The 288,358-nt window shown below is 39.4% G+C and overlaps 12 protein-coding genes, 2 long non-coding RNA genes and 1 other non-coding gene across 19 annotated transcripts; 7 read left to right on the top strand and 8 right to left on the bottom strand.

Annotated features, from left to right (window-relative positions):
* Nucleotides 1–15,092: 15,092 nt before the first annotated feature.
* Nucleotides 15,093–20,983, bottom strand: LOC134801986 (uncharacterized). The gene is made up of 2 exons (XM_063774609.1): nucleotides 20,857–20,983; nucleotides 15,093–16,698 (listed from the first exon to the last, which is right to left on the bottom strand). The coding sequence occupies exons 1-2, from the start codon at nucleotides 20,866–20,868 to the stop codon at nucleotides 15,541–15,543; spliced, it is 1,170 nt and encodes a 389-aa protein (XP_063630679.1). The 5' UTR covers nucleotides 20,869–20,983; the 3' UTR covers nucleotides 15,093–15,540.
* A 38,254-nt stretch (nucleotides 20,984–59,237) lies between these two features.
* Nucleotides 59,238–71,649, bottom strand: LOC134798960 (uncharacterized). Its single transcript, XR_010145295.1, has 4 exons — nucleotides 71,530–71,649; nucleotides 69,379–69,487; nucleotides 61,288–61,416; nucleotides 59,238–59,576 (listed from the first exon to the last, which is right to left on the bottom strand). It is a non-coding gene; the product is annotated as an uncharacterized LOC134798960 (long non-coding RNA).
* Nucleotides 71,650–92,663: 21,014 nt separating this feature from the next.
* Nucleotides 92,664–99,759, top strand: LOC134802440 (juvenile hormone epoxide hydrolase-like). 2 transcript variants are annotated; one of them, XM_063775109.1, is made up of 10 exons: nucleotides 92,664–92,780; nucleotides 93,150–93,254; nucleotides 93,888–94,073; nucleotides 94,450–94,695; nucleotides 95,156–95,308; nucleotides 95,676–95,895; nucleotides 96,491–96,622; nucleotides 96,798–97,032; nucleotides 97,496–97,705; nucleotides 98,353–99,759. In XM_063775109.1, the coding sequence occupies exons 2-10, from the start codon at nucleotides 93,195–93,197 to the stop codon at nucleotides 98,843–98,845; spliced, it is 1,935 nt and encodes a 644-aa protein (XP_063631179.1). In that variant the 5' UTR covers nucleotides 92,664–92,780; nucleotides 93,150–93,194; the 3' UTR covers nucleotides 98,846–99,759. The 2 variants fall into 2 exon arrangements, with proteins under 2 accessions (XP_063631179.1, XP_063631187.1); XM_063775117.1 differs by lacking the exons at nucleotides 92,664–92,780; nucleotides 93,150–93,254; nucleotides 93,888–94,073; ... (1 more) ...; nucleotides 95,156–95,308; nucleotides 95,676–95,895 and adding an exon at nucleotides 96,043–96,155.
* Nucleotides 99,760–104,137: 4,378 nt separating this feature from the next.
* Nucleotides 104,138–117,349, bottom strand: LOC134802638 (proteasome subunit alpha type-5). 2 transcript variants are annotated; one of them, XM_063775275.1, is made up of 6 exons: nucleotides 117,222–117,349; nucleotides 116,850–117,106; nucleotides 115,821–115,999; nucleotides 115,373–115,485; nucleotides 106,578–106,739; nucleotides 104,138–104,260 (listed from the first exon to the last, which is right to left on the bottom strand). In XM_063775275.1, exons 2-6 carry the CDS (start codon nucleotides 117,104–117,106, stop codon nucleotides 104,165–104,167), a joined length of 807 nt encoding a protein of 268 aa, XP_063631345.1. In that variant the 5' UTR covers nucleotides 117,222–117,349; the 3' UTR covers nucleotides 104,138–104,164. The 2 variants fall into 2 exon arrangements, with proteins under 2 accessions (XP_063631345.1, XP_063631352.1); XM_063775282.1 differs by lacking the exon at nucleotides 104,138–104,260 and having other exon boundaries at nucleotides 105,557–106,739.
* Nucleotides 112,232–123,411, top strand: LOC134802288 (alpha-glucosidase 2-like). Of its 2 annotated transcripts, none has more exons than XM_063774868.1 (2): nucleotides 112,232–112,381; nucleotides 120,132–123,411. In XM_063774868.1, exons 1-2 carry the CDS (start codon nucleotides 112,332–112,334, stop codon nucleotides 123,394–123,396), a joined length of 3,315 nt encoding a protein of 1,104 aa, XP_063630938.1. In that variant the 5' UTR covers nucleotides 112,232–112,331; the 3' UTR covers nucleotides 123,397–123,411. The 2 variants fall into 2 exon arrangements, with proteins under 2 accessions (XP_063630938.1, XP_063630947.1); XM_063774877.1 differs by lacking the exon at nucleotides 112,232–112,381 and adding an exon at nucleotides 117,748–117,772.
* Nucleotides 123,412–124,777: 1,366 nt separating this feature from the next.
* On the bottom strand, nucleotides 124,778–133,035 carry LOC134801977 (maternal protein exuperantia). Its single transcript, XM_063774603.1, has 9 exons — nucleotides 132,847–133,035; nucleotides 130,899–131,073; nucleotides 130,393–130,545; nucleotides 129,907–130,049; nucleotides 128,999–129,204; nucleotides 128,585–128,863; nucleotides 128,057–128,199; nucleotides 127,514–127,625; nucleotides 124,778–125,613 (listed from the first exon to the last, which is right to left on the bottom strand). Exons 2-9 carry the CDS (start codon nucleotides 131,055–131,057, stop codon nucleotides 125,561–125,563), a joined length of 1,248 nt encoding a protein of 415 aa, XP_063630673.1. The 5' UTR covers nucleotides 131,058–131,073; nucleotides 132,847–133,035; the 3' UTR covers nucleotides 124,778–125,560.
* A 1,298-nt stretch (nucleotides 133,036–134,333) lies between these two features.
* Nucleotides 134,334–138,093, top strand: LOC134801947 (tRNA (adenine(37)-N6)-methyltransferase). 2 transcript variants are annotated; one of them, XM_063774589.1, is made up of 6 exons: nucleotides 134,334–134,479; nucleotides 134,574–134,671; nucleotides 134,749–134,980; nucleotides 136,031–136,188; nucleotides 136,822–137,026; nucleotides 137,499–138,093. In XM_063774589.1, exons 1-6 carry the CDS (start codon nucleotides 134,412–134,414, stop codon nucleotides 138,022–138,024), a joined length of 1,287 nt encoding a protein of 428 aa, XP_063630659.1. In that variant the 5' UTR covers nucleotides 134,334–134,411; the 3' UTR covers nucleotides 138,025–138,093. The 2 variants fall into 2 exon arrangements, with proteins under 2 accessions (XP_063630659.1, XP_063630655.1); XM_063774585.1 differs by having other exon boundaries at nucleotides 137,493–138,093.
* Nucleotides 138,094–138,235: 142 nt separating this feature from the next.
* On the bottom strand, nucleotides 138,236–140,620 carry LOC134801967 (exosome complex component RRP41). Its single transcript, XM_063774596.1, has 6 exons — nucleotides 140,322–140,620; nucleotides 140,157–140,229; nucleotides 139,952–140,088; nucleotides 139,084–139,288; nucleotides 138,726–138,820; nucleotides 138,236–138,317 (listed from the first exon to the last, which is right to left on the bottom strand). The coding sequence occupies exons 1-6, from the start codon at nucleotides 140,490–140,492 to the stop codon at nucleotides 138,255–138,257; spliced, it is 744 nt and encodes a 247-aa protein (XP_063630666.1). The 5' UTR covers nucleotides 140,493–140,620; the 3' UTR covers nucleotides 138,236–138,254.
* A 367-nt stretch (nucleotides 140,621–140,987) lies between these two features.
* LOC134802844 (serine/arginine repetitive matrix protein 1) lies at nucleotides 140,988–191,930 on the top strand. The gene is given in 22 exon segments (XM_063775583.1): nucleotides 140,988–141,267; nucleotides 141,561–141,618; nucleotides 141,713–141,794; nucleotides 142,676–142,799; nucleotides 144,678–144,817; nucleotides 145,689–145,817; nucleotides 146,177–146,278; nucleotides 147,191–147,298; nucleotides 147,863–147,943; nucleotides 148,415–148,459; nucleotides 149,184–149,282; nucleotides 149,602–149,720; nucleotides 181,831–182,014; nucleotides 183,483–183,868; nucleotides 183,870–184,581; nucleotides 185,777–185,859; nucleotides 186,389–186,474; nucleotides 187,705–187,757; nucleotides 188,461–188,557; nucleotides 189,930–190,058; nucleotides 190,570–190,708; nucleotides 191,676–191,930. Coding segments are annotated over 20 exon segments (2,928 nt in total). The 5' UTR covers nucleotides 140,988–141,267; nucleotides 141,561–141,580; the 3' UTR covers nucleotides 190,701–190,708; nucleotides 191,676–191,930.
* Trnas-cga (transfer RNA serine (anticodon CGA)) lies at nucleotides 189,697–189,768 on the top strand. Its single transcript has one exon. It is a non-coding gene; the product is annotated as a tRNA-Ser (tRNA).
* A 41-nt stretch (nucleotides 191,931–191,971) lies between the features above and the next one.
* Nucleotides 191,972–201,123, bottom strand: LOC134802631 (S-methyl-5'-thioadenosine phosphorylase). The gene is made up of 8 exons (XM_063775266.1): nucleotides 200,966–201,123; nucleotides 198,201–198,376; nucleotides 197,403–197,540; nucleotides 195,956–196,135; nucleotides 195,099–195,174; nucleotides 194,517–194,603; nucleotides 193,474–193,596; nucleotides 191,972–192,054 (listed from the first exon to the last, which is right to left on the bottom strand). The coding sequence occupies exons 1-8, from the start codon at nucleotides 200,987–200,989 to the stop codon at nucleotides 192,019–192,021; spliced, it is 840 nt and encodes a 279-aa protein (XP_063631336.1). The 5' UTR covers nucleotides 200,990–201,123; the 3' UTR covers nucleotides 191,972–192,018.
* LOC134802671 (cytochrome c oxidase assembly factor 7 homolog) lies at nucleotides 199,595–200,727 on the bottom strand. Its single transcript, XM_063775308.1, has 2 exons — nucleotides 200,297–200,727; nucleotides 199,595–199,998 (listed from the first exon to the last, which is right to left on the bottom strand). Exons 1-2 carry the CDS (start codon nucleotides 200,679–200,681, stop codon nucleotides 199,634–199,636), a joined length of 750 nt encoding a protein of 249 aa, XP_063631378.1. The 5' UTR covers nucleotides 200,682–200,727; the 3' UTR covers nucleotides 199,595–199,633.
* Nucleotides 201,124–201,437: 314 nt separating the features above from the next.
* On the top strand, nucleotides 201,438–204,860 carry LOC134801939 (heme oxygenase 1). Its single transcript, XM_063774573.1, has 4 exons — nucleotides 201,438–201,594; nucleotides 201,778–201,910; nucleotides 202,465–202,676; nucleotides 204,442–204,860. Exons 1-4 carry the CDS (start codon nucleotides 201,495–201,497, stop codon nucleotides 204,726–204,728), a joined length of 732 nt encoding a protein of 243 aa, XP_063630643.1. The 5' UTR covers nucleotides 201,438–201,494; the 3' UTR covers nucleotides 204,729–204,860.
* Nucleotides 204,861–205,271: 411 nt separating this feature from the next.
* Nucleotides 205,272–287,202, bottom strand: LOC134801842 (uncharacterized). The gene is made up of 71 exons (XM_063774481.1): nucleotides 286,882–287,202; nucleotides 280,721–280,765; nucleotides 279,766–279,884; nucleotides 278,984–279,117; nucleotides 278,221–278,362; nucleotides 276,003–276,155; nucleotides 275,143–275,356; nucleotides 274,902–275,013; nucleotides 274,344–274,514; nucleotides 273,382–273,516; nucleotides 270,377–270,498; nucleotides 270,086–270,201; nucleotides 269,809–269,963; nucleotides 268,820–268,962; nucleotides 268,092–268,268; nucleotides 267,484–267,593; nucleotides 266,573–266,899; nucleotides 265,442–265,626; nucleotides 264,568–264,753; nucleotides 263,351–263,486; nucleotides 262,562–262,741; nucleotides 261,798–262,080; nucleotides 260,635–260,927; nucleotides 260,070–260,246; nucleotides 259,384–259,578; nucleotides 258,943–259,128; nucleotides 258,164–258,333; nucleotides 257,291–257,505; nucleotides 252,877–253,039; nucleotides 250,032–250,257; nucleotides 248,802–248,906; nucleotides 248,244–248,355; nucleotides 247,558–247,710; nucleotides 247,062–247,180; nucleotides 246,184–246,381; nucleotides 245,149–245,331; nucleotides 244,561–244,659; nucleotides 243,910–244,062; nucleotides 243,395–243,601; nucleotides 241,989–242,147; nucleotides 241,225–241,460; nucleotides 240,289–240,400; nucleotides 239,651–239,821; nucleotides 238,665–238,807; nucleotides 238,235–238,340; nucleotides 237,817–237,950; nucleotides 236,677–236,878; nucleotides 235,777–236,000; nucleotides 234,573–234,708; nucleotides 233,927–234,113; nucleotides 232,163–232,353; nucleotides 231,555–231,800; nucleotides 230,405–230,641; nucleotides 228,713–229,045; nucleotides 226,264–226,429; nucleotides 224,696–225,626; nucleotides 223,882–224,077; nucleotides 223,082–223,215; nucleotides 222,287–222,528; nucleotides 221,171–221,373; nucleotides 220,556–220,712; nucleotides 219,936–220,141; nucleotides 218,615–218,644; nucleotides 217,823–217,947; nucleotides 217,041–217,235; nucleotides 213,389–213,510; nucleotides 212,633–212,781; nucleotides 209,494–209,605; nucleotides 208,981–209,112; nucleotides 206,102–206,271; nucleotides 205,272–205,488 (listed from the first exon to the last, which is right to left on the bottom strand). The coding sequence occupies exons 1-71, from the start codon at nucleotides 286,937–286,939 to the stop codon at nucleotides 205,408–205,410; spliced, it is 12,525 nt and encodes a 4,174-aa protein (XP_063630551.1). The 5' UTR covers nucleotides 286,940–287,202; the 3' UTR covers nucleotides 205,272–205,407.
* On the top strand, nucleotides 214,369–215,842 carry LOC134801900 (uncharacterized). Its single transcript, XR_010145730.1, has 2 exons — nucleotides 214,369–214,471; nucleotides 215,523–215,842. It is a non-coding gene; the product is annotated as an uncharacterized LOC134801900 (long non-coding RNA).
* Nucleotides 287,203–288,358: the final 1,156 nt, after the last annotated feature.

Here is a 288,358-nt window from a genome sequence, read left to right as displayed (position 1 = left end):
CGATTAGGTTGGAAAAGTTCTAGGAAATTTCAGGAAAATTTTACAGGAAACAAGGGAAACTCTCAGTATGGAAATGGAAAACATGGAAATGGCAAATTTTGCCATGTGTATATTTCGCAGTTTTTGAAAGCTTTTTAATTAAGTGTATTTGTACCTTACTCCTTCATAAAATTACATTTACGTCTACTGTAGGTACTATTCCAGTAGTGGTAATGGTGGGTAATTTTTCGATTGACAGGGGACACTTTTAAAGCATTGGTACATTACAAAACATTTAATTTGTGCAATGTTTACATTACGTTATTCATTTAATCTGGCATGCTCATATAATAAACTATATATTTTCAAAACACAGCTAATTAAACCAGTTTTGGCAATTCTCATACATATCATAAAAATTAAAATATCCCGCAATCAAAAGTTGCAATATCTGCCATAATTAATTAGTTTAATGCATTGGATATGACCAATGTCCATTATACCATATTAATATTAATAAATCGAAAGTATGTCTGCCTGCCTGTTTGCCTGTTACCTTTTCACACTTTGACCGCTAACTGAACGGATAAAGATGAAATTTCGTACCTGGACATTTTCACTTAATTGAACACCTTTAACGGCCGGTTAGCAATCGTTACAAAACTGACGGTCAATCTCAAATCCCATACATTGTGTCAGGAATGTAACGGTTAGACGTTACTGAAACACGACTTAAGTCGCGCTTTAAAGTACAAGTTAAATGAAAATGCCCACCTATACCTATAGAGAGCTTGCATGAATACCGGGGAAGGATATAGGGTAGTTTTTATTGCGACAAGATGGGTCGTATTTGAAAATACTAATTTTACGCAAACATAGTCGCGGGCAGAAGGCTAAATGTTATAATTCTGAACATACCTACAGATAGCTAAACCAGTTTTGGCAATTGCCATAAAAATTTAAATTAAAGCACACATTTCAATATTTGTCATAATTAATTAGTTTAACGCGTTAATATAGTTATAGGTAATATAGTTATTCGTTAACGTAACCCGCAGTAACCGTTCCGCGCACGCGCTAAAGCTAAAACCAGTCTAGTTGCGGTTGTTATGAGTCCGTTAGTCATCAAGTTATTTAACTGTTATACCGGGTGTGGCCTGTAACACGAGCAAATAATTAACACATAGATTGTACTCCTCAAACGGGGACACTTTTGTTCAACAACTTTTAAAAATTATGAAGTATTTAGATTCGCTATTTTTCATACAAAATAAATATTATCTTCAATGGACGTCATCGCCACGCCATATCATTGTGATTGACGTTGCTTGTCACGCCTTAAACATAACAATATTCGCAATACATTGCGTCTTATAAAAAAACTTTAAAGTGTATTAAAAATCAAACCACAAGTAATTTTTAAAAGTCGCTGAACAAAGGTTGGTCAGTATGAGGAGCACAGCCTACAGTTTAATTTTTTGCTCATATTACAGGCCACACCCGGTATATGTGTACGCGGTTATTATGGTAATTTCATCAGACGGCCGACATATGCAAATATTTGACTGCTTTGTATTATGCCGCTATCAGACGAACCTGGACCATTTTATTTGTAGTTGTACTTACACTAAACTTTTTTTGGTCATTATCCATTCAATGCTGAACTTAAGTCTATGAAACGTCCAACCCCCAAGCAACTCTTGCAAGAAAAAAGGCTTACGGGTAATTCCGAATGGAAAAAAATACTAAAAAAGACTCGGATAATTCCGAAAAGGATCTCTTAATTACAACGGAATATGAGTAATTTTGAAATTATTTTTCGGGATTATCCAAATTCCGAAATCCCAAATACACCTAATACCTATTTAAAGCTAGCAATACCTATTTATTTAAAAGTATTTAGATTACGATTAATTAAAATCGCTCAATATTTGCATAACATGTAGAGCCTACCGAGAAAAGCTTGCTAGCAGATTAACGTCGCAAATGCAGATAATTCTCGTATCAATTTAGTCGTTAATTATGACATCTGGCCGCGGTGCGCCGGCGTTGCACAACATTCTCGTAACACGTGGAAGCTTGGGGCTAAAGCCGGCATTCGCGGTGCGACTGATGCACGACTGACATGGTTGTGTATGACGAATTCATATTGTCATCCAGCTGGACGAAAAGATGGCGCTGCAATAACAGTCGAAAAGCTTGCAGGCGTCGCAAATGCAGATAATTCTCGTAAATAATTAATTCATTAATTTAGTTGTTAAAGTCTGTTCTAGTGGTGGACATCTGGAGGCTGCGCCATAGTTACGCAAAGTTCTCGTAACACGTGGAAGTTTGAGTCTAAAGCTGGCATTCCCGATACGACTGTAAATATCACACTATTTATTTACGTATGATTGTGGCCTGACACCGTAGTCCGGACCGTGAGGGATTGCAACGGTGCCAGTTTACCACGGTATATTTGGCAATCGTGCGAATGGAACTGACGCTCCGAGAGCCCTACAATTATCAAATAAGAAACTTCAGGAAATTAATGCCTTGGTAGTCTATTTTGTTACCTATTGAAATAATAGGCAAAACCTAATCTGTAGGTTTTAATTAGCAAAACATGACTTATGAGAATGACAATATGAATTAGGCATATAGGATAGAAAAATAATAAATGTTATAAGAAAGAGGTTCACTACATTCACCCGGGCCACATATAGTCGGATAAATACTTCGGCGAATTCCGGATTCTGCCAGACCTCCGGGGTTGCTCTGCACCTGCGGGTTCATTGCCATCAGGGCTCAGTGGCTCTGGCACTTCTTGCAGAGTTTCGGATGGCGATTGCGACAGCGGAGTGGCGAACGGCGAATCTTGGCCTGAGTGAGTCGGTGATGAATTCGGCGTATTCGGTGGCGAACATGAAGGTGGCGGTGACTGTGCTCTTTCGGGGTCGTTATCTACATACTCGTTATCCCCAGGGATATTCCGTTCACAGCACCCGAGAGGAGCTAGGTGACGGTTGGACACAGTCGTCTCTCGTCCATCCTCAGTCCGTACGTATGAATACGTGGGATTGGTTTCTATTACCTCCACTTCTTCTACTAACGGTTGGTACTTCGATTTTCGATTAAATCGTCGCATAAGGACCTTGTTTGAGCTAGTTAGCCATGTCGGAATTGATTCTTCATTTGGTGATTTTCGCGGATGGCGGAACATCCTCTCATGTGGCGTGCAGTTTGTAGTTGTGCATAGCAGGGAACGTATTGAGTGCAACGCTTGCGGAAGGACATCCTCCCAACATTCTATTGGTAGGTTTCTAGACTTGAGCGCTAGCTGAATAGATTTCCACAGGGTTCCATTCAGTTTCTCGACTTGGCCATTTCCTCGAGGATTGTATGGCGTCGTACGACTTGTTGCTACTCCTCTGGAGTTAAAATAGTCCTTCACCTCATCCGACAAGAACGATGTCCCACGATCGGAGTGTACGTAGGCAGGCATGCCAAACATACTAAAAATGCTGTCTAAATGTTTGATAACAGTTTTGGCGCTTATGTCGGAGCATGGAAAGGCAAACGGAAATCGGGAATACTCATCGATCACTGTTAAAATGTATTTGTTACTTGATCTAGACGGTACCGGCCCTTTAAAATCCATGCTCAGTCTTTCAAATGGCGCTACAGCTTTTATTAGTCTATTTTGTGGATCTGCTTTAGAGAATCTAGGCTTAACTTCTGAGCAGATGCGACATTGGTTCGTCATGTTCCTTATTTCTTCAATGGAATATGCCAAGTTTTTGGAACGAACCCAATGTGCCATTCTTGTCACTCCGGGGTGACAGAGAGCTTCATGTAGAGACTGCAGCTTCGCAGGTGTATCGACGATGGCGCAGACACGGGAGAGGGCATCCGCTACATGGTTCTGCGTGCCGGGTCTGTACACTATATCATATTTGTATGGAGACAGCTCCAGGCGCCAGCGCTGAATTTTCTCATTTTTGATTTTACTGGTATGTTTTTTGTCAAACATAAAGGAAACAGAACGCTGATCAGTGATGAGCAGAAATAGCTTCCCGATGAGAAAATGCCGCCATTTCTTTAAGGATTCAACGATCGCATAAGCTTCTTTCTCAATCGCCGAATGGTTCTGTTCACTTTGATTGAGTGTTCTCGAATAGAATGCTACAGGCCTGCCAGCCTGTGAAAGCGTCGCTGCAATCGAGTGCTCCGATGCATCTGTCTCAACCGTAAATGGAACGTTGTCGTCAATGGCGTGAACACACGATTTTACTATGTAGTTCTTAAGATCTCCGAAATCTTTAATCATTGTATTGGTTAGTGGAAATGTCTTTGTTTTCGCTAGCTCGTGTACTTTTTCAGAGAAGTTTGGTATCCACTTTGAATAGTGTGCGAACATGCCCAGGGCTCTGCGCATACTGGGCAAGTCATGAGGAGGAGGTAAGTTTAAAAGAGGCTCTAATCTGGCACTGTCAGGTTTGATAACATTATTAGCGATCGTATAGCCAAGTATATTAATGGAAGATTGTTTAAAAATAGATTTGGATTCATTGAGAGTCAGGCCATACTTTTTAGCAGCTGTCAGAAAGTTTTGCAAGTTCGTATCATGCTCTTCAGGTGACTTGCCACATACTGTTATGTCATCGAGATAGGCAAATGTGCCTGCCAGATTTTCTGTCCGAATAAGCCAATCTATGGTTCTTTGGAAGCTAGAAACTCCATTGGTAACACCAAAAGGGATGCGGCGGAATTGGTAAAGATTTCCGGCAGCTTCGAACGCAGTAAAATGTCTCTCCTCTGGCAAAATTGGCACCTGGTGGTAGGCACTCTTCAAATCTATAGCGCTGAAGACGGAGTATTTAGCCACTTTTGAAATCAATTCTTCAATGCAGGGAAGCGGGTAAGCATCTAGTTCAGTGTATTGATTAATAGTTCTTGAGTAGTCGATTACAAGACGTTTCTTATGGGTTGTAGATTTCGTAATTAGTACCTGCGCTCGCCACGGCGACCTACTTTCTTCGATGATACCTTCCTTTAAAAGGTTCTTTATCTCCTCCTCAATAAAGCGTCGATCGTCGTCACTGTACCGCCGTGACTTGATGGCAATCGGTTTGTATCCAGGCATTAGGTTTGCAAATAAAGGTACTGCAGGCACGGACGCTGCAGCCACATTACAGACAACTAAGGGTTCTCTCGGACCGCCAAAATCGAATGCGATAGAAGAATGTTGAGCCAATACGTCGAGGCCAATAATGACGTCGGAACATAGATCTTCTACTAGCAGTAGCCGTAAGTTCTCATATGAATGCTTACCCAATGTAAGATCGATACTTATTTCTCCTGCAACTGGTGCACTATGACTTAGCGAGGCCATGGATATTGTCTGCTGGCTGGGCTTACTTGTCAAGGAACATGTCTTAGCAACTTTGGAATCCATAAAGCTCTTGGCACTGCCAGTATCTAGCAATACTTCAGCTTTGATACCGTTGATGTACGTAGGCATCGTTGTTCTGCGTAACGATGACGGTGATGCAGCGACGATGCTGGAACTGACATTATTCGTATCAGATATTGCAGCGCTGGTTTGATTCTTGCTACGACATACGTTAGCGAAATGTCCCTTCTTATTGCAAAGCTGACAAGAAGCGTCGAAGGCAGGACAGGTCTTGCGTGGATGCACACGTCCTCCGCAGAAGAAACATTTTCGATTAGAGCGCAAGGCTGGCGCGGCAGCGGAAGTGTTTTCGCTTGGACCAGCTGTATTGCGTATATTCTCAATAGTTGCATTCACAGGGGTCGTGCTGCTGTAATGTAATGTGTTGACTTCTGCCATCTCTAGGGAACGAGCTTGGTTGTGTGCTTCATCTAACGTTAGGCTCAAGTTCTCAAGAAGCCTTTCTCTTATTTTTGTTGAAGAGATTCCTGCTATGAAGGCATCACGGATATTGTCGTTCCGGTTTGTATTGCCATCGACGGCAGTGAAGTCACAGTCTTTAGATAATTGTTTCAGAGCTTGAATATATGTGTCGATTGTCTCTTCACTGTTTTGCTTTCGTGTAGCGAGAGCATGACGCGCGTAAAGGATGTTCTTAGGTTTTACGTAAATCCCGTCTAGTACGCGTATTGCTTGTTCGTAAGTTTGACACTCGCTTATGTAGTTATAGACATTTGGAGACAGATGATTGATTAAAATATTTAGCTTGACCTGATCGGAAGAGAGAACTTGCACCGCGAGGAAGTTGTTGAAGGTCTTCTTCCAATGTTCCCATTCTGCGGCCGCGGTGCTTTGCGATGGGTCTCCTTCAAAGCGCTCAGGGCGTAAATACTTATCCATTCGTAATTAGTCGTTTTGTTTGCTAATTAAATTGAAATAATAGGCAAAACCTAATCTGTAGGTTTTAATTAGCAAAACATGACTTATGAGAATGACAATATGAATTAGGCATATAGGATAGAAAAATAATAAATGTTATAAGAAAGAGGTTCACTACACCTATAGAAGATAAGCTTTGTTATTGAGGCAGCGGAGGCCATCCCGGACTGTATTTACGACGTATTATTAATAACGCAAACAGGATCTACAACTTAGCCCCGGATATCGATTATAAATTAACAATTTGTGACGGTTTTGAACTGGTTTTGATATGACCTTGACTTGGTGATTGCGCGCATCTCACGCATGACTCCATTTCACATGCATCAATCAGCGTCAGCCATCTAAAGGTTGTATCCAAATAAGATAACTGTTTTGGGCTCCCGGTAAGTTGCAGGATAACCATTCATAATGATAACCAGCGCAACCAATGCAACCATAATCCATGGCCAGCGGCGGTAGCACGGTCGCATTTTTATCGCTTGTCACCATGCCTGTCACGTTCTAACAAATATGTAAGTGCGAAAGGGACGCGCATAGTGACAGGCGATAAAAATGGAAACGTGCTGCGCCCGCAGCTTTGTAAACTTGAGCCGCACATATTCAAGTCGGCCCGTGAATGGCAGCCCGCGGCGGCCGTCTAACCCGCTAGCACACTTCCTATTATTAATATTTATGGATCGCGGAAAGTCATACTGTTTCTCTCAATTTTGTAATATCGGCGTCTCACGGCGTAGGCTTAAAGATAAGTATCATTTGTATGGTACAGTCAACAACAGAGCTATGAATACAGGCAAAGTGTCAAAAATATGTATACAGTACTTTATTGCCTGTACATTAAGGTCGTGTATACATATTTTTGGCACTTTGCCTGTATTCATAGCTCTGTTGTTGACTGTACCTACTGATATTTCATAGCATCGAAAAAGACGATAGACGAGATAGGATTGGTGGCGCAAAAGTTCCCTTGCATGGAATAGGTAATAAGAAATTTTTACATGTCCGAATGTTATTTGTGACAGTTGTGAGCTCTTCATAACATTCGAATATCTTAAAAAATTTAACTATAGTAACATGAGTAAAAACAGAGTAGGTACTTCGCAGTCTAGTAAGGTAGGTACAGTCGCCATCAGATATATCGGAGCGGCTAAGGCGCTCACAAATATCTGAACACGCCTCTATTGTCAAAGCGTTAAATTGCGTGTTCAGATATTGTGAACACTTTGGCCGCTCCGATGTATATATATCTCATGGCGACTGCACTCTCCAAAACAAGCCTAGAAAATGTTCTCCATTCCATTTCTATTTTGATACTAAACATACTTACTTACTGCCGTGGCGCAGCGACCCGAAGTGGATCTTGGCCTCTGACGCTAAGGAACGCCATGCTTCTCTGTCTAGCGCCGTTTCTGTCCAATCGACGGCACCGAGCTCGTTCAGATCTTTCACGACCTCATCGCTCCAGCGATACCTAGGGCGCCCAACCGGTCGTCGACCATCCGGACGGCCCGAGTACGCTCTCCAAACCGCTCGATCTACACCCATACGGACCACGTGCCCGAGCCATCGGAGTCTTGAGGCTTTCGTTTCTCCATACTAAACATACTAAATTGAATTTTTCTTGGCTAGTTGTGATCTATCATGGTATAGTAATATTTCCATAACTTTTGAGACACAGAAAGTGATTGTAATAAAACTGGATAGCGATTAATTTCACCCATACGGTGACCTCGCATTTATTGTTGCCAGTAATGCAAGGTGCTCTTGTTTTACGCAAGTTTGTTGATATGGAATTGCTCCAATTGTGCCAAATTACTTTAACTTTAACTGCATCGAGCATACCTAGCTGAGGTATCGTCTTGGGTCGCCCCATTCGTTTTTCGTCAAGTTCTTAAATTAGTCCTATTCTGCTTTCGTCACTCATTCTACATTGAAAGCCACCGACGATTGTGACGAAAGCAGAATAGGACTAATTTAAGAACTTGACGAAAAACGAATGGGACGACCCAAGACGATACCCTAGCTGAGAGTTTGATGGTATGTTAGTGCAAGTCAGCTTTCTTGTTCTGACTGCGAAGCAGGTACACGTAGTCTTAGGTTCACCTAAATCCCATCAGCATCTACTTAGGTATTTTTTTTTATTTGTAAGTTTTTAGTGTTTTTATTATGTTTTAAAAATGATTAAAAAAATTAAACGAACCTTGCTATATATAGCTTTATTTGAAAGGTGTCTAATTAGTCTAGAAATATGGTCGGTCTATAGGTACCTAATATATCTTCATTAAACACCCAAGCACAAGCCTTAAATATTGAGTTTACGGTGGGACTAAACTGATAGAAGTTAGTTACTAATATTGAGAAAGGGTGGACAATTGGTATCTAGATCTAAAAGATTCAAGTCAATCCTACTGACACTTATATCTCGGGTACTTATAAAGTAACACGTCTTTATAATATTATATAAATAATAATTATGTTACTCTACTTCTCACATTAGCATTTACATAAGCAGAAATAACAGACCTCAAGATTTCATACAAACCCCACGCAAAATCGCTTGCAAATTACCTCGGCAAGTAATTATTATACTCCGGAGTAAAACCAAGTCCAACTAATATGACACACTGATGAAGCAATTGACAGATTATCAGTGAGTTAGTTATTATATTTGCTTTTCATTTTACTTGTTGCGCGGATGTTGCACAAACTGCGTTTACTTTACTGCAAATGGCGAAACAAAGTCTGCGTTTAAGAACCTAAATTTGATTATTTATTTTGTATGTAAGAAGGTAAGTTGGGCTAACACGAACATAGTTTATTTTGCTCGGGGCAAGACAGTATGAGGATTCCATACAAGTGATAGTCTTACCCTGGTGATAGTCTTACACCACCTTACCCTAGTTGATTTAAAATGTTAAATAAAACACATGCACAACTTTCTACCTACATTTTGGTTTTAAGTCAATTGTTTAAGTAATTATATTGATGTTACTGTCAAAATCTAAATATGTTATTCAACACAAATAATAGTTATTTGTTTTAACAGGGCGGCAAAGTTGTTGTTTAATCGGTCGTGCTAATATTGATACCCGAGCAAGCGAAAGATTCCAAAAATGAAATTCGTAAAATGGAATCTTGAGCGTTGCGAGGGTTTCAAAGCACGAGGGTTAAACATAATTTGCCCCCGATTGAAACACAAAATTTTTCAGCACACCAACCCGAAGCACATGTGAATAAAATGCAACTTTGCTATCAGTTTTTGAAGTTGTAGTGTGTGCTACACCTTACCCACACATATACAGTGTTAGAGTATATAAGGCTACACATGTATCATTTGACAGCGCATTATACTAATATCATAGCAAGCAGTTGTTTGTATTTACGTCCCACCTCACATGGCGACCCTGCCAGTGCGGCCTTGTACTGCACTGGCGGCGCGCCGCGCGGCCAGTGAAGGTCGAGCCAAAGAAGATCGTAATTAATAATTATGTGACCTTGTTCAAACTTTTTTCCAAATTAACACATAAAATAGAGAAAGTGCTAGAACAGTTATAAATAGACTATGTGAAGAACATTGCAAAAACATTTAGTGAAGTGACTAAAATAATAAATAGTGAAGAAGTGACCTTAATATAACGATTTAAATAAATGGACCGTTTTTCAAGAGTGTATTACGTACGTACAACAAGACTGGACTTTATTATGGATTATAAACGGTTTGGGATAGTATGCAGCCGGGAGTTGTCGGTGTCCCTGGACTAGGATGGCGAGCCCGGGGCAGGAGGTACGATACGAGAACGGCGGCAACAGCGCAAACAGAGAGGTGCTTGACGTGAAATAATTGGCTAGGTTACGATTATAAGAAAATTTTAATAATTAATTGTTGGTACGTAGGTAAATAATATTTTTAGAATTTTTATTTCTTTGTAGGTAAACTTTTGAACTAAATATTTGTTTTCGTTGTGAAACTTGATAAATTAACCAGTGTACTTTATTGAGTGTTAATTTTAATTTAAAAAATTATAGCTATTGCCAATAATATATGTAATAAGCAATTAATATGAAGGATATCGTTGTATCCACTTAAATTTATACTTATAGTACTTTATATGGTTAAAAGGACGGTTAGTTGAAAATAAATATTTACTTTAATATTTCTCACTTTTATAAATAGTTTTTTTTTGTGATCTAATTTTATATACATTTAACACAGGTTGCTCCAGCGATATGTACATGTTGTTTTTTTTTTTAATTATATAATTGTGTTACATATAACGTGCTAAAAATATTAAAAAAGAAATCATTCCTTGTAAATCAGTATACGAGTATTAGAGTGTAGTACCTACAATACAAATATAGCGCGGCGTTGCGAAAGAGTTCCCATAAACGGTTTGGTATGCAGAGAGTATGTTATTACATCTCAAATTTCAGTAACAGGTGTCTTAAAATGAAGCATTGTGCACAGTTTTAGATTATTTAAGTTTTATCAATTTTATCATAATGATACTTATTAATTGCTAGTAGAGACCGACCGCACCGACTTTTAACCATTACATAGATTTGGTGTTTTAGTATACAAATGTTTTTGTTCGTATTTAAGATTTTTAAAAGATTTTGTGTACCGGACTTAATTTGTTATTATTTATAATAACGTGGATCTGACATATTATTCAAGGAGTGACTAGATTAGTTAATACAAGAATTATACACCAATTACATAGCTACTTATGAAGAATGAGTTAATAGTTAAACAGCGAAAGCGTAGAGTTTGTGTAGACCAGTTTTTATAGATATGGGCATGATACTGTAAAGATTAACGATGGTTTTCAAGGATCGCAAGTTTTGATAATGTATAGGTATATGTAATTGAATGTTTATGGAAGTTTCAGAAAGGTGTTGAATGTGAAATAATGGATAGGTTGGTCTTGGATTGTTTAATTGAAAAGAAAATAGTTTGTTGTTGGGAAAGTACGTTAGTAAAGTGGTTGGGAGAACTGAAACGGATAAGTTTTTCAAAGGACGATTAGCCTGATCAACTAAGAGTTGCTGAAATTCTTATTTGTTGACGTTTTCATTGCTGTGAGTTAAGTGATTGCATTTGAATGTTGTTATTTTTTGTTTGTTGTTGAGAGGAAAGAAATGAAAGTAAATACCTAATTGACAAATAAAAATGCCTATCGCATCTTCGGTGGCCCGAGAGGCGGCCTTGAGCGATACGGTATAGCAAGGGTACGCCAGGATACAAGGCAGGCACGGAATCCTTGGATGTCTGACCATGATTCGGTCGAGTATCAATTGTGGAGACTCCTTGGACACATGAAAGGTTATGATGTAAGGAAGTGTTAAAAGAACTGCCTGAATGTGATTATAAATATATTATGTATGTGTGCGCGCGCAAAATTAAAATATCCTTGTATCCTGAGCAAATAAATAAATGAATATTAAGGTCGGCCGACCACGTGTATAAAAGCGTTGTGTACCCTTGCCAAAAGTGATGCATATAAAATGCCCACTTCAAGTGTTTATAAAAAAATATATATATACTGTAAAGTAGTAAAGTGACGTCTTAAATAAATATATAGAAAAAAGATAGACTTGCAAGTCATACGTATACACGAATATATGTATCATACAATAAACTCGAGAATTTACTATTTTTTACATTATGACGAAGAACAACTAAGGATGTACATAGGTACCTTCGATCGAAACATTAATGTAGACGGACTCATTTAACAACTAGGTATACAATAATTGTATAGCTAAATATACATGAATTGGAATTTTGGATATGTACCTATTGGATATATATATATATAGGTATAATATTCTGTAAACTTTAAAATTTGTGTTAAATTGTCTAAATATTTAGTATTTACCTACCTATTAGGTAACTTTAACTTTTGTGTGTTTTTCTTTTAGTGTTAAAACTAAACTCGTGTCTATTGGTTTATTTTTAAATGTATTTTAGGTAGTAAGTTTCTTTAGAAATAATTATAATTTTTAAATGATGCATAATTATGTACGTAATGTATCCCGTACATGCAGAACTTTATTTTATAACTCGAGGTCAATATTTACATTCCAAGATCTTAACATTTTTTTTTATATTTTAAATTCAAAATTGTACCAATATGTATTTCAAAGAAATATGTTGAAATTATAAAAAACTAAGTAATGCATTTTTTAAACCTAACGAATTTAATGTGTTTTTCTTCATGAGGTTAATAGTATTTTATTTTTACAATGTGTATTACCTACTCTATTGTCTTTTTGTTTGCATTATTTTCTTATACATATAAACTTATTTTTATAAAAAAAAAATAGATTATCGTTTTCTTGTTTTAGGTACAGTAATCTATTTTTTTTTCTCCAGGAGGGAAGGTGTAGTGTGTGCTACACCTTACCCACACATATACAGTGTTAGAGTATATAAGGCTACACATGTATCATTTGACAGCGCATTATACTAATATCATAGCAAGCAGTTGTTTGTATTTACGTCCCACCTCACAAGTGCAAAGTAAGCCTTCCGAGAGTGGTGTGGTGAAAATATTATTATTATACCTGGATAAAGAATAAAAACACTAAACAAATTTAAACGTGTATTGTTCTTTTTATTTTAAAATTGTTTTCATATTAGTATGAATATTTTAAGAACTTATGTAAAAAGTAATGAAATAAACGCATTTGTATTTGTATTTTTTGTATTTGTATTTGTAATATTTTGATTGATGTCATCGGTATACTTTTATTGTCTATTGTCATTAGGTCTATGTAGTCTAATCTATTGTCAGTAGGTCATTCATGTCATAACATTACTAGTAAGTCTACTCATCTCTCTGAGATGGCCTAACAGAGAGGCTCATTCAGATAGTCATATCTTCTTGTCAATTTGTTACAGATATGATCTGTCAGCATTCAACATCAACATTTTCTACAACCAGCAATATCACACATAACAACTGATAACAAGATATTACTATTTGAACAGGCCTCCGAATCAAGCGAGTCATCGCGTGCGCGTAGTCATTTTTAAAATCGAAAGAATCGTAATAGATGCGCCGGCGATCTGTTGAAAAAGCGTTATTGATCGGTGATGAATTTGACACTAATAACTGAGGTATGATATTGCGCGATTTTTATGTGATTATTCAACTCAGTCAAGGTCAAAATAGCGATACAATACAAGCAAAGTGCTAAGAAGATCTTTCAATATTTACTACAATAAATAGGACTCTACAGGGAGTTAAAACAGGATTTTTGAAAATCATTTGACTTTAGACGTTTCAGTTCAAGGAGCTTTTTCAACAATAAAAAGTTAAAATCAAATTAATTTTACTTTATTGTGTATTAGGGTGTTACGACGATGTTTCGCATACCTAGATGTAAAGATTTAAAAAAAACACACACAATATTTTTTTGGGTCGGGTTTGTCTATATTACCATTTGCTAGTATTACCTTCGTAATACAGTTATAATAAATATGGTAATGAGTGTGTGTATTTAGGTATTTTTGATGCGAATACTATTTGATACTTCTATAAGCTACATTCTAGATAAAATAAATAAAACGACGTTGCATGGTTCCGATATTATTGGCTGGTAAATAATTGTTAATCCTAAATTAGGTATTCAACATCCGCAAAACATCTGCCAATAGTTCCAAATGTCCCAATACATCAACCGATGAGTTGATCGAACATCAGATTCCTATTTGTAATTAATACGAGTAACTCTTACAGTGATTAATGATATAAGTAATCTACATATATATTGCTAACGTAAGCCTATCCGGTCAAATAAGACCTGGAATCTGCGTCTAGTCTTACGTAGTTACGCACGAACTCAATCAAAAACGGCTTCTACATGTACGCCTTTCATCTGTGTATGTGTCCTTCTGGATTATGTTATATACAGAGTTGCGCAGGCGTCGAGAACACACATCCACCGTTCACGTAATGCACCAATTACTGCATGGCTAAAAGAGCAATCAATGTTGCGAGAATACCATTACATTTCTTGCACAATTACTATCGAATACATCGACATTTCAATGCTAAACCGGATTACAATCTCTAATATTTCTGTAACTATTTCATTGTTTTCTGCACATTGCTTTCTGTGGCCTTCGAGTGGGATTATGTGACACATATTTTTATGGCAGCACATTTTATTCGCTTTCTTGGCCGCGTTACCATTCCAATGGTCACGACGTGTGCCTAATCAAATAAATTTGTGTAGAGCCTACTTTCGTTTGTCATCATCATTTGTAAAATTCTCGACACTGCCTTAGTTGCGAGACGGATTTGACACAAATTGCCATCATTTGTTTATCTCAGATAGTTTTTAAATTCTAATTAGATTGGTCTTGGGACTGAGACAGCATTAATTATCTACTAGCCGACATTGGAATCAACAATCATTAATTTATTATGTTATTGATATTCTTTCTTTTCGAATATCTGTACCTTTTAACCAGCAATGATCGGGTTATGCTTTAGAATTAGACCAAGAAAAGTATGCAACACAAGTGCAAGTGTTATGTTATAATTTCATGGAAGTTTGACATTTAAAACAACACTTGCTCTACGTGTGCTATCAAAATCGTTGCAGACTTATCTTGGTCTAACTCTAAACACTATTATGCTGTTTATATAAGTCTAAATGTTATTTAGCTCCGGCGTTTTTGGGAACAAAATTCAGTTACACCTCTCATCGTCCAATGAAGAAAAAGACATTATAAAATTTCATTTTTTTAATAAATCAGCCTCAGTTCAAAGCACAAAGTACTTTGATTATTTTACATACATAACAAAAGCATACAAAAAGCTAAACAAGTAATAACAGATCACTATAATACAACTGGGTACCGCGAATTGTAGACAATTCTATGCGGAAAGTTAGCCTTCATTTCAGAAGGGTTACCGCGAACATCGAAATTCAAAGATCTATGTGCATCTCTATTTCTCTTTTATTTGCGAGATAGAGACGCAGATAGAAGATTCGAGTTTCGATGTCCATGGTAGCCTTGCAGCCGCCAGACCCGGTCTCCCGGGCCATCACAACCTTGCCGAGCGAGCACCATTGCAATTTTGCAAACATATATACACTACAAATACTAATTGATCACATTTCGAACTTAGCCTAATAAGGTACTGGTGTGAGACCTAACGTAGTACTCCTGCTCAGTTCCACCCGTGGCTCTCGTAGTGCTGGGGCTCGTGGTGCTGATGGTGCTGATGGTGATGGTGTTCCACCTCCTTCTTGAAGTAAATGGGCACGTGCACCTTCACGGGGTAAGGCACCTCCTTGACGAGGGGCACTTGCACCTCCTTGTACACGGGGTACGGCTTGTCGATGGGGACCTTCACTTCATAAGGCACTTTCTTCTCGACGGTGTAGGGCACCTTCTTGTACACGTCGTAGGGCTTGGGCACCGGGACCTTCACGTGCACGGGGTAGGGCTTCTCGACCTCGACCTTGTAGGGCCTGTCGACGGGGACCTTGACCTCGTACGGCACGGGCTTGTGGACGGTCACGGGGTAGGGCTTCTCCACGGTCACGGGGTAGGGCTTCTCCACGTACACGTTGTAGGGCTTGTCGACTGGCACCTTCACTTCATAGGGAACCTTCTTGATGACTTCGTAGGGCTGGGGAACTTTCACTTCGTACTTCACCGGGTAGGGGACCTTCTTCTCCACGGTGTAGGGCTGGGGCACGGGGACCTTGACTTCATAGGGCACCTTCTTCTCGACGGTGTAAGGGGTGGGGACCTTCACTTTGACTTCATAGGGCTTGTCGACGGGGACCTTGACCTCATAAGGCACCTTCTTTTCAACGGTGTAGGGCTCGGGGACGTACACGGGGTACTTGACGTACTCCTTGACGGTGACCGGGACTTTCTTCTCGACGGTGTAGGGCTGGGGCACGGGCACCTTGACTTCATAGGGCACTTTCTTCTCAACAGTGTAGGGCACGTGTTTCTCGACGGTGTAGGGCACGGGGACCTTCTTGACGACCTCGACGTGCTTGACGTGCTCGTGGTGCTCGTGTCCGTGGTGCTCGATGGGCTGCCACGAGCCGTGGGAGCCGCCGAAGTCACCGCCGTGTCCTTGGCTCAGGCCGTGGGACTCGTGCCCGCCGAAGTCGTGACCGCCGAAGTCGTGTCCGCCGAAGCCATGGCTCTGTTGGCCGCCGAAGCTGTGCTCCTCGCCGCCGCCATAATGGCCGATGTCGTAGATTCCTCGCTTCTCTTGTTTCTTGTCTTCGGTTGCCGCCTGTTTCTGTGCGCCTTTCTCCTCGCTGGCAAAGGCCACCACGGCCAATGAGGCTACTAAAACAACCTGTGGACAAAACGACGCCATTAAAATGTGAACATGTCGTTAAGTACCTATGTCGTAATCGTAAGTGAAAAGAGGAAACCGAGGAAGTGGTAACTTAACGCGTCAAAGTCGAGCGTGGAATTTGAATTGTTTATCTTCACTTGTTTCTCGTGCAGTAATTAGCCGTATAAGTGACGCTAAAAAGCTGTAACTATGAGAGCTATTGTTAGATTTACAGTCGTTGTGTAATGTTATGTATTATTTATGCGTAACTTCCCCCTATGTCCATGTTAACATCATACAGAGACGTCTATTTAACTTTTATTTGTTTACTTTCGGATTATTTACCTATTGAATAATAAAAGCTTTCAAGCACTATTTATTGATACAAATATAAGAATACTTTTATTTAATTAACAATTAACGTTTGTTCTTAAGCTTTGTAAAAGAATAAAATATTTTTGCTATACAATGTAGTCAGATAGTTTGCATTACGTACCTATAGTATAGTGTTACGAGTTATGACAACGAAAACACGTCTCACCCGGGAAAATTATGTACCTTTACTCGACTAACCTGCACTTGCAAGACTTGAATACCATTACATAACGATCGGATACGATATGAAAACGGGTTGGCAACTACATATTCTCCTCATAGTGGAAAATTTTACTTTTACTTTTCAAGTAATCATTGAATAAATCAGGTTCTATAAAGTGGCGGCGCGTGTTCAAAAAGAGACTTTAGACACTCACGCATTAGCCCAGTTTCGAACGAACAATGGCCTATTAAATCTAATACAAAGATAACCGTTCCGTTCTGATTGAAAATATAATTACACAGGATGTGTTTGTCTATAAAAAGCCTATCCTGTAGATCTCGCGATTAAATGAACGCATAATCCCCGAATGATCATAATAATCAATGCAATTAAACCAGGCATTAGAGCTCGGAAAGAAATCTGAACGTACTTAATTAAAACAAGGTTGCTTTGCATAATACAATTAAAGGCAGATGAAGTAATCTCGACATTATAGTCTGAAAACACATGCAAAGTAACTTTACACTGAATGATTTCGATTTAAGTAAATGTATTCCTACTTCTAGCTATGTGTTGCTCAGTAATAGATAAAGGATTTACATAAATGTAGGTGTAAATGCCACAGTTCGATTTTACTGTCCCAAAACAAGGTAGTAGGTACTATAATTGCCAAACAAACCATTTTATTAAAGTAAACTGCTGTTAGAATGTTTAATTGCTACTATGTAGAGAAAGCAACGAGATAGGCATATACGTAACCGATCATTTGGAGCACTTGTAATGAGACACTGGCGGAACTACATAGCCAGCAATTTGAGATTAAATAATAAGCACTCATAGAAAGCGAATGTATTAAACACATTTACTGCCATTTTTTTATATTAATCATTATCTCTACAGCTTTAAAATACCCATTATCATCACGTACCTACAACATTTTTTAAGGAACATTACGAGTAGGATGGTATGTACTACTCAATGAGGTAGGTACCTAAGTCCGACGTTATATTTTCCTTATGGGTTATATTGTCAACAGTCACAGGCAATATCATTGATTCAACATACATAACCATTGTTCCGATGATCTATTTTGCTCGTAATATTATCGAACAATTATCTGTCATTAAATCTTTCGGTCGCTGACTCGCGGTAATCGGTAATTATTCGTAATCGGCTCGCCGAGCATGTTGGATGAATTGCGTAACAGTATTACGCCTATGATCTATATTTAGTCAGCTCATAAGTTAGTTTGACTATCACTTAATGTAGACGTAATGGATAATGGTTTTAATTGATTGGCAGTATAAAACGTATAAATGTTCCGCCAATTTATGATAGGTATATATAGTCTTCGCATTTTTGCAAGCACTTCAGTCGCTCGCATTGCAAAAAATATCTATATTATGATAACAATATGGATGGATTAATGAAGCGAATACACGCTACACTAGTAGGTACTTTAAACCCTAATCCATGTTTTAATCAGAGGAAACATGATATTATGATTGTTTCGTAAATAAGCATCTAATACGGATACATGTTCACTGCGCTGATTTTATCGTTGTTGTTAGGTAAGTAGGTGATAGGCACGAATGCAATACGTTTATGGTTTGCTGTACCTTTAATTTAAGTGAGATTTTGCCTGCCTAAGGAATTCTCATTATACCGTTGACCCTTGTCACAGATTATATAATAGTTCTTACGAACCCTTGTTATGTTGGGTCCTCAGCTACTGCCTCGGAGCCCAGGGTCCGCATCAAACTTTAAACTTTTTGACATTCCTTTCTAGTAATTCGATTTCGAACTGTAATTCTTATTATAGAGATGCGTTTTTGTTGTAAGTAGGTCTTACCTATGAAGTAAGTTGCCGATATGGACTTAAGTGTTTTCGGTATTTTCGATTGGATTTTCTATGATATGATCGAATTCTATAAATCTTTTAGGATGGTGACCTTATGTATGCTATATTGAGAGTCCTATTAGTGTTCCGTACAAAACTTTGTTCACAGAACACTTATGGGATCACTTCGGTCTTGCAAATTAGTTATTTTATTTAAAATTTACTAGCAAGTGTATATTACGCTGGTAACATAGAAGTTTTACCGAATTTACAATGGACTTTCTCCGAAATTAGTCTAATTTGTAGCCGAAACGGTGGATGCGTTTGATTGTACACGTAGCGAGACGCAAGGAGACAAGCGGAATGGTCGCCGGCGGAAATAACTACATACATGCAGTAAGGGGTAAGGGTGCATTTATATTAATGACTAATGGTAAATAGTTTAAAAATGGTAAATAGCATAATCATCCACCATAATTTACTGTGCGGAACACATCAGCTAGATTGTTTAACGTTTTTAGTTTGGTTTAGCGACAATGTTATTGATTATGTTGTATTGTTAATGTTATGCATTTAACATCTGTTTGGGTGGACTTCCAATGTATACCTTGTAATATGCACTGTTTGACATTCATTTTTACTTAACCCTTTATAGGGCATACTTTGATGTTCTATGTACCTATAGCCAAAATGACCACCCAACTTACAACATCATCTTTATGTTTTTTTTTTCTAATGCAGAATTTTTCGGATTTCAAGGAGTCGATGAGTCTTGATTCGTGGATTTTTTTTAATCTTGACCAAGAATTGTCTTAGAACTTCATAATTCACAATTTCACACGTGACACTTGATATCGAGAAAATCTGTTAAATATACAATTATTTCATGCAAAGCTCTGAAGCTGTTTTGTTTTTAACCAACTTCCAAATCACAAAAGGAGGAGGTTATCAATTCGGTTGTATGTTTTTTTTTATTATGTACTAGCTAATGTTAATAAATAATATTATTGAATTATATCATCAAACACTTGGTAATTTTAGATCTTCCTTCTAATCAATATTGCTATTTCTATATGTATAAATTGAAGTTAATAATATCGTGTTTATATTATGATAAATTAATTAAACATTAAATAGAAAACCTAAAAAATTCAAAGTAGGTTTATTAATATATTTATTAGCTGCTCTGCAATAAAACTACTTAAATTAATTACACGGATATACAAAGTGAATAAGTGCTATTTATGATTCACTTAAGCGTTAGTTATGAAGGTATAATTTACTCTCGGTTGGAGACTTTGAAAGTGAAAAGTAAATTACTCTCATAATACACCCACTCGACCAATAGGAAAAGGTATGTCAGGTTAGATTTAAATACCTATACTTTATACACGGAGCAGCAAATTGTTTAAAATAATATGTTCATCTCAAAATTTGAGAGTTGCTTCCAATAATGAGAAATTATGATATTATGAATATAATTTCATGTTCAGTAAGGAGCATAAGTAACTAAGCGGGCGAAGAGCTTAAAATAAGCTGTGTTCACAATTTTTTTTTTGAAGAATATGATCGAGTGCGAGCCTTTTTGAAAAACCAGCCCTCTTCGCCACTTCTGCGTCCAAAAGTCCGAAAAAGTGCATTTGAACTCTCAGGTTCTCAATTTGATTTTTTCAATCACTTCTCTACGATCCAGATCCTTTTCAACGAGTGGGTGCAAAATTGTCGATAAAATGTAGGTAGCCGTTTTCAATTTACTTTTCACTTAACCGTCACTGTCACTTCACTTCACTGAACTCACCAAGAACTTCATGTTGCTTCACGTCTCCGCCGCCGCCGAAGACTGGTTGTGTGTCGATCGGCGCGCGCGCGCACGTTTTATACGCCCCACGCGCGCGCGAAGAAGGGTGAGCGCCGATAATGACATGTATTAATTGTAACTTGGTCATTATTTCGGATTGCATTCCACTTTAAGCTGATCAGATCTTCTTGATGAACTTGGGGTTTCATCTGACAGGTGTCCGGAAGCTCCATTTTCAGTGCAATTCACTCTGACAGCCGTAAATATTGTACAGTACGAAATTAGGCAGACGATGCATGACCTATTGAACGAATGATCCCGTTTTCTTCAATGTATCTCGTAGGTGATTTGCAATAAATTCATAATTGTAGTACGTTTCTAGAAGAGTGGTTCTACTCGTAGTGTTTTTTGATACTTAGGGTTTTGGTAAAAGAAGTAGTCTTGAGAATCTTGAGATACTGTTACAACTTACATCTGTCGTTTGTCAGGATATCCCTAAACAGAGTAGGTAATCAGCCAAAATAATCTTGTCTACTGATGTACCGCCGGAAACTTTCCAAAACTGCGAAAATCCGCATGGTAAAATTTCGAAAACTTCTCATAATTAAGTATGGGAACAGAAATTTTCAATATCCGTAATGAAAACTTCCTTTGTTTCCTGTAAAATTTTCCGACAACTTTTTGGAAACATTCCGCAACTTGCTCATCTGTACTGTGTAGTTAATTGTCAATAAGATTAAAGGCACGAAGGAGGAGCGAGGTAGAAATGTGTAGTACCTATATAAAGTATATTACGAGTAGGTATGTAAAATTGCACGCTTCCTATTTCCATTGCGATTTGTACAAATACTAATGTACATACCTTTATAGCCAATCAGTTAGACCTCAGTAAATTAAATCTTACGCCTAGCGATTTGTTCCAAGTGAAGGAGATTCATAATTTTAGATTTTAATACATTTACAGTATATATTTTATCTTGATTATTTGTGTCGTCCTCTACGTGACTATCGTGACCCTACGTCAACTAACTTATGGGTTTATTCATAACATAACACATGGAACAACAGTGACATGGAAATGCTTATTATGTAACTCGATTTATAATTGAGTAGGTAATTGGGTTACAAATGTTACAATGACTGTTAAAGAAAATCTGATTATTATCTTTATAAACATACTTTTTAAGTTACGAGGAAGTCACTAAAACAAGCTGTTTGAAAAGTTGACTGATGACTGATCCATTGAAAGTTCCACTTCGTAATTAATGTTAGTCTAAACTTAAATGCAAAAAGATCTATCAATCACTAATCTAACTACTTATACTGACTGTATTGCCAAATATTTGTAGTTAACTAAGCAATATGTAGAATACATTGCAGTGAATCGTTAAAAACTGGAAGACAGTATAAAAATGGTTGATGCGCGCATTGTTCTCTAATAGCAGGTTTCCCAAGCCGGCGTAAAGCGATAAAATTAATGTGGTTTTGTCTTCTAATGAATTTACTTCATAGCGTAACCTTGCTCTACATTTATTAGGTGGTTACCTGGTTACTGTATGTAGATATTCTATTATAATTTGTGTCTAGTATAGTAGACTGTATAAAAATATAGTCTCATGAAATTCTATATTTTTTACTACGGCTAACGTTGTAATCGCTTTTTATAGCTCCCTCAACATGCTTTTGCTGAAAAACTGAGCCTGCATATTAGGGTTAACGTACAGTCAAGGACTTAAGGGTATTAAATATCGTCACAGACAAAGTGCCAATAATATGTACAGTCAACTGTAAAAATATGGGTGTAGACAACTTACTCAAAAATATGTCCCATAGTTCTTCATTCCCTGACATAAGAGTTATGGGACATATTTTTGAGATGATTTGTACACCCATATTTTTACAGTTGACTGTACATTGTACACTCTACCTTAAGATATGGGCAATAAGATCGTGTATACCTACACTGTATACATATTTTGGTCACTTTGTCCGTGTCGATATTTAATACCTTGACTGTATGAGCCCGTGCTCTGAGTCCTCTCTGATAACACATGAAACTCCCACTAAGGGCCACTTGCACCATTCACTAATCCGAGGTTAACCGGTTAAACCTGGACTTACCATGGTTACCAGTACAATTTGACACTGGGTTAACGGTTTAACCGGTTATCCCCGGGTTAGTGGGATGGTGCAAGTGGCGCTAAGTGGTTTTGTGAAACTGTAACCACTGTAACAGTGACCACATAGGTATTGTGGGTGAGATGACACAAAACGCACTATTAACCACATTTGGACCGCAAGTGCAAGTAATTACGGAATTACATTCGAAAGAGAGAGCGTTACTTGTAATCAGAGTTGTAATTGTAACCTAACGTAATGGTAGAGTGACATAATGACGGGCCTCCCAAAATGTCCGAGAAACCTATTGTCTTTGTACACAAACATTTGATTGTAGATTTGATGGAACTATAGGTCTAATTGTACATCCACAAATTTAAACATAATTGTATGTGCCTGTTTGTTTCTTAAATAAATGAAAAAAAATAAGCCAAGAAATTAGTGGGCAGAAAAAAAGTATAATTTAAGTTAGCAATACGAGTATTTACACTTATTTACGCCTATACCTAATACAACTCACTTAAAACCTCCAATGGCAAATTATTATAAAATACATTAATCTTAACAATAAAAACTGTTTCTCGAAGATATCATAATTATTTTTCTTTCGATACGAATATTACCGAAAATATTCACTTAATCAAAAAATGGTTGATGGTGACACCTATTCATTTTGAAAGATCTATCCAACGACACCCCACATCACAGGATTAAAGTCGCAAAAAAATTAAAAATATTTTGTACAGGAGCAAACCTAAAAAAAAATTCTTTTTGTAGTTTTTGTGTTACTACTTTGTCGCCATGATTGATTTATGTATCCATGCCAAATTGCAGCTTTCTAGCACTAACCATCACGGAGAAAAGCCGGGGAATGACAGGCGGACGATCAACACGTTTCGGGTGTTACACAACTTCAAACTTTAAAACATACGACTAAAGCAGACGCTAAAACAACAACTATTACACATTTGCATAGGTTCACATCATAGCCTTTCTTTGGCAAAACATGTTTGGCTATAGTTAATTACGGGAAAAGTTACACATACTTTTATCTCTTTTTCGTTTCGGGTGTTACTTTGAGACCACAGTCTAGAATACTCTTCTAATAAAAACCGATTAATCCATGCTTTTTAATATTTTTAAAGACAAATTATAAAATTACGATATTTTACCTGAAATAACTGCGGGAAATTTGTAACAGTTTACAGTTACTTTCTTTTTAATTAGTCTTGCCAATATCGCTGTATAAAATTAGTTTTACGCCTATCATTTAAACGTTGCGATCAAGTACATGAAAAATATGTAAAAATTGATTTTTTTCCGGTTTTTTTTTCTGACATGAAGGTTTGGTATGTTTTCTATGGAAATAGGTTAGTGTTGACTTCTTAAACTATTTTTCATTTTTGAACCCTTGGTAGCGTTTATTATGGAATGACCCATTACTAAAGGCTACAAATATAATGACCACCAAAAAATACTTTGGTACCCTAAATAAAAAAACATGCTTACCAAAAAAAATTACTGAACACCAAAAAAATAAGGCCTAAAAATACAAAAGTACCACCGTTTTAATTACGACTGCCCTTCAAATTGTATTCAAATACCAAATATATTGAATAACCACCAAAAATCATTAATGATCACCAAATTTTGAAGACCAAATTAATGCGATATTTTCACCTAAATAAACCACTATGATTACCAAAAAATGTATACATATTACCAAATAAAGTAAACTGATGCCAAAATTACTAGCCCCTCCCGCTCAACCCCCCGTACCCGCACCGCATACCTACCTAACCTAAGCTACTTTTCTAGTAGCATTTCGTTATGCTACTAGAAAAGTAAGTTAAACTGCTATCAGTTAAGTGGGTTAGGTTAGGTTAGCACTGCGACCCTTACAGAAACGAAATGGTACTAGAAAAGTGGGTTTGGTTAGGTTTGAACTGCGACCCATACAGAAAAGAAATGCTACTAGAAAAGTGGGTTAGGTTAGGTTTGAACTGCGACCCTTACAGAAAAGAAATGCTACTAGAAAAGTGGGTTAGGTTAGGTTTGAACTGCGACCCATACAGAAAAGAAATGCTACTAGAAAAGTGGGTTAGGTTAGGTTTGAACTGCGACCCTTACAGAAAAGAAATGCTACTAGAAAAGTGGGTTAGGTTAGGTTTGAACTGCGACCCTTACAGAAAAGAAATGCTACTAGAAAAGTGAGTTAGGTTAGATTTGAACTGCGACCCATACAGAAACGAAAGCTACTAGAAAAGTGGGTTAGGTTAGGTTTGAACTGCGACCTTTACAGAAACGAAATGCTACTATAAAAGAGGGTTAGGTTAGGTTAGAACTGCGATCCTCACAGAACCGAAATGCTACTAGAAAAGTGGGTTAGGTTAGGTTTCAACTGCAACCCATACGGAAACGAAATGCTACTAGAAAAGTGGGTTAGGTTAGGTCTGAACTGCGACTCATACAGAAACGAAATGCTACTAAAAAAGTGGGTTAGGTTAGGTTTGAACTGCGACCCTTACAGAACCAAACTGCTATCAGAAAAGTGGGTTAGGTTAGGTTTGAATTGCGACCCTTACAGAAACCAAATGCTACTAGAAAAAGGTGACGAAGTGGATTAATTAATTTAATAGTATTCTATTAAATATTTGCACATTTTTAATAAAAATGTGGTTACAATTTTGGTGGTCATAAACTATTTTTGGGTTTACAATGATTATTTTGGCGTAATTTGCTTTAATAGGACAGCAAGATTTAAAAATTTGGTTAAAATTTTACATTAAAATGGAGTTCTAATTTTGGTGGTCATTTACTATTTTTGGGTTTACAATGATTATTTTTGTGTCATTTTCATTAATAGGATAGCAAGATGTAAAAATTTGGTTATCATTTCACATTAAAATGGGGTTTGAAATTTGGTAATCATTTACAATTTTTGGGTTAATAATGATTAGTTTGGTGTCATTTCCTTTAAAAGGATAGTAAAATGTAATAAGATTGGTAATCATTTCACATTAAAATGGTGTTATAGTTTTGGTGATCATTCATTATTTTAGGGTGGTAAAATATATTTTTTTGGTATTAAATTTTACTAAATCTGGTGATCAGTTAAATAGCAGCCATTACTAAAGGCAGGTAAACGTACTCGTACAGTAAGCACAAAAATGTATTTTAATTTTATACAATCGTAGCGAGTGTAATTGTCCCAAGAAGCTTGTCTCGTCTAGTGGCCTAAATAAGGTACAAGCTTTGGAAAGCGAATTAATAAGGTAGTTATTAAATAAAGTATGTGTTCTCAACGAATTAACCGAAATAATAAAATAAACACTAGGTATCCATTGAAAACATCAGTCCCGCAAAGCACAGGCGCAGATCTGTAGCTCGTTGATGTATTTTGTTCTAGAAACTGAAAATCGTCGTATGTGGTAAATGAGCGTTTTCCAAAAAAAAATGTACATTTCATTCATGTCTTCAAAATATTGACTTCTTGGGCTCATTTTACTCAGAATCATTTGTACATTCACGCCTCATACATGAAAAAAAACCGGGCAAGTGCGAGTAGGACTCGCGCACGAAGGGTTCCGTACCATAATGCAAAAAAAAAACGAAAAAAAAACGGTCACCCATCCAAGTACTGACCACTCCCGACGTTGCTTAACTTTGGTCAAAAATCACGTTTGTTGTATGGGAGCCCCATTTAAATCTTTATTTTATTCTGTTTTTAGTATTTGTTGTTATAGCGGCAATAGCAGCGGCATCACGGTTCGTGAGATACAGCCTGGTGACAGACAGATGGACGGACTGACGGACGGACGGACGGACGGACAGTGAAGTCTTAGTAATAGGGTCCCGTTTTACCCTTTGGGTACGGAACCCTAAAAAGGTGTCCCAAAATTAAGTACTTATGATAAAATATTTTTCCAGTGCGTCACGTTCATACAAATAAAAAACTTTTCAGGCAAAAATGTGACGATCTGGAAAGGAAATTTTGGGACAAATTTTTTCATGTATGAGGCGTGAATGTACAAATGATTCTGAGTAAAATGAGCCCAAGAAGTCAATATTTTGAAAACATGAATGAAATGTATTTTTTTTTTTGAAAACGCTCAAATACGAGCTCTGTTGCAGTGGTGTTCGTCTAGTAACCATGTATTTAGGTAAAATAATTTTTCAGTAATATTAAAAGAGTAGCTGTCCCTTGAACTACATGGGGCCCTTATGCTGCCGTATTCGAACTTCAAGATATTCACAAGAGACGACACGTACTAGATCCATTCTAGATACGTTATAGTTTAGATTTCAACTAGTTCTCTTTTGCAGCTCAATTCGGGCAACCAGTGTCACTTTTACTTCAGATAGTGTTAGATATCTATTAGATGTGAATTGGATCTCTAAGTCATATCTTGTGGAAATCGTTCAAGAGTATCTCCAGAACCGCATAAATGTCAAATTTGACAGGTTAGATCTTGAACATATCGTTATCGTATCTTGGTGACGTCTAAAAGATATCTAGTAGATGTCTATTTCAAAATCCGAATCGGGCCCATGGTCTGCTGGGCTGCGCTTACCTTGCCGATCCGACACACGCACTCAACCATAGGAACACATAGCGAAATTTCTCACATATGCGCATGAAGGTCGCCTTCATGCTCAGTTACTGTTGCAAATGTTTTATTACAGGCCTAATGTTTACTTCACTCGTTTGTAATGAATTAACTAGGCTTACTAAATGATGAGTAGGTACTTATTCATTTGCAAGTACGTTTTCATATACTTACAGTGAGCGAAAATACGCATTGATACGATATTTGTTTTTTTTTTCAAAAGCAATCATAATTTGATAGAGTGATGTGTACCCAAAGTTTTCAAACATGAAGTCAAATTAACTATTATAAAGTGTACAAGGGGGTTTTCAGAAAAAATGGTAACATGGTAATGGTTTACTTCTTTTCGAAAAACCACCAACTTTCGGGTTATTTAGACTCAGAATCACGAGTAGGTACTATTGAATGAGACAAAGAAACAAAGTGTCCTCAGTTTTTCATACAAATTTTGGGTGTCAGTTTTGTAACGGTCCATACAAAATGTATGTGAATATGCGTTATAAAACTGACACTTTTTACTTTTAAAATCGATAGTCCTCGTGATGCTGAGTAGAAATAACCCAAAAGTTGATGGATTTTTGAAAAAAAGTAAATGGTACACTTTTAAGTGAAAATGCCCACAAATGTTTTTTTTTTCTGAGACGTTCCCACATCTGACGACCGTCATCTAGGCATAATTTATAAGCAAACATAGGTATGTTCTTTATTTTTAGGGTTCCGTACCCAAAGGGTAAAACGGGACCCTATTACTAAGACTTCGCTGTCCGTCCGTCCGTCCGTCCGTCCGTCCGTCCGTCCGTCCGTCCGTCCGTCCGTCCGTCTGTCACCAGGCTGTATCTCACGAACCGTGATAGCTAGACAGTTGAAATTTTCACAGATGATGTATTTCTGTTGCCGCTATAACAACAAATACTAAAAACAGAATAAAATAAAGATTTAAATGGGGCTCCCATACAACAAACGTGATTTTTGACCAAAGTTAAGCAACGTCGGGAGTGGTCAGTACTTGGATGGGTGACCGTTTTTTTTTTTGCTTTTTTTTTTGTTTTTTTTTTATATGGTACGGAACCCTTCGTGCGCGAGCCCGACTCGCACTTGCCCGATTTTTTTACTCTGCACACTGCCCACGGTATAAAGATTGTGTAAATTTTATTATGTGCTAATGTTTTATAAACACAGGTTCATTTGTAAAGTCGTGAATAGTCTTAAAATAAAACAAAAATATCTTACGAGAATCTAGTATAAAACTTGTAATTTAAATAAAGGACTAAAAGTCAATAATTCGTTTAGGGTTATTATCTAACTACCTACTGTACTCGTATTGTTTATGTTTTACTTTTATTTGGTGCTTTGTCCATAGCTTTTTTTACAATGAAAATACGATTTGGGCTTTATAGATGATGATTATTGGATTTCATAAAAAATCTGCTTGAAACTTGTTGATATAATTATGCGGTTTTTGACCGGAAATTGATCCACACATACCTACACCGTAATAAATGCTTAAAATTCATGGAAACTAATGTCTGAAAATATGTTACCATAATGCCGTAAATTGTATATCATTTTAACCTACGATATTATTTTATCTTATTTAATATCACTCGCCTGTGGATCTCACTGGTACAGTTACCATCAGATTTATCGAAGCGGCCAAAGTATCAAAAATATTTGAACATGCACGTACGTAGGTACAATCTTCTCTATAATATGTAGTAGTTTTTTCTTTCACATCAGTTTTAAAAATCTATAACAGTCTTTATACATATAAGTAACACTCTTGCAATTTCTCCTAGCCTTGACACAATAAGCAAAACTTATAAATGCAATCACATTTACTACTTTACTCTTCCGAACGTATTTGTACGTACTTGTATTGCAAAAATATAAAAATACACTACGGTTTTACGTAATGTGATTTCGTTTTAGTGTTTAATTTTATTTTGCGTGTGTTCGCGGTCACCTATCGTCTAATTAGGTTTATATAATGTGTTACATCATTATCCGCCGTATGTACGAGTAAGTATGTGTATCAAATACCTTTTCTATCAGTACGAACAATCAAAGCAATAAATCAGGAAGTCTGTTCGGAGTGTAAAAATTAAATTGTATGTTGTTATTGATATGATAAAACGAACATCACAGTCATCACACGACACGTAAGCACTGGTTTTTTAGGGTTCCATACTTCAAAAGGAAAAAACGGAACCCTTATAGTGATCCTATACGTCTGTCTGTCTGTCTGTCTGTCTGTCCGTCTGTTACAGCCCATTTTCTCCAAAAGTACTGGACCAATCAAGTTGAAATTTGGTACACATATGTATATTCGTGACCCAAAGACGGACATCTTACGTAAACAAATGAATTTTAAACATGCAGGCCACTTTTGGGGGGTAAATGAGAAAATTAAAAAATAATGTTTTTTAAACCATATCGTGTTACATAGGTATCAAATGTATTTATATAATTTTTAAAATATATTGTTTTTGTAATTTTAAAATATATAGTTTAGAAGTTATTTAAGAAAATAGCCAAAAAATGACCCCCCCCCCCTCTATCTCCGAAACTACTGGGTCTAAAATGTTGAAAAAAATATACAAAATAGTTCTTTACCTATAGATATATGACAGGATAACCTATTCGAAATGTGCAGTCAAACTTGAGTCGGACTAATAACTTAGTATTTGATCGAACTTCTACTTGCACTGGGCCGGTTTTTTTTATTTAGGAGGCAAACGAGCAGACCAATTGCCTGATGCTAAGCAATTACCGTCACCCATGGACAACTGCAACACCAGAGAAGTTGCAAGTGCGCTGCCGGCCTTTAAGATGGGAGTACGCTCTTTTCTTGAAAGTTTAAAGGTCGTTTCGGTCCGGAAATACCGCGGCCGACAGTTCATTCCACCGCGAGGCAGGAAGTTTCATCTCACACGCATGACTCGCATCAGCACGAGATGAAATGCATTCTTACTTCAAATTAAACTTACTTAAAAAAAAGTTAATTATTATGCGGGCAGTACACAGCACACTCGTCGAGACACTCCGAGACAGGCCGAGAACGAGTGTGTACACTCCCTTCTCGTCTGGCTGACTTACTCGTCTCGTTTCGCGCTTCTCCGATTGGATCGGAGCGGTGCGTTGCCCTTCGTGTACATTTCATTATGCCGGAACCACACTTCGCTATGCGTTATTCGTTATGCGACTACGCTGTATTCGCTCAAATATTTGTTATGTGAGCGAACAACAAACACGGCATCCACACTTCGTGCCGGTGTGCCAAACTTGGTGCCTTGTGTCCTTTGAAGTGTGTCAAAAAACGGACGTGGACGGATAGGCGTATTTGCTATTCGCGCTTATGCGTTATGCGGGCAAATATAGCAAATATAGACGAATGAACCCTCCACACTTCGTCGTATGCGGCCGAATAACGCGCATAACAAATAACGCATAGCGAAGTGTGGTTCCGGCATTAGATTATTGGCTATGTGCGAAGTACATGGTGGGGGTAAGTACACTAGGAGTATAGAAATCGCCGTAAACTACCCGGCGATAAATCTACTCTATTCTACGTTTCCTAAAGGCTGTCTGTCCACTTAGTCTGTCAAAATTCCAGCACGAATAATTTGTAATCGCGATACACGTTACATGAATAAAACAAAAACATAAACACAGAGGCTTGCACAAACATAATGCTGAAATTATATCACTTGACATAATTTTGTAAACATAATTCCATAATTGTAGTATTAAGTAAGTATTTTATGATCTTGTTGATTAAGGTTTCCAAAATATTGATATACTTTATTGGTATTGCTCGATGTGAAGAGGCCACACACACATTTCAACGTGTATTAACGTGAAACTGTCAGCGCCATTATTATTATTATTTACCAGTTTAATTTTTAACAAGCAGAAACGTCTGCGAACGATGCTATTAAGTTTAGAATAAATTTAAAAGTGGAAAAATTACTGTCTTGGGTGAGACTTGAACTCACCAGAGGCCGTGAGTTCAAGTCTCACCCAAGACAATAATTTTTCCACTTTTAAATTTATTTTATACTATATTACATTTGCGCGATTCTGGAGATACTGTTGAACGATTTCCACAGGATATGACTTAGAGATCCAATTCACATCTAATAGATATCTTACTCTATCTAAGGGGCTGTCCATAAATTACGTCATCGATTTTTGGCGATTTTTGACCCCCCCCCCCCTATAATCAATATCCAAAAATCATGCTTCAAATGACCCCATTTCCTCCTACTTCATGTTACCGTCATCCGATGTCCAGACCCCTCCCCCCCCCCTAATTTGAAATGACGTAATTTATGAATAGCCCCTAACGTAAAAGTGACACTGGTTGCCCGAATTGCGCTGCAAAAGAGAACTAGTTGATATCTAAACTATAACGTATCTAAAATGGATCTAGTACGTGTCGTCTCTTGTGAATATCTTGAAGTTCGAATACGGCAGCTATAGTATACAGACGAGATTTCCTGCGAAGCGTGATTAGATTACCTACCCATAAAATGCAATGGTCAATTTCATTTGTAATTTTGTAAACTAGTGACTCTTGGTCTTTTAAATTTTCGACATCCCCATGGCTTACAAATGCTATGCTAGTATTGCGACATTGAAAATAACATTTACTTACTACAATAAAAGCAACTTTGATAAACACCGCTTGATTTCTGACAGTTTAATGATCTCAAATATCATCTGATCTCGAATTTCGCCATCGCATAGGAAACAGATGTTGTTCAAAGTTACATTATCTTCATCCCAAGTGAACGCTAACCTTCAAATAGTTTTAAACCTTATAAGGAGGAAATAAGTGAGCTTTTACAAAACTTGATTTAAGTTAAGATACGAGTAAGTGATAGTTATGTTGAAATGTAACAATGTAGTGATAGTTTTCAAGAGTAGGTACCTACTTTCACAGGTGGCATAGTTTTGGGTGGCCGTGCACATTTTGTAGCTATTTCTCTTAACGCGTACGAAGTTACAAAAATGATAAGGTCTTTTCATTTAGTTTCACTTCATCAAATGTCACTTTTTTTAATGTATATCCTTTATTTGTTGATAAAAACCCAAAAATCACTATATGTATGCCTTTAAGATGTGAGGAGTTCCCACGACTCCTCATGGATCCCATCATCAGAACTGAGTTTTGACAAACGGGACCAATCTGTACGCATATACCTACATACAATCAAACAAGAATTTTCAAAATCGGTACAGTAATGACGGAGATATGGAGTAACAAACATAAAAAAAAACACAACCGAATTGACAACCTCCTCCTTTTGAGATTTGGAAGTCGGTTAAAAAATTGTTAAGTAGGTACGTGACCTCGTTTGATTTTTCCCGCACTTAGTAGATTTTGCACGTTTACTATTTATTTACATCCGACATTTATTATGTAACGTAAAAGGTTGTATTAAACACAAATCATAAAAGATATCAGTGCATAATTATAGTCCATAAACTATAATTACCTATATTAGAATTAAACTAAAACCGCCTCATCCGACCGATTCTAATGTAACAATTTGTTATGGTTTTCTACTGGTTTTGATTTGATACGACCATACAGGCCTGTGCTCACTGGTTTGCATGTGCGTGACGTGCACGTGCGCGTGCAGTAAAATGTTGGAGCCGTGCACGCACACGTCACGCAAGCGGTGTGTCGTCTCTCATAAGGATCTGTATACTACAACGCCGCACGTGCACGTCACGCACACGCAGCCGGTGTGCACAGGCCTTTAAGATCGCTCACGCTGATCGGTGCATGGTGTGGTACAGGTGCAAATAAAACCAAAGTCGTGCATGAGTGCCGTATTAGGCCGTCAGATTAATGTGTTAAAAATCAATGCATAATATAATACATACAAAGTAGCGTCCGTGCAATGAAACCCCGTAACGTAACATGACTGGCAGATAATGCAGCATAGGCCTGTAGACCACTTACCGGCTAGATGCAACATACATGATGACTCGCGGTTATCGCTCGTTTCAGTTGCGTCCACGTTTACGTCCCTGTAGCCTTTGACATAAGTTTTCCGCGGCCGTAGTCGCTAGCGTAATTATAATCGTACAAAAAAATACTAGTGGCTCTGTGAGCTGTAGACCTCGCGAGCTGAGCTTAAAACTGAGTAAATGTATGGCTTCGTTGTTTAGAAGAATTTAGAGAATCTAATTTGACAATTAAAACCTTAACTATCGAACCTGCTTACAAAATTCGGGAATTGGTTTAGAAATGCGACCAGTAGAGTAGAACAGATGGACATACGAAACAATTTTTGGCTAACAGGCCAATTCAAACGTACACTGATATCAGAATGACGTCTAACTGATGTCATTTAGTTATCGTGCATTTCGCTGGTTCTTGTCCGTACATGTATTAGATATGAGCGCCGATAGGCATTTAGCCGGCGGCGGCGCGCCGGTCAAAATCGGTCGGCGGCGGCGGCGAATCGGCGGCGTGGCCTTGAAACACCTTTGATTAATGAAAAAATAATTAAAACCCAAATTTTACCGAATTTACACGTTTTTACTGTAAGAAAGTTATAAAATAAGTGCATTTTTGAATTGCAAGCAAAATCTATTGAATAAAGGTACGAAAAAAGTTTTATATAGTATAAACGGTATCGAGCGGCATCAGAGGCGGTCTTAATCTTGGCGAGGCCCTGGCCGGAAGATCTTTGCGAGGCCCTTATCTATTGTGCTAAGGGGTCATCCATTAATTTTTTTTTATTTATTTTTTTTTATTTTTTTTTTATTATTATTATTTGTACTCCATTTCGGGTTTCACGGGCCTATAAATCCCGGTCTTTTGATAGGCTTGCGTGGGGATATAGATCCAACACGTAGAGGCCCCTTGGAGAGCTTTAATGTCATGTAGAACGCCTGCTGGAACCCGTTCACAGGCGCAACAATAGACACCCATGAACCGGTCGCAGCAGGCATTGGGACTATTGTAGAAAAAGTGAACAGTATACCGGTCTATGGATTGAAGTTTGGGTGGACAATGAGACTGGGCTATTGTAAAGAGGTCCGGACACCTGCCATAACAATGTTAACACCGTCATCGAGGCAGGCGGTGACTCGCCGCTGACTAGATGGGCCCCTGAAACTGCCGTCGTAAAGACGACCAGGAGCGTTATTATTATATTTATTAATTACGTCACACGAATTTCTAGGTTTTTTTACCCCTCCCCCCTCCTTGTCACACTTGGTCACATTTGGCAAGCCCCTCCCCCCTGGGGTGCTACGGACAGGAAACCTCCTAGAGTGCCGAGTCTCTTGTCATTCCTCTTGATCAGTTGATCCGGGGGAAAGGTAAGGGTTCTTGGACGGTGCGCCCCGGGGGCAACGGTAAGTAATCTCTTGATTTTCAAGTAATTCCTTACCGGTGCTGCCAATGTCCTGTCATGGGGGGGTTGAGGGGGTTCCGCACAGGGTGTTCTCTCATTGAGGGAGAGTTCACCCGAGTGTGTGCTGGAGGGGGGCCTTCGGGCCGGGCGGCTGCGGTCGCGGATGAGGCCTTCGGGTCGGGCGCCTTCGGGCGCGTGAGGGCACAGGAATGCCGCTGCCCTGTATAAAACTGCGGTCCCCGTAACTGTCTAGGCAGAGGGCCTATGATGACGGCCGGGGGGGTTGCCACTGCTGGCCGGCGCCGGCGTGGTGGCCACGAGGATGACCACTTCTATAAAAAATCGCTAAGACAACCTGAGGGGGTGGAACCCGGGGTTTTTCCATCTCCTCCCGGCGTGGAGGTTGTCATGAGGGATCAGTGTGTGGTGTCGCCCTGCATACTACCTTCGAGAGGGGGAGCTTCGGCTCCAGGGCCTTCGGGTCCAAGGAGGGGACAGCCTCGGCTGTCGGCAGCAGGCGGTGTTCGCGGTAGAATGCTCTGCGATCCCGTGTTCACCGTCACCATTGCTGCGAGACGGGCATACCGTGGAGGGTTTAGTCGGTATTTGGTCCCTTGGCCACGAGTCCGACATATCCATCCTAGTTCCCCGGCTAGGCGGAATGCCTAAATGCATTACTCCACGTAAAAAAAAAAAAAAAAAAGCCCCTCCCCCCTGGTGTGACGTCACATTTCTTCAACGAAATCGGCAAATATTTATTTAATATTTTATCAAAATATTTTTGACAAAAGAAATATTAGTAATTTTATAACCCAAACTGATTAAGAAATAAAATTAAACGAATAAAAACGATTCTCGTTTCAAAAACTTGTTATTTAAATGTATATTAGCGTATAAAATAATTTAAATAAATTTTCGATTACTGATGAAGTTAAAGTGACGTCACAAAGTTTGTGACTCCTCCTCCCCCTTGTCACACATGTCACATTTTCTTGACCCCCTCCCTCCCCCTAAACGTGTGATGTAATAAATGGATGACCCCTAAGTAAAAAGTAGCGGATTGACTGTATCAGGAAACATCTGGTCGACTGTCCAAAGAGCCGAAGTGAGGAAAATCAAGCTCCGTTATTAACCAATATCGACCCAACAAACCGGTTTATGTCAAAAAGTGAGGCCCAAGGCCGAGCTCCACCTAACACCGAAGACCAGATTCGGACGCCTTCCCATCCGAGGCCAGAGGCTGAGCTGCAGGTAAGCATACAGCTTAGAATCGAACGCCAAGTGTGAGCTTGGCTGACGGCCGAATGCGCGGAGTGCCGATTACGGCGCGCTTCTGTGCGAGGACGAAGGCCAAGCTGCAAGAGGGCAGAGCTTGGAATTGGTCCAGTGTAAGCAAGACCGAAGGCCGATAAAGACCGTGGCCACAGTGTTCAAGACCTCTGGGGCTCTCCTGTAGCTGCATTCGTGGGAGGCCAAAGGCCGTGCTGCAGTGGAGCTAAGATTGGAGAAGAACCAAGCATTTTAAAGGCGAGGCCAAAAGTTACGCTCCAAACAGGGCCGAAAACTTGGAGGTTCAGATAGCGGCTTACTTCTATGCGAGCGATGCGAGGCCAAAGATTGGTCTGCGAGAGAGCAAAGCTTGAAATTTGAACAATGGCCAAGCTTAAAATGAGACCTGATTCCGTTTCCGATGCCTTCCGTGCAAAGCCAACGGCCGGACCTTTGGGCGTGAAAACGCTTAATATCTGAAATTAACCCCCTTTTACATCTTTTTAAGACATTTAAACCATGCTTGCAATAATTGAATTCGCGGTGAATGACGGATGAGCTAGCCAGCTGGCAAAATTAGTCATATCGTTGCTCTAACACTAGTAGCGCGGTTACCAAACAGAAAAGTTTGAATTTACCATCGATATTTTAGAATTATATGGTCCTAAAATACCTTTTGAATGTCTATAAGCTATTCAGACTGGCGCCGTTAAAGATCTAAACTAGATAAAATATATATTATATGATTCTGAAAGTAGTAGTATCTAACAAGGTCACGCCGATGCCACGCCGATAGCGCAGCGTCGGCGGCGGCGGCGCGTAAATTTTGTCGGCGGCGGCGGCGCGCCGGCGCGGCGCTCATATCTAACATGTATTGGCGCAAGCGAGACGCACGATGACTACTAAATAACATGATAAAAATATCATTCCGATGTCAGTGTACGGTCGGTGCCCCAACTTAAGTATCCACGTCGCCATACTAATTGTATAGAAAAGTGGATAGAGTTAGACCAAGAAAAGTCTGCAGAGATTTTGACAGCACACGCAGTGTTATTGCGCCAATGTTATTTGTGCCAGTGTCAAAATCTCTGCAGACTTTTCTTGGTCTAACTCTACTTATCAAACTGCACAACGGGACTTAATCGCGTATTTAAGTTTTAAGATTTACCTCCGACGTTTCGAGGACGGCGTTGTCCCCGTGGTCTCGGAGAAGACTGGCTCAAGTTGACATCAACATCTTCTAGCCGCGCGAGTTTTTCGAACTACCCGCACTTGGTCTTGTTTATCAGTTTGAACGTTTTGCGCACTAGGGATGTCACTCTGTCGACACACAACACTAACGATATTCGATTTATCGACTGTCGATATTCGTTTCCGCTTACATTTACTAATGACTGGATTCCATGTGGATGAGATCTTAAAACCCTCGTCCCGATTAAAATTGCAATGTTTTTTGATTTCAATGGCTTCCCGCACTTTTCTACTGTAGAAATGGCGATCCGTGGAGAGGATTTTACAGTAGAAAAGTGCGGGAAGCCATTGAAATCAAAAAACATTGCAATTTTAATCGGGACGAGGGTTTTAAGATCTCATCCACATGGAATCCAGTCATTAGTAAATGTAAGCGGAAACGAATATCGACAGTCGATAAATCGAATATCGTTAGTGTTGTGTGTCGACAGAGTGACATCCCTAGTGCGCAAAACGTTCAAACTGATAAACAAGACCAAGTGCGGGTAGTTCGAAAAACTCGCGCGGCTAGAAGATGTTGATGTCAACTTGAGCCAGTCTTCTCCGAGACCACGGGGACAACGCCGTCCTCGAAACGTCGGAGGTAAATCTTAAAACTTAAATACGCGATTAAGTCCCGTTGTGCAGTTTGATAATGTCTAACTCTACTTATGTTAGGGAACCAACATTACCTTTTAATTAGCCTGTAAACTGCAACTGAGAAGCTTCGTGCGCGTTTGGTTTGCCAGTCTTTTCAGTCTTTGTTCCTCCTCGAGTCGCAATAGAAGGAGTTTCATGCTTTTAATTTTAGTCGAGTAAGAATTTAAATATCTAACTAATCTAAATTCTAAAGAGAATAGATTGTATAGGGGACGTGCATGAACTATAGGGGGCAGCACAGGAGCCGTCAGATCTTTGGCGCGAAGCGTAGATGTGTTTCTTGGTCTAACTCCAGATCCATTTTAGATACGTTATAGTTTAGATATCAACTAGTTCTCTTTTGCAGCGCAATTCGGGCAACCAGTGTCACTTTTACGTTAGGGGCTATTCATAAATTACGTCATTTCAAATTAGGGGGGGGGGGGTCTGGACATCGGATGACGGTAACATGAAGTAGGAGGAAATGGGGTCATTTGAAGCATGATTTTTGGATATTGATTATAGGGGGGGGTCAAAAATCGCCAAAAATCGATGACGTAATTTATGGACAGCCCCTTAGATAGAGTAAGATATCTATTAGATGTGAATTGGATCTCTAAGTCATATCCTGTGGAAATCGTTCAACAGTATCTCCAGAATCGCGCAAATGTAATATAGTATAAAATAAATTTAAAAGCCGAAAAATTATTGTCTTGGGTGAGACTTGAACTCACGGCCTCTGGTGAGTTCAAGTCTCACCCAAGACAGTAATTTTTCCACTTTTAAATTTATTCTAAACTTAATAGCATCGTTCGCAGACGTTTCTGCTTGTTAAAAATTAAACTGGTAAATAATAATAATAATGGCGCTGACAGTTTCATGTTAATACACGTTGAAATGTGTGTGTGGCCTCTTCACATCGAGCAATACCAATAAAGTATATCAATATTTTGGAAACCTTAATCAACAAGATCATAAAATACTTACTTAATACTACAATTATGGAATTATGTTTACAAAATTATGTCAAGTGATATAATTTCAGCATTATGTTTGTGCAAGCCTCTGTGTTTATGTTTTTGTTTTATTCATGTAACGTGTATCGCGATTACAAATTATTCGTGCTGGAATTTTGACAGACTAAGTGGACAGACAGCCTTTAGGAAACGTAGAATAGAGTAGATTTATCGCCGGGTAGTTTACGGCGATTTCTATACTCCTAGTGTACTTACCCCCACCATGTACTTCGCACATAGCCAATAATCTAATGCCGGAACCACACTTCGCTATGCGTTATTTGTTATGCGCGTTATTCGGCCGCATACGACGAAGTGTGGAGGGTTCATTCGTCTATATTTGCTATATTTGCCCGCATAACGCATAAGCGCGAATAGCAAATACGCCTATCCGTCCACGTCCGTTTTTTGACACACTTCAAAGGACACAAGGCACCAAGTTTGGCACACCGGCACGAAGTGTGGATGCCGTGTTTGTTGTTCGCTCACATAACAAATATTTGAGCGAATACAGCGTAGTCGCATAACGAATAACGCATAGCGAAGTGTGGTTCCGGCATAATGAAATGTACACGAAGGGCAACGCACCGCTCCGATCCAATCGGAGAAGCGCGAAACGAGACGAGTAAGTCAGCCAGACGAGAAGGGAGTGTACACACTCGTTCTCGGCCTGTCTCGCGTCAAGCGCGACTCTCGTAACCGCTAAGCCCGACCTGTGACGTTATCTGCCCGCCCCCACTTAAGGTCGCACCCTTACGTCCGTGCCAACTTGCCCCGACACCCTCTCAACTAATTCCCAAGCAGAAACCAACCTTATTTTGACAGGCCTAAGGGTTGTAGGGTGTTTTTTGCATGGTAAATATGATGTGTTTGGATAATCAAGGGGATGAACTGTTACGACACGATAGCTTTCAATGAAATTTGAAGACGATCCTTCAGTGACGGTTGAATGGGCGTGGTGTAGCTGTTAAATGCCCGGGCTCGAGTTTCAGATGGCGAAATTTATATAGGGATATTGTTGCGATTAGGTACCTACTTAATACGAGTATAATAATAAATTTAAGTAACAGGTAAGGACGTATTTGTCCAGTAGACATTTTTGGGCCGCTTTATATTTTGTTTTGCCTGATTTTGACACATATAACACTTTAAACTCTCGCGTTTTCTACACTAATTTCGGGTAGTATAGTGGTGTTTTATTAATATCTCCGTTGACATTTGCTGGGATGTCAGTCTTTCCGTGACCACAGCGTGCAACTCAGCTGAAACGTCGGAATTTAAGGTAAAAACAATGAAATTATATCGCGATAGACCCGTTTGTGTAATTAAATATGTGATTTTGACACAGCCCATAATAATGTCAAAACTCGTGTCTTACCTACAAAAAAACTAAACATATCAAAAAGATGGATTTACAAGAAACTTATTATAATTTATGTTTGTAACTATCACTTTTTTACAATACAATAATACATACTTACCTATTACAAGAATAAATGCTACATTAATAAGTAACTTCAGTTAGGGTACACCCATGTTTCATAACCTCAATTCATAACGAAAAGAGAATAGATGACCTTCTACTCTAACCGCATCATTAGGTAAATAACGTAAAGTAATTCTCGTCAAATTAGTTGCACCCGATATTAATGTTGAAATCGCGATGTCATTACTTTGCGACACATTCCCCTGTCTATTTGGATTTTGGAGTTTTGACTGAAATAAATTATACTCACCGAGAAACTTAAATACATTAATTAGGACTTGTTTTGTAAAGGTCTGCCTCTGTAATATAAATAACTAGCGACCACCCGGCCCGGCTTTACACGGGTGAACAAACACACACACACACACACACACACACCTACACGGGGGATACACCTAAACCTTCTTCAAGAATCACTCTATTGAAGGTGAAAACAGCATGAAAATCCGTTTAGTAAGTAGTTTTCGAGTTTATCGCGTACATACAAACAAACGCATAAACAGACAGACGCGGCGGGGGACTTTGTTTTATAAGGCGTAGTAATTATTCCTTCGTGAAGCACTATTTCCTATATGACATTTTTTCCTAGTTCGTGCACAACAATATAAGAGGTATGAAATAATATACGAATCATATAAGAGGTAAGTACGTAATATACTGTTAAATTTTAGAGTTGGCCAGAGGGCGCCGTAAGCCCTTAAGAGAAAATTCGAACCTTGCCGCCGTGACCCAAGTGGCCGAGCGGTCTAGGCGTCTGCCGCGAATGCAGAGGACGCTGGTTCGATTCCAGTCCGGGGCACTGGAAGTTTGATCACTTTATTGCTTTCGTATATGTATAGTATGAAATATATTTTTAAATAAAAGGATTAATAATATTTCTATAAAATAATTTTATTTGTTTCATACACATTTAACTTAATAATCATAATAATGTTGCATTGTACATAAACTTACCGGAAGCTCATGAGGCGACCTCATTTTAGAGTTATACAACAATGACACTTACTTAAATGATAACGCGCATAAATGGAGCTTATCCAAATATGCACAATGGTGACCATTTCGAGCTTCGCTGTTTTGCTAATGTCTATAGCAATTTTGCTATTTTGAAATACGCTTTCCTGGAACTACAGAGTGAAATTTCAATCACCTAAATACTCTGCGTAGTGAGCTCATACTAAACAACTTTTATTATGAGATCAATGCCGAAATCGCGAAATCATATTCGTTATAGAAATGATCTCGCTTATGATTTGATATCACAGTGAAAGCCAACAAAACTAGAATCAGCTACCTATTTAATCAACATGTAGAACAATCAATCACCGGATAAGTGCGAAATTAAACGCGTACGTAATAGAAGTAATTAGGCCTATGTGTAGATTACCTCCCACAGATAGACAGACTCCGCAAATGAAGCAAAGCGACTACGGGGGCGTGATCACCGCAGAAGCAGCTGGCACATAATAAGTATACAAGGCGTGTTTGTAAACTAAGAGGAAGAAATGCAAAGATTCGCTCGCGTCTATTTATTGACCGAAGCGTAGCGAAGGTCTACGTTTTGACTCGAGCAATTTGCTTTCGTATGTCCGGATGTTCTCCTCTACAGGTCGCAATTCTTAACTGATTCTCATGAAATTTTGTGACCAGATTCTATGACTAAATATTTTTTTTTTGTCAATCCGGTTTTTGGAAATTTTTAAAAATGGCGGAGTCGTGATACCTGTCGCCTAAACAAATAGTCGTATCGATATCATAAGAGTTTTTTCTTTTTGAGACATGTTTACAGAGTTAATAGCAAAAAATGCAGAAAAAAATTATCGCTGGTTTAGGCGGTATTTAGATATTTAGTTTTGTATTTCCGGATGTTCTCCTCTACAGGTCGCAATTCTTAACCGATTCTCATGAAATTTTCTGACCAGATTCTATGACTAAATAAAAAATTTTTGTCAATCCGGTTTTTGGAATTTTTTTAAAATGGCGGAGTCGTGATACCTGTCGCCTAAACAAATAGTCGTATCGATATCATAAGAGTTTTTTCTTTTTGAGACATGTTTACAGAGTTAATAGCAAAAAATGCAGAAAAAAATTATGCTTCCGATGTAGCCCACAAGATGACAGAACCTATACTATGCATAAGGAAACGTACCTACAAGAACGGTAGATGGTAGAACTTGCTTTGGCAATGTACATGTTTCCGATTCAGACCACAAGATGGCAGACCCTCCAACGCGCACGGTCCCTATAGTAGAGGGTTATTGTCGTACTAAATTTTGTAGTCACTGTAAATCAGTGCTGTAAATTTACTGCCATCTTTCGATACAGGATTAAAATGAAAATTAATAAAAAATATCAATAAATGTATATATGTATGGATAAAAGTTTTTTTTTATTTTTAGAACGCCATATGATTTTGACCCATGTTCTTTTACTGATATGAGTAAAACTTGTTAAATATAAAATGGTGTCGCCATCTAGACGAGCATAGAGGCCAAAGGTATGGCGCCGTATATTCAATAATCAAATTTTCTTTAAAGCGCAAAAAGCCATCATCTCTTGCAAAAATTAAACCAATACGCTTAGCCGGCGCTTGATAAATAAAAAATACGATTTTTTTCATTTTTGCAAAATAAAATAATAAAATAAAAAACAACAATTGATACGAAATTTAAGTATAAAGAAATACAAAAAGTTGTGTAGCAGCATACAATTACTGGGGATGGAACCAGGGACCTCCCGATGCAAACAAAAAAAGCGAACGTTTGCAAAATGCGCCATGATAGTTCTTACTAAAGCTGACGAAATTTAGCTACTCATTCTCAAGTAAAAACGAAATATCTAAATACCGCCAAAACCAGCGATACAAATTTTCTGAATTTTTGGACATTTAATCTATAAACATATATCATAAAGAAAAAACTCTTATGATATCGATACGATTATTTGTTTAAGCGCTAGGTATCATGACTCCGCCATTTTTAAAAATTTCCAAAAACCGGATTGACAAAAAAAAATTATTTAGTCATAGAATCTGGTCACAAAATTTCATGAGAATCGGTTAAGAATTGCGACCTGTAGAGGAGAACATCCGGAAATACAAAACTAAATAAGTATCTAAATACCGCCTAAACCAGCGATAATTTTTTTCTGCATTTTTTGCTATTAACTCTGTAAACATGTCTCAAAAAGAAAAAACTCTTATGATATCGATACGACTATTTGTTTAGGCGACAGGTATCACGACTCCGCCATTTTAAAAAAATTCCAAAAACCGGATTGACAAAAATTTTTTATTTAGTCATAGAATCTGGTCAGAAAATTTCATGAGAATCGGTTAAGAATTGCGACCTGTAGAGGAGAACATCCGGAAATACAAAACTAAATATCTAAATACCGCCTAAACCAGCGATAATTTTTTTCTGCATTTTTTGCTATTAACTCTGTAAACATGTCTCAAAAAGAAAAAACTCTTATGATATCGATACGACTATTTGTTTAGGCGACAGGTATCACGACTCCGCCATTTTTAAAAATTTCCAAAAACCGGATTGACAAAAAAAAAATATTTAGTCATAGAATTTGGTCACAAAATTTCATGAGAATCAGTTAAGAATTGCGACCTGTAGAGGAGAACATCCGGACATACGAAAGCAAATTGCTCGAGTCAAAACGTAGACCTTCGCTACGCTTCGGTCAATAAATAGACGCGAGCGAATCTTTGCATTTCTTCCTCTTAGTTTACAAACACGCCTTGTATACTTATTATGTGCCAGCTGCTTCTGCGGTGATCACGCCCCCGTAGTCGCTTTGCTTCATTTGCGGAGTCTGTCTATCTGTGGGAGGTAATCTACACATAGGCCTAATTACTTCTATTACGTACGCGTTTAATTTCGCACTTATCCGGTGATTGATTGTTCTACATGTTGATTAAATTAAATAGGTAGCTGATTCTAGTTTTGTTGGCTTTCACTGTGATATCAAATCATATAGACGGGGGAACAAACTTTGAATTGTTCGAGAACATCACATTATGTCCTACAGTATATTTGTGTTTGGAATATTATAGAACACTATTGTGTGAATGTATGTGTAAAGTTATCTCAAAAAAATATATTGAGATTTTTCGAAAAAAATTTTTTTAAAATTTAGTTTTTAAAAAGATGTAAACATTAAATTGTACAGTAGTGATTTTTTATTCAAAGAGCAAAACTAAATATTTTACTCTGTAAGTAAAATATCCCCCACTTTTTTAGTGGTGCATACGTCACGAGCAATAAAAATGATTAAAATAAATAATTACTATACAACATTAATTAAACACTTGGTGATTTTCCACTATATTGTTACGCCAATTATTCTACTCAATATAAAAAAAAGAAAATCCAGGGGATTTTGTTTTTACTATTTTTTAAACAATTATAACGAATTTTAGCCCACGCGCACTAATTCTACAGTATTTTTTTTTAATGCACCATAAAGCCTGTACAGAATGTTATCACAGCGTCAAAGTATCTCCTATTAATACACTGAGCGTTCGACACAATTGTAAAAATGGTTATCCTTAAATTATTTAAATGATCGGCGCGGGGCGGGAGGGGAGGGGAGGCAATGGCGATAACTCAAAACATGCGACCGCAGAGCAACGCGTCGACTCAGGATGTAGGTATCTTAGGAGTTAGCAAACGCTAGTTATATACAATATGGAGAAAAATATGGGCTCCGTTTATTTAGTAGAATTAGTATTGCATTTAACCTTTACCTACTCGATACTGCCGGTGCATTATGGATGGCTTTATCCATCTTTATTCAAGTGATAAAATATCTGTCACTTTTCACACACAAAGTGACGGACACCGCTTTATCACGCTGTAAGAACGACCATCTTTGACGATCTGGTTTCGACCGTAATGCAAGCTAGATAAACCTTTTTGTAAATATTGACTTAGAATCCAAGACCTTTAACAAAATGGCTGTCATGATAGTCGTTGTCTGGATGTTCTTGGGTGCAGATTTTTAAAACGAGAACTATTTAAAAAAAATATCGGGTGCGGATTTCAAAACATGTTTCCGAAATTGTCGGAGATGCAGATTTCAAAAATAATGTCCGTTTTGGAATCCAAGATGGTGGTCTTGCAATTTTTCGTAAAAGTCGTTATGATATTCATTCCGTACTTTTTAGTATTTGATGTTATAGCGGTAACAGAAATACATAATTAGTGAAAATTTCAACTGTCTAGCTATTACGGTTCATGAGATACAGCCTGGTGACAGACAGACGGACAGATGGACAGACGGACAGTTGAGTCTTAGTAATATGGTCCCGTTTTTACCCTTTGAGTACGGAACCCTAAAAAAATGTTCGTTTTGGATCCAAGATGGCGGCCACGCACTTTTTTGTAAAAGTCGTCATGGTACTCATTTCCGAATTTTTTGGGGGTGCAACTTTCAAAAATAATGTCCGTTTTGGAATCCAAGATGGCGGTCATGCACTTTTTCATTTAAGTCGAGTTGATACTCTTTACAAATACATATTTAGGGGATGCAGCTTTTAAAAACAATGTCCGTTTTGGAATCCAAGATTCGCAATTTTTCGTAAAAAATCATCATGATCAGACAAAAGTTCTAGTCGCAAAAACGATTGTTTGAGTCTATATAAGAGTATGAGTTTTTTTAGTATTCCGTTATGTTCCTATTAATATTATCTAACATTTTATTACAAAACATTTCGCGTTGTTTTACAATATACCCGTTTTTTATTGGTTGTCCAAAAGACCAAAAGTTGGTTTTCCATAGTAGGACAGATTGTTCCCTTGCAACAGCGCACCATAAAACTTTGTATCATGAAAAAATACTGTCGCGGAATTGATATTAATACACATAATAATTTTTAGGGTTCCGTAGCCAAATGGCAAAAAACGGAACCCTTATAGATTCGTCATGTCTGTCTGTCGGTCCGTCCCCTGTCACAGCCAGTTTTTTCCGAAACTATAAGAACTATACTGTTGAACCTTGGTACGTACTAGTACGTAGATGTATTCTGTGAACCGCATTAAGATTTTCACACAAAAATAGAAAAAAAACAATAATTTTTGGGGGTCCCCATACTTAAAACTGAAACTCATGAATTTTTTTTTGGGCTTATTATTAACCGGGCAACTAAAATATTAAATAGGAACTTTCATTGGGCATATAATAATATAATTTGGCTGTGCATTGATATTTTAGCGCCAAAAAATATATATTAGCCTCAAATATAAGCATCATATTATTAAAATAACTGGCAGCAAAATCAAGCCACCCAAAAAAATTATAGGGAACTTAAAGTGATAGATAGGTTGGCGACTAAAATAATAAATTGGCAACTAATATTTTAAAGCGATCATATAATTTAATTGTCATCTAGTTGTTCACACCTAAGTAATCAACTATAGTCATAACTGACCATATCGTTTCAGCTAGGTAGTATTTTAACACGAAAGCTGCTAAATTTAATGAACTCTTTACACAAAACACCTCGAATTAATTTTCCAAAACGTAATGGTCAGTATACTTAATAGTCGGATATTCCTAATCATGACACGCCTAATGGCCATTATACCATTAGATCTATAAATATTAAATTACTAATTTTAATAGTTACCACTGTGTTCTACTAGAGTCAACAGATAGGTGCGACGACGAGCAAAGCGAGGAGGAGCGTGTTAGGTTGACCGTGTAATGACCAACAAAATATTTTAAAAGAACTTCATTTTTGAATTAATAGAAACGTTTTCTTTTTAAAATATGCTTCATAAATGGTCTCCAATATAATAATTCAGTTGCCAAATAAATACTTGGTACCTGCCTAAAAATAATCAAAAGCTGTAACGGCATTAAAACACAACTCATATTGATATATTTTAAGGCTCCGTTTTTGTTGCCAAACTATTAATTTTAGTACCCATTTCTATTTTTTCAAACTACCCTAAGGTTTCTAATATATTTTTTTTCTAAACTGAATAGTTTGCGCGAGAGACACTTCCAAAGTGGTAAAATGTGTCCCCCCCCCCCCCCCTGTAACGTATAAAATAAGGGAATGATAAAAATATGATGTACATTGCCATGCAAACTTCCACCGAAAATTGGTTTGAACGAGATCTAGTGAGTAGTTTTTTTTTAATACAACATAAATCGTAACACGCAATTTTATTATGTTATTTGCTGCTACGGAACCCTTCATGGGCGAGTCCGACTCGCACTTAGCCGCTTTTTATGGATAAGTATCATCAATAAAACATACCGATTTGTTGTTTGCATGTAACGGTTTATGAATTTCCTGCGTTTATATTTTGTCCCTTGAATTATCTTCGCCATGCAGGCCACTGGACAACCATAAATTAGTTATAAAATCTAAATATAGATAACGTAGCAAGATACTTGACGACAAGTTCAAATTTCTGATAAGCAGATAGGCCTACCCATTTTGACAACACGAAACTCGCGGCGTCAGTCGGTCGAGTACTGTTGGAGAGTGATGGTGGCTTTATTATAAGTCCATTGAATCACTGGCACAAATACATAAATACTTAACATATTACAATAAATTGTATTGTACCAGATACTATTTTACATATATTTTACCGTAAGAGTGAAATAAACACAAAAAATCTTTAGTATTTATTATACGCCTCAAAGTCACAGATAAGTCCCTCAGACAACTAGTCACTTGGACAACGGAAGTGGTACTCCATAGCAGGGATGTTGCGAATATTCGCATCCGCATCCGCGGAACATCCGCATTATTTTCAACATCCGCATCTGCATCCGCATCCGCATAAAATCGATGCGGAGCATCCGCATGATGCGGATGTCGGCCAAGTCGGTAACAGGAACGTATTAGCGGCGGCGCCGGCGGCGTAAGTGCTAGGTAATTTCGTCATTATATATAACAAAATCGTCTAGATCCCGAAAAGTCGGCCAAGTTACTGTTTATTAAATAAAACGCGCCTATTCTTGCTCAAATACTAAACGTTTCGTTTTTTTTAAATAAAAAATGCTAAAAATGTAATATTTGACGTTTTTTAAGTACCAAATCTTGACATCCGCATCCGCATCCGCATACGCGGATGTCAAAAAATCTGCATCCACAACATCCCTGCTCCATAGGACATTTTGGTTGTCCCTTGGACAAAAACGATGTGATAAGATTTTTTATAGGGTCTGAAACAAATTCAATAAAGTATGAGAAAGCACTAACGTACCTATATTGTTAGTGCTTTCTGATATTTTATTAAATTTGTGTCATTTAGTACCCTCTTTAAGGTTTATTATTAATATTTCCATTGGACAACCAGATATGTCTATGGGACAACTTAGTTGCCCCTAAATTGAAAAACACATATCTTTATTTTTTTCGTTTTAAATTCGAGCGCAGTTCATATTTTATGTAGAAACAATAACACAATATAAAACAAAGTAGCAGGAGCAATTTTCTTAGATTTCTGTAACTATTTCGCGTATAGATAAAAAGTTCCGATTATGTAAAATAAGAGTTGTCCAGAGGGCAATTTTTATAAAGATAAAAAATTATACTGCATTGTTTAATTAATGTAAGTAAAATAATTGATAACCAATAATTGATGTCTAATTTGACTAAAAATACTTTTGGGTGGTCCAGGGGACAGAGCAGATTTAAGCTGGTGAATTTTTTTCGTCAATATCACTAAAGTCTTAAAGAAACAGCTCTGCTTTATACATAATCATAAACAAGAGATCGATAAATATGGACAATAAGAAAAAAAAATACATAATTTCATCATGTGGACATTTAAAAGTTGATTCACCCATAAATATGGACAATAACAAAAAAAAATCCATAATTTCATCATGTGGACATTTAAAAGTTGATTCACCCACCCGCAAAAATTCGAAAATGAGTACCATGACGACTTTTACGAAAATTGCATAGCCGCCATCTTGGTTCCAAAAAGAACATTGTTTTTAAGTCTGCATCCTCAAAAAATTTGGAAACAAGTATCATCACAACTTGTATGAAAAAGTACAAGACCGCCATCTTAGATTCCTTAACGGACATTATTTTTGAAATCTGCATCCCCAACAATTTCGGAAATGAGATAAATGACTTTTATGAATAAGAGCATACGGCAGCGGCAGGTATAAAATTTGCAATAGGTAGATTGCGTGGCAGTGGATTGCGATTTCCAATATGGCAGATATTGGATTCCAAAATAGTCATCAATTTTGAAATCTGCACCCTCAAAATTTTCGTAAACGACATTTGCGAGTATTTACAGAAAAATCCATGAGCCTATATATCGCAAATGTTTGTAATATACCGGGTGTTTCGTATACCAGGAGCAATATTGACATTAAATTGTAGGCTTTACTTCTCAAACTGATTGACATTTGTTCAGGAACTTAAAAATAACTTATTTTTTGGTTTTTATTACACATCAGTTTATTCTCAGATGCAATATATTGCAAATTTTGTTATTTTTAAGGCATGACAAGCAATGTCAAACACTCTGATAGTGATGACAGCGTATACTGAATATATTATTTAATTTGTATGAAAAAAGAGAAAATCTAAAGTTTTCATAATTTTTAAAAGTAGTTAGTCGAAAGGTATATCGTTTGAAGAGTACAATATATGGTTTAATTATTTGCTCGTGTCGTGTTACAGGAAACACCCGGTACATTAAAATAAATGCATATTAATCGGCCGGTCAAGAATGTCATGATCATACGAACGGTATCCAAACAACGAAAATATACCCCTCCCTTTTATTCACACACTCACAGCATCGTAACGCGTCGGAACGTGTGCCGCTGCCGCGTCACGCACAAAGCCCGGGTTATATAGACTACCACATATAGACCTCGCATTGTTTACTTGCATAACATATACTCTTTCATGTGACATGCCATGTTGAGGAAGAAAGAGACGCATTTAGCACAACCTTACAAAAACCTCGAAGTGAATTGTCGAAATTAAATATGTATATTATGTATTAAGGTGACAGTCCATTTCCAACGACAGCTGCATTACTGTTCATTTTACTATGGAAATTGACAATAACAGCGACGCGTTCAGTACTAGTAGTGCAGCTGCAGTCAGAAATGGAATGTTACCATTACCTGCTAACCGCACTACACTGTTGTGTTCTACATCAACCTATGTTTGCCCCATGATTTAGATTATTATTGATTTTTTCATTACTTAAATACAATAACCGAATTATGCAACTGCGTAGTCAGGCGATATAGTTTAAGGAGTACCAATATATTATAATATGTATAAAACCTGAATCGCTTCATATGCTCTATCTAACAGGTACGTTATCTGTTCTACGCATGTCTGCGCAAAAGTGGCGGCGTTTTTAAAATAGCAGTCTCTAATTTATTTGTTATTTATTTTAATTTCTCACAAAGCACTTGTTTTATTTCCAATATTTTTTTGGTAAAGTGTGTTAAATAAACGGACGATTGTAGAAATATTTTGATCTGGAGTGTACGTTTAAGTAAACTAGTTTTTTACGCAACATAAAACAAAAAATACGCCATAATAAATAGATCTCATTGTATCCCGTTGGTGATAGTTTCCATATAAGTAAAGATTTATATTTTGACCAAATCATCGAATTTTCGAGTTGTGTAGGATTTTCTAAGTTACATTTATATCGATTGTTATAAAAAAAACTATAGATTGAGCTTATTTTACACAGCTCACAGGAAATTCTCGGGATTTCTTTGTTCTTAATCATGAACTAACTAACGAAATGTAATTTATACATCCTCCCGACTGTACGACTTTGTCGGTATAGCGTTCTAGACTTTGACCCTAGGGTCATTAATTTCCTGAAGGGCTCAATTAGGGCGCTCCGGATAATCGTACCGTGGGCATCTGTAAACCCTAAATATTGATTAGAAAAAGCTTTCAGAACTGTAGGAATTGATGCAAGGAAAAATTTTTCTTCCCCCGTCTAATAAGCGAGATCATTTCTATAACGAATATGATTTCGCGATTTCGGCATTGATCTCATAATAAAAGTTGTTTAGTATGAGCTCACTACGCAGAGTATTTAGGTGATTGAAATTTCACTCTGTAGTTCCAGGAAAGCGTATTTCAAAATAGCAAAATTGCTATAGACATTAGCAAAACAGCGAAGCTCGAAATGGTCACCATTGTGCATATTTGGATAAGCTCCATTTATGCGCGTTATCATTTAAGTAAGTGTCATTGTTGTATAACTCTAAAATGAGGTCGCCTCATGAGCTTCCGGTAAGTTTATGTACAATGCAACATTATTATGATTATTAAGTTAAATGTGTATGAAACAAATAAAATTATTTTATAGAAATATTATTAATCCTTTTATTTAAAAATATATTTCATACTATACATATACGAAAGCAATAAAGTGATCAAACTTCCAGTGCCCCGGACTGGAATCGAACCAGCGTCCTCTGCATTCGCGGCAGACGCCTAGACCGCTCGGCCACTTGGGTCACGGCGGCAAGGTTCGAATTTTCTCTTAAGGGCTTACGGCGCCCTCTGGCCAACTCTAAAATTTAACAGTATATTACGTACTTACCTCTTATATGATTCGTATATTATTTCATACCTCTTATATTGTTGTGCACGAACTAGGAAAAAATGTCATATAGGAAATAGTGCTTCACGAAGGAATAATTACTACGCCTTATAAAACAAAGTCCCCCGCCGCGTCTGTCTGTTTATGCGTTTGTTTGTATGTACGCGATAAACTCGAAAACTACTTACTAAACGGATTTTCATGCTGTTTTCACCTTCAATAGAGTGATTCTTGAAGAAGGTTTAGGTGTATCCCCCGTGTAGGTGTGTGTGTGTGTGTGTGTGTGTGTGTTTGTTCACCCGTGTAAAGCCGGGCCGGGTGGTCGCTAGTTATTTATATTACAGAGGCAGACCTTTACAAAACAAGTCCTAATTAATGTATTTAAGTTTCTTTATAATTTATTTCAGTCAAAACTCCAAAATCCAAATAGACAGGGGAATGTGTCGCAAAGTAATGACATCGCGATTTCAACATTAATATCGGGTGCAACTAATTTGACGAGAATTACTTTACGTTATTTACCTAATGATGCGGTTAGAGTAGAAGGTCATCTATTCTCTTTTCGTTATGAATTGAGGTTATGAAACATGGGTGTACCCTAACTGAAGTTACTTATTAATGTAGCATTTATTCTTGTAATAGGTAAGTATGTATTATTGTATTGTAAAAAAGTGATAGTTACAAACATAAATTATAATAAGTTTCTTGTAAATCCATCTTTTTGATATGTTTAGTTTTTTTGTAGGTAAGACACGAGTTTTGACATTATTATGGGCTGTGTCAAAATCACATATTTAATTACACAAACGGGTCTATCGCGATATAATTTCATTGTTTTTACCTTAAATTCCGACGTTTCAGCTGAGTTGCACGCTGTGGTCACGGAAAGACTGACATCCCAGCAAATGTCAACGGAGATATTGATAAAACACCACTATACTACCCGAAATTAGTGTAGAAAACGCGAGAGTTTAAAGTGTTATATGTGTCAAAATCAGGCAAAACAAAATATAAAGCGGCCCAAAAATGTCTACTGGACAAATACGTCCTTACCTGTTACTTAAATTTATTATTATACTCGTATTAAGTAGGTACCTAATCGCAACAATATCCCTATATAAATTTCGCCATCTGAAACTCGAGCCCGGGCATTTAACAGCTACACCACGCCCATTCAACCGTCACTGAAGGATCGTCTTCAAATTTCATTGAAAGCTATCGTGTCGTAACAGTTCATCCCCTTGATTATCCAAACACATCATATTTACCATGCAAAAAACACCCTACAACCCTTAGGCCTGTCAAAATAAGGTTGGTTTCTGCTTGGGAATTAGTTGAGAGGGTGTCGGGGCAAGTTGGCACGGACGTAAGGGTGCGACCTTAAGTGGGGGCGGGCAGATAACGTCACAGGTCGGGCTTAGCGGTTACGAGAGTCGCGCTTGACGCTCCGCTACCATAGGGATGGGGATTTGAACGTTATTGGCTAGATGTAGGGCTGACACTTACGAAAAATAGGTTTTGTAAAGTAAAAGCCGTATTTTTGAGCTAATAAAGACGGGATTGGAATATGCTTGCATATTCTGTAGAACAATGCTTGTGCCGCACAGTGCCGCACATTGGTGGAATCCCGCCTTTAGGTATCGTTGAAGGAACAGGAGGACGAAAGAACGTGCATTGAGAGCACCAATAAAAGATTAGATTAGACTAGCAATCGGTTTTCAACGACGGAAAACGTCGTGAGGAAACCGTACTTATACCAATATGGCCTAGTTTTCCCTAACGGGTCGAAAGGTTAGATGGCAGTCGCTTTGAAAAAAATGCCTGTGCTAATTCGTAGAATTAGGTTGCCTAAGCAAACCCCAGGTTTCTTTAGGATGCAACTGGGAAATCGCTAGAGCGCGGCATAGATAAGTATGCAGTTCATAGAAAATGTTTCTAAGTAGATACGCATCGTATGAAATGAATTCCCTCCTGCCATCAAGATTATATATTTGATTTTCCTGGTATTTTTTAATAGTTTCTGGTTATTAAGCATGTTCCAATAGCGCCATGATCTATAACGTTGCACAAACGCATAGAATCGTACGCATGCGTTGCGACACCGCAAATTACGATTGTTAATTGAGGTAATTGCGAGTTGGGGGTAATTAGAAGTGTACAACGGGGTACTCGGTTAAAGAAGGGTTTGCATAGGTATGGGCTACCGGCTGCGCAAAGCGTAGACTGGGATATTTTTACGACTAACTGCCGTATTCGAACTTCAAGATATTTACAAGAGACGACACGTACTAGATCCATTCTAGATACGTTATAGTTTAGATATTAACTAGTTCTCTTTTGCAGCGCAATTCGGGCAACCCATGTCACTTTTACGTTAGATAGAGTAAGATATCTATTAGATGTGAATTGGATCTCTAAGTCATATCATGTGGAAATCGTTCAACAGTATCTCCAGAATCGCGCAAATGTCAAATTTGACAAGTTAGATCTTAAACATATCCTTATCGTATCTTGGTGATCTCTAAAAGATGTCTAATAGATGTCTATTTCAAAATCCGAATCGGGCCCTATGTATGTATACAGGATGATTCATGAGACGTGAACACGACTAATCCTGCACACTCAGTAACTGATAATTGATCGATCACCGTCGTATTTAGGGGAAACAACCACACTTTTTCCTATTTTTTAACTTTTTGGTGAGGGCAAATTTAATCCTCTACAATCATGGTCACCCTACAAGACCTAATTAATAAGCATAAAACCTCTTTAATTTTTGATTATGAAGAAAATAAACTGTCAAACTTGAGTGAGATACGAGTTTTCAAAAGTAACCAGACCGCGATGACAGTGGTGACATTCAATTTGACACAGAATATCGGTAGTTTAGTATCCTAATTTTAGGGTGACCACGCATGTCGTAAATAAATTAATAACTTTTTTTTTTTCAACGTGACTAGAAAATTAACGTTAACCTCACTAATACTGATACGAAAGTGTTGCTTATAATCTACGAAATGCGCAGTATTAGTCCTGCTCACGTCTACTAATAAGGTACGTATACCTACATTACTAATAATTTAAAAAGTCTTTGCTGGTTATATGAACGGTCGAGAGATTTCGTACAAAAACAAAAAATATTCGATCGTAACCGGTTACGCATAAAATGGTTTTTAATCGCAACCTGTTTCGTACAAGACCGAAAAAGTTTTCGATCGCAACTAGTTACGAAGCGCCGGTTGTGTACGCAACTGAAGGGATCTAGTTAGTGTTAATATTAGGTATTGTTTAAGCCCTAAAATAATATAATAATAATAAAGCGACGTGATAGTCTACCTAAACATTTTATTTGTTATACCTAGGTATTGATGAATTGATTTTCGGGTCAAAAGCTTGTCAAATTTCGCAGTACCGCCAACCCTAGCGACCTCGTTAGGCGCAGGCCTCTCCACGGAGTCATCAGATAACGGGGGCAAGTTTAATTGAATCGGGGCAAAGTTTCCGCCGCCCCCGGCCCTGATTGGCCGGGGGAAGACATTGTTCCGTGCTCTGTGCGAGCAGAGCTCCCGGCAGTGAGCAAATTCTGTAGTCGCACGGGTTTTGTTTAAGATTTAGGGGTATATTTCTTTATAAACTACATAATTACGTATTTATTTTGAATGGTGGTATACTCAATACTATATAACAGCTAATTTTAATAGAGCCACTCGAACGAAGACATGAAAAAGAACGGGTATTTACTTCAGTAAAACCAGGACAGCCGTAGCATTTTGTAGATCATCAGATTATTACCTATACGTCTAGCTACCTACTTACCCTATCTACCTACCAGCAGCATAGCATATTACAGCTGCTGAAATATGCCTATCGAAAAGAGGATTGAGATTGAGAAGGGAGGCCTATTCGTGTGCGATAAAAGGCTGATATGACGATGAAAGTAATATACCTAATATAGTATTGTTTAATAGGTCATCGATGACCTATTACCTTCCTACAAATGCATGCTGCAGCAATCTCGTTGGTTATTGTGATCTAAAACCTAGTCGACTGTCTTCTTATATACTAACTCATAAATATTAACAATATTAATAAAATATATGCAACCACAACTTATACGAGTATCCTCTTAAACAATACTATATTATATTACTTACTCTGTTCGCAACCATCACGCGTGTCAAAGAATTTCATCATGAGCATGTTATTTGACTTTGAATCTTTTGCGTCACGTGATAGATGTGTTTTTTAATGTGTGTGTTGATGATGACATGTGCAATTAGTTCTGCTTCAAACCGGGCCGGATGTTCGTTAAGATTCCGGTGGTATTATAGCGATAGCTTTGTCGAGTGTTCGTCCTTCAGGGCTTTCCTCGCGTTTCGTCAACGGCGTCCCCTGTGAGAATACGCAAAACAGTGGGTCAACGAACTGAATCAACATTTCTAGCATTTTTAGGGTAAAAACGGGACCCTATTACTAAGACTCCACAGTCCGTCTGACTGTCTGTCCGTCTGTCTGTCTGTCACCAGGCTGTATCTCATGAACTGTGATAGACAGTCGAAATTCACAGGTTATGTATTTCTCTTGCCGCTATGACAACGAATACTAAAAAGTAAGGAACCCTCGGTGGGCGAGCCCGACTCGCACTTGTCCGGTTTTTAGTGAGTACCAATTAACATTTATGGATGCGACTAAATATATCGCAGACACGGCGCAGACGACTGACCTCACGCTGGTCGACGCGAGCGAAATGAAGTGTAAAGGTGACAGTCCATTTCCAACGACAGCAGCACTACCATTCATTTTACTATGGAAATTGACAATAACACCGACGCGTTCGTACTAGTAGTGCAGCTGCGGTCAGAAATGGAATGTTACCCTAAGTCGTGCGTGAGATGCGCGCCAATCGTCAAGGTCGTGTCAAAACCAGTTCTAAACCGTAACAAATTGATAAATATCTGAATTGGGCTCCTGGTAACGCGGTCGTAAACAATAGGGTATTTGACTACTAGTCGAATAAGTTTCTTTTTTTGAACTGTCAAAACGATTTTGCTATTTATGAGTTTGTTATTTATATTGATGAAATTTATATCAAACACTAGCATGTGACGTCACAATCAAATTACCTACTCTTTATATTTTTATACGCAGTGGCGGATTTGCCCTAAGGCCAAAAGTAGACCCGGGCCTAAGGCGGCAAGATATTAGGGGCGGCAAATTTAGATATTAGGGGCGGCAAATTTTGACAAAAAATTCGCTGATGATGATAACAAGAAATAACTCAAAATGTAGTCAATATGATGGGTGCTGAGAAAGGGGCGGCTACAGGGCCTGGGGCCTAGGGCGGCAAAGACTGCAAATCCGCCACTGTTTATACGGGTTTAAAAATAGAAATTGTGTCTAAAAATAACTGCTGTCCACATTTTTTTCTATTAATCTTCTGGTGTTGGAAAGTGTCTTCGTAAACTTAAAGAATCTTGTTTTATAGGTAACTGCATAAACGCACGTGGAACAAGTTTAAATGTTTGAATAAATATACAGCTTTTGTTCGCGTGCGTGATGCCGTCACATTCGTTTCGACCAGGGGCCAAATTCGACACGTACTTATCTGACATTTGAAATCCACTTCATATCCTCAGTTGATTGTATCGCATATTCGTCGAATCGCATTCTATCGCAAACATGCGATCGAAAAAATAAGTAAGAAAAAATCAACTTTGTTTTATTACTACTATACGGTTTATTATAACTTTGAACTCGGGGTATGTCGGTTACGTCGGTTTGGTTTCGTTGTCACCTAACTGTGGATTGCTAATGTCAAATTTTGACAGGTGTGGATACTATCGCTAGACTTTTTTGTCCATGGGCTTGGGCACCATCTTGGAGTTTTTGACGTGCGAAAGGGTATTTTATAGCATAGAGTAAAGCTTTTTTTTTAGTATATACGTTTACAGGAATTAATGACATCTTGTGAGCGATAGATGAACTAACGCGCTATTCACGGTGCGGCGGCGAGTAGTGGAACTATACGTGACAATTTCCATCAATCAAAAGGGGACTACACTGTTGATGGTCGATAAAGGCTATTATTAATTGAATTTTAACAGCACGAACGCCTTATTGACAAGCGTTCTTTTTGTTAAACCCACACCTATACGTCAAATAATGCTCGCTCCACACATTCACCTATGAACGCTCAAAAATGCTTATTCACGTTCATAAACCAAGTTGTACTTTAACCATATTTAGAAAAGTCCTTTTTTTATTACTGGGTGGAATTAGGGATGAAAATCCCGGAAAAAATCAAATGCTTATCGATCATTTCACAAAATTTAGTTTTTCCGGTTTTTTCCCAGTTTAGGATGACTCATGTTAGACCGGGCTGTGGCCGGGCCGGAGCTTCCGGAGCTTCGTTTTCTATGCAAAGCGTTATGTCATCACCATGCAGGGCTCGGGAATGGCACGGTGCGGGCCCGGCCCGGTCTTGCTATGTGCAAAGCCCTGACCCCCCGGAGTTTCTTCACAATTTTCACTATGATATTGATGCATCAAGGTGATTTGTTTACAGTACCTATGTTTACAGATGGCCTACCGCAAAACGCGTTAATCGAAATTTCGTTGTCTGCCTCTCTGTCGATCGAATGGCCAAGAGTGATAGGCCCTGGGTTGTGCTATTATTATTAACACTTTAACTGTCCCTCGCCTTCACTACTGACATGGACCGATACGTCCGTGCATTACAGGTAATGCACAAATACAAATAGTTTGACGGTGCATGTCATGTAATGCACGGACGGTAACGCCCTCTACGCAGGGTTTTGCGTAATATTGCCTATTTCCTGCCTCAAACTACAGTGCGACAGAAACCAGTAGAAAATAAATGAGGGCGCCACTTTCTACGTTACTATCCCTTTTTTGACGTAAAATGCTTAAACATGGCAACAATTTAGTATTGAATATTTATAGTTCCAGTTTATTTAATTTCTACTATTTTATGTCGCACTATACCCAAAGGCACTAACTACTGAAATAATACAATAGTACTCTTTGTATATATATTTTTTATAATAAACTGAACGGGCATTGGCTCTAGTCACACCTGATGGAAAGTGAAAACAGAGCCTAAGATGATGGAGCTTACCGGCTCAGTAAGTAATAGCCTATTCACTCTTGCTTTAAAGAGACCGAGGTCAAATTTCCCAGGAAACACAGATGACGGAAGCGCATTCCATTCCTTAATCGTCCTTACCAAAAAAGATGAGGCAAATCGTTTTGTGCGGACAAATGGAATATTAACAACGAACGGGTGCATTCGCTCCTCGCGCCTGGACGTCCGGAAAGGGAAAGCTGGGATCAGGTCGTGCAATTCTTTTGCGCACTCCCTAGAAACACCGATAGACATGTAACTCGTCGGCGATGATATGAACAAGACTTTGTAACTTTGATTTGACAGCCATCGCCAAAAAGTATATGAGCCCGTCGCTCTATCGAGTCCAGGGCTGCCAGCTGATACTTGGCGGAACCGTCCCATAGGTTGCAGCAGTATTCCATGCACGAAGGGACCTATGCTTGGTGCCGCCTCACCTTAAATATTAGGACATCAAGTTTCTTGGCAGCAGTCCTGAACTCAATAGTCGACCCGAAATTTAGGTTGGATTATTATTGTTCTAATACAAAGGCCGCAATGAGATCATAGAAATGATCATATATATGGAACCCTATTTGATAGCAATCCTACAATTATGATCATACACGCCAAATTTGTTAAAATTGTGTGTGATACTATACAGCACGTCCACGGATGATTTTATTATTTCTTTTGCGGTACATATTCATGAAAAGAAATGTACTTTTATGTACTTATGTTTTTAAAAAATGTACTCGCACGGTTTTGGCATAGCGACATACAGGTCGTGGTCGTGCTGGGTAGATACTGCCTGGCACGACCACACTATATTTATGGTTAATTTAATGTCAAATGAATACAAAACAAATGTACTCAAATTGTACTATGTACAAGCACATCAAAATGTGACAGTCATACTGCAAAAATCACTGTCATGATTAAATAAGAGCACCGTGAACAAAGTTTTGTACGGTGCTCTAAAAAGGTGAACCTAAGGGCTGATTTAGACGGCGCGCGAACTCGCATGCGACTTTCATTACATTTTTTTTGATCGGCTGGTTGAAATAACTAAAATCTCATGAGAGTTCGCGCGCGCATAATGTCTAAATGTGGGATCATCAATGTAAAGGGACCTTATTGTCGATGGCGTTTACGCCGCACTGCGACGAGCAGCGTTGTATTTGTATCGGAGCATCGTTTATAATGGCGGAAACGATGCCACCAGCCGATCAAAAAAAATGTAATGAAAGTCGCATGCGAGTTCGCGCGCCGTCTAAATCAGCCCTTAGGTTCACCTTTTTTAATCATGACAGCGATTTTTGCAGTATGACTGTCACATTTTGATGTGCTTGTACATAGTACAATTTGAGTACATTTGTTTTGTATTCATATGACATTAAATTAACCATAAATATAGTGTGGTCGTGCCAGGCAGTATCTACCCAGCACGACCACGACCTGTATGTCGCTATGCCAAAACCGTGCGAGTACATTTTTTTAAAACATAAGTACATAAAAGTACATTTCTTTTCATGAATATGTACCGCAAAAGAAATAATAAAATCATCCGTGGACGTGCTGTATAGTACCACACAAAATTGTTGTTATTACACCATCATCTGTAAATATGTAGTTAGTTAATAAATTTGTGTGTATGCCTACTAACATTCGTTGAAAGATTAAAATTAAAATGACGAAATTGATCCTTTGTTGGTCTTAAATCAATTTAATTTAATTTTTAATCATAGGGTAATTAAATAACAACAATTTTAACAAATATGGCGTGTATGATCATGATTGTAAAATTGCTTTCAAATAGGATCCCATATTATATTAATATGATCATTTATATGATAGTTTAATTAATTGCCTTGTATTTTTTAGAAATCATAATTGCCCCAATGAGGGTGCCATTGGACGGTCGACGCAGTCTTAACTAATAACATCTTATTGACATACATTCTTACATATCAAACGAGAAAGAATAAACATTTTTTTTAATAGGTAGGTAGGTAGATAGGTATATCTTTCTTTGACGTGGCTGCTATAGTCTTCAGGATTTGATTTGCCGTGTGATCATCGCTTTCCGGTTGCAACTTGATGCCATCGAGGAATGTCCATAGTATATATATGAAAAAAAAAATTATAATACCATTCATTGTATGACAATACCTTCTACTACTAGAGGGCATTCCGGGAGTGGGCAGTCAACGTTAAAAAATGTTCAAACGCTGGAAAGTGCAGGGGTCAAAATGTCCATACGGAACCGGCTGTCTATGCAACTAGACGTAACTAGACGGAGCCCCGCTTCGCGGGGCTCCTATTTCTCGGCGGTTTGCCCTTCGGGCATCTGAAGCTACCTAACGAACCTAACCTACCTACTTTTTGCCACATAGACAGCCGGTTCCGTATGGACATTTTGACCCCTGCACTTTCCAGCATTTGAACATTTTTCACGTTGACTGCCCACTCCCGGAACGCTAGAGGGCACCTTTAACCTTCTTTTGGCAGTGATAATAATATATCCTTACAAAAATAGGTTAGGTGTCTAATTGTGTATCAATTATATTTTCAGTGGCTCATCTTTGTAGCTTACTGTTATATATATACTAGCTTTTGCCCGCGACTTCGTCAGCGTGGAATTATTAATTTAGGTAGGTAGCTATTATTTTATTCAATCAGTTAAAGGGTGATTTCTTGAATGAAAATAACCCTTTGTCGTTCCCCGGGAGTCAAACTATCTCTATTCTATGGTGTACTTTCGTTTGGGCCAAATACCTTTTGCCAAATTTCACTTCCCAACAAACTTATCGCAATAGTTTCATTTCCCAAAGGAACCTTTAGCAAAGTTACACTTCGCATATAATTTATTTGGTCAAATTATCACTTGGCATGATTTTACTTTGTCAAATGTTGTTAGGACAAAAAATTATTTAGCAAACGATTTTTATTGGCTAATATTATATTCCAAAAAAGCCGTTAAGTGGGTTAGGTTAGGTTTACAGAAACGAAATGCTACTAGAAAAGTGGGTTTGTTTAGGTTCGAACTGCGATCCTCACAGAACCGAACTGCTATCAGAGAAGTGGGTTAGGTTAGGCTAGAACTAAGACCCTTACAGAAACGAAATGCTACTAGAAAAGTGGGTGGTTTTACCTCCTTTTCTACATAGTGCACCATCTACAATAATCTTTCAACGGCCCCCATAGAAATCGGTATTTTTTTTCTTAAAAATTATAATGTTTATGGTTCAACTAATCACATCCGTAGGGGGAAGCGGGGCAGCTTGGTACACCTTTTTTTGAAATCGATTTTAGGCCTCAAAATGAACTCTAAACACTTTGATACATTACATGGGACACTTTGATACATCGTTTTGGGGTACTTTGGCACGTGAATCAAAGTGCCCCGTAAGTGTTTCAAACTGCCCCGCAGAGCACACTTTACAGATCAACTCAGTTAGCTGACCAGTAGTAAACTTTTTAAACATTACAAAACGTCTATTAAGTGCGGTGCTATTAGAACATACTATAGTTATGTCAAAAATGCATTTAATTCGGTCGACCGCGGTGCTCTGTTAGCAGAAGTAAAAAAAGAGCTACCAGAACTTTACAAATACATTTGGCAATGCTACGGAGCACCTTCAAAATTACTTTTTGGAAATGATATTATCTTGTCAAGTATGGGCTGCCAACAGGGAGATCCGCTTGGGCCTGCCATTTTTAGTTTGATCATTCACCCCATCATCTCTAGTCTAAATTCAAAATTCAATTGTTGGTACTTAGATGACGGCTCCCTTGGCGGAGACGCACTAACCGTACTACAAGATATACAATCTATCATAGATAAATTTTCGAAAATCGGGCTTGCATTAAATTTCACTAAATGCGAAATTTTTATTCCAGATCACGTTCCATTGAATACAAAAATAGATATACTAACAAATTTTAACGCAGTTTTACCTAATATTTCCGTTCATTCAAAAACATCCCTCACCCTTTTAGGCTCACCAATTTTTGACGAATCAATCGCACCCGTCATTAACTGTAAATTAAATTTATTCAATAATACATCAGACCTCCTATTTAAAATAAATCCCCATATGGCTCTTTTCATCATTCGTTTTTGCTTATTTACACCCAAATTTATGTATTTACTCCGCAGTTGCCCAATTTGGAAATTTCCGTCCATCCTGTCTTCCATAGACTCCTCCCTTCAGGCAAGCCTTTCCAAAACACTGAACATTCATCTCGACAATAGTTCATGGACCCAAGCGGTTCTACCCATAAGGCTGGGTGGACTGGGCGTTCGCACTTCGGCCAGTTTGGCTCTACCCGCGTTCCTGTCCTCAGTATACGGCTCGCTATCTCTCGTCGGTATTATTTTAAACCTTCCTCAGATACCTGACGATGAGATAGCGAATCTAAGTCAGGCCAGGGAGGCCTGGTGTGAGTCATGTCCGGGTGAGGACATCCCAGTCGCCCGTCACATTCAGCGGGCTTGGGACTCCCCTCCCTTAAAAGCAGCTCATACCACACTTCTTCAGGATAGTCCGGACGACTTCGAACGTGCCCGAATTCTAGCCGTATCAGCCCCCGAGTCGGGCCATTGGCTACGAGTACTCCCTTCCCGTCAAATAGGCACCGTTTTGGACCCAAGTAACTTGAGAATAGCTATATGCTTAAGGCTTGGGTCCAAAATATGTGTCCCTCACACTTGCGCCTGTGGCAAAAACGTCGATCAGCTGGGCCGACATGGCCTTTCATGCCCCAAAAGCGCCGGCCGCCTATTTCGCCACGGTACCAACAATGATTTGGTCCGTCGGTCGCTTGCCACCGCGTCTGTGCCTGCGATTCTCGAACCCGCGGGCATGGCGAGGGACGATGGCAGGCGCCCCGACGGGGCCACATTGGTGCCGTGGAAACTAGGTAGGGCCCTGGTGTGGGACGCAACGTGCGTAGATACCTTCGCACAGTCCCATATCCAGGCGACCCGCACCCAGGCCGGCGGCGCGGCTGACCAGGCCCAGGTTCTCAAGCGCCGCAAATATTCGTCCTTACTTAAGGACTACGAGTTTGCGGCGCTCGTGGTAGAGACACTGGGCCCTTGGTCAGCCGACATGCAGGCCTTTGTGAGGGCCCTGTCGGGGCGGCTGATTGACGCCACAGGGGACCCCAGAGCTGGCGCGTATTTCTCGCAACGAATCGCCCTGGCGGTTCAGCGAGGAAACGCCGCCAGCGTAATGGGTACCATGCCACAGGCGGACCTGCTAGAGGGGGTATTCTTTTTATAATTAGGTTTTTATTTTATAGGTAAGTTTCTTTTATTTTAGTTTTAATTTTAATTTCTTTGTAGTTTTAGTTTGTTTTAATAAGTTATTTTATATTCAATATGTTACATTCGTAAGTTAAAGTTAATTATGTTTGTCATGTTGGTATATAGTTATTTCGGCGTTTTTTTACACGAAGTAAAATAAAAAGTGCTGACAACCAGTTATTAAGCAGGTGCACTAAAACTACAAAAAAAAAACTTTTAATGAAATCAGTGTCAGTTTTTCACAAAAAGCTACTTTGGTTGTTGGTTGTAACAAAAAAACTGGCAGGGGCACTTAGATACACTAGAGGGGCACTTTGACATGTTCAAAACTGCCCCAATCTTTATTGTACCAAAGTACCCCAATGGTCAAATAAATGAAAAATAATTTATTAAAAATATACTATTAAGTATTAAGTACTTTAAAATAATAAGCTTACTCTATTACTGAATAAACGTACTAAGCGCTCATTATGATGTTCATCCGGTAAAGTCTAAAATTTCGCACCACAACTCGATTAAAAAATCATAATTTATTTACTATGCGACCGCGGAAACACGTTTTCACGCACTAAGCGGCAACGGCTGGCAGGAGAGATGTGCCGAAGCTGGTACCTCACTCACACATACAAAGCCACGTTTTAGTGTTGCAGAAGGTGAACATAAGTTTTTAGTTAAGGAATTAGTGTGGGTGTTCAAAACTGCCCCTTGTGCCTATCTGCCCCGCTTCCCCTCTATGCGTAAAACATAACCAAAGGTCGGGATTAAGTATTTCAAATAAAACAAAAATAAAAATATCTATTGGTATGTAAATTGTATGCCATGCAATGTTATGCTTATTTGACTAAATAACAATACTTGGTAAAATGAAACTTGTCCAAGTAATTATTTGCTAAACAATAACTTGCCAAAAAAGACTATTGCTAACTGAAAAATTGCGATAAGTTGTTTTGCCAAACATTTTTTTGGGAAATGATAATTTGGGAAACATAGTTTGGGATGTGATACTTTGGGAAACGTTTTTGGCCCATTCGTTAGTAAACCCTATTCTATACCCAACTAAATCGTGCACCAGCGCCGGTACTACACCGCGCGGGCGGGACAGTTCCTATTGACAAAGTTTGTTGTGCAGTTGGTGTTAAGTCCCCATACAAAACACCACCCCTTTAAGGGATGATTTCTGGAATAAAAACTATCCTATGTCCTTCCTCGGGACTCAAACAATCTCTATACCAAGTTTCAAATAAATCGGTTCAGCGGCTTAAGCGTGAAGAGGTAACAGACAGACAGACAGCCACACTTTCGCCTTTATAATATTAGTATGGATGGACATGCACTAGTTCAAGGACGTGTAAGGGCCATTTTATTTAAAGTTGTCCCATACACTTTCTTTTTCATATTTGGGATTTTTTATGTTATTTCTACTCAGAATCATGAGCTTTTTTGATCCTAATAGGAGAAAAAAAGTGTCCCGAAATTTCCATAAAATTTTCGATCTTTACATTCCGTGACTGCCATACAAAGTCTATGAAAAATGGTACCGGAATGGAAATAAAAACCTTGGCACACTTTTTTTCTTCTATTAGGATAGAAAGAGCTCGTGATTCTGAGTAGAAATAACATAAAATTTCCCAAATTAAAAAAAAAGTGTAGGGGACAACTTTAAATAAAATGACCCGTAAGCGATAAGATAGAGATTCCGTGTCGGTAATAAAAGAGATAGATAGGTATATTAATAGTTGATCGCTGGCTGTTCACATTGCACGAGGACTCTCTTTAAAGTACTATGCCTTATGGGAAACAGTCGAAGAGATAGCTCAGAGCCGGAAACCGCTACCAACTTTTAGTATGTTGTTGCGCATGGTATTGGGTCTCCAAAACTGCCGGGAGACAGCGGCGCCGGCCATCTACTTCAGGCCTTCAGCGGAATGATATCATCAAAATGACTCCCGTCTCGTTGCGAATATTGCATATTGCACCCAAACTATACATGGCACATACACCTGTGGGGTATTAAATGAAAGCTAATGAAATATTCTATACTTCATTTATACAGTGTGTACCAAAATATACAACAGTTTAAGAGCTATTTACAAAATAAACAAAATGAGGTAAAAAAATATTCGATTATTTTGATTTTATAACCAAACCAAAAGTCGGACGTTAAAGAAATGTACTACAACATTAAAGATGACATCTCAAGGCATATACTGATATCAAAAAAATCCAAATTTGACCAAATATGTGGAAATTATGAAATGAAATGTATTATAAGTCACCTAAACATTGTTTGCAGAAAAAAAATATGGTTTAAGAGCTATAAACACAGGAATACCATTTTTTATGAAAAAAGTAGGTGTATATCGATTTTATAGCTAAACCACAGAATAAATGTGTCGCTTAACTTCAAACTCGGGTAAATCCATTCGACCCTCTCAGCAAATATCTACCCTATTACCTTTTCTTAATACCAAAATCGCATAATCTGACAGATGGATTTACCCGAGTTTGAAGTTAAGCGACTCAAATAATAGTACTATCGTACAGAAAGGAAACTTCCTACAAAACCGAAGTTTGACAGCGGTTCAGGGTCGAATCATGCTATCCCTTTCTAATATATGGCACTATCTCTTTCTGCTATTTAGGGTTGTCAAAATTCAAGTGATTATCTTATCTGTGGTCGTGCATGCAAAAGGAAGTCAAGTGGTGCCAACCCTAATAATTGCTCGGAGCAATGCTGAGCCGAGCGGAGCCGAGTTTGGCCGAAGTCAGGAGTTTCGCACCCCTGGCTAAACTAAAAACGTTAATAAAATGTTGCGTATAATATTAAAGAAACCAGTTATTCAACTATACATTACAATTTAAATTTTAAATTTCCGATAAAAACTGTGAAAGTTGTAGAAAAAAAACTAAAGCGCGCCAACAATTCTACTATTTTTGTATTTGTATTTGTACAATTCTATCTTAATGCGCTCTTATTATGCAAAGAATTGTTCTTATTATCGAGTATTAAATGAAAGGACATTACATAAAATACATGAAAACGACATTTTCGACTGGAATCTTAATTTATAAATTGAATTTGCTTGTTAAACAAGCAAACGAACTGTACCTTCCTCCTTTGATAGTTGGTTAAAATGTGGCTTTTGTCACCTGGGCTACAAACACGAATGAATTGACACCTCGTTTATTAAATCAGTTCAGTAGTTTCATGTAAACAGTACATGCACGCATAGACAGCAAATTCTGCCGTAGTTGAGCACAAGATTAAAATTAATTAGACCTTTATTATCATTGTCTGGCACTACAAATATAAACTATAAACTCTGTGCGGAAAGAGAAGAGTCGTGGAACTGTGGAACATAAGGGAATCAATACATTCTATGAGTCGTCTCTCTCCGCACAGACTCTAAGAGAAATAAAAAGCAGTAGGTAGTACATCATTTCTCTAACATTGAAACCCTCAGGCCATAGAGTAACTGTTAGGGGCTTAGCGGGCGTCGCCTCTATGAGTTAGCAAGATGCCTTATGGAGGTTTCAAATGACCAGAGGGCTGACCTGTATGTATTTCAGAGGATCAGAGGGAAAATACTGCCAGCCTTCACAGCCTTGAAGCCCTTGCAACACTCAAGATTCCACTTTTCGAACTACTCGCTACGCTCGTAGTTAAAATTTGCTTCTATAAAAGGCTAATCGAGGCTGAATGAAGTAGATGGTCGGCGCCGCTGTTTCCCGGCAGTTTTCGAGACCCAATGCCATGTCCAACAACATACTAAAAGTTGGTAGCGGTTTCCGAATCTGAACTAAATTCCCATAAGGCAGTGCACTATTACACTCTTTACTCGCAGCGATAAAAGCTGTCAACGATAAAATCGCTCAGCGGTAGGTACTCGCTAAGCGATGTTCGCTTGGCGGTCGGAGAGACAATGCAACTAGAAATAAAAACCGGGCAAGTGCGAGTCGGACTCGCGCACGAAGGGTTCCGTACCATAATGCAAAAAAAAAAAAACAAAAAAAAAGCAAAAAAAAAAACGGTCACCCATCCAAATACTGACCACTCCCGACGTTGCTTAACTTTGGTCAAAAATCACGTTTGTTGTATGGGAGCCCCATTTAAATCTTTATTTTATTCTGTTTTTAGTATTTGTTGTTATAGCGGCAACAGAAATACATCATCTGTGAAAATTTCAACTGTCTAGCTATCACGGTTCGTGAGATACAGCCTGGTGACAGACGGACGGACGGACGGACGGACGGACGGACGGACGGACGGACGGACGGACGGACGGACGGACGGACGGACGGACAGCGAAGTCTTAGTAATAGGGTCCCGTTTTACCCTTTGGGTACGGAACCCTAAAAATAGTCGTATTGTTTTACCACATCTATATCGATATTACTAACGAACCTCTGTAACTCGAAAAAAAAGAAACTGTATTTCTACGTTTCTATAATTACCTGCCTAACACGAATTTTTAATGTGTTTTTAAGACGAACAAAAACCTACAAGAACCTCTCTAAGTCGATGCTCTCTATAAGACGAAACCTCGTTAACACGAAGTTTTTGGCGTTTCCCTTGAGATCCGTGCTATCGAGGTTCCATTGTACTTCTATTCTGTGACTAAGGTTACAATACTTAATTCACGAAGGCTGATATTTCCTTGTAGACCTTGTTAACCTTAAATACAGTGTTTAAAACGTCAAACTCGCTTTATAGCCGGGCGACAAAACTATCAGAAGTAAGTACCAGAACTATACTCGCTTCTCGCTGCTCGCGCGCCATCTCATTTCTAGTTTTTAGCTCCAATCGCTTCTCGCTCATCGTTCTTGGTGAAACCAGTGCCAGTCCATTGAACCTTAAAAAATAATATATTATATTTACATTTATAACAGGAGGTACTATAAATATACCAATTATTTTACACTACTGAAAACTGCAACTAAAACGTTCGATATGTTTCGGAAATGTTTGGGCACAGTCATTTATAAGGTCAAACATGCCTCCCATCACCCATCCAATTAAATGAAATGTTCCGTATGGTGTATGTATAACTGTATACAGGTGTATAAAGACGGGCCAATAACAACTGCTTTGTACGTATCTATTGTTTTATTTTTGAAGATTCTCTACCTAAACCTACGTAAAATTGACACCAACTACGCCATTTTTGGTACTAGCATCCCGCCCCGGCTCCGCACGGGTTACATTACCTTAACAAATCATACACCTAAATCTTCCTCAAGAATCACTCCGTTGATAGGTGAAAACCGCATGAAAATTCGATCCGTAGTTTTTGGGTCTATCGCGAACAGACACACAAACAGACGCGGCGGGGGACTTTCGTTTTATAAGGTGGAGTGATTATATACTCGCTGTGGCCAAGGCTTTGCCCGTGTGGAATTTGGTCAATGTCTCTTCCTTCGTCTCTCCCCACCCGGGAGGATATAAATAATAAATAATTAAAAGCCTAAGCCCAAACACCTATTAAATACTTGGCATGGACAAGTTACATTCTGGTCTTCATGAAAAAGTTCCATTCCCCAAATAGCACTGTTTAAATGCAAATGTAAATAAGTTTTTGGCAAAAATTTCATTTTTGGTACAAGCTTTTATCGCTGACTGTACTTTTCTTACGATAGACAACTAATACTCATCGAGACAATTCTAAAACCCCTACACACACACAATTAGGTTGCTTTGTTTCATCACAGAGTTCCTATGGCCACCTGCTGTCTCCATCATCAGATCAGTTCGACAGTACCATAATATTATTGTATTGTCATCAGAACTACATACAGCTGCCAATTTTCATGACGCTACGATCCTTGGAAGATGGTTAAATTAGTTACCTTAGATTCCATTACATAGTTCGTTACATACAGGTCGACCTAATAAAAGCTTTAATAAAAAAATACTATCATCATTCAGGCCTTTAACATCTTGACAGATGATTTATGCAGCGTCTGTAAGCGAGGAACAACGTCTCTCGTGGCTGTATAAGCCAATGCGGGACCGGCATTTGCGACCGCATTTGTGGCAGTTGAAGCTGGGAGCCATGTCGGCATCATCAGGTGGATTGTGCCTCTTTACGCGTTTTCGGGAAATGTTTCATGAAACCATGCTTTGTCGTGGAAAAAATATACTATAAGTACCTGTATATAAAAGATTTGAAAATCTTTGGACATACCTACTGTACAGTAAATAATAATCGTATTTACTTTATTCCTCTTCAACTCGATACCTCCACCCTTTCCCGAGATAAAGGGTCTTGACATACAGACGGACGGACGGACAGACGGACGGATGGACAGACGGAAAGACAGATAGACACACGGACGGACGGACTCACAGACGGACAGACGGATAGACGGACAGACGGACGGACGGAAAACGAATTGATCCTTAAAGAATCCCGTTTTTTTCCTTTTGAGGTACCGGACCCTAAAAAATTACTTCTGCTTATCATAGCACTCTTCCTTTGGACATACTGTATACCTAGTAAATAATAATACTCGTATTTACTTTATTCCTCTTCAACTCGATACCTCCACCCGTTCCCGAGATCAAGGGTCTTGATAGACGGACGGACGGACGGATACACGGATAGACGGACGGATTCACAGACGGATAGACGGACAGACGGATAGACCCACCGACAGGCGGACGGACAACGAAGTGATACCTAAAGGGTCCCGTTTTTTCATATCTGTAGTTAATGCAAATGCTCTATTTGTCAAAGTAAATAAAATCTCTTCACACGATCAGGGTTTTGGGCATGTTTTGGGGGACAAAAACATGGAAATAACTTGGGTGCGCATGTTTCGGATAGATAACGAAATCCTAAAATACAGGCGGATAACACAAACAACCTACACGATATTATACTTAAGCAAATACCTTAATTAGTACATTTTATGTTGTTATGTTACTCTTGCGTAGGTATTTATTCATACTTTAGTAGCTTTCTATAAATAAGATCACTATTTTTTCTCTTGACATGTTTATTTTTCTATTCGAAAAACATGACAGCGTCAAATATTTAAAAGTCGAAAAAAGTATATAATTACGTAGGTAAAAGGCTTAAGATAATTAAGAAAAAACCGGACAAGTGCGAGTCGGACTCGCGTTGCAAGGGTTCCGTTCGTACATTAGAAATGTAACATTACACAATTTTTAACAATGTATTTTTTATGTGAAACGTGAGTGAAAAACCCGTAGGGTCGGATCAAAAACGAAGTAATTAAGTCCGACTCACGCTGGACTGCACATTTCTAATAGATTTTCCTGTCATCTAATAGGTAAAGAACTAATTTATGAATTTTTTCAAAAGTTTAGACCCAGTAGTGTCGGAGATAAAGGGAGGAATGGTCAGTTTTTGCCTATTTACTTGAATAACTTCTAAAATGTTTATCCTAAAATTATAAAAAAAATATATTTGGATTCTCACAACTTTTATTTGATACATATCAACACGATTTAGTTTGAACTTTTTTATTTTTAAATTTTCTCATTGACCCCCTAAAAGTGGCCCCCATGTTTAGTTAAGGTATCATAGTGGTTATCCGGGTCAAGGTCCGGGTCCGAGTCCGAGTCCGAGTCCGGGTCCGAGTCCGGGTCTGAGTCCGAGTCCGAGGCCGGGTCCGAGTCCGGGTCAGAGTCCGGGTCCGAGTCCAAGTCCGGGTTCAAGTCCGGGTCCGAGTGCGGTTCCGACTCCGAGTCCGAGTCATGGTCCGGTTCCGAGTCCGGGTCCGAGTTCGGTTCCGAGTCCGGGTTCGTGTCCGGGTCCGAGTCCGGGTCCGAGTTCGGTTCCGAGTCCGAGTCCGGGTCCGAGTCCGGGTCCGAGTCCGGGTCCGAGTCCGAGTCCGGGTCCGAGTTCGGGTCCGAGTCCGGGTCCGAGTCCGGTTCCGAGCTCGGGTCTGAGTCCGAGTCCGGGTCCGAGTCCAAGTCCGGGTTCAAGTCCGGGTCCGAGTGCGGTTCCGACTCCGAGTCCGAGTCATGGTCCGGTTCCGAGTCCGGGTCCGAGTTCGGTTCCGAGTCCGGGTTCGTGTCCGGTTCCGAGTCCGGGTCCGAGTTCGGTTCCGAGTCCGAGTCCGGGTCCGAGTCCGGGTCCGAGTCCGAGTCCGGGTCCGAGTCCGAGTCCGGGTCCGAGTTCGGGTCCGAGTCCGGGTCCGAGTCCGGTTCCGAGCTCGGGTCTGAGTCCGAGTCCGAGGCCGGGTCCGAGTCCGGGTCCGAGTCCGGGTCCGAGTCCAAGTCCGGGTTCAAGTCCGGGTCCGAGTGCGGTTCCGACTCCGAGTCCGAGTCATGGTCCGGTTCCGAGTCCGGGTCCGAGTTCGGTTCCGAGTCCGGGTTCGTGTCCGGGTCCGAGTCCGGGTCCGAGTTCAGTTCCGAGTCCGAGTCCGGGTCCGAGTCCGGGTCCGAGCCCGAGTCCGGGTCCGAGTTCGGGTCCGAGTCCGGGTCCGAGTCCGGTTCCGAGCTCGGGTCTGAGTCCGAGTCCGAGTCCGGGTCCGAGTCCGGGTCCGAGTCCGGGTCAGAGTCCAAGTCCGGGTTCAAGTCCGGGTCCGAGTGCGGTTCCGACTCCGAGTCCGAGTCATGGTCCGGTTCCGGGTCCGTGTCCGGGTCCGAGTCCGGGTCCGAGTCCGGGTCCGAGTCCGGGGTCCGAGTCCGGGTCCGAATCCGGGTCCGAGTCCAGGTCCGGGTCCAGGTCCGAACCGGATCCGGGTATGAGTCCGGTTCTGGTTTCGCGTCCGGGTCGCAGTCCAAGTCAAAATCGAAATTCGAAATCACCAAACGTGAACTATGCGTCGTTAAAGAGTTCTGTTCTAGTCATCATCAGCAGTTCCACTTCATCAAATGCGACAGTTTTTAATGAAAATGCTTGATTTTCTGATGTAAATACAAAAATCTCTATACGCATGCCGAGTCCGAGTCCGAGTCCGGGTCCGAGTCCGGGTCTGAGTCCGAGTCCGAGGCCGGGTCCGAGTCCGGGTCCGAGTCCGGGTCCGGGTCCAAGTCCGGGTTCAAGTCCGGGTCCGAGTCCGGGTCCGAGTCCGGGTCCGAGTCCAAGTCCGGGTTCAAGTCCGGGTCCGAGTGCGGTTCCGACTCCGAGTCCGAGTCATGGTCCGGTTCCGAGTCCGGGTCCGAGTTCGGTTCCGGGTCCGTGTCCGGGTCCGAGTCCGGGTCCGAGTCCGGGTCCGAGTCCGGGTCCGAGTCCGGGGTCCGAGTCCGGGTCCGAATCCGGGTCCGAGTCCAGGTCCGGGTCCAGGCCCGAACCGGATCCGGGTATGAGTCCGGTTCTGGTTTCGCGTCCGGGTCGCAGTCCAAGTCAAAATCGAAATTCGAAATCACCAAACGTGAACTATGCGTCGTTAAAGAGTTCTGTTCTAGTCATCATCAGCAGTTCCACTTCATCAAATGCGACAGTTTTTAATGAAAATGCTTGATTTTCTGATGTAAATACAAAAATCTCTATACGCATGCCTTTAAGATTTGAAGAGTTCCCTGGATTCCTCATGGATCCCGTCATCAGAACTCGAGCTTGACAAAAATGTGGCTTAAAAACTTAACTTGCTTAACAAACATAACGAAGACGACAAATCGCCAAACGTGAACTATGCGTCGTTGAAGAGTTCCGTTCTGATCATCATCAGCAGTTCCACTTCATCAAATGTCACTTTTTTGGATGTATATGCTTATTTTGTTGATAAAAACCCAAAAATCACTATATGTATGCCCTTAAGATTTGAGGAGTTCCCTCGATTCCTCATGGATCCCATCATCAGAACTGGGTTTTGACAAAAACGGGACCAATCTGTATGCATATAGGAGGGCAGTTCCTAACGAAAAGTGCAATAACTCGAGTTTTGGGTCAAATTGAGTTATATACATATTCGGATTGAGCATAAAGAGTTCTATATTTTCTTCTTAGACAGTTTTAAGGTATCTGTAACGTAAACATGTTTTTTATTAATCAATACTGCAATATCTGAGGCACTGACTTGTGATTTACTTATGAAGAACGCCATAACTGTAGTTATTCTTGGATTAGTAATACTTTTAAGCAACATTACTAACAATATCCGCAATAACTATAGATATTACACTTTTAGTAAGTAGGATTAATAAAATACTTCAACATTACTTACTTACAAAAACTGCAATAAATATAGTTATTACGAATATGATTGGTAGGGCATATTATTTTTATTAGCACGTTACTAGTAAAAAGTGTAATAAGAATAGTTATCGCTCTTATGCTTAGTAAAATTGTGATAACAAATGTTAGTCCAATAACTGATCATAAACGCAATAAGTGAAGTTGTTACACTTATGTTTAGGATTGTCGAAATTTTAATGATAAGTTTACTTAATAACAAGGCAATACAACTTAGTTACTGCACTTATGTTTAGGACGATGGGGCACAGACAGTATAGTTTTACCAATCACGGTGCAATATGATGTCACGTTATCGCATTTATGAGTAGTATAAAATAGAGCATAATATAATAAGTAAAAAAGTTTTAAGTTAAATGGTTTTATTTTAATCAGAAAGTGTACCAAAAACTAGAAAATAAAAAATATTATACTAATCGGAGTCCTAAACGCCACTTTTCGACACTATGTCAGTGATTTAAGTATCAATCGATTTTTTTTCTCAGACTAAAATAAAAACGTGCGGCGTTAGAAGGAAAATATAATACATTTATATATTTGTAAAAGAAAATCTTAGTAAACATAACTATGTAGCTAACTAAAACTCCACGTTGCATTGTATATTCTTATATTTTTAGATCTTTCTCAAGATTTTTAAATACCACGCCCCACGTTTTTAATTTAGTCTGAGAAATAAAATCGATTAATACTTAAATCACTGACATAGTGTCGAAAAGTGGCGTTTAGAATCCGACTCGAGAAAACTACATTGCTATGCTACCCGTCTTGCATGATTACTGTCGAGAAAGGAGCATAGGAAGTATATAGGATTCCGATTAGTATAATAATTTTTATTTTCTAGTTTTTGGTACATTTTCTGATTAAAATAGAACCGTTTTACTTAATTTTATTTTTAAGTTTTTACTTTAGTAGCATTACGAGTTAATAAACATATTAGATTGCGCCCCCGCTGCAAGATGACAATAGTTATTTATCTTACTAGGGGGCAAAATCGGATTTGATACAGTTAGTATTTTCTTGGCGTTGGTGTGGTGGAAAAATATGGGGTTAAGCTGTATCAGTATATATAATTATATTATATCAGTTCCGCGTAAGGTCAAAGGCCCGAAGCGTCCGGGAGGTTACTGCGCCAACACAAAAAACAATAGTACCAGTGTCTAGATGCGAAGGCAGAAGGCCGAGCTCCGCGTAGGGCCGAAGGCCCGAAGCGTCCGGAAGGTTAGTGCTCAGACGCAGAACAATGGTACAAGTGTCTGAAGGCCGAAGCCCTGAAGCATCCGGGAGGTGAATACTCAACACAGAACTATAGTATAAGTGTCTAAATGCGAAGGCCGAGGGCCGAGCTCCTTGTAGGGCCGAAGGCCCGAAGCGTCCGGAAGGTTAGTGCTCAGACACAGAACAATGGTACAAGTGTCTTTATTGCGAAGGCCGAAGGCCGAGTTCCGCGTAGAGCCAATGGCCCGAAGCGTCCGGGACGTTAGTGCTCAACAAAGAACAATAAATAAATATAAATATTAGGGGACATCTTACACAGATCAACCTAGCCCCAAACTAAGCAAAGCTTGTACTATGGGTGCTAGGCGACGATATACATACTTATATAGATAAATACATACTTATATACATAGAAAACACCCATGACTCAGGAACAAATATTAGTGTTCATCACACAAATAAATGCCCTTACTGGGATTCGAACCCAGGACCATCGGCTTCGCAGGCAGGGTCACTATCCACTAGGCCAGACCGGTCGTCAATGGTACAAGTGTCTTAATTGCGAAGGCCGAAGGCCGACCTCCGCGTAGGGCCGAAAGCCCGAAGCGTCCGGAAGGTTAGTGCTCAAACACAGAACAATGGTACAAGCGTCTTTATTGCGAAGGCCGAAGGCCGAGTTCCGCGTAGAGCCAATGGCCCGAAGCGTCCGGAAAGTCAATACTCAAATACAGAACTAAAGTATAAGTGTCTAAATGCGAAGGCTGAAGGCCGAGCTCCGCGTAGGGCTGAAGGCCCGATGCATCCGGGTTAATGCTCAAACAAAGAACAATGGTACAAGTGTCTAAATGCGAAGGCCGAAGGCCAACCTCAGCGTAGGGCCGAAGGCCCGAAGCGTCCGGGAGGTTAATGCTCAAACACAGAACAATGGTACAAGTGTCATAAAATACACTTTTGCAACAACCTCTTCTTCTTCTTAAACCTAGCGTTTTCCCGGCCTAGCGCCAGGGTCCACTTTCCTGCTCAGTCTTCTCCACTTTGCCCGGTCTTCGGCATCCTCAGGTGTGAGATTGTTCTCTCCCATGTCCGCTGTCACGACGTCCAGCCAGCGCTTCTTAGGCCTACCGCGGCCGCGTGATCTAGGGCCTTGGACAGTGAGATTGAGGCATCTATTTCCGACGTAGTCTACCGGTCTGCGGCGTATATGGCCATACCATCGGAGGCGACTTTCCTGCAGCTTATCCGCTACGTCACGGATTCCGAGGCTGCCACGCATATGTTCGTTACGTATGCGATCTAGTCGCGTAACGCCACACATCCATCGCAACATCTTCATCTCCGTAACGTGAGCTGCTGGACATGCCTTCCAAGGACAGGCCAGGGCTCGCTACCATATAGTAGGACTGGTCGGATGATACTCTTGTACACAAGGCCCTTTAGCTTCACCGGTATCCTGGGGTCGCAGAGGACACCGGTTACTTCTCGCCATTTTGCCCAAGCAGCGCTAATTCGGGCTTGGACGTCGTGATCGATTTCACCCGATTCGTGCAGCACGGACCCAAGGTATTTGAATTTATTCGTTTTCACGACAAATTCGTCTCCTACCTTTATGGGGTCCGGTCGGGGTCCGTGCCGCCACATGCCATGTACTCGGTCTTCGCAACATTTAGTTTCAGACCGCCGTTCTCTAGCGCACCCTTCCATTGGTTCACTTTATGCTCCAGTTTCTGTTTGTCCTCATCTGTCAGTGCAATGTCGTCAGCGTACGGTTTTGCACTTACTAATTAAAACTGCAATAAGAAAACTACTTATTGTACTTAAGATTTAAGCATACAGTACAGCACCATACTATAATTGCTTAAAATAATCGTAATATCTTGATTTACTTACGATAAGTGCGATAAGTAGACTACTTATTGCAGTTATGGCTTGTAATTATATCATGTCTGTATTGGACCATCTTAAGCATAAGTGCGTTTGCTCATTTTTTATAGTATTAATAAATAAATAAATAATTATTAGGTACATACAAATAAACTCAATAATATTATCTATTTTTTGGTCAAAGTTTTAAGTCAATAGGATGTGTAATATTGGAGATATCAACTAAACAAATTTAAAATATATTACCGCGTTTTTCTCGAAAGTAGCTTGACTCTAGTTATTGCACTTTTCGTTAGGAGGGCAGTATACGTACAATCATAAAATAATTTTCAAAATCGGTCCAGTAATTAATAAGTAATGACGGAGATATGGAGTAACAAACATAAAAAAAAACATACAATCGAATTGATAACCTCCTCCTTTGGGATTTGGAACTCGGTTAAAAAGGATTAACAAAATTCAAAATGAATATCTATAGACAATAAATAATTTGCACGCCAGCGTGTCAGCATTGTTTGCTTAATTACGTCCACCAACATTTCATATTCTTTTTAATTTGCATACAAAATGCAAGGAGGAGAGGAGGAGAAGCTGATAATACAATTCAGAGCGTTATATCCTTTCAGACTAGGATTATCAAAAAATGTGTACCCACTTATTTTACTCACAGTTGTCAGAATCGAAATTATCCGTCTCTTCTTCATTGAAAAATGGTTGACTGTCCGGAATATATTTACAACTTTGTGAATCCATTTTAAATGTAACAAAACACCACCAACACCAACAGTCAAAACTCACACGCCCAAAAAGTATAAATAAGAAAAACTGGGCAAGTGCGAGTCGGACTCGCGCACCAAGGGTTCCGTACCATAATGCAAAAAAAAAAACGAAAAAAAAATGCTAAAAAAAACGGTTACCCATTCAAGTACTGACCACGCCCGACGTTGCTTAACTTTGGTCAAAAATCACGTTTGTTGTATGGGAGCCCCATTTAAATCTTTATTTTATTCTGTTTTTAGTATTTGTTGTTATAGCGGCAACAGAAATACATCATCTGTGAAAATTTCAACTGTCTAGCTATCACGGTTCGTGAGATACAGCCTGGTGACAGACAGACGGACGGACGGACGGACGGACGGACGGACGGACGGACGGACGGACGGACGGACGGACGGTCGGACGGACGGACGGACGGACAGCGAAGTCTTAGTAATAGTTTTACCCTTTGGGTACGGAACCCTAAAAATAAACAATTCAGTCAGCAAGCAGCACCGTCAAGTCAACATCGAGATCGAGTACTTAGAGCGGGTAGCCGGATAATGTATTAATATTGTAGACGGCTGAGATTAACCGGTATTATATCGATCCTCGAGAACGAAAACATTTGGTTCTCTCAACTAACCGGTTAGAAGAGAGAACTAAATTTTAAAGTTCGCGTTCCATCAATTAACCGGTTTATTAATGAACGAAATAATATAACGGTTTATGAACGATATTAACCGGTATATCAATACCGGTTCCGAGCCCTGGACTCTGTTATGTTGGTACTATTGTTCTTTGACAGTTCTTTGTCGTACATGTTGGTATGGTTGGAGAACCAAACTCACACACAGACTGACAAAAACTGATTCCAGTCGCTAGTATGGAAGTCCCGTCTCTTAAAACGTAGTGATTAGGTATCTCTTTGATGTTGACGGGCTTGCCTTGTAGACGGACTTGCCCACAGTGACCTTCCCTTCATTATCTTATAGTTTTGAGTAAAATTGCTGTGACATATTATGGACAGACAGACAGATGCATGACGAAACTGTTAGTGTTCCGTTTTTGCCATTATTGCTACGGAACCCTAAACTTACAGTGCTTAGTAAATTTCAACTACCTATTATCGACAAACAAAATATTTTTCCCAATAAGTATGTAGTTTATTTTTTGTAACTGTTAGACAATTCGTGTAATGAGCTTAATAGTTAATATTTACTTACTCTTTTTTTTTACTTTGAGAGCGCACCACCGACATTCTTAGTGGTGAACGTATTCGCTGTGGCCGAAAACGTGTTTGTAGATGATTGATTATCTCAAATCGCTACTTTAAAATTTTGTTACATTCCCACAGCCATCGGAAATTTCTTCTCTTTTATTTAAACTTTAGATTTTCACGCGTTCCTGAAACTGAAAAAATCTGTACACATGAACACTGAAGAACGTGGGATTGATGGAAGAAAATAATGCCAAAACCTGACAAACTGAAATCTAAATTTGTACAATGTAGCAAAATGCATTGGGCACTACAGTTTGTTGATGGCTAACTACCTATATTCCATAATATAAATATCCAGAGAGGAAAATGGGGACTACGTTTGTATGGAGAACCGGTCATCCCCTTTCCTCTTAATAACTTAATATGCTTCGGCACATGATTACACATATTTATATATGTAGGTACGTGCATTGTATTTCCATATCTTCCAAGCGGAAAGCCAGACGGTGCTTGCTGGATATTGGTTTCTGAAATCTTCGAAAGAGTCTTGGGTCATATGGAAATAAAGCTCATTGTATAATATTCTCCTTTTTCTGAACGTGTCCACCAAAGTGGATGTTCGTCCCATTACCTAGAGCATTACCAGAAGCATATAGGTATAAAGGCCAGCGCAAACCGGCGGAGCGCAGCGCAGATCACCGAGGAGGATTTACGCCGCGCAGCGCTCACCGGCGAGGTGAAATCCCCCGCGATATCGCGAGCGCGCACAGCCCAAGCGCTGGCGGCCGGCGCACCAGAGAGCACTTCGGCGCAGGCCGGGAAATGCCGCGGCATGCCGCCGCGTGTACTCTATCACAAGGGATTAGTGACTAGTATGCACGAGTTCTCCCCCGTCGTCCCGGCGCTACTCCGGCGCACGCCGCGGGAGGCCTCGGCGCATGCCGGGGGATGCCGCGGCATGCCGGCGCCTACCGCCGCGGTATCCTCTAACGTGCTCCTCGATGCCACGGAGTAACAATCCTCCGTGATGCTCCGAAGTCGGTCTCAAAGCATTTAAATTTATACCTGAAGGTAATTGAAATAGGGAAAAAAATACATTGATAATTTTAAAGTGATCTGCGCTGCGCTCCGCCGGTTTGCGCCTCTACGGGCCCCCAGGTTTCTACGGGCTCTGGTCGTGGTAGGTGCAGCATGCGTGGGCCAGGCAAGCCGAGTGAATTATGTACCTATTTTACCTTAACTTTGTTCACCTGTGTATCCTTTCCAAGATAATCATCTTTTTTAAGATGTAACCCGTATAATTGGTATATCATTTTAATTCTATAATAAATGATGCTTTACATATTCAGCATTTTTTTCTTGGATATTAAATTCTTTACTTCGATTGACGTGTTTATTATTTTCGTTACTATGACAGCGTTAATATAAAAAAAAAATTATAACGTGAAGGTTGAGTACGCAGGTGATAGTACAGTGACATTAGAACTCACACAAGCAAGAACCACCAACGACGATTTAAATGAATATCATAAACATTTAAATACTAACTTTTTGGCGTTTATCGTGCGTACTTCGTCTTTGCGGAAAAATTACCACAAACAATGGGCCTACCGTGAAACACAAAATTCCAAATTTTGTTAACTGCCTCTCTATCACTCTTGCATATCCGAGCGATAGAGTGGCAGATAAAGAAATTTCGATTTTCGGGTTTCGCCGCAAGCCCTCTGTAAACAAACCGCCTTGATCCATCAATGTTATATAGTTGGTCAAACCAATTTATCAGTCAGTAAGAACCGGGAAAACTATAGTCGTCCTTTTCTTTTGGATGCTAGTACTAGTGCAATGTGTAAGACAAAGATAGTATGATTGTCTCTGTATACGATTGAAATGAGACAGTCCTTTGAAAAAACTATATTTATTCGGAACATCTGTGAAAACTTGATTACTTATGTATGCAAATTTTCAGCTTCATTGAACATCCGGGAAGTGGGTCTTTAGGTTTGATTGTTACAAACAGACAACGGGACAGGTGAAAGTGAAACTACATAAAAACTTGTAAAAATGTGGCTTTTAGTTCAATTTAGTCCAATTTCGTGGAATTTCTGATGAAAACGTCCTTATTGCACTTGAAGCATAAAGACGTGCCCTTATTTTATGGAAAGCCACAAATAACAACCAATTCGAGCCTACTAGGTGGCAAAATACGAGTAGGTTAAATACACGAGTCTAATCAAATAAGGATTTAACTATTTAGCCAAATATTCTTTATTGTGTTATCCCGGCATAATTGCCACGGCTCATAAGAGAGAGCCTGGGGTCTACTTGACAACTAATCCCAATAATGGGCGTAGGCACCAGTTTTTACGAAAGCGACTGCCTTCTGACCTTCCAACCCAGAGGGTAAACTAGGCCTTATTGAGATCTAGGCTTTATTGTGCCAAAGTTACCTACTCGTAAGTCTCGTAACACAAACAATAAGTTTCACAGAACAAAATTACTTACATATAGGTACCTAAACAAGTAAACATATTACTTTTCTAATAAAAGGACTGAAGTGTAGTGCTGCGAAGACGGTATTTTAATGATATATATACATACATACATATACATGCATATATATACATGGTAAAAGAAGTAGGCATATTTTGCGTGGTCTGACGCACCTGGCCGGTGTTTCCCGATTTTCTGTCAATGTCTGTGAAGACCTTTCTTCACAAAATACCTAAAATGAATAATAAGTAAAGTTTTAAATTAATCTAAAACTCTCCAGTTTGCTATTCATTCAAACTGAGAAAATCCAAATTTCTAAGTCGGTATACGACCGGTGTCTTATATGCCATTGAAAATTCAACAATTATAACAACTAATTAGGCATAGCGTCCAATGTAGAGTATGGCACAGGCACTAGTTCTTACGAATTTTACCTAAATTTATTAATCAAAGGAGCTGATGTAAAAGTGATTTGGGAAAGTTGGCAGCTAGTCGCCGAAGCTCCGGTTTCCTCGAGATTAGCCCCTAAGCCTGCACCTAACATACCCTGGCTCATGGCTTAGGGCTTTTAGCTTGCTGTTGTGACAATTAAAAATTTTATAAAAGAAAACTAGTCTAACAACAAAATAAATGCTTATTTTCAGGCATTCTTCACTATCTCTCCCTGCCATCTAACCCAGAGGGGAAAAATATATACCTTATAGTAGCTACTCCGTCTTCCTCGTGATATTTTACTTCACCGAAAAGCAATCGGTTAAGATAGTTACAACAAGTTCATTGTTAATAATAGCCGGGGTTAGGACCCACGACCATTGGTTTACAAATCAAACTTTTTACCTATATCATTTGTAAGTATGTTTATAATAAATCTGTTTTCTTTTTGCCATTTTGGAGTATATGTATTGCTTTATGATATTTGTCAATTATTTTTTTAATCATAGACAACTGTCACAGTCATGTTCGTTTTCATGATAGATCTACACCCACGCAACCACACGCAACTGCATGTCATGTTCTTGCGGTTTATTTTTATAACGCCAAGATGCTAACTCCATCTTGCGTCCAGTAGAAGAATCAAAATATTGTAGAAAAATAAGAATGCAGTTTACTCTATGCCGTAGGATCCCCTTTTGAATGTCATAAATCCAAATATGGCGGCCATACCCATCGACAAAAAAGTCTAGTGATGATGTGATTTCATTGACAGTTACGATCGCACGCTGTCAAATGCAACAACTTGCGATCCATTGCGATCCTAACTAGAGCTGGGACACGTTGGCAAAATGCGTACCAAAAGTACGTTTCTATGAAAATACCAGTTTTACGTGTACCACCCCAAATAGGCAATTTAAGTGTTTACCGTACTTAAGCGTCTTACAAATAAGGGTTATTTATGCAAATATCGACTTTTCATTAGTAGGGATCCGACGTATCGTGACGTTTTTAGTCAAGGCCATTAATCAAATGACATATTAACAATGTAAAAATTATTTCCATTATTTTTTGATCCAACAGATACCCGTACGACTGTCAGTTAACAAAAAAATATTTTACTTGAAGTAAAGGTAAGAATGGAGGTACGAGGTGTTGGCAACTTCATATTTGTTATATTTTGAAAATTAAAGTCCGTGCTTTTAAATACTCGGCAAACAAAAAGTCGTCCATTAAGAAAAACCTGTCCCAAAAACTATTTCAGTACAACGCCCCACCTCTAGTGAGGATATAGTTCACTGACAGATGGCAAGTGTACGCAATTCGACAAGTGACGAATTATCCGCGTCAACTGGATATTCCATCGAAACGTCAAATGTGCCTTCTGGAATTGGCCCCCTTGCTGCTAACCAGACTAAATTTGTATCAGTGCCTAATTCCTCGACAATATACTCTTCATATGGACTCATCATAGTTTCCTTTATTTCATGCATGGTGTAAAATAATTTATTTTAAATACAGTCAAATACCCTATTGGCCATTAATTTGTTGAAAGCAGTTATGTTAATAAAGCTTTTATGTAGTTTTATAGTCGGTACCTACCTACTGTTACGCTACGTTATGTTACTGCCACCTATAGGGTTGCCAGATAGTCGGGATTTGGCGGGATTCTCCCGATTTTTAGCATGTGTTCCCGATTCCCGACAAAGTGAAAATTGTCCCGAAAAACAGCTTCACGTTATAAACCAATAATTTCAAGTTCCAAACTGTCGTCGAGCGAGCGAGCGACCAATAATGTAAAAATCGTTGTTTTTAATACAATTACTTTAATTTGAATGTATTTTTTTTCCCGACTTAAGTCCCAAAATCCCGAAAAATTTATATTTTTTCCCGATAATAGCGCGTTTCGATCTGGCAACCCTAGCCACCTACCGAAGATTACGGTGGAGCCTATAAAAGAGCCTATAAATTTTACTGTTGTTTTCTCAATTATAAATTGAAATTGCAACTCGTTTACATTTCTGTTCATGGAATCGAATAAAATACAATCACGGTGTTCAGAACCAAGTGGAATATACCTACTCGTAGTTTAGACACCGGAAGTTTTTTTGGAGACAGCAATGGTTCAACCTTCCTAATAACTATATATTTTTTATTGCTTTTAATTCAACCCCTATGCCAATAAAAATGGGGTGGAAATGAAAGCTATAACGACTTCTAAGCCGTCGAAGTTGCGGGCAAAAGCTACATAGTTATAAGTAAGTATATAAAAAATATGCCGGGATAAATTTTTACATTTGGATTCATTTGTATTGTTTTCTTTGTAGGTATAGGGTATAGGATCATTGCAAATCACACATGCATAGTAACCCGTAAATCATTAGCAAATGAGTTCTTTGGCACATAGATTACTATTTCATAATAGAATAAAGGGAGCCTTGTGGAGCTGAAATGTATTCTACTTTTTAGGGTTCCGTACCCAAAGGGTAAAAACGGGACCCTATTATTATTATCTATTACTAAGACTCCGCTGTCCGTCCGTCCGTCCGTCTGTCACCAGGCTATATCTCATGAACCGTGATAACTAGGCAGTTGAAATTTTCACAGATGATGTATTTCTGTTGCCGCTATAACAACAAATACTAAAAAGTACGGAACCCTAGGAGGGCGAGTCCCAGTCGCACTTGCACGGTTTTTTTTCTTCATACAAAGTTGGACCCCGATAGTATGGATTAAAGCGACACTTAACCCGGGCATGGCTAGCGCTGTTGCCAAAGGACCTATGTATTCTAGCAGCCGGTGATCTTAAACCCTTCAAGTCTGCTGTGACATCATGCTAAGACGGCTCGGCTGATTCCTAACGCTTACCTACATAATACAATTCAACTTAGACTTCTCATATATTTTGTGCTCCCGACGAATTAACATACAATTTGCGTATAGTCATACTCTGTATCTTAGTTATTTAAATAAAAGTAAACAAAATCTACACTCAAATGGTTCCTTAAGCCAGTTGAGGGTAGATGAAAACATGACATGATCCAGGCGGTTTTGTATTTGGTTGATTAACCAATAAATCTTATAACTACCCGAAAATGTATAAATGGTTTGTTTACTTTTATTTAAATACCTAAAGATACAGAGTATAGCCTCAGTCCTCAGTGCATGTAGAAGAGTCTATACTGTTTTGCCTGCGCGCTGCGGCTAGTTATTGGTAAGTAGCGAGAATACCACTCCTGCAGTGCTCTGATAGTCTGCTGCATAAACTTGCCGACGCTGCAAGCTTACAATGGCCCCTGGGCCTGGATACAACAATACCGCCTTGTTGACGCTACGAACGGCACAATTAAACATTCATCGACGATCACACAGGCCGTTACAGAGGTCTAGAGTCTATACTGTTTTGCCTGCGGCTAGTAATTGGTAAGTAGCGGGAATATCACTCCTGCAGTGCCCTGATAGTCTGCTGCATAAACTTGCCGACGCTGCAAGCTTACAATGGCCCCTGGGCCCGCATACAACAATACCGCCTTGTTGACGCTACGAACGGCACAATTAAACATTCATCGACGATCACACACGTTTCGACTTTTTTTAGTTTTTTTCTTCGCTGAAAACCTTAATGGTATGTGAGATGTATAATATTTTCATTCATCAATATTATAATAAACCCTTGGGTTAAGTAGGTAATTGTAATTAAAACTTGTTATTTCACCACAGAGAACCAATTGCAATACCCAGGCGCCAACCAGTTGCCAGTGCGTCTGTTACATTTATTTGGACACTAAATTATGTAACTAAGCTAAGATCTAACTTTGAAAAAAAAAAGATATTGCTTCGAGTCCAAATTTGAACTCAAGCGAAATGTTGTCGGTCTTCACGTATGGGCCTCTACTGCCTCTAGTGTAGAATAGTATAGGTAATATTGTCCCCTTGAGTTCGTCTCGCTCTTCTTGCATTGCGTCCAGGATGCCTAGCCAAGATGCCAATCGTTTGCGCTACGACAACGTAACGCTGTCTCTCTAGCGCACTAATAAATATGAGTGATAGAGGATGGATAGAGGGACAGAAAGCGTTTCGTTGTCGTAGCGCAAACGATTGGCATCTTGGCTAGGATCTCAGCTCCTTACGACGCTCATCTTCAAACGCCAGTCGGACCTTCGTGCTGCTTTCGCCTCAGACTCAAAGGGCTCTATGTGGCATCTCTTCATTCAGTACCTATCATGAATACGTGATAAGCGCGACCGTAGTGTTAGGAGTTAGGACAATATCTCAGCGTGACGCCATTTTTCCTGTAAGGTATTGCGCTGAAAGGTACATTTTTTTTCTAACAGAACGTTTATATAATATTATGGACATTTTAGGTTCTCTACACTACTTACTTGCATGATAATGATCAAAGGATATGTAGGTACCTAGGTACCTGGGTCTCTATTGTTTCCCAAATAGTTTTAAGTCATAATGTATTGTTTGTCCGAATTTTCGTTACTCATAATTGGTTTTGCTCAGAAACACGTAACTTTTCAGGATTGCCATAAAACAAACCTAACCTAATCTAACCTATCTATAGAATATCCTTACGAAAATCCTGAAAAGTTAACAGTTTCAGTTTTATGACTAACGATAATATGACAATGACTTAAAACTTTATGGGAAACAAAGGGACCCCTAGGTACCTACTTCACTATTGTGAATTAAATGAATTAACAATTTCTTTCTCCCATCCCGGAATCAAGCGGAGTATTACACTGTCAGATAACACCTGGCATTTAATTAATTAAAATAATTTTACAACCAAATGGAGGCGCAATCCGATTCCCATTTAATTATCATCTCATTGCCAGGCCGCTAACTATCAGCAGCCGACTGATAAAATATTAAACGAATTATAAAATACGCAAATCCGATATTAAATTCATATGTCAGTTCCCCCAACAGAGGATTTCATTCGAAAAACCGCATTGACGCGACGCAAAACGGAACGTTCCAAGTCTTTACCCATTTCACTGCATATGCTTACTTAAATACCTTGACTTTAGGGTTGATTTTCGTGTGCGTACAAAAGGTTATGTTGCTAAGCTAGGAGCTTACGGCTTATAGGTCGGCGACAAAAATGGGAAAACGGTGACAAAAGGCTGAGAGCCGTGATAGCGGGATGAAAGCGTGGTGGGTGTTGCGCAGGGCTGGCACCGTCGGGAAAATCTTGCTCATTTAGGTACCTATGTACTACATTAATGGATAGACCCGGAACAAAAGGTGGAAGTGGTGGAACAACGATCTGGTCAATACTTATCACAGGAAACCATTGGATACAGCATCGTTGCAACGATGGCGTATCCAGTATAGATCTTTTCCTACGCGTTGGGCTGTCAATCTGACTGTCGGTCGGTCCTGTAGTAATACATTAACTGCAGTATTTATCCTGTCTCCTATCTAGTAGGTATTCAATACGTGTTAATAGGTACTAGCTGTCTTGTATCGCGCTTCATTCGAGGATCTGAGGTTGAGCGCACTGAAGTCTTTCTCCTACCCTTCGCATTTGCAACCTCATTTGCAGCGATTATACTCGTTTGCGTCGCATTGCACCTTTCGGCATGTACCTACTTACAATTTAGGGGTAGGTACCTACAAGTGGTTGTTCCTGTGTTCCTGCTGTTGCTGTCTTATCTTTGCCAGGCCCTGAAGAAGTGGGCTCTTCTTAGCGGAACGACTGGAACGAGTGACTCCATCACTAATCCCGGTGTCATTTGGAATCGCTTTTTACGACAATTATTTAACACATATTAATATTAACCTCTCGTCTGTGTATGATAAGGATCCTGGCCGAATTTTAGTCATCTTTCCATTTATTTTGCATTTATTTCCAAAACAATTTATTGTGCTCTTTTTCGGTTCATCGCAAGTAGCACAACCGATAGGACGTCATTGCGTCAGTTAAAGAATGGCGTATCATTTGAATATACAGGTATATATTCAAATTATACGCATTTCTTGAATGTATAGGCATAATTATATTCAAATTATACACAATTCTATAGCAACTACGCCAAGTGGACGGAATCAGGCACTGGACGGTAAACTGACGCGATGACCCTATTTGACCACAACACGTATGAAAGTTTAAGCAACATATTAAACAGCTTATTATACATGTGACAACCCTGGGTTCTGCGGAAAAATTGCAAAAAGTCTCTGTCGCGATATTGGCCCCGCAAGTTCAATTAACGGGCCGCATTCAGCGCTCTCGGGCTTCACACGTCGATACCCGTTAGCGTTTGTACCAGATTGACTGTTTGTACGTTTATATTTGTAGGTTTTTGTCATTTTTTTTTTTTATAATGGCGTTTATTACAGTAGCCAGTGTCATGTCGATATGTATTAAATCGAAAATTTAGAAATTATCTGGGTCAAGCAAATCTTGTCAGTAGCAAACGGCGGCAAATTTGAAAAATCGCGGGTTAGCAACACTGTGTTCGAATAATTCGAAAATCGCGTGTCATCTGTGTTTTATCTGTGGAATGTGGATCGCGAATGACAGCCATCATCTTTGTTTACATTCTGAAAATCTGAATCGATTCTATTTCAAGAGATATTTCTGCTGTGTCACCATTAAATACCAATATATTAAATAAGATTGTGCTTAATCAAAGCTAAGATGCCTACAGTGCCAACTGAGAAATGTATTAAAATATTAAAATCCAGTAGGACATCTACCTGCTGAAGCAATGATTTTATTCATACATTCTTGTTTAACGGCATAGTCCTCTTCTAATTTTATTTTGATATCTTCAAATTAGCTAATCATTTTTATCAACATCATAACACCGCTTTTAAATTGTCCGTCCATACCTATTAAATACTCTGTGCTATTAATAGAACTAGAGCGACGAAATCCCTCTAGTTAGTGTGCCATACTATCATTATTAATCAATCCGGGCGCCTGGCAGCTATTCAGCTGTGGGTGCGGGAGTGGATGGGCAACAAAGGGGTTGACAAATCAATTGAAGGTGTGCAATTTATAGAGCTCTGAGTTTGATGTAGTATAATAGCTAATTATGTATTTAATTCGAATATAACACTGCCAGGCGTTTTAATTGGGGGAAAAGTAGTGCCAGAGGTGACGTACAAGGTGCGGAAAAAAGTGCCAAAGTTGTCTCATTTATAGAGGTCTGGGCCTTTACTTTTTCATTAGAAGAGTGGACCTTCAAAATCGTGTGTGCAAAAATACAGGCCCAAATATTCAGTCGATCACCCCGCCAGGCGACGACAAAGAGCAACTGGCCTCGCGCCGCGCCGCCCGGGCCGCCCGCGTCGACCGCGCTGCCGTGTCACGCCCAACGCTCCGCAACTTGAGTTCTTTAGATGTGTTACGGATAACCAGTCTAAATCATCTTTAAAATTGTTGACAAATTTGAATTAGTACGGGTTTGATAAAACCGGCCAAGTGCGATTAGTAATAGAGTCCCGGTTTCAAATCAGCCCAACCCCACCCAAGTAACGAAACACGATACAATTTGACACAGTAAATGAGATGACTTGGCACTTTTTCGCGCATCTTGGACATGGCATTACTTTTCCCCCAAACAAAACGCCTGGCATTGTTATATTTGAATTAAATATATAATTAGCTATAATATCACACCAAACACAGAGCTCTGTAACTTGCACACCTTCAATTGATTTTACAACCCCTTTGTTGCCCAACCACTGTCACACCCACCGCTGAACAGCTGCCAGGCGCCCGGATTAATTAATAATGATGGTATGGCACACTAACTAGAAAGATTTCGTGGCTCTATAATTTGCAAACCTATTTTGGTACTTTTTCGCGAATCTTGTACGTCACGTGGCACTAGTTTTCCCCCAATTAAATCGCCTGGCATTGTTATATTTGAATTAAATACATATTTAGCTATTATATCACACCAAAATCAGAGCTCTATAAATTGCACATATTCGATTCATTTTACAACCCCTTTATTGTTGCCCAACCACTCCCACACCCACCGCTAAACATCAGCCAGGCGCCCGGATTAATTAATAATGATAGTATTGCACACTAACTAGAAAGATTTCGTTTCTCTATAAATTGCAAACCTATTTTGGTACTTTTTCGCGAATCTTGTACGTCACCTGGCACTACTTTTCCCCCAATTAAATCGCCTGACATTGTTATATTTGAATTAAATACATACTTAGCTATTATATCACACCAAAATCAGAGCTCTATAAATTGCACACCTTCGATTGATTTTACAACCCCTTTGTTGCCCAACCACTCCCGCACCCACCGCTAAGCAGCTGCCAGGCGCCCGGATTAATTAATAATGATAGTATTGCACACTAACTAGAAGGATTTCGTTGCTCTATAAATTGCATACCTATTTCCGTGGCTAGCTCTTAGACCAATAGAGTAAAAGCATAGAGTAACATATACATACTAGGCCTTACAGTTTTTTGACAAGTTTTCACAGACAATAAAATATGACATTGATGCATCAAGGCGGTTTGTTAACAAGGGCCTACCGGTAAACGCGAAAATCGAAATTTAGTTATCTACCTCTTTTTCGCTCGAATATGCAAGAGCGATAGAGAGATTATATAACGAAATTTCGATTTACTTGTTTCGCGGTAGGCCATGTGATTGACGTGACGTGTAATGTGTCAATGTGGTTTGTTTACTGTATGTGCCACAAAGGTGCCATCTACACAGAGCTTTGCCTAATATTCCCTATTTCAAACCTTAGAGGATATAACCAACGGAGACGCCATGTCTAAAATTTTCGGTACAAAATTGTCTGCCGTTTTTTGCGGGGGAGGGGCACATCAAATGTATAGGTACGTCATGTCAGATAAACGTCAGTTCATACATATGGTTGACATGTGGTTAACCCAAGGGCCCAACGTTTTCTGTTCTCTTTCACGTCGCAGCAACTAGTATCATTTCTCTCTCCTCGCTCTTTTAAAAATGCCGTTTGTCAAAAAAGGACAACCATACTGTTGACAAGGTGGACTTCAAATCAAGTGTTGCCTTTCTTGTGATGCGCCCAGACTGTGTATGTGTGCGTAAAAGCGTATATGTGTGCTCTTTTAGGGATGTGAAAAGTCGATTTTAATCATGTTATATATCGATAAACGCTACACAGCGGAACGAAATAGCGTTTAATTGAAGCTTCAATATCTTCGTTAAACATAAACAAAATTGAAATGCTAATGGATAATGAATATATTATAATATAATAATATAATTCAATTATTGCGGAACACCTATTTTAGGACGTATTCATGTATTTTAATTAAATATCTGAACTTTCCCTTGGTTCCCTGCTGGGGCGTGACTATAAAATTGTGATCTGATAACCACAATAAAGATTAAAAGCGTTTTTGGTAATTTTAGGTATCGTCTCTATATATTATAAGTCTATGGGTTGACCATTGGCCGCCTATTTTCGACAGAGGGGAACGCCTGTTAATGGCGGCTCCATTGTTAATTACTCCGAGTTTCAAACATTTTCAATAGAGAATCCGCGAGTGACAATTTGAATTGACGGGCGCGCTCAGCGGAAAAAAAAAGTATTGGTTCGATGTACATTGTACATTGCTGCTTTTCTTAGCGCAATACTTACTACTCTTTGAGTGTTGCCCTACTTTAGTTTGCTTTACATTGCTACTGACAAGATTTGCTTGACGCACTATATTTATTGGATTTGACTTATGGAAAAAAAAGGAAGACTACAACTTAAATGATTTATGAAAGTTATTTTACCGAGGACGAGGCAGTATGGCCTTTGGTCTTAGCCTGTCCAGAAAGGACGAATAAAAAAAAATGTTTCTGACAGTGACAGTTGACACTTCATTATCTACTTGTTTGGGAGTGTACAGTGTACCGGGTTGATTATTTTTATTTTTCCGTAGTGCAATTAACCGAAAGATAAAAGCTATTATTAGCAGCATAATCTTCATATTTTACTCAACACTCTAGTAAGCTTGATACTTCACATTTTATATACTTATATGATGCAAATACGAGCAGACAAGAATGATTTGCAAAACCCGGTCACAATTGCAAAAAAAATACAGCACTGATAAGATAAAACTAAATAAAAACATCATTTAAAATGCCTGTGATTCTTTATCACTGTTTAACGTTGTTATTATTCTCTGAGGCTGTTGCTATAGCTTGTACAGTCACATGAAATAGTATATTACACAACGAAGGCCGCAAAAATATCTGACACGGTCTTATTTGTAGAGCCATAAGAGCCCGTCACATATTTTTGCGGCCTTCGAAGAGTAACATATTATTGCAGGTGACTGTACATATATAACCTGCCTTGTACTTTATTTCAGGGTGTTTTCATCGTTGTGAACAGCAAGGTCAGGAAGTAAGCAAATATGAAAAATAAGAAAGATAAAGCTAAAAAATCTGCACCGAAACAAGAAAATTCCTTGACCGTAAGCAATTATTATTTTGTTTGCTATTTCTATCCAAAAAATATAGTCTGTACCTTATTTAATGCAGGGGCCATTACCAGTATAACTTATAACCAGCATTCACATTATTTCTTTGATATGATAGAATATTATTTAGGTAAGGATAATGATTGATTGAGATTTATTTAAATTAAGTGCAAAAATATACATAAACATACCGAAATTTAATACCGGTTAATTTGTATGAATAACATACCGGTATTCGGTCCCTGATTTGTCCCTGAATGAGATATCTGAAAATATTATAACTACAACTAGATTCACCTTTCATATGTGTGTGGTGATCAATAATCACGGGTTCAAACATCGCTTGTGCTGTATATATCAATTTATTTAGCCTTGTAAACCTTGTAAGTCCCCTCATACTTTTACAAGTACATTAAATTCGAGAGTTGAACTCCTATAGCAATAAAATTTCATTTATTGCTTCACCAAATTCAAAAGCTCAAATTTTGGTACTTACATAAGTTGGATACCATTTTCTCTGTATGAATGCATGTTATTTTAGCTTAAGCTAAGGGTTCTGTAACACAGGAAATTATGTACCTATTTTATTTCTTTTTTATTATAAATCAATATTTCTATTATTTTCAGCTAAGATACATAGTGTTCATAGTACTAACTGTACTTCCCGTTGCTGCAGCATACTGTGTGTTCTACTTTTTTGCCACTCCACCGCCTATGCCGGAGATGGACCTCAAGACTTGGTGGGGTCCGTACCCCATTAGTCAGAAACCTGACGTCTCCATTAGACCTTTCAAAATTGAGTTCTCTGATGTGGTAAGAAAATTATTATACCCTGAATATGACTGTTGAATTACATTTTTCCTAATATCAAGTAAATCATTTGTCCCACCTTACCCCTATTGCAAAAGCAAAATGCAATTTGGGCATATAATTCACATAGGGTCTACTCCAGTAGCACCCTCATTAGGAGGATTGAGTTTTCTAAAGGCCACCATTTTCCAGTTAGGTGATAAAGCAAAAAATAAGCAAAATAAAACTATGTGACAAAGACCTGAAGCAAAATAAAACATGTCGCGCGATGACTCACCACAGTTTAAATTCTCCAAATAACTTTAAAACATTCAAAATCAAGTTCTAGGTACACTTCACTGCTACAACATAAAATTACTAATACTTTTCTGTGCTTCAGATAGTGAACGACCTAAAAGAGCGCCTCCTCCACCGGCGTCCCTTTACTCCTCCCCTCGAAGACGCCGGCTTCACCTACGGCTTCAACTCTGACTTCCTGACTCGCGTGCTGGACTTCTGGCAGAACAAGTACGATTTCAAGCAGCGGGAGCAGTTTCTCAACCAGTACAGGCAGTTTAAGACCAACGTACAGGGCTTGGACATGCATTATGTGCATGTTAAGCCGAAGGTGGATGGTGATTTGAAGGTAAGATGGTACAAAGAAGTGCAATGAGAGTTGAGATATAGTGTTACTTGTTCTGATCTTGAGGCTTGGCAATCATGTTTACTATATTTGAAAATTGTTTCAAATATAGGCCAAAAACTATCAGTATTAATGACATTACTATATTTAATTTAAAGTCTATTGATAACACTGATGATAACCTTATTGTACCCTGTATGTACACAACAAAGGTTAAAACACTATACTAACAAAAAGCAAAATAACAAAAAAAATCTTAAAATGATTACTTAACCTAACCTTCATTGGATTGAATTGATATGAAACAAAGGGATAACAATATTTTAGTTAGTAAATAGTTTACTTATTTTAGTTAGTTGTTTTAGTTAGTAGCTTGCAAAAAAATTCTGACACAAGCTTGCAAAATGTCATCCAATTTAACACCTTAAGCTGTTTCAAGTTCAAATATCTGAGTTATTTACAGTCAGTGGTAGTGCCACTACTTCTCCTACATGGCTGGCCGGGCTCAATCCGCGAGTTCTACGAGGTGATACCAAAACTGACCACGCCGCGAGCTCAGCACGACTTCGTCTTCGAGCTCATCATACCCAGCCTGCCTGGCTTCGGCTTCTCACAGGTGAGTGAGACAGAGTGAATGATCCGGAAATATAATATACAATGATATGGTGTAGGTTAAGTATTCTACGTCGCCCGAACTCTGGCAACTGCTGGCTGGCTGGACCTGTGGCAAGCCTAATAGCTGGAAAATACGTAAATAAATGGGTCGTTAAATAACTTTATCTTCGTTGTATTGTCTACAGAGAAGTTATATGTTCTGCGTATTGCGAATCACCGTTGTACACATTATAACTTTGACATTATTTTGTTTATTTTGTTGTAACACAACTCGGGTGACAGACTAGTCTAGTTCAGCTGTTTTTCCAGCATGTGATCAAAGCATGTCACATGTATCGTATTAAAACTAAAATATTTTTATTGCCCAGGGCGCCTCCAGAGCTGGCTTGGGCCCAGCAGAAATCGCGGTGGTACTCCACAACCTCATGCAGCGTATAGGCCTACCGAAGTACTACATCCAGGGCGGAGACGCGGGCCATGCTATAGGCTCGCACATGGCAACACTGTTCCCAGAGAACGTACTCGGTTTTCATACAAACTTTCCCGTACTTACCTTCAACCCGTACGCACATCTTTTTAACTTTTTAGGTAAGTGTAGTATCCTGGTTATTTTTATAGTGTAATGTGATATGGCATTCTTGTTTGGGGTAAAGGTTATTAGGCTGATAGTAGTACTGCACAACTTGATGCAGCGTATAGGCCTGCTGAAGCCACCAGTACCAGGGCGGAGACGCGGGCCACCGTATAGGCTTGCATGGCAACATTATTCCCGAAGAATGTGCTCGGATTCCATACAAACTTCCCTGTGTTAACCTATAACCCGAACGTGCATCTTTATAACTTTTTAGGTAAGCACTGTATCCTGGTTATTTTCACGGTGTAATGTAATATGGCATTGTGACGTGGGGTAATGCTTATTAGAATGGCAGTGGTATTCTACAACCTGATATAGCACATTATAATACCTGCTCCCTAATCATAGTTATATTCAGTGTGGTGTCAAATGGCATTCTAGGTTGGAGTAACTGATTGGTCTGGTATATTAGGTATATACGAGATGCCAGGCCAGACATGGAGGCTGATCTGATACATGATCCTGTATCTTGATGTCCTTTTTTCTCTAAAACAAAATCTTCTGCACTAATCCTAAGATGAGTCCACTAAAAATAAAATGTTGTAACAGGTCAATTCTGGCCTAGCCTCGTGGTCGAGCCAGAGCTTCAAAGCCGGATGTACCCGTGGGGCGAGAAGACCAAACACCTCATCGAGGAGTCCGGCTACATGCACATCCAGGCGACTAAACCAGATACTATTGGTGAGCTTTTACTTGATAATTGCTATAGGAGTATTCAGATAGTCGAGATTGACTAAGGTCACTAAACTGACACCCCCCGCCCCCCCTTAAATTGAGAGTCTACCCTCCTCACTTAGGTGCCAACTCATTGACGGTTTGTTCTAGTGTCTAAACATTTGTATGTACTGCGTCACAGGCACGGCACTGACTGACTCCCCAGCCGGGCTAGCCGCCTACATCCTCGAGAAGTTCTCCACATGGACCGACCCGGCCTTTAGGAAAGCTGGCGATGGCAACCTGCTCACCAAGTTCTCATTGACAACCCTGCTTGACAACGTCATGATCTACTGGGCTTCAAATAGCATTACTACTTCCGTGCGACTATATGCTGAGACATTTGCTAAGAAGCAGCAAAGTCTGAGGCTAGACGAGTAAGTATGTTCTTTCCGCCTTCAGAAAAGCTATGGGGAGCAGTTCTCGAAGTTTTCTTTTCCATCTCTGCTGGACAACGTCATGATCTAATGGGCTTCGAATAGCATTACTAGTACTAGTTACTTCTGTGCAATTGTTTGTGTGTGCTAAGAAACAGCAAACTCTAAGGCTAGACGACACATGGACTGACTTCTGGAAGCTTTGGTGACTGCAATTTAGCCTTTGAAAATTTTACTTTTATCGTTATCGTTCACTTTCACTCGATTCTTTACCTACTGACACCTTACCTATTTCTTACTTAGATTTTTTTTATTGAGATATAGTACACTGTTATTTATTTCTTCATTGAGTTACGACTGTCAATCACCAGAAAGAAGTTTAAAATTTTTGCCATATATAATATATTCAGCTACGCTAAATGACCAAAACATAAGTCTTATTTTTTTCACCTATTATCCACAGAGTTCCAACGGAAGTACCAACATGGGGCATCAAGTTCAAACACGAGCTGGTCTTCCACCCGGACCAGTTCCTGAGGCTGAAGTATAAGAACTACCTGCATAGCACCGTGGTAGAAGCTGGTGGACACTTCGCAGCCTTGGAACACCCTGATATCATGGCTGATGATGTGTTTGAAGCTGTGGAGGCATTCCGGCATTTCCATGCTAGGAAGTAAGTATAGCAGACGTTATTTTTGGTCCTGATTATAAACTCCAGTAATTCTTATTTTCTTCTCCTAGATGGAAACATTATGTACCTATGCAAAGAGTTATCAATGGTAGAAGAGGTATAAGGGCCAGCCCACACTAGCGTCTTTCGAGCGTCGTCGTCTCGTCAGCACTATGAAAAATGGCGTCGTTGCGCAGTTGCGTGCAGACACTCGAGAGACGCTAAGTGTGGGGTGGCCCTAATGTATACGAATAAATTCTTGCCTCGAATTTGACATTTTGAAGTAGAAGTCGTTATACGGTCCCGTACAATACGGGGTACTTCGGGTTGTCAAAAGTAGACGTTACACCACAAAATACATAGTGCAGTATATCGCCGTTTAGTTCGGCTGTCAAACATGGGGACACGATTTTTTCTCCTTTTGTATAGTCGCCATCAGATATATCGGAGCGGCCTCACAAATATCTGAACACGCCTTTATTGTGAAGGCGTTAAGAGTGCGTGTTCAAATATTTTGACCACCTCGGCCGCTCCGATATATCTGATGGCGACTGTACAAAAGGAGAAAAAATCGTGTCCCCATGCTGTTCCAATGAATATGTCTTAGATGTACAGTAAAGTAAACCCTAATAAAACAATTCATCTTACAGTAACCCAGAGCAAAAACCGACGACAATCTACGACTTCACGGTAAAAGACATCAACGGCGAAAGCGTGAAACTGGACAAATACAAGGGCTACGTTTTAATCATCGTCAACGTGGCATCCCAATGCGGATACACCGACAACCACTATAAAGAACTCAACGAGCTATACGACAAGTACGCAGAGAGGGGTCTTCGTATACTGGCTTTCCCTTGCAACCAGTTCGGTGGCCAAGAACCAGGAAGTCTTAAAGATATCCTAACCTTTGCTAAAAACAAAGGAGCTAAATTCGATTTGTTCGAAAAAGTAGAGGTGAACGGAGACAACGCTCATCCGTTATGGAAATTTTTGAAGGAGGTTCAAAGTGGGACGCTAACTAACGCTATAAAATGGAACTTTTCTAAGTTCATCGTGGATAGGAACGGGGTGCCTGTGGAACGGTTTGGGCCGAGCACTAGCCCGTTGGAGCTGGAAACTTATTTGGCTAAGTATTGGTGATGGGTTTTGCCACTTGAACGGTTACGGGTCATTTAGTGCGTCCGCTAGGTGGCGCGGTTGCACGGAGCGTTAACGAAAAATAGTTTGAGTGTTGCTAACTGGTAGGTCGGCCCAGAAGGGCGCAGGATCGGGAAAAGTGGCATGCTCTCGTTTCGGAGGCCAAGACCTTCTCTGGGTCGCTGAGCCATATTAGTTAGTTAGTTGCTAACGGGCGCGGACGCGTGCGACGGATTTTACCTACAATAGCGACCGCGTGTGTGCGCCCACTCCGTGCACTGGCGCCTGCTAGTGGCCGCCCTTAATACGAATTTCTCGATCCAATGTATGTGTATATTATGTAAGTATTGTCTCAGCATGGTATTCCATCTGTCCAATATCTGGGTCGAATGTGTATTTGCGTCTCAAATTTTGCATAATGAGAGAGATGCATTACACATTGGACAGGTGGAATACCACCCTAACATGAGAAAAAATGTGTCATCTCGGAAACTATACTGAAACGCACCCAACTTCAGTCAGTAGAAAATACGTGAAATTCAAATTTTCTATGGGAAGTCAATTTATCGCGCATATTTTTTTTTAATTTGCCGCATTTTCTACTGACAAGGTGATGAGGACGCTGTGCCTGAGCATAATATTATAAGTAGCCTTACCCGCGTTTTCACTTAGTGGTCTACAAATGTTTCGTCTTCCCATTCACTATTGGAGCAAGTGTTTCCATTTACTGAACGATTGCTCGCTCAAAACTGTTCAGTACCCCTAGTGTAAATGTCATTCGATAAGTGACATGACGTACGTTTGCGTTAAGTGTCATTTTATATGGGGTTTAGAGTTTCCAAAACGTCCCGCTTGGCGCGCTGTTCAAAATTCCATACAAAAATAGACAAAACGCGAACGCAAGTCACGCTATCGAATGAAATGTACACTAGGGGTTCAGTACGGTTACCATCAGTTTGTCACTGACATAAACGCCGTCGAGAACGTAATTTACTTTCTATACATCCCGTTTGCACTAATATGCGAGTGCGAGCGAGATGTATAGAAAGTAAATTACGTTCTCGACGGCGTTTATGTCAGTGACAAACTGATGGTAACCGTACAGAACACTAAGTGAAAACGCGGGTTTACGAATAAGAATAATGCTATTCGATTTTCGACCTTAATCGTATGAGAAACTGGTACCACGTAAATGGGATAAAAGACATTGTCAAAAGGGCTACTATGTAGTCATGATTCTAGATTTTTTAATAAACCTATAGGGTGGATTAGACTAACTCCAATGTGGTGTTTTTTATAAGTAATATATAAAAATATGAACAAACTCACACAGGTAACTATATATGTAAGTTAAGTATAGCATAATAAAAACTGAAAACTATAGAAAGTTTAAGTATAGTATAAGTATTACCTCGAAACGAAATAAACCAAATGTTACCTAAGTTTCTTATGAGCATTTTTTTCGTGTTTATTTTTAATTATTTGCATGAAATAAAGGAGGAAATTAACCTTTTAACCGCCATAGAATTATTCATCGAGCGTGCTCGTGTCGCCGGCGGTAGGTACGAAGTTACACGAAGTTTTGTCTTATTTATCAGACCGCAGCGAAATGAGCCTGATTTTGTATGTCTTAGGTATATATCAGTCTACGGCGGTTAAAAGGTTAAGGAGGTATCAAAGTACCTACATCAATGTCTATATTTAAGTGAAATGTGCATTTATTTACATTAAGGTGAGGTATTCAATGTCAATTTGTGGTGCTCTCTTCGAAAGTTCGTTCAATAAAAAATCGAAGCGAAAATATCACACATCGGCCCGGGCATACCTTGCTTTAATCGATCAATCAAGGCCAGATTGACGAAAGTGGAATAAATTTTAACGGCCTCCTAGCCTAGTCGGTAGTGACCCTGCCTACGAAGCAGGAGGTCCCGGGTTCGAATCCTGGTAAGGGCATTTATTTGTGTGTTTATCACAAATATTTGTTCCTGAGTTATGGATGTTTTCTATGTATATGTATAAGTATTTATATGTACATGTGTGTATATTATATATATCGTCGTCTAGTACCCACAACACAAGCCTTATTGAGCTTACTGTGGGACTAGGTCGATCTGTGTAAAATTGTCCAATAAATCCAATAAAATAAAATTGTCCAATAATGAAAAAGCTTTATTTCTAAATCGGCTACCTACAGTGGACAGGTAACGTAAGGTACTTAAATTAAACTGGATAATACAGAATATTACAATAAGATGTATTACTGCAATGTTCTGCCTCCAGAGTGCAGGACTAGCACAAATTGTAAACCATAGAGTAACTTGTACATACTATACCTTAAACAGTTTTTTCAAGTTATCACTATGACATTGATGCATCAAGGCGGTGTTTACAGAGGCCTACCGCTTTTCGTTATCTGCCTCTCTTTCACTTCGTGTTTCGCGGTAGGCCCTGTTTGTGCTAGTGGCGCCCTCTACGCAGAGTTTTGCGTAATATTCCCTATTGAACAGGTGAAGGAGATCAAACGCCAACAGCTCCTCAACACAGATGGCGCTGTAGTGAAATGGTTCCGAGTGATATTATGTGACAAATTAGGACCTTAAAGCATTAAAGAACTATGCGTCAATATTGCCCCAAAACCACCAGAGTTGAGAGTTAGGTCATTAGATAGGTATTTCTCTGTACTTTATTTCGTTCTATGGGCACCAAACGGAATTCCATTGCAGAACTGAGTAATTGGTATTTTAGTCAAAATGTCGTCAGCCTTATTACCTAGGCAATAAGAGTCCACCGCCGATAAGGATCTCTGATAAGGGCCGACTTGTCCAGCGTGTGAACAGATGGAGGGGGTCGCTGGAGAACGGCGGTCTTAAACTAAATGTGGCGAAGACAGAGTACATGGCCTGCAATAGTACAGATCCTCTACCCGTCCGCATAGGCGTGGACATGGTCGAGCGCACGGATCAAGTTAAGTACCTAGGATCTGTACTTAGCACTACCGGGGACATCGACAGCGACGTCAAAGTCCGAATTTCCGCTGCTTGGGTCAAATGGCGGGAGATGACTGGGGTTATTTGTGACCCCAAAATGCCGATTAAGTTGAAGGGACAGGTCTATAAGACCATCATTAGACCTGCCCTTCTGTACGGCAGCGAGACTTGGCCTTTACTAGAGCGGCACAAGCAGGAACTGCGTGTCACGGAAATGAAGATGCTACGGTGGATGTGCGGAGTTTCACGCAAGGATCGCGTCCGAAACGCCCACATTCGGGGTAGTCTTGGCGTCCGTGACATTGCAGACAAACTGCAAGAGTGTCGCCTTCGTTGGTATGGCCACGTCTCGCACAGACCGGCAAGTTACGTGGGTAACAAATGCCTGGCCATGCCGCCTCCTCCCGGTACGGTAAGAAGAGGCCGGCCCAAGAAGCGATGGCTTGATGTCGTCAAGGAGGACATGCGTGCCAACGGACTCACTACCAGGGATGCCGAAGATCGGGCAAAGTGGTCACGAAGGAGTCGGAAGGCGGACCCCGGGTCCTCGCGCCCCGCGCGGGGGCACAGCCGGGATTGATGCCAGGATGATGATGATGAATAAGAGTCCACCGCCGGGTGAGCGCGGCAAAGCATTCGGTGTGCTCGCCCGGCGGTGCGCGAACATCTACCCTGCACCTGCAGCAATTAATTTACTTACTCAGTCTCTATTGCCTAGGTAATAAGGGTGACGACATTTTGGCTAAACTACCAATATCTCAGTTCTGCAATGGAATTCCGCTGGGTGCCCATAGAACAAAATGAAGTAAGTACATAGAAATACTTATCTAATGACCTTACTCTCATTTCTGTTGGCGTTGGGTCCAGACTCCATACAAAATTGCCCATGGTCCTTTAGAATTGAATTCTGATTTTCATTTCAGATGCGATATCGAGTTAAAAAACAGACAAATGAATTGTTTTCGTACTAAATTTTAAAAACAAACCAAAGTTTGCTTATTTATATTATTTGCTGATTTTTGTATCATATTTTGCGAATCTAATAAAATGTACCTACATCCAAAATACCTACGTTAGCAAATATCGGAAAACATATACCATAGACTAGAGATCTACAGACAACTTGGAACCCTTTCCCCAAAGCGCCTTCTGTGGCAAGCAATTACAGATGTGCATAATTGTTATCCATCGTATTTTCCCGGAAACGTTCGTATTTGTCATGGTCATGCTACTTCAGTCAACCTCAGTACGTTTTGTACCGAGACTGACTTTCGTTTCCGTCATAGACCTACCATCCGCTCGCGCTTGACAGACAGCTGAAGTGTGCGAAAGGGAAGCCATCACGTATATGAACATCCCATGAGTGCGAAAGAGTCAGACTACCAAAGAGAAAACGTAACCACTTTTGAGTTTGACGACGGCCGCGGACGGCCAAGAGCTTATCACGGTAATTTTAAAATTGAAAAATATACACGGATTAGGACGAAAAGTATTAAATAAAGTAATTCAGTGAAGATGGTGTCTTGTAGTGTGCCGGATTGCAGTGTCACAGGGCCAAATAGTCCAAGCAAATACTTATTTCAGAGGATTTATGATATTCCGAGCGAAATTTTCATAACGATATTTTGTCAAATTAACAGCGTAAAAAGTGTAAGAAGCTGGTTTATACAGTTCATTATAAGTTTTTCTTCCTTTGTGTGCTAATATTTTATCATATTAGTCTATAATTTAAAATATTTTGTGTAAAAACATAATCTGTTACTTTACGCTAGGGCTTGACAAAATGTTCATATGACAGTATCGATAACTTGTCGGTATAATATACCGATGAAGAAATAATTACATAGCTATTAATATTATTAATAGCTATGTAATTATTTCTTCACAAGACATCATAAAGATATTAGCTTTTATAACCGACTTCAAATAATAACGATTATTATACCTTTTTGAAGGTGTTCATGTATAGCGGTAAACTTAAACTTCACTTTCCAACACAGTAAGAGTTACATTAAGATAAGTCTGCAACGATTTTGATGGCAAACGCAGTGCAAGTGTTATTTATACGTCATAATGTCGTAGAATTTTAACGTTTAAAATAACACATTTGAAAAAGTAGTCGATAAAGCAATCAAACATCGACAGATTATTAATATGTTGTAACATGACATCACTATTTTTGATCTCACATAGACAATTTACGCACACACTTACATTTAATTTTTGGTCACACTTTTGAAGATTGACAGTTGTTCTTTGTCATCTAATTCTATGGTTTCCGTCAAAATACGATGGAAAACAATTACGCACTACATCTGTAGCAGTTTAACCCCATCTAGCGAGCGGATCCTAGCTTGAGTTTGGAGAAGTCATTGATCGTATTTATGGAACCCGACGCGCTGGACTGTAGCTCAGGAACGTTCGCGATTATCTGGAGGAAACCAACGAGTTCAAGCAATATTGTCTTCAATGTCTACTAGCTTTTGCCCGCGACTTCGTCTGCGTGGAATTAGTGACAGCAGCTAAAGTAGGTATAGCGCCTGGATAATGCTAATAGCAATCATTCAATTCGCGCATTGCTTACTTCAATTATTAGGCAATTCGTTAACTCTTTCAATTCCACCCCCTTTGTACTTTCTTCAGGGATGATTTCCGACATAAAAACTATCCTATGTCCTTCCCCCAGGACTCGAACTATCTCTATACCAAATTTCAACTAAATCGGTTCAGCGGCTTAAGCGTGAAGAGGTAACATCAGACAGACAGACACTTTCGCCTTTATAATATTAGTATAGATTACAAAATTGTTCTATCAGTGTGACCCAGCCTTTAATGTTTGCACACCTTAGATGAAATGTTGAATTAATCATCAGTGAACCATATTTCAATGAAACGAGGTCTACCAATGGCTTCGAGCAACACCGGCTTCCGACACATCGGAAGGGAGGGGCCCAAGCGATATCTCACCGTACAAATCTTTCTGCCATTTTTCGCGGGGGGAAAGGTGCACACAGTCGCACTTCTCACACACTTACATACAAAATCCAATCTGTAATGACGACACAAATACATATAAAATGACACACGTCAAAGACAAATCTTGCAAACCTCGATCTCTTTTTGTGTACGGACGAGTGACAAGTGTCACAACACGCACACTTACACATTTTCGTTGAAGTATGTTATTGTATTCTGAGAGATGAGAAGTCGGATTTGTCGCTCGACCGATCCGCAATTTGTACTGAGCGAGCAAAATCGATAAATCCAACAATTACATGAGACTAAAATATAATATTTGTGTTTGAATGTAATTAAACGTATGATATGTAAAAAAAAATATTACATGTGAAATGTAACACTTTCTTTTTGTAAATTTGATGTCCCCGACCTCTTTTTACAACAAAAAACCGAGCAAACAGGCATTTTTGTGCAGCAGTGTTCACGCGCGCGTCTGGACTCGGTCTAGTGAAAAATCCAAGTGCAACTAGTTTTATTACCCGCGCTAGATTAGATTGACGCGCTAATCTTGTACCTCGGCAGAGGGGAAATAGTGCGAATGCCGCCTCCCTTCCATGTTGCTCGAAGACCAATGGTCAATAAATGGTTTGTACAATTATCAAGAAAATTAGGGTATCTAATAATATTTCTACTGTCTAACTACAACTATTTATTCAACAAACTAACCTACTACTTATATACAGTGTGTTCAGGATAAATAAATACACAGTTGTAATAAAGTTGATGTATTTTGTATTAAAAGAATACTTACAGTAAGATTCCGTGTACTCCGACACCGTGTAAGCAATATTTAAAATAAACTGCATTAAAGCTACATTATCGAGAGAATGTGTACATTGTATACTATATCCCAACATAAAACATAATATCCAATTGTGTGTAAAGTAAATAGACGTGACGTAAGGGGCATGTTAGAAGCCCGAAGCAAAACTGGGGGCCTTTATAATCAACATACTTACATTCCAATAATTTTGATTTTTGTATAAGAGAATATAAGATAAAATGTTTGAATGTTATTGAAGTGGGTGTGTGTGTAAGTTATTTAAATATTTAATGGACATTTCATGTCATGAAGTATTATGAGTTTATATAAACATAAATGTAATTTAGAATAGTTTTATAAATAATCGACATATTTTTGATAGCTACTAAAATACAATTTACTTCAAATATTACTTCTAATTACAATACACTGGTTTTTGGTGTGGCCATTATTTCAGAGATTTTATTCAGTTTATAAAGGATTTCCGATCGATCTATTTTGAATCCTTTGCCCAATATTTTTTCCAATCATTTTATTTTCATTACAGTTTTATTTTGAAATATTTACTCATACTATTCAACAGCATCCGTAATGTTTTCACGTGAAGAAAATATACAAGTCTTTAGTCTGTTCTTTTAAATATTTTATAGAATGTAATCAATACGCGACCCGGTCTTTCGTCTAAAATACAAAATGTTGATGTCATTGGTTAACCTGTCAAAAAGTTAACCGCCATACCGCGCGGCTACAGCTCAATAGCTTCGTGTATTCCAACAAGATTCACGATGACGCGCCGCGCACGATTGGCGTGGCGTTCAAAGGGTTAAATAACCGAATCAAATGTTTTTATTTGTTAACATTCTGAAAAAAAAATACCTAAAAGAACAGACTATAAGTGGTAGACTTTTGAATAAAGGTCCGACCACACCACCAACCATCTATCTACTTAAGGTATGTCCTTAATAACCTCGGCCAGCTGCTCCCGCGAGTACATGTGGAACATGGCGTCGGGCGTGGTGGTGACCACCTCCACGTTGCTCTCCGAGAGCTTCTCCTCCATCACCTGCTTGAGGATGGTGAGGGCGGACTTGATGGCCTCCTTCAGGGTCATGGACTTGTGGTATACTTCCTGTAAAAAATGGGAACTGTTTAGGATGGTTTTTATTAGGTCTCTATCGCTGTTTTAAAGACTGTATAAGGATGAATCAATTCTTGTCACTCGTTGCCATGGTTACGTTTTCCTGGGTCACTCTTTAAAAACTGATTGTTAGGCATTTAAATTCACTAAACACGCTTTTTTGTGGTAGTTATAAACCCTTTCCATTAAGGGTCATCTACCAAGCGTGTCAGAAGAAGGTGTGGCGTACAATGTCTTCTAACAAACTATGCTACTATTATCTCTTGGCTGACCGGACAGAATAACAACAAGAAATAGTTGATTCACCCATAAAGCCTATCACACAGTTGTAGGATCGGAACCTGATGCAGTTGCAACAACAAAAGCAGGCTGGAAAGGCAACAATGGTACTGGTGGCGCTATAGAACTAACACAATTCAAAATTCATTTATGTCGTCATCATGGTTTACATAAGGTGTCAGTTTAGGTTATAGGTCCATGGTGTGCCTTTCGGCGTACAACATAAATATGTATCCGATCAAATCTGCAATTATATGTATACAAGCAAGAACCGCGCATGCTTACGCGCGAAGTTAACTACGCACGACTGACGCAAAAAACCGGGCAAGTGCGAGTCAGACTCGCACACGAAGGGTTCCATACCATTATCTATAAAAACGGTCACCCATCCAAGTACTGACCCCGCCCGACGTTGCTTAACTTCGGTCAAAAATCACGTTTGTTGTATGGGAGCCCCACTTAAATCTTTATTTTATTGTTTTTATTAGTATTTGTTGTTATAGCGGCAACAGAAATACATCATCTGTGAAAATTTCAACTGTCTAGCTGCCTGGTGACAGACGGACGGACGGACAGCGAAGTCTTAGTAATAGGGTCCCGTTTTACCCTTTGGGTACGGAACCCTAAAAAATGATCGTCATAAAACTAAAACAACCCGTAAACAATTGATGACAGTTGTTAGCGACGCTACGATACGGCCTAGAGCCCTAGATGATCCTAAGTTTAGTTGTAATAAATCAAATATTAAGTCTGTATTCGCAATAAAGATTTTAACGTTAGGTAGGTAAAATCACGCCTAGATTGTTAATAGACATAAGTGCTATGTAAATATTCGTTATTTAGGTCTTAGATTCATAATAGGGTTTTCTCAAACATGCAATGAAATATTGATGTTATGTTCCTTATAATAGGCTGCGAAGTATGACGTTTCAGGTGCGGCTAGGACAAAAGGTCGTTAATGGAATTTCATACACATCTTGCAGGTCTAGGCCGGCAAAGTCCTCTTTTTTAATTTTCATTTCACAGATATTTGTGACACAGCATCGTGGCATTCATCCATTAAAAAAAACTAGAGGCAGTATTTGCTTTATGGTTCGTAATGACACTCTGCCACTACGCCTATAAAAAAAAAAACAAAAAACAATGTTTGCTATAATTTGCAGTTTTATTTGTATAAATCAACATGAACTTAATAAATAATACATTCAATAATTTTATAATTTTAAATTAGAAATTTAACTACACAAATAAAAACACAAGTAAAAAGGTCTACTCAAACACGCGTAGTTATATTTTTTAAATTGTTATGGAGGTAAAAAGTTGAAAAATATTCATTCTGTTTTATTGGATTTATGGTGCGTTGTTGATTTTTTGACTTTAATATGAGTTCCGACGAAATAATGAAATTAATATTAATTGTAATCGTAGGTGTTGGAATTGGCAGCGTAAGCAGAATTGATTTTAATAACTTGCTGCCTCTGCCGCCAAGTCAAAGACGAAGTATGTATATGGTTGCTTATGGCAATTTTATTATTTGAGAAACTAATAAAAATGGCTTACAGTTTATTAGAAACAGTTTTGTGGCATATTTTAAATGAATGTAACTACAAACTCGTAAACACTGTGGAAATTATACTTATTTACTCCATGCATAAAGCAACGATGTATGTGAAACATGATATCAACATGAAAGACTATGTAAACTTATGTGACGAAAACGACAGTCAGACGGATACAAGGCGAAAAAATCAAAGATACATGAAAATATACGGGTAGTAAAAATACACGACTCGTGTAGAACATACGCGTGATAATGATATAGGTACGTGTTGGTTATATTTTGGGTGTAGTTTACTTTTAGTTTTTTCTATAAATAAAACTTGGGTTTCGTGGATTTTTTATTTTATTTATTTCATTGCATGTTTGAGAATAGAGTTTAAATTCATTTAGTATTTTTAGGTCAATAATACTGAAAATCATTCCCTACATTCGTAATCCCTAAGTAAATTAGAAAGAGATAGGCCAATAAAGTAGACTTGGCTAATCAATTATAACCAATCCCGATCAAAAGGGCTTGATCAGAAAGGGACTGAGTTAACGCGTTTTGATTGGCCGATTAATTTCCTCCGTGCAATTACGATACACGGTAAATTCACGTCTGAATAAGCACATTTTAATGATTATATCTTGTAACCTATTAGAGTTAGCTGATAACGATTTTTGTAAATATTGTAGCCTAATGATCCAGTTACCCACTAAGATAAGGGTCAATGATCTTATCAATTTGTACTTACTGCACCTGTAATCCAGTAACTTTGTCAAATTTTGTAACCTGGCTTTTGCGTCAAATCCGGTAGTTCTGATTTTTTGCAGACTTATTTATGATGTTGGCCCAATGAATAATACAAGTTTGTGACTTCGAGCGCCGAACGCAACTTTGTCAAATATCGAAAAACCCGCAAAAATTTCGGTTTTCTTTTAGATTTGGGCGAATATATCCCTAAAGGACTCGTTTTTGATAGTGCCTTCAGGGCCGTTTTTAAAGCGGACTAGATTGGCTACAGTACGAGACTAGAATTGTCTCTGTACATTTAATAGTTTCCGAGATAAAGCCTTTCAAAGTTTATAATTTTTTTTGAACTTGTATTCGTAGGTTAAGTAAGTGCAGTGAGTATGCACTTTTGTCTCAGGCGATGCCGCTTGGCACAATTGTTTCTAAGGTCAAACAAAGCTGATTTGAGCCGGTAGACACGAGATCGTACCGCGCCTACCCCCCATAAAGGGGGGGAAATGGTCGGCTCCCCAGGTGCAATCTATGCTATATATCTTCCTGCTCTTAGCAACTAGGGCAAGTTATATAACTATTATTTTCATATAATTTAAGGATGAGCATATAATATTCATACTTTTATAACGCCAAGTTAGGTGTTTTTTTTTACATTTTTAACCTTTGACTTTGGCCATAATTACATTTCTAAGGATCGTCACTCAATCCGCTACATATTTTTCCAAAAAAATGTATAACTGCCTGCTTTGAAGTGATACTTTATAAAGATAAAGATAAAGATAAAGATATTTTATTGAGTTAATAAAGGTGCTTAAACTACTTACATAACTTACATTGTATTATGGTACAAAACCAAATGGCAAGTAAGTGTCATCTGACCCCCGTACTAGTGTGAACTGTATCACGGTGGGTCAGGATTCACCGTCCTTACATTTTATTTTCAACACAGGTACCAATCCATTTATTTTATGCTTAGCAATTATAATATTACATATTTGTATTACAAGATAATAGAAACGTAATATTTAACATGACGACAAGGTAAACAAAAGATGAATAGCAAAACAATTTCTTAACATCTGGACTGCGGCCGTTGCCGGGCCGTATTAGACGTAAACAAGTAGTATATGCAAAAACTTAAGATAATTTGTTTTTTAGAACTTTATATTTAAGTTACATTGATAATGTTTAAAGCACGCGTACCTATAATGTATGTGTGTGTATGTATGTGTATGTGTGTGTGTGTACGTATGTATGTGTATGTGTGTGTGTGTGTGTGTATGTGTGTGTGCGTGTGTTACACTAAGTTTTTTAGTAATTTTTCGGTATTATCGTAATTAAGATTTTGTAAATAGCCTTGTAATGACTTTTTGAGTTATAGAATAAGGAATCCCTAAATTATATGAAAATGATATATTACTTGCCCTAGTTGCTAAGAGCAGGAAGAAATATAGCATAGATTGGACCTGGTGATCCGACCCTTGCGCCTCCCTTTTTGGGGGGTAGGCACGGTACGATCTCAAGCTACCTGGCCAAATCAGCTTTGTTTGACCTTAGAAACAATTGTGCCAAGCGGCATCGCCTGAGACAAAAGTGCATACTCACTGCACTTACTTACCCTACTAGTTAATGGAAAGAGGCCTGAAGATTGAACATATCAAGATGTAACAAAATCAACTATATTGGATTCTAATACAGAAAAGTTGCGATTTGTCATGCAGCTTAATTACAGCCCATCACATTATGCAAGTATATTGTAAAAAATCATGAATACACAAGTCATTTCCCAGTAGGCTAAGCACCCGCATATAACTCCAGATATATTTTGGGGAAATGTCGACATATACGCGTTGTTGATAAAGCGATTATGTCCACACGTGTATAGTGAATTAATAACGCGTTTACTAGGCACCCGCATATCAGGCTAGATAATAGACTGACAAATAGATGTCAAGGCAGATAACGCGCATATAATTACGATTAGAGAATGTTAACACTCTTTTTGCTAATTTTTTTTTTTAATCAGTTGTTCTACTCTAGTTTTAATAAATATAAACAAGTACTGACCACGCCCGACGTTGCTTAACTTTGGTCAAAAATCACGTTTGTTGTATGGGAGCCCCATTTAAATCTTTATTTAATTCTGTTTTTAGTATTTGTTGTTATAGCGGCAACAGAAATACATCATCTGTGAAAATTTCAACTGTCTAGCTATCACGGTTCGTGAGATACAGCCTGGTGACAGACAGACGGACGGACGGACGGACAGCGAAGTCTTAGTAATAGGGTCCCGTTTTAACTTTTGGGTACGGAACCCTAAAAAATACCGTTAGGATTGGAAACAAATTCATGACTTTTAGGACGTCATCATATTCTTTTAATGCTTAGAAAATATAATTGAAATTTATCAGAATTATTCTTTCAGCGTCTGGTCTGGTGATAGCTGTTCATACTCCGAAGACAAAAAAATATTAATTGTAAAAGGGGTGTAAAGTCTTAAGAAAAATCGTGCACCCAAATGTGACAGTCGAACTATATGCCGCAAAATCGTTCTGGTGAATGAATTACCAAACTTTTGACAAACAACGTTACCGCATAATGTACGGGACCGTAAAGCGACATCTACTTCACCAGTCAAATTCGAGGGACGAATTTATCTTAGACATTATACTGTTTCTACTACTAACCCCTTTGAACGCCACGCCACAGAAAAAGTACTACCGTACAGAAAGGTAATAACCCAGTAATAACCCTTTGAATAAACTATTCCATGTAGTACCTTGCCTTATCAATACGGCTTACAAATTAGCAATTAACAGTTGATAGTGGTACATCCAAAATTTCGCTAGCAGATATAATCGAATGTAGAAAGTTTTTATCAAAAAATGTACAAAGGGGGGGATAGCCAGGGCTATTTAAACCACGCGCGCGAACAGTGTTAACAATATATAGGTGTAAGGTTACTATATTAACATTAGTGAAGGTAAAAAAATCTTTTATTCAGCAACTTAACCATCATGTTGCTGCTTTCAATAATTTGGTTAGCCACGGTGGCTCATGGTGTCAAGTAAGTAACTAAATTGTGTCGCTTAACTTCAAACTCGGGTAAATCCATCCGACCCTCAGCAAATATCTACCCTATTACCTTTTCTTAATACCAAAATCGCATAATCTGACATTATGACGAGGTTGAAATTAAGTGACTCAATTCATGATTTATAGGTAAGTATATAAATATCTATGTAGGTTTATTTGTATATGTATATGTGTAAGTTTATCAACAGTTTATATTCATATATAGTCTTGTTTAGAAATTCATTTACTTTAAAGACACTGCACCTACTTAATCTTTCTGGTGTTACCCATTGGTTGACTGGTAGAGAATGTCTTAAGGCATTAAGTCCGCCATTTGTACCTTTGTGTTGTGCAATAAAGATTAAAATAAATAAATTATTGATTTAATACCGTCTTAGTACAGTACCACATACATACACACTTGTATATGTAGAAGTCTAGTCAAAGGTCCCACTTTTTTCGCTTACCATAGTTAAGGACGAGATTTGAGATTTGCTTGTATAAAGGCGCACCTGTATTTTGGCGCGCGAGCCAATTTCGACCCCATCTAGAACTTATGCGCGGCGGCCGCGCGCGGCAGGCGATCCGACGATCGACCACATTATATCACAAAAATTAATTATTCGGAACGAAGTATAGCCAAATAGAAAAATGATCTGTTGCGATAATCACTACATTTACTGTTCCATAGAAACTGTTTAGTGCCGTATAATTCAATTAAAGTACGACACTTTTCATTATCCATGTATGCGGTGCGGCCGCGCGAGCCAACTGAAATATATACACACCCGTCCCAACTGCGCGCGAACATTCCTCTGCCGCGCGTCGAAACACCGACAATGAATGGTTCGTCGCGCGGCGCGTTCGAGCGCGCCAATGATCGAGTTGGCTCGCGCGGCAGCCCGGTATCCACTGCGCGCGGCTGCCGCGCGAGCCAATGTTCGATAGCTTGCCGCGCAATATGGAGACGGGCCTTACGAATAACCTGTCAAAATGTACTTATGGCAAGCAACAATGTGAGACTTTTTGCTTGAAAACAACACATTTTACTATACAGGGTGGAAAGGCACGACGATCCTTCCCGGAAGTATTAGGTCGTTTAAGTGATACAGAGACTATTGGTAATGGTAAGAATCGTTAATTGAGTAAAAAATAAAAATTGCAAAAATACTACTTTTTAACTGTGGTGATAACCCTATAGCATGTGCACATGACGGCTAGATTAAGGATCTCCGTCGGGAAAGCTCGGGACTTTACACTTTTTTCCGATCGTTGACAGTATCGCAATGATGTATGAATGACGCATAAATGTCAAATAAATCAAATGCATGCAAAAATATTACAAACAATTTTATTACTTTCTTAGATAATTACTTTTTTCCAATATTTAATACTATCTTCTTTTCACATACGGTGTTCAAATGTACCGCCGTGTATTACAACGCCGCCGCAACCCGTACCCGAGTATGTCGATGCACATGCGATATAGTGTATGCTCTTCGTCATTTATCCTCCACAGAAAGCACCAATTAGCCTTTGTCTCATTTCGTCCGCAGTTTCACATTCCGTTTGGTTTGGTACACCATATCTTTTACACAGCCCCACAAATTTAAATAGCCACGAGCATCTAACATTTTTATTTGAAGAATATGACATTCAATAAGTATAGTTCAATGAAAATTTAATTTCAAACATCAGACGTCTTGTCTATTTCCTACCACGCAAGAAGGTTTGTTAGTTTGGTATTGAAGAAGTATTTATTCTTGATTTATTCTTAGTATTTCATTTTTGCAAGTTCATTTGGTGCAACTAACACAACCTACATGTAATTTTTTATTATTTTAAATAGTTTCCAATTATTCGAAAATAATTTTGTGAAACGTGTTAAGAAACTAAAACCTTTTTATCAGTCAAGGAAACCAGAGATATTTATAAGACGATTGCGTACTTTTGAGTGGTTGTCAATGTCACCATTTGAACTGTCGTTGTAAACAATGTTGTGGTTAGTATTATTAATATTAAGGAATAACATAACTATTTCATTCAAGTATTGAACAAGTGGAACCACTAAGAAAGCGAAAATCCTGCAATGATTCTTACCGTGCTGTAAGCAGACCTAAAAATGGTTAGATGGCAACAAATTAGCATAATTTCCTGTCGAATACTGATTGTTTACAAGTAAGTTCATTGACCCTGTCACCTGTTAGGGTTAGAACAAAGTAGTTTTTTGCGTGGATGTTTAAAAGGTCATAATTTAGAAACGGTTGCCCATATTAACATAGTTTCTATGGAGAAAATATAGAGCTTAGGCTAAACTATCTCCCATTTCCGGAAAGGATCGTCGTGCCTTTCCACCCTGTATAAATATTAGTTCCTTATAAAAATCAGTGTTTCTATCAGCTATCGCACCCATAACAATAGAGTATTTTCCTACTAGTCAAATCAGTTACTTTTTTAGAACTGTCAAAACAATTTGCTAATATGGAATTTATCAATCAATCAATCAATCAATCAATATATATTTATTTCAGACCAAAATTACATTTATATGAAACATTACATCGTGACGCCATGGTCAACTCACCTAAGTACTTTTTATATTTCTATCCGATTTATTAAATAGAACTTGTGTTTAAAAATAACTCCTATCTGTGTTTTTCTAATAATTATCTGGTGCTTTATTTCATGCATGGTGTAAAATAATTTATTTTAAATACAGTATAATACCCTATTCTATCTAACAGTTTTATGAAGCACAAAACGCTGTGGTATCTGAAAAGGTGTAAATGCAAAGTTTGACATAACTATTGACAATCCTACAAGAGCTCTAATTTGGCAGTCCCTATAGGTTTGGATATCGAGGTATTAGATGTTGAATTAACATTTATTTTCCAAAACCTACAACACAACCATATAAACTCATCATATAAGTAAAAAGGACCTCCATATAATTTAAGGGTCTTCATTATAGTTATCAACTTACCTTCAAACTCTGCTGAGCACCTTCACTGCCGGAACCAATAGCTTTAGCGTCATACTGCACAAATGTGCCGCTGGGGTCCATGTGGAACAGTTGGGGTCCCTTTTCATCAATACCTGCACAAAGCATTTCACTTTAAATTATACAGTAGCAATAAAAAAAATTAAGTAAACAAGGATTGTGTTTACATTTTGTACATTTATACTAGTATAAATTAAGTGCCATAATTATGTGATCAGGGTTAAATAAAAATTTTATAATAACCAAATGAAAATGCAAATATTACCTAAAAGAGGCAGGCAGATAAAACAACCACTGAATCAACAGGTTGTTAATGTTTGAAAGGTTCATGAGATACAGCCTGGTGACAGACAGACGGACAGTGGAGTCTTAGTAATGGGGTCCCGTTTATACCCTTTGGGTAGGGAACCCTTAAAATGTGAATACTGACCTGCAAACATAACTGCAACACCAAAAGGCCTGGACATGGCAGTGCCACTGTCGTCATCACTGTCACCAAACTGGATGGCGAGGTTGGACACCGCCTGCGCACACGACTCTACGGTCATGCGCTCATTGTACACAAACCAGTGGTTCAAGCACTCTACACGCGCACGCTCCACTAGTGTCCTGTAAAAGATGTTATTCATGCTAAATGTCCTTAGACACAAATGCTGAGGCCATTGAACTCATTAAGAACACGAGCAGTTCATGATAAAATAATACAGTACCAACAAAATGCATGCTTAGGGCACATCTGTAATTTTAGACATAAAATTTGTGCTAACAAATGTGTACTAGGCTTGTGTCGGTCATGAACTAAGAACTGTTAAGAATGAAATCCCATCGAGGACCGAAAGGAACTAGATCTTTTTGCACGCTCTTAATCGGTCTGTGGGTCCTTTAGTTCAGTAGGATTGGCGAGCGCTTGACATGAGTGAAACAGAAAATAGACTGAATGAAATGGTTCACAATGACGCTGGCACGAGTGCGAACGAGATAAAATAGTGACAAACAATCCTCAACCTGAAAAGTATGAAGAAATTTTTTATTTTATTTTATTGTGTTTTTGCTTTTTGATGTTTAATCGTCATATAGTATTGTACAACTTGAATCGTAATTCAGTTGCCAAAGATATAGAAAAAACTACTGTAAAATCGATTCATACATTCCCGGCTCTCAATGACCGAACTGAACTAAAGGAACTAAAAGACCGAACTAGTTCATTTGACCGATTGACCGAGAGTGGAGCGCTCTCTGTAGTGACCGAGCAGGCACAAGCCTAATGTGTACTAATATTTTTTTCAAATTATTCAAGACAAATGACTTAGTAAGTGTATGGGAGGCCAAATGTTGCCATTTTCAAACTAATACAAAAATATTCCTTTATAACAACTTGTTGTGCATCAAACAGTAGGCTGACATACTGTGTGTGCTGTATGTAATATAGGGATATTGCCTTGTGTGAAATCTAATTTACCTGGAATCAGCCATCAGCCCTGAGACGGCGCAAGCGATGTGGCGATCAACTTCCACGATCTTTTCAATAGTCGTCGGCTCCATAAGGGGAGACGTGATACGCTTCTCAACAGCCAGAACAACACCTTCCGAAGTGCAAATTCCTATCGCCGTCGATCCCAATTTAATAGCTTCAATGGCATATTCCACCTGGAACAGCCTTCCCTCGGGACTGAAGGTGTTGACACCGCGGTCATACTCAGATCGGGTGAGGAACATCTGAAAAACAAAACTATGAAAACCGGCGCTAAGGTTATGTGACAATGACAAAGCGGTTTACTAAATGCGAATTTGAATTACACGACCACCATAAAACTTCTTAAACTTATTTTACCTTTAATAGTTTAATTGAAAGTAAGATATAACACAATTACAAATTACAGTGAGTAATCAAAAATGATTTGATGGAAGCGATCAAATAAAGCAAGCAAACGACGAACGAAATGTCAAGTGAGATTTCGTTCGGAAATTAATTAATAAGTTACAAGTAATGACAAAATTTTTAAATTAATTAATTTACCAAAACTTTATATCAAAACATAATATAAAAAGCAAAATATTTCTGACTCAAATAGGTACGACATTTTATTTTCAACCTTAATTCTTTCATATTCATAATTGTGTTCATTTCATTCCTAGACTTGACTCCATTTTTTGACACTGACAGTTTTACTTGACAGTGGGCGGCAACGATAAACTTGGCTTGGTAAACTTTCGTCGATTTCGTTTCGTGTACACGTATTTGATTGTGTTTAATGCCGGTTTTCGATAATATTACTTTAATTTACGATAATTAATTTATGTCTATGGCATTTACTAAATGCTTTAACTTCCAACTCATAACTAATATGATTAAATTTTAAACGTTTCATAACGTCGAAGGATGTAAGTACGAAATTATACTTTTTCAATAATGTATAAAATTATAAATTGTTAACAGCTTTCGGTTAAATAAATAAATACTCCCTGTACATTATTAATATTGCAAATAATGATTTGTTGTCACCGTGGGAAAACTAATATCTGTAAGATAAGTTCTTTCTATTGTTAATTTCATTATACTTTATGATAACATTATTAGTTTACTTGATAGGTAGATAATGTTATTTGTAAGAGTATCGGGAACAATAATGATTTTACCATTCTAGTATCCATAAATATAAAAGGTTCCACCTACATTGTTAGTATATTAGTGTTTGAGACATTGTAGTAGGCAAGAGGCACTAAAATCTTGCAATAATATCAACTTTGTTGCTTCTCAGTAAGGATATTTACGAGCTTGTACTAATTCTAATAATTTCTTCAAGTCATAAAGGTATATTGTGTTCTATATTTTTTTTTCATGTGAAGCATTTTAATGACCAATAAGTCAGAATAGTTTAACACCTTTGCTGCGGCAATTAGTGTAACTCGTAACTAACTATACTTTGCATGAAGTCTTTCAACCCCCTCCTGCAGTGAAAGCTTTGAACATGCTTGTGACTCTACAATTTTCTTCCCTCTTGGCTCTTTTATGCCATGCTGATCTTTTATTTAACTAGTTTCAATATTACACTGCCAGGTGCCCCGCAGCACCTCATAATTTCTTAACTTCATAATTTCGAGAACAAATATTAGTTACCTGGTATTTGCTAGTTAAAATAGATTTTTAAGATTTTTTTAAAAATATTTATTCATACCTACTTATTAATACCTGGCTTAAAACAGTTCAATTCTTCCTCCCATACTTACCTACAGATACATTTTGTAAAAACGGGGAAAATACCAGGATAATAATTTTGCAAAGTTTTTAGTTTGTTGATTTCCTTTGCATTGGTTTTTATGAATTTACCTGAACAATACCTAAAATTGGACAAAATATAATGTCAGCCATAAATACAATCAATCCATTATACGGTAATTCGCCAGGAACTGGCCACCCTAAACTAAAAATGAATTCTATTCACCTATAAACAAAATTCATATTAGTATAATATAAGGTTTCAATAACTGGCCAGCCTTCAATAACTAGCCACCTTATACTAAAATAAATTGTTTATCATCATCATCATCATCATCATCATCATATCAGCCAGAGGATGTCCACTGCTGGACATAGGCCTCCCCAAGAGTGCCACAATGACCGATCTTGCGCCACCCGCATCCAGCGGACTCCCGCGACCTTTACCAGGTCGTCAGTCCACCTTGTGGGGGGTCTACCCACGTTGCGCCTTCCGGTACGTGGTCGCCACTCGCCACTCGAGAACCTTTCCGCCCCAACGGCCATCGGTTCTACGGGCAATGTGCCCCGCCCACTGCCACTTAAGTTTAGCAATTCGGAGGGCTATATCGGTTACTTTGGTTCTGCTGCGGACGGCCTCATTTCTGATGCGATCACGCAGAGAGACTCCAAGCACAGCCCTCTCCATTGCCCTTTGGGTGACTTTGAGCCTTCTTATGAGGCACACAGTAAGCGGCCACGTTTCAGTTCCATATGTCATCACTGGCAACACACACTGGTCGAAGACTTTCGTCTTGAGACACTGCGGAATATTGGACAAAAAGATGTGCCGTAGCTTCCTAAACGCTGCCCAACCGAGTCGGATTCGTCGATTAACCTCTTTAAAATTGTTCATAGGTGAATAGAATTCATTTTTAGTTTAGGGTGGCCAGTTACTGGCGACCCTATTTTTGCCTTTTTCCCCAACTTAAAAAGCACTCTAATAAATAATATATAGTCTTACAAACACATTTTGTCAGTAATGTCAGTAAGTAAGAACAAAGAAAACTATACCTACTCATCATTTTCTTTTGGGTGCAAGTACTAGCGTAAGAGAAAGACAGTATAATTTTCTCTGTCTATGTATGTTTGAAATGAGACAGTCCTGGGCCAAACTATAGGTAGATAAGTATTCCAATTAAAATGTTATATTAATTGGGTATCCATGATCCACCACAAAAAAAGTTTGAGAAACACTTCTTTAATGTTACCGTATTTATATTTTTTTATCGTATTTTTATTACGACTGCGTCCAGCATTTTATCCGGATTGGCGGGAAACTACAAAAGAAAGGGTCGAGTGAAGGAAGCGAGGGGAGGCCTTTGCCCAGCAGTGGGACACTTAACCAGCCTAATTTAAAAAAAATGTTTATTACTTAAATAAATATAATCAACATTTTATTTGTCAATCACAAACTAGGTGTAGGTATTATACCTGTATAATTTATGGATTCTTCTGTCTTAAAATGTTTATTATTATTTGCAGATTGCATCAAAATACCAAAGCCACACTACCAACTATCATAAATACATTCCCTTCAATCATGGATGCACTAGAAATAACCCTTGGCGGAATCAAATCTATTGAGAAAGCAAAGGATCATTTTGTAATAGAATATGACTCAGTATACTCTGGCAGATTATACATAATCAATGGCCACACCTTCAGGTATTTTGTGTCTAAAGACGATTTCATCGACTTCCCAGAACCTAGGAATGAAGAAGATGTGGCTAAAATGGTGCTCAAGAGTGTGGACGAGTATGACACAGTTCCATTCGAAATATCCACCGTAGAGGAGACTGAAGAATCTTTCATAATAGATGCAGAGCATATTAAAATCTACTTTGATAAAGAAAATGGTACAATGAAGGTAAAAGATAAACGCACTGACAAAAAAGTGATGCAAGAAGCTAGTCCATTATCATTTGTTAATAATAAAACAATACAATTATTGGTTCATCACAAAGATGAACATTTCTTCGGTGGTGGAATGCAAAACGGCAGATTTGCTCACAAGGGAGAAAGTATACAGATAGTAAATACGAATAACTGGATAGATGGTGGCGTCACATCTCCAAACCCATTTTATTGGTCAACCTACGGTTATGGTGTCATGAGAAATACATGGCAATCAGGCTTGTATGATTTTGGATCGAAAATCGAAAAATACGTAACAACTACACATAACGAAAAATATTTCGATGCATTTTACTTCATCAGCCCTTATCCCAAAGATATTCTGCTGGACTATTTTCATCTCACGGGTCGGCCGATTTTGCTTCCCGAATACGCCTTTTATCAAGCGCATTTGAACGCATTCAACAGAGACTATTGGGTCGAAGTAACGGCTAGCACGCAAGGTGCTATTCTGTACGAAGATGGAAAGTATTATAAAAGCTATCAGCCCCAAGATTTAGGAAATAAAACAGGAATTCTAGAATCGCTGAACGGTGAATTAAATAACTACCAATTTTCGGCGCGAGCGATGATAGACAGATACGTAAACCATGATATGCCGCTCGGTTGGTTTATACCCAACGATGGATACGGCTCAGGTTATGGACAAACAGACTCACTACAGGGAGACATCCAAAATTTGAAAGAATTTGCGATTTATGCGAGAAAGCAAGGGGTGGAAGTTGCTCTGTGGACGGAATCCAATCTCGAACCTATAGACCCTGAAAACCCGAAGAAAGGAGAAAGAGATCTAAGCAGAGAAGTTAGTGAGGCGGATGTGGTAGCACTGAAATGTGACGTGGCTTGGATTGGTTACGGTTATTCCTTCGGACTGAATGCAGTCGAAACGGCTACTAAGATATTTGAGTCGTCAACTAAAAGAGCCGCGAGACCGTTTATCATAATGGTCGATGGGTGGGCCGGCACACAAAGATACGCCGGAATTTGGAGCGGAGACCAGTCCGGTGGAGAATGGGAATACATACGCTTCCATGTCCCTACATACATCGGATCAGGCCTCTCGGGGCAACCTGTTGTTGGCTCCGACATGGACGGAATATATCGCGGGGGTAAAAAAGAAGTTAACATTCGAGATTACCAATGGAAAGCGTTTACTCCTCTGCAGCTGAATATGGACGGATGGGGGTCGGTCCCTAAAACACCTTTCACTTTTGATAATGAAGCTATATATCTCAACAGAGCTTACTTAAAACTGAAGTCGGTACTCATGCCATACACTTACTCTATCAATTACGAATCTATTCGAGGTTTGCCGATGGTAAGAGCCATGTTTCTCGAGTTTCCTGAAGAAACTCCGGCTTACACTAATGATTCTAAATATCAATACATGTGGGGCCCAAATATTCTCGTAGCGCCAGTGTACACGCCAGATCCTTCAAGGAATGGCATTTACTTGCCCAACCCTCAACAGGTGTGGATAGACTTCTTCACTGGAGACATGTACCAAGGTGGTAAGATTTACAACAACTTCAAAACTCCTCTTTGGAAGATTCCAGTTTTTATCAAAAACGGTGCTATTATTCCTACAACAGAACCCAACAATAACCCTTCCGAAATTAAAAGAGACAGTAGATCGTTTTATCTTTACCCTTCCGGTTCATCAAACTTCGAGATGTACGAAGACGACGGTATTTCGGTTGAATACGAGAAAGGCCATTTTGCTAAAACAAAAGTAAAAATGGCCACCACCGAATCCAATAAAAATGAACCAGATGGCCTTTATGTTAGTATTGAAGAAACCAAGGGAAAGTACAAAGGCATGGTAAATGAAAGAAGAACTTTAATTAAAATAATGATTTCTGTTGAACCAAAGGAGGTAGAAATAATGTCCCATGGACAATATATTCCTTTGAAGAAAGCGGAATCAGAGGATGAGTATCACGCCAAGGAAGATGTCTATTTCGTTAAGGATGACGAAATTGTGATCCCATTTATGCAAGATATTGCCGCAGAAAATCTCACGCAGAAGTTTCTGCTGATAAAATTGAAAAAAATCGACGTAACCAAAGAAAAAGTCCACTTGAAAGTTACCGGTTTTGAAAATAGACGTAAAGTATTTGGCAAAGATAATGGTGTTAACTCTTCGCTTCCGACACCGACGAGCTTCGCACTTCATGAGGCGACGCCTACATCTCTGACATTGTCTTGGGACGAAGTAAAGGAAGCAAAATATTATGAAATAGAGAGAGATGGCTACATATTCAGCAACATTATAGGAAACAAATTTAGCTTTTACGGCATTAAATATGTAACGGAACATTCCTTTAGAATTCGTAGTGTGAACGATGGCGAATCGGAATGGAGCGACATTCTCTCGACCTTTACAAAAGAGGACCCTTATAAAAACACATTAAAGGACGTGAAGGTGTCATGCAATTTCCCGTGTCAGCCGAATCAGGAGATTTGCAAACTCACCGACGGGGACGCAAATTCCTTGTGGCACACTCACTGGGGCTCACCTGGCAAGCTGTGCCCTGTCAAAGGAAAAGTCATAAAGCTAAATTTCGATTTGGGAAAAGTGCATGAGGTTGAGAAAATGGAGTATTTCCCTCGAGAGGATGCTGGTAACGGGACATTCCTTCTGATTCAGTACAGGCTCTCAAGTGATGGCCAAAACTGGACACCCTTTTCCCCAAATATTTACTTGAAACATGATGCGGAGACGAAGACTATCAAGTTGGATAGTGCCTTCAGGTACATTGATGTACACGTTCTGGATAGTGTAGGTAGCTTCGGATCTGGGAAGCTCGTGCGTTTTTATAAGAAAATATAAATATAAGCTTAATGATTTAGGCAAAAATGGTGATTTACCGGCGAAATGGTATATTATTTTTCGTTAAATTTGAATTTATAAATTATGTTATCTATTGATATGATATTTTACCACTTAGCACGACTATCCTCGAATTCGAATTCATTCTGCCGTCGTTATAGATTAGAATAATTATAATAACGGGTATTTTTTTTATTATAAAAGTATCTTCTACACTTCTACAGTCAGCGTCATATAGTAGGTAGCAGCATCCAAAATATTCAAATAGATCGGTACACCATACAATTTGTATGACGTACCGAACTATTTGAATACTTTGGATGCTAACCTACTATACAACGCTGACTGTACAGGGTTACTTATAGTTGGGGAGCCGACGATGCTAAATGTGTAGTTAGGTACTCGAGCGTCGCACAGACCTATTGGAATCGAAATATTAGATAAGAAAAAAAAGTAAGCGTCTACAATTTTTTTTAAATTTCGGGAGGTTGGTGGAGGATTAAAAAATCGTTTAAGCAGTTTGTGGGTTTGGTCGATTTTGTCCACGTTAATGTTATATTTTTTCTATAACTTAATATAACACTTATTTGTAGGCATTTTCTTAATCTGACGAACACAAGTTTGACGCCTAATTTTTACATTGTACCCGTCAGATTAAGGAAATGCGTGCAAATAATTATCAGATTTAGTAATAGCACAATTAAAGCGTTAATTTGGACTAATATGACCAAATCCACAATGTGCTTAACAATTTGTTGAAACCCCCACCAACCAAGGGCTCAACATAGATGGCTAAAAGGGGTAAAGGTAGACTACACGGGGTAGCAAGATATCACTCATATCTTAATCTGACGCGCTCGAGTAAACACAAAAATCGCCTCTTGGGCTCCGCTACTATTAGTTTATATTTGCATGCGTCGTTACGCTGCATGCTTTCGGATATAAAAAATAAAAATACGTATTTATGAAACAAGTATTTTTACAGTATATTGATATGTTATGAATTTTATGTTTTAATAAATCATATAGATATTTTACACTTTCTTTATTTTTTTGATGTTATGATGTATTATATAAGGTGGCTCCTTGTAATTTTGCCCGTCAGAAATGGTACAGTCAGCATCAAATAGATAATGACGGCCAAAGCTGCCAAATATATCGTCACATGTCTGTAGAATGTATTTGGCCACTTAGACCGTCACTATCTATTTCATGCTGACTGTATATACTATACTAAGATTAAATAGGCTTGTGACTACCACAAACATAAAATTTAGGTCAAACGTAAAAGCTATTGTATTAGCCGTTGAAAAGGTTAAGTACATAGGCAGCACTCAGGGTTTCTGAAATAGAGGCTGGCTATTCAATAAAAAAAGAAAAGTAGACTTACATATTTATTAGAGATCTGAACAAAATAAGAAATTAAATAATATGTACAGTCTATGTTAAAGCTAACTAAATTAGAGGTAAGTTAATAGGTACACACTGCTTTACGTAACTTCACTGGATGGAGAACAAAATCCTATCAGAAAGTTATTTATGGCAAACAAAATGTGAACGTCTACTGCCGTCGGTAATGCAATCCTAGAAACTTACAATGCGTAGGAATCGAGAAAAAAATAAATAAACTTTTCTTTAAAATCTCGGATGTAAAAAATCAGTCCATCCGTTACAGCGATTGCACTCAATAAATAAGAAGTAACTCTGAAATAAATAAAAGTACGACAACTTGTACTTTTTAAATGCTTGTTCCAAGCCCCCATTTAACTTATCATCCTCAAGCCCTTTAAAACTGTGATATAAAATACGGCGCGGGGCCCGTCTGTAATATCACACTATGCAACTCAACAAAACGTCGCTTACGGCTTTAGACAAAATATATGTGGATATACAAAACGTTATATCTTAATACACTGAGTTGCTAAGGCACTCATCTACACGTTAAACATCTATTTATAATATAAGAACGTCATGCGCAAGAAACAAAAGTGTTTGTTGATACAAAATGAAAACAAAAAAATGTGAATTCGTTCACCGCCGCATGCAAAACAAATGCCGTTCAATTCCAAGTCTTAACCTAGTGTGTAATACGAATAAATGTTTTTGTCACATCCCTATGGCTCTGTTACGGTACTAGACGCGGGTAGAAAAGTTAATGTAACGCTTAGTTCGCCGCCACCGCCTCGGGCTGCCGCGACGAGTCCCCTGCTGACACGTCTGGAAAAAAATACTACTGTAAGAATCATAATAAATTAGTTTTTGGCAAAATGTCATTTTTGGTACAAGCTTCTATCGCTGACTGTACTTTACATAGGCAACTAATATAATAATATAGAATTGCTTCGATGAGTATTAGTTGCCGTTTGAAAGAAAAGTGCTGTCAGCAATAAAAGCTTGTACCTATCAAAAATTACTAGGGATGTACCGACTAGTCGGGAAAGCCGACTATCCGGCCACATTTGTAGTCGGCGATTAGTCGGCACTTTATCAGTGAAAGAAAAACAGAAAAAAAAGAAATCAACAGTCAATATTTACCATATGTTTTATGTTTATTTTACTAAAATACCTATTTAGGGTGCATACGAAAACTTTTGTTCATATAATTGACCGTTTGATCGTTATCATACCGGGTGTGGCCTGTAATACGAGCAAAAAACCGGGCAAGTGCGAGTCGGACTCGCGCACGAAGGGTTCCATACCATAACGAAAAAAAAAACGGACAAAAAATGCAAAAAAAAAAACGGTCACCCATCCAAGTACTGACCACGCCCGACGTTGCTTAACTTTGGTCAAAAATCACGTTTGTTGTATGGGAGCCCCATTTAAATCTTTATTTTATTCTGTTTTTAGTATTTGTTGTTATAGCGGCAACAGAAATACATCATCTGTGAAAATTTCAACTGTCTAGCTATCACGGTTCGTGAGATACAGCCTGGTGACAGACAGACGGACGGACGGACGGACGGACAGCGAAGTCTTAGTAATAGGGTCCCGTTTTACCTTTTGGGTACGGAACCCTAAAAATTAAACTGTAGGCTGTTGTACTCCTCATACTGACCAACATTTGTTCAGCTACTTTTAAAAATAACTTGTGGTTTGATTTTAAATACACTTTAAAGTTTATTTTAAGACGCAATGTATTGCGAATTTTGTTATGTTTAAAGGCGTGACAAGCAATGTCAATCACAATGATATGGCGTGGTGATGGCGTCCATTGAAGGTAATATTTATTTTGTATGAAAAATAGGGAGTCCAATACTTCATAATTTTTAAAAGTTGTTGAACAAATGTGTCACCGTTTGAGGAGCACAATCTATGCTTTAATTATTTGCTCGTGTTACAGGCCACACCCGGTATGTTGGTGGGCTGGTGTTTTCCTCTACACGTCGATCTCAACTGATCTTCTCGATTCTTCTCGTGTAATTTCATGTGCAAGTTCTATAGTTAATATTTTTTATTATTATTCATTTTTGTTTTTTTTTTTTTATGGTGGAGCCATGAGGAACTATTAAGGATGACTCACGTTAGTTAGACCGGGCCGGGCCCCGGTCGGAGGCTTCCAAAGCTTACTTTTCTATGACATGACAGGCGATCACGAGCATCACGTGATCGCCTGTCATGTCATAGACCACAGAAAACGATGCGTCGGAAGCTCCGGGCCGGACACGGCCCGGCCTAACGTGAGTCATCCTTTAATGTTATTGCAAAATTTAGCACGTTGCTCGTAAAGACGCTGACCACAGGGGATAGGTTCTTAACTGGCGACTACGTACGGGAAATAGAGCCTTGGAAATACCTCCTACAAGCTGTACTGACGGTCTGCTCAGGATCGCAAAATAAAAGAACTATAGACAGAAATTGAACGAGGATTGTTGTGATAGGTCTTTGAACCTGTAGAGAACACCTTTTAGCCAAGCTAAACTATGATGAATAGCACAACCAAAGGAGCAAAACTATTCTTTTCACCTGAACTTATACAAAACTAATGATCTGGCCGACTAATCGGCCATTCGAGCGCCGATTAGTCGGCTAGTCGGCCAAATCAATAGTCGGTACATCACTAAAATAACATTATTGACAAAAAAAAACTTATTTAGTTAAGTAAATGAAGTGTTACCATTATTAGTCTTGCTGGGCGAGTTGTGCGGCGAGCTGTTCTGCGACTCGCTCGTGCTGCCCGAGCCCTCGCCCTCCCCCTCCCCCTCACCCGCCTCGCCTGCGCTAGTGCCCTGCGTAATGCACATACAGACAGATTTACAACACAAGCATTTACCAAATAGTATACGATAGATTATGTGTGAAGTGTGTACAGTCAGCGTCATATAGTAGCACCCAAAGTATTCAAGTAGTTCGATTCACCATATAATATAAACGAAATAATACATAAACCAAAACTTGTTATCATGGTGCGGTAGGGCTAGGTAGGATCCGCTTACCCCTGCCCGAATACAACAGCCGTGATTACAATGCGGCACAAATGGAATTGGTGGCACTAAATAGCACCTAAAAATGACGAATTTGTGTAATCTTTAAATGTCATATTGTGTCGTGATCGGACCAGGATCCATCACGTCCAAAAAGAATTGTACAAAAAAAATGTTTGCCGAAATTTAAATAAATCAAACTGTGGCATTTCTAGATATATTGTGTTAGCACTTACCCGGACCCTGTTCCGTGGCGTGCGCGGCTTGGGCCCCTTGGGCTCCTTGGCGGGGTCGAAGTGGCAGTCGAAGATCTCTATCAGCTCCTTGATGTCCTCCTCCTTCGCCGTCACCGCGAGGGCCGCCATTTGCTTCTCTAGACCTGGGGATTTCATTATTATTAATATGGGTCTTAGTTAAGATCATTGTGGGACGTCAGTGCAGCATACACATTTTTTGGTTGGGAAGACGTACTTTGCTGATTTAGCTCAAACATACTCGGAAAGGAAGAGCTTCACACCTTCTGCTTTACCGACCTTCTGTAAACGGAGTATGTGTACAAACGCAAGCGTTAGAAGAGACGAAAGAGCTTGAAGACTATCTTACCTGTTAGATAGTCTTCCTCGCGTCTTATTTACGTTTCACTCGCGCCATCATTTAGATTCGTTTCGATGTCAAAATGTATGTTTCAATTGGCCTCCTGTTCGCCTTTACAGCTCCATGTAGCAGATAAGATAGAGGATAACACGTGCGGAGCAGACACATACCCGCCAGCTTGCTGTCGGTCCAGGCGGTGGAGAGGTCGGCGTAGAGCAGGCCGGCGTCGGCCAGCAGGCGGCGCAGCTGCGTGACGCGCTTGCGCTCGGGGCGGGCGGAGCGCAGCAGCGGCGCGAACACGGGCCGGAACGTGTTCTGGCGCTCCAGCAGCAGCTTGAGGCTCGCGAGCGCCGCCAGCTCCGTGTGCACCGGCCGCGCCCACTCGCGAGCCGTCTCCACCATGTCGCGCAGCGTGCCCTCGCCGCCCGCGCCCACCTCCTGCTGCTCGCCTACAAACAAACATCGCGCGCACTCACAACATACTCAAACTTAATAACTTTGCATTAATACCGATGCGGTTAAAACCGCCCAGTCTATAAACTTGTCCTAGTAACCTATGCTCCGATACCAGAAGTGTCCCTCACCTTGTGCGAGATGCTCGACGATGCGGTAGGCGGCGGCGGCGCGGTCGAGCGCGGAGTCCACGGCCAGCGAGTCCGCGTCCAGCAGCACGCGCGCCAGCACGCGGAGGGACACGGACTTGACGGTGGCTTTGCACTTGTCGGCCGCCAGCGCGTAGCTGTCCGCGAACCCGGCCACGATCGACTTGAAGCGGTCCAGCAGCTTGTACCTGACAAAAATTATTTACATAAAACAATTGATCAAATTTTATTCATTAAACTAAAACCCAGTAACCGACAGGGAACCAGTAATCTGACACTGTCCAGTAGCTGCACAGTGTTGCCGTATTAGGAAGTTGGTTCCCTACCCTTATAAAGATAAGATAAAAATAAAAAATAGTTTATTCAAGTAGGCATATTACAATGCGGTTATGAACGTCAAATAAAGCTATGCCGGCTCCAACCCTACACCTCTGCCTCGAGAAGATTTAAATCCCCCATCAATTGGAGGAAGGTGTCCCAATATGGGACCGGCAACAAACTCGGCGGGACACATCTTTTCAAAACATTATTACATCTTATAATTAACATGTATTACGAGTAAATAAGAAAAATACAATTTAAATTACTATAGAATTCATGCAATTATACTCAGTAAGTATATAACTTTATAAAAATATAATAAAAAAACATATATGTACATGAAATCATACAAATACGTAGTAGCTCTTTCAGAAAACATATCAAATTCTTACAAAAGGAAAAGAAAATAAAGTGAATAAAAGAAATGAGAATACATATTATATTATAAATTGAAGTGTTACTGGTTCCCTGTCCGTCACTGGTGCCACTATGTTACTAAAAAATCAAGGTGTAAAAGAAAATATATGTGGCTGATTTAATGCTGAAAAGAGTCATTATCACTGACATACCTGGTGAGTGCTTCAAGTAGCATGGTGGGGCTGAGGCGGCGGGGCTCGTGGTAGATGAGGATCACGCTTCCATCTCCTTTTTCCTTCTCCAGCCAGTCCAGGAAGTCTGTTAGTGCTGATATCTCAGACTTTGTCTTCAATATCTGCAATCAATATAACAATGTTAACATGTTTACTGTGGCAAATAGGGTATTTGTAATCAACAGGTCTTTCGGCCCAGTGCCTCAGTGAGTGTGTTAAGATGCCACTGTAACAAATACAAAAAATAAAAATTAAGTGGGCCTCCCATATAACAAACGTGATTTTGTTGGAGTTTTTTGCGTAATGGTACGGAACCCTTCGTGCGAAAGTCCGACTAGCCATTGGCCGGTTTTTTAAAAACCCTATTACGACTGTTTGGGCTACTGACTGATTGATACAAGCTGTTCAAAGCGTTTTTCTGAAGACGGGGGCTTGGCCCTGGCCAATGTTGGCAGGAGAGTTTACCTTGTGGGTGTTGGTGTCCTTGAGCATGCGGTACCGGCCGACGGTGACGACGCGCACGTTGTGGCGGCGCCGCGCTCCCGGGTTGAGGTCGCCGTACGGCATGATGTACTGCGAGTACTGCTGCTTCGGTGTGTAAGCTGCGATTTGGCAGATCTGCAACCATCTCCTTAGTTTTAACATAGGTACAGATGTAGTGCATAATTATTTTCCATCGTATTTGCTCGGAAACCTTCGTATTTGTCATGCTACTTCAGTCAACGTCACTTTTTGTACCAGGACTGACTCACACTGAAATAGCAAGACAAGTTCATATGTTTCCGTGAAAATACGAGGGAAAATAATTATATATCCACTACATCCATAGGTAATAGTACCTATCTAAGAGGTACAGACAACTAAGAGGTAAAGTGGAAAACTAAAAATAATGTAAAAACCCTAGCTGAATTAGAAGATCATGACAATAATGCTAATGATAAATAAAACTAGAACAGTTGTAAGGGTTGTACCTCATCAATGAGCCTCCGTCCCGTGGTGTCCATGTCCCAGCCGACCAGCGAGTACTTGCCGGGCGGGAGCCCCGCCGGCTTCTCGGCCAGCGCGGGTGGCAGCTCGGTGGGCGCCTCCGCCTCGCCGCCGTTCACCTTGGCTTCAGACACCATTGCCATTAACACTGATTGCTAGCTGCAAGCACAAAAACAAATGGTTGTTTTAAGGTTTTACTACAATATGGGGTTTTTCCAAAAAGGAGTGTACAGGTTTTTAAAGTTGGCAATGCGTATATAACACCCCTGGGTTGAGGTGCAGGCATCCGAAGGCTATCATAGCCTACCATAATGGTGATCATTTAACATCAGGCGGACTATATCGGCATACGTTTTGCCACTGACTTGGTATAAAAAAATGGGAAAGGGAGTAGGTATGCCTACTATCCAGAAATATCCTATATGTAGTTACCAGCGTTTCAATTGCCACACTGTGAGATCTAGTAGAAATGCTTCTATAGATATGCCAGAATACCCGCAATATTGATTGAATTGTTCCCAAAAATGCTGTAAATAGTGTTGATAGACTTACCTACTAAAAACATTAGATAAGTTTAACATTGTTTTGATAATAGCAATAGAATCGCCTATCACTTCTAATATGACATTGAATCAGTGAATTTAAGTATAAAGGAGGATAACAGTAGTCAACTAAAGTACCTAAACTTATCAGTTAACACATTTAGACCCAATTTGTGCCCACCCAAGTAAATTTAACTAACCCCAAATGAGTACTGTGGCCACAAACGAGTGAACTACTATTTGCAGACTCATTTAAACTTTAAATTAACCACCTACAAGGATAGCCAAAAGCCAAGGTATTTAACTGATACTTTAACAAATAGTAAAGAGATCTATGTAGAAATTCTTGCAGTTAAGTTTTACTATTATTTATTTTATGATTTATATGAGACCAATCACTATCAGATCTAAGCACCAGAGAGTGCAATACAGGAGGAAAGTTTCAAATATTCGGATATCTATTATTAAATTTCCGTTCCTATAGACCTTGCAGAATGCAAGGACAAATTTTGTGGGTAGATTCAAGTTAGATACCTAACTCTGCAACATATAATAATGCCAAAAGAAAATAAAACAATTACTCTAAAAGATTGGTAATCACAGGAATTATTACATAATCTTATCTTAAATTAAAGATAAGAAATGTTCTCATAACTACCACAGAATAATCAAAAAGATGGGTAATCATAATAGGTGGTGCATTTGTTCTTACCCTCAAGGCTGTTTTTAATCAAGGTACAAGTTGAATATGCAGTCTGTTCTGTACTAACATGTTCTTTATATTTTGTTTGTACACCTGTTAGGTTACTAAACTTGTTTGATAACCATCATATTTTATACTTGTATGTAAATAAACAAATGCTGAGCTTGTCTTTTTTCTCAGATCTATAGCTGGTTAAGGCGCGGTAAGTTTTATTTATGACGCCATAGAAATACATCTTTAAGTGGGCAGGCTAATGAGGTCATAATAGCGAACGCCGATAAGGTTATATTGCTAATATACTGTATATACGAGAAATGCATCCTTATTTTACATTTTCATACCTAGACTAGAAGCCACGTAATTAACACAAACCAAATTGCAATCAAAGTACGCAAACTATGCAAACAAAGTTACATCGTACTGCGGCAAATGCAAAAAAACCGGCGCCTAAAAATCGATCATGAAAAACAAATTCACGGAGCCATTAAAAGCTAATACAATCGCTGTTGTAAATGTTGAAAAGCATCCGACGTACTAAAATACTTCAAATTAGTTCCCTATACAGATCAAATGCAAATCATGATAATCAGAAATAGGGGAAAAATAAAAAAATAGGACACGTGGCGGTGTCTCCCTAGAGACATTTGCCCCACCCCAGTGTCAAAATTAATTAATCAGTATACTCACAGCTGGAATCTACTGCTTATTTTTTTGTTTGTTAATATTAAAAGACTCCAAAGGGCGCTGTTACTGTAGTTCTGCAAAATGCTGTAAAGTAAAATAATGAAGTATAAAATATCACAAAATCTCGGCACGTGTGCGGCAAACCGCAATAGCGATCGAGCGAGAGAACGATAGAACGAATGAAATAACAACTATAGGTGGGTTGCGTTCAATGATTACAACTTCCTCGAAAATCTTAAATGAATCTTGTCAAGCGGCAACATTCGAATAAAATAATATTTATTATTAATTTTTAGTATAATACAATAATTAATCAAAACTTACACCATTCAGTGCGGAAAGGTCGATTATTTTCTTAAAAGCTACGAATATTTTATAACGACAATGTCAGATGTAATATCCAAAACAAAATAAACATAGCGACATATTCTCTTTGAAAATAGACAAATTCGCTTTTCAAATAAGTAGTAACATAGAGTATTCATGCAGAGTACGTGAATCAAAAAGAGGTAAAATTCTAGAAGAATTTTTATAGTACATTGTGCAACATGAGGCGTAAGTTGAATATAGCAAACGAGAGTAAGTTAAATCGCGACGGCTTGCCGGAGCGATTTATAGACTTGAATTTGCAATATTATTACGCCCCGAGTTACACACAATGTTTTTCATCACACTTGCGATACAAAAATTAAGTATAAAGACAAAATATTGTTAATAATGGCACTAGAAACTTCATAACTCCCTAGGGAGAACGACTTTTCTATAGCTCCCGCTAAACCTGCGTGCAATTCCACATTTACTGAGCGAGTGTGATGAAAAATAACTTTTTCCTTCATATTAACTATGTTTCGAACAGATTACTGAAAATTTGAGATATAGCGGTGATAATAATATTAATAATACTCACTGAGGCATAAATGCATTGATTTGATGTATTTTTCATGAATTTAACTGCGCGCATAATTTAATATCAATAAAATAAATTGAACGCAGTTATTTAATCCAAAACGACGTTTAGAAACCACGCATGTGTAACGATAGCGCACAGCCCACTGCGATACTGAATAAAATACAAGCCAACTGGAAAAATTCTGACATTAATAATTTGAACTTTATATTTATTATATTTAAAATTAAGATGAACACTTGCTTTTATTTCCTTCCTTATATTTCATATGAAGTAAAATATTTTGGCTTCTTAACGTACCACCAATAAACATCTCAAGCGAACATGTTCAAAAACCAAACATATAACGTTTTTTTTATCAAGATGTAAAATATTATCCAACAAATTTGTATTCATTACACAATCGGGTACTAACCTTTTCATTATTAAATCAATGCAAGCAATTTTATGAAATCCTTTGTGTTTCAAAAAATCTGTATAAGTATAAAACGTGTCAAGAATCAACATCAAACTTATTTTTCTCATTTATTTGGTTTAAGAACGGAAATGTCAGAATGTATATTCCTTCGCGTCAAATCGTCAATCGCGTCGCATCGGGACTTGTATTCAATATTCAATGGAATTTTTGTTTTCATTTAAAACTGTTTTAAATACATGAAAAATGACTGAGAATGTAGAGCATTATCGCAATCAAATAGCTTTAGCACGGACTGAAATAAAGAATTTAAGGTAAACTATAAGAATTCACAATTTTATTCCTGCATTTACTGATATGCAAATCACATATTGGTTTACTTTATATTAATATATTCATATCTTACAGACAGCAACTCTCTTCTCTAAAACACGAGCATCTTAAAGAGATTAAAGCGATTAAAGAGGCTCTAAGCGAATTGCGATGTGCCAACTGTGCTGATTCAGGTATAAATTGGTTTCGTAATATTTTTTTATTTTTAACTCGGATGTTTGATACAAAATTAAACTACTGTCTTTTTCAGCTACAACGGTTCAGAGAAATCTCGTAGAGCAGCCATCTTCTTCGTCAGAAGTAGATGGTGGCATTGCATACCGGGCTATTGGGGTGATTGAGACTTCTTTTCAGAACAAAAGGGGGGTGCCGCGGCAGCCGTCGGTGCTGGCGAAGGCTCGGGGAGCGGTAGTCATTGATCCCAGCATTTTTAACAATCCGGAACATGCTTTGAGTGGGTTAGAAGAGTTTTCACATATGTGGTGAGTCATACAAATGTTCTGCTAAAGCCATATTATATTTATACAGTGTAAACTCCATATAACTCACTCGATATAACGTTTCACTCCCTATAACGTCGACTTTTTTACCTCTAGTTAGTTTTACTTTAATATTAATTTCTCTCTATTTAATGAAAACTCTCTATAACATCAAAAAACGTCCAGTCCCTTGAGTGTCGCTATATAGAGTTTACACTGTATGTTGATATGTTAACTTTGTAACACATGGGTGTTTCACAGGTCTAATTATTGAAAAGTCCTAGACCTAGCTACTCTATGAATGAAGCAATTAAAAATTCGAAAAAGTGTAACTTGACCCATTTCCCTTTAATACTTAACTTTTTTTCCACTTCCATTGATTCCAAAATAACCAATTTTCAATGGGGTTGGTCGAAGTAATTAGCAGATGGCGCCAGCATAGCTTGCCCTGTCAATCCCTAGAATTGTGTCAAGTCTTTGTTTTTTTAATGGAATTTTATGCCCTGGATGTCAGCCCTTTAAGCCTAATATTATAGAAAAAGGGGCAAGCTATGAAGCTATGATGCTATGCAAACCTTTGACAGTTGCCAACCCCATTGTTTCAGTTCAATTTTGATTGTTTAAACATGATATTTTCTCAAAATCCATCCACAAAACCTGCACAGTGACCACGAACGTAACATCACGTTCGAAACGCCAGGCCATATATTTATTTATTTAAGCCTTTATTTTTCCTTAAATAGTTTTACATAATAAAAGTTTTCTAATATAATAATAGTGTTGTTCATTTTACTATATTAAGGACCCCTGTCGGGTATAGGCCTCCTCCATATCTTTCCACCTTTCTCGGTCTTTAGCCTTGATTAGCCAATTTTCTCCAGCTGTGGCTATGATATCCTTGGACCATCTTGTTATGGGGTTTCCCGCCTTCGTTTTGCCATGGGGTCCTGGCCACTTTGTGACTTTGTTGGTCCATCTGTCATCAGGCCATATATTATTATATAGTTTTACGCGATTAAGTGTTAGTTTTTACATTATGTTATTTTCTTCCAGGATAATATTCCACTTCCACGCAACAGAGAGCAGCAATGTGCCCGCAAAGGTGTCTCCGCCGCGCCTGGGCGGCGAGCGGCGCGGGGTGTTCGCCACGCGTTCGCCGCACAGGCCCTGCCCAATTGGACTCTCTCTCGTCAAGATACAGAGCATTGAAGGTGGGCATACTTTGCCATTTGAATGCCAAGTCCCCTTACCCTGGAGTTGCATATAGTTGTTTACGTAATAGTAGAATGCTTCAGGTTAACTGCATTTGCGAATTTAATGTGATTGTGTTCATACATGATTAAGGTTTAATTTAACCCTATACTTATACTCTGTATCTTTAGGTATTTAAATAAAAGTAAACAAAATCTACCCTCAAATGGCTCCTTATCCAGTTGATGAAAACATAACATGATCAAATAATGTAGGTTAAAGTCAGGTTGTTCAGTGACAGATCCAGGCGGTTTTGTATTTGGTCGGTTAACCAATAAATTTTATAACTACCCGAAAGTGTACAAATTGTTTGTTTACTTTTATTTATATACCTAAAGATACAAACTATAGCTGGGCTTTATAGATTAATTATGTGTGCAACTATGATGCTAATAATACGTAGTTTTCAGTCTTCAGCATAAAAACAAGCAATCCATTAACTCTTTGAACGCTACGCCTATCATGTGCCGCGAGTCATCGTAAATTTTGTGGGAATGCAAGGTTGATATTTGGCCGCGCGCAGTAGTTGAGTTCTTTAGCAGTCGAAGGGTTAAATTAAAAGGCTTATCTATAAAAATCTTGATTGTCCACAGGCAACCGAATCTATTTCTTTGGTGTGGACATGGTGAATGGCACTCCAGTCCTCGACATCAAACCATACATCCCGCAGTATGACTACCCTGTTCCGGTGTTCGGAGACACTCCTATGTCATCGCTGGTCCGGCCACCGACGGAAGGCACTAGCGATGGGCTAGATGTTGCAAACTTGCAGCTTGATGACAGCTATGATTCGAGAAGGTGAGAGCACTACATTTATTTTCCTCTCTATCTCCAGTAATATGAATAGAAGGATTAGTCTTTCATAACACGACATAGTGCGGCTAAGGCTAATAACAGTGAAATCAGAGTTATACAGGAAATACAAGATTTTGATGCGAAAGTGGATCCTCATTATGGTTTCGGTTAGAAAGCATATATTATTATAGTATTACTCACTCCAGATTCACAATCACATTGCATTACAACATTAAACGCAATCCGGATTACATAAACGTATTCAACCACATTTGGCTTCCTGTATCTACTATAATTTCTATGTTAACGTCATAGCTGTTGGATCTCCAAATGAATATAATAAAAACTTAAAAAAAAAAAAAAAGAGAATGACTGTCTGTAAGTGCAATCATACAGTCATTCTCTTTTTAAGTTTTTAAGTTTAACATTAGGAATAGAATTATTGAACAGATTTTATTTTCCATTCCAGCCTCAGCCCTCGCCATCGCCAATCGAACCCGATCGGCGACACGAGCCCCGCCGCCGGCCCGCCCCCCTCCACCCTCCCCGTGTCCCCCTCCCCGGACTCGCCCTCCTCCGTCGACCTGCTCGACGGCAGCCTGCGGTCTCCCATCCGGCGACCAGATACAGAACGCGGCGCTCCCGATGGTCAAGAGCGCTTCACCCCCCCTCAGTCCACCCAACTTGTCAACCTAAGCCACGACGGCATCAGAGTAGCCCCCTGGATAGCCAACCCGCCTACCCAAACGTACGACGTCCGATTCACCGACGACGCTTTATCACGACTAGTCGAACTCATCGGTGATAGAGCGCAAGCCTTCAAAAACAATTTAATCAGCTTACTTTCAGAAGACCCGAGGTCTAACTATGTTAGGACCCGGTACCCGGACCATGAATACAACTGCGTATTGGAAGACTTATCTATTAGCTGCGTTTTTGATGTCGCTTCTGCGGTGTGCACTATTATCGCTGTGAGGAACGCCGATGATCTCCAGAATTAAAATTTTGCCTAATGATTAAATATCAATAATTTATTTTATGCAAGCACAATTATAATTTGTTGGCACAAATGGAGTTTTTCTCAATCGCCCTTTATAAATCGAGATATTGCGGCGGTGTGTCGTCAAAATGTATGTATGTTCGTATGGCAATCAAAGAGTATAGGGGTCACTTAAGTAATGTAGAAAAATTGGACGTAGTTTAAAAACATAGTTTTAAATGCGAATTTATTTCAAGCATCTGGCTTAGTCCAGCCCTCTGCCAGGTGATCTCTTACTGCTCGGTCCAGCACTGCCTGAAATCAAATACGAGCATTTTTAATTTACTCACGAACCAAACGAAGTTAGATTTTGTACATGGCCTGAAAAATTATTGAATGGGTATAATTATATATATTTTTTTAAAGAATAACTCATTTTATTCATAAACTTATCAAACCAAACTGCATAGTTAATTTGTAGAGAACCCTCAGAAATACAGTGTAATGAGGACTTTGTTGATCAATGCTTCATAGCTAAATGAAAAGATAAAATAGTCCTCCATGTCATATCCAACAACGGCGACCTTTACAATTGTCTCTGATGAGTACGTATATGGCTCGCAAAACCGAACTTGTTTTAAAAGTCCGATCGCACTGTGCACAATAAAGTTGTCTTTGATCGTTATATGTGTATGCAAGGAGTGTATAAAAACCATATTGTACCTCAATATCTCTGCAGCCCTGCATAGCTCTGCTCAACACTAGGTCAAAGTAGTCCATGTGCAGTCTGTGGGACATCTCCAGAAGAGCTATACTTCCTGAAATAAAACACCAATTTAGGGAAATTATCCCAAACAGGTTGATGATTTTTACTTTAGATATAATGAAGAAGCCGGTAGAAATAATTGAGTTGGTCCTTGCTCCTTGCAAATAATAGACATACATGCGTTCAAATCCCCAACCAACTGGTCCAAACCAAACAGTCATTAAGGCAAAGTAGCATAATGCGGCTCATACATATAAAAGGAAAAACATTATTTACTGTGTAAGACAATGAGAGTTCTGTTGGTACGTTAGTTACCTGTGGTGGGCATGGCGGCCACGGTGAGACACACACCGCCCGCCGCCTCCTCCACATGGCCCACATCCACGAGCGGCTGTGGCTCGGCACCGCGCCACGCCATGGAGGCAGACGACGCGCACACAATGGCGCGCATTGGGATGCCTGCATTGATTAGTGCTAAGCTCGCTGCGTTCACACAGGCACAGAATGCACTGCCATCTGCCTGAACATGTCAAATTGATCATTAAAAAGAGGGGTTTAAAATTAAACGTTCCCTGGTTGATTTCCTAAGCGCCACTTGCACCATTCCACTAGCCCGGGGTTAACCAGTTAAACCTGGAGTTACCATGGTTACCATTACAATTTGACACTAATTTAACAGTTTAACCACTTAACCGTGGGTTAGTGGGATGGTGCAAGTGGGCCTAAGAAGTATAAAAAATGTGTATAAAAATGTATAACCTACTTTTAAACTGACAGAATGGTTTGAACATGCATGGAGTAAAAGAATTGTTGGCAAAACATAATTAATTACAGTATTACTCATATAATATAACCAAAGGATACCAAAACCGATTTAAAAATTAATTAGACAAGCACAATATAAATTCTACTCAACAGTGAAACTGAAAACTGTTGACTCTGGATACTGGCATTATCAGTTATTGCAACTGCCAGTTTGCTTTTGAAATAAAAAGTTTATACTTGTTGAGTGGCAACACCAAACAAGAAAATGCAGGAAGAAGGGCCTAACAAAGGAGACCCACAATCTAGTCAAGATTATAGGAAATAGGCAACTGGCTTTGTGGAGTTCCTTAGGGGAGGCCTATATTCGACTTTTGGTTCATATGAGTGAATTTAGCTACAGAATTATAAAAATGCTCACCTGTAAGACTTCCACATAAATGTCAATCTGTGAGCGAGGGTATAACTCAGTCTTGATAGCCGCTATTAGCACCTGCCTCAGGTGCATTGACATCTCCTGCGACTTCCGGTCACCACGGGGCCTGTTCTTTCTTTCTCCTATAATTAACAGGTGAAATAATTGTTATGTAAAAAAGAATACATAAACTGTTAAAAGCAGTTGTTACCTGTAGAGAATGTGGCCATACTGTATTGGCAATTAACAACAACTCCTTCTGTGTTCATTTTTGATTTAGCTGCCTGAAATGAATGAAATGGATCAAATTTTTACAGACATGAAAAGACTTGACGTGTAAAGGTAGTGTATAATATTATCTTTAAATTTGAATTACCTGATGAGGACCGTATACAGCGGCTAAGACCTTGGTGTTTCCTTGTTCCAAATAGGCACTTCCATCAGGCTGTGTGAACACTCCAAGTTTACACCGAATTCGTCTTAGCTCGTTTGGTCTTCTGCCGTCTAAGCGAAGACCTTGGCTCGATAACAAGTCAGGCCCGGGCATGATCACTCAGAAATAAAGTTTTCTATTAACTAAGACTTGATTAACTTTAACTAATTGTATAAAATACTAATGAAAAACAAAATAAAAGAAACAGCAACAACTTCAACATCCAAGGGAAACGTGCAGTTGACATTCTTTGAATGACAATGACAGTGACATTTGGTTCGTAATATTGCCATAATCTAATTCAGAATCCCCGTGAAATCCCTTACATTTGATGTACTGACCTGAGTAAATAAAAAGTATAAATTTCATTCATGCAGCGCAGTTAACTCGCTCGGATACATTCTTATTAGTAAGGATTGTTCATATGTTTATATGTTACATGTTTATACGTTTTACAATGGCAATGAATTAGACAACATTATAAAGTTCACAAGGTCAAAAACGCTAAATCTGAGGATATTACACTCTACTGGCAACTCTACAATAATTTTCTGTTTGAGTCTCCTATAAAACCGCTTGATTGTTATTCATTCAACTGATGACACTGACAATGTTGCATTAACCTGAACGCATCACAAGCTTCCCCAAAATTGTACTTGTTTTAGTTTACCGCATTGCTTAATTGTTATTGGCTACTTTTCGACATTCTTGTTTATGTAACCAATTACACGCATTTATTTACGTCCACGAGTTTGTGAGATATGGCGTAGTGCAATGGAAACTCATTAATTAATTGTAGTCGTACGCATTGAAAATGGCTGAATTGTTTTTTCGTGAATTACAATAAATTAATTTCAATGCTAATTGCACTGTGAAATTGACTAAAATCGTAAGTTTTTCTTAATATTTATGGAAATATCAATTCTATATTGAAAGTGATACATGTAAACAAAGTTAGTAGATGTTCCGGTGTGTACTGGCTCATCCTAAATTTCTTCCGATAAAAGTAAATATTTGGTATCATTATCTCTAAAATTTTGTAACGAGCAAACAAATTACAAGGATTTCTGGGTTGACAATGCGATTAGTGAACATACTGCAACCGTTTAGGTTGATAATAATAAGTATCGATTATTATTGATTAGGTATTGGTTAAATTTAATGGCTTGGTTTTTGTTCCAGCAAATTGCGTAGTCGCGAGTATGGATGTGGACGATTCAGCTGTTGACCTGAGCGTCAGGTAATATTTATAACCTAATTGGACATACATCAATCATACCCATATTTTTGTATGTATAGATAAATAAGTTAAAATTACATAATTTGTGTTGTAGGTCTTTGCCCCCTGAGTTGAGTGAGCTCCGTGCTCTGACGGCCAGCGGGCTGACCATAACGCCAGCACAGCCTCCCCCACATGTGAGTATAAGTAAAATTAATTTTCTCCTTATATTCAATGGTCTGTGGTGGTCTTTCTATTATTAATCATTGTCATTTCTTTTTGCATCCCGAGAAGATCATTGATAGAGTAAGTATATTTTTTCTCAGATATTCATTGTTGCGATGTAGTATGTATTTTGTTTGTTTACAGCTGTGCTTTGTTGTGGTATTCAGAATTCAAAAGCATATTTGTTTTGTTTTATTTATCAAACTCTCTCTCTCTCTAACTTGTAGAATTGCTATAAGACAAAAACTAACCCAAAAAAATGATCTTGTATGATATTAGTCTTTAAAAATGTACAGCTTCTCATAAAACCCTAAATTAAAGTTAAGTTTATAAAATGGAGAAAAGCTAATTAAAGTTGTCAAATTATACAGGCCGGATAAAAATTTTAATACATTAATTTTATTAGTGATTACTTAATTACTTATTAACTAATTTTAATTATCCTTTTTTTAATTATCATGTGCAATTACATATCATTTAATTGAACATTAAAAACTGCTCATCATAATTGTTTACAAAGCATAATTAGTATTATTAAGTGAGCAGGCAAGCATCCTAAACTACTGATAATACGTCCTGTGTCCAGTAGTTTTTAAACATGTCATACTTAACAATCAAATTTACGGTTTACATTCACTTGTTTTTAGTCACTCGCCTCTCCAGGCTCTTCGAAACATGTCGCGCGAGTGACTAAATACAAGTGAGTCTAAACCGTAAAATTAGTATGTCTCACAACAGTTTAAAATCGAAAATTTAAAGTGATGGTTTTTTAACTTGCTGCAGGGGAACCTATTCTCTGGTAGTTTGTTCCCGCTCACTAAATCTGACAAATAAAATGTGTAAATATTGTCAGGGAGCAAGTGGCAAGCGGGTGCTGCGGCCGCGCTCGGAGCAGCGCAGCTACGCGGAGAGCCCGGACATCGTGCTGCTGCCCGCCGCGCCGCCGCACCGCAAGCCCAGCGCCGCTCCTTTTACTGGTGAGTCTCCAACTTTGTAGGCAACATATCTCTCAGGCACAGGGAGCAACGCAGATCCCTTCACTGGTAAGTCCGCAACATTATAGGAGACCTATGTAACTAAAGCGAGCGCGAGGAAAAGCACCCACGAGATGGTCTGATGTTGTGAAGAGGGTGGTTGGCGGCAACATGCAGTGCGTGACCCATATGGCCTATGATCGCACACTGTGGAGACGTAGCATACATGGTCGCGATCCTCAGCAATGAGGGACCGAGGAAGAAGAAGATGTAACTGGTAACTGGTAAAAACGCAAGCTACAGTACCTTGGTCATATCATGCGAAACAAGAAGTATGAACTCCTTCAACTCATTATACAAGGGAAAAGATCATTCAGACGAAGACTAGGGATTGCAGAACCGGTACTGTTTATAAGAACCGGGATTTTCGGTACCAGGCAAAAATGGAACCGGGATTTCCCGGTATTTTCGGTACTTTCGGGACTGCCTTCAAACATCAGTTTTTACCTCAACTTTCAGTAGAAAAAAACGTAAAACGACCATGAATCGTTCTCTAAACATTGGTACAATATAAAAAGTACCATAGTGAAGGTACTTACACACACATCTTTTTTACCATAATATGTGTTTATAAGCCACTTAATCATTGCCTACATTAACTGTGATATGGACTGCCTCTGTGATATGTAATATGGTTTAATCCTAAACTACATCATGAAAAACATCGGCAAAAATGAATTATTTTAAATGTGTAGGTAAGCCGTTTCGTGAAAAAGGATTTAAAAAATTATAATAATTACGCATGCGTTCAAAAATGGTCTGTGGCAGGGATATCTTACCTACGTACCTTATGTACGTCCATATAATAGAAGTATCAATACGAGTATACGAGGAATCAAGAAATTATTTAGCCAGAATTAATAAGAATTTACCAAGGTGACATTGCCCACTGTAATATTTTTATTCATTTTTAAATGTCATTTTATCATATGAGAGTTTCTTATACCGTGTGCGAATTAAAAGGTGCATTTTATTAATTACAAACTTCTCTCTATTTTTTGTTCGTATTTAGTATACAAATAACTAATTATTCGTATAAAATTATTTATCGTAGAAACACGAATGCCTTTAAAGTTTCAAATTACGCAATTTTATAATGTCGGCATTTTCAAACAAATCCATTGACTATTTTTGTTGAAAGAAAAGTATTAGCATCAACGTTAGATTGATGAAATATATTTCTTTAAAAAACTGATTTTACATGCTAAGTAACAGAAAACAGTCAAAATAGTCAAATGATTTCACTACGAGCCTAGAGCCACACACAATTGATTTCATTACGAGCCTAATAAATACCTCCATTCTTACATCCACCTTTCCAGATATCTGGAAGTTAGCAGTCGTGACTCCCTTGCCTAAAGTATCGAACCCATCTGTGCTTTCAGACCTTAGGCCTATAAGTACCGAAAGTACCGGGATTTTAATTTTGAAATCCCGGTTCTTTGCTTGGCTCGAAATCTCGGGAATTCCCGGTACTTTCGGTTCCGGTATTTCCCGGGAGCAAACCCTAACGAAGACGTAACTCATGGGCCTCATGGCTCTAAAATCTCCGAACATGGTTCAAACAGAGCACACGCTCATTAGGTATTCCGCGCAGCTGTGTCTAAAGTTCGTATAGCCCTCATGATAGCCGACCTCCGGTAGGAGATGGCACTGGAAGAAGAAGAAGATGTAACTGGTACAGAAAAAGCGCGGGTATTTTGCGGGTTCTTACCCTTGCCTGTCTCCTTGCCTTGCACGACCGTCGTTTCATCATTTGACGCGAGGTGTACAATTTGTAAGAACACTAGTATCTCATCCCAGAATCTCTTACTGTTTTAGACATGAGCAGCAAGATGAATTCTTCATCAGCGGTCAACGTGTCCATTACCGCTGCGGCAGCGCCCGAGTCTCCGCGGGACCCCCGCGACGACGACTCGTCCGATGATGAAAATGAACCCCCGATTCCGCCTGTGGACCGGGTCAGTATTTGATTAATGCATGGTCTGTATGTGAATGTTTATAAATATTCCAGGTTGGATTGTGATAGGAAATCTGTCATCGACCATAGACAATAATCAGGTACAGATGTAGTGCATAATTGTTTTCCATCGTATTTTCTCGGAAACGTTCGTATTTGTCATGGTACTTCAGTCAACCTCAGTACTTTTTGTACCGAGACTGACTGAAATAGCAAACGTTCGTACGTTTCCGTGAAAATACAATGGAAAATAATTATGCACTACATCTGTACTAATATCTAGACTTTTTTATGAACCGCTCAAAACTAAATGCAATGTGGATTACATACAATACGTTCCGATTTCCAGTTCTGTCCAAGATCTGACTTTTTCGATTGCAGTGCCAACTATTAGGTCATTACCTATGAAATTGGCGTTTTGTCCGGAGAATTTCAACGAAACACGAATTTCCATACAATTAATTTTGCGGATATTTTTTTGATGGCTAATTCAAACCAAACAAAATTTTTCCAGTAATTTTTGACACCTTTAAGGTATGTTTTCAATATCTCCATTTCTTGACAATTGGTACCATTAGAAAAATATAAGTAATTTTAATACTCGAACCGACAGCACATGAAAAGACCTATTTTCAAGGCTTAATTCTGAACACTTAACAATAAAAAATAACAATTAATTGTATGTAAAATCGTTGTTTATTGAGTGCACTGTAGTTTTATTGTAATTGTGTATGTACTTTTGTAAAAAAAAAAAACTAGGATCAGACTTATATATCTATGAACAAAAACGCCAATTTCATAGGTAAGGACCTAATATATTGATTTACTTTTAACCTTATTGGTTGCCTTTTTATTAAATGTTGTTTTCGCAGGAGCTGTCAAGCGCGGAGATATGGGAGCGCGAGCGCCTAGTCCGTGCGTTACGAGAAAAACTTCGCGCCGAGGAAACGCGCTTGGTCCTTCTGCGGAAGATACGTCAGTCGCAGTGTGCGCCGCCCAAGGTAAGTTGACAAATTTAATGTTGACTAGAGTTTTGTGTGTGGTCAGTCCATTGTTTATTATGAAGTCTGTATTGTACGGAGCGTACTGTATAAAGTCGAAGTGTACATTTCTAATTTTCTACAGAGCGCTTTAAATTGGATGTTACCAAATCAATTAGGTACATTTCAAAAATCATCATAGATGGCGCTACTAGTTGATAAATTCGTTTAATTAGGGCTGAGTTACAAGGGTGTTATCTCATAATGTGGTTCAAGCGAAGGCATTGAGACCTAAATTGTTTGTTTTATTTTTTGATAATATTGATATGATAGTTTGGTAATTGTTATATGTATTTACTGGTAACGTTGTTGTTGTGTAGCAGGCGGAGCCGGCGGGCACGGCACTGGCCGGGTCGGGCTGCGTGGTGCCGCCCGGCGTCACCGTCACGCCGGCGCCGCCGCCCGCGCACCAGGGGAACAAGGTATCCGTGTCCACACACCACACACAATACTGGACTAAACTAAACCATATCATATACGGTAACGGTAAGAGCGTGCGACTTTCAATCCGGAGGTTGCAGGTTCAAACTCCGTGTCGTGGCTTCCAACCTCCGTGGCGCCCTGACATAGACTGATTGACTGACTGACATACATATTTGGAACTACAGACTTTTGTCGAATTTGAAATAAATTCAAAATTCGACATGACGATCACACGATAAAATACCATCAGTTCACGATAGACAGCCGAACAAGGCAGACGACGACGACAGACCATACACTCCGACTTCTTCGGAACGACCAATGATTTTTTCGGAACTTATATTCTATTACTAACTAATCCCAATAACGCCTAGTTTCCCCTCTGCGTTGGAAGGTCAGATGGCAGTTGCTTTCGTAAAAATACTAGTGCTTACGCCAATTCTTGAGATAAGTTGCCACGTATGTTCCAGTTGGCTCCCATGAGCCGTGGCAAAAATCGGGGCCAACTGGGAGGAGGACGATATACTTAAAAGAAAAATTGATCAAGGCTTTCCAGTGCCCAGGGCTAAGTTTGAACCAGTCTTTTGCAGTCGCGGGACATTTAACCTTTTGAACGCCACAGACGGCAATTGACGTCAACGCAAAATCGTGACAACAACGCCAAAGACGGCATTTGTCGATCGTTTTTGGATGAAAATCTACTGAAAAACACCCCACTTTTAGGTTGGCATTATTTATTCACAAAACTAAATTTAACCCCTGTGGCGTCAGTGGCACGGCAAATGGATGCGCCGTTTGGCGTTCAAAAGGTTAATTTTCCACCTTATTGTTATAATCACAAAGTCCTTATTACTAAACTTCACGAGACACATTCATGAACCTTCTTTGACGCTTGACATGTCTGTCCACAGCGGTCGACCAGCACAGCGAACTCGAGCACGGCCTCGTCCAACTCGAGTCGGCGCACCTCCAGCCTGCCCGGCGGCGCCACGCTCACCCCGGGGCCCTACCGCACACAGGTAATTAAAAACCTTTCACCCTTTTCCAGTCAAAGTACGATTTATCGACTATGTAGTCACGCGCCAAGAGAATTTCAAGTTTAGCATTCCGATTTAAGGTTCATGTTAGATTGCGATTTTGGCAAATATCTTCAAATTAACATCAAAGCTGGATTTTTTGGGAATACCTTGTAAATTGGTGCGGCCTGAAAAAGGGTTAAGTTGTCTAACAGGGTCCCAAAATTGCGATTAACAGGCCGAATTCCACACGGTAGGTGATTTGACTTTTCGTGAGTCTGGCAGTTTGTAACGCGAAAATAGTAAAATTCAATAAGGTCGGACCGCGAAAAGGAACAGGCCTATTTAAAAAGATCTCTGGTCTAACTTATCAAACTGGTCTTCATGATAAAGCGCAAAAAATTTGACCTTGATTTTTTTTTTTCGTAAATTTGATTACATGACACCTGTGATCCTTGGAAGTGATGTTGAACTTTCGCCATTATAAGTGTATCCTCTGTACAATTGCTCACTTGTTCAGCCCCAATTTGAGATGTTTCCGATATGTTTGTGTGGATGTTTGTGCAGTCGTCCGGCAGCGGCGCCAGCATCACGCCGTCCGTCACCATCACGCCGGCGCCGCCGCCCGCCGCCGCCGCCAGCGCCAAGGTAACAAACTACACCCACCCACTCATATATGTACATATGCACAATCATACTACCCCAGTAATAAATGGTTGACATAAAGACGCTACGATTTGACAAGAATTTGACATCATAAAACTAAAAGAGCATTTAAATGCAAATTAATAATCCTAATCAATCTGTAAGTGACCTAGGTACCCATTACTTCCGATACGACTGCTTTAGGTCCTCTTATTTCCCTACAGATGTAGTGCATAATTGTTGTCCATCGTATTTTCCCGGAAACGTATCGTATTTGTCATGCTAGTTCAGTCAACGTCAGTACTTTTTGTACCGAGACTGACTGAAATAGCAAGAAACGTTCGTACGTTTCCGTGAAAATACGATGGAAAATAATTATGCACTACATCTATAGTAGTGAGTTAGTTTAGGTAGTTCAAATGGGAATATCTAAGTAAATTCGTATTGATAATGTTTAAACGTTTTCCCGTGAAGCCGGCTCAGGATAACTCGTCGGTGACGAGCAGTACGAGCGACGCAGTGAGTATGGAATGTGATGTCATTCAACTGTACTCTAAAACTTTTATAATAAGTATAGTATGTATACATGACAGTGACACAACCCTAGCGCGAAGACCACGGAAAAAAACGTGTGGTGTATAGCGTCCACGGCAAATAATTGTGATTCACAAATTACCTTGCGAGGAACATTCTTGTAATTGCTTTACATTATAATTCCAACTATAAAAAAAATAGATGTAGATGTTTTCCTAATATGTTTATGTAATGTAAAAATGTGGGATGTGTCAAAAGTATTTAGAAGTCTTATTTAAAAATTAACAAAAATAGACATGTCTTTAGAAGTAGAATAATTAGAATATAGCAAATAATTGTGAACGAAAACGTACAGTTTACGTAGTAGTAGATTTATTAGAGAATTTTGCAGTAAATAGAACCTCGACTGATACCTTCCAAAAATTTCATGAATATTCTTAATATTTAATTACACAAACGGGTCTACAGCGATATAATTTCATTGTCTTTCCGTGACCACAACTGGTGCAACTCAGCTGAAACGTCGTAATATAAGGTAAAAACAATGAAATTATATCGCGGTAGACCCGTTTGTGTAATTAAATATGTGTACAAAACGCTAGAGTTTATAAGTGTTATAATATTCTTAATTCCTGTCTTACATTTCTGGTATGCGGCTAGCCGTAAAGGTCGATGTTAGCGATGGTACTAATGTTGTGTCGTTCCTTAGGCAAGTTCGCGCAGCGGCGAGGAATCTCAGACACCGGCGCAGCGCCAGGCGGCCGCCAAACTGGCCCTGCGTAAGCAACTAGAGAAAACACTACTGCAGGTACGTAATATTAAACTATTGTTGAGGCTTTCTGACGAAGTAGTTGCCGTGGCCTGGCAAAATATCCAAGTTAGAAAATGCTTGTTTCTTGTGCTTCAGAACACTAAAGAATCTAAAGTCGCCAAAACTAGTGCCCACAGCGCTAATAACGGTTGTAGTTGTGACTCTCGATCGCTTGTGATTTTGGCGTGTGAGTGACGTTTTTGTATATGACTCATGAGTTTTATTAACTAATTCTAATTTAAGCGGCATTCAGGACTTAGTTTAACAACTTTTTATAAGCAACTTAGTTTTACATACAATTTTTTTATTGGCACAGATCCCGCCGCCCAAACCGCCCCCGCCGGAGATGAACTTCATCCCCTCCCCCTCCAACACCGACTTTGTATATCTAGTTGGGCTGGAGCACGTGGTGGACTACCTCACCAACGAGGATCGGTATGTAGTATGTACTTCTACTTTTAGGAAGAATTTAAGACGAAACAGTATGAGATGAGCCGAGCCTGCAGCGGATCTTACCGGACTCGGACGCTGCACATTTCGCCATTGGAGTCGTACACTTAAGGGGATACTCACGCCAATGATCTTCGATCTGAATTCCTTAGTTTTCTAATGTTTCATGTAGCTTATCATAGTAACAACAACGGCTTTAAGCAATATAGTATCCCATATTTACTTCAAAGTTCATTGTCTTTGAGATATTTGGCATCAAAGTTGAACAATTTTAGGCTATAAAACTGGTTTTCTGGCCATAACTTTTGTGTTAATTAGTTTAAAATTTTTCAAGACGTCAATGACGCACCCAAATATGTAGATTTCGTACATGTAAGATCCTTCACAGCAAACTAGATACGAAAAAAGTGTTTTTTAGACAATGTTTCAAAAATTCATAAAAAAATAAGTATTCATTTCTTTCAAAATCTGGTATAGCAGGAGTTCTAAGGTCCACCACCTTGCATTTTGGAGACAAAGCAAACCGCTTGGAACAGGTGTTCCTGGGGGTGATCTGAGCTGATTAAGCCCGGTTGCCAAGAGGTTCCCCCCAGCAGGTGGGCAGGGGAGGGGGGGAAAAAGTGCCTCCGGCGCGCCTTACTCTAAGCTTTATATCTGCATACATCTCGCAACTATATCAAGTTTGGTGTCTTTTTCGTGTAATTCGAGGATGAAGAATTCATTTCTGTTACTAAATTTTCACTCACCCATACAAAATATCGAGAAATTCAAAATTCAAAAAAAATCTTTTAATTTTTTTTTTCGTAAATCCTTTTAAAAATTTAAACTATGAGGATTTGCTCTAGAAAAAAAACACCTGTGAATAGCCCAGTTATCCTACTACACAGAATAGTAAACTTGTCCAACATTTTTTTTCATAACTCTGTTAAAAAAAAATGTTTTGTGTCGCGCGGCGTACCTGCTTTGTAAGAACGGTATGCAGCGTTTAGGATTTTTAAGTATGTTTAGATGATTTCTGATAAGTTGTTATTCTTCTGGTTGTAGATTGCATTAATAAATTACTTCTGGACGTGATATATATACAAATATAAATTAAATATATAAATATAGATGTTGGGAAACCCTTCGCCAACAGAGTTAAGTATTATAAATATGACAAAATTAACATTATTATTTGTATGTCTTTTCCATATCTCGGGACCATGGGGTCCCGGACCTTTGGGAGGCGTACGTGGGGCCGAAGCCAACAGAGCAGAGGCCCTTTAAGGCACTTTAATCTAAAAGCAAGGGATACATTGTGGTGGATACTATCCCCGAACGCACAATGTGATACATCCGGAGATGGTCCCCGCCAGGTGCAAAGACTATTGCAGTGCAGCACTTTTGTGCTGCGATGGGAACTAAGGTCATGGGCTATAGATTTGAAAGTTGGATGGACTGGATAATGGGCTATGGGAGAGACTAGCGGACACCTGCCGTAACAATCAGTCTCAAAATTGTAAATGACAGGTGGTGACTCGCCAACTCCTTAAGTGGGCCCCGCAATGGCCGCACGCACAATGCGACAACAGGGCAACACTTTGGAGTGGATGTGAGGTTGTCGAGATGTGAGTCTGCGGTAGCCAGATCCCGGTAATCCGTTCAGCAGGCCGCCGGCGTTATGACATTTTACACTTCCAACCTGGATCATAGGTCCCGCTCTTGCGACTCCATTCTGGCCGGCCAATCAAGGCAAGCACAGAGGCGAGGGCCAGATGACAGGGCCCTCTGGAATAGGGGTCCGCGGTGTCGCCACTCACCGTCAGCTCGCCACAAGCTGCCCCCGCGGGACATTATTATTATTATTGTGGTGTTGTAGACATAGCCCACCGGATTAGCAAGCTGAAGTGGCAATGGGCAGGCCACATTGCACGCAGAGAAGATGGCCGATGGGGTCGAAAAGTGCTCGAGTGGAGACCACGGACTAGCAAGCGCAGCGTAGGACGTCCACCCACAAGATGGACAGACGATCTTGTTAAGGTCGCCGGAAGACGCTGGATGCGGGTCGCTTCCAACCGGCACGTATGGAGGTCCAAGGGGGAGGCCTATGTTCAGCAGTGGACGTCTTATGGCTGAGATGATGTGGTGTTGTGGGCCTTTGAGTGATGCATTGGCCAGCATTGATCTATTGTGACGGCCCTTTAAGTTCATTACTAATGCCCGTTGCATCCAGAAAGTTCCAGATTCTTAGGGCCGTAATGTTTTGTACCTCATAGGGTTGCACTATTTGTCGCCCTATGTAGGTACTCCTTTTTGACATTAGTGGTCCACAAGAACAGAGAATGTGCATTGCAGTCTCCTCTGACTCCTGACAGAACCTGCATGTCGCATCTTGTTTCTTGCCAATTTGAAACATGTTTGTTCAACTTCAGTGTCCAGTCAGTATTCTGGTCACCGCGCAGGTTTTGTGCCTTTTGAGTCCTAAAAGCTCCTTAGCAGTTTTGCTGTTGAACCCTTTGATCAGAGCTTTCGAGTGTTCTTGTCCTTTAACGAACTTCCACCAATCTCGTTCTCGCTCTCGTTTTTTCTGTTGCTGAGCAGAGAATATGCATCTCGTTTTGTGCTTCCACAGAACGGTTCTGGGCCGACCAGGGGTGTGTCTGCGCCCTTTCTAGCAAGTTCGTCCGCTTCTTCGTTTCCGTTAATGTCGGAGTGCCCTGGTACCCATCTAAGTGTAACTTTGTTGGAGTAAGTCAGTGCATTTAGGTTTGTTTTACAGTTCTGGACTAGTTTTGAGTTTGACTCAAGGGATTCTAGTGCCAGCGGAGCAGCCTGGCTGTCTGAGTTGATGTAGAAATGCTGGTGTCTTAGGTTTCTATCCAGATTGATCTCCGCACATTTGTTGATGGCGAAGACTTCTGCCTGCAAGATTGAGGCCAGTGTGCCCATGCTGGCTAGCGCTCTGAGCTTAGATCTCTCACCATAGATCCCACATCCTACATCATTGCCTTTCTTGGAACCATCTGTAAGTATACCAGATGTGGCTTCCCTTTTCGACGTACATTTGGTTGTTGATCCATTTGTCTCTAGGAGGTATTTCTACTGTGTACAGTTTGGTGAGATGACATTCGGTGTGCGTGTCATCAGTGGGTATGCTAAGAGTTCTATTCGCAAAAACCCAGGCCTTTAGATCGGTTAATGCCTGAGAGCGCCATTTTGGCCTGTTTAGCGTGCATATTCTGTAGACGCACTGCTTGGCCTCCTTTTGCACCTGCAAGTGGAGTGGTATGATGTCCAGCAGTGCATCTAGGGCCGCTCCCGGTGTCGAGGAGTAGGCGCCTGTTACTGTTAAACAAGTCGTGCGTTGCAGGCTGTTTAGAGTGTCTATTGCTGTCTTTTGGCTGGTTTTGTTACACCAGACTGCGGAGGCGTAGGTGACAATTGGCCTCACTACCGCTGTGTATAACCACATAGCAATTTGGGTCTTAAGCCCCATCTTGCTCCTGCCATTCGACAGCATGACCACATGGCCATTTTCGCTTTTTGTATAATGTTTCTCAGGTGAGGGTTCCAAGTTAACTTTTGGTCGAAGGTGACCCCTAGATACTTGACCTCTGCCGAGAACGGTATTATTTGTCCATTAAGTCTTGGTTTTGTGAGTTTATCGAGCTTCCGTTTCCTTGTGAATGGTTAAATGGCTATTACAGTCTTGCTCGGATTAATGGACAAGTCATTTTCTCTACACCATTTGAATATTGTGTTTAGAGCTCCTTGCATTAGGTTGGATATTGTGTTGAGGCAAGGGCCTTTGACGATGACTACAAGGTCGTCGGCATATCCTTGTGTATCAAAGTCTTGGCCTGACATGATTGCAAGAAGTTGGTCCACCGCTAGGGTCTATAATAGTGGGGATAAAACGCCTCCTTGTAGGCACCCTTTAGTGGTATAAAATTCATGCTCTATATATAGTATTGATGGTCAAGAGTGGCTACTCTGTTCGAGAGCATGCTATGTACCCATCTGGTAGTTTCGTCTACTCCCTTTGATTTCATACCATTGAGTATGGTCTCTGTGGGCTCAAAGTTGTCGAAAGCACCTTCAACATCAAGGAACGCACATAGAGCGGTTTGCTTTTCCTCTAGGGTTTTCTGCACCTTGTCAACCAGGTTGACATTTCGGCGACACGGCGGTTTTCAGTTGTGTCGCATGTTCCGGTGTAGGATTTGGTCTATGTTTGGGGACAGATTATAGCCCCTCAGCAACAGCCACCATGCCCTGCTGACTGGGGCTGGTCCAAACAACATGGTTATTCGGAGCCCATATGGACAAGTCTACCTGCGGCGGCTGCTGCTTGTTTAGAGCTTATTCGTTGCCGCTGCAAAACAAAATGCGCAGGGAGGTGCAACTGCGTTAAAAAAACCTAAAATGCACAGTCCCATGGGCATGTAATGGCAATTACAAACAATATATATCTTATTTTAACCCGCATTTTTTGTCAAACATCTCCTATGTTAATTTTATCACATTTATAATACTTAACTCTATTAGCGAAAGTTTTCCCAACATCTTTATTTATATATTTAATTTATATTTGTATATATATCACGTCCAAAAGTAATAACAACTTATCAGAAATCATCTAAACATACTTAAAAATCCTAAACGTTGCATACCGCTCTTACAATGCAGGTACGCCGCGCGACACAAAACATTTTTTTTAACAGATTTATGAAAAAAAATGTTTGACAAGTTTACTATTCTGTATAGTAGGATAACTGGGCTATTCACAGGTATTTTTTTTCTAGAGCAAATCCTCATAGTATACATTTCGTACAGGATTTTCGAAAAAAAAAATTAAATTTTTTTTTTGAATTTTGAAATTTTTGTATTTTTTGTATGGGTGAGTGAAAATTTAGCCACAGAAATGAATTCTTCATCCTCTAATTATACGAAAATGACACCAAACTTGATATAGTTGCGAGATGTATGCAGATATAAAGCTTAGAGTGAGGCGCGCCGGAGTCACTTTTCCCCCCCCCTCCCTTGTCCACCTGCTGGGGGGAACCTCTTGGCAACCGGGCTTAATCAGCTCAGGTCACCCCCCGGAACACCTGTTCCAAGCGGTTTGCTTTGTCTCCAAAATGCAAGGTCCCCTTAGAAAACGGGACCTTAGATCTCCTGCTAGTAGACCAAAACGGAGATAAAAGATTGAAGAATCGATAACCGTTGTCTTATAATTAGTGATGTACCGACTATTGATTTGGCCGACTAGCCGACTAATCGGCGCTCGAATGGCCGATTAGTCGGCCGACTAGTCGGCTAGTCGGCCAAATCATTAGTTTCGTATAAGTTCAGGTGAAAAACAATAGTTTTGCTCCTTAGGTTACGCTATTCATTATATTAGCTTGGCTAAAAGGTGTTCTCTACAGGTCTATCACAACTCAAAGGTCTATAACGGACCTATCACAAGAATCCTCATTCAATTTCCGTCTTTCTTTTATTTTGCGATCCTGAGCAGACCGTCAGCTTGTAATAGGTATTTCCAAGGCTCTATTTCCCGTACGTAGTCGCCAGTTAAGAAGCTATCCCCTGTGGTCAGCGTCTTTACGAGCAACGTGCCCTGTCTAAGTCTCTGAATTTTGCAATAACATTAATAGTTTCTCATGGCTCCACCATTAAAAAAAAACAAAAACTGAATAATAATTAAATTATTTAACTATCGAACTTGCATATGAAATTACATGAGAATCAGTTGAGATCGACCTGTAGAGGAAAACACCAGCCCACCAACATACGATAAAGATCAAACGGTCAATTATATGAACAAAAGTTTTCGTATGCACCCTGAATAGGTATTTTAGTAAAATAGACATAAAACATATGGTAAATATTGACTGTTCATTTCTCTTTTTCTGTTTTTCTTTCACTAATAAAGTGCCGACTAATCGGCCATTTTTGCCGACTAGTCGCCGACTAATCGCCGACTAGAAATGTGGCCGGATAGTCGGCTTTCCCGACTAGTCGGCGACTAGTCGGTACATCCCTACTTATAATTCTACCTGTAGTGCAAAAAAAGGAGATACGATTCAAAACTTGTCAAAAACTTTTACAAAAAAAAGAAAACCGACTTCAAAAAGGATAAAATAAAATATAATCCGTTTTTAAGTATACGCGTTACTAACTGATATGTTTGAAGTCGGTGCCAAGCCAAATTTAAAGCATACCATGATTTTAGGGCGATCCGATAACAATGTGGCTATATGTATGTACGTTGGATTGCCTTACACGACAGCAATGATTATACTTTCTGTAGATACCTAAGAACCCACTGTCAATCCACCTTGGCGCAATCCGTACCATGTTTGTCGGTACTAGTATAAAACCAATGCGATTGCCGATATGTTTTTTAAAGAGCAATTTTTACTAATTTTCGAACTTTCCATAGTACTCAGGTGTGGGATTGGGACTGAGTTATTTCCCGCCTCTTATCCAGAGAACTTGATTTCAAAATATAAAACTATTCAAGAACCATCTACAGGGCTTTAACTTTTTACCTGCATGGCAAATTTCACCAGTTTACATGGCAGTTGTTTAGCTGAAAAGGTGACAAAGAGACAGACAGAATTACTTTCACTATTATAATACCTATTAGTACAGTTGTAATGTGATTTATAGACATAAAGCTGATTATTTTTGACCGGTATTGTTACTATTTGTCTAGGCACCGACTTCAAACATATCAGTTAGTAACGCATATACTTAAAAACGGATTATATTTTATTTTATCCTTTTTGAAGTCGGTTTTCTTTTTTTTGTAGAAGTTTTTATTTTTCGATTTTTAATTGTAAGGCATTGTTAACAGCTTATGAGTGACGCGTGACGCATGAATGAAAAGAATAATGATGCGTATCACTAAATTCGTAATCATTCCTGTCACTACAGTGCACAAACACAAAATCCATCCTCCGCCCCGCCACTGACCCAATCCCTCAACCCCCAGATCACTCAACCTCACAGCACATCAACCCCTGATCACGGAACCCCTCGACCCTCTGACAAATTCGCTAGCGTGTGCGTAACTTACTTTCTATGCGTCTCGCTCGTACTGGCATCCTATTAGCGCGAGCGAGATGTATAGAAAGTAAGTTACGAAGACGTTAGCGAATATGTAGTGTCAAACTCGTGGTAAGGCTACAGTTGTACTTCATCAAATGGGTTATTAACGGGAGGAAATGTTTCAGTTACTATAAAAAACAACGATGTCGCCATACTCGTACCTTTAAAAATTGAGGAGTTCCCTCATTTCCGTATGAATTCCGTCAATATTATAACAAACAATATTATGGGAACACCTTGGAGGTAACTTCGTTCAAACAAAAAAATAATTACTCAAATCGGACCACGGGTTCCGGTGTAATCTACACTTATAAAATCATCATCATTTATCATCAACAATCATCATCATCAGGTCCACTCCATCAAATTAGTGGTTTTCAAGTGGAAATGCTTGATTTGCTTAAGACAATACCCAAATCACCATACATGTGCCTTTAAAAATTGAGGAGTTCCCTCAATTCTTCACGGATCCCATCATCAGAACAGCACCAGATTAATGTGGGACGCTCTTGGAGGCAGTTCCCTTCAAACAAAATAAATAATTGCTGAAATCGGACCACGGGTCTCGGAATAATCGCTGAACGTCGTACATTTTAAGAAATCTTCATGATTATCATCAAAACAATCAGCATCATCAGGTCCACTTCATCAAATTGGTGGTTTTCGAGAGAAAATGCTCGAGTTGCTTAAGAAAACACCCAAATCACCCTACATGTGCATTTAAAAATGAATGAATGAATGAATGAATGAATGAATGATGCTTTTATTGGAAACACACATACACAACAACATTAAAAAATGCTTAAGTCTAGGTAAATTTGAAGTTACAGTGTTGCGAGAGGTTCCAAAAAGGATAACACTCAGCATGTGTTGCAGCACATGAATAGTGTTACGACGCTGATTTTCAGTGTACCCATTGACACGTAAAACAAACACAAAACAACACAGAACATAAAAACAAAACCGAAGCAGAATACAACAGAATGTGCGGTTGACACGGTAATTTATTAACAAAATAAGAAAACTGAGACATGTTTATGAATAAATACTTACATAATACATAAATAAATATATAGACTCTAAAGCACAGTAGTCGGTACAAATACAGGTGGATGTAGGTAGGTATAGGTCGGCTAGGTGGGGATCGTTTGTTCCTTGAGTAGGTGCAGTTTCAGTCTGGATTTGAACATGTATAGTGAGCTGGCATTTCTTATTGGTGGTGGGAGATTGTTCCAGCACCGCGTGGCTGCGTACCGGAAACTGCCACGGAAACTAGCCGACCTGTGCCTTGGACAGATGAGGCGGGGGGCTTGCCTTATGTGTTTACGGGAGAACGTTAGTCTTTCGTAGAGGTAAGTTGGTTGTTTGGTCAGCATAATCCCGAACAAGAGTGAAGCAAAATGTAATTTTCTACGGGCCTCCATCTTAAGCATATTGCCACTATTTAAAAACGGTGTTACATGTGTTCTTGGTGGAATCGGAAAACAGAATCTGGCACAGGCATTCTGAAGCCTCTGTAACTGAGTTTTTGCACGAGATAACAAGCAGTTTCCAATGACCGTATCGGCGTAGTTCAGTTTTGACAATACAAGGGTGTCACAAAGTTTTATTCGCATATCTACACTTAAATAGTTCCGAATCTTGTATAAAACTGTGAGGCGGTAAAAACAATTACGCGTAATTTCTAGAACGTGATTCTCAAACTGCAGTTTCTCGTCCATAATTACTCCCAGGTTTCTGGCTTCTGACACGCGAGGAATGATTTCGTCTAGAATACGGACCTGTGGGTTGCGTAGTGTTGTATTTGCCACTTGATTTTTGGTACCTAGTATTAAAAACTTTGATTTCAAAGGATTCAGAACTAAACTGTTTTTCTTAGACCAGTATGCAACCTGATTGAGATCTTGATTTAATTTTGTAATGGCTAAATTAGTATTTTCAGGCTTAAACGAAATATACATTTAAAAATCGAGGAGTTCCCTCAATTCCTCATGGATCCCATCATCAGAACAGCACCAGATTAAGAGCGCTATTACATTTCGGCGTTGAGCGAGTTTAGGTATTTTACGCGCTGCGGCAGGCCGTGCGAGCTCAGTATGCCGATCCCTTCTACCACACTCGCACTACAATGATGGATTAAACATTCTTGATCCTTCGCGAAGCATATTGAAATCAACCATAACAACACTAACTGTGCTTAACTTTTAAAGTCCTAAAACTGTTATTTGGTAAGTACGAAAATACTAAATGCAGTGCAAATGTAAGTGTGTGCAGTGTTCATAAATTATTTTTTCATCTATTTTTGACGATTTTTGACCCCCCCACCCCTCAAATCATCCAAAAATCATGCTTCGGATGACTCTGTTTCCTCCTACGTCATACTACCATCATCCGATGTCCAGACCCCCCCCTCCTTCCATTTGAAACGACGTAATTTATGAATAGCCCCATACTCGTACTTATGAAGGTATAAGTATTACTCGAAATAAATTATAGGTACTCGCTTATTTACATGTTTCGTCATAGCATTTGGTACCTATAGGTTGTAAAGTTTGTATCAACGAGGGTTTAAAAACGAACTAGTATTGAGGATCTCATGATAATGATGATGATTAAGGTGGTCACGGATACCAATCAACCATGTAGTAACATGATTAGGCTCGTTTGATTCGTCTCAACAAGATCTTTGACACTGACGATACACAGGGTCTGATGATGGAGCTGGAAGGTGGCCACGGGTACCAGTCTATCATGTAACTAAACCACTTCGTGTTTGGGCTCGTTTGATTCGTCTCAACAAGATCTTTGACACTGAAGATACACAGGGTCTGATGATGGAGCTGGAAGGTGGCCACGGGTACCAGTCTATCGTGTAACTAAACAACTTCGTGTTTGGGCTCGTTTGATTCATCTCAACAAGATCTTTGACACAAGACAATACTCAGGGTCTGATGATGGAGCTGGAAGGTGGTCACCATTACCAATCAACCATGCAACTAAACCACATCGTGTTTAGGCTCGTTTGATTCGTCTCAACAAGATCTTTGACACTAGGTGATACACCAAACACGAAGCCCAAACACGTAGCCCAAACACGAAGTGGTTCAGTTACGTGATAGACTGGTACCCGTCGCCACCTTCGAGCTCCATCATCAGACCCTGAGTAGTATCTTGTGCCAAAGATCTTGTTGCGACGAATCAAACGAGCCCAAACACGAAGTGGTTCAGTTACATGGTAGACTGGTACCCGTGGCCACAGTCCAGCTCCATCATCAGACTCTGAGTACTAACTTTTGTCAAAGATCTTGTTGCGACGAATCGAACGAGCCCAAGCACGAAGTGGTTTAGTTGCATGGTTGATTGGTACCGGTGACCACTTTCCGGCTCCATCATCAGACCCTGAGTACTATCTTGTGTCAAAGATCTTGTTGAGACGAATCAAACGAGCCCAAACACGAAGTGGTTTAGTTGCATGGTTGATTGGTACCGGTGACCACATTCCGGCTCCATCATTAGACCTTGAGTACTATCTTGTGTCAAAGATCTTGTTGAGACGAATCAAACGAGCCCAAACACGAAGTGGTTTAGTTGCATGGTTGATTGGTACCGGTGACCACCTTCCGGCTCCATCATCAGACCCTGAGTACTATCTTGTGTCAAAGATCTTGTTGAGATCAGGGACCGGAACCGGTTACCTTAACCGGGGTTTTTCATAGGGTTATTTTAAAAGTGGTTATAAAAACCCCTACCATAACGGTAACCGTCTGATAAGGTAACACTTTGATTCGGTAACCGTATCAGATCGAGTTAACCTCGGTTACCGGTAACCGAAATAAAAACCCAGTCGATTCAGTTACCTCATAATAAGGTTTTGAACCAGTTCAAACGATTGTAATTTTTACGCACACTTAAATTGAACTTATTATTGAATAACCGTGGTTGGCATGGGCGGTCTATTAAGTCTCCAGCACAAACATGTTTTTTTGTCGGTAACTTCGCTTATTGTCAATTCAAACAATATTGTACTTTGAGTCCTTAAGCTAAAATTGAAAACATTATTGAGCGATTACAGTATTACTTTGGACTCTTTGGAGCGACAGCCGCAAGTAGAAACTATTCCCCGATTCTGGCCCCACCTCTCAGTGGTCACCGATCCTGACCCCAGGGCCGATCCACCGCCCCCGCTGAACCTAAAAAAAAAAAAAAAAAAAAAAAAAAAAAAAAAAAACAAATAGCCCCCCATTTGAATTGATTGCGCTAGGTCTCAGCAGTGCCCGGCGCCTCCTTCAGGTACTTACGAAATACGCTAATTAAACAATACACCTTGCTCACCACGGTAACAATAGGCTTATCGACCCTTTTCTATTGTTCGATCTCGACTCGGGCGCGTTATTGTGTTACCGAGCACACTACCTGGACCCTTCACCCACCGACGTCTTCATTCATGCCTTCTTTATGTGCGTATTATACTGTAGGTGTTTGTGATAGGTATTAGCGATAGGTATTTGCAATAGGTATTAGCGATAGGTATTTGCAATAGGTATTAGCGATAGGTACTTATTTGCGATGCATAGGTACTGGGAGCTATTTCGATTTATAAGGTATACAGTTATAACCTAACCTAACCTAATTAGAATTTACACAAGTAATCCTTCGGTAGCCTAAACTAACCTAAACCTTCTTTTACCAAATCTTACTTATTCTTCGAAAACCAAACCTAAACATAAAGAAAGTAAACTCGTAGTTACTTGTTTCTTTGTATTAATTAAAATAACGAGACGTGTGAGGCATTTCTTGTGCACCTGTATTCATTGTTATAACAGCTTAATTGCTTTATTGATATATGTCTATTATGTTTTATGCTGACAATGGATTTATTGTTTCCTATACCTAATTTTTATAACTTGGGTTTGAGTAAAGAGAGCTCTGTATTAGATGAACTTGTTGAGACATGTTACTTTGTATGATTTTAAAAAATAACGTGACGTGTCAACTGGTTTCAACATGATTTCCTCTAATACGTCGGCATTTTTTGTGCGCTTGTATTCATTGTTAAACAGCTCAATTGCTTTATTGGTAGACATCTATTATATTTTATACTGACAATGGATTTATTGTTTCCTATTATGCTTTTGAATTTGGGTTTTATTAAAGAGAGCGTCTGTATCAGATGAACTTGTTGAGACATGAGTTGAACGGTATCGTATCCTGCTCACTATCACAGTATAAAAGTCGAAGAGAAATGGGTTTGAGTAAGTATTATTGTCGTGACAGTCCTCTGTATCAGAGCTCCTTGTATCTACTGCAGTATATAGAAATATAGTGTTAATTCAACAGTGAGGTGTTTAAGTGTTTATAGAAAGACCCAACAATGGATGTAAGTATGTCTTTTATTACCGTAACTTACTTTGTTTTGTTTTCACTTGTGTTCTTTGTGTTTTAATTATCAAGATTGTAGACAGTGTGTAAATTATTGTTTTATATTGTTTCAGTTCACTGAAAATACTTTCAAGAACTATTACTACCCGGATGATAATAAAGACGAACCAAGCGACGAAGAGGGTACGCTTGGTTTCAAAGTTAAACAAGCCATCGCAAAGAAACGTTCAGGAAACAATATCGATAGCTTCTTTGAACGACCTAAAAAGCAGTCCAAAGTTGTGAAACGGTCTTCGAATGTGAGCAAAAGTTCACCAGACGGTGTTGCAAGCTTATCATCCGGACAAGACGACGGGGCGTATGCATCACATTTGATTAAAATCGAGATATATGATATGCAAAAAATTAAAAACGTCCCACCCATGGAACACTGGAAGCATGCGGACTTCAGATTGAAATATTTTGCGTTGGAAGACGATTTGGAGCTACAAAATACGCGAAATATTATTTATAACATCACGAAGCAATTAGCTAGCAAGGACAGTTGTGTGAAATATTTTATAGATAATAAGAAACAGTAATAGTTATAATTATTAATGATAGTAGTAGCTTAATGATTGTGTTAAGGTATTTCTCATTTTTTTACCTCTCCTTAAGTACATTTTCCCGGTAAGAGATTCTTTTGTATTGTCTCGTATTACAAGAAACAAAACGTGTTAAGAAATATTTTGTAAATTATAAAATAAAAATAAAAATGTGTAGTTTAGAAAGGTCATTGTGTTATATGAACAAATAAAAATCTTATTTAAGTACATGTATTATTTTATTTCACAAAAAATGTTTGAAACATATCCCTTAATATAAGGTCATTACATACAGAATTATCAGAAAATAAACTTAGCATATCTTTCATGGTTTTTCCATGATATTTAAAATACAAATAAACTAAACAATATTCACCACAAACTGAAGTAAAATGGTTTTGAAGAGGTTTATTGTTATAAAACCACTGTCTCGTGTTTCTTTTCAAAAATAAGTTATGGTAACCTGAAGGCTTCCGTCCAAAGGAATCAAAATATTCTCCTACACCAGTAACATCAATGTGTATGGCAACCCAGTGGGAGCCTGGTTTCGTGTCAGGGTCCAAATTACTAACAATAAAGACAGGTAGATCGACCCAAATAGGTATTTTGTTAGCAGCAAAAACATTTGATTCAAAAAGTGGGTTTAATTTCTTCATACAAAATTGAATCTCATTAGTATTCATAATTACATAATTAATAACAATTTATGTCTTGATGATGCTGCGAACAATGACTACAACAAAATAAAGTAAACGAAAGAAAACATTTTATTTATATAATTATGTTTTTCAACTATTATAATCTACAGATACATCACGGTTTTTGTTTATTTCAATAATGTTGTCAAATTCTGCATACACGATACAATTAATGGTGCTAGTTAGAGCCGAATCAAAGCGTACTTCTATCCGAACACTTCCATGTCTAACAAGATTCCAGTGTGAAGTTGAACTAGCAGATAAATCAGGGGTTAAATCAAAACATAACAAACAATATCCTCCACCATAATCTGTTCTACTTATTCCATTACCTTCGTTGTGAAAATGAATACCAGTTCCAGAAAATAAGGTGTGATATGCCGCCGCTACTATACCAGAACTAAATGATGGTTGTAATGTTTTAGAAGGAATTTCATGACCATCTACAAACAAACTAAATGAATTCATATTATAATTTTGAAAATTAAATGGATTCAAAGCTAAATTTCCATTAAAACCTGAATTTGATACAAATCCAATAATACAGCGTTTAGGAATTTGTCCGAGAAATATATTATCCAATGTTTTACCCTGGACCCCTGTTGGTATTGTGAGAACCTTAACTTCTGCTCTCGTAATGGGGTACTTCGCAGTCGTTGTTGCCAATACTTTTTGATGGGCTAACAAAACGCTAGGATTGATTTTTGTTCTTCTAACAATGAGACTAGCATCTGTTATTTGTACTTTAAGTTTTTTATCTTGATGACAAATTAAATTAAACGATTCTTTTGATCGGACTAACTTAATACGCAATTCAACACCATTTATCAAGAATTTCTCTTGGTTAAATATATCGCCATGCAAATGTCCAATCATTTCCACTTCCTTACTCTCTTTGATAAATTCTAGTCTTTTCTGAAATCCTTTGTTGTTGGCGTCAACGGTATCCATAAAATCTGGGGTATCCTCATACCATAACCCACAAGTAAGATGGGTTTTTTTGGCTGCCGGTCCATAGTTGAGAAGATTTTCCATATAAGCACGGTAAGCATATGTATTGTTTGGGGGTGATATGAGTTTTTGATTTAAATATACATCAAGTTGGTTGAAAAGGGAATGTAGCCAGTTATTGGTGGGTCCAACTCCGGCATCTGCTTTTAATTTTGTCCCATCTTGATTCAATACTTTAGCAGTAATATGTAACATTGTGTGTGATAGATCAATGTAGTCATCTCCTGATCCAGGTACTTGAAATTCAATGGGGCCATCATCACTTAAAGATGAAATTGGTTTGTAATGAATCCAATGTCCGCTTTCAATACTTGTTTGAGTTGATGGAAGGGCAAATATATCTAATTCAGATTTTGCACATTCACATGAATGACTGTGTAGAAATGACATTATTTAACTTGAAAATATATCCTTATTTTTATTATTATTTCTACTTCCTCTTCGTCGCGATGCTTTTCGAGTAATGAGCGGTTCTCTTCTTTTATTCGACATTTTATACCCAGATCCTGACATGAGAGAATCAATTTTTTCATCAGCCTTTCTTTTTAGGTTAGCGCTCGCTTCCTTAAATCGTGATCGAATGGAACTATCCATAGGACGAGAATTTACCATATCAGATAACAAACCAACCCCTGCCCCTAAGGTTTCTTTTCCAATGGTTTTTAAGCCGCTAGATAACAAAGGGAGCACTGATCTAAATAGTCCACCCAAAAAACTGCCTATACCATGTCCTCGTTGATATGGAACTCCCTTATAGACAATACCTATCCCAGAGCCGGCTTGGTGTGAATAATAATGTTCGTAAGGACAAGAGACTGACGATCTGTTGTAAATCATTTTACTCGTTGAAAGTGTAGCTTCACGCAAGAAGATCCAAATTGAAATGGTACTCTGACACCAGTCGTTGTTCTTATATCTATTTCAATGGTATCGAACTCCCTTCGTAAAACTGGTACATAATGAGCGGGTGAGAAGATGTGAGTTTTATAAGCTCCATAAATGAACTTAGTTGGATCTAAAGGTATTATTCTGAGTAATGAAGTAATAACATCTCCGACTACTTGTGGATGTATTATATCAGTATAAACAAATATTTGAGATGGTAAACCTAAATATAAATTTGCAGGGCTTTTTCCTAATGTATTTTGTTTTAAATTTGTTTTCGGTTTAAAACCCAATTGCAGACTTAGTATCGGAGTTGTAATGATAGATGTTATTTCTTTATTTGTTGTTGCTATTCCAACCAGTTTTGTTAATCCATCATATCGAAATTTTACGTTATTTTTTAACTGTGGGTTTTCATTAAACGCTTGAAGAAAATGATCTATATTATCATATGTAGTGGCTGGTATATGAGTTTTTATATCCACTATTTTTGTAGTTTTATCGGTGGGTGATAACACCTTTTTCTTTAAATAAATTATGTTTTCGTGCTCTTGAACATTATACATGGAACAAGGATATTGAAATTCCACCAACCCAACAACCCATTCTCCATCCAATTTAATGGTCTTTGGTAATTTAGTTAAGAAATGTGCAGTCGTGTTATCCGTGTAGTAATCTGATGAACTATTACTTAACAAAGTTAGATAAAAACTATTTTCACTCATATTTTCTTTAAGTTTGATTCAGGTATCCAAGAATTAAATTTATTAGGATAACCTTGCCACTTAACTAGTATTTCCTTTCTGCCAGCAACTCGACGCGAGCGTATTATTTTATCAATTTTATACTCGTTGGAGGGGAGGTAAGTTACCTTTTGTAATTCTTTAGAATAAAATGTACCAATGATGGGTTCACCTTCTAAATCCTTTATTGTATAAACAACTCGTGGCGATCTGTTAATGATCGAATCAATAATAAATATTTCATCACTCCAATTACTTTCATAACCTTTTTGAAACACATGCTTATATTTAGTGATTCTAACATGATCACCTACATTTAGTTTTTTAGTTTCTAATGAAATTTGCCTATCTTTTTTGCGATCATATAAATTACACCAAACAGTCATAATATTATTAGAGCTAACATCAACTGGGCGCATTTTAATGCTAGAATGATAGCTATGGTTGTAAGAATGTAGAAGATCTTGTAATATATTTGTGTAGTTATATGTATTCTTATGAGTGAAGTAACGCCACATTTTCATTTTAAGTGTTCTTTGAAACCTTTCTACTATACTTGCTTTAATGTCGGGGTTATTAGTGGTATAATAATTAATATTTTTGCTCTTAAAGTAATCTCTAACCGCCTTTGAAACAAATTCTGTACCTTTATCAGATTGGATGTGACGGGGAACAGAGTTGGCTTCAGTAAATATGCTTTCAAAACATTGTTTAACAGTTGCTGAATCCTTCTTCTTCATGGCTCTTGCAAAAGCATATTTACTGAACACATCAATAACACAAAGAATATATTTGTACCCATCATTATATTGACTATAAGTACTCATATCACTTAAATCAGCTTGCCAAAGTTCATTAAAGTTCGAGAGAATGTATCTATTTCTAGTAAATCGTCTATGAATAGGTTTATGCAGCGTGTACGTGTCTTGAGATTGTAACCATTTTTTCACTTCCTCTTTGTTCATTTGACCTTTCATTTCTTTTGATAAATTATTTAAACTGCTATAGCCAGCTGGATTAGAAACATCATAATAGATTCTGTTAATATCTAATAAGGAGTCCATCTTTCCCACTCTATTTTCTTTCCGGATCGCTTTTGCACCCGTGTAGCAAGAGGTGTAGAAGTGTTATTATCTTTATCTGAGGAGGCTCTTGTTTTCACAGATGTGGAGGGGGTAAAGGGTTCAATCAAAGGAGTACCATTAATAAATGCCAAATTTGTAGGATTACCTATGCATGACCTAGGAACTTCGATATCTTTTAAAAGTAAAGCAAACACTTCCCATCCAATTGGCTTAGGGCGTTTAAGACATCTAACCGTGTCGCTTACCAAATCAGTAATATTACTATTTTGAATGGTTTGGTTGTTTATAACAACTTCACCAGTCTGTTTCCACCAAATTTTCGGTTTACTTGAAATAATGTAATCTAACAACGTTCGAGCTTTTTTTTCATAAGATTTAGGTAATATGTTTATAATTTTTGACGGACTAATTGGTATTAGTTCTTGATTTATTTCGCCAGGTGGTGTATTAAACGATGACGGTGTGGCTGCTTCAGTTACATCATCTGTAACTGACTCATTATTTTCATTCTCCTCCTTTTTGTTCACTTTTGTTTTTATAATATCATTACTTTCGTTGATGACTTGATCTACCCCCTCCATCACGATGGGTATTCTAAACGGTTTTCGATCTGTTTCAATAAAATGTAGAAATCTTTGCAATGCTTGAGAATATAACGTCCACTTTTCGCGATCATTCATTTTACTTTTAAGGATTTTTTGCATCTCTCCATCTAACCGAGATGAAGAATTTTCGGGTGGACTCTCATTGCGTTTCAGTCTTTCAATAAAATCTGATTCAACTAATAACATTTTTTTCGTGTTTTCCATTTTGATTATGATAAAGAGTTCACTAAAGCACTTAAAACTGCACCTAAAATAATAGGTAGAAATGCACCTCCTTTTTGAACTATAACAGTTTTTCTTATTTTATGTTTCCCTTTCGAAACTAATTTTCTTAAAATATCTTTATATTTTTTTAGTTTCGTCTTTTCTTTTTTTTCTAATGGAATTTTCCCATTTAGGACGTTATAAATGCACTCACAAATAATGTTGATCTCTTCATCGTCACAAGATTTAAGTAACGCAGTACGATATTTGGGTTTAAGCAACTGCAATGCTTCAAGTAAATGTTTATATGTGTTTACTCTTGCATGCATCATGTAGAACTGACTAAAATATGCTGATTTTTATCATATTTAAACCCCTTTTTAGGTACATACACTGTGCAATGCCCATCAAACGGAAATATTTTTGTTTTAAAACGGCATATGTCATTTGTATTTTGTTTCAGGTCAATCATGAGGTAACCATGAGCCTTCTTTGTAGCATCTTTGTAGGCTTCATCCACAAACTTTGAGTTTTCTGGGTAAACTTGTCGTGACAGGTAGCGTATTTGAGTTTTATCCCTGGGATTTTTAAAAAATACAATGTAGCTTGTATTCAATGAAATATCACGTTGACCTCTCCCTTGATGAAATATGTTTTGTGTAATATAAAAAACACTTAAGTTTCTATGATGACTACCTTTCGTAAAAACGTCAACGATTCGTCCATCTGATTCTCTCATCAAATCATCTATAATAAGAAGTTTAGGTTTCTTCCCATCAAAAATGGAAAAATCTGGTATTCCTTGACTATAATTTACATTTTCCAGATTGTACAGAGGTTGCATTTCATCATAACACCAAATAATTTCATCAAATTCAACATTACATATCTCTTTGGAGTTATTCAAAAAGTTTGTAACAAACTGAGTTTTACCACACCCACTAGGACCTGCGACAATGGTGGTGAAAGGATGATAAAAGTGAATCATTATTAAATATCGTAATCTATGTGTATGTGTGTGTGTGTGGATGAGTGTTGATATGTTAACGGATGGACTTTAAATGGTAATATTCAGAAAGATGATTACTATTTAAACAACTGAGATACTTATAGTAGATAAAAGGAACTTAAAAAAAAAAAGAGATTGTATTTTCATGTTCATACTTTTTAATTGCTTTTTTTACACTGCTAGCGCTTCGGAAATTATTTTCATTGATGAGAAGAAGCGCCGCAAGAAACTCATCAACTTTACCACCAGTTAAAATTTATCACAAAAATATACTTATTCGTTTTATTTTACAATATTTACATACCTAACACTAATTATAATTAAAAAAATAATTTCATTTCATATTTACAAAAATACCTAAAAATATACAATAAAATAAAATTAATTTCACTATTTTTTTTCATATTTACAAAAATACCTTAAAATATACAATAAAATAAAATTCATTAGTTTTTTTTTACATGTTTACAAGTAATATCATAAAAATATACAATGTACAAACAATAATTAAGAATTCGAATGTTCTGTGTGATAATATTGAAAGTTTTCAATTATTGTTGTATTTTATAATGACCCCACGCAAGAGTATCAGAAGAGTTTTCTAATAAGTATCGTTTTGTATCATCATGCGATAATGATATTTTATTTATTTTTTGAGTGAATATTATATGTTTTATAGATTTAAATCTTAGCATTTGAGCGCGTTGCACATTTTTTTTAAATAAACACGTTTTGTAATTGTCAAGAGTTAATTTTTTTGTAACACTTTTATTGACCCCTTTGGCTTTTGATAAAACACCGTATTTTTCAGTTTCCTTATCATTCTCATCATATTTTTCAACATCTAAGGCATACATTTTAGACCGCAGACCTACGAACTCTTTGAAAATTCTACCATTATTTTCATCTTTGAAAAATCCTAATCGCTTTTTATTTATCAATGGCAAATCATATTTATTGTTAGGAGGATAGCCAGATGTATCAAAATATAAATTTAGATCTGATTTTATATCTGCGTAATAATTTTCCGTGAATATTTGATATACTAAACTGTCTGTATCTGTATAAAGAAGCTTAAGATTGTCTGGATATTTGGTTTTCATGTAGTTATAGTGAAAGTCATACATTAAAGTTTTCGATATATCTAATACGCAAAATCCCAAATAAATCGGTTTGTTATAAAATATTTTAGTTTTATTCAATTGTACTGCTACTAAATTCTCAGAGAATATGGATAAACTATGGAACTCAGGTTTCGCTATCAAAGATTGAACCCCCTGCGATTTTCCTCGATTTTCCCAGTTATTTAATAATTTAACATTTACGCGTTTCGCGACATTTTCCATGGTCTTACCGAACACTGAATTATTCATTAGTTTAAAGAAATCTTTTTCAAAATCGGATGATGCCTGCGATCGCATGTGGGTGTTCAAATCTATGTAACTTTTTAACCACATAGACTGCTGAAATTTAAGAATGCGGTGGATTTTACTCAATTTCAAACCATTCCTCAAACACTGTTTTAAATTTCTATAATGAATGACATAATTCGTTTTTCTATTTAAATTAGGAATTAATTTTTTTTCTTTGGAATTACCCAAACAAACGTTTTCAGGACAGAATGGCAAATCTGAATGAGAGTCATGCAACTCGTTGGGGTATTCGAGATCAACTTCTAAAATGAAACCATGATCAGCATCATCAGATATATTAAAGTCAGTGTCTGTATTTACCCATTCAAATTTACCGGTAGGAAGACATTGAGACATAGCCCACCCGTAAAGGTTATTTGCATCAAAGTACATAAGAAATGACGATGGGATATTTTGATCATAATCCGGCAAAAAATTATTGTTAGCCTTCGCGTATCTATTACTGCATTGTGATATGCCACCTCGAATATTTTTAGCTATAAAAGCTATTTTATCAATATCAGTTAGGAGTTCTAGTTTTATTTTTGTGGTTCTTAACATTGCATCCCAACTTAATCCCGGAGCAGTATAATAATGAGCGGGGTCTAATCCATACGTCTGAAGACAAAGGTTTCTAAAATTTTCAAATATATCAGTTAGTAACAGAACATCAGTTTTTAAATATAAATCGGAATAATCCCCCATATTTTTGCAATGAAAATGAGACCAAACATCTTTTGCATGATTATAATCCTCTTCTGAGATGTGACTATCAGACAAAGAACTAAAGAATTCATCTTTAGTGGGAAGAGCTGTTAATTTTAAGGATTCGTATGATGTCATGTGTTCATAGGGATAGACACCCTTTCGTAATAAGCGTTTAACATCTTCCTCACGTGGAAAATTTAATTTTAATTCTTGAAATTGTTCAGGCAATAAGTTTTCTGCCAATTTCTCAAGACTACTGGACATAAATTTAAGTGAATCTAGAAATCTCAATTTGATTGTGCGATTATTTATTTGCAAGCTCTTTGAAAATGAAATATATTTTTCTTTATTCTCTGGAATCAGTTCAATGTCGCCTTCCACCAAACCAAGCCCATGCACTATAAAATGACTATCATAGTTGCTCAAATTATGGAAAAATACAGGTACAAAATTAGGAGCCCTGTATTTTTCAGAACAAAATTTATGTGCTACTCCTTCATAAAGTCCGGTATGGTCATTATAGGAAATGACGGAATCTTCGTTTAAATTTCTATCACAAATATAACATATACTACTTTGAGCAATGTGCACATTATTTGCACTAGATAAAGGCAATGGAGTTTTTACAAAAGTATTCCTCCTACAAATGGCTTTTAAGTCTTTTTCCATATACTTCATAAATTCCTGGGTGCAATTTTTGCCTTTATATGTTCTGTACACTGACAATTTATCATTATATGAACACTTAATGTAGTATCCAAAACTATATACCTCATGTTTTTGTACATTTGTTGTCGAGGATGTAGTAGGATCAATCGGAGGTGTTTGAATCGGGTTTAGAAAGGCTTCGAAATCGGCATAAACAACAAAAGGTACCCTTAATTTACGTTCATAATTATCAAAGGTAACTTGATTGGAGGAGACGTTTTCATTGAACCAATTTTTCTTTTTATTCTGTTCTGAAGGTAAATTTGTACAAACATGGAAACAATCGTTTCTTTGATGGTTAATTAAATTGTCGCGAGTTGTAAAGTTCGACAAACAACCATCACAGATATGTGCAGCATGCTGTGTATTTGATAATTGTTTAGATACTAACCTAGATAAATTTTTGATATAGCAATAATGCCCCTCACTGTCTTTGGTTATGTACAATAAGTTTAAGTGGGTAGCTTTTCTGCACTTTGTTAAGTGTAATGGACCTACTATATCATGTTTTTTACTTTTCGAATTGTATTCAAGACCAAAAACGTTTATACTTATATCATTCATTTTTTCAAATTTCTGAATATCTCCAAATTTGAGTGGGAAAGTTAAATTTCTAAAATTTAATTTATTTTTATGCGCTATATACGATTTTGTAGTGTTTGAACGATGACTTGTAGGTGGATATAAGCCTGACAATACAGCCCACCTAAAACATTCATGATCACTATTTTTTACATTAATGACTGCTTTTCTGTTCTGAATATCACGCGGTAATTCGATATAAGAAGAACCACGCAACGGATTAAATTTATTTACATTGACATCTAGATAGTTAAATTTTACTAAACTCCATCCACTGTCTTTTCTCTCAAAGTTAGATAATTTTGTTAATATATCTTTAACTACTGACTCGAAAATATCATCTTTGTCGCTACTAGCATCAACTACATTGTTACATAATTGGAAATCAAATGTATTATTTACTTGTTTGCTCTCTTGAGTAAAATCCGCATTTAAAATAAAGTTTACTTTTAAAGCATTATGATCAGAGAGGGAACGATCTAATAATGCAAAGATTTTAGCTTTATTTCCTTGTAAAATTGATTCGGGAGTAAATGGTTGGTGAACATTTTCATTTAATAGTATTCTGTAAGTGGCCACCCTATTCTTAAAAGCATTTTCAATTAACTGGACGTTAACCCATTCAATGTCAGCCCTTAAAACATTATTTTTATGAAGATTACTATTTAAATGATTTTTAAAATATCTTTTAGAGACAAACTTATTACACACAGAACATTCAATTTCATGATTATTATTTGTACTCACAATGACATCGGGGACTGGATCGGATGATGTTGATGCCACAGGTTCAGCAGCTGTTGGGCGGTTTTTCTTCACCAAGACGTCTTCAGTCTCCAAAACTGCAGCTGTCCTCTTTACTCCCCGTCCTATTTGAGAAGATCTAAAACAATACAAAATAAACATAAATATCTTAATGTCAAATAAAATAAAAGTAATTACTTAAATGGTTGGTTGTATATACTAACTTAAGTCTTTTCGACACTGTTGACAATAGGCCTGCATCATCAAAACTCCATCAATTACATCTGATGACTGACTATTCCCCTTGGAATTTTTGATATGCCCATCACATGGTGTATAGTATGGTATAATATCAGAATCTTGCACTAACGTGTAAGGTAATTTATTTGATATGTACCACATTCTTATATTTCTATGAAAATATGCTAAAATAAATTCTTTACTTAATTCCTCAATCTTATCACGAGGTAAAGTAAGACCAATGTGATAGTAAGTAAACACCATGATGGAAAAGGATATCACAGCACAAGCACGGTACCAGACCACTGAATGATCTCAACTCGAGATACCCACCCTTATATAAGTAGTCCTCTCCCACCTAACGTTTATACTAACAATAAGTTCAAGTCATAACCTGTTAAGAACCCATCCTTTAGTTAAACAGGTACTGTCAAGTGTTATAAACATGTATGAACAGGAATATTTATACAAAAATATTACTTACGCCTCTCGATGAAGTTGGCTCACAAGTCGGGCAGCCTCGCATAGATCTTCATTTTCTTCTACTTCTTCACAGAGTCTGATGAGTTCAGGATCGTAGACATCACAACTCAAAGAGTCCATTATGAAATGAGGTAACATACAGTGCTTTCTTTCATTTAAATAGTTGACTACAGGTATAAGAGTTCTAAAAGTGGGGGCTGTAACCTTTACAAATGAGAAGTATTAAATTAAAACGCGCTGTAATACCACTAATACCATACAATAGAAATAATCTCTTACAATGAAAACATTTACTTAACTTGTTATCAGGTAAGATAACATCCTTTTTTGCCTTTCATATTAAAAACATCAATGCCATTCTTAAGTTAAGTTTAAATGTTATTTAATTTTTCTACTAACACGTTATTGTTTAGATAAGAAAAGAAATACCCCTTATCTTAAAGTGAGTTAATTGTTTTGAAATTTTATTTGTTCATTTAATACAATAACCTTTTGTAACCTACGGACAATTTTAAATACTTTCTGGAATAATTTATAAAATAAGCTTATTATTTACAAAATATTTCTTAACACGTTTTGTTTCTTGTAATACGAGACAATACAAAAGAATCTCTTACCGGGAAAATGTACTTAAGGAGAGGTAAAAAAATGAGAAATACCTTAACACAATCATTAAGCTACTACTATCATTAATAATTATAACTATTACTGTTTCTTATTATCTATAAAATATTTCACACAACTGTCCTTGCTAGCTAATTGCTTCGTGATGTTATAAATAATATTTCGCGTATTTTGTAGCTCCAAATCGTCTTCCAACGCAAAATATTTCAATCTGAAGTCCGCATGCTTCCAGTGTTCCATGGGTGGGACGTTTTTAATTTTTTGCATATCATATATCTCGATTTTAATCAAATGTGATGCATACGCCCCGTCGTCTTGTCCGGATGATAAGCTTGCAACACCGTCTGGTGAACTTTTGCTCACATTCGAAGACCGTTTCACAACTTTGGACTGCTTTTTAGGTCGTTCAAAGAAGCTATCGATATTGTTTCCTGAACGTTTCTTTGCGATGGCTTGTTTAACTTTGAAACCAAGCGTACCCTCTTCGTCGCTTGGTTCGTCTTTATTATCATCCGGGTAGTAATAGTTCTTGAAAGTATTTTCAGTGAACTGAAACAATATAAAACAATAATTTACACACTGTCTACAATCTTGATAATTAAAACACAAAGAACACAAGTGAAAACAAAACAAAGTAAGTTACGGTAATAAAAGACATACTTACATCCATTGTTGGGTCTTTCTATAAACACTTAAACACCTCACTGTTGAATTAACACTATATTTCTATATACTGCAGTAGATACAAGGAGCTCTGATACAGAGGACTGTCACAACAATAATACTTACTCAAACCCATTTCTCTTCGACTTTTATACTGTGATAGTGAGCAGGATACGATACCGTTCAACTCATGTCTCAACAAGTTCATCTGATACAGACGCTCTCTTTAATAAAACCCAAATTCAAAAGCATAATAGGAAACAATAAATCCATTGTCAGTATAAAATATAATAGATGTCTACCAATAAAGCAATTGAGCTGTTTAACAATGAATACAAGCGCACAAAAAATGCCGACGTATTAGAGGAAATCATGTTGAAACCAGTTGACACGTCACGTTATTTTTTAAAATCATACAAAGTAACATGTCTCAACAAGTTCATCTAATACAGAGCTCTCTTTACTCAAACCCAAGTTATAAAAATTAGGTATAGGAAACAATAAATCCATTGTCAGCATAAAACATAATAGACATATATCAATAAAGCAATTAAGCTGTTATAACAATGAATACAGGTGCACAAGAAATGCCTCACACGTCTCGTTATTTTAATTAATACAAAGAAACAAGTAACTACGAGTTTACTTTCTTTATGTTTAGGTTTGGTTTTCGAAGAATAAGTAAGATTTGGTAAAAGAAGGTTTAGGTTAGTTTAGGCTACCGAAGGATTACTTGTGTAAATTCTAATTAGGTTAGGTTAGGTTATAACTGTATACCTTATAAATCGAAATAGCTCCCAGTACCTATGCATCGCAAATAAGTACCTATCGCTAATACCTATTGCAAATACCTATCGCTAATACCTATTGCAAATACCTATCGCTAATACCTATCACAAACACCTACAGTATAATACGCACATAAAGAAGGCATGAATGAAGACGTCGGTGGGTGAAGGGTCCAGGTAGTGTGCTCGGTAACACAATAACGCGCCCGAGTCGAGATCGAACAATAGAAAAGGGTCGATAAGCCTATTGTTACCGTGGTGAGCAAGGTGTATTGTTTAATTAGCGTATTTCGTAAGTACCTGAAGGAGGCGCCGGGCACTGCTGAGACCTAGCGCAATCAATTCAAATGGGGGGCTATTTGTTTTTTTTTTTTTTTTTTTTTTTTTTTTTTTTTTTTTTTTTTTAGGTTCAGCGGGGGCGGTGGATCGGCCCTGGGGTCAGGATCGGTGACCACTGAGAGGTGGGGCCAGAATCGGGGAATAGTTTCTACTGCCGCAGCGCGGCCATTCCTTTGTTTATCTTTATACCTGTGTGTTCTTATTGTTTTTGTTCATTTCGGAGCAATTCTAGTGTGGAATTTTTAGAAAAGGGCTTGCTGCAAGTAAACACCATCCTATCCTAGCAATATCTGCTATTATTTAGTTATATTTTTAATGCTACTTAGATATTATTTTTCTATTTTCGGGTTCAAACTTGGTATGTACCTACAGAGTAAAGACTGATTTAAGGAAATATTTTAACCTAACTAGTAATTTTACTGGTAGGTATAGTTTATCTTTAGATAGAGTGATTAAAAAAATCACTTTGTGATAAAGATACATGCGTTAGCGGATTGTGGTAGTGTGGTAGATATTTAACCATTGCTGACAAATGACATAATAGGTAGTATTTATGGGCTTATTTTATAATAAGCAACTACTTTTAAACGTTTTCAGATGCGGTGAGTTGTGTCAGCTAAAAGTCGTAATTTACCTTGTTTTGCTTAACGCAGCGAGCAGAAAATATATATATTATCTATAGCAGTGATAACCTTATTTTAATACTTCAAATCTTTCATTAATACCAGAATTCATTATATTTATTGAGTATCTGTAACATTGGTACCTAGGTGAAATAATTTTGATTAAATTAAATAGATACATACTTAGTAAGCAATGTTGGGCATTCAAGAATATAATCATTATTTGAATAAGAATTCCTAAGAATAAAATCATGTTGATTTTATTTCCGTCAAAATTATTCCAATAATTTTGATCGGAAATAATAAACGCATGTGAACAAATTTAATAAGAATAATCTCATTCTTAATCAAGTAAATGTAATCATGATTTTATATTCGTAATAATATTCCTGGATTAAAATGCAGTCTGGGGGCCGTATAGATAGAAGTAAATAATAATAGTTTCTTGTCTAATTTATACCTAATTTTATTACTTTAATTTACTGCCGCATAGTCTTTGTATTGGTCGATACCCGTATTGCTTTTAATGTGATAACTAAATCATCAGGTACAATTCAGCTGATCTGACCGGATGGTGGATAGCGAAACACTTCAATGGCTCACTGTGCCTAATTTAATGTAAAAAATAAAATACCGGCCAAGTGCGAGTCGGACTCGCGCAGGAAGGGTTCTGTACCATTGCGCAAAAAACAGCAAAGAAATCACGTTTGTTGTATTGGAGCCCAACTTATATATTTATAATATTCTGTTTTTAGTATTTGTTGTAATAGCGGCAACAGCAATACATAATCTGTGAAAATGTCAACTGCCTAGCTATGTTCATGTTGCTCAGTTCATGAGATACAGCCTAGTGACAGACAGACGGACAGCCGAGTCTTAGTAATAGGATCCCGTTTTTACCCTTTGGGTACGGAACCCTAAAAAAGGTGTTTTTAAAGGTATGATAAGGAATTGCTCGATATGGTGTATTCCTATTTCTCTCCGCCGGGCACAGATGGGAATAGGCATTAGGATGTAGTTTCAGTGTCCGAGTTACTACCGAGACTCATTGTGTTTTTAAAAGTTCAGCTGATATTTAAAATTTGCATTCATTATTAGACGGAAATCAATAGGTATTAATATCGTTTCACACACCGCCTACCGCACGTGTCTCAAATCACAAATGCTGTCAAAAAATTCACCACGCCACGACTAAATCTTATTGTTATTGCCAATGAGTAATAAATGACGGTCTCAAGTGGAAACACGCCAAATAATACAATACAATAATTCATGCTGCGATCTGCGACTTTCTGCAAATCTAGTGATAAGCGTAGGACTCTTTTCTTACCTGCTGTAATTTGCTATCTCATTCACTTTCCGTATGTGTGAAAGAGATAGCATACGTAAGACCTCAAGGCTGATAAGAATAATAAACAAAATACATACTTAATTGGCAAAGGAATATACATTGAACCATCATAATTATAATTTCGCAGTTTACTTTTTATGTAGCTTCATTATCAAATTATCATCACCATTTCGAAAGCTCCTAAAAAAATGTACCTACCTATCTATCACAATCACAACTTTTACGCTAAAAAAAATTCAAATCAATCCGACCATTGAAAAGAGGAGTGAAATTTATTTTACAAATTATATACATTGTACTACAAAAGTTAACTTAATTCAGAATAACATTCTAATTGAATATAATGCAGAAAGACGCAGGTCGCAGTATGAATAACTCTGTCACTGAAACCACATACTAAACAATACATGAAATGAATGAAATGAACGAAATGAACGAAATAAACACAATAAATACAATAAACAAAATAATCAAAAAAAATAATAATATTAATCATAGAAATAACATTAATAAAATTAATATTATTAATAAAATAAATTACATTAATAAAATGAATATAATTGATAAAATAAATAACATGAATAAAATAAATATTATTAATAAAATAAATAACATTAATGAAATAAATGAATAATAGTAAATAAATAAACAGAAAAGTAAAAAAAACAAAATTAAGAAAGTTAACAATTAATAAAACAACTATTTTTTTTAGTATTTTACTGACGGCACATCACTAAATACGGATGTTGCAAACGTATAAGCAACCGATAATAAAGGTTACCATAACCGAATAAAAACCTGTTAAAAACCCCTAACAAAAACCCTATCGCAATGGGGTTTTGTGATTAACTCGGTTAAAGGTTAAGGTTACCGTTTCAATAAGCTTACCATTACAATCAGGTAACAGTATGATAGGGTTACCGAATGATACGATAACCGAATCGATTGGGTTACCGAATGGATAGGATTAAGCGTAAAGAGGGGTTTTCCGGTCCTTGGTTGAGATGAATAAAACGAGCCTAAACACGAAGTGGTTTAGTTGCATGGTTGATTGGTACCGGTGACCACCTTCCGGCTCCATCATCAGACCCTGAGTACTATCTTGTGTCAAAGATCTTGTTAAGACGAATCAAACGAGCCCAAACACGAAGTGGTTTAGTTGCATGGTTGATTGGTACCGGTGACCACCTTCCGGCTCCATCATCAGACCATGAGTACTATCTTGTGTCAAAGATCTTGTTGAGATGAATAAAACGAGCCTAAACACGAAGTGGTTTAGTTGCATGGTTGATTGGTACCGGTGACCACCTTCCGGCTCCATCTTCAGACCCTGAGTACTATCTTGAGTCAAAATTAATACATATAGAATGTCAGGTCGTTTCAAATATTTTTAATCCTGTCCGGTAGTTTATTAAACTGTACCATTATAAATTATAATAACAGTGCTAGGATCAAAGTCTCTCGTTGCGGTTTACACGCACACAGTATAGCGTTTTACACGGCGCCCGCCGCACACAATGATAAAAAATCTCGTTGTCGCCGTTGAAAATGTGCGGAGCCGACCGACACACGTCCTACCTCTACAAGCTCTGCCGCGGCACTGAGCTGGCGCAGCGCGCGTCATCGGTAATATAGAGTAGTTTTCAAAAAATTGCCAAAAAATTATAGTAGAATTTCATAAACACTAATGTATACCAACAGTATAAGCAAACGTTGCAGATTGCTTGAGTATGAAAATTACTTCGATATTAAGTAGATTTTCGTAGGAATTGACACTTGTTTCGGAGAGAAAATTGAGTTCGTTTTACTTTGATTTTCTCTTTCTCAAAGGTGTGTAGGAAAAATATCGTTTGATATGCCTAAAGTACAGGGTATTAGTAATACAAAATAGCCAGGTTTAGCAGAGTAAACTTCTCAACATTTCCAAATAAGAGCTTGCCATTCAGTGCTTCACGGGGTTTTTGGGAAACGACCATCAGAAAAAAAATCATTACTAATTTAATAAGTCCTTTTTCTAATATTTACAACGATATTTAAAAAGATAAGAAGACGCTTTTACTGGAACAAGTACTCATTGTTTCTAATAATGAGCACAAAGTCCTGAATTTCGTCGACTAGTATCATCAATTTTGCGTTATTTCGACTTTTCTTGTAAGAGCGCTCTTAATGTGGGACCACCTTGGAAGTACCTTCTTTCGAACAAAAAAAGAATTACTCAAATCGGCCCACGGGTCTCGGAGTAATCGATGAACATACATAAAAAAAAAACAGCCACAACCGAATACAGAACCTCCTCCTTCTATGAAATTGAAGTCGGTTAAAAAATCGATGAAAACCTCGGGTAGCCCCTTAATAGTTAGTTACGGCTTGAGTGACGAGTGTTTGGCGAAACTAGATAAAAAACAAAACCGGCCAAGTGCGAGTCGGACTCGCACACGAAGGGTTCCGTACCATTATCTATAAAAACGGTCTCCCATCCAAGTACTGACCCCGCCCGACGTTGCTTAACTTCGGTCAAAAATCACGTTTATTGTATGGGAGCCCCACTTAAATCTTTATTTTATTCTGTTTTTAGTATTTGTTGTTATAGCGGCAACAGAAATACATCATCTGTGAAAATTTCAACTGTCTAGCTATCATGGTTCGTGAGATACAGCCTGGTGACAGACGGACGGACGGACGGACGGACGGACGGATGGATGGACGGACGGACGGACAGCGGAGTCTTAGTAATAGGGTCCCGTTTTACCCTTTGGGTACGGAACCCTAAAAATGGGCCGCTCCTATTGGTTTACAATAAACGCCGTAGGTACGCTCCATCCCATTGTACGTTTCTTAAGATTTTGAGATCGTATGCTTAGTGTTTTGTGCGACCGCTACCACTGACGAGATGAAAAACACGGAATAAGAAAGGGGTTGCGTCGGAATAAAGAAAAGATAAAAGATAAGAAATAGTTTATTCAAGTAGACATATTACAATGCGCTTATGAACGTCAAATAAAGCTACACCGGCTCCAACCCTACACCTCTGCCTCGAGAAGATTTAAATTCCTCCTCAATTGGAGGAGGGTATCCCAATATGGGACCGGCAAGAAACTCGGCGGGACACATCATTTCATAACATTATAATTGACATGCATTACGAGTAAATAAGAAAAATACAATCTAAATTACTATAGATGGTGTAGGGTGTGTGTTACTCCTTTAATAGGGTATTTTCGTACTAGTCAAATCAGTTACTTTTTAGAACTGTCAAAACGACTTGCTAATATGGAATTTATATGAAATATTACATCGTGACGTCACGGTCAACTCGCCTACTTTTTATATTTCTATCTGATTTATTAAATAGAACTTGTGTTTAAAAATAACTCATATCTGTGTTTTTCTAATAGTTATTTGGTGCTTTATTTCATGCGTGGTGTAAAATAATTTATTTTGAATACAGTATAATACCTTATTGTTGTAAGACAGAGCAAAGTCATCGTAAAGGTTTCGGTTTCTGACCATAATGCGATTGTTTGCACTCCAGCATGCCGCGCTCGACAGTCCCAGCCGTCTGCGCGCAGTGCGGCTGCGACTTCACGCCCGTGTGGCGCTGGGAGCGCGCGCCCGCCCGCCGCCTCGACCCCACCTTCACCGCGCCGCCCGCGCCTCCTCAAGCCCGCCGCCTGTGCGAGCTGTGCGTCTCCGGCAACGTCAAGCGCGCACTCAAGGTATCTAAACATAACGATTACCAACTTATACTATGTTGCTGAATATGGTATTGAAAACTGAAACTTCACGTTCGTGTGGCGTTGGGAGTATGCTCCGTCGCGTCGTCTGGACGCAGGCGCGTTGTTTGCGTAAGCTGTGTTTCCGGAAACGTCAAGCGCGTGCTCATAGTATTGTTTATCCTGCGCGACTCGAAAGCGTAATTCATACATGATGCGTTGCACTTGCGTATTGTTATTTTATGATCAAAGAATCATGGGCAACTTTGTATGGAACCTGAACCCGACGCCACCAGAAATGAGTATGCGTCAAAATGGCCTCAAAACCAACAGAGTTGAGAGTTAGGTCATTAGATATGTATTTCTCTGTACTTCGTTTTGTTCCATGGGCACCAAGCGGAATTCCATTACAGAACTGAAATATTGGTATTTTAGTCAAAATGTCGTCACCCTTATTACCTGAGTAATAGAGTCCAAGTAATTAAATTAATTGGTGCAGAGTAGATGTTCGCGCACCGCCGGGCGAGCACACAGAATGATTTGCCGCGCTCGCCCGGCGGTGGACTCTATTGCCTAGGTAATAAGGGTGACGACATTTTGACTAAAATACCAATATCTCAGTTCTACAATGGAATTCCGTTTGGTGCTCATATAACGAAATGAAGTACAGAGTAATACATATCTAATGACCTAACTCTCAACTCTGTTGGTTTTGGGGCCATTTTGACGGATAGTCTTTTGAAGCGAACATCGCTTGTATAGAATGACGATTCGCGGCTTACTTTTATGATACTGATACTAGTTTTATATAGAAACTATTTTTCTCAAAAATGGATGGCAAAGTCGACTTTGCCGTTTAAAAAATAGGTCGCGAAGTACGAAGTTTATGGTCAGTCAAAAATTAAAAAGTTAAAAACATTGCAGTCTCGATTTTGGGACTGCAATGTTGCATACAAATTCCATTATTTGTCGAGTTCCAAACTTTTTAAAAGTTTAAATGGCCATATCAAATGAAGGCACAGGCCCATTAAACAGCCAAACATGATAAGTACTTATTATTATAATGTTGGTATCGCGGCTATTTAGCTCTCTCAAATAGGTTGGCGTATTTTCGGCAGAAAAATACACTTCTATTTTAAAATTTAAAAAATAAAAAGGCGGCATACCAAACTTTTTCAATTGTTTCTACTTTTTTCTGTGAAAATATGTATACGCAAGAACGTTGCTTTTGTAAAATATTTCTATTATATTAATGTATATTTCTTGCACCATTTTTGAGAAAAGCACTATATATGACTCGGCTGGAAGGCTACTTGTTGGCTTCGGATTCAATTAAACGGACTCCCAAGGTCGTCCGAATCGTAAAACGAATCCTCAGTCTGCAAGTAGCTACTTCCGAGCCTCGACAATAATGTACTATTAAACACTCAAGTTAATTTTAAGGTAAATAAAAGCGTACGTTTGTGTGTAGGCGGAGCACACGGCGCGGCTGAAGACTGCGTTCGTCCGCGCGCTGCAGCAGGAGCAGGAGATCGAGCGCCGCCTGTCCGCCGCCTGCGCCTCCCCGCCCGCGCCCGCCACTCCTGCGCCGCCGCCCGCGCACGCGCACCGCCCACAGGTATATACTCCATGTTGCAGCAGGAGCAGGAGATCGAGCGCCGCCTGTCCGCCGCCTGCGCCTCCCCGCCCGCGCCCGCCACTCCTGCGCCGCCGCCCGCGCACGCGCACCGCCCACAGGTATATACTCCATGTTGCAGCAGGAGCAGGAGATCGAGCGCCGCCTGTCCGCCGCCTGCGCCTCCCCGCCCGCGCCCGCCACTCCTGCGCCGCCGCCCGCGCACGCGCACCGCCCACAGGTATATACTCCATGTTGCAGCAGGAGCAGGAGATCGAGCGCCGCCTGTCCGCCGCCTGCGCCTCCCCGCCCGCGCCCGCCACTCCTGCGCCGCCGCCCGCGCACGCGCACCGCCCACAGGTATATACTCCATGTTGCAGCAGGAGCAGGAGATCGAGCGCCGCCTGTCCGCCGCCTGCGCCTCCCCGCCCGCGCCCGCCACTCCTGCGCCGCCGCCCGCGCACGCGCACCGCCCACAGGTATATACTCCATGTTGCAGCAGGAGCAGGAGATCGAGCGCCGCCTGTCCGCCGCCTGCGCCTCCCCGCCCGCGCCCGCCACTCCTGCGCCGCCGCCCGCGCACGCGCACCGCCCACAGGTATATACTCCATGTTGCAGCAGGAGCAGGAGATCGAGCGCCGCCTGTCCGCCGCCTGCGCCTCCCCGCCCGCGCCCGCCACTCCTGCGCCGCCGCCCGCGCACGCGCACCGCCCACAGGTATATACTCCATGTTGCAGCAGGAGCAGGAGATCGAGCGCCGCCTGTCCGCCGCCTGCGCCTCCCCGCCCGCGCCCGCCACTCCTGCGCCGCCGCCCGCGCACGCGCACCGCCCACAGGTATATACTCCATGTTGCAGCAGGAGCAGGAGATCGAGCGCCGCCTGTCCGCCGCCTGCGCCTCCCCGCCCGCGCCCGCCACTCCTGCGCCGCCGCCCGCGCACGCGCACCGCCCACAGGTATATACTCCATGTTGTCCACTTCCGAAACCCATCACCATAGTACGGTTTGAAACCCCTGGTCAAAGTCCCATTTAGATGTTTTTGATATTTTTCACCACACCAGCTCGGAAAAGCTTACTTTGCACTTCAAAAACGGATAGCAAAGTTACACTTTGATATCGGTAACCCTCGTGCTTTGAAACCCTCGCAACGCTCAAGATTCCATTTTTCGAACTACTCGCTACGCTCGTGATTCAATCTTGGAATCTTTCGCTTGCTCGGGTATCATTATTAGCACGAGCGGTTAAACAACAACTGTAATCAAAGTACTAAGAATCGAGGGGTTAAATGTGATTTTACGCCACTGTTCGGAAATGTGGCAATAGATGGTCTAAAACCAAGCTGGAAAGTAGGCAATAGCTGTAGCACCTGAACCACCACTACTACAATGTTTCATTGTTATCATCTGTCAGTGGTGACGGTTCGCTACAGCAATGAGTATCATTTAAAACATAAAAATCAATAAATGGTCTTATTTGGCGCAACTTTTTCCTTCAAAAATAAATTAGGTTATTTATAGGACCAATTTCTTGTGTAAAAAAAAAAAGAAATGTCAAAACCATTCAGTTAATTTTTTTTAACAACTATCCATTCAGTTCACGCTTAAGGCGTTTTTTACTTTTGTAGCTGTTTGTGGTTTTTTTTTAGCAAAAGCGCTTCTAAGTTTAGAGTCGGTTTGAAGCAAATAACAGAAACTCTTACAAGTGATAGAAATAGTAAAAAAGGCGGGATCTGAAAATACTTACTGAATTGGATAGTGTAAATTGTGTTTGACTAAAAAATACAAGAAACACGTATCTACGCTCGCTATAAAAATGAGTTCTTCTAGTGAAGATAATGATATTCTTACGCTGACGCCTACCGAAATTCAAGAGACAGCACAGGCAGTGGCTAGTAATTTACTACCTGAGAAATCGCGGGCTAGTACTTATAGTTATGCAAATGTTTTCTTATTTCCTCGCAGTAGTCGTGAAAAGCACTATGTAATGCCTCGGCCGGAAACGCTAAAGATGGACTCGTATTATTTGAGGGCATCCGCTAACGTGTCGGTCCTCAAACTCGCTCGTCCATCTTTTAGCGGTTTTCCGTCCTCTCCTACAATGTACTAAAACTGTATGTAGTGTTAGCATAGTATAGCGTCGTGCGCTTGCAGATGTCGGTGACGCGCACCAGCGCGCGCGCCGCGCCCACGCCGCCCGCGCCGCCCGCCAAGCCCAACCCCCCGCAGCCCGCCAGGTATGCGCATGCGCACTACATACACAACACACTGTACACATCAAAAATACACGACAAAAACTTTATTTTATATTAAAGGAAAAATCGAAAAATTTCCCAAAAATTCTGTTGCTTTTTGCCATGTGCCTTTCTAAGGCGGCGGAATGAAAAGATTCGCACGCTTATAGTAAAACTCCGTAGTACATTTGGTAGTGTTCCGAAAAGTCAGATCTTCGAGTTTTACCGGAGGCAATATATTTTTAATTATTAATAAAACAATTTGTAACATCACTTGCAGACTTTACACATGATAAAATCATTGTTTACACAAGATATAGTTTGCCAAAAATCGCTTATCAGTGGAACATAAGCAAAAACTACTATTATTGTACAAAGTACCAACAATTCCTCGATTTACAATATCAACAATAACATCGGTGCTCGACATTAACCAAATAGAAGTTAACAGACGCGCTGATCCAATGAAAATTATGATTATATCTCTCAAATTGAAGTCATACACACAATATAATATTATTGGTATTAACAGTCGCAGCTCGTCGCTGGGCACGAGCTCGCTGGAGAGGCACCACGAGCGGCGCGCGGAGGGCGAGGCGCCCGCCAAGAAAGGTAAAGGTACGACGTATCACACACACCTACTCTATTCTCTTTCTATTTGTATTGCAGCTCGCAGGCGCGATATCGCTAACGATGCTATTATTCTCATAGGCGGCTTACATTCTCATGCAAGCCACGAGATGCGAGTGTAAGCGGGGGGCTTGTGGCTCGTATCGCGGCTCGGCTCGCGTGGAGGAGCGGTTTTTGGGCACGAGTCAAAGGAGCTCGCGCGGGACGCGAGCTTGCGTTTACACTCGCGTTCGGTTTGTCATTCGATTACAAACCGTATACCATGCCGTTAGTGTTTAAAATCGATTAGCTCGACGAGCTTACTAGACACGAGACGAGCCAGGAGGCCAGCCACGAGGCGAGAATGTAATCATTAGCTCGTCGTGCTTACGCGCTCGAGGCGAGCCACGAGACGCGCCGCGAGCCGAGCCACGAGCCGCGAATGTAAACCGCCTATCAACTTTTTACCTCTTACCATAGTTACTTTCTCCTGGTCACTCTTTAAACACTAATTTGACAGCAATCAAATGTATCAAATATGTATTTTTATGGCAGTTGTAACGTCTTACATACAAAAAGTGACAACCATTATTCTTACAAAGTATACTGTTAATATTATCATCTGTCTGTAACGGACATAACAAGAAATACTTGATTTACCCTATATGTTAGGTAGTATTATTTAATATCCATTTATTTTAAACAATTCCGTACCCAAAGGGTAAAACGGGACCCTATTACTAAGACTCCGCTGTCCGTCCGTCCGTCTGTCACCAGGCTGTATCTCACGAACCACAGATGATGTATTTCTATTGCCGCTATAACAACAAATACTAAAAAGTACGGAGCCCTCGGTGGGCGAGTCCGACTCGCACTTGTCCGGTTTTTTAAATTTAATAGAAGTAGTCAAGTACTAGTTTACAAAAACTAATAGTTTAAAAAAATAAATTTTATTCCGAGTTAACAATGTCGGCTACATTGCCATTTTTAAGGTAAACCAACATCAACAAGTTGCACTTTTAATAATATTGTGAAAATAAATTAAAAATTTAAGTTAATTTAAGGTAGTCTTATTTAGTACAAATTTAATGTATTATAAGGACCCATTTGCATGCTGTCAAAACAGCTAAAAAGGCTTGGACATGTAACACATTTATGTAAAACCCTTTTTATGTGCAAATAAATGATTATGATTAAATGATAAATGGAATGTAACTTAAAATATATCATGTTTCCCAACAGGCTCGTCTTCGAGCAGCACGAGCCAGAGTAGTAGCAGCAAGCCGCATCAGGTACGTTCATTACATGTTATAATACTAGACGAAAAAATTTGACGTGTCTCGCTCGAGGCATCGCGGCCACGCGAGCGTTTGCCTCCTGCGAGGCACGTCTTTACAGACCTTCTAGCATGAGTTGCGTTCTGGCGCGCGATTCCATACATCTTGCGCGACTTGAAGTAGAGACTCGCGCGCGAGAACGCAAGTCATGCTAAAACACGGTCACGGTCACGGTAAACGGTCTGCTGTTACTGTATCGACCCGCCTATTAACAAAATTTGAACTAAAGCCATATGTGCTCAAAATTAAATCTTGACGAGTAACTATGCACTGAATAGGGAATATTACGCGAAACTCTGCGTAGGGGGCGCCACTACCACGATCCATCACAATCAGAGGGTCTACCGCGAAACAAGAAAATCGAAATTTCGTTATCTAAGCTCTGTCTCTCTTGCATATGCGAGCGATAAAGAGGCAGATAACTAAATTTCGATTTTCTCGTTACCCGGTAGGCTCTTTGTAAACAAACCGCCTACTTGTCAAAAAACAGTTTAAGGCACAGTATGTATAAGTTACTCTATGGTTTACGATAGGTGCTAGTGCTGCACTCTGGCGGCAGAACATTGCAGTAATACCCCCTATTATTTCAATTTACACTACTTTCGAGGTTAGAAAAACGGGGTATCACATTGCATTGCATAACAGTATTGTTGTTTAGCAGTTCGCGGCGGCGGCGGCGGCGCAGATGGCGTTCGAGCAGCACTCGGCGGCCGCCATGCAGGCCCTCCAGCACCAGCTGTTGCGAGGTCAGATAGGTGAACGATTACAGTACACTCAGCGTCAAATATATAGCGACGGCCACAGTGGCCAAGTATATGGAAACACATCCTTATTCGTATGGGGAAGAATAAGAATAATATTTATTTGAAAGAAAAAACCTTGTTAGGAAAAAAGGTGTGTTTACACCACATTGTATTTGGCCACTTTTGCTGGCACTCTTTGTTTGATGCTGACTGTACTTCTCATTACTTCTAGGAATGCTTTAAGGAACCAAACAGAATTATAATTTAAGAAAAAAAACAGACAGAAATCTGATATTCGAAAATTGATGACAGTTTAGGCATATTATGAACTTATTTGACAGTGCTATGGAATTTTTTCACATGGAAATGTTTCGTGGGCTCACGTTTTCGCATGAGGAATAAGATTTACAGTTTCAAGAATTTGTTCTTTATTTTGTATAATTTCCGAGAATTTTACAAGTATTCGGAGAGTTGCCAAGATGCGGCAACTCTCCGAATACTTGTAAAATTCTCGGAAATCTGAAATATCTTAGGGTGGTATTCCATCTGTCCAATGTCAGTGCGTCTCATTATCTCACTAAAGCAAAATGTGAGACGCAATACACATTGGACAAATAAATTGGACAGGTGGAATAACACCCTTACACACTTATTGTCTAACCGCTTTCGAGCGCCCACTTCAGGGCACCACCAAGCTGACAATTTTCGCCTGTCATTTATAATTCACCGTATAATGCTGATCCCACAAATATTGACTTTGTACCTTTGTTATTGACCGACCCAGAAATGTACAGGAACCGTGTTATTCACTAGTTGACTACACTTCCTACCTTTTGTAATAAAACACTTGACAACTTATTAAATACTCATTTATTCCTTTTTTTTTAACATCGTTATATCAGAGTCGGCCGGACAAATTCGGCCCTAGTTCTCTTTGCCGTAAGACTCATTTATTCCGAAACCAAATATACTATATAAGGGGCTGTGGAAAAATCTTAACAACGCTAAGTAGCCGATAGAACAGCGACATCTTTTGTGAAATTGGGCAACTCATTACTACATTCAAGACAGGTTATATTATTATAAACTATTTAAGCCATAAGCCTTCATTAAGAAGTGCTTGACTTGGAAAATTTGACCTATGCCGCTGTGACCCGGTGGCCGAGTGGTTTAGGCATCTGCCGCGATAGCAGAGGACGCTGGTTCGATTCCAGCCTGGGGCACTAGAGGCCTTGGTCACTTTTTCTTAGTATATGACATTTATTTCAGTTTATAATTTATATAGTAGTGTTTCTACTTGATAAAAACAAATTAAAATATTTTTCTGAAATAATTTAATTTGGTCAAATACTTTATTATGTTATATTATTGTTCGGTGCGACAGGTCTGAGCGGCGCGGGCGCGAGCGGCAGCATGTCGCCGGCGGCGGCCGCGGCCGCCATGATGCAGTTCAGCCCGCTGCTCTACACCTACCAGCTCGCTATGGCACAAGCTTCGGCGTTAGGCAAGCGGTGTAAGTAGATACTTCATCTTTTTATCTTGTAAATAGTTGTCGTTGATCCCTTCTCATTCTGTCCCAACATCCCAGCGGGCATTTCATTTTCTTAGCTAAGACCGTGAAAGCGTAGAAAAATGGTTTCATTTCCAATTTTCCATATGTTCTCGCTAGTAAAAAAAAACTAGTTTCTCCCGAATATCCTACATAAGATAAATTGGTAATATGTTGGTATTAATATTTAACATTTTAGTCTCACATAGTAACAAAATCAACTTTACGATAAAACAGATGAGATATGCACCAAACGGTTGTAATTTCATACTCATTAGACCCTCTGTAACATGTAAATGTAACTATTTTCACCTGTCCCTGACCCACGTCACTAAAGAGAAGACAAACTAATAGTTTTTAACCCACCCTATTTTTTTAAAAACAGGAAAGGCGACACTTATACTTAAATTAAGAGTTTGCTACAAATAGATCAGTCGCAGGGGTTTTCTGCTTTTAATCGCTTTCTTCATTTTAGCGGGTAAAAATAGCAGCGGCAGCAGCAGCGCGGCCATGGCAGAAATGCAGCGCGTGGCCGAAGCCCAGCGCCAGTACCTCCTCGACATGATCCCCGGCCAACACGCGCGAAACCCCTGGACCAAGAACTAGCGAGGTCAGTCAACTATTGACCACTAGCGTCCCACCTACGCAGTATCTTAGAGATGGACAGGGCCCATAACGGCTCGGCCACGACATTGCGCGACCGGCGGCGGCGGCAACCATAGGTTGGAGTGAGACACAGCGATCGGATCTTTCGTTCCCACCTATGGTTGCCACCGCCGGTCGCGCAATGTCCTGGCCGAGTTCGTTTCCAGCCCTGGGCACTGGAGGCCTTGTTCACTTTTTCTTTGTATATGACATTTATTTCGGTTTGTATATAATTTAAGGTGCTCACGAGGAATGCGAAAGATTTTAAGTATTTTAACCACGCATTTCTGAGGTCAAAAGAAGGTAAAAATGTAATATGAGTTTAGGTCATTTCGCCAAAAAAAAAAATATTCTTGTTTGATTTTTTTTTAGAATTTTTTGAATGTATTTGTACATAAAAGGTAAATGTTATTGGTAAACTTGTCACTTAAAATGGATTTTTTTACTTTTTTTTCGTAAAACTTAGGGTTTTGCAAAGTGTTACTTGTCACTTTTTGACATCTATCAATAAGGATATTTAGAGAGACCACGTCCCATAGTAGCAACTTCAACATCAAAAAGGCGTTTTGTACTATGTAACAATAAAAACTTGTTTCTTTTTTAATTGGTATTAACTCTGAATCTAGGCGAATTTCAAATAAGTTTACAGGACATTTTTGTCTCTAAATATGATCAGGAATACGCTGTTAAAATTATTCGGTTTCCTCATGTTACACCGTGTATAGTAGTGGTTCTACTTTAAATAACACAAATTAACCCTTTACCAGGTTAAGGGACATATATTTCCCACATACGGCACTTCAAACATGTGTTCTGTTTACGATCAGTAAGACCGACATTCGATTGTCATTTTTGAACTGTCAGCCTGGTAAAGGGTTAAAATATTTTCAAAAAAATATTTAATTTGTTTCTAATGATTTATTATTTTCATTTCAGGGTGGGAGGCTTCGGAAGATTTAGATAAAGACTAGTAAGAAATTTACATAGGTGAGCACCTAAGGAGTGGGCTTGTCGTAACATAAGTATCTTTTTAACGATTTAATTATAAATTAATGATACATAATAATGCACAAGATTTAAAAATACGTAATTGTCTAGACAACCGGTAAGTTACAGTAATAAATGTAATTAATTTAAGACGATCGTTTTGTATGTCTGGTTTTAAAATAATAAATAATTTTAAGATTACAAGTGTTTTATTTTAAAATATATATGTATGTGATAATTATAAAGTATTTGTTTAATTATAAAATAACTGTGCTTATTCATAGACGGAGGTTTATTCCTTCAGCATGATGGATGATGAAACCAACTCCTGAAAATAATAGTAAAAATAACATTAGTATTTGGAGTCCACAAGCTTATAGGTAAAATTTGTGTCAAAACTGGAGTGTTTGAATTTGACGTGTATCGTAACACGTCCAAACTCACATAAATGTGCCGTTTTTAAGTAAAAGGTACCACACTGTCGCTTGCTATAAGGACGCTCTGACAGGTTATTCGTATACAAGCAAATATCGTCTTTATGATAGTGACAATGTGGTACCTTTTGCTTGATAACATCACAAATACGAAGAATTGAGATTAATTAAAATAAATTAAAATAAAATAAAATCACTTTATTTCAGACACATGTCCATATAAAAATTATGCTAATCCTAATATAAACTAAGAACTTAAACTAAGAGTTGCTTCAGTCGCCACATGACTAGTCTTATAAAATATTTTATATTAATTTTACAACATAGGTACTCTAGGTACTGTCACTTTTTGTTCTCGCTGTGGTGAACGGATGACCAGTAACGAAAAATGGGGCTGTACAGGCTCTCGGAGACGGTCTTAAGTATTCGATTGTCTGAGTTTCTCAATCTCTCCCAGAAACCTGCTATCCTACTTCTGATGATGGCGAAGAAGTTGGGCACCCCCGCCTCTGCGAACATGCTCGATGCGCTACAAAACCTGGGTAACCTCAGTAGAATGCGGAAAGCGTCATTGTATTGAACCCGCAGAGTTGAAAATGCTTTTCTACTGAAGTTAACCCAAAGTTGACAGGTATACAAACACTGACAAAATGCTCTGAACAGAGTCACTTTGACATCATTTGTACACCCTGCAAATTTGCGCGCGAGCATGTTACACCTGATGGACAGAGCCCGCCTTTCTCGTTCCATATCAAGGTCATCTTTTAAGTCACTGCACAAGACGTGTCCAATGTATTTAAACTTATTCACTACCTGCACCGGTGAGCCATTCAGAACTAGTTTAGGTATCCTGTCCGGACCTCTGCCAGCCCTAAAGACCATCATCTCGGTCTTCTGAACGTTATATTTTAGACCATGAGCCGCCGCATACCGTTCACAGACCGAGAGTAGCGTCTGAAGACTACTGATAGACGGACTCAGCAGCACCATATCGTCCGCATAGCTGAGATTGTTTAGACAAACATCCCCGATATGACAGCCGATCCTGGCGCTGCTCAGCTCGACTATCAGATCATTCACATAGAGGTTAAACAGGTCCGGAGAGGTCAAACCACCCTGTGTTTTGGTGTCGAATTATAATTCTGAGTCTTTACTCAGGACGTTTATACGTTGGCCTAAATTAAGCGAGTATAAAGCAAGGCAGAGGGAATATATTTCCCACGTAATTTTGAACTTTGTTGCAAACTGAGAAGGTTATATTTTGCATATTTTCTGACACCCTTATGCCTTATAGGTTAAAGTAGTACTGGTACCTGGTGACCGTCCAAATAGCTATGGTCCGTGTCAGCGGCGAGAATCTGCACGGCGTCCAGCACTACGTCGGCCGCTTTCTGCACGTTGCGGCCGAACGTGGCCAGCACCTCGCTCACCGACACCTGCACCAACACAGAATTGAAAGAAAGGCACGAGGTAAAGCTAAGGCTGATTTAACCTTTTCAACGCCGTGTCAAACACAAAAGCTCGGACGCCACGTCACCGAAGTGTCAAAACTGAAATTGAACTTTATGCATATGCACCTACTATGTTGCTCTGTGGTCTGTGACCGATTAATCGGTCTTTAGCGTTGGACCTGCGGTGCGGATATATCGGTCATTGGCGTCCAAAAGGTTAATAATATGCCGCTTTTCTCGTGTTGACGCGCGACATGAAACACATTCACAACTCGATAAGTACCTATGTGTGCGTGCGAAATAGCTTGTCACGAAGTTACCTGTCTTAGCCAACACTTGACTTAAGATATTATTTCAGAATAAAGTGAAATACGTTAACCTTTTGAACGCCAAACGGCGCATCGATTTGCCGTGCCACTGACGCCAAGGGGGTAAAATTTAGTTTTGTGAAAAAATAATGGCAACCTAAAAGTGGGGTGTTTTTCAGTAGATTTTCATCAAAAAACGATCGACGTCAAATGCCGTCTTTGGCGTCGTTGTCATGGTTTTGCGTTGACGTCAATTGCCGTCTGTGGCGTTCAAAAGGTTAATTATAACCTCCTGAAGCCTACATTAACAGTGGATTTTGAATTCAATACCAGATAATAATGTACAATTTCTTTTGTTTTATAATTTAACCCCTCGTATGCTGCTTGTCAAATATAATCATTGAAAAAAGACCTTGACATTTAAAACAATAGATTTAAATTCTCACACAAAATAAATTTTAAAATGGATTAAATTTCAGTGAAGTGTAGCAGTATAGACACAACGGTGGGCCCAAGGATAAGACGTATCTTAATGCATTTAGTTAAGGCTATCTATAGTAGTCTATACAGTAAGCTTATTTTAATAATATTCCTTACAGCGGTTTCATTATCCCTCCAGCAGTCATAGTCGGTGACGAGCGCCACGGCTGCGTAACTAAGCCCCGCTTCCTTAGCCAACACCACCTAAAAAAAAACTCGTATCGTATTTGCTAGTCATGATATTTAGGATTGCTTCAGAAACCATTTCTTGATAAAAATAATATTTTCGGAAATAATCGTTCTGAAAGAAAATAAAACCGGACAAGTGCGAGTCGGACTAGCCCACCGAGGGTTCCGTACTTTTTAGTATTTGTTGTTATAGCGGCAACAGAAATACATCATCTGTGAAAATCTCAACTGCCTAGCTATCACGGTTCATGAGATACAGCCTGGTGACAGACGGACGGACGGACAGCGGAGTCTTAGTAATAGGGTCCCGTTTTTACCCTTTGGGTACGGAACCCTAAAAAGAAGACCACCCCCCTTCTAACTGTTGAACCATGGGTCCATGAAATATGAAAAAAATCATGAAAGTAAAGCTTAGTAATGACTTTCAAGGAAAATTATAGCGAACCTGATCGGTTAAGCCGGTTTTGAGTTTTTGCAAACACAAAAGGTGATACTTAATAAAGACCTCACCTCTGGCACCGTGGTCATGTTGACGAGATGTCCCCCCCACTGTCGGTGCATCAGGCTTTCGGCGCGGCTCGAAAACCTGCAATTACAATATTGTGGAAATTCTAATACATATGTGTTGTTCTCAATCAAAAGGTCGCTTGCCATAAAGACGCTCTGACAGGTGATTCGTATAATGATACAAGCAAATTTCTTCTTTATGGTAAGCTACAAAGTGGTACTTTTTGATTGAGAACGTCACATATATTAAAAAGCAGCAGCAGTATAATGGGTAAAGCTTTAAGTGAGTACTTTGCTGGAAAAATGGCAAATTCTTAGTCTCTATTTTGTTAGTTTCATCTGATTTCTTATATATGTGTATGTTATGTACGTATTTTTTATATGTTATATACTTACATACACTGTACATATGTATTATTTATATTAGTTGTATGAGTTGTGTAAAAGTACCTACCTACTGTGTTTGTAATTACATGTTGTTGCACCGCCTACATGTTATCTGCTTTGCCCGAAGGTTGACTGGTAGAGAATGCCTTGTAGCATTAAGTCCGCCTTTTGTACGTTTGTATTTTCCTTGTGCAATAAAGATTAAATACATAAATAAATAAATAGCAATAAGGCACGGTAAGGCGTTTAGATTTTTTCGATTGTAAGTAACCGTAATTAATCTAAGTGGGGAAATAGGGGACATTCACCAACATTAGATAGAATTGTGAAGACAGAATGAAAGGTCTGTCCTCGGTTGAATCCGTACGATTAATCCCTTACCCACTTTTGTTAAAGGGGTTGTCACACTGCGGCAGGGCGGGAGCGTGGTGTCGCATCACCAACAGTCTTGCTCTCTGTCATAAAGGCTATACCTGGGCCCCTGTATGACGACAGCGGTGCCGGTCTCGTGGCAGCTGTACCCGCGCGCCCGGGCCGCCTCAGTGAGGGCCGCTCGCGCCCGCGGACAAAATGCGGGCCGCTGCGGCAGGTGGCACACGCCGCGCGGGCCGCAGTCTGTGCGGTCGTAGAATGTGCATTTGCGACCCCATGTTCTGGAACAAAGAAAAGGAATGACTTGAAAAATCTATCTAGTTCCGATCAAGGGATCATTCAGAGAAAACAGAGTATATCTAATAGGTACCAGGCTCCAATTTCACCACGGTGACAGGTGCGACAATTGTAAAACATCACTGTTGCTGACGTCACAGGCATCCATGGGCTACGGTTACCGCTTACCATCGGGCGGGCCTTATTCCTGTTTGCCACCATCATTAAATTGTTTTATTTAAAAAAACTTTATTATATCGGAAAAAAACAGATATTTCTCTTGCTAAATTTATGACAATTGTCACAAGAAACACTACAATTGTCACGAAATTCCGACATATAACTCATTACCTGTCAAGAATTACCTACAATTCTTCTAAATCTTGACAATTGTCAGAAACTTCGCAAAAGAAATATCTGTTTTTTTCCGATATAATAAAGTTTTTTTTAATAAACCAATGATGGTGGCAAACAGGAATACGGACCGTCCGATGGTAAGTGGTAACCGTAGCCGATGGATGCCTGTGACGTCAGCAACAGTGATTTTACAATTGTCGCACCTGTAACCGTGGTGAAATTGGGGCCAGGTACCATACTTTTCCCGTTTGGGAGTTCACACATTGTTAAAAACCCTCGGTTAACATCGATTTTGATTGCCATTTGTCTACATAAATCACGCACACGCCAACATGATTGCAACACGGTTTTACTTTGACAACGTACTACACCGTACACTCCAACACTCATAATCGTTCTTAGCGTTATGGGGATGGGGCACCACAACTCAGAATGCCTTTATATGTTCTAAGCTTTTAAAGGGTTAAGCTTTTAAAACAGCGTGACGTAGACCATCCATTGCAGAAGTTATAAGAACACCGCCATCTTTCGAAAAATTCAGACATTATAAAAAAAGTTTTACTTGCGTTGGATGTACAGTCACCTGCAATAATATATGTTACACAACGAAGACCGCAAAAATATCTGATACGAACTTAGGTATTTGTAGAGCAATAAGAGCGTGTCACATATTTTTGCGGCCTTTTAACCTTTTCGACACCGTGTCAAACACAAAAGCTGTCACGCGGACGCCACGTCACCGAAGTGTCAAAACGGAAATTGAACTTTATGCATATGCACGTAGGTCTATGTTGCTCTGTGGTCTGTGGCCGATTAATTAGTCTTTGGCGTTGAACCTGCGGTGCGGATATATCGGTCATTGGCGTCCACAAGGTTAAGAGTAACATATTATTGCAGGTGATTTGTACTACGTACCTGTCGATGTAATCGTCAAGCACAACAAGGTCTCCCGGACGATATTCCTCCTGCAACGAGCCGGTGGCGGTGGTAGCGAGGATGTGGGTGCAGCCGCGTTGCTTGAGCGCCCAGATGTTGGCGCGGTAATTCACGTCACTGTCAACAGAAAATATTTTAAATATTTCTCTTTTCATAGCATGATTGAACATCGATAAAACAGAGATCAGATCTGAGTTTCCTGCCGTTTGTCCCTGCTAAGATGACAACCTCAGTATAGAACGGCGCCACACTTGTGGATGGAAATGAGAATTTTCCGTTTTTCGACGATAACTTTTGATTGTCCTAACAAAAATCTATAAAACTTAGTAAGGATTTTGGAAATCTGTTCAGGACGATCCCTCCCAAATTTTACGATTCTTTGTCAACAACATAAAAAGTTACCATCGAATAACAGAAGAATTTCTCATGTTCAACCACAAGTAGGTATACCATCAGGTGAGCTTGTGGTCAAATGTTTACCTTTTTCTAATAAAAAAAAGTATGGCGTAGTTCCACAGTGACCTTTTAGATGTTGAATTCCGAAATCTTTCTTAGTGGAGTTCTGCAACATTTGGAAACTATAATGATAGACACCGATCGATACTTATCTACAGGTCTACAAACGTGGGCTGGAACTGATGTATCCTCCCATGTCGCGTCAGCAGCACGCAGCGCGCTTCGAGTTTGCTCTCGACCAGCGCACGTCACTGGGCGCTCCGTCTGTCCCTTGAGCAGTGTCGAGATTTAGAATTCTAACGTCAATGCAAGTCTACAAACCTGGGCTGAAACTGATGTTTCCTCCCATGTCGCGCCAGAAGCACGCAGGGCACGCCCTTGACTTTGCCCTCAATGAGCGCGTCTGAAGGCGCTCCGAACGGCGTGTTCTCATGGTGCTCTGTCTGCTCTTCAAATAGCGTTGGGTCGTCGAAGCCCGAGCCGCCGATTATTCCGATCTACGTTTTAAAACAGTAATATAGTCAAGAGAAATTAATCCGAAATTGTTAGGGGCGTGGGTAAACTTTTACAAAATTGGACATGTTTGTAATTGAAGAGTCGAGGAGAACAACGGTAATTGTTTTCATTTGTCACTGTTAAAAGTTTTCGTGAAATCTAAGTACTAATTTTGCTATTCAGGAAGTAGGTTTATTTCAAATCCTTCCCCAAATTAGCTAGTTTAAGCGATTGCTCTTTAATACAGATGTACTTAAGCTTATATTTATTTTGCAAGTAAGCCTCTAATCGGATTAATAACGCTCTGGAATAAGCACTATGAAAATTACTCTATAGAAATAGAATAAAGAATTTTTGAGTTACTTTTCAACAGGGACCTTATCTCTCTTTTTACTAGACTGCCTTTTCAAATTACCTATAAGTATGTGCATAATAGGGTACTGTGTTTAAAATACCTAATTTGATTGTGACATTTGTGACGCCACATGCTAGTGTTTCATACAAATTCCATAGTAGCAAAATCGTTTTGACAGTTCGAAAAAAGAAACTGATTTGACTAAGTACTCAAATACCCTATTGACCCTATTGGAAGCAAGAGTCATTATTCCATTTATTGGCTAAAGTATTTACTAGCCTGGCCTGGTTTATAAAGCATATGGGGCTTGCCATACCTAGAACACATCCTTCAAATGAAGACTTACATTTAATCACAATATGGGCCTTTTTTGCTTGTACTTGATGACTTGCCAACTATGAATTTAGAACACACTAATGAGGTCAATTTCATGCCCCTTGTTAGATTGTCTTACCACTGTTATCTATTACTTGGTTTTAGCTCTAGGTGTCAAGGTTGCTTCCATATTTGTGACAAGATAATTTTTAACTTTTTGAACGCCAAACGGCGCATCCATTTGCCGTGCCACTGACGATGACGCCACGGGGGTAAAAATTAGTTTTGTGAATAAATAATGCCAACCTAAAAGTGGGGTGTTTTTCAGTAGATTTTCATCAAAAAACGATCATCGTCAAATGCCGTCTTTGTCACGATTTTGCGTTGACGTCAATTGCCGTCTGTGGCATTCAAAAGGTTAATTAGAATGTAGATATGCATTATATTAAATTGAAAGGGAATGTTCTATAAGTGAAAAAACAATTTTGTAACAATAATACTTTAATTTAATTTACATCAAACATTCACAAACTACCATTACCATGCAAGATCTCATTTTAAATGCTATCAGGTCAATATCCAACAATTTTTACTTCTCCAAGCCTTGTTGGAACTTAAGTTCCTTGGTTGTCTCATGTGCCTTTTGTAACTCTTGTGCAATCTGGAAGAACCTCTTAGATTCATCGGCATTCTTTTCAACTCCATCTCCCTTTTTGTACATCATGCTGACGTTGGCGCACCCGTACATGTTACCATTCTCACAGGCTTTCTTAGCAAATTCAAAAGCCTGCTTCATATCCGGTTTTATGAGGTATTCTATGTTTTTGTTCTTGGCGGGGTTGTGTGGGTTGTATTCGGCCACGTTTTTGGGAACACCACTGATGTACATGCCGCAGAGGTAGTGGCAGGCCATGTTGTCATTTTGATCACAGCTTTTCTTTAGATAATTGTAACCTGGAAAAATGAGTTAACATTTGAATTTATAACTTATATTTTTTAAATGTAAAAAATATAAATAGAATTGAAAAGTATCCAAAAACTACCTTTTCTTTTCAAAAATAAAGAATAATATAAGTTTGTATTGTATGGTTTTAAAGTCATACATACAGAGGCAAAGATTTTAACGTTATTTTATTATTCTTTCGATTTCTCCAAACTCCACTCAATCAAGCTTAAAATTCAGATCTTGATTTATAGTTTTATAGGTTAGGTACTCAACAGAGTAATCTAAAATATATAATAGTTACCTTACCTTTGGGAACATCTCGTTTTATGGAAACATTGGGTCCAGTGGCGGTGAGCATCATCCCCGCGTGCAGGCATGCCGAAGGCTCCCCGAGTTCGCAACCTTTCTCGAAATAGGTTAGGGCCTCTGCGGGGTCCCCTTTCTCCTTCCCCCTCCCCACTAGACAGTAATTCCCGTATTTCAAACATGATTTCCCGAACTTATAGTCAACGCAATTGCTTTTAAAAACTTTAGCCGCTTTATCAAAATCTTTTTTGATCGCCTCCAAGTAATCTCCCAACAAATGGCATACTTCTGGTTTTTTCTCTTTGTAGCAACCGAAACGGTATTCGACCCCAAGGTTCTCAATGTATTCCTTCACTTCATCTTCTTGTTTTAAGTCATAAGCCATTGTAAATATTGTAATTTCGTAATTTAGTTTTTATGGCCACAGATAGGTTATTAGGTAACTACCTTGACTTGACAATTGTCAAACTGATAACGCTTATCATATCAATTTGTAAACAAACCGATTTACTACTTTTAATTAGAAGAAAATGGAAATTAAAATATTGTCACAAGAATGAAAGCAAAAATTAATATTTGAAATTGTTAAATTACAGTATTTAAGACGATTTTAGTATCTAATACGATAGGATCTTATAAAAGCGTATAATAAAAAAGAATAGAACTGACCTTGATTTTCTTTGAATCACCCATTATTCCTCGTTTTGCTGAGTTAACTATTCTGATTCACTAGATGAGTGATAGTATTTTCAATGACTGTTAAATCAACTAAAATTACGACTTTGAACTATTTATAACCAATACATTAAGAGCTTACAATCAATCCGGTCTGCGCTCGCCGGAAATAATCAAATCAAGCAATCATCAATGTTACCGCAGTTGCTGCTTAGAATTCAGCGTTTTGTTAACTAGCCAAAAACCCCAAAAATATCAGACATCCATTTCATGGCTTGATATTTAATTTTATCAAAAGATATCCAGGTTTTTTTATTTTTGATTAGGCTAATTTTTGTAATGGTAAATACCTAAATACCATCGTAAATTTGACTGAATGCGTAACAAAACGCAACTTGTCACTTTAAATTAAACGTCAAACCATCAATCACAGATTCACAGTCACGTTCACTCACAGAATCACAAAAATTTAATTGGGTGCACGTATAAGTATTGTCTTGATATATTACAAATTAATTTAAGAATGTCGGGAAATGTTGAACTTTTTACCACTCGAATGAGGAAAGCAACACGAAAGATCCACTCTGTGAGCGATGCCTTGGTCAACGCTAAGTTTGCAATTTGTAAGTACCTTCAACTTCAAAATTTGAAAAACAAAGAGATTTCTAGAATATCGAAATTGGCTCTAAAGCTTTTGGACTTCGATTTTATAATATTCCTTACTCTTTGTTTCATAAAATTTTAAATACAAAATGGTTTTATGTTCTATGAATGTATTTTTTTTATTCGTTTTCTTTTGTTTCCAGCTCTGCGGGATGAGGCAGTTTGGGGCGGAGGGCTGTTTGTGTTTTACCACATCTTTGCTTTCCTAGAAGATGCCAAGGAAAGGCTGAACATGCCTGATTATAACAAGCTCTTTGTGCACAAAACTCTATACAGGTAATATTTAAATTTCCTATTGATATTCATTTGATCTATCTTTCAATTTTAGACTACCTTCAAAATTACAAAAAGTTATTTCTGGAATAAGAATATTGAATAATTTCATGCAATAGATACCACTGCAATACAATTTAGGTAATATTTTTCAAAAATCAAACATTGATTTTGCCATAAATTGTATGATTCACTATTACCTTAAATCTAAAAATAGTCAGCTTAGCATAAAATTTGCACTATAAAATAAACTGTGGGTCGTGTCCCCTGGGGTTTGTGAAGCCACTGCCAGCCTTAAATCAATACATAAGCAAAACATTTTTTTTGTACTACAGGGGTCATGTCATGAAAAAGTTTTAAAAACACTGCTGTAGACTATACAGCATAGAATGTATATCGCTAGAATCATTAAGTGTGGTTATCACCAGTTGCTGAATGAAGGTTTTTAGTTAATAATAAAATATCCAATAATAAGACTCAGTTTGTCTCACTTGACTAAATCTTAATCATTTTTACGTCATTCATCTGTTTCTCATGTATTCAACTTTGTTCACCAGAAAAGCTGCATTTGAAGCAGATCTAGCACACTACCTCGGTGAAGACTGGCAATCCACACCCTGCTCAACAGCACTGGAGAGCTATCTGGAGCACCTGCAAGAGCTGGAGAAGGAGAACCCGCAGCTGCTGATGGCGTACGTGTACCACCTGTATCTGGGGCTGCTGAGCGGCGGACAGATACTGGCTAAGAAGCGGAAGATGTTCGGAGACAGTAAGTTTATTAACTATGGCGGATGATGGAATAGAGGCAGTATATGAATTTAGGGTGACCGGCTGTGTGTAAGTAGAGTGACGCAAGATCCTTTAAAATTCATACTGATTGTAATTTAGATTTAAATATAAAATTTTAGTTCAATGTTTTTCAAATTGCCATCATATAATCAATTATAACAAAATTTATTTTCATTATTCCTTTGCCGACCACGGTTGATAAAACCAGCCAAAAATAACATAGTAGGGTTAGTAAGGTCATTTAGCATGCACTTTAGTCTCAGGCGATGCCGCTTGGCATCATTGTTCCTTAGGTCAAACAAAGTTGATTTGGCCCGGTAGCCAGGAGATCGTACCATGCAGACCCCCCAAAAAGGGGGGGGTGAAAGGGTCGGCTCCCCAGGTCCAATCTATGCTATATTCCTTCCTAGTCTTAGCAACTAGGGCAAGTTATATATCATTTTCGTATAAATTAGGAACGAGGAATTTATTTTTGAAATAATTATTATCCTTTCCATACAAAAAAAAAAATTGTACAAAAAATGAAAATGTTATGTAATTTTTTGTGACAACTTTAGATGTTACAATCACAGTGTAGCGATTTGCACTAAATAAAAATATGGACGATGTAGCCCATGTATTCTTTATTCTGGAAAATATCACTTTAAAGTAGGCATTCATACATTTTTTCGTAATAAAAAAATAACTTATAGCGCGTGGCGGTAACGATTTTCATACAAATGGAACTATGCCCAAAGTCAAAGATTAAAAATGTTTACTAAAACACTGAATTTGGCATTTTAAAAGTTTAAATATGTTTTAATATTTTTTTTCATGCGTTTTTGCCCTTTTTTGGTACAAATTTGTTTTTTATTTTTCTTCCATACAAACTTTGTAATATAATAGGAATAGGGGGAGAAAGTTTGTGTGGAAGAAAAATAAAATCAACAAATTTGTACCAAAAAAGAGCAAAAGCGCATGGAAAAAATATTAAAACATTATATTTAAACTTTTAAAATGCCAAATTCAGTGTTTTTGTAAACATTTTTAATCTTTGACTTTGGACATAGTTCCATTTGTATGGAAATCGATACTACCGCGCGCTATAAATATTTTTTTTATTACGGAAAAATGTATGCATGCCTACTATAAAGTGATATTTTTCAGAATAAAGAATACACGGGCTACATCGTCCAATTTTTTATTTAGTGCAAATCGCCACACTGTGATTGTAACATCCAATATTGTCATATAACATTTTCATTTTTTGTACAAAAACAATTTTAGTTAATTATCCGAAAATGATATATAACTTGCCCTAGTTGCTAAGACTAGGATGGAATATAGCATAGATTGGATCTGGGGAGCCGACCCTTTCACCCCCCCCCTTTAGGGGGTCTGCATGGTACGATCTCCTGGCTACCGGGCCAGATCAACTTTGTTTGACCTAAGGAACAATCGTGCCAAGCGGCATCGCCTGAGACTAAAGTGCATGCACTTCCATACATTTGTCTTACTTACTAACCCTACTAACATTAACAAGTCTGAAGATAAATCAAGCATCCTTTGATATTTAATTTGCCTTCATACCCACTTCATAGCACCCTGAAGTATATAAAAACCATCAATAACTATATGACACTATAAGCAGTTGATAGACAGCAGTTGTTAGTTTGTAAGGCTTTAATTTGATTTGATTTGATAGCATTCAAGTCTCATCTGCTAAACTTTTAAAAAATCATCACAACCTAATTTTCACATTGCAGAAACCAACTCCGAAGTCTACACCGACAAAGTGACCGACTTCACCGACATTGACATTCCCAAGCTCAAGAACGAATTCCGCGCGGCCATGAACGAGATCGCCGCAACGATGACCCCGGAGGAACAGCAGGCTTTCCTGGACGAAAGCAGCCAAGTCTTCCTCATGAATAACCTGATCGTCAACTCCGTTGCTGGCCAGAATCAGGTTCTACGAGTCATGCTGTTTAAAGCTTCCGCTGTGTTTTTAGTGATTTTTGGTGCAGTGCTAGCTTATAAAATGCATAAGTAAGGATTATTTATAGTCGTAATGTAATGGATAGAATGTATGATTATTTTTATAGATTAGAATGTGATATTATTATGTAGATTTCTTATTTGAAGACTGATTGTTTAATGAGTAAATTGAATTACATTTACCAGATGTTTTATTATATTATATTACTAATTCTTCTTTCTTTGGCAGTCGCTTTAGTAAAAACTAGTGCCTACGCAAAGTCATGGGATTAGTTGTCAAGCGGACCCCAGGCTCCCATGAGCCGTGGCAAAAATGCCGGGATAACGCGGGGAAGAAGGATATAATCATAATAATCATTGAATTATGTTTGTTACCTCTGTCAATTTCAAACTAGAAACATTTCACCAACGGGCAACACCGCCCTCAAGTCCATTCAAAGAAAAAAAAAACTTCGCCAGCATACTGTACCTCTGTACTGTACAGCATGACTGTACTGTACAATTGTCTGCGAGATAAATTTAGACTTGACCCATGTAATTCGGGTATAGATTTATAGTATGTCAAGTATGTGACAGTATTGCATAAAAAACGACAACATTGAATTAACAAAAATAATTTACTATATTGTTGTTACAAGCTATATTACACTGAAGTACAAAATATCAAAATATGTACACAAAGTACCGTACGGTCACATATTAACTACGATCGTCGATCTTATATACTAAAGTTGTCATCTGAGCGCGGGCAGCGATTGGTCCAAGGAGAGGTCGATCAGTTCGTCGAAGTCGTCTTGGTTCCAGAACGAGAGACCCTGAAAACAAATATATTAGTGATTTTAGGCGTCATTTAATTTTAGTCTGCTTATAATATGTTAATAGAGATAATGAACTGGTGCTAATTATCTAATTGGTTAGAGTTTTATACTATTAAAGCTGTAGGGTGATTATACTGTGCCCTGGAAAGTTAGGTAGCCCTAGTTTAGGGCCCTTTCTCGACCAGATGGTGTTATAGCAGTAACGCACCGACTATTTATAGTTTTTTTTATACTATAGAGAAAAAGCCGCATGTGTATTGGTGCCGTGACCAGGACACCTGTGAGATTTCTATTATGCGCTGTTTATTAGGCTACCAGCCGATAACGTCGTACATTTTACGTATAGGGCTTTATATAAAAACTCTGGTCTCCTGTTTAAACTGTCCGTAACCTACGACGGACAAAGGCCTTTTCGACGAACATTGTGAAAGCGCTCTTAATGACATCGTTTCGCGAACAGCAGCTCGCGAGCTACATGTCGCTCTAGCTATATAAGAGTTAACATTCAAAGAACTTTAAACATAAAATCAACATTCATGGCTCTTCGTTCGTAAAACTGATGACTTCTACTGCGGTCGGCACTTCTGAAAAGTTTCCTTTAGTAACGTACCAGTTCGTTAGCGTGGCAGGGGCGGCAGTGCAGCGCGGCGGCGCGGCACTCGCAGCGCGGCGCGCGCGCGCACGGCGCGGCGGCCAGCGCGGCGCGCGCGCCCAGCACCGTGGCGAGGCGCCGCGCCAGGCCACGGTCGCCCTGGAGCTTCTTGCCCGAGAATATTGTGCCTGGGACAATTCAATCAATTTACAAACTAGTGGCTCTGTGAGCTATAGACCTCGCGAGCTGAGCTTAAAACTGAGTAAATGTATGGCTTCGTTGTTTAGAAGAATTTAGAGAATCTAATTTGACAATTAAAACCTTATAACTATCGAACCTGCTTACAAAATTCGGGAATTGGTTTAGAAATGCGACCAGTAGAGTAGAACAGATGGACATACGAAACAATTTTTGGCTAACAGGCCAATTCAAACGTACACTGATATCAGAATGACGTCTAACTGATGTCATTTACTTATCGTGCATTTCGCTGGTTCTTGTCCGTACATGTATTGGCGCAAGCGAGACGCACGATGACTACTAAATAACATGATAAAAATATCATTCCGATGTCAGTGTACGGTCGGTGCCCCAACTTAAGTATCCACGTCGCCATACTAATTGTATAGAAAAGTGGATAGAGTTAGACCAAGAAAAGTCTGCAGAGATTTTGACAGCACACGCAGTGCCAATGTTATTTGTGCCAGTGTCAAAATCTCTGCAGACTTTTCTTGGTCTAACTCTACTTATGTTAGGGAACCAACATTACCTTTTAATTAGCCTGTAAACTGCAACTGAGAAGCTTCGTGCGCGTTTAGTTTGCCAGTCTTTTCAGTCTTTGTTCCTCCTCGAGTCGCAATAGAAGGAGTTTCATGCTTTTAATTTTAGTCGAGTAAGAATTTAAATATCTAACTAATCTAAATTCTAAAGAGAATAGATTGTATAGGGGACGTGCATGAACTATAGGGGGCAGCACAGGAGCCGTCAGATCTTTGGCGCGAAGCGTAGATGTGTAGTTTATGATTCCGATGTAGCCCAGAAGATGGCAGAACCTACTATGCACAAGAAAACGTACCTACGAGAACGGTTGATGGTAGCACTTGCTTTGGCAATGTACATGTGCACATATGTTTCCGATTTAGGCCACAAGATGGCAGGCCCTCCAACGCGCACGGTCCCTATAGGGGGCGTGCGTGAACTATAGGGGGCGGCATAGGAGCCGTCAGATTTTTGGCGTGAGGCGTAAATGTGACGTTTATGCTTCCGATGTAGCCCACAAGATGACAGAACCTATACTATGCATAAGGAAACGTACCTACAAGAACGGTAGATGGTAGAACTTGCTTTGGCAATGTACATGTTTCCGATTCAGACCACAAGATGGCAGACCCTCCAACGCGCACGGTCCCTATAGTAGAGGGTTATTGTCGTACTAAATTTTGTAGTCACTGTAAATCAGTGCTGTAAATTTACTGCCATCTTTCGATACAGGATTAAAATGAAAGTGAATAAAAAATATCAATAAATGTATATATGTATGGATAAATGTTTTTTTTTTATTTTTAGAACGCCGTATGATTTTGACCCATGTTCTTTTACTAATATGAGTAAAAATTGTTAAATATAAAATGGTGTCGCCATCTAGACGAGCATAGAGGCCAAAGGTATGGCGCCGTATATTCAAGAATCAATTTTCTTTAAAGCGCAAAAACCCATCATCTCTTGCAAAAATTAAACGAATACGCTTAGCCCGCGCTTGATAAATAAAAAATACGATTTTTTTCATTTTTTCTAAATAAAATAAAAAACAACAATTGATACGAAATTTAAGTATAAAAAAATACAAAAAGTTGTGTAGCAGCATACAATTACTGGGGATGGAACCAGGGACCTCCCGATGCAAACAAAAAAAGCGAACGTTTGCAAAATGCGCCATGATAGTTCTTACTAAAGCTGACGAAATTTAGCTACTCATTCTCAAGTAAAAACGAAATATCTAAATACCGCCAAAATCAGTGATACAAATTTTCTGAATTTTTGGACATTTAATCTATAAACATATATCAAAAAGAAAAAACTCTTATGATATCGATACGATTATTTGTTTAAGCGCTAGGTATCACGACTCCGCCATTTTTAAAAATTTCCAAAAACCGGATTGACAAAAAATTTTTATTTAGTCATAGAATCTGGTCACAAAATTACATGAGAATCAGTTAAGAATTGCGACCTGTAGAGGAGAACATCCGGACATACGAAAGCAAATTGCTCGAGTCAAAACGTAGACCTTCGCTACGCTTCGGTCAATTACTTACATCCATGAGGAAACCGAGATCGTCGATAGAGCTCAAAGAATTTCAAAGTTATGCATGCTTACATAACCAAAAAATATGTAATGCTTAGGGCGCTTTTAGGTACCTAAAAGTCAACTAAGTAAAGTCTGAGTAAAACCTCTAAGGGGCTGTCCATAAATTACGTCATCGTTTTTTGACGATTTTTGACCCCCCCCCCCCTAAAATCATGCTTCGAATGACCCCGTTTCCGATATCCAGACCCCCCCCCCCTAATTTGAAATGACGTAATTTATGAATAGCCCCTAAGTAAATTTGAATAAACTATTTTTTGCCCTACATCTTGCATAACAGCCGTAATATAATAGCCATTAAAAACCTGTTTGAATTTGGATTTAACAAAGCAAAAATACAGTAAACATTTCAATTAGTTTTTTCAATTGACTGTTATGCAAGGTAGGATAGTAAGTTGAGTTTAGGTACAATCTTTATGGAGTCATTTAGGGTTCAAGCTAATTTGATGATATGTCCAATAGTCCAATGTAAAGTAAACCTTAAATGGCTCAACAATAAAAGCCCGTGACTGTACCTACTAAAGAAACTCACCGTTAGTCTCCATAGCGAGGGACGTGCACAGCCCCAGCTTGTCTTTAGGTAGTTTAACTTGCTTGCGCAGCGCGGCGTCGCCTACAAGCTCCTCATAGTCCTTGTTAGTGTACGCTACAGCATTGTCTACGCCTGTAGAACAAGTAGATTATATTACATATAGAGAAACAGACGGTAAATTTATACTATGGTACAATTTTCCTTTGACCGCCAAGGACATCAAATGACGCGCGCAACTACAACCCAATATCAACCTTAGTGCATTCCTACAAGGTTCATAATGACGCGCCGCACATGATAGCCACGTTCAAAGGATATTAACGCCCTACAAGAGTAAGGTTAGCACACAATATTCCAAGCTGATCCACATACGTATTTGATATCTACAATCGTGATATAGAGAGCTTTTCAGTCGAGTACCGTGTTTAGGCCACGAAACTTGCCGAGTAGCCTAAGTAAGGTACTTATCTAAAACGGAAATCAGTTAATTTTCGACGAAGAAATTAGACGTACCATACAAATTCTTAGCTGCTCGTTTCTTGTAAAGCATAAAGTCGTCGTCCATCAGGATGTGAAGAGTCACTGAGTTCTCCATCAGGTTGTGGTGAATGGTCGAGTAGTCCAGCTGCAAATCAATACAAAATAAATAGCAAACAATAGGGAATATTACGCAAAACTGTGCGTAGGAGGCGCCACTACCACTGCGATCATATATAACCATGGATACCGCCTTTAGGAACATTACCGTTCAAATTCTCGGGCCAAATTAGCACACATACACAATTACGCCTACATTCAAATAAGACGACGCGTTTACAGAGCCTGTAATCAAAGCTGGTAAACAAAATAAGAGTCATCTTTATTACACTAATGGTACATAGCTAAGTGTAGATGAAATGCATATAATGTCAATAACTACCAATCAGCGACATTAATCCGCTAATAACCTTCTTGCTGTACGTACTGGCCGCTGAGATTTCGCGGTTCATATTTGATTAGAATATGACTTGGACAGGGATAGGTTTATGCCATACAGTGAAGAACCAGTCAAATAATTCACGTATAATAATTTAATGCAGATTAAAAGATAACTAGTTAAAATGTTGTTATGACATGACAGACTAACTCAACATAATTAAATATATCATTGTTGTATAAATGTATTCCGCTATAATAAGTATTTTGTATATTTTATTATCAATCTGCTCGTCTGTTCGTTTTTCTAAGATCAAGTACGCCATAGTAAATGTATGGCGAACTTGATCTTAGAAATCGGACTGGCTATACAGTCTGCAAAATTTACATGGGTACACGAATCGGGTCAAAAATATTTGAACAGGCGGAGTCACAATAAATCCCCGCTTTCAGTTCAGAATATTTTATATGTATATAGCCGGTCAAGCAAGTTTGTCAGTAGAAAAAAGTGCAAAATTAAAATTTTGTATAGGACCACAGCCGTTCACGCGCTTACATTTTCTAAATTTGCCGCTCTTATAATATTTTAAACTTTCGCGTTTTGAACACATATTAACTCACATTATACGAAACGAAACTGATTTACGTCGGTAAATCAAGGTAATTGAATATAATTCGCGTTAGACCCGTCTATAATGTGAGTTAATATGTTTGCCGCTCTTTTCTACTGACGGAAAAATGGCTTGAGAGAGAACCTACATATATGTGACAGTAGAGGGTGGATTCAAATGATCAACATTTTCAGATAATGTGTGTATTTGTTAAATTAATTCAGTGAAAGCATTATAGGAAAAATTTATCTACATATAGGAGACCGGGTATGATTATCTCACGGGTTATATCTCATGAATAGAACATATTCTAGATATCTTGCCAGGCATCCACTCAATTTCATGTCTCTCTAATTGGACAGCTTTTTTCCATAGTTCTCTGCTAATAGCATCTTGTGGGAATCTGAATGGAAAGTAATGTAAAATGACAATACCAAATTTGATTATTAATTTGAAATAACTAGGTAGTTTTTTTATAGCTCCATCTCATGAAATAAAAAAGGAAAATACAAATCTGTAAGAAGGAATTTATTACTACATTTATAATTATATAGAAGATACCTACACCAAACACAAGTTAATAAAATAGTCTACTTCATTTAGCATAACACCATCCCTATTATCCTCGCAATTTAAAAAGTCGTATGTTGTTATGAAAGTCGTATGCAGTTGTTACGTTTTAGCTTAGCACGGTAGTATTGAAAACAAATCGTCATGTTTTTTCCAAATTCTACTGAAGTTATCTGTTTACTACAAGTGAAAAGTGATTCCACTGTCCTTGGTATGAACTAAAATAACTTCTGCACCACTTCACGACACATTAATATATTTTTAATTACAAAAAAACGTTGTTTTTATAAATCAGTTTAGCCATTTGTCACTGACTGTCATCTCGGTGGTACTGAGATTGCCAATCGAGCAGTTTGTAAGTACCGCCTATCGCGGGGTAGTTTGCGTTGGGTCATAATTGAGCGGACAGAATACTTCCATGTATAGCATTTCGCTGCACTACCACTATCCGTCATAATCTGGGGGTCTACCGCGAACCAAGAAAATTTCGTTGTCTAAGCTCTCTATCACTCTTGCATATTCGAGCGATAAAGAGGCAGTGTTGCGAACGCAACCTTTATTTGTATAATACAGTAACTAAACGCAGCCGTCGGGCTCGGCTAGTATTTGGAAGCTTTTTCTAAAGCACCAATAGGAGCGCTCCACATATTATGTATCGCGGCCAATTAGAGGCACCCAAATCTTAACCACTATTTTCAGACATTCAAATTATGCAAATCACTCTTTCATCAGCCTCCATACGATTACCACACCACTTTTACATTTAACCGTTTAGTCAAGGAACCCTTGTAAAACCAGTACCTATTGAAATTATAATAGTTTACTTCAAATCGAAGCTTTTTATTTGAGTCGTCGAGATCCTGACCTGCACGGCGGCTACAGGCAGAGATAGCTAAATGTCGATTCTCGCGTTTCCCGGTAGGCCCTTGTTAACAAACCGCCTTGATGCATCAATGTCATATTTTATTGTCTGTGAAAACTTGTCAAAAAACAGTTTAAGGCACAGTATGTATAAGTTACTCTATGGTTTACTAGAGGAGCTAGTGCTGCACTCTGGCCGCAGAACATTGCAATAATACCCCCTATTAAACTTCAATAATTCTATTTCATGAGCATGTGATAAGACGGATTTGCTAATCTTGGTCAAGCAGATCTTGTCAGTAAAAAATGTAGGCGCGAAGGGATATCGTCTCATAGAAAATTTGAATTCGGGCCTTTTTCCACTGCCAAGATTTGCTTGACCATCTAACTATACTTTCTTTACAACCCCCTCTAACCACATCTCTTGTCTTCCAACGTTTCCGAGGAGAATGTCGCTTACGAAATGCTTTTGCTTTGTATGGCAGCTACCTTAATAAATTACGTCAAGCTCGAAAATATACCGCCAATTTGTTAGCGATGTTTTTAAATATTACCAGACCAATTATCGCTCTCAGCAGTTTTATCAGAAGAATGGCATTTCGTAAGCGATATTTTCGTTAAATTCCCAGTAGTAGCTAAGGGTGCAGCCGGGTTACCGTTAAGATGTGCGTGATAGAAAGAGATGAATGACACACCCGCATAGCAAGAAGGTCGCAGCGGGAGCAAGGCAGCATGATGATGGTGCGTTCCACTCCAACTCTGAACGGCAGTGTGGTCGCGAAGCTTAGAGCGGAGAATACGTCCGGACGGAGTGTCCTGTTGGTCTTCGCTAGGTCTACTTTTTCTGTTGATCAAAGCAAATGATAGTGAGGATAGCGAGAAGTCTTTAAGTTAAGAGATTACCTTCAAATATTGAAGAAAAACATGTAACAGAGGTACTTATAATTTGAAACTGGGTGCCCTTTCAAATCTAAAGAAACAATGCACACAAACACAGCAAAAGTCGCCCTTTTGCCCTGTTCCATTGTAAACTAGTCTACACTACAAAGCTACGATATCGCAGTTAAAGAGGTGTTTTGCACGGAGTCATGCTCATTCTGAACAAATATTTTGAAATACGATCAGGAAGACACTGTGAGTCGTGAGCAAGTTGTATGTACAGGCAGCAGCAGAAGTTGCTAAGCGGTCGAGGTGTTCAAAATTACCTTGACACGCTCTTATTCTCTTAAGGGTCCCACAGATTACCAGTTCACCGGACGATATCAGCCAGCTGTTCCGAGCTGTCACCTTTTGCGTTTTACTGACAGGCCGATATCGTCCCGCGAACTGGTAATCCGAGGGCCCCTTTAACAATAAAGTCGCCTCAAGATCGTTTTGAACACCTGGCCCGCTTAGCAACTTCTGCTGCTGACCATATGTGTGAGTAGGTGTGGTATAAACGAGATAATGACCAATGTTGAAGGCGTCAAAGTGTCGCACGATGTCGTAGTTGCTGGCGAACAGCTGGTTGCCGACGTAAAGCGCGCGAGCACGTCTGTACACGCCGCGTCCTCCGTACGCCACCACCGCATATCTAGAAACAATTATTATTTAAAGAATTTCGCCGTCTGCTGGCTATTTTAGGGTCCACACAGAATTGAGGAAATTGCTGCGCGAAACAGCCCTGTTCCATCAAAACTACGCGTGCGTTTACCTCGGGCAGGGCACGTCTTCACGGACCGAATTGCTTCGTTCCGCAATTTCCTCGGGAATTGGTTTGCTCTGTGTGGAGTCGCCTATTGGGTATCGCACTGATGCCTCTTAAGTGTAAGGCCTTAGTGGACGCTCGAGTTGAGCGTGCAGTGGGGCGGGGCGGGCGGCGTGCATGTTAAACAAATGCAAACGTATAGGAGCGGCCTTAGTGCACGCTGCTCAGTTCACTTGTAAGCCCGACGCCACGCTGCACGCCCCGCCGAACGCTCCGCTTCAAGCGTCCACTCAGGCCTTACACTAAGTGTTACGGCAGAAGTCATCGTGTGTCCTAAGCTAATATATTATGTAAAACAATATAAGACGCAGATGAGTAGATAGAGCCTTGAGTGGGTAGACTGGTGTCGTTTTCATCAGTCGTAATCTATAGTCTCGAGACGCAAAATTTTCCTTTATTACAAAAATAATGTTTTCATCATCATCATTAAAATCCTTATCACTAGCATATAAACGTACCACTGTTGGAGACAGCGCCCCTCATTGAACCAAAAGGTTTGGGACTCCTACGCTAGCCTGATCCGAAATAGGGCTTCAAATACTAAATAATTATGCTTACCCGCTTAATGCACAATTCAATACGTTTTCTCAATTACTTATTAAGCCGTACACGATGATAGAATGTAAAATACCTAAATCAATTTGCGCGACACCTATTTTACTATCGATAAATTAGTCATACTGGAACGTATTTCGTTCATATCCATAAGTACGATTGCAGTTAATTTAGTAGGTACATATATGTCACACGTCGGCAGCGGCACACAAAATGATTATGGTTTTCTTAAGTAAGTAAAATGGTGTGTTAATTGGTAAAATAACTTACTACGTCTATCGACATTGGGAATTTTACAAAAATATTAATGTTAACTACGTCCTAATAGATTTTAATATGATAAAAATACAAGAAGTCGCGAATTAAAACATAGAAAAAGTGCATAAGTAAGATCTTGGTATTTTAGCGTGTAGAAATTGTATCTAGACACGCGGCAGCGTGTCAAGCCAAGTTCAAAAGAAAAAACCGGGCAAGTGCGAGTCGGACTCGCGCACGAAGGGTTCCGTACCATAATGCAAAAAACGGCAAAAAAAAAAACGGTCACCCATCCAAGTACTGACCCCGCCCGGCGTTGCTTAACTTCGGTCAAAAATCACGTTTGTTGTATGGGAGGCCCTCTTAAATCTTTATTTTATTCTGCTTTTAGTATTTGTTGTTATAGCGACAACAGAAATACATCATCTGTGAAAATTTCAACTGTCTAGCTATCACGGTTCGTGAGATACAGCCTGGTGACAGACGGACGGACGGACGGACGGACGGACGGACGGACGGACGGACGGATGGACGGACGGACGGACGGACGGACAGCGAAGTCTTAGTAATAGGGTCCCGTTTTACCCTTTGGGTACGGAACCCTAAAAACTAAATTTTAGAAAAGTAACAGGAGAAATAATATACTTAGCGTGTACGTAAAAACTAGACAAGTCAAACCCTGAACTTTAATTAGACCCCAAGCAAACTAGAACTTGGCGGGTGCCATATAGATCTCAATTCTTTTTCCGGCGAAGTCAACAACGACGAATATTCTTAATATTGAACTTGGCTCTCATTTCACATTTATGTTTTTGATGGGATAAGTATTTCTCTAAGCGCCACTTGCACCATCCCACTAACCCGGGGTTAACCGGTTAAACCGTTAACCCTGTGTCAAATTGTACTGGTAATCATGGTAAATCCAGGTTTAACCGGTTAACCCCGGGTTAGTGGAATGGTGCGCTAAGACGTGCAATACTGATCTGATCTCTGATATTTGCTAACATAATTTTTTGAAATATTTCCAGTGGCTCTATTGGCGCTCGGCCCCACCAACGGCAGACCGAAAGGCAAATGCACCTGCAACTGGTTCACGTGCAACCAGCCGGTGTGCGCCAGCAACCACGAGACCTTCGAGTGCATGTGTCAGCTGAACTGTCGGAACTCGGAACATCAGGGCCAGCTGTATAAACTGTACGACGGGGAGTGCTATGCCGACATTGCGCTGGTTTAGAGTAAAATGGACCGAAGGTCACAAAGTGTGGAAATTCTATACAGACCCTTAACTTTGCTTAACTTAACTACGCCTTACTGCATTCGTAATAAAAAATATTTGTTTAAACTTGAACTTTAATAGCTGTCAATAGAGTTGAATATCATATCCGCCATACATGGCTAACGTATGAGGTATGAGGCAAATGGTTAATACCCTAGAGTTAATTTAATTCAGGAATTCTTGATTTTGACTGGTGTTTATTCTTTGTGCCCTTGGTAGTATTTTTTAGCAATGGCAAAGTGTGACAATGTCATCATTAATGTTAAATTTCTATGACAATATGACGTTTATAATGACATTAACGACACTCGCTCACTTAGTGAATTTGCTTAGACGGACCCTATGCACGTAGTGGTCTTGTCTGTCTTACCCCTCGAGTGTGTTTGCAAAATCGGAGTTACGGAGACAGTTAGTTTATCAATTTTTATACCTGTTGTTGAAGAGTCCAGCGGACTGTAGTTTCAGCCCTTGTTACTTTGTTGTATTCAAGTTGGTACAAAGTTAGCATAGATAGACGGACTCTAACAAAAACCAAATCAGAGCACCCTACTATCCATCCACGTGGTCTTGTCTGTCTTACCTAGGGTTGCAAATAGAAAAAAAAACCAAATGTTTTTTTTTTTTCAAATTTATGAAAAAAAAACATGAAAAAAAACCTGGCACCATGGTTTTTTTTCTAAATTAGGTTTTTTTTCAGTTAAACAAAAATATGCCACAATAACGGTTTTACGTGATTTATTTATATAAGTAACTTAAAACTAAGTAATTTTTGGGGAATCCCTGAATTCCCCGATGCGGCGACGAGAGGCGTTGGTGTTGCCAACAGTAAATTGCGATAACTACCACTACAGATTTCATTTATGTTGTTATTAATCAAAGTTGTTAAATTAAATTGGTTTAATGGTTAACATAAAGTCTAAAACAAGTAAAACAACCGTATAAAAGTATTAACTGCCTTGCAAATTTTGAGTTTTCATACTTTTGAAAAAAAAACGTACTCCAGAAAAAAAACGGTTTTTTTTTCATGTTTTTTTTCAAGTCAGAAAAAAAACCGTTTTTTTACAACCCTAGTCTTACCCCTACCGTGTTTTTAGCAAAGTCGGAGTTACGGAGAGAGTTATTCAGTTTATCTATCTTATGCTGTCGAAAAGTCAGGCAGACTGCAGTTTCAGCTCGAAAGCCCGCGTGGTCTTGTCGTCTAACCTTGAGTGTTTTAACAAAGTCGAAGTGAATACTAAGTACGTTCTTTGGTTTATAATGATGATCGTACCTGTTATCGAAGAGTCCGGCAGACTGCAGTTTCAGCTCAAACGCTTCAACAAATAGGTCCATGTTCTTCTTCTTCCTAAGGTTCTTGTTGCAGGCGTGGGACTCTAGCAGGAACACCACGTCGGTGGAGTTGGGCACGTGCTTCAGGGTGTAGAAGGAGCCCTCTTCCACCACCTCGCCTTGAGGGGCTGTGCATCTGGAAATAGTGTTTTGTTAATATCCCAATACCTTAGCCTGGTAAGGCCCACCATACAAAATTTTCCTATTCTTAATTTGAACCTTGCCGTATAGTAAATTGGGGTAAATTTCGTCTGTTCGAGAAAGCAATGTAACAAAGAAATGTTACTTAGTATTCAGTATACTTTATTTGGTATATGAAAGGTTCGAATTAGATTGTAACGGAATGTACAAGTCGCCATCAGATATATTGGAGCGGCCAAGGTGCTGATAAATATGTGAACACGCCTCTGTTGCTATAGCGCTAGGGTGCGTGTTCAGATATTTTGAACACCTCGGCCGCTCCGATATATCTGATGGCGACTGTCATTTTAATACACGAGGCTAGCACATGCTTTGCTAAGTTTAGGCCAGATCGATCCTAGATTGTCCGCAGATATTTTTTAGCACGATAACATTCGCTAAAATGCTATTCTAATGGAAGTCCCATAGCTTTCTGCTATTCGAACTTGTTCCCACGACCAAAACATTGTTGAGGATACATTTCCTTTCAGGGACATATATAGCTATAATAGTAATAAATATTGTTTTATTGAAAGCACTTACTGCACGCAGTGGTCGGGGATGTGCGTAGGTATGTGCAGTTGCGTACACAGCTCCATATATACGGAGGCAAGAGCGCATGCCTCTACGCCTGACAGGCATTCTGTTAAGAATGGCGCGGCGTCGATCTATAGACAAAAGAATAGGTTACAAATTTTATAGGTAGGTATAATATAAAGTAAGAAAATTAATTAGTAATAATACTTCTTTGTATGACAAATCAGTAGTAAGAATTAGGCACCTATTGCCGGTTTTGATCATACAGAGACAGATGGAATGCAGGAAAAGTGTCGATAGAACGAGAATATAACCCACACCACAGACAGGGGTGATACCTTATGTCACAGATATTCTCTTAGGCCCACTTGCACCATATCACTAACCCGGGGTTAACCGGTTAAACCTGGAGTTGCCATGGTTACCAGTACAATTTGACACTAGGTTAACGGTTTAACCGCTTAACCCCGGGTTAGTGGGATAGTGCAAGTGGGCCTTAGTCTCAATTATGCTCATAGACTAATTAAGTAATTAGTAAAAGTCACTTAGCCATTAATTTCAAAGGACTTAGGATAACACCACAGAAAAGTGGACTTCTAGCACGATTGTGACTCACCACAACGAAGTAAGGATGCAATGGCGACACCTTATTCTTAAAGAACTTCTCGCAAACCGTATCATTCTTGGCCTCGTCGTTTCCACTAGCGCGAGGCCGGTGGAAGACTCCAGATTCCAGCTGTGACTCCAGGTGTTATGTAGATCTGTTGAAAATGGACTGATATTTCGATAGTAACTCACCACAGCGAAGCAAGGATGCAGCGGCGACACCTTATTCTTAAAGATCTTCTCGCAAGCATACAGCGTTCTTGGCCTCGTGGTCTTCGACAGGTACTAGTCCCGTAGAATGTTCTAGACTCCTGCTGTAGCCCAGGTCTCATAAGTATACAGCTGTAAAAAGTGGACTGATAACTCTATAGTAACTCACCACAGCGAAGCAAGGATGCAATGGCGACACCTTATTATTAAAGAACTTCTCGCAAGCCGTATCATTCTTGGCCTCGTAGTTTTCAACTGGCACGAGGCCGGTGGAAGGTTCCAGACTCCAGCTGTGTCCTCAGGCGTTACATAGAGCTGTTGTAAATGGACTGATAGTTCGGTAATAACTTACCACAGCGAAGCAAGGATTTTAGGCGACACATTATTCTTAAAGAACTTCTCGCAAGCATACAGCATTCTTGGCCTCGTAGTTTTCGATGGGTACTAGGCCTGTAGAATGTTCTAGACTCCAGCTGTAGCCCAGGTCTCATAAGTATACAGCTGTAAAAAGTGGACTGATAACTCTATAGTAACTCACCACAGCGGAACAAGGATGTAGCAGTGACACCTTATTCTTAAAGAACTTCTCGCAAGCCGTATCTTTCTTGGCCTCGTGGTTTTCGACGGGCACGAGGCCGGTGGAAGGCTCCAGACTCCAGTTGTGTCCTCAGGCGTTATATAGAGCTGTTGTAAATGGACTGATAGTTCGGTAATAACTTACCACAGCGAAGCAAGGATTTTAGGCGACACATTATTCTTAAAGAACTTCTCGCAAGCATACAGCGTTCTTGGCCTCGTGGTTTTCGATGGGTACTAGGGCTGTAGAATATTCTAGACTCCTGCTGTAGCCCAGGTCTCATAAGTATACAGCTGTAAAAAGTGGACTGATAACTCTATAGTAACTCACCACAGCGAAGCAAGGGTGCAATGGCGACACCTTATTCTTAAAGAACTTCTCGCAAGCCGTATCGTTCTTGGCCTCGTGGTTTTCGACGGGCACGAGGCCGGTGGAAGACTCCAGATTCCAGCTGTGACTCCAGGTGTTATGTAGATCTGTTGAAAATGGACTAATAGTTCGATAGTAACTCACCACAGCGAAACAAGGACGTAACGGTGACACCTTATTCTTAAAGAACTTCTCGCAAGCCATATCGTTCTTGGCCTCGTGGTTTTCGACGGGCACGAGGCCGGTGGAAAACTCCAGATTCCAGCTGTGACTCTAGGTGTTATGTAGATCTGTTGAAAATGGACTGATAGTTCGATAGTAACTCACCACAGCGAAGCAAGGATGCAATGGCGACACCTTATTCTTAAAGAACTTCTCGCAAGCCGTATCGTTCTTGGCCTCGTGGTTTTCAACTGGCACGAGGCCGGTGGAAGGCTCGAGAGTCCAGCTGTGTCCCAGGTCGGAGATGCAGGTGGTGAACGTGTTGTTGGAGAGCTGCAGGTCGTCGTATTGCTCGTTGTTGTAGGTGCCGAGGAGGCCGCCGAGGGTCGCGTAGTACCAGCCTGACAATTTGAATATTATTAGGCATTTTTAGTCCCAAACTGAGCTGCTTTCTAATAAAAAAAAACCATCGTACAGCTCAGGAACCATCTGACTAATGCGGCAGGGATAAATAAGGCTCATCCCACACAAAAATTAAAAACTGGAATCTATGCGGAATTATTCCAGAAGCAAGAACTTTTTGTACCTAAATAAATGAATTCCGATATTATCTATGGTATATTTTTCTGTATCTGTATGGTGTATTTTTAAAACAATACCATAGACAATTTTGGAGTTTACTCCAAAACCAATAATCACGGAGAGTTGAATTTATATTTTTCTGGCTTGCAAAAAAACATCTTATTTTTTTCACCATTCTATCCGAGATAAGGCTATTCCAGTATCGCTATTACAAACTAAGCATTCATCCGTACCTGTCACCTGCAGTTTGCAGGTGTGGAACATGAAGTTGCACTGTATGTCCAGCCCGTTCTGCGACTCCACGGTGAGGGTCTCTGAGTTGCGGTCGACTACGTATTCGTCTACCACGGCGGGCAGGTTGAGAGGCACTGACTGACCGATCGATATTTGCTGAAACAATTCGTTTTTTGTGTTACAATGTCACTTTCTGTTACAAAATGCATTAAAAATAACATGTCTCAAAATGTACTTCTAAGCTACAGACAAAAATACAGTATTTAATAATAAGATACATACCTTACTAGCTTACATTTTGTACGTCTGTAGGTCATTATTACATATTTATTCAGATATTTTATTTCATCTTACAGACAGATCCAATGCGCCATGAAACTTAACATTAACGTATACCAAACAGGTACATATAACTATTACAAATAACAATCAGGTACAAACAAACAATTGCAAATAACACAATTACTTACCTGTGATATACAATTCTAGGAGCTAGGGCTAGGAGCCAATGTATTTTAATCTTTCGAAAGGCAGCTACAACGGGATTTTTTTGCCTATATCGATAGCGCAAAATATTAAAAAAGAAACCTACCAAAACGTCACACAAGTCTTACCTCCTTGTACAAATCGATGTGTATCAAGTTCTTCTTGGTGAGTATCACGAGATTGTAACGTCCCTGGTCGTTGCTCTCTATGAGGACGGTGAAATTGCCCTGCTTATAATCCTTGGTCAGTAAGAATGTGCCCGGCTCCGATATGGTGAAGACTCGCTTGTCGAACGTCACTAGGGTGCCTTGGCCGGTCATCATCGCCATGCCTGGAAATAAACCCATGATAAGAATCACTCTCAGAAATCGAATAAAGTTCACTCTCAGAATTCGAAGTAAGTAACATGTTTGTGATAAAAATAAAAACGTAGTTCCGAAATATTTAGCTGATGCTTTATACTACTTGTAGGGATTATAATCCCACTAGTTGTCGTCTTTAAGCGGTCAAAAAAATCTTTGTACTATATCCATGACATAAAAAAAAAACATTTTGACGTTAATAGCCGCATTTGGTGGATTTTATTTCGGCTTAGAGTTGTGCCGTTCTCGAGAACGTTCTCCTTTTTCTATGGGAAATGTTCTCGCTCGAGAATATTTCTCATTGTAAATTGAGAACGTTCTCGAGAACGGCACAACTTATTTCGGCTCGTTCGACCAAGATTCTTCTCAAGCCAAGTCGTCATCTATTAGTGCGCTGCTACTACTAGACTAAGGCATGGAATAAATTTATTACTAGGTACAGAAGGATCACTCTCTAACAAAACGCCTCTACACTGTTAAAAATTATGTAATTTTAAATTAAATTATGTAATTTTACATGCAAAAAAATTACATAATGCAAATAAATTTTTACGAGAATTACGTAAAATGACATATTTTTCCGTAAATTTCCCAGATTTTTCGGGAATTTTACAGGATTATGTAATTTTTTTGCATGTAAAATTACATAATTTTTAACAGTGTATTACGACAGATATGACCGCAAGGTGGCGTAAGCGCGAGCAGGCGTCCGTTCCGTAGCGGTGCGCGGCAACTACTACTGCTAGACACCAAACTTGCTGTGGGCCGCATGTACTTGTAGCGACACGACGAAATCACGGAGTGAGCCACGCCTGACTAGGGTAACATCTGATCGGAGAGTTAATCTCAGCAAACGTTGTTTAAACTAGGGGTTATTCTTACCTCCGAACGGCGGCATGACGTTGTTAATATCCATATACGGCCGTATCTCATAGTAATATGACCAGATGCTCTTGTTTGTTGTCAGCCACTCGTCCATAAAGTCCCTCACAGCACGATATTCAGGTATTTCGGTGAAGTCGGGGCTACGGTTGAAGGCGTGCCAGGACATGGGCAATTTCTGCTCTAGGAGGATCTCGCCTTTGCGGGGGTCGAAGATGAAGTTGGTCTTTGGTGTGCGGTGGCTGAAAGTTGATATAAACTTTTGACTGTGTACGTAACGTAAGCGTCTTTATGAGGCACTGCAACCGTTTGTGAACCGCTTAATGGTGCGTTTAGACCTAAAGGTACGAATGCGAAGCTGTTTAGGCAAACAGCCGCTTTTCAATTACTATAATCACTATATGTATACCTTATATAAAACAGAGTTCACCGTCGCGTCTGTCTGTCGGTCAGGCCACGACATTGCGCGACCGGCGGCGGCGGCGGCGGCGGCAACCACAGGTTGGAGCGAGACACAGCGATCGGAGCTTTCGTTCACCCACCGGAGCCGCCGTCGCCGGTCGCGCAATGTCGTGGCCGGGCCATGTTTGTATGTTCGCGATAAACTCAAAAACTACTGAACGGATTTTTATGCGTTTTCACCTATCAATAGAATGATTCTTGAGGAAGGTTTTGGTGTATAATTTTTTGTACCCGTGCGAAGCCGGGGCCGATCGCTAGTAAATTGATAAAGCAAATAACGATTTTCAATTTTTACATGAAAAAGAGTTCTCTATAAGTTATATTAAAACTTACAGTTCCTCATATTGCAGTGCGGTCTTGGCCATGTCGGTAACTTTATCGTAAACGATGTCGAATATTTTATCGCACGCCTCGCCAATCATAAAGTAGTCGTACCACCATTTCAGACGTTCGTAGGCTTCCTTGTACTGTCAAACAGAATAAAAACATAATACTCGTATCTATATGCACTATACATAATTATGTACAGTCACCTGCAATAATATGTTATACAACGTATGCCGCAAAAATATCTGACACTTAGAGGTTATAACCAACGGAGACGCCATGTCTAAAATTTTCGGAACAAAATAGTCTGCCGTTTTTTGCGGGGGAGGGGCACATCAAATGTATAGGTACGTCATGTCAGATAAACGTCAGTCCATACATATGGTTGACATGTGGTTGACCATTGGCCGCCTATTTTCTACAGAGGGGAACGCCTGTTAATGGCGGCTCCATTGTTAATTACTCCGAGATCTGACACGATCTTATTTGTAGAGCTATAAGAGTGTGTCACATATACTTTTGCTTTGCGGCATTCAAATAGTAACATATTATTGCCGATGTCTGTACATACAGAATTAGGCACTACCTAATAAAATTCAAGTGATTCTAGATGGTCTCCGCAAAAGCCGATGAAAATTATTCTACTCATCATATGTCCCGTCTGAGTATAGCATGTCATGTATAATAATTTCCTTCAATTATTCTTCAAAATAGGAATTTTCTAATGCCCACCTCTCCCGTTCTCTTCTTAATCCTTCCCTCATTTGAGAATTTATCAAGTTAACGAAACAAAAAATAGCCCTTACCTTTTCCCTCACATAAACGACCTGCTGAGTCTTCAAAAAGTTCTCCCAGCCATTTTTGAACTCTGCGTATAGTTGAACGAATTCTTCTTTGAAGGGGATGTACTTCTCGATCTTGCCCCAGATCACGTTCCAGAATTTGCTGCTGTACTTCTTGATGTTCGTAAGGAGGTCGTTCGTTGTCAAATCTTTATAAATTCTGCAAGGGGTAAAGAGTTCTAATGTAGTTTTCAGCGTTCTCTGTTATTTGAAGAGAAGATTTGAACCTTAAAATCACTACGATACAGCCGCTTATTAGTCGGCATTGTTGATTTGCCACGCGCCCAACACGTAGTAGCAGTAGTACGTAGTTAGTTAGTGATATTTGATGATGTAACTCTAAAGAAATGGATGAGCGTCATTGAAATATTACCGCCGTATTACAGTTCAAAATACTTGATGCGGTTGTCCTTTGATCATATTATTATGTCTGTATTAAATTTGATCGGATGCTATAAAATGATGATGCTATAGGGGCATTCCACGAGACTGTCGCTTACATAACGCAATTCTTCTAATACTTCTGGAAATGCTGAGTAAGCTATATTGGGTCAGGTAATATTTCATGACTTGGCTAACAAATTGGCAGTATATTCTCGAGATTCACGTATTTTATTGAGGTAGCTGCCATACAAGGCAAAAGCGTTATGTAAGCGACAATCTCCGCCATGAAAGTCGGTTAAACCTAGTTTTCAATTAATGATTTTTTTCAATCAGCTTCAAGTATACTTACTTTAATAACAAAACTTCCGTGGTTTAATATATTTAGTATACTTACTTGTCCATTTCCTGTCCAAACGTCGACACATAGTTAAAGTAATGGTTGTCCGTCAACTCCTGCTGCCGCTTATAGAAGAAATCCATGATCCCTCTCCAAACGGTGAACACGAACGATTCAGTGTAATGCAGGACCTTGAAGAACAGGGGCTCCATGGACTTTAGCAGCTGATGCCAGTACTTCGCTAGTCTAGTCGTCGCATTCACATATGTACTCTCCCAATACTCCAACAACTTCATATGTAAGTCCCTTACAAAGGTATCATATTGCATTATCATCGATTCAAGCCTTGTTGATACTAAATCCATGAAATCGGCGTCTAAAAACTTATTAGCGGAATCTAAGAAATTCGAATACGCCATTTTAATCGTATCTACGACGTATGTTAAGCTCTGTTTTAAAGATTGACTGGTATTTCCCATCATTCCCCACATATCATTCACGATTCCTGGGAGACTCTCTAAATGATTTCTAATCGCCATTTCGTCTAACACGTAATAGGTGAACTCAACGACATCTTTTACGTAAAAGTCGTTGGCGTTATACGACTCATTTAAGTACAGCTCGAATGTATCTAAATCATCTTTAATTACGTGTAAGTCGTTTAAATCGTCGAGGAAATCGCGTATTCTTGGTTTAGCGTCGTTCCAAATATTTCTTAAAGCCAAATGCGATTCCATAGGCGCTTCTTTAAGTACTACCAGCGTCTCATTAATCTGGCTATACATGTACTTGAGACCGTACACGGCAGATTGCTTGATCTCGCTGAAGATGGTGGGTCGCCAGATGATGGAGCTGGTGAGGAGACGGGAGTGGTTGAGCCGGATGTAGGACGCGAGATCTACTGTGGTGACGTCGTCGAAGTTTCGCCACGCGTTCATCTTGGCTGATCGCGTGTCGACGATCATGCCCACCACGTGGTAGGATATATCTGAAATTTACAAATAGTGGTTGGGAGTTCGTTTTAAGGAAATTAACATTGTAGTTTCCATGAAAGTTGCAAAATAAGTTGATTTGTTATTTTAACCCTTTTCCAGGCATAGTACAATTTATTGACCACATACGCGCCAATAGAATTTCAACTTTAGCATTCCGATTTAAGGATCAAATTAGATTGCACTTTCGGGAAATGTGATTTGTCTTCAAATGAACCATCAAAGCTGGACTGCTGGATTAATTAGAATATATAATGTTTTTTTAGAAAATCTTATAGATATAATTATAAAACCATTTTAAACTGAAATAGATGTTGCAGGGGTCAAAGCATATTTTGTATTAAAGGCCTAGAAATGCATGAAAAGTCTAGTTGGGAGAGGTAGGTAGACACTAGAGGTTAGTAGGGTAGGTGCCCGTTATCCTCGTAAGGCCCACCATACAAAGTTTCACTATTTTTAATTTGAACCTTGTTGTATAGGAGATTAGGGTGACTTTCGTTTGTTTTAGAAAACAATGAAACAAAAGAAATTATGTAGTTTTTGAAAGGTTCAAACATTTGAAACAAAGTGTACATTGTAATGCACATTGGGCCTGACGAGGTTATAACAAGTTGAACTAGCACCGTAACTTACCATCGGTACTGTTGTAGTGTCCAATCAAGCTCAGGTCCTTCATAGAGAGTGTGGCCAGCCCAGTGTCGTTTCCTGTTGGTTTGTTGACGCGCGCGAAGATGCGATAGTCTGGGTACGTGAGGTCCCATTTGCCGTTCACTTTGTAGTAGTACGTTTCGTTTGCGCGCTGAAAACAAACAATTAAGGTACCTATGAATAACGTTACACTCACTTGAACCGTTACCTGCGGGGTCATCATCATCGTCATCATCATATCAGCCAGAGAACGTCCACTGCTGGACATAGGCCTCCCCCAAAGAGTGCCACAATGACCGGTCTTGCGACACCCGCATCCAGCGGACTCCCGCGACCTTTACCAGGTCGTCAGTCCACCTTGTGGGGGGTCTACCCACGCTGCGCCTTCCGGTACGTGGTCGCCACTCGAGAACCTTTCCGCTCCAATGGCCATCGGTTCTACGGGCAATGTGCCCCGCCCACTGCCACTTAAGTTAGCGATTCGGAGGGCTACATCAGTTACTTTGCAGTTACCTGCGGGGTGTTTCTTTGAAAAGTAGCTCAACAGCTATTTTGAATGAGAAATCGTCTTGAAGTGTTGTCGTTCAAGGTCACATTCTGCGCTTCAATAATATTACTAAGAATAAATCGTGTCTTCGTGGGTGACAAGCTGAAGAACATGGTGTTGCACGACGCCAAATATTTTTCACGTCAGCAGCTCGAACAAGGGTACTTTGCTTCTTAAAAACAGTGAGCAAAATGCGATTTTGCTCACTGAGTGAGACAAAATGACATTCAAGTGACCTTTATAGTCAAATGTCATTTCAACATGCGGGGTCTAATACAAGTTCGAAATACTTGAGTTCTATTATCTCTATCCCTTTCACGCTGTTAGCAAAATGAAACAGACAAAAAAAAGTTCAAACGACATTCAACGGTATATTGACGGTTTATAATAGACCCCCGAAAAACTTCAGAACGCATCGTTCCAAACCACGTACGAGTATGAATTCTTAATAATTAATTAATAAAAATAATATTTAAGATTTGATAAAAACTGATAAAAATACTATATTTTAGGTATTTTATTGTACAATTAAAATAATGAACTCAAAAAATTCACAGATTATCACGCAAATTTAATTATTTTACTTTTAAGAATTTCTACTATAGTTGACAAATAGACACGTATCCGGAATTCGGACCGTACAGTCGCCATCAGATATATCGGAGCGGCCAAGGTGCTCACAAATATCGGAACACGCCTCTATTGTCAGGGCGTTAGAGCGCGTGTTCAGATATTGTGAACACCTTGGCCGCTCCGATATATCTGATGGCGACTGTACCTTACAATGTTTTTTTTTTACAAAAAAAATTGTCGATTGAAGTTTCAGTTGATGTTCGTTATTTCCATATTATTTTACTGAAATTTATTATTACTTTTTGTTTTTGTGTTCGATTGCGGTAATTAAACTTAATTGTTTATGTATATCTTAAGAAAACATGAGTGTATAGGTATTAAGTGATGAAGAAGGACATTTTTCAAGTTTTCTAAATGTTCTCACTGCTCCCGTGAAAAATTTTGTGTACTACACGAGATCAAAGTTATTTACATCTCGTGCGCTTTTGAGTCCCTTACTACGCTCAAGATTCTAAATTAGATTCACTCGCTACGCTCGTGAATCTATTATAGAATCTTTCGCTTGCACGGGACTCAAAATAAGCACTCGAAGAAATATCAAACTTTGATCTCTTGTTGTACAAATAACTATTGTTGTAACTATAGTTCGTTTTTTTTAGCATTAGAAAGAACTTCAAAGAAGGTAAGCGTTCTTGACATGTCTTTTAATTGAAAAAACGCTTTTTAAAAATCAGTAACTATTACTTATGAAAGCAGAAGAATATAAATGATCGTATTAGATTCATAATTGTTACATATATGCCGTAACTTATTTTTAAAATGTGTATTTCAATTAAAAGACACATCAAGATTGTTTACCTTATTTCTAATGCTAAAAAAAACGAACTATAAAATGTCAAACCTTAACTTTTGCTAACCTAAGTTGCGTATGGAGCCGGATAGCACCATATACATAAGTTGTCAAATTCAAAGAGCGCGTTTTGATAGATTTAAATCAAATAGAGTGACTGCTATAGTATTAGCCACTACATAGTAACTGGCCACTCCTAACAAATCAGAAAGAAACACGCCAACATAAGTCTTATTGTTAGGAATGGCCAATTACTATTTAGTGGCCAATAACTTTATAGTCACCCTACAATAAGTAGCAATTATAGTGTGTCAAAGGACTGTCTAATTTCAAACATAGATAGAGAGAATCATACTATCTTTGTCTTACATTAGTATTAGCACCCAAAAGAAAAGGATGGGTATAGTTTTGTTTGTTCCTATTTACTGACAAATTGGTTTGACCAGCTATATTAAAAAACATACCTCCCACTGCACCGAGCTCTTATTCATATCCATCAAAAACTTGGTACTCCTCAACTTCTCATAGAACAACGTCTTCTGGAACTTGTAGTAACTATTCAAATAGTACCACCGACTATGTATATTTATATCCGACTTCATATCCAAGTCCAAGTTCGTCGATGGATGGGTACATTTCAGGGCGAACTTGTAGTCTCTGATTGGTCCGTTGGAGTTGTCGGTGAGGACGGAGCGGAGGCGGAGGTATTCGTTGTCGTAGTCGGAGTATTGGAGCTCGACGGAGAGGTTGGACATGACGGAGGGTGTGGTGATGTAGGTGCCTTTTAGGGTCACGTCCTGAAATGAGGAGGTTATTTTTTTATACCACGTCGGTGGCAAACAAGCATACGGCCCGCCTGATGGCAAGCAGTCACCATGGTTAAATTTTTATAAGTATTAGAGTTTTTAGTGCGTCTACTAAATAAAGGATGGGTGAAGAGCGGGCATCTAAAAGGGCCTACTTGAGTCGACCAACTGGACGCCGTTCTGTTAGTAATCCTAAATATCGTTGGGCAGGTAGAGTGGAGGCAGATCTCCGTGAGCTCGGCATCGGCGAAAGCTGGCGTAATACCGCTCGGGACCAAGCAAAGTGGCGTGCTCTTGTGTTGGAGGCCAAGAGTCCAAGACTCATTTTGGATCATCGCGCCAAGGAAGTAGAAAATATTAGAGTTTTTGCAGATTGGCATATTATCAAAATATTTTAATTATGTATTATACATATTTATAATTTAGTCTTTGATAACAAACACTACTTGTGTCAAGTTCAAACTCGAATTCGGGATGTCCAAATTCGACATTTTTATTTCACTAAATTAACCCACTCACCTTCCTAAACGATGGTTGGGCAAGCGCCAGATCTACAGCATGTACATTTCCCTCTTCAGCCGCCAGGTTTTCCCACTTGCCCGCTTCAGTCAGTTCCGCTGTCTTGTTCTCATCTCGTACGTTCCAGTTGAGAACAGCTTTGCCATCAAAGCGTCCTACAGTCGGTATAACCCAAAGATAATATATTCAACAGTATAAACCACTGACCTTCCTAAACGACGGGTGAGCGAGAGCCAAGTCCACAGCGTGTACATTTCCTTCTTCAGCCGGCGGGTTCTCCCACTTGCCCCTCAGTTCCGCTGTCTTGTTCTCATCTCGTACGTTCCAGTTGAGAACAGCTTTGCCATCAAAGCGCCCTACAGTCGGTATAAGCCAACGATAATTTATTCAACACAGTACAAAGCACTTACCTTCCTAAACGACGAATGGGCAAGTGCCAGATCTACAGCGTGCACATTTCCCTCTTCAGCTGGTGGGTTCTCCCACTAGCCCCTCAGTTCCGCTGTCTTGTTCTCATCTCGGACGTTCCAGTTGAGAACAGCTTTGTCATCAAAACGTCCTACAGTCGGTATAAGCCAACGATAATTTATTCAACAGTATAAACCACTGACCTTCCTAAACGACGGGTGAGCGGAGCCAAGTCCACAGCATGCACATTACCTTCTTCAGCTGGTAGGTTCTCCCACTTGCCCCTCAGTTCCGCTGTCTTGTTCTCATCTCGTACGTTCCAGTTGAGAACGGCTTTGCCATTATATGCCAAAAATATATGCCAAAGCGTCCTACAGTCGGTATAAGCCAACGATAATTTATTCAACAGTATAAACCACTGACCTTCCTAAACGACGGGTGAGCGAGGGCCAAGTCTACAGCGTGCACATTTCCTTCTTCAGCCGGAGGATTCTCCCACTTGCCCCTCAGTTCCGCTGTCTTGTTCTCATCTCTGACGTTCCAGTTGAGAACGGCTTTGCCGTCGAGTAGTGTGTCTTGTAGGCGGTATATGCCGACGAGGTTGAAGGTGCGGAGCGGATACCAGACATTCATTATTAGCTGTTGCGATTCGGTCTCCGCCTGAGAAGGAAAGAAGCGTTTTACAAGATTAGTTTAATTTGACTCTCAAGTAGAAACAAAGATATTTGAGCATCTACAAGCCTTTAATCTAGAGCATCATTTATCCTGAACATTTGTCTCTTAACTACAAGGTCTAATTTCACATGGCGATTCTGCCAAGGCGCTCAAAAGTAGAAAGAAAAATAAGTTAAGAAGTTTCTATTACAGAAGCCCATTTAATTTTGCTGCCCTGTTTAATCTCCTTATCTATAGCTTCATACTCGTTCTCAAAGGTCAAAGTCCTGTGGCCATGTATCTCAGTAAGCTTCAGCTTCGTGCCTTGTACGTCAGAACGAATAAAGCGTCATTGAGAACAAATAAAGTGTCACCTACCCTGAACTCTCGTTTTCACTCGACTTCAAAACCATACCTTACATGGCGACCTCGCCAGAATCACCAAGAATTGGGAGACAAAGCCAGAAGATATTTGAATTATCCCATGGGATCTGAATGTCCTTAGGGTCTATTATGATGCCTGGGCCACACTAACGGGAGGGCCGTATGAAAAACGCCCATTATCGTGATAATCAACGGCGTTTTCCGTTAGTGCGACCCCGGCATGAGAAGATAAACTCACCGAGGTCATATTAGTCACGTGCAGGTCATAATTAATCCAATTATCAGCCGCCCATTTGATCTTGCTGCCCTGTTTAAGCTCCATGTCAATAGCTTATTCATACTCGTTTCGAAGGTCAAAGTCCTGTTGCCATGTATCGCGGTCAACTGAAGTTTCTTGCCCACTTTATTTACCTCGAATACTCGTTTTCACTAAATTTCGAAACCTTACCTTACATGGCGACCCCGCCAAAATTACCAAGTAAATAGGAGACAAAGCCTTAAAGGCATAAGATAATTGTATCAAAGATAAACTCACCGAGGTCATATTAGTCACGTGCAAGTCATAATTAATCCAAGTGTCAGCCGCCCATTTAATCTTGCTGCCCTGTTTAAGCTCCTTATCGATAGCTTCATACTCGTTCTCGAAGGTCAAAGTCCTGTTTCCATGTATCGCAGTCAACTTGAGTTTCTTGCCGGCTTCGTATGTGAACACATCCATCACACCGGTCACGTTGAAGCGCGTGGCGTTTTGCAGGTGGAAGACAGTCGCTTGTTTCACATCCTGTAATTTAAAGACTTAGGTAGTGTATTGTGGATAGTTTTTTATGATAGACAGAGATAAAATAAAAGGTCATTCATTCTATAATATGGATCAACTATCACTAGAGTCGCGCTTCGCAGACAGAAATAATGACAAGATGGTCGATTTTAGTAACCGTATAAGGGTTATCAGAATTGAGAACAACATCGGCAGTTGCGACCGGCATACAATTATTGGCACTGAAAAGCAACAGACGCGGGCACCTATTTTAGATAAACTGTAGAACTACCAATTAACTACTTAAAATAAGGTTAAAGGTAAATTGGTGTTGTGCCGACAAAAACGAGTACTTTTACCTAATCATAACCAGCTTAAATACTCACAGTGTTACCAGTGTCATCATATTCATGTATATACTTGACGCCGACCGGCATGCGGTCATTAACCACCTCGATGTCTGTGGTGGCCAAATCTAGGTCTCTTGAGCTCTTGCTTAGTATCTGCCTGAAGGATGCTTGGACGAAACGCTCGAGGTCGAAGTCTACAGTCGCGTTGCCGGTGCTTTCTTTCTCACCTGGGTAAAATAGGGTACATTAACATTAGACTATTTGCATTATAGGCCCCGTGCATGAACTATAGGGGTCACCATAGGAGCCGCCAGATTTTTGGCGCGAGGCGTAAATGTGTCGTTTATGCTTCCGATGTAGCCCACAAGATGGCAGAACCTACTAAGCACAAGTAAACGTACCGAAAAGAACGGTAGATGGTAGCACTTGCTTTGGCAATGTACATGTGCACATATGTTTCCGATTCAGGCCACAAGATGTCAGACCCTCCAACGCGCACGGTCCCTATAAACTAGCCCAATAATGTTAGTATTTTCTCGGAAACGTTCGTATTTGTCATGCTACTTCTGTCAACCTCAGTACTTATTGTACTGAGACTGACTGAATTAGCATAACACGTTCGTGTGTTTCCGTGAAAATACGATGGCAAACAATTATGCACTACATACATCTGTACGCTCCCTTGTGCCGTGTGCGTTGGAGGTGGGCCTAGCATGGAAACTTTTAACTTGACATCGAAACTTCGCGCCAATAAACAGGGGGCCCATTCGCGTATGTGTGCGCTGTGTTAACCGTGGTGGTCTTATCATATACGGACAGAATATGATAGTTATGTATTCTACATAGACACATCGTTAGCGCGATGTAGAACTCGCTTCAACCGGTACAGCGCTATCTAGCGATCGATCGGGTAAACTTTACCGTTAAATGCTCCTATAGACTACATACCCTGTACGTAGACATAGTCGGTGTTGACAAGATGCTGCCTCGCAAGCGGGAGCGAGATAGCAACAACACCCGCTTGTCTAAAGCCTGCGGGTTCGTTCGTGTATGTGTGTGTTGTGTTCACTGTAGCGGTCTTGTTCAGCCAAAACGGGTCCACGTGATACTCATAAATGTATTCTATGTCGACACGCCGTTAGCGCGATGTAGAACTTGCTTCAACCGGTACAGCGCCATCTAGCGATCGATCGGGTCAGTTTTACTGTTAGATGCTCCCATAGACTACATACCTTGTACGTAAACATAGTCTGTGTTGACAAGATGCTGCCTCGCAAGTGGAAGCGAGATGGCAACAACACCCGCTTGTCTAAAGCCTGCGGGTTCGTTCGTGTATGTGTGTGTTGTGTTCGCTGTAGCGGTCTTGTTCAGCCAAAACGGGTCCACGTGATACTCATAAATGTATTCTATGTCGACACGCCGTTAGCGCGATGTAGAACTCGCTTCAACCGGTACAGCGCCATCTAGCGATCGATCGGGTCAGTTTTACTGTTAGATGCTCCCATAGACTACATACCTTGTACGTAAACATAGTCTGTGTTGACAAGATGCTGCCTCGCAAGCGGGAGCGAGATAGCAACAACACCCGCTTGTCTAAAGCCTGCGGGTTCGTTCGTGTATGTGTGTGTTGTGTTCACTGTAGCGGTCTTGTTCAGCCAAAACGGGTCCACGTGATACTCATAAATGTATTCTATGTCGACACGCCGTTAGCGCGATGTAGAACTCGCTTCAACCGGTACAGCGCCATCTAGCGATCGATCGGGTCAGTTTTACTGTTAGATGCTCCCATAGACTACATACCTTGTACGTAAACATAGTCTGTGTTGACAAGATGCTGCCTCGCAAGTGGAAGCGAGATGGCAACAACACCCGCTTGTCTAAAGCCTGCGGGTTCGTTCGTGTATGTGTGTGTTGTGTTCACTGTAGCGGTCTTGTTCGGCCAGAATAGGTCCACGTGGTTGTCCGATTGCTCTTCCAGGTTGTTAATCTAGAGAACAGAAGAGATGTGGGTTAACTTACACTGAAATAAGAGGATTTGTATTGTAGTGCTGTTCAGGGTACACATGGTAAACATCATCACAACATGGTACCCAAGAGACGGAAAAAGGAATGATGGTAGACAAAAAATGAGATGGGAAGACGAGTTCAGGCAGGTGGCTGGAGCCTTGTGGAGAAGACAGGCTCTGGACAGGGACGCGTGGAGGAATATGGGAGAGGCCTATGCCAAGGGCAACCAGACAAAACGTCTGCGGAGAAAGGCTAGCAGTAAGCAGTAAGCTGTTCAGGGTGGATTGAATAGTCCCAGACAAGACCCAGTGTGCCTCTCTCTCTGGACTGATCAAGATACAGTTATTACCCAATCAACGCTAAATTTGTCAATCAATGTCTCAGTTGGAAAGAGATGGAAGGAGTCCCAAGACCACAAGGAAGAGAAAAGCAAACTCACGGTAAATATAGACTTGAGCCACGGCAGCCGTTGGAAGGGCGTGGTGACGTTGAAGTGTCCGTCCGTGTGGCGGAAGCCTCCGTACCGGATGTCCATCTCGCCCACCTTACTGGTGCCCGGGTAGTGCATCTCGCCTCTGCCATGAGAAAGAGAAGATATATAGGTAGGGTATTTGACTGTATTTAAAATAAATTATTTTACACCATGCATGAAATAAAGCACCAGAAGCTTAATAAGGAAACGTAGACAGCAGTTATTTTAAAACCCTTATAAAACTATAAAGAGTAGGTAATTTGATCGTGACATCACATGCTAAGGTTTTCATATAGGTAAATTCCATAGTAGAAAAATCGTTTTGACAGTTCGAAAAAAGAAACTGATTTGACTAGTAGTCAAATACCTTATTGTCATCATGATCAGCCTAACAGTAGGGTATTTGACTACTAGTCAAATCAGTTTCTTTTTATGTTTCAAATCAGTTTATGTCATGCACCGTGTAAAATAATTTATTTTAAAGACAGTCAAACACCCTGTTTAATATACATTTAGCGGCAAAAGTAGCTAAGCAGCTCAGGTGTTCATAATGTTCTACACACGAAATGAGTAACGTGGGTATGCACTTTTGCAGCTCCGGCATTTTAGGTACTTGTACGATACTAACTTGACAATTTGATCCTTATAAATCCATAGTCCTGTGCTGATCATAATGTTCTACACACGAAATGAGTAACGTGGGTATGCACTTTTGCAGCTCCGGCATTTTAGGTACTTGTACGATACTAACTTGACAATTTGATCCTTATAAATCCATAGTCCTGTGCTGATGGTCTTCGGTAAAGTGTGTATGCACTTTATGAATGCAATTCATTCGTATAGTGTGTATGCACTTTATGAATGGAATTCATTCGTAAAGTGGGTATGCACTTTTGCAGCTGTACTTGTACGATACGTTGATGAGGTTGTTGATGGTCTTGTAACGGTCTTGGTTAACGTGGGTATGCACTTTTGCATCTCCCTATAGGTACTTGTACGATACTAACTTGACAATCTGGTAACTTCTGGTGGTCTGGTGACTTCGCGCGTCTCGTTCGTGTCCCAGCGGTAGTTGATGAGAATGATGAGGTTGTTGATGGATTTGTAGCGGTCTACGGTAAAGTGGGTATGCACTTTTACATCTCCCTATAGGTACTTGTACGATACTAACTTGACAATCTGGTATCCATGAACGAAGTCCTTCTCATAAATCCCGTACAGGTCGAGCGTCGATTCATCAACATAAAGCGGGCTGTTCAACACGTATTTGACTTCCCGCGTCTCGTTCGTGTCCCAGCGGTAGTTGATGAGGTTGTTGATGGTCTTGTGCTGGCGGTCCTCGGTCGTCCAGACGACGGACGCGTTGCCGTCGAAGTTGGTGTCCAGGAGAACCATCTGGAAGACATTGTGATTAGGAAACATGTATAATTCATTGGCTTCTATACATACTATTTCCTCCACTTAGAAATCGCTAACTAGGGACACTAAAATAGTACATTATTGTCGAGGCTCGGAAGTAGATACTTGCAGGCTGAGGATTCGTTTTAAACGGACGACCTTGGGAGTCCGTTTAATTGAATCCGAAGCCAGCAAGTAGCCTTCCTGCCGAGTCATATATAGTGCTTTTGTCAAAAATGGTGCAAGAAATATAAATATAATAGAAATATTTCACAGAAGCAACGTTCTTAAGTATATATTTTCACAGAAAAAAGTAGAAACAATTGAAAAAGTTTGCTTTGCCGCCTTTCATTTTTTAAATTTTAAAATAGAAGTGTATTTTTCTGCCGACAATACGCCAACCTATTTGAGACAGCTAAATTGTCGCGGTACCAACATTATAATTATAAGAACTAATCATCTTTCATTTCATATGGCCATTTAAACTTTTTAAAAGTTTGGAGCTCAACAAATTGAAATATGTATGCAACATTGCAGTCCCAAACTCGAGACTGAAATGTTTTTAACTTTTTAATTTTTGACTGACCATAAACTCCGCACTTCATGACCTATTTTTTAAACGGCAAAGTATACTTTGCCGTCCATTTTCGAGAAAAATAAAATAAATACTCACGTTGCCTCTCAAGCCAGTAAGAATGCCAGTAACATCAGTCCTATACTCGGCTACTAAGTCCTTCCCTTCGCCTCGAGGGCCGGTCACACTGCCATCGACGTAGATCGTATGGACATCCAGGTTAGGCTTCGGCAGGAGCGCATTGATGACGAGTTTGACTCGTTGGTTCATAGCGAGACCGAAGGAGGCGTTGGCACCGATTCTGGGGGATTTATTTAATATTTTAACCGAGCCAAACCTCGTATGCATAATGTTGTCTTATCACTACACCTTATAAAACAAAGTCACCCGCCGCGTCTGTCTGTTTGTATGTATGTATGTTTGCGGTAAACTCTAAAACTAGTGGCTCTGTGAGCTGTAGACCTCGCGAGCAGAGCTTTAAATAACATGGTGCTAAGAGCTTTAAATATAGTAAATTAAAAAAAAAAAACAATACGAAATTTATGTGTAAAAAAAAATACAAAAAGTTATAATATCGACCCTCTGTGCAAACAGAAAAAGCGAACGTTTACAAACTGAGCCAAATAGTTCTTAGACGGGTTGACGAAATTTAACTACTCCTTCTCAAATTAAAATTAGTTAAAATTAAATACCTCAATACCTCCGAAACCAGCGAAATAAATTTTCTGAATTTTAGGCCATTTAATCTATAAACATATCTCAAAAAGAAAACACTCGTATGGTACCGATACCACTATTTGTTTAGGCGCGAGCTATCACAACTCCGCCATTTTAAAAAAATTCAAAAAACCGGACGGACAAAAAAAAATTATTTAGACATAGAATCCAGTCACAAAATTTCACGAGATTCGGTTAAGAATTGCGACTTGTAGAGGAGAACATCCGGACATACAAAAGCAAAATGCTCCAGTCGAAACGTAGACCTTCGCTACGCTCCGGTCAACTACTGAACGGATTTTCATGCGGTTTTCACCTATCAATAGAGTGATTCTTGAGAATGGTTTAGGTGTATAATTTGGTAACACGTTCGAAGCCGGGGCGGGTCGCTAGTTTAAATATTTCTGACTTTATTAAGTAAGGTACCTATGTAAACTGTAAACCGAAGTACTTAGTAATCATAGAAGATAATGGAATCCTGAAGACATTCCTATTTTACTAGCGATATTTTTTTTATCTTACTGCCAAATGTGGTCGAGATCCATTTTAAAACCAGCGTCGTTCTTTAAGAGACCCTCTGGGGTAGTGCTGTTGCCGAAGTATATGTCCAGGTCTACGCTCTTCTTGATATCTTTGAGGTTCTGCTTGCCTAGTGCCTGTGGAATTCACGTCATGTATTTAAAAAAAAGTCTCCGTTGCCAATTTAAAAAAAGCGTCTTTAGCATTATCGTCCGTAAAAATAGATAAAATACACTTAAAATCAATAAAAAAAAGCTAATTTCTTCCAAATACATGCAAAGTGAATCTTTTTCATTACTCTTAAGTGTGTAACCAATGTAACCATACATCTAGCTAGATCGACAAGAGACTATAGTTCAAAACCCATCACATGGCGACCCTGCCACGATTTCAATCTATATAAACATTTATGTTACGATACCTTTATATACAGATCGCCAATCAGGAAACTCCACTTTAGGTCTCCATTTCCCTTCATGTCTGGCAAGTCGTATTTGCATATAAGATAACCAGTTTTCGGGCCGAAACTAAAACAAAATGTTACACATTCGAAATTAATTATTTGTAAATAATATAATGTTTCAAGGATTCTCGCTCTAACGCTCAAAATATCAGGACAAATTATATAAATAGAAGTGTCTACTGTCTACTTTAGTTGAAATATATAAAGATATTATTTTTAACTACGTATTTACGCTTTTTTACGCCCAAGGAATATAAATATGTCATTCTTATCCTAATAATTCTGGACTCAAGGATTAAGGTTAGACAACGAGTATGTGACAAATTTAATTCGTATTTAAGCGTCTATTGGTGGGCTGTATGCTTATAACAAAAGTTAAAATCCTTACAGGAAATCGGAGTCTGCCTTGATCGAGCTGAGCCTTTTGATCGGAGTGACTGCATCCACTTTCATGACGCGTCGGAGGTCGGGGTAAGAATCCACGCGCGACTTGAAGTAGTATTCCTTGCCCTTTGATTCGGGCATGTCAATCTGGAATATTTTTTGCGGTTATAATATGGGCTAGAGTCCGTCTAACGAGGGATTATCATTATAAACGTCATATTTTCAAAGAAATTTGCCCATTTCACGTATATATTTCAGGACTGGCTTTACGGGCAATGAGAATGGGGCATGAATGGGGCCAGTACGGCGGTGTGACATCGCTACAACGCGATTGGTTGATCACTGATCAGTTCGCATCACGCGCGCGATTGGTCGTAACTAGTTGCGTTAGGCTGCACGATTGGGTCGAATTCACGAGTGACACCGCTGAACTACTAACATTTTTAGTGCCCGTAAGGCCAGTCCTTAGATATAATACGTCAATGAATTCGACATTAATGACGACATTTCCACACTTTGCAATTGTATGTATATTTATGCTATTCAGAGTTAGCTTGGTCCGACTTGGTCCTTTTTATACTGTCATAAATAATTTAAGTAATCCGCCAGATTACCGCAAAATTAAAAATAATGCTTGGTCAATGCACTGTCTAATATTTTGTGATGCCTAATCTAACCGACGGATTATTATTAGTCCGATTTTTGTTCACCTTAACAAATTTCGATTTTGTTGTAAATTCCTAGTAATTTTGTCTCAAAAATTAGAATTTTATTAATGAAACAGCGTACCGTCGCACTTAGGTCAGTGTAGTTAGCTTCTAGCTAACGCTGGCGGTGACTACGCCAGCCAAGGGTGCTGTCAACCCGTATAGCGTATCGGACGTTTCGGTCTTCTTGCGTACCATCAGTGGGGAGCCTTGGTCTTTCGATACGACATCTCTTTCATACTTGTCTTCGTAGCAAGATAAATAAAGATAGCAATACGCGTACCGTGGCGCTGAGGTCGGTGTAGTTGTGCTGCAGCTCGGCTTGGGCGCGCACGGCGGCGGCGACGGCGCCGGCCAGCCGCGCCGACACGGCGTACCGCGTGCTCGACGTCTCCGTCTTCATGCGCACCGTCAGCGGCGACCCGCTGCCTTTCGGGACCAGAGTCAGCGCCATCTGAAAAACGGAACGAAATAAGTAAGCATTAATAAAAAACCGGACAAGTGCGAGTCGGACTCGCCCACCGAGGGTTCCGTACTTTTTAGTATTTGCTATTATAGCGGCAACAGAAATACATCATGTGTGAAAATTTTAACTGTCTAGCTATCACGGTTCGGTTCATGAGATACAGCCTGGTGACAGACGGACAGCGGAGTCTTAGTAATAGGGTCCCGTTTTTACCCTTTGAGTACGGAACCCTAAAAATGAAAATTTGTACCGGATTATGATTTTTTCGGTAAGTCCTGCCGCTACTGTGTTCAAGAACATCGTCAGGTGCCAATCGAAACTTTATTCGAAACTCACTATTTAATTGCAAAATCATGTGAATTCTTACATTCCTGCTTTAATTCCTTCTCGTTAGTTCTATAAACCTCCGTTTCCTTTGAAAATTGAAATAATTATATATTTGAAAAAAATATTACCTCGAGGGGATCTCGGTTAAGGACTTGTCCAGAAATCCCGTATTCCGTGGTATCCGTGACGAACGACCCCGTGACAATCTCGTTCTCAACTTCGCCTATTAGTTTCATGTTTCTGTAATAAAGAATAATATATATTTACTAACAACAAAGACATATGTAACTTCGTATAAGATGAATAAAGTCTAAGGAAAAAACGTGCCTCGGAAATCAAGAAATAGTCATTCTCGGATAGATGGCGCACACACCTTTGGCCTATGGTCGGCTAGATGGCGTGACGACACCTTTTCATATTTAACAATTTTAACACATAGATATCAGTGAATAAACATGGGTCAAAATGATATAAAAATAATAAAACCATTTATCCATATATATACATTTTTTTGATAATTTTATACGTGTTTATTTTGAGTTTTAGTCGTGTGTCAATAGATGGCAGTAAATTTACTGTGACTACAAAATTTACTATGACAGGACCCCTCTATACTATCTATTCTCTTTGCTAACAACATGGCTATTGGTGGAGATTATGTATTTGCTAAGTAAGTGCTTGGGGCAAGTTGAAAATTTGTCTCACACTTCTCCTATCATAATCTAACTCAGAACTGCAGACCTGGCTGGAAGCTAGCAGGAATAAATAAACCCTTATGGCGTTATTCATAAACGCGTTACTGGCCTGAATTAGCTACGAATCGTTTGTCTTTAACTGTCATTTTGACTTAAGTATTTGTAAGAAAGGGATAAAACATAATGTAACTAAATCAGGCCCGTAAAGTTTTTATGATCAACTCCGAGTACAGAATACAACGCCGAGTGGCCGGTAAAGCGCTTGGGCGATGGGTGTCACATGGCTGTAGTGTTGTCACAATTTGTCAGACCAACCTGTCATTTTAGTATCTTGGGATAAGAGATTTGCCGATAACACATCGTACTCACTGGAATTTTTCATGTGGTGTACTCAAAGCGACGCTGAGCGACGCCGGCCGCTGGTCGGCGTGCAGCGAGTAGTGCGCCGTGTCGCAGTTCACGTCGGCGTTCAGGAGGCGCTGGCCGTTCTCCAGTCGATACAGGAGGGACACGTCAGAAGGTGGTAGTACAGAATACAACGCCGAGCGGCCGGTGAAGCGCACGTAGCGCTCGGGCGACGGGTGCCAGATGGCTGTCGCGAAGAACTGAAAGGATACGATTACATATAAATTAAATAAAAACTTGTTTGTACAATCTACCCCAGTGGAATACGAGTTTGAATTTGGAATTTATTGTGCAGCTCTGATACCTTTTTATACAGGGTGGAACATTTCTAGAGACTGAGCTGAAAGGATAGTGTTATCTAAGTGTTTTACAATCGAGTTATTATAATCGTAAAGCTGGATTTAATAGTAAAACAAAATCATTAAAATGAAATATTTTTATATCAGTGACAACCCTACAAAGTTATTTACATTTTCAATTGACACATGCCATGTCATTCATACGATCTACTTGCTAGGGTTGAAACATACAGATTTTCGCACTAATGTTTAACAAACTGTATCTCAAAAACGGTTAGAAATATTAACGTGATTAATAAGTGAAAAATAAAGTACGTAGTCTGAACAATTCCCAGTCTACGTAAAAGTCCTTCGTTCTGTTCCACCCGATATAGCTCGTACTAGTCGTACTTAGACACTATAGACTATCTAAGTCCTGAAATGACTTACATAATTATTCTGCTCGCCCTGTTGTATCTGAATGCCGCCGCCGACGGTATTCTCCGTGTCAGCGAAGTCTTTCTTAAACTGCATCTGAACGAAGTAGTCTTCAAGATACTCTGATGTTAAGTTGAGACTGCCCGATGTCTCTATGAAGGGGTCGTCCAACTGTGGATGTTAAAAAGATTGTTATAATAAAATATAATATATTTCTTATGGTGTTTGCACATACTTATGTAACTTGCACAAGTCGATGTTTTAAAAATAAAATAAAAGAATAAAATTAAGCGCAGTCGCAGTATGACTAGAGTGTACATAATACCCACCTCGAGCCGTCCCACGGCATTAATGGTGCACTCAGGCATGGCGATGGCGGCGCTCATCTTCCGCAGCGGATCCTCCAGGCTTCTCCAGTCGCAGTATGACTAGAGTGTACATAATACCCACCTCGAGCCGTCCCACGGCATTAATGGTGCACTCAGGCATGGCGATGGCAGCACTCATTTTCCACAGCGTGTCCTCCAGGCTTCTCCAGTCGCAGTACGACTAGAGTGTACATAATACCCACCTCGAGCCGTCCCACGGTATTAATGGTGCACTCAGGCATGGCGATGGCAGCACTCATTTTCCACAGCGCGTCCTCCAGGCTTCTCCAGTCGCAGTACGACTAGAGTGTACATAATACCCACCTCGAGCCGTCCCACGGTATTAATGGTGCACTCAGGCATGGCGATGGCAGCACTCATTTTCCACAGCGCGTCCTCCAGGCTTCTCCAGTCGCAGTACGACTAGAGTGTACATAATACCCACCTCGAGCCGTCCCACGGCATTAATGGTGCACTCAGGCATGGCGATGGCGGCGCTCATGTTCCGCAGCGGGTCCTCCAGGCGTCTTCAGATGAAGTGTGACTAGAGTGTACATAATACCCACCTCGAGCCGTCCCACGGCATTAATGGTGCACTCAGGCATGGCGATGGCGGCGCTCATGTTCCGCAGCGGGTCCTCCAGGCGTCGTCAGATGAAGTGTGACTAGAGTGTACATAATACCCACCTCGAGCCGTCCCACGGCATTAATGGTGCACTCAGGCATGGCGATGGCGGCGCTCATGTTCCGCAGCGGGTCCTCCAGGCGTCGTCAGATGAAGTGTGACTAGAGTGTACATAATACCCACCTCGAGCCGTCCCACGGCATTAATGGTGCACTCAGGCATGGCGATGGCGGCGCTCATCTTCCGCAGCGCGTCTTACAGGCGTCTCCAGTCGCAGTGGGACTAGAGTGTACATAATACCCACCTCGAGCCGTCCCACGGCATTAATGGTGCACTCAGGCATGGCGATGGCGGCGCTCATCTTCCGCAGCGCGTCTTACAGGCGTCTCCAGTCGCAGTGGGACTAGAGTGTACATAATACCCACCTCGAGCCGTCCCACGGCATTAATGGTGCACTCAGGCATGGCGATGGCCGCGCTCATTTTCCATAGCGCGTCTTCCAAGCGAGCCGCTACTCGAGCCTCCAAGGCTCGAAGTTGTCGGAGTGGCGTTATTATGCCGAGGGACGCTACGTATGAGCGGTACGCGTTGTCCTCGCCGGACTCGTATTCGTAGTAGATTTTTGAGGATATCTGAAATCACAAATAACGTTGATAATGAAAATTGATACCATGTATCAACAAACCGCCTTGGTTTGCCTGTGCCCAATGCAGGAGAGAACCGGTGTTTTAAGCATTCGAGGTTGACGTAATAACTCCTAGGCCACCCAGGCACAGCTGTGCACATCCTAGTTTAGCACATACATAAGTACATGAAATCTTGAAATTGTCACATAACTTGACTACCCTTGTTTCATTTCAAAAAATACTAATTATTTGTTTTGCTGACCTGCCCTATTAAGGGTTAATAAGTATACATGAAAAAGTGTAAACAAACATACCTCGTGCCAATAAGTACCGTTGGATAGCAAGGCTAAGCAAGTGATGTTGAATCTCTCTCCGATGGTTATATCCACGGTGTACACTGATTTTAGCTCTCGTACGGCCGGGAAGGGAGTCACCAGGTTCAGTGTATTGGTCATTTCGGATAAACCCTAAAACATTATAGATTCTAAATCGGATATGCACATAATGTAGCGTTTTTTTGTATTTACGTCAACAAATCGGGTATTTACAATACAATACTCTTTATTGCACACCTCACATACTCGTAGTTTACAATAAATGTACAGTAACATAAACAAAGACAATAGAGGTAACAACAGGCGGTCTTATCGCTTAAGAGCGATCTCTTCCAGACAACCTTTGGGTATCGGAGACAATAGAATTAGAATATACGGTAGGTGGCGCAAAGAAAAAATATGAAAAGTCGAATTGAATATAACCAAACAACACAAAACATTAATGTAGATAAACATACTTAAATACGTATAACCATAAACATACATACATACATAAAAAAGGATATATTAATTTGCATATTTAAAAACGTTAAATGGCGTGTAAAGTGGAATAACTGATAACGGACCTGCTGAACTACGATTACTACGAGTATTACGGATTTTTTTTAAGCGAACCGATCCGAAACTTACCACCAAGACAAATGTGTCAGTAAGGACGATCGCTGGCTTGTCAGGGAGATGTAGCGTCGCATTCAATTCCAATATGTCCTCCTCGTCTATACCAACAAACTAAAACAAAACGATCATTAGTTATAGGAGGAGGAGGATATTAATCTTTTTTTTGTAGGAGTCAATGAATTTTCAAGACTTCAAATCTGTTTTAACAGTTTAAGAATTGTCCATAATTAAGGTGGTTATGATATCATCCTCTTCTTCCTCGCGTTATCCCGGCATTGTCCGCTTGACAACTAATCCCATGATTTGACGTAGGCACTAGTTTTTACGAAAGCGACTGCCATCTGACCTTCCAACCCAGAGGGGAAACAGACCTTATTGGGATTAGTCCGGTTTCCTTACGATGTTTTCCTTCACCGAAGAGCGACTGGCAAATATCAAATGATATTATTAAATGGTACATAAGTTCCGAAAAACTCATTGGTACGAGCCGGGGTTTGAACCCGCGACCTCCAGATTGAAAGTCGCACGCTCTTACCGCTAGGCCACCAGCGCAAGGTGGTTTCGGTATATACATAATTAATAATCCATTTATGTACTTACTTTCATAATATGCGCATGGAAGGTCACAGTCGGGTAATACAGCGTGTCCAAGGTGACCTTGGCCGTGGTGTCGAAATTCTCAATGATGACGTCATCTCGCGGTGGTTTCGTGGGGTGGAAACGCTCTCTCAGCACATCTATGATGCCCTGACCGTCGTCTAGGAATAGGACTGCTATGCCGAACTGGAAATAAACACATTTCTGTCAAAAATGTCCTTGAACCTAACAATATAACAGTGGAAGGGTTCTCGACCAATATCTGGTGGTTTTAGGGCGTAAGAGGGGCGTAAAAGGGGCGTAAAAAGGGCGTAAAAAGGGCGTAAAAAGGGCGTAAAAAGGGCGTAAAAGGGGTAAGGAATATGATTTAACGATACACTTTGTCTGTTTACAAGCCAAAGGGAATGTGTGGTAATCGGCACGGGGTCCGCTTTGGAAATCTAATTTCAACTTATACGACTTCATACTCACTTTATGTGTAGACAATCGTATAGACAACTCCAAGTCCTGTCTAGATATATTGTAGAACTGGTTCTGTAGAATATACAAGGAGATCCTTATAGGTATATTCTTCAGCACCAGCCCTTCAAAACCTTCTAGGGGAGTGTACAATTTGTACACGTACACGAAGTTGACGGGAGAGATGTTGTTGAAACCGCAAAAAAAAAAGTCCACTGACCTTATGTGTGGACAATCGTATAAACAACTCCAAATCCAAGCCAACTCCATATATATTCGTCAGCACCAGCCCATTCTCCTCAAAGCCCGCGAGAGGAGTGTACAACTTGTACCTATACATAGACAGAGTTGACGGGAGAGCGGTAGTGCTAGATGTTGTTGAAACCAAATTAAAAAAGTCCACTGACCTTATGTGTGGACAATCGTATAGACAACTCCAAATCCAAGCCAACTCCATATATATTCTTCAGCACCAATCCATTCTCCTCAAAGTCCTCGAGAGGGGTGTACAATTTGTACACGTACTCGGAAGTTGACGGGAGAGATGTTATTGAAACCGAATAAAAAAAGTCCACTGACCTTATGTGTGGACAATCGTATAGACAACTCCAAATCCAAACCATCTCCATATATATTCTTCAGCACCAATCCATTCTCCTCAAAGCCCTCGAGAGGAGTGTACAATTTGTACACGTAGACGAAGTTGACGGGAGAGCGGTAGTGCCAGATGCCGGTGAAGCCGAAGTCCATTGAGGCCCAGCCCACTCTGAAGTCCACCTTATGGGGAAGAGATAGAGATCAAAGTTTAATGTCACGACGTTTTTGATGCATTAGGGTTATGGTTTTATGAAATTTTATTTGTGTCGCTAGATTTTGACTGGGTATTGGGTAATTGCAAAACATGTGGGTTATTTCGGAAAAACCGTTTTTTAGGTTTCCGTACTCAAAGGGTAAAAACGGGACCCTATTACTAAGACTCCGCTGTCCGTCCGTCTGTCTGTCTGTCTGTCATAAGGCTATATCTCATGAACCGTGATAGCTAGATAGTTGAAATTTTCACAGATTATGTATTTCTGTTGCCGCTATAAAAAATAAAATAAATATTTAAGTGGTGCTCCCATACAACAAATGTGATTTTTTTTGCGTCATGGGCAATGGTACGGAACCCTTCGTGCGCGTGTCCGACTCGCACTTGGCCGGTTTTATAAAACAAATTTGCATGGTTGTTTCTTGTAATTATACTCACGGAAGACAAGGACATGAGATCACATGGGGTAATTTCGCTATCCCAAAAAGCACAAAACAGTCAACACACGCTCTACAAGTAGCGGCCGGAGCGAACGGCAGTGGGAAACATGACGCTTTGGCAAGTGATGCAACGGAGAAATTTGCATATTTTGTCTGATTTATCCCCTTTATGAATTCAGTGGTATAACGTGTAATTAGGTGTAACTTACCTCCTCTTTACCCCGTTTTGCGGTGACCATAGCTCTTGTGAGGTATTGTATGGGGAGAGCGACATGCCCAAATACGTGGAAGTCTTGCGTGGATATCAGCCTCAATAGGATTTCAAGGCCTGTGGAATGTAGAAATTCATACTTAAAATAATGAAGGATAGTTCACCTGTAATAGGATCGATTGTAATGACCTACACATGTAGTGCATAGCTGTTTTTCATCGTATTTTTTCGGAAACGTTCGTATTTGTCATGCTACTTCAAACAACCTCAGTACTTTTTGTACCGAGACTGACTGAAATATCACGACGATAATATAATGGAAAATAAGTATGCACTACATCTGAAAAAGTCTATCAATGTTGCTGGTGGTTGCGTGCTGTTTTATTACAGATCTTCTTTCTTCACTTTACCATGAAAACAATGATAAAAAGTTCACTTTTTACAAAGAATTTACTCTGTAGTAAGTTTTGTTTTGTGTGAATTACAAAACTAACCTGTGGTGGTGTTAGCGGTGACCACCATGGCTACAAGATGTCTGTCAGCCTCCACGAAGCCAAACCTGGCTGTGAGGATGTGAGAGGCGTCCGCCGCGGCTGGCTCCGTCACGTTTACCACCAACATGCAGTTGGTGATGCGTCGCATGTGACCTGAAATTAAATTTAACCTCGTAATACCCACCATAGAAAGTTTTCCAATTTTTAATTTGAACCTTATTCTATGAGTAAATTGGAACGAATTTCGTTTGTTTTAAAACGCAATGAAACAAAAGAAATACTACTTTATTCGTTTCATGAAAGGTTCAAATTAGTATGCAACTAATATGTACATTTTAATGTACATTTAGACTCACGAGGATAATATATTTTAATTTCGTTTTAAGAGAAAGTAACAAGAAGTTTGCATCGATATTTGGTAACGAAAAGCGTCAACAGTATCCCGGCCCGGTAAGTATTTACAGATTAAACTACATGTAAATAAAATACTTTCAATGTGTCTGGGTTAGCGTTTTTCATAACTACTCCAAATTTCAAATCGATAGCTTAAGTGTTTCTCGAGATATTTAACGAAGTGACAGACGGATGTACATAGTCGCACCATAAGGGTTCATTTTGTACCTTTTTGGTACAGAACCCTAAAGGTCTATTATTGGAAAGCTTATGTAGAATAAAAATTGAAATACCATTGACGAAGATCTTTCTTTTCTTCTCTTCTAAGTTCAGTAAAGTGACGCCATTGATGTCTCTCTTGTGTCCCAATACCAGTTTTGTATCTAAGAACCCGCTTCTGTATCCCTGTAAATAAAGATAATAATATGATTATTAACAAAGAGAATTTGATATAAAGGCGGACTGTCAAAGTAATTTTTGTAGTCACAGTAAATTTACTGCCATGTTTCGACACAAGATTAAACTTTTAAAACGCTATTGGACTTTGATCCTTAAGCACTACCACCAGTTTTAACATTGACATATTCACTCACGTTTAAGTAACTTACTTTCTATGCATCTCGCTCGTACTCGCATATTAGTGCAAGCGAGATGTATAGAAAGTAATTTACGTAAACGCGAGTTAATCTGTCAATGTCAAAACTGGTGGTAGCCGTACTTGTCCTTTCACTGATACGTGTTAAATTTGTTAAACGTCAAAAAGTGTCGCCGTAAGTCGAGGTCGGGCGTAAACGCCTATATAAACTATGGAAAGCCACAGTCGACAGTGCGTAACGGCTCTAAGTACTTACTTGGAAGGGTGTGATGAGTGTGACCGTGCCAGTGATGTTGTTTTCATGTCGCCCGCGGTCTAGAAGCCACGACGAGTTTATCATCAGCATACCCTCTTCGTTGTACTGAAACAAAACAAATGTATCCGTTACAGTAATGGCATTACCTTTTAGATTAATACCATAAATGGTAAAATAGCTCTTCTTCTTTCTTCCTGTCCTTATCCCACGTTATGTTAGGTCGGCAGGTCGGCACAACATGTTATTCTCTTCCATTCTCCTCTATCTATTGTCACCTCAGCACTCACTCCTTTCTTTCTCATATCCTCTTTCACACAATTCCATGCATCGTTTTTTGGGGTCCTTGCTCTATGATAGATCATAACTATGTAATATTATGAATTTGTGAAGACCCGGAGTAAATAAGACGCGTAAATTGAAACAGAAATCGTTGATTTTTAACTTTGATTTGTGAAATATGCCTCTCTTGAGATTGTTTGTACAATGGCAGGGTCGTCATGTAAGGCTAGGCTGTAGTAAATTAATATGCGTATAATTTTAGATACCTGAAAACTTAACAGCGTATCGGCGCTCTCCTTCCTACTCCACTTGATGTTTATCGATAGCTATGTATATTTTAAATGGATAGATGGATAGATATGTATATTTTTCTCAAAAATGGACGGCAAAGTCGACTTTGCCGTTTAAAAAATAGGTTGCGAAGCGCGTAGTTTATGGTCAGTCAAAAATTAAAAAGTTAAAAACATTGCAGTCTCGATTTTGGGACTGCAATGTTGCATACAAATTCCATTATTTGTCGAGTTCCAAACTTTTTAAAAGTTGAAATGGCCATATCAAATGAAGGCACAGGCCCATTAAACAGCCAAACAGATGATTAGTACCGCGACTATTTAGCTGTCTCAAATAGGTTGGCGTATGTTCGGCAGAAAAATACACTTCTATTTTTTTATTAAAAAAATAAAAAGGCGGCAAAGCTAATTTTTTCAATTGTTTCTACTTTTTTCTGTGAAAATATATACTTAAGAAAGTTGCTTTTGTAAAATATTTCTATGATATTTATATTCCTTGCACCATTTTTGAGAAAAGCACTATATATGACTCGGCTGGAAGGCTACTTGCTGGCTTCGGATTCAATTAAACGGACTCCCGAGGTCGTCCGTTTAAAACGAATCCTCAGCCTGCAAGTAGCTACTTCCGAGCCTCGACAATAATGTACTATTAAATGGGTACCTGGAAGCTTAGTAGCGTATCTGCACTCTTCTTCCAAACCACTCTATGTTTCGCGATAGCCGCTGCTTTAGGCAACGTAGGTATAGTAGAGTTAACCACAGCGTTCAACTCTCCGTAAAACTCGTTGGTTTTGAACAGGTAGTCAGCAAGGAGGCTGAAGGCTAAGTAGTCCTCCATCCAGTTCATGCTGCCGTTCACGGCTTGTAGGTTGTCGTGGTAACGCCACCTACAGGAAAAAATAAATTATCAATTCTCTGAACGCTTCATTTTAAAGCTATTCGCATACTAATACAAGTACATATATCTGCGATCATATCACTGCGAAGACAACTTACTTAACTTAGGCCCACTTGCACCACTAACCCGGGGTTAAGCGGTTAAACTGTTAACTCAGTGTCAAATTGTATTGGTAACCATGGTTACTCCAGGTTTAACCGATTAACCCCGGGCTAGTGGAATGGTGCAAGTGGGCCTTAGTGTACTTTGATTCGTCAATGAGCATTAAAACCAAAAAATTGTTAATCTTGACGGTATGGCAGCGTGCTGGGTTCTCACTTTTCAGTTACAGTTTATTTCAACCTGCATTTATTAAAATTGTTTTGCCGAAGAAGGGTACCATGTTGCAGATTACAGTAATCAATATGCGCTACAGTATAGAGGCCGCAATTCTCAACATTGCCTTTCCTGACCTAAGGTTCAATTTAGCTTGTACTCACATGACGTTAAAGCTAGGGTTCTTCCAGCCAGCGAATGGGGTATCCATACTAGACAGCAGAGCGCAGACTGTCTCCTGTTTGGCCTGGAGTACATTTTGATGCGCCACAATTCGATATTCAACCTTTTGCTCTCTACTTAAGATTCAATTTAGCTTGGTACTCACATGACGTTGAAGCTAGTGTCCTTCCAGCCAGCGAACGGGGTGTCCATACTAGACAACAGAGCGTAGACTGTCTCTTGATTGGCCTCGGAGTACATTTTGACACGTCACAGTTCAATATTAAATCTTATGCTCTCTACTTAAGATTCAATTCAGTTTGGTGTACTCACATGACGTTGAAAGTAGTGTCCTTCCAGCCAGCGAACGGGGTGTCCATACTCGACAGCAGAGCGTAGACTGTCTCCTGTTTGGCCTCGGAATACATATTGACGCGCCACAGTTCGATATTCAACCTTTTGCTCTCTACTTAAGATTCAATTCAGCTTAGTACTCACATGACGTTGAAGCTAGTGTCTTTCCAGTCAGCGAACGGGGTAACCATACTAGAGAGCAGAGCGTAGACTGTCTCCTGTTTGGCCTGGAGCAGTGTTGGCCGAAAGTTAATGCAAATTGAAAATGTTGGCCATTAACCATTATAAATTGAACCTTAAACCGTAACGGACGATTACAGTTTACGATTCAATTTATAATGGTTAATGGCCAACATTTTCAATTTGCATTAACTTTCGGCCAACACTGGCCTGGAGTACATTTTGACGCGCCACAGTTCGATATTCAACCTTTTGTTCTCTGCTTAAGATTCAATTCAACTTGGTACTCACATGACGTTAAAGCTAGTATCCTTCCAGCCAGCGAATGGGGTGTCCATACTAGAAAGTAGTGGGTAGACTGTCTCCTGCTTGGCCTCGGAATAGATTTTGACGTACCACAGTTCGATATTCCACCTTTTGCTCTCTACTTAAGATTCAATTCAGCTTAGTACTCACATGACGTTGAAGCTAGTGTCTTTCCAGCCAGCGAACGGGGTGTCCATACTAGACAACAGAGCGTAGACTGTCTCTTGATTGGCCTCGGAGTACATTTTGACACGTCACAGTTCAATATTAAATCTTATGCTCTCTACTTAAGATTCAATTCAGCTTGGTGTACTCACATGACGTTGAAAGTAGTGTCCTTCCAGCCAGCGAACGGGGTGTCCATACTCGACAGCAGAGCGTAGACTGTCTCCTGTTTGGCCTCGGAATACATATTGACGCGCCACAGTTCGATATTCAACCTTTTGCTCTCTACTTAAGATTCAATTCAGCTTAGTACTCACATGACGTTGAAGCTAGTGTCTTTCCAGTCAGCGAACGGGGTAACCATACTAGAGAGCAGAGCGTAGACTGTCTCCTGTTTGGCCTGGAGCAGTGTTGGCCGAAAGTTAATGCAAATTGAAAATGTTGGCCATTAACCATTATAAATTGAACCTTAAACCGTAACGGACGATTACAGTTTACGATTCAATTTATAATGGTTAATGGCCAACATTTTCAATTTGCATTAACTTTCGGCCAACACTGGCCTGGAGTACATTTTGACGCGCCACAGTTCGATATTCAACCTTTTGTTCTCTGCTTAAGATTCAATTCAACTTGGTACTCACATGACGTTAAAGCTAGTATCCTTCCAGCCAGCGAATGGGGTGTCCATACTAGAAAGTAGTGGGTAGACTGTCTCCTGCTTGGCCTCGGAATAGATTTTGACGTACCACAGTTCGATATTCCACCTTTTGCTCTCTACTTAAGATTCAATTCAGCTTAGTACTCACATGACGTTGAAGCTAGTGTCTTTCCAGCCAGCGAACGGGGTGTCCATACTAGACAACAGAGCGTAGACTGTCTCTTGATTGGCCTCGGAGTACATTTTGACACGTCACAGTTCAATATTCAATCTTATGCTCTCTACTTAAGATTCAATTCAGCTTGTAACTCACATGACGTTGAAACTAGTGTCCTTCCAGCCAGCGAATGGGGTAACCATACTAGAGAGCAGAGCGTAGTCTAACTCTTGTTTGGCATCGGAGTACATTTTGACGCGCCACAGTTATTGCTCTCTACTTAAGATTCAATTCAGCTTAGTACTCACATGACGTTGAAGCTAGTGTCTTTCCAGCCAGCAAATGGGGTGTCCATATTCGACAGCAGAGCGTAGACTGTCTCCTGTTTGGCCTCTGAGTACATTTTAACGCGCCATAGTATGTTGGCGTCCGGAGCCCAGCCCATTCGGACGTGCCATTCGCAGAACCAATCTAAAACAATGGTAGTAGTAGTAATAGTAGTAAACACTTTATTACACAAAACAAGTACATAACACAGAGAGAAAACAGTAAATGTGTACAAAGGCGAACTTGGTAAATTAGGAAGGGAATGAAAATAATGCAGAAAGGAAAAAAAATGGGTTAATTTATCGTTATAATATAATATATACTTGGTCAAGCAGATCTTGTCAGTAGAAAAAGGCGGCAAATTTGAAAAATGTAGGCGCGAAGGGATATCGTCATAGAAAATTTAAATTTCGCGCCTTTTGCTACTGACAAGTTTTGCTTGACCATCTATAGTATTGTTAACTTGTTAGACTTAGACAGTGACATTGGTTATTGCGTCTCACATTTTGCTTAATGAGAGAGTGAGACGCAAATGACATTGGACAAAGAAATTGAACAGGTGGAATACCACTCTTAGGTAAATACAGCGTAAGTTTCCCGCCACAGTGCGAAATGCCCTTATTGCTCAGTTACTTCTACCAATTTGCTCATTTTAAACCGTACCTTTCAATAGAATTCAAACACTCCGTTCACCATCCTATTAGGGTAATACAGGGTAAGATGCCCTCCATGGTGCCAAGTTCCCTTATTATCCAGTTGTATATCGATGGACACTTTTTGCGAGGGGTCCCGGTTCGCATCCCAGTGGCGTTTCTAATGATTTGCCAAGCAACCTAAAACCGTACTCACCTTGTAATAAGAACTCAAACACTCCGTTCACCATCCTATTAGGGTAATACAGGGTAAGATGCCCTCCATGGTGCCAAGTTCCCTTATTATCCAGTTGTATATCGATGGACACTTTTTGCGAGGGGTCCCGGTTCGCATCCCAGTTGAAGGCAGCAGCACTAGGGCGTTTCTAATGATTTGCCAAGCAACCTAAAACCGTACTCACCTTGTAATAAGAACTCAAACTCTTCGTTCACCATCCTATTAGGGTAATACAGTGTAAGATGCCCTCCATGGTGCCAAGTTCCCTTATTATCCAGTTGTATGTCGATGGACACTTTTTGCGAGGGGTCCCGGTTCGCATCCCAGTGGCGTTTCTAATGATTTGCCAAGCAACCTAAAACCGTACTCACCTTGTAATAAGAACTCAAACACTCCGTTCACCATCCTATTAGGGTAATACAGGGTAAGATGCCCTCCATGGTGCCAAGTTCCCTTATTATCCAGTTGTATATCGATGGACACTTTTTGCGAGGGGTCCCGGTTCGCATCCCAGTTGAAGGCAGCAGCACTAGGGCGTTTCTAATGATTTGCCAAGCAACCTAAAACCGTACTCACCTTGTAATAAGAACTCAAACTCTCCGTTCACCATCCTATTAGGGTAATACAGTGTAAGATGCCCTCCATGGTGCCAAGTTCCCTTATTATCCAGTTGTATATCGATGGACACTTTTTGCGAGGGGTCCCGGTTCGCATCCCAGTTGAAGGCAGCAGCACTAGGGCGTTTCTAATGATTTGCCAAGCAACCTAAAACCGTACTCACCTTGTAATAAGAACTCAAACTCTCCGTTCACCATCCTATTAGGGTAATACAGTGTAAGATGCCCTCCATGGTGCCATGGTATAATAATATACTCCGCCTGGTACTCTATTCCGAGATTCGCGTATGACCTAACTGACACGGGCCTGCGTCATCATGCTGTTTACAGGTTCTCAAACTTTAAAATGTGGGAGAATTTTAACCAACGGTGAAAATTATTTTAGCGGCATTAATTTTAAGTTATTCATGTAGAAACATAGTAAAATAAAACAAATCTAATGTATTAAATTAAACTTTATTTATCTATACAAGACAAACGTTTGAAAAACTAATTCACAGCAGTAGCGTGCACAGAGATTTGGGACTGGGTAGGCAAAATTATATCAGAAAACCGGGCAAGTGCGAGTCGGACTCGCGCACGAAGGGTGCAAAAAAAGGAAAAAAAAAAAACGGTCACCCATCCAAGTACTGACCCCGCCCTACGTTGCTTAACTTCGGTCAAAAATCACGTTTGTTGTATGGGAGCCCCACTTAAATCTTTATTTTATTCTGTTCTTAGTGTTTGTTGTTATAGCGGCAACAGAAATACATCTGTGAAAATTTCAACTGTCTAGCTATCACGGTTCGTGAGATACAGCCTGATGACAGACGGACGGACGGAAGGACAGCAGAGTCTTAGTAATAGAGTCCCGTTTTACCCTTTGGGTACGGAACCTTAAAAAATGAGAGCTACTAACTCACCAAAAAAATTGCGTGATGGTTTTCATTTTGTTGTCAAGTCTTTTCAATTACTTCTTTTTTTGGCTAAACGAAAGCTTCGAAAACGCATCATTTTTAATAGTTTGCACACACACACACACCCACACCCACACCCACAACTTTCACAGATAAAATTATCCATTTTTTCACTAATCGCACTTTATAATTTCCGGCAACTGTTAACTGTTATCTCATAAACTCACCAAAACAAACAAACAATGGCGACCGAATAAAAAATGTAAATAAACTTAACCAAATACTGTAAACGAATAAAAAAATAGTCTCGTTTTTGCACTAAATTACCATAGCAAATGCTACTTTTTAAAATAGTCACGTAAACATCGGAACTATTCGGAAACTTTCGGGCGTCATTCGTTTATGTTTGGTACGAAAGACACTGCCTATTGCGTCTAAATGTGTGCGTTACTTGTATAATTGTGTGCTCGTACTTATAGGAAGGCCCACTACACTGTAACCGCGTAACGACGCCTCACGGGGAGGCACACATAGAAAGATTTAGACGGAAATGTTTTCTGTCTTTGCCGTGCAAGGCACGTAGCGGCGCTAGTGCCGCGTGGTGTAAACTTCGTCGCGTAGAATTATTATAGATGATGACTTGATGACAAAGCTTAACCGGTAGATGGAGCGCTTATTAATTTTTAGAATGTTTTAAGTTATATCGATTACTGATAGTACGATCAGGTATAAATTAAATTAAGTAGTTTAAGAGGATAGACATCGGAATTATAGTAGGGTAGGCAGTGCCTTTTTGCCTTTATGAAGTGCACGCCACTGATTCACAGTTACACATTAATTACCAAGCTTACGGCGTGAAAAGTTTGGAAAACACTGCGACTGCTGACACTGAGCGAGAAGGAAATAACAATTAACACGCGTTCGACAAGGATGACGGTCAGGGCATGAAGTTATCTAGATCCGAATTGTCAAATGTGACAGAGCTATCCTGTGTTGTCAGTAGTGTAAACAGAATTACCCGAACGTCTGAAATTTCTGTCGTGAATCGGAAGATATTGCTAACGAATAATTAAAAATGACGTGTTATTGTAAAATTTAAGATAAAATACATATAAATGAAAATTATAAAATTATAAAGAAATATTTTAACTTATTAACCATAGGTATAATGTACCCATGTAACATGTTATGTTGAAATAAAGTGGCAATGTTATTGTGACGTAGGCCCGTGTCACTCTGGGAATAGAAGACCATGTTTTATTAGACCATGCATGGTGCCAAGTTCCCTTATTATCCAGTTGTATGTCGATGGACACTTTTTGCGAGGGGTCCCGGTTCGCATCCCAGTTGAAGGCAGCAGCACTAGGGCGTTTCTAATGATTTGCCAAGCAACCTAAAACCGTACTCACCTTGTAATAAGAACTCAAACTCTCCGTTCACCATCCTATTAGGGTAATACAGTGTAAGATGCCCTCCATGGTGCCAAGTTCCCTTATTATCCAGTTGTATGTCGATGGACACTTTTTGCGAGGGGTCGCGGTTCGCATCCCAGTTGAAGGCAGCACTAGGGCGTTTCTAATGATTTGCCACACAACCTAAAACCTACTCACCTTGCAATAAGAATTCAAACTCTCCGTTCACCATCCTATTAGGGTAATACAGCATAAGATGCCCTCCGTGGTGCCAAGTGCCCTTATTATCCAGTTGTATGTCTATGGACACTTTTTGCGAGGGGTCGCGGTTCGCATCCCAGTTGAAGGCAGCACTAGGGCGTTTCTAATGATTTGCCACACAACCTAAAACCTACTCACCTTGCAATAAGAATTCAAACTCTCCGTTCACCATCCTATTAGGGTAATACAGCATAAGATGCCCTCCGTGGTGCCAAGTGCCCTTATTATCCAGTTGTATGTCTATGGACACTTTTTGCGAGGGGTCGCGGTTCGCATCCCAGTTGAAGGCAGCACTAGGGCGTTTCTAATGATTTGCCACACAACCTAAAACCTACTCACCTTGCAATAAGAATTCAAACTCTCCGTTCACCATCCTATTAGGGTAATACAGCATAAGATGGCCTCCGTGGTGCCAAGTGCCCTTATTATCCAGTTGTATGTCTATGGACACTTTTTGCGAGGGGTCGCGGTTCGCATCCCAGTTGAAGGCAGCGCTGAGGCGTTTCTGGCGTGGAGTGAGCCACCGCTTGTAGGAGATGTGGACGTCGCGGAGTCTGAAATAGATGTTGTGGTCATGAGTGTATTCGAGTCTTGAGAAAACTGCTCGTAGTTAACCAGGATATGTTGAAAAAAGTTATTATAAGGTTTTTGCCCAGGAGATGGAAACTCTTATGCAAAAAATCTTCAACAAGAAAAAAAAGACTTGACGAAACAGTCCTAATTACATGTTATCATTTTTAAAACGCCGATAGTATGTGGATACTACAGTGGGTGATATGCTTGCGATGCTAAAGGCTTTCGACCGGGAATGCGGCCGCCCCAGCGCCTACATATAGGAGCTTTGAATATAGGATGGCACTAGGGTATTCAGTATGTACACAAGTAATTTCCCAGACAAGGGGTCAACCCATACTCCAAGGCAGTCAAGGCATCAATGTCTTGCCGTGGACCCTGGCAAGGCCGTTGGCTCAAAGCCATCCGGCATTTCGTTTTCTGATATGTTTGTTACAAACAAAAAACTTACTGATCCAAGTTAACGTACATGAAAACATCCGTGTTGTTACTAAGGTCCGTGTTAGGGTCAAACTGTATGCTTTGTCGTTTGCTACCTCCACGTAGGTAGTAAAGTTCTGTTGCGAGATACGTAGCCAAACAATGTTCTATATTACTGCTAGATATTGTGATGTGATATGTCATAACATAAAGACTTACTGGTCAAAGTGTACGTCCATGGACACGTCGGTGTTGTTAGTAAGGTCCGCGTTGAGGGTCAAACTGTACGCTTTGTCGTTGGCGTCCACCTCTACGTAGGTTGTGAAGTTTTGCTCCGAGAGTAGGACGTAGCGAAGTAGCATTCTGTACTTGTCTTCGTTGTACTCGCCCTAGAACATTATTATTATTTATGTTAGATTATTTTGGTATTTTCAATGTTATGTGCCCAATTGTAAAAATAATTAGATTATGGGTGGACCCCCATTTTTTCTCTGTTTGCATGTCAAAAGTATTTTACGCACATCATTTTGTGTGGGGAACATGAATAACCCTTTTAAAGAAACATGCAGATAATTATCTGAGTAAAAAACAGTCAAGCGGAGCGGTTGGAGGTGCGAGTAGCGTGGCGGCAAGCGGTTAAGAGCTCTGTATGCACTCGGGCCGCTCCCATACGTTTACATTTGTTTAATATGAAGTCTCGAGCGCCAACTCAGTTCGCACATTAAAAAGTAATGGTGTTGCCCTTATATGTAAGAATTACCAGTTAGATTTCTGCCTTAGAAAAATCAAAGTCACGCCATAGAATAAATAAATAGTACTAGGTATGATTACGACAGATATGACCACAAGGTGGCGCAAGCGCGAGTAGGCGTCCGTTCCGTAGCGGTGCGCGGCAACTACTACTGCTAGACACCAAAATTGGTGTGGGTCGCATGTACTTGTAGCGACGCGACGAAATCGCGGAGTGAGCCACGCCTGGTCTCGCATTATTTTCTTACCTGTCCAACAAAAGTAAGCTGCCTATTGTCCTGCGTGAACCTAGCATCGACAGCTATGTCCTTGAAATGGTTACTGTTCAGTATCAGCTTGAGCCGGTGCGACGCCATGTTGGTTTTCGACTGGTCCTGATACAGCGCGTCTATGTTGAAATCCACGCCCGTGAACCAGACGCCTGCTGCGTTCACCTGCCAAAGGATTTAGAGCTTTAGAATGAGGGTGTAGAGTTCGATTTCGTTCGAAATTCCTTTTGACGGGATACAGAATGTGTATCCGCCGTGGCTTGGGAGGCCTTCCTCTCCATAGCGGAAGATATAAAGGTTGAATTCTGGAATGACACTTGAAATCATTCCGATTATCGTCGCACTTTTGATATTTGACAATCTTGTACATTTTAGACCTGTTGTTATGTTATTTAATAAATCTATCTTTTATAACCTTACCTGGAACTCTTTATCTTCCTTCTCATGCACCTTCGCCTTGATAGAGCAGTCGTGTAGCGTCGGTAGAGAAGTATTTAGTTCTGCAGTCGCAAATAACTTCGTACCGGGCGGGTAGTACAGAGCGCCTGATACTAGGATGTCTTTGGACTTTGGGTTTACATTTAGAAGGGCCACTACTGTGTATTTCTTGCCAACCTGTAAAAATACACTTTTTAGAGACTTCTCGAGTGTCACGTTGATGAAAATTAGTTGAAATACACAATTGTGACGTTCCACGGGAAATGGTACCTTATCGGTCGCATAGCACCGCAATAGTATTGGAGCGGCGTTAATAATAGCGTAAGCGCCAACCACCATAAGATACCTTTACCGGTGGGACGTCACAGTAAGTTTACTTTCGATATAACCTTTTAACATAGAAACTGTCACTGTCACGTTTTTCTATGAACCAGTATATTACATTGTCGCGGCAGTAACATGGGTTTAGTAATTCCTAAATGCCAGGCCAGACCACACCGGACATGTGAGAGTAGACGTGCACGTGTGCATGCGCTAAAATGTCGGTGCACGCACACGTCACGCAGGCGGTGTGTCGTCTCTCATAAGGATCTGTATATTACAACGCGCACGTGCAAGCGCGCAGCCGGTGTGCCCAGGTCTAACTGAAACGTCAAAGCGACATTTACCTCCTGATATTCAAATATCATTCGCACAGGCCTCGGCTTGGTGACGGTGAGGTGCGTGGCTAACTTTATGCCAAGAGGTGTGTCAATGCGCGTGTAGCCGAATGTAAGTGACGGGTCTATGGCCGGGTCACGGGATGAAGATACGTTGAAACTCATGTCTAAGTGCGTTTGGGATTTCTGAAAAAAAAACAGCGGTTTTAAAAATATACATAAAAGGAAAAGTTTCACCGCCTACTACAATTTTTTTTCTTTTTCAGGGTTCCGTACCCAAAGAATAAAAACGGGACCCTATTACTAAGACTCTGCTGTTCGTCTGTGTGTCTGTCCGTCCCCAGGCTGTATCAGAATATATTTATTTATTTATTTATTTATTTATTTATTTAATATAATATAATATTTTAGTAGGGCTCCAATACAACAAACGCGATTTTTTTCGCTGTTTTTTTTGCGTAATGGTACCCTTCGTGCGCGAGTCGCACTCGCACTTGGCCAGTTTTATTTATTTCTAACTGTGTTTTCATCACAAGACGAAATTCTGTGTACACGTATGTGTAAAAACACTTACCATATTCTTCAACACAGCAAAGAAATTATACATAGGATAGGCTGTAAATTCCATCGCGAGCTCTCCGTACAAATCATGTCTGTTCCCCATCGGTCGCTCGCTATACAACCCCTCTAGTTTAATCGTCTGTGTCTTATTCTTGTAGCTCTGATAGTCTAGAGTTAGTTGGAGTCCGTGGGAGAGGCCGTTGATGGTGTAATAGCCGACGAGGTGGCTGGCTTGTTGGCGCATGTGGAAGTCCACTAGGATGTCCGCTTGTGTGACGCCGCCTTTTGTGCGTACTTTGAATTGGCCTGGGAAATAAATAGTTAAAAGTCAGTTACTGATAACAGGATCCTGGAATCATTTATTAATTCTGAGTTTCTGGAATGCCCCCAGCAATGTTGATGTTTTCTTAAATCTACTTTTTTTTTAAACATACCAGTTAACTCGGCAATCTTCTCATCATTGACAACCCAGTACGCCTTCGGCAACCACACATATCCAAACATGATATCAGTTTTCTTTAACGACATGACCGTATCAAAATGCTTCCTTATATCTATGACCGGACTGGCTTCTACACGACATTGGCATATTCAGATAACTACTCAAGAAACATACTCACCAGTTAACTCAGCAATTTTCTCGTCATTGACAACCCAGTACGCCTTCGGCAACCACACATATCCAAACATGATATCGTTTTCTTCAACGACATAACTGTACCAAAATGCTTCCATCCATCTATGACCAGACTGGCTTCAACTTGACATTGGCATATTCAGATAACTACTCAAGAAATATACTCACCAGTTAACTCAGCAATCTTCTCATCATTGACAACCCAGTACGCCTTCGGCAACCACACATATCCAAACATGATATCAGTTTTCTTTAACGACATGACCGTATCAAAATGCTTCCTTATATCTATGACCGGACTGGCTTCTACACGACATTGGCATATTCAGATAACTACTCAAGAAACCTACTCACCAGTTAACTCAGCAATTTTCTCGTCATTGGCAACCCAGTACGCCTTCGGCAACCACACATATCCAAACATGATATCGTTTTCTTCAACGACATAACTGTACCAAAATGCTTCCATCCATCTATGACCAGACTGGCTTCAACTTGACATTGGCATATTCAGATAACTACTCAAGAAATATACTCACCAGTTAACTCAGCAATTTTCTCGTCATTGACAACCCAGTACGCCTTCGGCAACCACACATATCCAAACATGATATCAGTCTTCTTTAACGACATGACCGTATCAAAATGCTTCCGTCCGTCTATAACCAAACTTGCTTCAACTGACTTCACGTTGGCGGTATTGAGGTAGGCCCCCTTGGCTTTGAGGGTGTTTTTGGCAGATTGGAAGGTAAGGCTGGCCGTGTAGGACGTGTTGGTTTCCGTGTTGGATAGGTTCAGAACTGCGTCGATCATGCGTTTTTCCTGTGAAATCGAAAGTAGTTGTGTAGGTGTTTGTAGAAATAAGTTTTCTGTATTTAAATTACAGTTCAATATCTTTTAGCAAATATTGCGACAGTCTATATCAAGCGTGTCTATCACATGAACGATTCTCCATGTACAATCTTTAACCTAACGCTTCCCACCAATGGACACATATAGTGGGGGGGGGGTGCTGATTTTAAGATTGATATTATTACTCTACGCTGCATTGAATGCAATGAATGGCGCGCTCAGCAGTCTAAATAATTTGTCTACATTGATTCAGTCTTATTACAATAGGTACATTGTATACTGTTTCCGATTGATTTTGTATTGTATTAACTGGCGCAACTCAGCTGAAATGTCGGAATTTAAGGTAATAACAATGAAATCATATCGCGGTAGAACCGTTCGTGTAATTAAATAAATATGATGAACTGCAAATATTACTTTGGTGATGTACGGCATGATGTCTGTAACATACCTGGCTGTCAGGAGTGTCGAAGGTGAAGGCGATGACGTCACTGGACTGGTTCTTGTCCCACTTGTATTGGAAGGAGTATATCTTGGCGGACGGGTCGGCTTTCTCGAGCGACAGGACGTACTTGGCCGGACCGCTCATTATGAAGTACGGAGCGCCTTTCAGGTTCGTCATGTCTGGGAACTGGAGAGAAAATTCATTCAACCATTCAATTAACTATCAGAATACGGACATAACAATTATACAGTAAACCAAGTTCGTATACTGCTCTACGTACCATCACCCACACTGTTAACTGACAGTTCGTAAACCTTATTACAAAAGGCATGCCTACCTAAATACCTACCTACCTATGCCTGCAAAAAAAGGGTCGTATAATTCTAATTGGCATCTGAGCGCGGGCTAGTCCAACGCTCAAAAAACTAATGTAAGTGCTCCGATAACGCACCTTTGTTACGCATCTCGATGACACATTTTAGACTGGTTCGGTAACGTTCGACACGCCGGCACTCTGTAACCGTAGAGGGACCACACACAGCCTCGAAAAGTATTTTTCCATTAGATCATCTGAATCTTATTCCAATTACCATTAGAGTCGCAATTCAATAACCGGCCTTTTTTATGCAGGTAAGTAGTACGTGCGGTTTTACTTAACAATAGACAAAGGATTCGCCGTTAGGGGCCAGCTACAAATCGAACGACTATATTTTGTTACTTAAAATGAGGCATCAACAGTCAACACTTTAGTGTAACTAATACTTAAACTGAATAATAAATATTAAATTTTAGTACCCGATAGGAGGCGCAGACTTTAATGCCAATGCCCTTGTCAAAGGCGGACCAGCTACAAGTGTTCTGTTCTATCTTGTTGGTGTTCAGCCCTTGCTGCTGCAACTCTTCGTCACCGTGGAGGATTATCAGTTCCGATCTGGAAAAAAATGTGGTGATAGAATATTTTCTAGGCTTATATCGACCGGGATATGGACCGTGATTACCTGATTACCTTTTGTATTGTTTTCGAGCTCCCGATATTTCGACGCAGTTACATGCATCTTGTTCACGGGTAACTGAAGATAGCGGGTGGGTCATCTACCGTGGGTGTCAATATTGTGTAGACCGCGCTCGTCTATAATATCGGGAGCTCGAAAACAATACAAAAGGTAATCTAGTAATCACGGTCCATATGATCCATATCCCGGTCGATATAAGTCTCGTGAAATTAACCGTGAAGTACTCATGTTCCATCAATTCTATGATTTGAAAGGAAAACTTTGCGTCAACAACCAACTTAAATCCACGCCAAGTTACTGGTCGAGCGGTAAAGTGTCTGATTTTCAAACCGAAGGTCGCGAGTTCAAACCCCAGCTGGTACCAATGAGTTACTTGGAACTATTATACAAAATATTATTTAATTATTACCAATCGCTTTTCGGCGAAAAATAACAGTCCCAATAAGGTCTACTTTTATTTTATCTCTGGGTTCAGACCGAAGCCACGGATGTTGAGCTTGGCTTGGCTCGACTGGTTGGCTGTAACTTACTTGGCTGCGAATATTTCTCTGTTCTCACTTGGGCAGGGACAGATCAAGCCTGATCAGACCAAGGCCTCGGATATTGAGCTTGGCCTCGACGGCGGTAGAGGTGTAACTCACTTGGGTGAATATTTCTCTCTTCTCACTGGGTAGGGACAGCTCAAGCCGGACGAGGCCGAGGCCGCGGATGTTAAGTTTGGCCTGGATAGCGTTGGGTAATATATCGACTGTAACTCACTGGGCTGCAAATATTTCTCTCTTCTCACTGGGCAGGGATAGATCAAGCCGCACCAGGCCGAGGCCGCGGATGTCGAGTTTGGCCTGGATAGCGTTGGGTAACATATCGACTGTAACTCACTGGGCTGCAAATATTTCTCTCTTCTCAATGGGCAGGGATAGATCAAGCCGCACCAGGCCGAGGCCGCGGATGTCGAGTTTGGCCTGGATAGCGTTGGGTAACATATCGACTGTAACTCACTTGGCTGCAAATATTTCTCTCTTCTCACTGGGCAGGGATAGATCAAGCCGCACTAAGCCGAGGCCGCGGATATTGAGTTTGGCCTCGACGGCGGTGGCGGTGTAGAGACGCATGTTGACGCGGATGCCGCTCGAGCTGAGATCACCGGCGTTCACGGACATTGTTGCGGCTATGTTTACTGCAACGCTGTGAGAAAAGTTTATGTAAAAATCGAGTGAGAGGAAAATTCAACAGGTTGTATGACATTTAAATCTTTTGCGTTTTGAATGTGAGTTAATATGTCAACAGGTTGTGTTTAACTGAATAAGGAATCGTTTTTTTTATTATGATGTTCTTACTAACTTTCGTTCACATTTTTCATATGTAGATACAGTAAAAACCGGGCAAGTGCGAGTCGGACTCGCGCACGAAGGGTTCCGTACCATAATGCAAAAAACGGAAAAAAGAAAACGGTCACCCATCCAAGTACTGACCCCCGACGTAGCTTAACTCGGTCAAAAATCACGTTTGTTGTATGGGAGCCCCACTTAAATCTTTATTTTATTCTGTTTTTAGTATTTGTTGTTATAGCGGCAACAGAAATACATCATCTGTGAAAATTTCAACTGTCTAGCTATCACGGTTCGTGCGATACAGCCTGGTGACAGACAGACAGACGGACAGACGGACGGACGGACGGACGGACAGCGGAGTCTTAGTAATAGGGTCCCGTTTTACCCTCTGGGTACGGAACCCTAAAAAAGAATAAACAATTTATCCGATATAAATAAGTATAGTAAACTTATTAGTAACTAAACATCTTATAAGTTATATAATTAATCACCCATTTACATGACGACCCTGCCAGCGTACGATGATCAATCTGAAATCTTACCTAGGATGTATCTTGCCCTCAAAGTCCAGATTCCCGCTCTGACTAAACTTATCCAGCATAGTCCCTGATAGTTTGGTATTGACGTAGCTAGTTCCCATAAGGTTCATATTAAGGGGTAAACCGCAGCCAGTGGGGACAGAGAACGTAGTATCGAGGAAGAGAGATGCCTTGTTGTAGGAGATTTCCTGAGAATAAAAACAAAATACATATGAGGTAAAATTATGACAACTGAGAACAACGTCAACAAAACCCAACCCAACGGTGGTTGAAAGAAAATGAAATTAAAAATCGCCTTAACCACGAATTTCAGACGTGTAATAGTGGGTACTAGAGGCTCTAGACAGTCATCACCTGCCTCGATAACGTGTAAAACATTGTTATGGCAGGTGTCCGACCTCTCTACAATAGCCCAGTCTCATTATCCACCCAAACTTCAATTATAGACCGGTATACTGGTCACTTTTTCTACAATAGTCCCAATGCCTGCTGAGGCCGGTTCATGGGTGTCTATTGTTGCGCCTGTGAACGGGTTCCAGGAGGCGTTCTACATGACATTAAAACTCTCCAAAGGGCTTCTACGTGTTGGATCTATATCCCCACGCAAGTTTATCAAAAGGCCGGGATTTATAGGTCCGTGAAATTTAGAAGGGAGGAACATATTGAGTTAACTCAAAGCGTTACAATTTTACTCGGACTTAAACTAAGTTGTGATTAATAGTCAAAATATCTTAAACACGGACTCATACCTATATGTAGTTTAAGTCTCTAAAAGCCTACCCTTTCAGACAATATTTCCAATATCCTCAACTGCGGATTCAGTCTTTCCAAGCTTTTCACAATCTCATCATTCCCCTCCGCGTTCCAATACGAAATCTCATTCCCGAACACTTTCACCCCCAACTCCGCCATGGGGAACTGGTGCTTAAGCGCTTCATTCTTGTACACTCAGCAGCAGAAGTTGCTAAGCGGGCAAGGTGTTCAAAATGATCTTGACACGACATTATTGTAAAGAGAATAATAAGAGCGTGTCAAGGTAATTTTGGATGTCGACTTTCCCTGGCCCACCTTAAACGCTACGATGCTACATTCTTCTTGAGTGTATTAATATCAACAGTCATATAAAATACATACCTTTCCAGACAATATCTCCAATATTCTCAACTGCGGATTGAGCCTCTCCAAACTCTTCACAATCTCGTCATTCCCCTCCGCGTTCCAATACGAAATCTCATTCCCGAACACTTTCACCCCCAACTCCGCCATGGGGAACTGGTGCTTAAGCGCCTCATTCTTGTACGGGATGTCGTCGACTTTCCCCCGCACGTCATCGGCTTCAGTTAAAGAACGGAGGAAGCGAAGGTTTTGAAGGTGGTCGTTCAGTTTGGTCTTGCTGAGCGGACCGTTGTTGCCGAAGAGGTTCTCGAAGTAGCGCTCGAAGCCTTCGGCGCGGGCTTTTAGCTGGAATTGATGCCAATACTTGTAAGAGTTGTGAGAACTGACAGGTCGTAAACCTTATTACAGAAGGCATAAGGTACACCGATATACAGTTAACAGTGTCGGCGAGGGTACTGTAAATACGTTGTACAATACTTTTTTTCAACATTTAGCTTAACATTGACATTACCTTGAAGATCGCTATACTGCAAAACGTAATTCAAGACCAAAAAAAGTAAGAAAATGTTGCCATTGCAATAATTTGTTTGTAAAATAGTAGATTCATTTTGATAAATAATCACGCTAAGATAATTTATTCATTAGTAATTTTACTCCCACTATTTAAAAAAGTACTTTTATTTAATTATTTGTACATAAATACAAGACGCGCTTGTAAAAAAGTGGCAACATTTCTTACTTTTTTTGGTCTTGAATTACGTTTTGCAGTTTAGATGCAGACAACATGGGATCAGTTTTTAGGGTTCCGTACCTCAAAAGGAAAAACGGAACCCTTATAGGATCACTGGTGCGTCTAGTCTGTCTTGTACCTTTTGTAATAAGGTCCACCGATGTACAGTTAAGAGTATTGCTGTTTGTACAAAACATACCTCTAAAATGTTGATGGATTCTCCAAACATGTCGACAGTCAAGTTGAGAGACACCGATCGCGGTATGTATGAGTCCGGAGAGAAGATCACGTTCGCCTCGTAGTTACCACCTGCGGTATGTTTTCAAATTTAATACAATGTAATTTAAGTTTAATTTACTAAAACAAATAAAAAATTAAATACTTAGTCTAGTCAACCATCCTTCACCAAAAAAGGCGGCAAATATGAAACACCTTTCAGAAATTTCAGTTTTCGCGGCTTGTTCAGTGACGACTGAAGGGTAACATTTTTGTCAGTATTGCCAATAATCCAATGATAATTGAATTTGTTTTAAGAATGAAGCCAATATATCCACAGTAATGAACACAAAAACATTTGGCTGACATTCAAAATACGAATCATTGTCTTTACTTTCCAGAAGGATTGTCATTTATCATTATACTAGGTACACTCAAAAGGTTTCTAAAGGCGTAAAGTTCACCGATGTACATTTAACAGTGCGGGCGATGTCAAATACAACGTCAAATACATGATCCGTTGCAAAGGTTACTTTCAACAATTAAACTATTTTCAACTTTGTGCTCATACAGATAAAGTCCAAATCTCACCCGCATTATACTGGTCGAAGAACACGCTCTGCTCGTAGTTTCGCGAAAACATCCTAAAGTCGGGCTGGTCTTCCAACTGAGGCATGGGGTTGCCAGAGAGCAGACCCTGAATTTCTACCCTAGAGGGCAGGGATGATTGGCCCAAGTTGTTGAGGTGGGACCAGACGAATGTTGCCACTGGAAATAAATACAATGGCCGTAAGAAAAATAGATCGCTAGATTCATCAACCTCCTGTCCTTTTTAACTAAAATTACTTAAAAAGGACAGTTTAATAAAAAACAGATCTTTATATAGTTGGACTAAACAACGGAAAGGAAAATGCATGTGGTTGCCAGAGATATAAGTCATATAAGTAAATGGCGTAAGCAATGGCGTAGAAATATGACATGCTCGAGATAAATATTAACTGAGGACACATGTTAATTGTCATCCGATCATCGTCAATATGAATCAAATGTACAAGATATTCGGCTTGGTAGAAATATTAATCAAAACTATCTAAATCTTGACATTAACCGATTTCATAAGGACAGGACACGCAAAAGATTTAAATGCTTATAATGGGAATAACATCGCAATCGCGAATACCGTAATTGGCAAATCCGAAACGTAAAACATAGACAGTGCTTTTAGCGATTTCGTGTTTGGTCCACTTGTCCTATAGTAAAAGTCTTGCAGTACATGTTTACTTGGCAAAGTTGAAAAAGAATCCGGTATTAAAACCTACCTTGATTGACCTTCTCATTTCTCACAGCATGATAGATCTTCCTAACAATACTCAAGGTGGGACACTTCATCACTTGCAAGTAAGACGCTATGCGCACTTCGATGTTTAAGTAGTCTTCACGGAACGTCTCTAGGAAGTACTCGCTGAAAGTATTAAAATAAAATATTATAATAATTTAAAATAGGCTTTGTGAAACCTAATACATAGTAACTTCTTTTTACCCGACTACGAAGTAAACATTTATGATTTTAGCAGTGTCTCTATGTACTGTCACCATCAGATACATCAAAGCGGCCCAGGTGCTCAAAAATATCTGAACAGGCACTTTAACGCCTTGAAAATTGAAAATAGTAGCGTGTTCAGATATTTGTGAGCACCCTGGCCGTATCGCTATATATGATGGCGACAGTACATACGCGCTGCACTGGCATTCATATGTATCAAGGTATGCATAGCACAGGAGTCAGGACCATAATTCAGCGCATCTTTTGAGAAAATAGTTATTTGTACAACAAGAGATCAAAGTTTGATATTTCTTCGAGTGCTTATTTTGAGTCCCGTGCAAGCGAAAGATTCTATAATAGATTCACGAGCGTAGCGAGTGAATCTAATTTAGAATCTTGAGCGTAGTAAGGGATTCAAAAGCGCACGAGATGTAAATAACTTTGATCTCGTGTAGTACACAAAATTTTTCACTCTAAGCAGTGAGAACATACCTAGAGGGACAGAGATAATAGAACCCAAGTATATCTAACTTGTATTAGACCCCGCATGTTGAAATGACTATAAAGGTCACTTGAATGTCATTTTGTCTCACTCAGTGAGCAAAATCGCATTTTGCTCACTGAGTGAGACACAATCAGTGAGCAAAATGCGATTTTGCTCACTGAGTGAGACAAAATGACTCAGTGAGCAAAATCGCATTTTGCTCACTGTTTTTAAGAAGCAAAGTACCCTTGTTCGAGCTGCTGAGGTGAAAATAAAATTACCGTGTTTCCACACAAGGCGTCCTCCGGAAAGCGTCCACGGCCGCCAGTCTGATGGGCACAGGAACCAACTCGTCGCCCACTATGTTGATAAGCACGTCTGTGAACTCCTGCTTGAAGCCGCCGATGTTACCTAGCGCTTTTATCGCTATTTTAACCTAAAAGCAAAAATATTTTATGTTATTACTGAGTTCGTTGCGTTCGTGCCAGCACTTAACAAAGAGTGTCTCGAAATATAAAAAAAAATTGTATTGTCAATAAAATACAATAATGATCTCACTTTGTTTCTCACGGCTCTCTTTGCGGTAGCCAGATCCTTGCTGTCGACCTCCTTGACTATGTTCTGGAACTCTTCCATTATCAGCTTGGGCGTCTCTTCTTCGCAGCATTCTCGTACTGATAAACAAATGTTTGTATGTATTGGTTAAAGTGGTTCCACTTTCAGTAACGATCGAACGAAGGGCAATGATAGAGGGCCTTAAGGGCTACTGATTTGACTCCTTGAGGCTTGTAAAGTTTTATGAATACGGGTTATAATTCAAAACCCCCAAATAAGCCAATTGATACTTACGAGATTTGCCGCTGTGTTTGCAGTAGGAGTGCACCATTGAAGACACGGTAAAGCTGATGACCTGGTCACCTGGCTGTCGCTTCAGTAGTTCCAACATGCTCGTTAACATTTCTTTCCTCGGTCTGTAGCAAAAAAATCATTCAATTAGATCATTATTAACTTAGTTACGTCCAATTGCTGGACACAAATAACTTTTGAAGGGCGAGAGGAATACGCTGTAGTAAAAAATTATTAAGTATAGCTTTTTAAAAAATTGTACTTAGTTTGGTTTAGTTTGGGTATGGTTGATTGTGGTGATTTTATTTAAAACAAACATTATACTTTTATGCCTTTACCATAATCTTAATCTATCAAAAGATAACCTTATTTTAATGAGAATAAGGTGCTCTGAAGATTATGTAAGAGAATTTAAAACTAGTAGTACCAATATTTGGTGCCGTGACCCGGATACTTTTTTTTTCCAATATAAACCTTAATACAATGTTAATAAGGCAGGGGCACTTTTCACTCAGCTCGCTGGAAAAAAGACTACAACCCGGATCTGACCTTTGTCACTAAAGACCCCTCAGGTACACCCCTTCCAACAGACCGGCTCGTCCTTCGGGACTTCCCCAACAGCCAACATAGACCTATAATACTGGAAGTAGGGCTAAAGATTCCACTCACTAAATCAATGCCACTCCCACGTTGGAACTTTAACCGCGCAGACTGGCCTAGTTATGCAGCAAAAGTGGACGCAGGTGTCCGTTTCATTCCTCCGATAGCACATAACTACACACGTTTCGTGGGATTGATTCTGTCTTCTGCTAAGGCCCACGTGTGTAGGGGTTTCAGAAGGGAGTATGTCCCTAGATGGAATGAACTTAGTGAACAGCTCTACAATGACTACCAAAAAACTGGGGATAGCTCGATCGGCACTGAACTTCTAGTCACCCTGGATGAAAACCGCTCCAACAAATGAAGGAATACTGTCCAATACATGGACTTCAGGCGTTCAAGTCGTAAAGCATGGAGGGTGTTAAACAAGCTTTCTGGAAGACTGTCATCGTCGCGTTCCCTACCTGCAATCCATCCAAATCAGATAGCAAACCGGTTAGTCTCTGTGTCCAGAGCAAAAGGAGACAAGTTGGAGACAAAAAAGGTGAAGAAAAAGTGGCATCAGCTGAAGGCCGACCATAAATCTGACCCCGACCTGTCAAAACCCTTCACAGCGGAGGAAGTCAAAGTAGCTATCAAAGGTCTTCAGCCTGGAAAAGCAGCAGGAGTCGATGAAATTTACAACGAATTTCTCATAAATCTTGGCTCACATGCTATAAAGTGGTTATCTTTATTTTTCTCCGAAATTCTGAAGTCCAATAAACTGCCTAGGTTATTCACAGAATCCAAAGTGATCGCTTTACTAAAGCCAGGAAAGAATGACGATGATCCCTCTAACTATCGCCCTATAGCTCTACTGTGTAATGTTTATAAACTTCTGGAAAGAGTCTTGCTGAAACGAATATCGCCGCTCATAGACAAACTTATTCCAGTAGAGCAAGCGGGTTTCAGATGCGGGCGCAGCTGTACAGATCAAGTCCTAGCATTAACCACTCATATAGAGACGGGATACCAAAATGGACTTAAATCTGGGGCAGTCTTCATCGACCTAACGGCAGCGTACGATACGGTATGGAGAGAGGGACTGCTCTACAAACTTTTAGTGGCAGTTCCCAACTTGGAAATCGTTCAACTTATATCAAGCATGCTTTCTCAACGACGGTTCCGCATTCACCTGGGTTCCAAGGTCAGCAACGTGAAGAAGCTGAACAACGGGCTGCCACAGGGCTCTGTACTAGCCCCTACCTTATTCAATCTGTACATCCACGACCTGCCTCCCACCCTGGCTCGCAAATTTATATACGCCGACGATATTTGCCTTGTCACGCAGAATAAGACTTTTAATAACCTGGAGCGGACATTAACGCAGGACATGGTTACACTAGCAAGGTATTTCAAAGCATGGCGCCTCACACCTAGCACAAATAAGACCGAAACATGCTGTTTCCACCTACACAACCAACTGGCAAACCGCGAGCTCAAAGTTTCCCTCAACGGTTCGACCCTGAGACACAATTCTACCCCAAAATATCTCGGTGTCATCCTTGACCGCTCTCTAACCTTCAAAGAACATCTCACGTGTACTGGACGCAAACTGCAAACGCGCAACAATATCATTCACAAATTAACTGGAACATCCTGGGGTGCAAATGCCAACACTCTGCGTACATCTGCCTTATCGCTGGTGTATTCCTCGGCTGAGTATTGCGCGCCGGTCTGGATGGGCAGTGTTCACACCAACAAAGTCGACACGGAGCTAAATAAAACTATGCGACTCATATCCGGCACACTGCGATCTACCCCGTGCCACTGGCTACCAGTTCTTTGTGGGATCCTGCCACCTGATCTGCGAAGGAAAGATGCGCTTATGAAAGAGTCTCGCAAAATTAGGGAAAATCCAAACTTACCAATACACAGCGAATTCACGCACCCGGTAAATAGTCGCCTGAAGTCCAGGAACCCCCCCTACAGTATAGCGTCATCTCTTTCACAAGGAGACTACAACGCTAACCGGGAGTGGACGCAACTATGGACTACTACAATGGTTGGAAAGTTTGGATCGGGGATTATCCCGGGTAAGAAAATAGATGGGTTTGATCTGCCGAGGCGGACATGGTGTAACCTCAATAGATTGCGCACCGGCCACGGTCGCTGTGCCCTATATAAGTACCGTTGCGGCTGGGTGGAGTCTCCTGCCTGTCACTGTGGTGCCGAGGAACAGAGTATCCGACATATTTTCCAAGAGTGCCCATCTACTCGGTATACTGGAGGCCCCCCGGAAGACCTGATAAAACTGAACGACGAAGCTATCAAGTGGATTAATTCTCTGGAGTTAGATTTATGATTTCTCTGTATCTGTAAATATAATATGATGCCATACGATTAAATAAAATAATAAGGCATATTACCTCGGTATCATAGCCATGGACATGAGCCACTCGTGTCTGGTGTTGGCGTCGACTGCTTCACGAAGTACCATGTCCTTGATCAGTTCTACGGAACCGGCGCTCGCTATGTAGGGTAGGGCGTCTAGCATGTGTTTTCTGAAAAAATGTATTAAATAAATAAAAATTTGGGTACAATTTAACACAGATCGATCAAGCCAAAGCGTGTTCTATTGGAACTAGGCGACGATATCAAAAAAGAAAATGAAATACCTACATGCATATAATTTTGAGATTTATTCCTGACTGAGAGACAAAAAAATTGGGAGTTATAAAAACTACACAGTTTTATATCGGGTGGAACAGAACGAAGGACTTTTATGTAAACTGGGAATTGTTCAGGCTACGTACTTTATTTTTCACTTATTAATCACGTTAATATTTCTAACCGTTTTCGAGATACAGTTTGTTAAACATTAGTGCGAAAATCTGTATGTTTCTACCCTAGCAAGTAGATCCTATTGAATGACATGACATATGTCAATTTAAAATGTAAATAACTTTATAGGGTTGTCACTGATGTAAATTTTTTTAATTTTAATGATTTTGTTTTACTTTTAAATCCAGCTTTACGATTATAATAACTCGATTGTAGATCACTTAGATAACCCTATCCTTTCAGCTCAGTCTCTCGAAATGTTCCACCCTGTATATGTAATTATTAAGTACTCAAGTCACTCTAGGACAGATAAGGGACTCTAGGCAGTAACTATGATAGGGCAGGGCAACGTAGCCTCCAGCCATGAGAGGTGCGTTCATGAGGTCATATTATGATCTCTAAATAATAGCTGAGAAACGAGATGAATGACGCTTACTGACAAACTCTAGACAACAACTGTGACAGGGCGGGGTAATTTAACCCCCGAGCCGTTTGCGCCAGTTTCCCCCGGTGGAACTTCTATCTGAGAAAAAAAGAGGAAACTTACGTCGCTTTAGGACAAATGCTCGGGGCTCTCGACAACAACTGAGATAGCGCGGGGTAATGCAGCCCCCGGGCCGCGCGCACCAGCTTCCCCCACAGCCCCACGGTGGAGCCGCTGTCCAGGTTCTCGTCCATCGTCATTCCTGGCACGTAGTCATCTGTGCTGTCCTTGATGCTGGAATAAATTAAATGTAATGAATAAAAAATAATGTTTACACATTTTTTGTGTGGAAATTTGTTGAATTTCAGCTAATACGGTCAGTTGTGTTTGGTTGTGTATACCTACTGACTACTGAGTGTCATATGGCAGACACATAGGATAAACACGTCAAACTTCTAGAAACCCACTGTTTTATCGAATGCCATAAAAATCAATGGCATCGTTACTACTAATAATAGTTCTTATTAATTGAATAAAATTTAAACTATGTTCAATTGGAACAGTTTCATTCCATTAGTTTTGTTTCAATTGAAAATTAACTAATTTCAACTTTATGTCCTACATTATTGATTTTAATATTGTATGGTCTTATTCCTTGAACAGTGAATAGGTATTACTAACTTGCACAACAACTTCAAAACTTCTCTAGCTGACTTCAGCTCTCCAGTTTCAGTCTTGACATGCGAATTGTGATGGTTAAGCAAATTGGAGCGTCTCTCTATCGCCATCCAGCCTGCAAAGGAAAGTATACTTTGAGATCATTGAAATAGGTTTTATATTTAATGGTTACAATGTCGGACACAAACCGGCAGACTGGTGCACAATGGAAAATTGGACTATAAAAGTATGTCAATAAGGTTACCTTTCGGCTGCGCCTCCATGATCTGTGAGTCTGTCTTGTTCACTTCTCTCATCAGCACTAGATCTTGTATAACGGTTGTCATGGCGCCAGAGTTCTTGCCCGAGAAAGGTTCGAATAGATGGCGCTCGCGGCAGTTGACGGACTTGTAGATGTGGTGGTCGACTGAGACGACGCATTTGCTTTCAGATTTTAACACTGGCCATGTTTGGAAACGCTGGAAATTGCGTAAATTATTTTTAATATGGTAGAGTTATTAGCAATTTACCACCAAAGGCATGTCACATCGTCTTGTAAGCGTTGTTAATGTTTTTGAACTTGAACAGAATGTAAAGTGTATTCCCATTTGTCCCCATCTCATGTATGGCGGCGATCACGTGGGGTGGGGACAAATGGGAATACATCGAGCGAATGTAATACAAAAAATCTATTACTACCTACATTTAAGCGTGATTGGAGTCAAAGGCACAGAGTTTAAGTTTAAGTAAGTACTCAGCGCATAAAAGGCACAATTTCTTATATTAAAATGTTTATATTAGCTTTATAAAAGATTTGCTACACTAAAGGCACATTTCATAAATCCACAAATAAATAACTCTAACACTTTTAAATTTTTTTAAATGGCGATTGACACGCTTTTGACCAATATGGGGCATCTGCTCAGTGTTGCCAGTTTTGATTTAGAAAATTGTAACTTGTACCTTTAAATGCGTCCCAGGTCGTTTATTCCTACTAGTTACCACCATACCACCAAGTGGTGGTACCAGTGGTAACAACTGGGAATATATTTCCCACCTTTTGCCAGAGGGCAATCTGTGTAGTTAATCTACGTGAAATGGAGTAAATGGCAAAAAATTACTCACACTCTGAAAATCGTAGCGCACACTCTGCAATATAGACATGTACTTGTACCGTGTTGTACATAAAGACAGATCCCGTCGCTTCTCTAGGACCAAGCTCGTGTCCTTCTGTCCACGAACTGTGTAGTTCACGTTGCATGACCCGTGGATGTCTTGCTGAAATAATAAGGCATATTATATGCTGAGCTGGGAGCCAGAGGAGACCTCGAACAAGATGGGAGGATGAACTCAAACTCACAGCGGGCCCGAACTGGAGAAGAGTGGCCCACGACAGACCTCAATGGAAAGAGCAAGAGGAGGCCTTTACCAAGCGGCACACTGAGCTTAGAGATATACTCTAACTCAGAACAAAGGGGCTAGATAGATAGATATGCTGAGCCATTTGTCGACACGAATCATATGAACCTAATTTCGAGGGGTCTACTAGTATAGTATAAGTAAAAATGGTGAATTGATGAATTTTAAGATCCATCTTCTAGCTCAGTGATCAGATCAGCTCGATGCTACCAAATTATTGTATTATCATCTGTACAACATATTACCGAGCAGGTGTGACACCTGGCTTTCTATAAAAAAAAAAAACATTTTTTTAATAGAAAGCCAGTAGAATTTCTTTGTCGCATACAATCGGGTTATCGGCGGAGAATATTATTTTCTAGTATAAAGCTAGTTATCAGACTTGTTTATATACGAGGGACATGGGGTTAAAAGGCCGAGTAGGAAATAGTTATTTACGATACAAGTGCGGAAAAGACGAAATTCGACACGAGTTGCGAATTACCTATTCGCACGTGTATCGTACAACGTTTTACAGTACGGCGGGGGAGGGTGGGGCGGTGGTTTCGCGACGGCGCCGGCGCCTGTTCGCGTGCCCGGTGAGGCGCACGCGCTGGGCGGCAAACGCTCCCTCTGCAAGAGCTATCGCTCTGTTAAATGATATGTCTCTGCGGTTGCCTGACGTTGACATTTTTTATCATGCGTCTTACCAAGTTATTAAAGGCATGTATGAATTTTTTAATTTAATTGATTAATTAATATTTATTTGCTTTATGACATATTATTGTGATACTTAATTGATAATTGAATTTGTTTCTGTTTTAGTACCGTTGACATGTAATTTTTATAGTGTAAGTGTAATATAGCATGTATAATATTAAACATTACTTATAAGCGCCTTGGTTTATTAGACTGTAAGCTTATTTGTGAATAAAATTGAATAATAAAAAAAATATATATGGCCCTTTAACTTTAAACTTTTGACATACGCACGAAAAGCTATTTTACGCACTAGTGCGGGAAAATAGGACCATATGTACTGTAATAGTACATTGTGCAACATGGGGCGTAAGTTGAATATTGCAAACGAGAGTAAGTTAAATCGCGACTGCTTGCCGGAGCGATTTATAGACTCGAGTTTGCAATATTATTACGCCCCGAGTTACACACAATGTTTTTCATCACACTTGCGATACAAAAATTAAGTATAAAGACAAAAAACTGTTAATTATGGCACTAGAACTTCATAACTCCCTAGGGAGAACGCTTTTTCTATAACTCCCGCTAAACCTGCGTGCAATTCCACATTTACTGAGCGAGTGTGATGAAAACGATCTTTACTCATATACTCGTAGACAGGGACTAATGACTAACTTCTGCACACAAATTGTATTCATGCCATACAATGAAATTATTTTAGAAGGAACCTGTCCGAAAGTATTGTTTTTTGTTAGAGATCTAAGGAATGACTGGTTGGTTTGGTTTTTTGTAGGTAAGTATATTTTATAGTTTGTATTTTTATTTTATTTCTAGTTTTAACTTTAGTTTTAATATTGTATATTGTATCTTTAGTTTTAGTAGATTTATGTGTACTTATTGTAATAATCTTAAAAAATTAAATAAGTATATCTTAAAAAAAAAAAAATAGTATGTGGTTTCCTTGCCTCTAACATCAAGTCTAAAAAAACTTCTGTAGTTCATCTATTCAATTTTAATTCAAGTATTAAAATACTAATATTAATTTAAGCCACAGAGCATTATACATGAACATATTATGCTGTGGTTGAGAAAGGTATCTCGAAGTGGTCCAAAACATATTACTAAAAAAAGTGGCTTAAAATACTCCACAAGATCTTTGCGCTCCCACAATCTCTTATTCAGCATGCGACGGGACCTCAATAGTTACCTCAACAACAAAGAGCTTCATAATGTCTTAATAACTTACCTCAACCCCCACGAAGTTGATGTCAAACCGCTTCATCGAGTTTTGGAACATGGACAGTACGGCTCTCTTGAAGTTGAGCACCCATTCTTCTTCCAACGGGTCGGGGCATACTTCTGATATGATGCCATCGTGGAATGCGAACCTGAGCAATTAAATTTAAACCTTAAGTGTTATGAAATAGAAGCAACTTTAGATTGAGAAGTATTTGGGTTTTTCAGAATGACTGATGGATTGTGAAGGTATCCTTTTACGATTGTACAATTATCATTTATGGATAATATGGCGGTGATTTCTTTTATCACAAACTAACCATTACCAATTGACTTGAGTATCACCTGATCAGCTGATGCACAGACAAAATAATATGTAATACGCACGCGGGTCAGACGCAGCTTGTAGACCTTTGCACACCTACATTCTATTAGAGTGTATGCACACTGCGTTTTTTTCAACGCACCGTCGACGCGCGTTGTATGTATAATATACACTGTAAAAACGTGCATTTGTATCGCTACGAACGCAAACAAACGTGGGATGATAAATGCGTAAGCGTTAAAAAAATGCGGTGTGCATTGCATAGGATCTAAGTCCCCAAGATAAGAAAACAGTAGACAGTATTGTAGCCACAATTTTGAAAAGAAAATTGATGGCTCTGTATGTCGCCTAATGTGTAGTTATGGGGCCGTAAAGTCCCTTCTGCTTCAGCTGTCAAAGGTGTGACAACAATATGTATGTTCTCTTTAACAAACTACAATTTTCTTACCTAAGGTCATGGAGCGAGAGGGCATGTATGAACTTCTCGGCTCTCTCGACCGGGAAGCTCTCATCCTGATCTATGAGAGTAACGTCTGAGAGCTGCAGCAGACCTTCACAGGGTTTGATGAACTGGATTGTAGCCTGGAAACAATTGTTGCACAACACTAATTAAAAAATATATAAGGTACTTGCCTTGCGTAATGGACCATATTAGGTTAGGTATATCTGTATTTTTATTATTCTTAATTTAAATATCAACTTGTAGTTCTGTCTATAGTACTAGCAAACATGGACGCAAAGAACCCATTCACATTATAAAAGTATGAAAATTTGAAAGTGGGCAAGCTTAAGAACCGGGCCATTTTAGGTGCAAGTGAAATTATTATAGAGGTTTGGTTCATTACATACAATCACATCTTTTAGGTACTAAGAAAATGTTATCATCATCATCCTCTTCCGAGCATAGTCCATGCATTTTGCCACAGCTCACTTGCAGGGTAGAACCCAGGCTCCTCAAATACTCAACCAATAACAGCACCAGGGGCCCATTTCTCAAACGATATTAGTCTAATATTATTAGTGTGTTGTCATGACAACCCATACAATTTGACAGTTCGTGGACTAATAATATTAGTCTAATATCGTTTGAGAAATGGGGCCCAGATGCTTACTATGGTATTATTAGTAGGTACCCAAATATCATTTGACTGATAAGATTGCAATTTATAACTCCTAATATGTTTCTTTATGAAGGAAAAAAGTGTATCTATGGTATTTACATCTACATACCTCTGTTCGGATGTCAAGTGTAGATCTATTGTCACTGGAACCAGCGAAATATGTCTCCACATTCACTTTGTACTCATAATGGTAAATGATTTCTGGTGAGTATTTGAATTTCTCTGACGCTGAAAATATATAATAATGGGAAATATTAATTTAAACTACACAAACAGAGCGCAATGGAGATAGTTGGAGGAGGCCTATGCCTTACAGCACACCGAACTGAGGGATATATTATAATTAAAAATATTCAATTGAAATTTATATTGTTCGGAATAAATGGCTTTATTATTATGTGTGTCATTTACATAAGCTCGGGACCATGGTATCCCGGACATTTGGTAGGCGTGCGTGGAGCCGAAGCCAACACGTAGAGGCCCCTTGTAAATAGACAATTTACTCTAAATGTGATGTTAGGTACCACTAACCAACGATTATCCTTGTATGCGCTATAATAGTGCACCCAAGGACAAGCCCCGGTTAGTGTAGGACTATTGCAAGAAAAAGGAACAAAAAGAACTATTATTATTGATTAAACTATGTAAAAACTGTGAAAGTGTAAATAAAATGGTGTAAAATATGTCCAATAGCTCTAATGTCAATGATAAAAAAAACTATGGGATTTATTTTTGAGTAGTTGTATATGTAATATATATGTATGCATCCATATTTTTACACTTGAATGTAACACATTTTACTGTTTGTCAGCAATAAAAGATAGGAGTTTTCCAAAGTAAGCAAACTTTTATTGAACTGAATCTAAGTGCATATTAGGAAACAAAATCGATTTATACCTGAGCAAGACTATTATTATAGCAAGGGCTAATAAATTATATTCCAAGTAGAAAAATTGCTTAGTGCGAATCGCTAAAAAATACAGGATGCATGAGAGCAAAAGTAATCATTGCACTACAGATTTTGCATTAAAAATGTATTACTGAAATAAAAGAGTTTCATTTACCTGCACATGTTGGTGAACCGCAAATATATGGGTCTTTCAGAGAGTCTGAAATATAACAAAAATAAAATAAAGAGCCGGCGAAAGTTTGTAAACAAACACAACAGCTTCAAGACATGACACATGACATAATATGACAGTGACAGTGACGTAGCTAGTAGTGTTGCCGGAAGGAATTATTATTTTAGGTGTTTCAAATTTGATTTATGTCGGTCCCTATAATAAAGAACCTTATATTTATTTTTTTTGTAATTATTAACTTTCGTTGCCATAGCAATCGTTTGAGGACTTCCGGTTCGAGCACCATCTTAATTGTCACGCGTCGGGATCAATTGCTTTGTTTTTTGCTCATTAATATTGTTTAAAGTGTAATATCGATAGCCTATTATACAGTAAACTAATGTGGTAGTGTGCAGTGAATGGAGAATTAATCTTGAAGCACGTTTAACCGTCATTTTGGAGTCAACGGCCAGTTGCCCATGTGTTCCTTGTAAAGTAGCTAACACACTATCGCACCGCACCAAGGTCATTGTGGGACGCACCCATAAGTAAGAGGGAGAAAGAGATATCGCTGTCTCCCTCTTACTTATGGGTGCGTCCCACAATGACCTTGGTGCGGTGCGATAGTGTGTTAGCTACTTAAAGTTCGCTATCGCTTTACAAGAGCTAAATCACCAATGAGAATGGATGTGTAATGGATATGACCAAATAACTGGAAGAGACGCTTTTACTTAAAGTATTTTGAAAATGAAGACTACTGAAGACATTACTATCGGAATTGACCTGATATGAATAGTATTTACTGAAGACGTTTACCGGATTGAACTTACTGAAAAGACAAAAAATTTACTTATGACTAGGCAGTATGCCTCTCGGAGTAATTAACAATGGAGCCGCCATTAACAGGCGTTCCCCTCTGTCGAAAATAGGCGGCCAATGGTCAACCACATTATGGACTGACGTTTATCTGACATGACGTACCTATACATTTGATGTGCCCCTCCCCCGCAAAAAACGGCAGACTATTTTGTACCGAAAATTTTAGACATGGCGTCTCCGTTGGTTATATCCTCTAAGGTTTGCCTATACCAACCTATACACACGCACCCGAGCACGCGCTTCATTCGCGCGGTTGCGCGCACTTTTTGAAACATTGAGGTATATGCATCAATGTTTTGAAATTATAATATTAAATTAGCGAATTAAAACCAAAATATTACTTTGCTAATCCGCGAAAAGATAACGTGCTAGTCAATCAGTGCTAACCCGTTATACTTACTTGCGTATTTTTACATGCAATTAATATTCCCACCCTCCCACCGCAAAAATAAATACGCAAATAAATATAACAAACCACCACCAAAAGAATAAACCTCGACACGTGTTTCGCCTCTCTACGAGGCATCCTCAGGAGTTGTTGACGGTCTGACGCCCGGCAACGGAATGACCTGTCTAGAATGGTCGGCCATATTTATACCTTGACCACTCCCCCTACCGTGCAAGTGTGAGTGAGATGGAAAAATTCGTAATAACGGCGATGACGCAACATTCAATTGTCATCGCCGTTATTACGAATTTTTCCATTCGCTATCTATCATTCGTTATCTTTTCGCGGATTAGCAAAGTAATATTTTGGTTTTAATTAGTATGGATTTCCGCAAAGTAACGCCTGATTCTATTCACTATTAAATTAGCGGACTAACGTAGTAAAAGTAAAAACAGGCGGCAAATTTAAAAAACCGGGCAAGTGCGAGTCGGACTCGCGCACGAAGGGTTCCGTACCATAATGCAAAAAAAAACAAAAAAAAAAAGCAAAAAAAAACGGTCACCCATCCAAGTACTGACCACTCCCGACGTTGCTTAACTTTGGTCAAAAATCACGTTTGTTGTATGGGAGCCCCATTTAAATCTTTATTTTATTCTGTTTTTAGTATTTGTTGTTATAGCGGCAACAGAAATACATCATCTGTGAAAATTTCAACTGTCTAGCTATCACGGTTCGTGAGATACAGCCTGGTGACAGACGGACGGACGGACGGACGGACGGACGGACGGACAGCGAAGTCTTAGTAATAGGGTCCCGTTTTACCCTTTGGGTACGGAACCCTAAAAATGTAGGCGTGAAGTGGAGACTTCCCTATATAGCGAACTTGAATTTCGCGCCTTTTTCTACTGACAAACTTGTTTGACCGGCTATAAAATATAATGATTTGGGTATTTTTTTATGGTGACTGTACATCTACTCTCGGAAAGCACCTTTTGGTGTACCTACGAGGGGCGTTCAAAATATTCTCGGTATTGATATCTTACAACCTCTTCTTAAATTTCTTTCGTTACTGGCCGCTAAGGTTTATTCATTGACATTAAAAAAAAATATAATTGGAACCGAGATGTTCTTTTGTTTTTCTGCAATTGCTGAACAAACATGAACATCATGTGCGAATTGACAATGTTAACTAAATTAGAACATCAATGCGTCATAAGATTCTCGACAAAACAGGGTAAAAATCAAAAAACCATAAAAGAGGAAATGGATTGTGTTTACCGTGAGTCTGCTCCTTCTCTATCTACCATTCAAAAGTGGTCAAGCGAATTTAAACGTGGAAGGGAGAGTATTGAAGATGACCCTAGACCTGGTCGGCCTGTAGTAGCTACTTCACAAGAAAATATTGATAAAGTGGAAAAACTTATATTGGAAGATGGTCGAGTGAAGGTAAAATCTATAGCTCAAGTAACCAATCTTTCTATTGGTATCGTACATGATATTATCCATGACCATCTTAATATGTCAAAAGTAAGTGCAAGATGGGTTCCGCGAATGCTGACTCGGCTTCAAAAAGACATGCGTGTAGCGTGTTGTTCCGATGTTATTGACCTGTGCGGTGAAAATCCTAATGAGGTGCTGCAAAGAATAGTTACTGGAGATGAAACCTGGGTTCATCATTATGACCCAGAGAGTAAACAAGAGTCCATGCAGTGGCACATTAAGGGTTCAGCTCATCCCAAAAAGTTCAAGGTCGTCCCTTCAGCTGGCAAGGTCATGGCCACGATATTTTGGGATTGTGAAGGAATATTACTAATCGATTATAAAGAAAAAGGTGTAAATATCACACGACAGTACTACGCTAACATTCTACGTCAATTAAAGGATGCAATCAAAGAAAAGAGGCGAGGAAAGTTAACCAAAGGTGTTCTGCTTCTGTGTGACAACGCCCCCGTCCATACTGCTCATATTGCCAAGGCAGCTATTGTTGAATGTGGGTTTGAAACTGTTACTCACCCACCGTATAGTCCGGACTTAGCCCCCAGCGACTTCTTTTTGTTCCCCAATCTTAAAAAGGATCTGCGTGGAATTTTTTTTTCTGACGATGAAGCATTGAAGGCTGCAGTGGAGGAGCATTTTTACACCAAAGATAAAAAATATTTTTATGAGGGATTAAAAAAAAAATTTGATCGATCTTTTAAGGGGATTAACATAGGGGGGGAGTATATTGAAAAATAAAAATATCAAACTTTTCGTACTTGTTTGTTTTCATTCTCATACCGAGAATATTTTGAACACCCCTCGTATATTTAGTGGAACTGCTGCTGATGAAGACCATTAAATGATAAAAATACTGTAATTTGAAGTCAGTTCCTTTTATTAATGATTATTTAAATAGTGAAGTCCTCCTGGATTACGATTCCGACCTTTTCTTTTTACATATGAATCTAGGATATACCTGGATCTGGCATGAGTGGTGGGGGTAACTGACAGAACGGGATAGTCTTATGTATCTTTCAGTAGGAGTAGCAGCGAAAGAGCTATTATTGTTTGTCCTTGTCACAGTCTCACATTTGATGTGTTCCCCACCTTTTTTTTAGTAAGTATAATGGTGGGCAACAAATGAATTCGACCAATCACAGTGTCGCATTTGCGTATGTTTTGTCCCTCACGGAGGCACGCGTATACCACTTCTATACGATCCTACCTTCTATCAAAACTTCTATGTTTTTACAAGAAATTTTATGCACTAGTGATGTGCCACTGCCTAACAACTAAAATATATCGATCATATTTAATAGACCAAAGTTTACAAATATAAAACTTTTAAAGAATTCTAAGCATTATTATTCACTATCCTAAAAATATCAACATACACAAGAAATCTAATTAATTATCGAAAATAACATACCATATATTTCATTTTAGTTGGAAAATCATTACCTAAACAAACACTTTCCTTAAATTACAAATTCTAATTTACGAAAGTATCAAGTAGAACATAAATCAAGGGACTTTGTCAGTAAATTAGGAAACTAAAGGCGATATTTGGTGAAATTTTCGAGATCCTTATCGCACCCTTGTCTGGGAAGGGTCAGGGTAACGGACAGAGTTCCGCGATAGGATATGTGACGCAACGTTGAGTTGTTTAGATATACGAACTAAACTGACGAGCGACCGTAAGCTTTAATGACATTTATATCTTTTTAATTTAAAGTTTGATCAACAGTTTCCGTCAGCAATAAAGGGCGGGAAATTAAATAGAATAAATAGAATGATTCGATTTCGCATCAGTTTTAGTGGCCTAAATGAACTCTAATAATAGTAATACAACAATAGTAATACAGGCCTTAATCAAAATATTTTTCTTTTCAAATCTAAAAGAATATTTGTTTATCCAATTAAATTATTGGTACCATATCGTGTTTATATTTTTAAATTAAATCAGTACCGATGTGGCTAAACAACAAAGTTCCGGGTCTTGTTGATCAACCAATGACCCAGTCGGCATTCGTCACTGAGTAATGTAGGTACCGATACGTAGCAATAATCATCACCACCGTGTATTTGATGGATCCTCTTCACGTTGGGCCAACGCCAACGCCATCAACGAGGGACGCATTTATGCGTTAGAGGGAGCAAGTGATATTGCTATCTCATTCTACCGCATGGCTGCGTCCCTCGTTGGCGTTGGCGTTGGCCCAACGTGAAGAGGAGCCATGAGAGTAGTTTTTCTCTTTGTTTTGTTATTATAAAGCAAAATTACCTATAATAAAAAAAAAGCCCCATTTAAAAAAAAAAACTTTTGTAAGTAGGTACATACATTAGACATAACTCCAAATCCTTATTTTTAATTAAATCTACAATTTTAACATGTATATAGTCTGTCTGTTAGTGCTAATGTAAGAAAAAAAATTGAATAAGTACCTACCATGGTATAATAATATACTCCGCCTGGTACTCCATTCCCGACTTTTCTAGGTCACCTAACTGACACGGGCCTACGTCATCATGCGACAGCGCTATATGATAATATGCGATAGCGCTATATATAGCGGCCATGTTGTTGTGACGTAGGCCCGTGTCACTCTGGGAATGGAAGACCATGTTTTATTAGACTATGGTACCTACTTATTATTGATTTGAAGTTGGTTCACACTCAATATCTTTGTAATATTGTTCTATCTGCTTTCGCTTCACAGTTCACGTGTTAGTAACATGATAGTTCGTTCTAGCATATTATTATTTCAACGGAGATAGTACAATATGTACCTATATATATACACATACCGTAATAGTAATAGGATCCCCATATTCCGCGTAATTGTGTCAATGTTAAGTTTAACACGTTTTTTACACACTCAATTCTTGGCACGTGTATGGACTAGGTATATATAATATGTATGTATTACAATTAATTATACACTTACAGATTGATGAACATTGGACTCCTCTAAATAAACAATCTTAGTGGGATTCTAGTGCATCCTTGTTCTATTTTCTTATCGTGTTGTTAATGTTATAAATAGGTACTTCAATTAGGTATTAAATATATAATGATATAGATGCTATTTCAAGTATTCCTGTATAAATTGTAACGGTACTTATTTTACCTACCCTTTTACTTTATAGCATGCATTTAAAAGAATTAATCAAAAATGGCAAAAAATCCAAATATAAGTAGCTAACTTAATATTCTATATTTCGATTAAAAGGAATATGATTATGCATAATAGATAGGTACCTACGTCCTTTCTTATCCTAAAAACGTTATAATACAATACCGGTAAAAAGTATAATTCTCTTTCCGTCGTGTAAAAAAGCACTTTAGACGAAGCCTTCAAGTTGCAATCACTTCAAACTCGTAAATCAAAAACCTTGCATATAAACTAAAACATACTTCCAATTCCATTGACAGCACTGGCTAGGCACAAACACAGCACCAAAACACACAGCATTTTACACTAAGACCATGGTCCGACCACCCGTTTCGCACATCCGACTCCAAATGATAAAAATCCCAAGCTAATTACACGATCGGTGGGGTCATAAGTAGGGTCAAATATTATCGCTGTTATCTTTTTAACGGAACGATGCAGAGACGTAGTAATCATGCGCTAGTAATGAATATTGTAAGCCGATAGTTTGTTTGTGAGCAAAACTAATCCACAAGGTTATGGTCGAACGGAACAGTAGTGCAACTTTGTTAAAATATGAAGTCATTTTATACAACTACCTACATTAAAAAAAAATTGAATTTCAAAAATTGAGATTCACTCACTGTGAAGTTGCGAAAGAAAAATGTATCCAGTACTGTCTTGATTCAAGACAGTACTGGATACATTTTTCAAGACTCTTGAAGAACCATAGATCGTATTTGCGAATTAATAAATATGATAGGAGTAAAATCTTTTAAAACTGTATTTAATTGTACCTACTCCTATGTCTATGACTAAACACTCAGTCAAGACAAAATATGTAACGTCGCGAGAAAGATTAAACGTAGTCATTCTACAGATTACTCATATCCAGAAAGGCCATACCTACATAGATACATACCAGCATTGCATCCAAAGATTTAGTTAGGTCTAATGGGACTTGGAAATGGGCCAGCGTTCCACCCTTACCCTCATGAATATGCGTAGCAATAATTCAGAAACAGGGTTCATAACAATTGGATCCAACCAAAAATATCTGTTACCAAGCAAATTAAATTATGCAATTTCCAAACGTGACAATGATATTTTGTTCACTATTTATGATCGTACCAAAGTATTACAAAGAAATTCCTGCTTCTGGCGAAATATGATGTATTTTAAACACTAATTGAAAGAATTTTGTTACCGTTAGAAATTTACCTTAATGTCTTTTCAATAAGTTAGGCAATGTTGTGTTGACTAGACTACCAGTAAGCTCAAACGGAGACCGTCGCTTCGCTCGGTCAATTATAGCGGTCAATAATAACGAATTGATAGCTTACGCTACTGCGACATTTATGTCATGTGCGCACTGTCAGTAGGGATCGGTCGACGGGAAGTCAGCGGAATCGTGCGGGCTCGGATTACGTTCCGAGTCCGTGGAGCCGATTCTGCTGAACCCGTTTAATATCATTTTCATACTTATTTGACCTTAAGTCAGCGTGCGTGCGCCGCCACACCAGGCGGCGTAGCACGGTCGCGTTTTTATCGCTTGTCACCATGCCTGTCACGTTCTAACAAGTATAATGTAAGCGATACAAATGAAACCGTGCTGCGCCCGCTGACTGCGTAAGCCACTATCGCCGATTCGTCCTTACGAAATGCAATCAGACTTAAGGAATCTCGGTGACTCAAGGTCGTATCAAAATAAGATCAAAACTTTATCAAATTGTCATAACA

This window comes from Cydia splendana, chromosome 2, assembly GCF_910591565.1.
Source record: "Cydia splendana chromosome 2, ilCydSple1.2, whole genome shotgun sequence".
Taxonomy (NCBI): Eukaryota; Metazoa; Arthropoda; class Insecta; order Lepidoptera; family Tortricidae; genus Cydia; species Cydia splendana.
Note: the sequence above shows the minus strand (reverse complement) of the source record. Positions and strands in the feature narration are given on the sequence as shown.

Excerpts from the sequence above, each read along its gene's own strand:
- LOC134802638 (XM_063775275.1), bottom strand. The coding sequence starts at position 117,106 with ATGTTCCTCACCCGATCTGAGTATGACCGCGGTGTCAACACCTTCAGT. Across the intron at positions 115,486-115,820 it reads TGTTGCAGTTATGTTTGCAG|GTATTGATGAAAAGGGACCC; the intron begins GTCAGTATTCAC and ends TGCTTTGTGCAG. Across the intron at positions 104,261-106,577 it reads CGCGGGAGCAGCTGGCCGAG|ATAATCGCGAACGTTCCTGA; the intron begins GTTATTAAGGAC and ends GGTTTCCTCCAG.
- LOC134801947 (XM_063774585.1), top strand. The coding sequence starts at position 134,412 with ATGACTGAGAATGTAGAGCATTATCGCAATCAAATAGCTTTAGCACGG. Across the intron at positions 134,480-134,573 it reads ACTGAAATAAAGAATTTAAG|ACAGCAACTCTCTTCTCTAA; the intron begins GTAAACTATAAG and ends CATATCTTACAG. Across the intron at positions 134,981-136,030 it reads GAAGAGTTTTCACATATGTG|GATAATATTCCACTTCCACG; the intron begins GTGAGTCATACA and ends ATTTTCTTCCAG.
- LOC134801842 (XM_063774481.1), bottom strand. The coding sequence starts at position 286,939 with ATGCTGTGTGTTTTGGTGCTGTGTTTGTGCCTAGCCAGTGCTGTCAAT. Across the intron at positions 276,156-278,220 it reads TCAACTTCGTGGGGGTTGAG|CAAGACATCCACGGGTCATG; the intron begins GTAAGTTATTAA and ends TTATTATTTCAG. Across the intron at positions 270,202-270,376 it reads CAAACACAGCGGCAAATCTC|TACGAGAATGCTGCGAAGAA; the intron begins GTAAGTATCAAT and ends TTTGTTTATCAG.
- LOC134802440 (XM_063775109.1), top strand. The coding sequence starts at position 93,195 with ATGAAAAATAAGAAAGATAAAGCTAAAAAATCTGCACCGAAACAAGAA. Across the intron at positions 95,309-95,675 it reads CTGGCTTCGGCTTCTCACAG|GGCGCCTCCAGAGCTGGCTT; the intron begins GTGAGTGAGACA and ends TTTATTGCCCAG. Across the intron at positions 96,623-96,797 it reads GACTAAACCAGATACTATTG|GCACGGCACTGACTGACTCC; the intron begins GTGAGCTTTTAC and ends ACTGCGTCACAG.
- LOC134801939 (XM_063774573.1), top strand. The coding sequence starts at position 201,495 with ATGTCGGGAAATGTTGAACTTTTTACCACTCGAATGAGGAAAGCAACA. Across the intron at positions 201,595-201,777 it reads CAACGCTAAGTTTGCAATTT|CTCTGCGGGATGAGGCAGTT; the intron begins GTAAGTACCTTC and ends TTTTGTTTCCAG. Across the intron at positions 201,911-202,464 it reads GTGCACAAAACTCTATACAG|AAAAGCTGCATTTGAAGCAG; the intron begins GTAATATTTAAA and ends TTTGTTCACCAG.
- LOC134802631 (XM_063775266.1), bottom strand. The coding sequence starts at position 200,989 with ATGGGTGATTCAAAGAAAATCAAG. Across the intron at positions 195,175-195,955 it reads GTCGTCATACAGGGGCCCAG|GTTTTCGAGCCGCGCCGAAA; the intron begins GTATAGCCTTTA and ends TTGTAATTGCAG. Across the intron at positions 192,055-193,473 it reads GCTATTTGGACGGTCACCAG|GAGTTGGTTTCATCATCCAT; the intron begins GTACCAGTACTA and ends TATTATTTTCAG.
- LOC134802288 (XM_063774868.1), top strand. The coding sequence starts at position 112,332 with ATGTTGCTGCTTTCAATAATTTGGTTAGCCACGGTGGCTCATGGTGTC. Across the intron at positions 112,382-120,131 it reads ACGGTGGCTCATGGTGTCAA|ATTGCATCAAAATACCAAAG; the intron begins GTAAGTAACTAA and ends TATTATTTGCAG.
- LOC134801977 (XM_063774603.1), bottom strand. The coding sequence starts at position 131,057 with ATGGCAATGGTGTCTGAAGCCAAGGTGAACGGCGGCGAGGCGGAGGCG. Across the intron at positions 130,546-130,898 it reads GACGGAGGCTCATTGATGAG|ATCTGCCAAATCGCAGCTTA; the intron begins GTACAACCCTTA and ends AGATGGTTGCAG. Across the intron at positions 125,614-127,513 it reads GCCCAGCAAGACTAATAATG|ACGTGTCAGCAGGGGACTCG; the intron begins GTAACACTTCAT and ends ATTTTTTTCCAG.
- LOC134801967 (XM_063774596.1), bottom strand. The coding sequence starts at position 140,492 with ATGCCCGGGCCTGACTTGTTATCGAGCCAAGGTCTTCGCTTAGACGGC. Across the intron at positions 140,089-140,156 it reads TATGGCCACATTCTCTACAG|GAGAAAGAAAGAACAGGCCC; the intron begins GTAACAACTGCT and ends TGTTAATTATAG. Across the intron at positions 138,318-138,725 it reads AGGGCTGCAGAGATATTGAG|GCAGTGCTGGACCGAGCAGT; the intron begins GTACAATATGGT and ends ATTTGATTTCAG.
- LOC134802671 (XM_063775308.1), bottom strand. The coding sequence starts at position 200,681 with ATGGCTTATGACTTAAAACAAGAAGATGAAGTGAAGGAATACATTGAG. Across the intron at positions 199,999-200,296 it reads AAAACGAGATGTTCCCAAAG|GTTACAATTATCTAAAGAAA; the intron begins GTAAGGTAACTA and ends TCATTTTTCCAG.